At 36.8% G+C, this 288,358-nt stretch overlaps 1 protein-coding gene and 1 pseudogene across 2 annotated transcripts; one reads left to right on the top strand and one right to left on the bottom strand.

Annotated features, from left to right (window-relative positions):
• LOC101435129 (WW domain binding protein VOPP1 pseudogene) overlaps positions 1–2,983 on the bottom strand; it is a 5,401-nt pseudogene extending 2,418 nt beyond the window's left edge.
• Positions 2,984–33,446: 30,463 nt separating this feature from the next.
• CFTR (CF transmembrane conductance regulator) lies at positions 33,447–233,010 on the top strand. Of its 2 annotated transcripts, none has more exons than XM_058297260.2 (27): positions 33,447–33,842; positions 71,636–71,746; positions 76,285–76,393; positions 91,802–92,017; positions 95,206–95,295; positions 96,132–96,295; positions 97,079–97,204; positions 101,991–102,237; positions 104,361–104,453; positions 110,462–110,644; positions 120,038–120,229; positions 142,553–142,647; positions 146,354–146,440; positions 147,911–148,637; positions 150,852–150,980; positions 161,095–161,132; positions 161,607–161,857; positions 165,505–165,584; positions 171,034–171,184; positions 172,093–172,320; positions 175,255–175,355; positions 193,988–194,239; positions 201,774–201,929; positions 210,914–211,003; positions 230,033–230,205; positions 230,835–230,940; positions 232,695–233,010. In XM_058297260.2, the coding sequence occupies exons 1-27, from the start codon at positions 33,535–33,537 to the stop codon at positions 232,893–232,895; spliced, it is 4,704 nt and encodes a 1,567-aa protein (XP_058153243.1). In that variant the 5' UTR covers positions 33,447–33,534; the 3' UTR covers positions 232,896–233,010. The 2 variants fall into 2 exon arrangements, with proteins under 2 accessions (XP_058153243.1, XP_058153244.1); XM_058297261.2 differs by lacking the exon at positions 33,447–33,842 and adding an exon at positions 34,103–34,302.
• Positions 233,011–288,358: the final 55,348 nt, after the last annotated feature.

The following is a 288,358-nucleotide window of genomic DNA, read 5'->3' on the forward strand; positions in this document are numbered from 1 at the left end:
CAGTGCCAACCACAGGATCATTAAAAGTGGCACAAGAGGCATGCATAGGGAGGTCACATCTAAGTCACACTCCATCACACTCAGGAGCACACATTCCAAAGTGGGCTCACTGGCAAGGCACTGAACTCCAGAGCCATCTGCCATGACTATAGGGCCTGGGTGTCTCTGTAGCTCTCAGAAGCATCACCACCTGGGGTTGTATCTACTTTGGATGTCTCTGAGATCCTGCTGAGATTTGCATAAGTGCAACCCCACTGATGACCTCCCAACTCATTTTGAAGTCTCTTAGCCATATATACTCTTTTGTCTTTCCATTTCCCCCTTTTATTCAAGGTCTTTTTCTAGTTGCATCACTAGCTGGTGTTCTGCATTAATCCCTAGGGAGGCTTATCCCTAGGAGTCATATCCCATGCTGGGGGGAAAGTAATGCATTTAAATGCTGAGTTTGGTGGAACATGACTCCCGGGGATGAGCCTCCCTGGCACCGAGGGATTACTACCAAGCGCCAGCTGATGATGTGGCTGGAGAATGACCTTGAATAAAAGGGTCAACTCAGCCCAGCAGAATATCTGAGCCTACATGTAATATTGGGTGTTAAAAACTGCTTTTTGACCTTGAATAAAAGGGGGAAATGGAAAGGACAAATGAGTTTATATGGTTATGAGTCTCCAAAATAGAGGCGGGAAGTCATCAGAGGGGTCACCCTTATGCACACCTCAGCAAGAGACAGCTAAAGTAGATACAACCCCAGGTACTGGTTCTTCTGAGGGCTACAGAGACCCACAGGTTCTATGGTCATGGCAGATGGACTTCAGTGCCATGTCAGTTGGCCCTACTTTGGAGTTTGTGTTCCTGAGTGTGATGGAGTTGGATTCAGATGTGATCTTTGTTCACAAGCCTCTCCTGTCACTTTTACTGGACCTGTGCTTGGTGCTGGGGTTTAGTGTATACTCAGGGGACCTGAATCTCTGGACTGTCCATGTGATAGCTAGGCCCTGAGCCTCAACAGACTTGCCTCTGTTGGACTTACCCCAGCCAGTTATTTATTGGACTTACCCCAGCCAGTTAACAGGGAGGTGAAGAAGGTCAACCACCACATCAGGGAGACAAGAGTGCCTACAACTGCAAACAGGAGAATTGCATCCACCATCCATGCGGAATCTAAGCACCCTCTCAATACAGAGGTGGAGCGGACATAACCATCCCAGGGTCCACAGAATGGAGAAATAGAGTATGGATGAGAGTGGACTTACTGATATTCTATTCTGGAACTATCGTGAATAGTAATGGAAGTAAACGTAGCATTGAGATGGAGAAAGTGGCCATGGTAGCTGCTGAGGGTGGGGAGTGGGAAGAAGAGATATGATGTGGGGGCATTTTCAGGACATTTTCAGGAGTTTTCCTGAGTGGTACTGCAGGGACAGTTGCTGGACATTTTCTGTCCTGCCATGGCCCACTGGGTGGACTCGGGGAGAGTGTAAACTATAATGTGGACCATTGACCACATGGTGCAGCAGTGCTCAGAGATGTATTCACCAAGTGTAATGAATGTCCAATGATGATGGAGGAGGTTGTTGTTATGGGAGGAGTGGGGTGAGGGGGGTGGGAGAGTTTATGGGGACCTCATATTTTTCGAATGTAACATTAAAAAAAAATTAAGACAAAGAAATTTTTAAAAAAAGCAATTGTGAATGCAAACAATCACAAATAAATGTTTTCCCTACTCAGACAAACAAAATAAAATAAATGCTGAGTTTGGCTTAGAGAGTGGCCACATTTGAGCAACATGGAGGTTCTCAGGAGGTAACTCTTAGGCACCCTGCTGCTCTGGGCCTAGTTGAAATTTTAAGCACACAGGCTCACAAACATAGTCATCAGCTTCAAAGGCCCATCATTGGGCCATCCTTCTTCTCTGGTCCTTCATCTTGTACTTGGGGGATTGTTGCTGCTCCACTGGGGAGTGCAACAGAGTTTCCCAGAATGTAATCTCAGCACTCCCTCAGTTGTCATGTGATACTCTACCCTCTATGTCAATACCCAACAAACATCCGAAGATATCTATATATCCAATATGTGTGCCCTGGAGAACTCCCTCCCACCCATGCATCCCCCATCAACGACACCCCACATCAGTGCTCCTCCCCTGTCATAGCTGAACCCCTCTGTGATCCAAAACTTCTTAAAAAATGAAGCCTAATATATTGTCAAATTCAATTAATAGGAAAATGAAAAAGTATTGATAGGTTAAAAGATTAGAAATAGAATACATAATAATTTAGAAAAATTAAAGTAAAGTAAAAAAATAACTTGGGGCATTGAAAAAATGAAAAATATAATAAAATTTTTTTTGATGTTTTGCCTTTCATCACTGTAACGTGTTGCCCTATATGTATAGTGGGAAGGCAATCTTTGCTGATGAATTCATCAGTGAATTTCAAGACTATGTAGAGGTTAAGGGTTTTATTCCCTACCAACTCTTTAACTGTGGTGAGACTGGAGGGGTTTTTTTTGTTTTTTGTTTTTTTTTTGTTTTTTAAATGCCCTGTAGCACTCACATGACAAAAGAGGAGAAGGCATTACCAGGTCACAAACCAATGAAGGACAGGCTCGCTCTGTTGTTGTGTGGGAATGTTAGTGGGGACTTAAAACTCAAGCCTTACAAGTCTATTATAGGGAAACCCCACAGTTTTCAAGAAGCATAATGTCATAAAAAGCAAACTCCCCGTGATGTGGAGGGCAAACAGCAAAGTTTGGATCAAGAGGCAATTTTTTACTGAGTGAATAATGGAGTGTTTGGTCCCTTAGTGAAACAATATTTGCTGGAGAAAGATTTGCCTCTGAAAGCTCTCCTACTTTTGGACGACGCACCTGCCCAACCCCCAGGCTTGGAGGATGACTTGCTGGAGGAGTTCAGCTCCTTTACTATAAGTTTCCTGTCCCCCAATACTATTCCTCTCATCCAGTCCATAGAGCAGCAGGTCATTTCAAAGTTCAAAAAGTTGTTCACCAAGGTGCTTTTCCAGAGGTGCTTTGAGATCACCTCTGATGACCAGTCGACCCTCTCAGAATTCTGGAAGGAGCATTTCAATATCCTGTATTGCCTTAACCTTATTGATAAAGCCTGTAACGAAGTCTCTTACAGAACTATGAATTCAGCATGGAAGAATTTGTGCCAGAAGCTGTGACTCAGAGAGACTTTGAAGGGTTTGAGGCTGACCCCAAGCCTCCAGGTTCACAAGGTACAGTTGTCCAGGATTTTGAATCTTTGGGCCAATCCATGAGTCTGGAGGTCGATGCTGCTGATGTTGAGGAGTTAGTGGAGGAATACTGTGACGTGCTCAGCACTGGGAGCTGCAGGAACAACAGAAGAGCAGCAACATGAGGTAGCTGAAGACATTTCTTCAACTGAAGAGAAGATAAAGGAGGATATTCCCAGTTTCTTGATAAAAGAAATGTGTACAAAATGGGCAGAAGTTCAAAACTTTGTGGAGAAGTGCCATCCAGACAAAACTCTGACGAGTAGAAAAATGAATTTATTGAATGACCAAGTTCACACTTTTGAGGAATTCTGAAAAGAAGACAGAAGCCATCTTCATTGGGAAAGTTTTTAGTGAAGGTGACAAAGAGTGTGAAAGAGCCTGTGGTGCGAGTTGAAAAAAGTAGAAAAGAGAAAGAACACCTGAAGTGCAAAAGCCTGATGTTCTATTGGAGTGGGACTCTTCTTCCAAGCAACACTCTATGTTGCTTCTCCTCCTTACCACGTTCCTCCCACATCCCATTAGACCGTGGACTCTTCTCAGTACAGGTAAAGTGAAGTTTTTAAAATTTTATTTAATCTAAGAATTTATTAATTTTCAGGTTTATTTCTCATGTAAAGTAATGATAAACAAGCCTATCTTTTTATCCTAGCTCCCATCAGCATGGTTCTGTTGAGGTAAAGAAAAAGGAAGGAAGGGCTACAATCATATCTCTCCCCTTTATCAGGGACCCCAAAGCTTTCCTAGCAACCCCAAAAGATTCCTGTTTGTGTCTCCCAGGCTGGCATTGTCACCATGCATCCCAAGTTATGAGGGAAGTTGGGCAATCAAGTATTACAAACTTTTCAGCTTTATGGTGTAGCGGAGGGGAAAGGAGTCACTGCCAGAAATTCTTATAAAACCCTATCAAATTGGTGCTATTATTTATCAAATGTGAAGTTTAGCCAAAGAAAATTTAAGGGGCACACAACTAAAAAAATATTTAAGGAGCACACAACTAAAATCCATGTAGGACATGGATTCAGTTCAGGTCGTCTTGCTCCAGCATTCACCCTTTTCTCAGACGTTCTACTACAGTATAGAAATATAACCAAAACCAGATTAAGCTTTATGTCTTTTTGTGTGAGTGATCCTTCATATAACTTCCTAATGTTTTTATGGATGGCATATTATTAATTATAGGCAAGTTATTTCCTAATGATACCAGCAAATAAAGCATTGCTATTGCTCTTATGCTCTATTTAGCCAACGATAATAACATAGTTAACATAAATTTGTAAAGTCACTGAAAGAATTCTAAGTATTTTCATACAGATTTTCATATCTGTGATTTACTCATAAATCCTGTGAGATGTAGATAGAGGCAGGTGTGATTTTTTGTGTTTGATAATTGGAAATACTAGATCCAGATTGTGTCAAAGAGATCCAGGAATGAAATCTCGATTTACTTAGCACCAGAACATACTTACTTAATTAGACACTAGCCAGTAATGGTATTTTTACTTTAGGATAAAGTTTTATTACATTTGCAGAAGAATTGAAACCAAGATTACATTACAAATTTTCCCAGATAAGATAAAGGTTTAAAGCTTTAAAACTGAGCATTTAAGTGATTCTTAATTTCTTTTCTCAACTCTGGTCTCTTAAGTACCACATTTTATAAAAACTATTTCCACTGGTTACTTGAAATTTTGGCACAGTTTTATGGCTATATTTTATGTAATGTATTTCCCTGAGAAACTAAATTTTATGCAGGAAATGAATTGCAAACTCTGCTGTTATTGCTTAACAGAAAGTAAAACCTCGTTGATTATATCATTAATGCCAGGTTATTTTTCTATTAGTATTAATCTTTTATTCTGCTTACTTATTATCAAATTTGTCTTTTTGCTTACTAATTTTCAGTAATAATTGGCAAACATTGATTGTTAAAATTTCTGTCAATTTTGTAAATAAACAAAATTGAAATGATAGGCTCCATTTAGTAGACTTCCCTTGTTTAGCATATTACCATGTTAAAATGGCTTTCCTTTTTCAGTGTTACAAGGATATAGAAGACATCAGTTTAACTCTAGAAAATGGACTTACGTAAGTATTGCTGCCATAGAATGCTTATAAAACAGTTTTCTGAAACAGAAGAAGATGACCCTTGCCCATGGTATTTTTATTAAGAAAAGTTTACGTTTATTTATATGTGGACAGTAATTTAAGCTAATGATAGCCAGCACACGTTTGGTTTAAAACCATGTTTGGAATATTTTGATCTCCAAGAAAAAGGATAGAAACATGTATTTCCTAATTTACTTGGAAAATCAATAGCTCTTCTAGAAGGGACTAAATGAATGGTTTTTATTATATTTTGGGAGAAAGAAGCAGCTGTCTCCTTGCTCTCACCTGACTTTATGGCCATTATTTTTCTCATGCTATTATAGTAGTCAGATTGACCAGACCTATGTGAGTTATTAATTTGCAGTGAGCTAAAGAACAGATTTTTCTGAAGCTTCATGAGTTTATACTGAGTGCTATGAACAAGGTAAATTAAAAGCAACCACACAAAGAGGAAAACATTTAAGGTGGAAATGAAATTACTATGGAGCACCTACAATATGAAGGACCTTTTACATGCTATTTCATTTAAGTCTGAAAATGACCCTGAGAATTATCTTTCAAGCTCCATTTTGCGGTTGAGAAAGCTGAGCATAGAGAGTTTAATTACCTTGGCCAGAATAATTTAGTAAGTGGAGCTTGGGGATTTGAACCCACCTCTGTTTTGTTTTTTTCCCCCAAAGTTGTCCAACAAATATTATTGCCTGACATCAAGCTAGACTATGAGATGTTTTCCGTTATGTTGTAAAATGTATTTACTACTCTTTCAAGTATTCTACATCTGTCAGAATACTTTCATTTCATCAAGTTCTCCATTTTTAGAAAGCAAAGGAGAACTGTTACCATTTTTGGTTGAAGATATACATAAAAGCCCCATCTAACTCATTAATATCTCAATGGGAGTGGCCTAAAGACTCCAACTGCAGGATCCATCCAGGAGCACGGTGATGCCTGCATCAGAGGAAGACGCTTAGACCAGGGAGCATGGTGGTGGTTGTGGTGGAACTCGGAGGGCGAGTGGTGAGGTGGAAGGGCTGATGAAAGTGTCCCCCTACTTTTTATCCTGACCTCACTTATTGTTTTTTGCCCATGACTCTTCTGATCTCATCTCATACCTCTCCCCATCTTGCTGACTCCTTGCTTTGCTTTTCTTTAAACACATCCAGCTCTTTCCTGATTCAAGTCTTTTATAACTGTTCCCTCTGACTGAAATGCTCTTCCCCAGATATTCAGCTCCAACCTGCTTCCCCACCCTGCCTTACCTTTCTCTACATCTTTTTATTCTATATTATTGACGTCTTAATTGTTTATCCTATACTAGAATATACCATGCTTAGTAGCAGAGATCTTCGTTTTATTCCCTGATACATCTTAAGACCCTAGACTAGTGCTCCAGCACCGCCGTTGCTCCAGCAGACTGAGCTTGATGACAATTACAAATGTTGCCCTTAAACCTGTACCTGTACCTTCAGAATAGTCAAACATACACAACATTAATAACAACGACAAATCAATAATCTCTAAGGATATATTGCTATCCTTCTTTAGCTGACTCTTGCCTCCCCCACTGCTATTAAAGGACTGGAGTCTTATGTGGACCCCTCATCCTGAAAGTGTCTGACTTGTCTTCACAAACAAGTTTAGTCAGTTATGGCATGGGTTTAATCATTTTCACTTTTCTTCCCATTCTAGTTTCCTTAAGCTGGGTGGTGGACCCTCTGTTAACTGTTTCATTTCTTCCAGGCAATGCTGCTGCTCTCTTGAGAACCACATAAATACTCCACCACTTAGTCTCTTCTGTCTACTCCTTTCACTGAGTAGCTGGAGACCTGGTGATCGCACAGACTTCTGTAAAGATGAGCAAGAATGTCCCTAGCATGTAGTGCTTGCTGGAAGGGGACCACAACATATTTTCTTTCTTGTGGAGCTTTGCCAAACACCATGTCTTAGTGAAAGAAACCATACTATTTTGAACACTCTGCCTCCTAACCACTTCACATTTTTTAAAGCTTCTGTTTATTGAACATTCTCATCAGCACCAGCCCAAGTGCTCTATATGCACTACTTTTCTAAACTCAAAACAACTTTGATGGATGAGTATTATTCTCTCTAATTTTGTAAATAAGGCACCCAAGGCACAGAGAGCTTAAATACTTCCCCAACGATCACTTAGTTATTAGATACAAGGTGGAGGCAGGATATTCAAAGCCAAATGAATTGGACCCTGAAATAGATGTTGTGATGCCTCTACCACATTCGCTTTACTCTATTGGTGACCCCGTCCTCTATCTGACATGATTGTGAGCTGATAACTCAGAGAATTACGCCCTCCTAGGATTCCTCCTACGCCCACCATGTAGACATTGGCCAATGACTGACTGAAAGATTACAAAGTGTTTACCACTTGCCTCAAGGTGGGGCTAATTCTATTCTCCATCAAGTTCTCCATTTTTAGAAAGCAAAGGAAAACGGTTATTTTCTGGTTGAAGGTATACATAAAAGAGGAAAGAGCCTAGTGTGTTTAACAGGTGACATCTGGTACTTCAGAGCTTTTCGCTGTCTTCTTTTTTCATTGGACCAAGAGAGTTTACTCAATTCTCTCTTTCCTTAGTATAAATTCTCTCCCAGAAAGTTCTTTAATTGTTCATGTAAATGGATAGAATAATAGATAGAATGCCTGTGTTGAATGTTTTCCATGAACAGGCTTTGTTGCTCTTACACTATGGTTTTTCACTGAGATTAATTTGAAGCTAAGCATAGATGTACTGTTGTAACCAGTCATTTGTACTGCAGGCCCAAGGATGTCCAGTATAAATTTAGCAATGTATTTTTATGGCTAGAATTAGGATTCCTCTTTTCCATTTTTTCCTTCTAATGATAATTACATTACTAAAAGTAAAATCTACATACTTTTTGATAACAGAAAACTAGATTCTATAAAAGAGCATATATTTTCTCTATTCCAGAATATTAAGGGTTTTTACCTCTAGCTTTTCAGGTGTCCTTTAAGCAATGTAAGTTCTGCATCATTTCTTTGAAGTAAATTGTATATATATATATACAGGATTAAAGGAAAAATGTAGTAATAAATATATACTATAAAATATCTGACCAGGAATTGGAAATACTAAAGAAGATTAAGAAGCAAAATTATTTGACTAAGTGGTACTCACAAAAGATTTCATTTTTCAAAGCATAGATTAATGTTACTATTATTGGCTGACTAAAATGTGTATCTTATCATTATAAATAACTTGTGCAATCGATCCACACAAAGCATTTCAGTGGGAGTTCTTGTTGATTACAGATTGCTTACCTTCACTTCAAGGTCAGGGAAGCTGGTAGACTTTGTAATGAATGGTATAATTGTTGGTTATTTAAGCAAACATAATCTATTTGGGGGTGAAAAGTACGGTTTACGTAATGGGAACTCATGCTACCCAGTCAAGTGTGTTCAAAGAAATGATAAATAGCTCTCTGAAAAAAGAGGAACCAGTGGATGTAACTTATTAACATTAGAAAAAATGCCTTTGACAAAGTCTTCCTCCTCCCTTCTGTGGCTCCCTCACATCCAAGAAAACATGCGCATGTGTGTGCACACACACACACAAAGTATACACCACATGCCAGAAATTATTTCTTAAAAAGAAGCACCATAGAATTATAGAAAAAGTTTTGTTTTATTTAGGAACTGACTTAGAAACCAGTAACAAAGGGTTAGGACATTATTTGAAAACAAAAGTTTATTCATTGGCTTTCTCAGTAAGAAATCTGAAGTTAATCTAAAATTTTTATAGATAAGGTACCTGTAAAAATCTGAGTTCATAATAACTTGAGTGCTTTTTGCATGTGCAAAAATTAACAAAGAGGTTTTTAAAATCTGAGATGTTGGGAGAAAAGACAGAAAAGAAGCAAGTGAACATTGGTATGACTGGGTATAAAATAAGGTGAATGACTAGAAAGAAGTAAAATTGTAATTGTAGGGACACAATATTATCAAAGTCATGGTAGGTCTTCCCTACATATCTGGGGTAGTTAAAAATGATGGCTTGCCCTTCTGAATCTAAATGCAAAATTCCTCAACAAAATTCTAGTGTTCAGCAACATACTAATTCAACAGCATATTAAAAAGATTATGCAATTTGACCAAGTGGGGTGTATTTCTGAAAGGCAAGGATGGTTCATTATACAAAAATCAACTAATGTAATGCACTACAATAATCTAATGGAAGCAGAAACAAACAAACAAACAAAAAACCAAAACAAAGAAAACAAAACAAAAAATTCATATACAAAAATTTAAAAACCCACACACTCATCTCAATTGATATGGAAAATCATTTAAAAATCTAGCACCATTTCATGATAAAAACATTTGGTAAACTAGGAAGAGAAGGGATTTTTCTTAACATAGTAAAGGCCCTAAATGAAATATTTACAGGTAACGTAGTACTCAATGGTGAAGGTCTGAAAACTTTTCTCTAGGATCAGGAATGAGACAATAATATCCAGCTTGCCACTTCTTGTCAATGTTGTACTGGAAATTCTAACCAGAACAATTAGGCAAGAGAAAGAAAGAAAAATCATCCAAACTGGAAAGGAAGAAGTAAAACCATCTCTATTTGCAAATGATAATATATTATATCTAGAAAATCCTAAAGAATCTAATGCCATTTTCTCCAGTAATAAACACAGCATTTTTCTCTTTGATAGTTGAAGTTAGAGAAGAAAAATGCCTGGAGTCAAAACCTGAGATTCTACCTAGAATAAATAGAATCGTTTTGGGCAAATTCTGGAATAATGTAAGACTCTCCCTTAAAAACTTTCAAAATGAAATTTCAAAATAAAGGGAATTACTGTACTGTTTAAAATTGGAGATCTCCAATATATGCTAACAGGATTTAGGACTACTATAGTCCCCATAGCACATGCTCTAGCTATGCTTTTAAAACCAGGTTGACTGATTTAAAGGTCATCAATTACAATTTCCATTTCCAGCAAACTGTCCAACAATCCACAGTCTAACACTTCTGGTGACAGGAGGCACAATCTCCTTTCATCATTGGGCTATTTGGATGTAGAATTTTATATTGGGACTAGATCTTTCTTCTTTTACTTTCCAACCTAAAGTCTTATTCTTTTCCATGGCACTAAGCAGAACAAACTTAATGTTTTCTGCCCTGTGATAACCTTTCAAATGTATGACCACAACTTCATATATCTCCTACACCCTTCCTTGCTCACTAAAGATGATTTGCAGTCATGATTTGAGAAGCCAGGGTTCTAGAGAAGCAAGCCCAGTGTTTGCCCTTAAGATACAAGCAAATTTCCAACAGGCTATGAAAAGTTAACTACAAAGAAAAATGTTAATAGAGTGAACTTTATTAAATTTAACATCTTTTTATCAAACGATACCATTAGGAGAGTGAAAAGTCAGTCCAGAGAAGGAAAGAAGACATTTGCAGTGTATTTTATCTGATGAAGGAATTATATCCAGAATGTATGGAACTCCTAAAAATCAATGAGATAGCACACAATCTAGTGGAAAAATGAGCAGATGAGTTGAACAAGTACCACAAAATGAATTCATTCAATTGACCAATCAATGTATTAAAATGTGTTCAAAATCATTAATCATCAGGAAAATGCAATTTACAACTATGAGACACTACTATTCATTCACCACAATGGTTAAAATTAACAAATGAAAAATAGAAAAAGCTGATAATGCCAATTATTGTCTTAGATTTGGAACAACTAGAATTATCTTGCTCTTGGTAGAATGTAAATTATGAATTGGCACTAACACTTTGGAAAACTATATGGCAATATCTACAAAAGCTGAACATATGCAAATCCTATGACATAAATTTTCTACTATTAAACAGACCTAAAAGAAACATATATATATATATATATACCAAAGATATGTACAAATTTTATTTTCATAGCAGTACCATTCATAATAGACAATAACAAAAAAAAAACTAAAATATTCATCAACAGTAGAATGGCTACATTTATTACACATGTACATGCAATGGAATACTATATAGCAATGAAAATGAATGAACTACTTTTACACACAACATGGATGAATCCCAGAAACATAGTCTAAGTGGAAAAGTCAGTTGCTAAAGAGTATATTCTGTAGAATTTCACTTAAATGAAATTTAAAAACAGACAAGATGAAACTATGGTGATAGAAATCAAAATAGTAGTTTCTTTTGGGGGCAGGTAATGATTGGAAGGAGAAATAAGGGATGCTACTTTGTTGCTGAAATATACTATATCTTGAACTGGGTGGTAGTTACTTGGGTGTATTTACTTTGTAAAAATTCATTGAAATATATACATATAAATTGTGCACTCTAGTTCATCTATTTGAGTATATGAGCTGACAACAATTTTGAGCTAATCACTGTATTGTATATGAAGTGCTCAGCATAGATCTGGGAAATAGTAAGCACTCAATGAAGACAGTTGTTATTGTTAACTTCTTTTTTTGGCATTCAAACACCTCATTGTAGATTTATTTTGAGTTTGCTTATAACTGAAATGTCAAAGTCTCTTTCACATTCTTACCACTATTAATCTTACTTATGCTTGTGCAATTTTTACATTTTGGACCTGTGTAGTAACTCCTCTTTTATTTTATTGAGGTAGAGGTTGCTCAATGCCCTGTCTGTTGAGATCTTTATGGGCTGGGTTTCACTAGTCTTCAGTCTCAGAAATGATGAAAATGTTACTCATGCAGGACTAAAGATAAAGCCCTCTAGACCATTCTTATTAACCGCTACACTGGCTCACAGTGATCCAGTAATCAGACCTTTTTGGATACGGTCATTCAACTAATTATGAATACTTCTGGTGGAACTCGCATCCAGTCCAGGTTTATTTTGTCCATAAGGATATAAGAAAGAAATCACATAAAATCTCTCTCTTCCTTACATTTTTAGATGTTTGTTTTCCTGAATAGATTAAATAATGAAATATTTTCAAGTCCCAAACATTTTCTTAAAACTCCAATGCTAACTTGGTTGTTCCCAATATGAGTGGTGAGATACTATGATGGCAAATTAATCAGCCTTGTTAAAACTTTTATAGCACCATACATTCTTGTTTTTAAATGTCCTTTTTAAGTATGTTGTGTGTGAAACTTTACTTTTCACTTTTCTCTTTTTGCCAGCAGAGGGCAGGTGAGAAAGAGAAAAGAAAATAAAGCTAAGCTTCCTGGTCTTGATTCAAACTATTTAAATGTTTCTCTGAAATATTTCAAGGAGGATTAATCTGTTTTCTCTTTATTTACTCTTTTGAAAACAATTTAATTTTAATTTCTTATAAGTATATTTGGCTTAATTAAGGACTTTCCAATGAAATGAGTTCTTTGATTATATTGAAAAATCTAAATATTCTTTATATTTTGAAATAGTCTGCCTGAAATGTCCCCTCTTGTTTTGGGTAATTGCCAATGAATTAGACTCCTTTTTGCTGGTTTTCTAATGCAGTTATAGATGTGTTAATGTGTGTGTTTTTCCATACACATCTTAATACAGGAAATTTGGTCATAATTTTGATATACAAAGTTGCTAAGCCTAGTTTGTAGTTTTATTAATCAAATAATGTATCTTTAAAACATAATTGTTTTAACAACTGTTCCCTTCTATCCTCTGGGTGGTATGGTCATGTATTGGAAGACTAAATATCGTGAAGATGTTAGTCCTACCCAAACTGATAATATAGATTCAAAGCAATACCAATTAAAATTCCAACAACCTACGTTACAGAATTAGAAAAGGCAATTACCAAATTCATTTGAAAGGGAAAATGCATCTGAATAGTCCAAAGCATTCTAAAAAAGAAGAGTGACACAGGAGGAATTTCACTGACTGACCTTGAGACAAATTACAAAGCTACAGCATGGTACTGGCATAAAGATAGACATATCAATCAGTGGAAAAGAACTGAGAATCCAGAAATAAACCCTCACCTATATGGTCAACTGGTTTTTGACAAACCTACCAAGTCCATGTTAACAGTACAAAACAGTCTCTTCAACAAATGGCCCTTGGAGAACTGGATCTCTAAAACTAAAGGAATGAAAGAGGACCCCCTATCTCATTCCCTATGTAAGAATCAACTCAGCATGGATCAAAGACCTAGGTATAAAACTAGCAACTTAAAATTACTAGAAGAAAATGTAGGGAAACATCTTCAAGACCTTGTAGCAGGTAGTAGTTTCTTGGACCTTATACCCAAAGCTTGTACATCAAAAGAAAAAAAAGATAAATGAAACCTCCTCAAAATTAAACACTTTTGCACCTCACAGGACTTTGTCAAAAGGGTGAAAAGGCAACCTACTCAATGGGAGAAAATATTTGGAAATCACATGTCTGATAAGGGTTTAATATCCAGGATATACAAAGAGATGTTACAATGCAACAATAAAAAGACAAAAGACCCAATTAAAAAATGGGCAGAAGACCTGAATAGAAATTTGTCCAAAGAAGAAGTACATATGGCAAAAACAAAAACAAAAAACAAAACACATTAAAAAAATGCTCAGCATCACTGATGATTAGTGAAATGCAAATCAATACTACAATAAGGTATCATTTCACATCTATCAGAATGGCCACTATTAAAAAGACAGAGAACTACAAGTGTTGGAGAGGATGTGGAGAGATAGGAAGACTTATTCACTATTGGTGGGAAAACAGCCACTGTGGAGGAGAATTTGTCAGTTTCTAAAGAAGTTGAATATAGCTTTGCCATGTGACCCCACTCCTGGGTATATACCCAGAAGAACTGAGAGCAGTGACACGAATAGACATATGCACACCCATGTTCATAGCAGCATTAGTCACGATTGTCAAAAGTTGGAAACAGCCCAGATGTCCATCAACTGATGGATGGATAAAAACAAACTGTGGTGTATTCACCTGATGGAATGCCATGCAACTGTAAGAAGAAATGAAGTTGTAAAGTATATGACAACATGGATGAACCTGAAGGACATTATTTTGAATGAAGCAAGTCAGACATGAAAGGACAATTACTGTAGGACTGCATCACTATGAACCAAATATATTGTGTAACATATTGTTTGATTTTAAAAAAAGATGATATGTATCCAATATATTTAATTGAGAAATGTGTTTTTATTCAACTGTATTTTCCTTTTTAAATTATTGTTTATATTTTCAATTATTAAATGTACAATATAAAGTTTTTAAAAAAGGAAAAAAAATAACAATCAAAGAAAATTTAAGGGCCATAATGGCCAGGGCATTTCTCTAGAAAAAGAGCAGATGTGGAGCAGGGTGGAAAGGAAACATGAATTTAGGTATCAGAAGTTAGTTAAAACAATTCACTTTTAACAAAACAAAAACCATAATTGAAGGAAACCCAAATGGAATGCAATAGAGATTTTTTTCTTTTTTTGCAGTACTGTACACCATGGGAATGTTTAAATATAATTTTAGTAGGCATATTAAGATTGCTTACACTTGCAACTATAAATTTGTTTAATCAATAATAATCCATCCTTTCCAAAACATTAGATGGTATGATAAACCATGTAATTCAGCAGCTCAGGACAGCATGATGAGTGTTATATCAAAAGTCAAGCACCATTTTGGGTTTTTATCTTCACAGTTTGAATAACGCCATTGTTCTGGATATACAGGAGCAGGGAGAAATTGAATAGGTTCTAAAATTGGGAAGACAAATAACCGCTTACTCAAAATAGTAGGAATTCCTTCTTTCCTCTTCCTACTATGAACCACATTTTTAAGAATTTTTTTTTAATGGTCAAGTAATGGTAGAGCAAGGTTATGTATAGTGCTTAGAACACACTGTTGGCCCATAGTAAATGTTTTTAAACTGTTAACTACTATTATAAAAAGTCACATACTTGTTTTAAGTTCAGCTCGTTTATTGAATTAGCCTCTGGGATAACGTAAAGAAAAGTAGTTTAAAAACTGGTTGTTAAATAAAGGGAAAACTAGAAAAAAATCTCATTTGCAAAGTGCTAATTCTATACTTCATTTAGTCAATGGAAAAAAAAAAACATTGACCTGGGTGACTCTTAACATTTTATTGAGCAAATGGGAGAATGATACTTGTCACTTAGTTGTCTTAGAGTCAATGCTTCCTGGTATTATGAATTGTTATGGAGTTTCCTGACTATCTATAAAGAATATGTGCTAGGATAAGATCTAGTTCTTCTCAGGGAATGGAGCAGAATGAGGAAAAAATTTTATCTTTGATAAGGAATTGATCTGGTCTTACTAAAGAATATTTGAAACCACTGAACAAAAAAGAACTTCCTCTGATCACCCAATGAAGATAAGCTTATAGCTTAGGGAAAAGGTGGAGGGAGAACACAAGAAGGGATCTTTAGGACCAGGAAATGGGAATTTCACCTAATAAATGCACATAGTGATGAAGCTCCAGGCCTAGGGCTGCTGTGAACTGGTTTCCCACCCCATTTCTTCCTATTCCACTAGTTCATTTATCCCAGTTTTATATTCCTAAAATGCAACCTGACAATGTTACATCCTTGCTCAAAACTCTATACTGGCTTCCTTTTGCGCACGATAGAGTATGTGGGATGACTTCTTACCTTGACAACTGGTCCCAATTTGATTTTCCATATTCACTTCCTCCTCTTTTTTTTTTATTTTTTAACTGCCCCCCCCCCCTTGTTGTCTGCTCTCTGTGTCCATTTGCTGTGTGTTTGTCTGTGTTTGCTTGTCTCCCTTTGTTGCTTCATCTTGCTGTGCCAGCTCTCTGTCGGGTGTGGGCCGTGAGGGATAGCTTGCCTTCACAAGGAGGCCCTGGGATGCACACCCAGGGCCATCCATATAGTAGATGGGAGCCCAATCAATTGAGCCACAGCTGCTTCCCCCTCCTTTATTTTTCATTCACACACCAGATGGTGCTGTTCCTAAAGTATGCTCCTCTCTGCTCGTAGCTTTCCCATTCATCTCTGCTAGTTGTCAGCTCCATGTCATTCAATATCTATCTTCAATGCCATCTTCTCTTGAAGACATTCTAAATCTTAACTGAAATGACCTTTGTTGCTGTTGAGTCTCATGAAAATTTGCTTTTCTAGAATAGTCCTCATATTCTATCATGTATTATAGGTTTTTGTTTATTTTTTCTTTTCTCTGTTGACAATAGGCTCCCTAAAAACAGACTTTGTCTTGTTTTTCCCAGAAGTTAGTGTGGTGCCCTGGGGCTGGCAGAGTCCAGCAGACATTCAAAGAAGACAGGGCCATTTGCATTTTTTGAGGCCCCCAGTATATTAAAAACAAATTTTTAATATATTTTAAATATATAAATGAATGTATAAACACAAATAAATGTGCTTAAAATACATATAAATCTATAATAACCTCAATGCAATTGCCTTGTTTATAAGATAATTATAAGATTTCAAGAAAGTGAACTCATAGTACACTTCAGTTGGTGTGGTTGAGTGATTGGACAGGTTTTACATTGTATAGTAACCATCTTCTTTCAGTTTTGTCAGTTTATCTCTGTGACTGTACTTAATACAAGATTTGGACTAAAGGACCCTCAGACTCTGTCAACTTTAAAATATACGGAAATTACTGCTGTAAGGATTAAACCAATATCAATACTAAGTCATTCTTAGCTTTGGACAATATAGCTTAAATTTACCTAATTAGAACTAGCCGTACCCTGAGTGTGTAAATGTATGAATTATGTAATAACTCTGTGATTCTCTTCTAGTACTGTTCATAGAAATTACCCACCCCTTTAAGCATGAACTCATCATTAAAACTAGTATATTATATATTTTTTGAAATGTAAGTATTTAGGTATTCTTTTCTTATATAATCTCATTCTCTTAGACTAAATATTAATGGTAGAATGATGTGTTTCAAGTCCCACTTTGCTAAATTAATACAAACCCAAACTTCCCTATAAAATTATTTTATAGTAAAAGGAAGAAGAAATGAAGATGATCTAGTTACTTGGTATAATTCAGCATACAAAAGAAAATTTGATCATTTAGTTTTGTTGGGGATATGTCCCAATATATGCCCCCCAAAAAAGATATACTCAATTCCTACCACATCACCTCTCCACCTCTGGTCTGTGGGTGTGAACCCATTTGTAAATAGGACCTTTGAAGATGTGATATTAGTCAAGTTGTGGACTCATTCGTGAATAGGATCTTTTCTATTTAGATGAGGCCAAATCGAATCAGGGTAGACCTCAATCCACATGACCGGAAAGGCAGACATAGCCAGAAGTCAGTAGAACCAAAAGTCAGAAGGAAATCGGAACAGACACAAGGAGCAAGAGAGAGATAGCCATGTGATAGAGGATTGCCAGGATATTAAAAGACTCCAAGAAAAAGGAAAACACATATTAAACTTCTAGCCTCCAAAACTGGAAGACAATAAATTTCTGTTATTTAAATCAACCCACTGTGTGGTAGTTGTTATAGCAGCCCTAGCAAATTATTAGTGTTTTCAGACTTTTTCTCCTATTCCCATACACCTAAGGGATTTGACACAGCCTATAAATATCAGAGGTTCAAGAAGCAAGGTTGGAAATGGATCAGGAACCAAAGAGCTATGAAGTCAGAATTAATTTCTTTATTCTAAATGTAGGTGATTTTGATACGTCCTTTGCAAGAATTACCCCTAAGAGATATACAATTAAATGAATGGAAACTACTTGAAAAATAAAATTGTTGGCTAAATTTGTTTATTAATTTATTCAAATCCATAAATATATTTAAATTTATTTAAATTCATTATATTAATACATCAAAACATTTATTGTAATATAAATGGCCCATACCAATACGTTTCATATTCTCATTTTCAACTTACAAAATTTTAAATATATCAAAAGTAAAATGCATTTTGCTCATTTACAATTTATTTTTAAGTATAGCACATGAATACATGTAAAATACACCCCAATAAAACTTAAACTTTGGAAAAACTAAATGTCAGTATGCAAATGTTACTAATGTAAGATATATGGAAAAAGTGAGGGCAACTTTATAAAACCTAAGAACAAATTTCCAGAGGACAATTTGTATATATGCCTGAAAGGATAGTTCTTGCACTGACCAGTATCGTCTAGTTGAGTAGACGTCTATATGGCAGTCATCTGAAAAAATACACATTTTTTTGGTGTACAGACCTTGTTAATTATATAATTGTAAAACATGCAATTTTGTCCCAAGCCTTTCAAAGATTCCAATAGGAATTTAATATTTTTCTTATTTTAAAAGACTATAAATGTAAATGTTTCAGTGCAATGTTATAAAACAAAACCCAGTATGTGTCCTTATTTATAGATAACCACATGGAATTCCATGCTGAGGTCCAACAAAATTTCCAACACTCTCCACACCCATAATTTACCCTTCGATTGTTTCTGAGACTGCTGACTTTGGATATTAGTTTTGGTTCTGTCTCAACTTTTGGATAATAGGTGTTCCATCAACTTATTTTCTCATGAATGTGAGATGGTTTATTATTCTGCAAAAGGGGGCCTGATGCTAAGTACCAGAAATCTGTTAGCTTTTATAAAGGGTACTTATTTGGGGTAGAAGCTAACAGTTACAAGGCCCTAAAGAGTCCAACTCAAGATGGCTTTTTCACCAAAGTCAACTGCCACATGTAGAAGCAAGATGGTGGGTGATCTCTGCCTGGTCTCTCAGGGCTTCCTATAACGGACTCTGGTATAAGGCTCATTTCTTTCCAGACCTTTTCAGCTTCTCAGCTGCTCTGTTCTCTTCAGCTGCAAACTATCAGACAAATAGCTCATCTCTCCCCGGGGCTCCAGGATCAAACATGACAGAACTCTCTCCTCTTCTATGTGTCTTCTTGAGTGAGTGTCTGTTTATCTCAGCCCACCAAGGGGGTGAGGACTCAATCTGAGTCATGCCCTTCTGATGTGGAAAATCAGAGCCCTAATCTTAACAGGTAATTTAATCAAGATGTCAGCTGAATCTAATGCATTCAAAGGGTATCACACTCTGGAAAATAGATTAGTTTAAAAACATAATAATTTTCTTTTTGGGATTCATGAATAATTTCAAACTGCCACTGAAGGGTAAGAAAAGGGTATCATCTCTTAATTCCCTTTATTTACCCTTTGCTCTGTAATTTGGACCTCCAGGGACTCAAGGGAACCACACGGAAACTCCCTTGGTAAATGCCAACAATCTGTGCGATGTTAAGAAGCCACCTGAATTTTCCAGTTCAAGTTATATCACTGGTGTAAAGCAAAATAACTTACAAATAATTTTTAATCAATTTAAGGTCTTTTGTTAAAAAATAAGGAAGTTAATTCCACAATTTCCTATTCGCAATGATTTTCATTCCCTGGATGATACTTTACCCTATTACAATGTAGTGAAAAAGAGTGGTTTTAGGATCAGTTAAATCTAATCCAGGACTATCTGTAATATATGTGAGGCTATAGATAAGTGTGTTAAAAATTTTTTGGAATCGAATTTTTCTCAAGGGTAAAATAGTATAACAATACTTTTCTCATAAGAATATTGAGAGAATTGAATGACAGAAAACTCACATAAAATGCCTAACACATTAGGGACTCAATAAAAATTAATTTCCTGGCTTTAGTTTATCCTGAATACACAGTGGGTTTGATGTCAGATTGGAAAACAGGATAGGAACAATCAAGTTGGAAAAAAAGATGCATGTTTTATGCCTCAATGACTTAAAATATTAGTTGTTCTACAAATAAAAATCTTCAAAATTTCTTAACATGTTTTACTTAAATTTTTCCAAATGTGTTTACAAACTAAAACTGGATAAATTCAACTACTTCCAAAATACCTTTTTTTTTTTTTTAATGAAATGTGACAGCTCTTTTGTTAGTTCATAGCAATCTTCCTTAAACATTTGAAGCTGAAAGTCAGGACTGTTAAATGTGGAAGAATGAGAGATCGAATCAGTTGCAAGGTGGAAAGGGAAAAAAAGATAGAATATAATTATTCAAATAGAAGATATTTATAGAAAATAACCTTAAAGTTGAATCTGTTATAATCCAATGTTTTTGGGGAATCCAATTTTTTCTTTTACATAATACCAGTAGAAATTTGTTACTGCTGTGCAGCTACACTTATATTTTTTAAATCATATGATTTTCACAGTAAATAGCTAATATAATCTTGCAACTTTGGCATGGTGATGAATTCCATCCTGATAATAATGGCTGCAGATTATTGAATAATTGAAGACCAGTTTGATGATCCTTGGTTGACAAGAAGGTTTTGTTTTTCTGGCAAGTTTTCTCAGGGGTCAAGAAACTTAGTGGATTTCTGTTTCGGTTTATTTTTTTTTAAATGCTCATTGACTGTAATGTTTTTTATGATATATTTCCTACTGGGAGGTAGAAAGCTTTTTGAGATTACAGAGTAAACAAATTCAAAGCCAGTTTTCCAAACTTACAAGGTTCACGCTCTAAGCCCCCAATTTTATGGTCAACATTGCAAGAGAAATAAACAGTTGAGACAAATAAATATGAAGAGTACTAATTTTGAATATGTTCCAAATGAGATGAAAGGATCTGACTGGGCCTGAGGTATTGCTATTAAAAATTAAAGTTGATGAAAGGTTTTAATTGTTAGTAATTTGTTGTTGAATGTAGAATGTGCCAATGATTAGGCAAATTTTTTCCTTTTATATTTTAAATAAACATTTGATTTTAGAATAGCTTTACATTTACAGAAATATTGTAAAGATAGTGCAGAGATGTCCTGTACACTCCATACCCAGTCTGAAAGTCTACATACTGTGTGAATCAAATAATATGACATTCTGGAAAATGTAAGAACTATAGAAATTGTAAACATATCAGTGAATGCCAGTGGCTTGGATGGGGAGGAAGGGGATGAGTAGATGAACAAGGGAATTTTTAGGGTGTCAAAACTGTTCTGTATGATACTGTAACAGTGGATAAAGGTAAGTACAAATTTTTCAAAACCCATAGAATTTTACAGCACAAAATGTAAACCCTTAATGTGTGTGAATTTAAAAAATCATTTAGGAGGCCAGGGGAACCCCAGGATAGAATGCAGAATATAACAAAATATTCTACTCTATTGCAAAAGTATGAATAACCTCACTACAAAAAAAGACTGTGAAGGGGTAAAGGTGGTTGGGGAAAGCTGCTTACCAGAATAAATAAGCGGAGTTTATAAAACTAAAGGCAAGAGCATCTACGTAAACATTGTATTCTAGTTGATGAAGTTGTTTCCCATAGGGGTAGAGGTTAACAATTTTGAAACCGCTATAATTGTTCTGAAAATGAACAATTAAATAAATGACAGCAGAAGGTGGAAGCCAGGTTTCTCACTGTTGGAATGGAAGTTCACGTTATTACACAGAACAGTTTCACTACCCTAAAAATATTCTGTTCTTTATCTATTCAATCATCTCCTTCCCCTGATAACCACTAATCCGTTCAGCATTTCTGTAGTTTTGCCTTTTCCAGAATGTCATATAATTAGATTCACACAGTATGTAGACTTTCAGACTGGTTTCTTTCACTAGCAATATGGATTTAAGATTCATCCAAAAATCATCTTTTTTGTGGCTTGATTATAGTTCTTTCCTTTTTATTGCTGAATACTATTACTTTGTATGGATGTACTACAGTTTATCTGTTCACTGATTGAAAAATATGTTGGGTACTTCCAGGTTTTGGCAATTGTTAATTCACCTACTATAAGCATTTGCATTCAGATTTTTGGGTGGATATAAGTTTTAAGATCAGTTGCAAAAAACCTTGGAGAGTGATTGCTGGATCATATAGCAAGGCTATAGTTAGCTTTAGAAGAAACTGTCAAATTGTATTCCAAATGTTTTTGCCATTTTGCATTCTCACAAGCAATCCTCACTAGCAATTGGTATTTTCAATATTCGTATTTTAGCCATTCTTATAAGTAATTTGTTTTGACTTGGTAATTCCCTAAAGTCAAATGATATGAATCTTTTTATATGTTTATTTACCATTGGTGTATTTTCTTTAATACAATGTATATTCTGATCTTTTCCATATTTTAAAATTTGGTTGTTTGTTTAATTATTGTTGAATTTTATTTTTCTTTATTTTTGAAGGGACTAAGTAAAAAAGGATTGAGAAGATGTTGCATTTAAAAATCATAAGTAATTATCCTATACACATTTCATTTGTTACTGTAAAAAATATTGAAGGTTCTGTTCAGCATTCAGTGAATCACTTAAAAAAGGATTTGATATTTGAAATGCACACACATACATACACACACCTCATTTATTGAGGACTTATTCTATGTCAGGCAATGCGTTAAATATTTGTCAACTCATTAAATTTTCAAAACTCTATATGAAGGAAACTCTTGTTTCCGTCATTTTACAAATGAGGAAACCTAAGCTCACACTCAGTGGAGGAACTCTAAATCCCTATGCCATGCTGTGTGATAGATAATATATTTTATGATGAGATGATCTAAACCTTATATATTTACACAACTTAAGGAAAGCATTTTTTAATTTAGTTATAAGAGTGTATATAAAAATAGATTATAGGAAATATTCCTTTTTTTTCCTTGAAATATTCAGATATTACAAGCCTCAAATTTGTTTTTTAAAAATTTTATTTTATTTATTCATTTTTTAAAAAAAATATTACATTAAAAAAATATGAGGTCCCCATTCACCCCCACCTCCCCCACCCCACCACTCCCCCCACAGTAACACTCTCCCCCATCATCATGACACATCCATTGCATCTGGTGAGTACATCTCTGGGCATCACTGCACCCCATGGCCTGTGGTCCACACCATAGCCCACACTCTCCCATGTTCCATCCAGTGGGCCATGGGAGGACATAGAATGTCCAGCAATTGTCCCTGCAGCACCACTCAGGACAACTCCAAGTCCCGAAAATGCCTCCACATCTCATCTCTTCCTCCCATTCCCCGCCCCCAGCAGCCACCATGGCCACTTTTTCCACACCAGTGCCACATTTTCTTGATTATTAACCACAATAGTTCATGAATAGAATATCATTAAGTCCACTCTAATCCTTACTGTATTCCTCCTTTCTGTGGAACTTGGCTTGGTTTTATCCATTCCACATCTATGTCAAGAGGGGGCTTAGATTCCACATGGATACTGGATGCAATTTTCCTGCTTTCAGTTGTAAGCACTCTAGGCTCCATGGTGTGGTAGCTGACATTCTTCAACTCCATGTTAGCAGTATTCCTCTGCTGCCATTGTTGAACCACTCTGTGATCCAAAACTTCCTGAACAGTGAAGCCCAATATAATGTCAGTTTCCCTTAATAGTAAAATGGAATATAGCGATGAGTTTAAAGGTTAGATATAGAATATATATTGATTTGGAAAAATTCTGCATCCTATCTCTTTCTTTTCTTTTTCCCCTAGTTATTGAGCTTCTCTTCACAAGAGCCTTAGATCATAGTAATTAAAATATACAATATACAGTAGTCCCACATATCCATTATAAAACCTTTTCCCTTCCACAGAGATAATCTTTTAACTTATTCATATCATATTTACTGAAACTGATGTACAGATGTTGAGACAATAGCTTTCAAACAAGGTAACATTTGTGTTTACATTGTGGTTTATACTCTAGGCTATACAGTTTTCTAAATTTTTTAGTTATCCTATGTTTTACATTATGGTTTACATTATTAGTCTGTCATCCCCTATATGTTTTTGGTGTAATATTACATGTTTTATATCCATCCTTGTGTACTCTTGTGAAACACTTCCCTTGCCCTCACATTTACTCTGGTTCCATCTATTCAATATCTATTTCCCCCTCCCCTTGGGGCCCACAGTAACAGTCAGTCTTCATTTCCTGAGGAACCACGTTCAGAGATACTTGCAACAGTGCTGAGGGCATGACCCGCTCAACTGCCCTAATGCCCTGGGAGCCACCATTTCTCTTGAGAGATACCGTTCCCTCTATTTGATGGCATTAGTCCTCCCCAGGATGTGGGTCTACACAAGTCTCAAATTTGTTTTGGTTTGTATGGGAACACATTTCAGTGATTCAATTTTTTCCCAGAATTTGAAATCCACATTCATTTTGCATCATATTTTTTCACCTTCACTTTCTTGAAAAGAAGCAAGATATAATCTAAGAATCAAAAAGGTTGTTTTTCCCACCCAATTTTGAGTCAGACAAGTCATGTCCAAGAATAATTTGTTTTATTATTTTATCATTTTCGTAGGTGATTAAGCAATATAATTCTTAAAGACAATTAGAATCATGACCAAAACTTGGTCTTGAAAAGCACAGCAGGGTAGTCATAGCTGGTGATTGTCCGTGAGCCTGGCAACAAGCTTGTGGCATGGAACTGAGTGTTCCACCACGGCTTGGCTATCTTTCAGGGAGCGTTCAGTCACTTGTTTCCCACAGTACCACGTGCCAGGCAGGTGCAGAAAGGTTCAAGGTCTCTGCTTCCCATTAGTCTTGAGGGCATGGTAACTCTCAGACAGGAAAAAGAGGACAAGTACCCATCTGGGCAAGGAGGAGCGTGAGGTGTGGAACCGCACTTTGCTTTGGGCCAGGATCCTGCACTGATATGCCTTAGCCTAGCCTCTGAGATGAGTGGGAGTTTGCAGAGTCATCTTGGAGGAAGAGAGGGCACTGGGTCACTTCCATTTTAAAGCTTCTGGTATATTTTGATACAGGAAAATAATGTCAGTGTAGGGTTCTAAAGTTTTATTCTATTTTATACTTTTACATTTAAAAAATTAAGGCTCTTAACATGCAAAAAAATAAAATACAGTGTAATTTTGGCACTCACAGGAACTTATATATAAAATTCACAGGATTTACAAGAATATAAACCCCTTTTGAACTAGGGATGATAGGGTCTGGTTATGAATCAAATGTTTAAAGTTATCTGGTGGAAGAGTTTTCCTTCTATTCCCAACAGGGCATCTTTGTGACTACATATAACCTTATTGGTTTGATGGCAAGTCTTTTTCTACCTCTTCCTGAATGGTCTCTTGAAATGCTTTTGGGTAGCTTGTCACCATCCATGGATTGCCTTATTTGGCTCTCAGAGGTACCCCCCCCCCTCCCTGTGGGGAGCAGCACCAAGTTCACCCTATTTACAGAAGGGGCACTCTGGGGCTTGGGGGAAGGACTAAGGGTAGCTGTTCTCGGGGAAGGTGCCATTCTGGAAGGGAGCTGGAAGCTCTGAGTTTCTTCAGTGAAGTCTCACAGAGGTTCATCCATTGCCTGGAGGAGAAAGGTCTGCGTGGGCCAGGATGGGAGTCAATCATCCTCTGGGAAGCTCTTGGGTCATGGAGGGCAGAGGGGCTGGACTTCCCATGCTGAGTCACACTCTGACCATCTCTCCTAACCATGGGATGCCCTGGCTTCTGAGGAGTCCCCACCCCAAAGCCCAGAGCCTTTGGGAGCTCCTAAATGTCAGATCTGCTGCCAAGACAGGAATGTCTTCCCCAAAGCCCAGGAAGCATGTCTCCATTCTTCCTCATGGTTTTAACAGAGCTTGTTGACAATGATATATGCACAGTCTCATGGGCAGGAGGGGAGATATGGAGGCAAATGGGGTGAGGCCCTTGTTCTCTAAGAAACTTGCAGTCTCCTGGTACAGACAGATATGGACATAGACATAACTCAAGGGGGTGAATGGAGGGGTGATAAGGATGGCAGGGAATGAGGCAGCCTCACAGATCTACTTTGGAACCCCCATGCCAAATCCCAGAATTTCCTGGCCCAATGCCCCTGTCCTGGCAAATGCTGAATATCACAGTGTGTGGCTGGGCTGAAGGGGACCAGAGAGGCACAGTGTGTGAAATCAGATGGTCTTAGGAATCCATTGCTCTTTAGGAAAGACTCCATAGTGTGGTTTAGCTGAGCTGATAAAGGGCTGGGACATGGAGGACAGATGGGGGCTTCCTGGGCAGGGGTTATCATGGTGGCCCCCTTCTGTCTCCTATGGGTTTTGACTTGGTTGGGCATTGGGAGCTTGGGACCAGAGAAGAAGCTGGGGATCAGTGCTGCTGATGTCCCCCATTTTCTTTTAGGAGGTACCAGGGATAGAACCTGGGACCTCATATAGACCTCGTACATACAAAGCACTTCCTCAACTACTGAGTTATACCCACTTAGCTCTGCCCACACCCCAACCCCCTTTGTTTGACAGAGATCAAACAGGGCTGAAAACAAGACAAAGTTCCAGAGCAGAGAACAATGCTATAGGATAATACACAGGACCCCTCTCCTTCTCACACATTCTAAGACCCATTTCCATGTCTGCCAGACAGGAGGAGCGAGTTGAGCCTGAGCTTCAGGCTGGGCTGGGAATCAGAACCTTGGGGATGAGGCCATGAAAACTGGGCCTGCCCATCTCTCTGGTTTCTCTCTGCTCTCCACATCTCTGCTATGTTTTTCCACCCCAGAGCCTTTCTTCCCTCTTTCTATGCTTCTGCTTCTCTCTCCATCTCTAAAAAGAAAACAAACAAGAACAACCCTAAAACCAGGACTCTGAGGAAGAACTCAGGGCTGGGGTTGGGGAAAAAGAAAGGAAGCTGAAGGAGATTTAGGGAGTTACCGTAGATTTTTCAGGGCTGAGGCAATCCAGAATGAATGAAAGAGGCAATGGGGGATGGTAACGTTTTTTTGGGACCAGACGACTAATACTTTGCTTCGTTAGAATTTTACTAACAATTTAGAACTAAGAAGACTTTTGGAAGTTGTCTCAGAATTTTCTGTATTTTTTTCCGTGTCCTTAGCTTAGTACAGACTTGGTGCACTATAGGCTTTCCAAAATCATTTGGGAATGAATTCGGAAAGTCCCTTTACTTCACAGGATGATTTCTTTTCTTTCTCTTTTGTTTACAAATTTTAGGAATTTCTGGCATAAGATGATTATGACAAACATCTTTCCAGGCCTTTCTTCAATGCTTATACAAACACATATATGCAATCTGTATTTTTCCTTTCACTCACTTTTTGGGGCACAAATTAGGTCATGTCTCTTTTAAAAATTTTAAATGTTGATGTTAGTTAGAAGTCCAGTGACTTTTCTTAATGGCTTCCTCTATCTCCAATTGTCCAAGGACCCCAGGGGTTTCTGGGCCCAAAGGGGTCATTTGTTTCCCAACACCAGAGATATGGAGAATAGGGAGGCTCTGACCAGTCCTCTATCACATGCCCCATCCCCATTTTCTGCTGGAAGAAATGGTGTGTAACTGACAAAAAGAGGTCCTCCCACAGAGTTCAAAGCAGCCTGGTCCACTGTTTAGATTATTTCCCTGTTGGAACAGATCCCTGTGTAGGTCACAGTGGTTCTTGGAGGAAGCAGCAGCCAGTTTCCTTGGCCTTAGCCTCACCCAGTAGTACACTTGACTTGCACTTTCAAAGTTGCTACTGGCATTTATTTCTAAAGCCCACCCACTATCCCAGGATGGGTAGGGAGAGGCGTGCAAGTAATTTGAACAGTGAGCAAATACATATTTCTCACATTTTTTTTTTCTTGCAAAGACAGGATCGTGCCAAACCTAACTTGCTTTTATAAAAAAATTATGATTTCTATATTTTTAGGTAAAATTTTCTAAAAATCAAATTTGTTAGATGAAAAACATGATACAAATGTATAACATTGATTTTATTTATTTATAATAGCATGATATACCTTGTTCCAGAAAGGAATTAGGTAATTTTCGTAAATTTCTTTAAATATAGTTTTTGCACATCAGTAAGCCTTCCAAAGGGTTTTGCCATCATTTCCTCAGTGTTGCCTCTCAACAGCCTTTGACTTCTGGAGGTTCCGGTTACTTGGTGCCAGGCTGTGGAGGCCCATGAACCACTATCACTGAACCAGGAATTGATTGTCCTCTTGACTGCCTGGATTAATCACCATAGAATAGTGATCTTTAAGATCACATTGAACTTGAATGGCCAGCCTAGTGTTCTAAAACAACAAGAACTCATGGACTCTATCAAGATGAGTCTATCATTAAAGCAAGTCAGAAAAGAGATTCTGAGCCAGTTTCCCAGGGTTAAAAAGTCTTCCTTGAGTAACTGATTTCATGTTGTTTCCTTGGCTTTTATCATGGATCAGTAAGAAATGACCATAAAATATGTGTTTTTGAAAAAGTGCAGCTGAGAAGACTGTCCATGATATCATTCAGTGATAATTTTATAAGCCTCTTAAAGGCAACTCTTCTGAGAATGGGTAGAGGGGAGATGCTGTTTCTCTCTGGGTAAACTTCCGTATTAACTTCTATCAGATATCAGACTATGAGAATACTACAACCTCTGGGTTGGCTGTGAAGACACACAACAATAATTTTAGTGCTCAGGAATCCAATAAAAATTACCCAACCAGTCACTTTGTTTATTCTTTATTTCAAATGACCTACTTTATATATTTTATTATACATATTAACTGTGCTCCATTGCCTTTCTTAATGTAACTCTTCTAATAGCATACAAATCAGTACATAATTCATCTGAGAAAAAAATCATCTTTCTTCTTAGAGTGCAAATATATAAAAGCACTATTTGAATTCTATAGATGGCATCTGACTTTCAGCATACCACCAGTGAAAATTAATCTGGTCTTATAAATGTGCTGGTTTCTAAAAGAGCTTCAGTAGGAAAATGAGAAAATAACAAATATAAATAATAGAACATTTCAAGAACAGAAGTTTTAGAAAATCTTTGATTTATTAGATTTTTATATTAATGCCAAAGTTATATTTTAAATACAATTTATAATAATTTGAATTCATTAACAACATTAATAAACTCAATAATAAAGATCTTTAGGTCTTTGGGTTTATAGAGGAAGTAACTTTAAATTTGGCACCACCAGGATACCAAATTCCATCTGGAAACAGTTGATAAGACTATACCATTGGTAATGAGCTAGAAATTGAAGGAGCTACAACGACAACAAAGAGTCAGAGCTTTCAAATGTCATTCCAATGCAAAAGGAGTAAGAAGGTTTCCACCATAAGAAAGCAGAGTTCCACCTCTAAGTCAAAATTATCTTATAGTTGGAAGAGTTTCTGATTTTATTACTTTTCACCTAGTTTAAACACAAGCAAATAACTTCAGAGGGCATGAGAAAGTCCAGTGTTCCTGAGAAACCTGTCAGCATTTAGGTAGTTTTCTGTAGTGTTCCATTTTGCATTGCCAAGCTGATTTCCTATTTACCAAACCAGTAGTGGTTAATGATAATTTTTAATAGTTACTGAGCACCTATTATGTTCTAAGCACTTTATGTCTATTTTATACATCACATCTAATTCATGTCATCCCGTGGTTCTCAACTGAGGCAGTTTTTGCCCTCCAGCAGACATTAGGCAGTTTCTGGAGGCAGTTTTGGTTGTCATTACTTGGGGGGTGAGGGGCTTGTCATTCTACTGGCACCTAGTGGGCAGAAGCTAGCGATGCTGCCAAACATCCTACAATGCACAGTCAGCCATCCACATCAAATAATTATCCAGCGCCAAACGTCAATAATGTCAAGGTAGAGAAATCCCGACTGAATCGGTTCAATCACTCCAGTGGTGATATTATTAACTTCACTTTCAGGAAAGGGAACTGAGACACAGAAAGGTTAAGTAACTTAGCCATGACCACACAGCTAAATAAGTGGTGGGGCCAGGAATGAAAACCTACCAATTTAATGCTTCAAAACCCAAGCTCTTTCCACTACACTCTGCTACCATCTCTGGAAAACTTTGTTGACCATCAGTAGATTCTGAGTCTTGAAGGGTGGAGATCATGCCTTTTTCTGTGACCTGCCTTAGCACCAAGCTCTTGCTTCCTGAAGGATCCAATTGCATCCATTCATCTCTTCAGCATCTTCAGATTTTCCCTTTCTACTATAAGGTCAGTAACCCCCAGAGAAAACTGTTCTTTGATTGTATATACTGTATTACTAATTGTTGGGTAAGTAAAGGAAAAACAGAAGATACAGTTCCTGCCTCCAAGGAGTTTGTTGGGAAGAAGGCCTATGTGTACATATATAAATGGAAGTATGTGTTGCATGTATGTATATATATATGTATATATATAATTGTCAGAACCAAGCGTAGTGTCAGAAGCTATAAAAGTAAATGATAATCTGGTCCTAGTCATGTACGAGGTCCCCTCCCTCTGGCCTGAAACATCTTTGTAGACTATAATGTATAGTTGCATCCTCAGTCATCACTGTGGCACACTGCCAATGAGCTTCTGTAGCTCTTACCCTTCTAGCTTAGGGAAAATAATAAGTGGAAGCAGCCTAGGCAAGTGAAGTTGAAAAGGCCTTGCTCTTCCCTTTTTGATGAGCTTTGGGGTGACTTTTTCTTTCTCTGTTTTAGTGCACTTGTGATCAGCAGCGATTTATCACTATTAAATGTAAAGGTCAGGAAAGAATCTGAGGAACACAGATTAAGTGGAACATCATGAATAAGTATAGTGAACTTTCACTCTCATGGTCTCTAGTGGTAAATCTTCAGTCATCATCTGACAAGGTGAGTAACACATGAAAGGAAGGTTATCTCTTATAAATGTTACATATATTGATATCATTTGCAGGAGGCACCTGGCACATTCCTGACCAATCATTGTATGTACCCAATAGATGTTGCCCTCCTTCCCTCCTTTCATTCTCCTCCTCCTTCTTTATATATGCTGTTAAAATAATGCCATACAAATGACCACCTCATCTTCTATATTTAAGGTCAGTTTTGCTTAAAACATTAGGAAATTCTGTAGAAGCAGTATGTGTAGTGGGTAAATGCTTGGGCTCTGGCAAAAGACTCTGTGGGTTTAAATCTCAGTTTCCCCTATTATTATTAACTTTGCAACTTGAACAAACTGTTACATTTTTTTGTACGTCAGTTTCTTCACTTGTAGTATATGGATAATGAAGAGGATACCTGCTCCATGGAGGTGTTGTAAAGCTTTAAAAAGTCAAAGCATGCTTGTATCTGGCATGATATCAAGCATATATAGTAAGTGCTCAACAACTATAAGCTATTATAATATTGTTAAAATTATGTGAACTGGTATTTGAACAGTTTGGTATATTTTGTGGGATGGACAAATAATGATTTCTTCAGTTTTGGCTTAGAGCCTAGGGAATTATAATCCAGTTAACTCTAGCTCCTAGAGAGGAGCTTCACTGTATTCTTCTATCACCTTCTACTCTCACCCTACCCCATGGATTCCTTCCTATTCCTGTCATCTCAAAGCCAAATTTAGGATTTTAGTCATGACCTTTAGTCATGTTTTGGACATAATCCTGGTACATAAATCTATGTTGCCACATTATGCACCTAAATGCAAATCTTGAATCAATTAGTCATTTGAAAGTGTCTGCCAGATTAGCTAAGAGTGTTAAAGCTGTGAATAATGGCAGTCTTACTTATGCCATGAACAAATTTGGACTATAATCTTTTGATATATGATATATGATAATGATAAAAATCTAAGGTTTTTCTATGTGTACATACACTTAAAACTGAATATTTTAATTACATGTCAATTATTAAAACTATGTGGTTCCAATACCCACTTGGTCCTTAGCTTTCTGCTTTCCTGTCTCATTCTTCTTGAAGAGGCTTAACAGTTATCATTTCATGAAACTAACGTGAGGAGAAAGAGTGAGTTGATATGCAAATGGTGTATATAAATACATGAGGGCTACTTTGATAAGAAACAATATTATACACTGGAATGTTGATGTGGCGTTAGACCTGAGTTTGTATCTTAGCTCTACGTTATCAGACATTATTTAACCTTTCTTGTCTGTTCCTTAACTGAAGAATGGAGATAATAATATCCACTTACATGGTTGTTGTAAGGTTTACATGAGATTATGCCTGGCAAATAGTAAGGACTCAAGAAATAGTCACTATTTTATTTATTCTTTCTAAAGGAAGGGGCTTGATTGACAAATATTTGGGGTCTCCTTGAGCCACATGACTTGGCTGACTTCTATGATTCTATTTGGAACTTATATTCTCAATCCATTTATTATCACTTGCTCTTTAATAACAAAGAGGAACTGATTACTCATGCATCTCAAAATGTGAGCATTACTTTCGATGGGTCAAATTAGCAGTTATAAAGCAAACTACTGGGTGGGGGTAGGGAAGTGGATGGTATGAGTTCGATCGACATACCTGGGAAAAGTCAATATTAAAGATTTTTGTCATACTTCAGAGAGGAAAACACGGGTACAGATCATGAGTTAGAAATGCCAAAGTTCTTTCCTGGTTTCCAATTTTATGCAATTTGATTTATCTCTGCTTTTATTTTCTTTACTGCTAAAATTCAGGATAATAAAATTTAAATGTTCCTAAAAACCACTTTAATATATCAGAAAGTAGGGTGACATAGAAATGCAAAGCAGAGCTATAAAAACCTGCTGAGTGCATTCATTAACTTAAATACATGTTTCTGTCTATCATTCTGAAATGCCCATAATATTTGCATTTTTTTTGGGTGACTAAAGTCAACAATAAGGAAATTCACAAGTAAATCCACACCATTGTCTTAGATGTAGAGGCAATAACGTAAACAGCCTAAAATTTTTACTTTCATTTAAACTTTTCAATTCATACTCAATGTGCAAATGCTTTTATACAATAGGGTTCAGGAATTAAAGGTCTGGCTCTTTAAAAACCAACCAAGACACACAATCCACGCACCTAAAACACCTAGGAAATCCTAGATCCCCTCAGAGATCTGAAAATGGCGTTCCTCTGAGTCAAGTCTAAGGGTTCCTTCACTTTAAAGTCTGGATTCCTTTCAGTGTATTAGTTCAGAAGTTTTGCTGACCGAGAATAGGAAATCCATAGGAGAGCGGGTTAATTTACACACCCTTCACTTGCCATTGTCTTCGCTCACACCCACACAAACTTTCTTTAAAAACCCAAGCCGGACAGAAAAACTTAAAAAGACACAAGTCCTGGATGGGTAATGGATAAAGAAAATATCTCCTCTTACTTCCTTGTAGGATTTTTCTTCTTTTCCCTAAGCGATCTCATAAGACGCGTGTGCCACACTTGGAGCGCACCTAAGACTGAAACTAACACAGCTCGGTTCTTCCCTCTGACACCCAAAGGAAGCGCTAAGGTGAATGCATCAGACGCGCGCGGAACGTTCCGGCTACACAAGAGACACATTTTCGTTCTCTTTTCAAAATGCACCTTGCAACGCGTCACACGAATCCGACCGAGACCTTGGAAAAAAGGAGAAAGGCTCAGGGCAGTGGCCGGTGGCGGGTTCTGCGTGCGGCGCCACGCGGCGCGTAGGAGCGCCCAGGGGTTTCTCCGGGCTGGCTCCCCACCTGCGGGGGGTTCCTTCGGCCCACCAGCGTCGGAGACTGGATCTCTGCACAGCGGCCGCGACTTCTCTCCCACCTGCGGGCTGGTCTGGAGCTGGACGGTAGGGACGTGGGCCTGGAAAGAGCGCGCGCGAGGGAGGGAGGCCGGGAGTCAGAGCCGGGAAAGGGAGGCGCGGGGCAGCCGGGGAGGGAAGGAGGCGAGAAGGAAGGAGCGGTCGGGGTGCGGGCGGGGGGTGCCAAGGGGGTGGAGAAAGCAGCTTCAGCAATTTAGGGCCGGACCAGGCAGCGCTCGGCTTTGAACCTGGGCAGTAGAGGTGGGGGAAGGAGAAAGAGGAAACGGGAGGTGTGGTGGGGTACCGGTAGGTGGGGGGAATTGGAAGCAAATGACATCACAGCAGATCAGAGAAAAAGGGGCGAGCAGTAGGCTCCGAGAGGAGTAGGGCGAGTTTAGCCTTTAGGAGCTCGAGCCCAGCCTGCCCCGGCAGGGACTCCGGACCCCTGAGAGACCATGCAGAGGTCGCCTCTGGAAAAAGCCAGCGTCATCTCCAAACTTTTCTTCAGGTGAGAGGGTGACCCGCCCCGAGTCGGAAAGACACACGTGCAGTGGAGAGGGGGGCGTGTGTCTGGGCTGAGTTTTGGGGCAAGAGACATAGTTTATTAAAAGATGCACTTCCATTCATTGTTATAAGAGAAAACGTGGATTTTTGTGGAATGAGATGGAAAACATTAAGAGAAGAAAAAGGAATAAACTGAAGCCTATTGCTTGGATAGAATGCTATTGTCTCCTTATAACTTAAAGGCAGACTTTTAAGACCCAATATGTCACTGTGCAATTGTTTTCTTGGATTTTCTAAGACACATAAATTATGAAGTTATTAATAACAAATTTTTTCCATTGTTCCCTACCCCCCCGCAATGCCTCAGAAACTTGGATGGTTTCTTGTCGCTGAAGCTACAGGTGCCATGCCTGAACGTAGTAGGTGCTTAGAACACATTCATTGACTGAATATTGAATTTTATTTTTGAGGTGGGGATTACGCATTTAAATAAAGCTTCTTCCCCCGATGATGCTATGTATTTGTCACAGTTCCGTTATACTTTCTTTTAGGAATGAAAAAATCTTTTGAAATATTTATCTTTAAAAAGAAAAAGCTAATTCTTCAAGCTGTACATTTAAAAGTAGCGGCCGGATTTGAATGGAAAGATAGCCAATGAAATAGATACAGATGATATATCCAATTAACATGTAATAAATTGCACTCTCATTCTACTTTGCATCTGGTGAGCCATAAAAGCATGCAAACTTCATCTGAGGTTTTTAAAAATAGAGTATAAGTTCAGAATCTTAGGCAAAGTATAATTAGATGTAACATTTCATATTTGAAGTGTTCTTTATATGTGAATCCACTTTGTTCAATTTATTATACTTGTATGAATGAATGGATACAGCTCTCCCAAGGGATATTATTTGACTCATATTCTCCAATGAATCAGAGTAATTGGGTATCAGAAAAGTCAAGTACGTTATGAATATGTCCGTGGGGGGGAGAAGAGGGATCAGCTTTTACATCTCTAATGTTTAATTCTCCACATGTGCGGTAAGCTTGGAACTCAGGTGCTAAAGAGAGGTCATTGGCCACTGAAGGAGAGCTCCTCCCTGTGGATGCAGGCAAAGGATCTTACTCATTGGAATCTCCTTTTGTGTTGATGTTTATAGTACCTTTTGTTACTCCATTTATAAAATGGGTTTATCCGTAGGTCTTTCTTTCCTACTACTTACATAGTCAGTTTGCTTATTGGCATAAACTGTAGACTTTTTAGTAGAGCACTTTGAGGAACCTAAAGGCCAATCAGTCTAAGAATACAACTTTCAGAAGAATGACTGTTCTGTGGGCACTTCTAAGTACTAAATACTAAGGAACTGTAAATTACCACATTATTGATCTATGAAAGTAATTTTTTTTCTTTTTATTGATCATCTGAAATTTTAGTATAGTTTAAAAAATGCTCTCAGATTGATTTAGAAAGAAAATGTGTTATACTGACTACTAAATTTGTTAAGAGCATACTTATTCCTGCTCTCTAAACTATTTCATAATAAGTTTCTCTAAGAATAGGTATGTTTTTTAAAAGTTAAGTTCTTACTATTAATAGAAACTGACATCACCTAAAGTATCAGTGATTATAAACTTCTTTCGGAGCTGTAGCTTCTGAGGAGATAAGAAACTGCATTGGGGTAGGTAATATTGCTTAGTGGCCTAGGATGTTAGGCTTTAGATTCAGATGTTTTTGATTCAAATCCCAGACCTGCTTTGTGACAGGAGGCTTTTCTTAACACCTCTGTGTTTCTGTGACCTGACATTTAAAACTTGGAGTCTAAAAGGGTTTTTGTCATGGGGTTAATCTATGGAGAAAATGTGTGTAAAGTGGTTAACCCAGAAATTGCTAGCTGCTACTGTTATTGTTAATTGCCTTTTTTGGGGCACTCTTCATAGAACCATGTACCCTGTTTATAAAAGATGCTCAGTTCATCTTTGTTAAATACAATTTGTGACCATTAGTCTATATGTGAAATGAATGGGCTTAAATGAGAATTTAGTTAAATTAAAATCTCACCTAACATGGCCTTACCAGATATACAGGAAAGAAGTTATATGCTTATAGCGTATGTGGGTAACTTAGAATATAACTTTCTGAATATATCCCTTCAATTTCAGAGTCATAAAGGAGCCAAATTGTTATGGCCTGGGTTATGGCTTATATTAAATATCTTTTTCATTGTATAGGTTTTGTTATTGGAAAGGGTAATAGAGTTTGGAAAAAATCTAAGCCTTTTCTTAATTTTGTATGGGTTTCACATCAAGCACAAAATTTGAAGCACAAAATATGACATCTGAACTGTCATACTAATACAATTTTTAAAAGAATAATCTACAAGAGAATCTCACCACAAAAATTTGAGTAGTTTATAAATGCCATGGAAAAGAAGTACATTTAGTTGAAACTTCCATGAAAATAACATTCAGCAAATAGGAATATAGTTTTAAACTAGAAGGTACGTGTTTGCATAGAGTTTATTATTCATATACTGGTGGGACTGATTTACATATGTTTACCATCAGGGATTATGCCCCTCAATTTTAGGCAAGTTTCCAAATTTATATTTTCTGATAACTTTTAAAGTAGTTATTCAGTTTGTTCTTCTCTGTCTCTTCTTTAATGCCCTGGATTTCCCATATTCTGTTTGGTTGTTAGAGTGTGATTCAAATCATGTGTCAGATAATATAGCTTGAATTTTGGGTCAATATATCAATTTCTCTGGTATTGGTGGGAGCCCCAAGAATCCAAATGAACAATGCCACAGATCTCTTATAAGACTGACTATAGGAAGCCTCTATAAATTCTATAAGTCTCAATTAAGATCAATGGTAAGGAATGTTGTAATGCAGCAAAGAATTGTATATGCTAAGTCTCAGGATAATAGATAAAATTATTTAAGATGTTTTTGTAATTATTAAGCACAGAGTAATGAGAGATTTTTAAACAAATGCACTAGAATTTGTATATCAGAATATTTTGATGGTTCAAAATAGCTACCAGTATAAACCACACTTGTGTTTCAACCATTCTGCCTTCAATAAAATATATTTTTGGATCTCTTTTTTTTAAAATTACCTTTAAAATCTTTATAAACTTTTCTTGTAAGTGTATAATAACTTCATTATTTTACAGTAATTAATAGTCATAACTTTCCTTAAATTAAGTCATATTACCCATTGTGGTCACTTGGAGTTGTTTCTAAATGACTTTTGATTATATCTCAAAACCAAATTTATCCTGTAAGTATAAAGATTTTTCATTATATTTGCTTTGTTAACAACCGATACCTAAGTTGAGATATTATCATTCAAAAGAATGCATTGTTAACTCTAAAGGCAATTCCAAATGAAGAGAAACATAAGTGTTCTGAGCCATGGAAGCATATTTATATGATGAAAGACCCATAAAGATGTTGATTTTGAAAAGAAGCACATATTTGGTTATATAAATTATGGCATATTATAAAAAAATGAATCAGTGCAATTTTAGATTTATACTTCATGGGTTTGCAATGCATGGGAAAATCTAAGGTTATGACAGAGCCTTAACATTTTTTGCAGTTTGTTGAGGATATTGATAAGAATGTTGCCAAGAGAGACCAGCTGGTCACTCAAACAGGGCCTGGTCTCACCCTGAGCAATGCACATTCATTATCTCAGGTTTTGTTTCTCAGACAATAATTAGGTTATCCAAATAAAAAGAAATGGATGCATAAAACAGAAGGTCAATATATTAATCTGCAATGAGATGTATAGTGTCCATGGATGCCATCTGGCAATGACAGCCCAGGGTTGCAATTCTCTGTCTTGGTGTTGTCTCTGCAGAAAATGGAAGAGCCCACCTTTGGGACAGGGTCCTCTCTCTTGGCCAGTATTGCCTGAACACTGATAAGTGTTGACTTCCTACACCTATTCCTCTCTATGCTGTTCTAACTTTCTTCCTTTTGTTGACTATGTTCTGTTATGATACAATTCAGATTTTTCAGGTTGGGATATGTATTAATTTTGATTGGTTTAACTCTCAGAGTTCTAAACATACCTTCTCTACATAAAATGACTATGATTATAATTATATAATTGAGTTTCTTTCAACGAATTTTGCAAGTTTTAAAAATTCCTCCTTGTTTTTGAAGACCATTCAAATAGTTTTTATATTCTTGAATTACCCACTTTACTCTCTAGGAATATTTTTATACACATCACATTGTCTGCAGTTTAGCTTTAATATTCTATTCCTTGTTAGAGAAGTGGAATCTATTTTAGTAATTCATCAATATTTTATGCTTGATATGACAATCAAAATATCCCTCAGAGCCAGCTGATACGCTAGGGAAATCACGGTTTGCCAGTTTTTCATTTTATGTCTCGTGGGAGGAAGTAGGACTTAGTGGTTATAATATTCAATGTGTAAATGTTGAAACTTGAATGAATACCGCTATAAAATGTACTATGATTGTTAAGATCATGTCACAAGAACCTGTAATTTCTGTATGATAGAGCTGCAGTATAAGTATAGGATTGCAACACCGTCAGGGAAGGGTGTTAACCAGTTAGCACACAGTTGTTTGTCAAAATTTAAAAACACCTCTGACTCAGCCGCAGTTTTGGCATTTTGATTCCACTGATTCCTGATGCATCTGTGTAGGGCATTTCTCTAGAGCAAAATCCCTGCTGTGCAATGAGATAAGGAGGGGTAAACAAACTATGATAGAAGTCTGGTTGTTTGGGGACCCTGATAGAAGGTTTAATTTATAATTATGTCTTGTGGTATCACATAGCAAAATGTTACTATGTCAGTTGCTTTTCTGAAGCTCCCAAGAATCAGTTTAGTGTGGTTGTTTCAAAGTGAAATTGGGTTTACAAAGTGGCTCTACAATAGGGCTTTGTGTTAGCAAAACGTAGGCTTCTTTTAGCAAGAAGTCTGTGAAAATTCAGTTTACTATTAGACTGCCGGATGTAGAGAATTCTTAGAGATCTTTGACAGATCTGGTTTTCAGAGTTGTTTGTAAGTCAGAGAGCTTGTCAAGTTTACTATTCTCTGTACAACTCCAATAACTTATTTCTGTCTTTTAACATCTATGGCTATTTTAAATAGGATGACAGGGGCTTTATCTGACTTGTTTAGTAGAGTATTTAGATCATTTCAAGACTCTTGCATGTAATAGTTTAATAAATTTTTCTTTGTGATGATGGTGACTCCATGGTGATCATCCCTAGAGACCCATGGATGTTGTAGATTGATGATGTTCAACAGCTCTCTTCAATGTTGCATCATTTTGATAAAAAGGGGTTGCAGCAAGCAGAACAGTGGACAGTTTTTTTTAATACCTAGAATGTTCTATCCAATTTCTTTCATTCTCTTTATGTTTGAGACTTAGCCTTTGTGGGACAACCTGTTTGCTGTTCCTTGCTCATGGTGTAAAGAAAGGATTTGAAGACTTTTTGCTAAGCTGTTAAGGTTAAAATCTCAGCCCTGAAATTTAGACTTTGCTCTGATATAGCCAAGAAGTTCTTCTACTTTGAGGAGCTGAGTCAGAGCTGTGCTTCCTTTGTAGGTTCTTTGTACAGCGTTGAGGAGCTGGGTCAGAGCTGTGCTTCCTTTGTAGGTCATGATTTGGGGTACCTTGGAGCATTCCCTCATTTATTTATTCACCATCTTCTGTATTCCATGCTAAACATTAAGAAGGTAGAGGTAGACATGGAAGAAATTGTTGCGGTTTTCATGGAAATAATTTTCAGCTCACAGAATCTGAAGGGCTAAGAATGGGTCTTATAGGAGCATTCAACTGGATACCTATCCCAGTCTAAGGGTAGTCAAGAGAGACTTGCTGGAGGAAGTGACTCTTCAGTTGATACCTAAAGGAAGTTTATCTAGTAGGAGTTATCCAGACAAAGATGTGGTGATGGGTTAGGAAACATTAACTCACAGAAAGGACAGATTGTATGTGGGACTGGAAGCAAGAATATCATGGAGACTTCAAAGATTTAGAGAAGTTCCTCATGACTGGTACATAAGATGTGTAACAGAAATTTGTGAGTGATGAGCCTGAAAACTCAAGCAGGGTTTCAGATCATAAAGGGCAAACTTTGTTTGGGCTTTAACACATTGGAAGTGAAAAGCCACGGATTTTAAATAAGGGAGTAACGTAATTGGTTCAGAAGCTCTTGGAGTTGTGCAAAAAATGATTAACTCAAAGAGTGACAGTAGGGATGGAGAGAAAGTGATGGATTTGAAAGAGGTAAAATAAACAGGTTTTGGTAATTGGTTAGATGTGGAAGGTGAAGGAGAAAGAAGAATCAAAGATAATATCTAGATTTATTGACTTGAGTAACAGAGTAGATGGAGGTTGTTACTTATATTTAGTTGGAGAAGAAGGATTAGAGTGATAGTGGAGGCCTATGAAGAATCGCTACTTCATTTTAAAATGAAAATAAAAAACTAAATGATGCTTATGGATTAAGGCCAAGTAATAAGATTATTTAAAATATTCAAATAATCTGAGGCTTAGTCTTGATAAGAGATGGTAAGATGTCTGAGGTGACAGTCAGAATTAGAAATACTTCTCTTACACTGTTAGAGTAAAGTCCAGGGTGGCATCTAGGGAAGTATCTGAAGTGTCTACTCTTTGGCCTTATTGTGATATTGTGTGACCTGAGACCATGGCAGGAATAAGCAGCTATATTCTAGGGACACCAGTGGTTTAATTCCTACTTAGCAATTTGACTTAGAATCCACTTATTCCCCCCAAAACTCACCATCTCATACCTGAGTTGTCCCCATCTTATAGTAATTTTCCTCCCTTAACCAGTAGTTTTCATACCATGGCACAACATGTCAGACAGATGATGGAAATTGGGCAAGGAGGTCTGAAGATCTGCTTGGAATTCAGGTGTTGTCTGTAGTGAAAGTCTTGGTTAGAGAAGGGGAGGTGTGGAATGGGAAACTGAGAACATAGAAGGCAAAGTAGCTTACCTTTACTTAAGTGGAGTTAAAATGAAACTGCCCCTGCTTCAAAATTCTGCCTGGACCAGCTTCCCAGGATTCTTCTGAGAGTGAGTTTTCTGAAACACAGTCTGCAGATACCTGTAAGAAAAATGGCAGAAGTTTTAAATGGAAAAAATATGTTCAATAAGTCTGATTTAGGATTGTTCCTAAGCGTAGCAAGGAGATAAGCACCTATTTAAGTGAATAGTTATAGGTAGGGTGACCATATACTTCATCACTCAAACTTGGACACCTTTGAAATTTAAAGGGGGCAGGAAAATGCTCAAACGGAATGGGATGCTGGAATAATCAGTATAAACAAATAATATCCTGGTCATGCTATTAGGCTGGTGCAAAAGGAATTGTAGTTTCAGACTGTGAATTTTAAATCATTGTAACTAGGCTCAAACACATCTTTATTAATCAAAATATGAGCCATTACAATCAACACATTTTTGCCAATGAGAAATAAGTTTGTTTATTCCTGTAGCATAAAAAATCCATGCTTCGGGATTTGACAAACTCTTGGAAAGCATTTTCCCGGCAAAAAGTTGTCAAGATGCTTGAGAAAGCGGTAGTCGGTTGGTAAGAGGTCAGGTGAATATGGTGGATGAGGCAAAACTTCATAGCCCACTTCGTTCAACTTTTGAAGCACTGGTTGTATGATGTGTAGTCAGGCATTGTCGTGGAGAAGAATTGGGAACTTTTTATTGACCAATGCTGGCTGCAGGACTTGCAATTTTTGGTGCATCTCATTGATTTGCTGAGCATATTTCTCAGATGTAATGGTTTCACCAGAAAAGCTGTAGTGGATCAGACCAGCAGCAGATCACCCATCAGTGACCATGACCTTTTTTTGGTACAAGTTTAGCTTTGGGAAATGTTTTGGAGTTTCTTCTTGGTCCAACCACTGAGCTGACCATCGCTGGTGGTTTAATCGCACATCACAATTCGATTGGAAATGGTTCATTGTTTTTGTGTAGAATAAGAGAAGACCACTCTTCAAAATGATGATTTAAAAAATTTTTTTGGTCAGCTCATGAAGTACCCACTTATCAAACTTTTTCATCTTTTCAATTTGCTTCAAATGCTGAATGACCGTAGAATAGTCAATAGTTGAGTTCTTTGGCAACTTCTCCTATAATTTTAAGAGGGTCAGCTTTCAATGATTGCTCTCAATTGGTTGTTGTCAACTTCTGATGGCCGGCCACTATGCTCCTCATCTTCAAGGCTCTCATCTCCTTTGCAAAACTTCTTGAACCACTGCTGCACTATACATTTGTTAGCAGTTCCTGGGCAAATGTGCTGTTGATGTTGTGAGTTGTCTCCACTGCTTTATGACCCATTTTGAACTCAAATAAGAAAATTGCTTGAATTTACCTTTTGTATAACATTAATTCCATAGTCTAAAATAAATATAAACAGCAAGTAATAAGTCATTAGCAAAAACATATAAAGTGAGAAATTCACATTAAAATGATGCATAATAAAACCACATTTATTTAAGAATGTATTCCAATATCAAATGGCAAATTTCAACAATGTAAAACCGCAATTACTCTTGCACCAACCTAGTAATTGTAGTCAAGTTTGAGAAAGGCAAGTTGTAGGACCACCTCAGTGCCATAAATTTAGTGCCAGGTACATTTTGTAGATGCTTAACAGAATTAGTGGTTGTACCTTGGCTATGAGACATACCCTACTAACCCATTCTCTAGACTAGACACCCTCATGCATACTTTAAATAATTTTTAAATTATCCATGTCAAATATTTTCTCTATACTGGGGGTAAAGAATACTGCTTTGTAAAGAATCTGTGAGGAAGGACACATTTATTTATTTGTTTGTTTAATTTCCAGTCTATTGCAAATCTATACATGGGCCTTTTACACTGACTAGCCTGCAGCTTGCACCACATGGGACTCAGTTGCAATTTCAGCAACACTCCAACTGGTTTATACCTTTTTCAATAAGATGAGGCCACTAATTATGACTTGGATGTCATGGCCAATGTCCACTAGCTGTAAATATTTCAAAACATTCTCACTTTCAGTGAGAAAGTTGGTCCAAGGACCACACTTCTGGTAGACCTGGTGACATAAGAACAACCACTTAATATCTCTAACTGCATAAACCATTTTAGCATAAAACATTCTGCCCAAGTTTTGATAAATAAGACCTAGCTAATGTAAATACCCAAGTAGTATTTTTTTTAACTTAAGAAAAATGGAAATTAAATAAAATTATTTTTTCCATTAGCAATTTTATTACTATATTTCATTTATGCAAGTAAATCAATGATAATTTATAATAAGATTTATTGGCCTGAATACTGTTCTACCCTTTTGCTGGTTATTTGACTTGTCTTTTTTAAAAATTCCTATTCTCCACTTGAAAATACTGTAAATATTTAGGTTATTTTAATTTTTACTGCATTAATCATCAAAATGCTTCAGCTTCAAAATATACAGTTTAAAATTAACATTCATTCATGTTTTGGTACCCAGCATCTGCCTCCATCCCTGGTGCATACTAGGCTTTTAAAATATACTTGTTTAATTGAATAAAACACTACTAATTTGGTGAATACCTACGCTTTTGAAATTTTATTTTTCAAGGAAATATAAAAATTTACTTACAATTATGGAGTTATGAAGGCTTTCTATTCGAAACTCTTAAAGTAAAGATAGGGTTGAATAAAAAAGTTGTTTTACCAAATCTATGTGTTCTGAAGTAAAACATAAAATAGGAAAACCTTCTTATTTTGCTTTCTCATGTAGTTTACAAGATTTACAAGTTTACAAGAAAGTTTTAGCTTAAGTCGGTAAAATACTAGCTAACTTTCTTAGAGATAAGCTTTCCCTACAAAAATGATTTTTTTCCCTTCACATCCTATGTGAGTATTCAGGATGCCTGACCACATAATTTTAAGTCAGATTATTAAAATGGTATGTGTAAAATTTCTTACTAAATGTATGTACCAAAATTTGCTTTTTCTTAAAAAAGGACCCTCAATTAATTTGTTTTATTCTTGGACCTCTGAATATATTTTTCAATAAAATAATATTGACCAAATACTTATTATCAAAAACATTTTAATCAAAGGTACAGATGGCTTCTAAAAGCTTATATTAGCTTCTTTTTACCTAGTACTATAGTCTCTTTCTTCTATCCAGAAAAGTCAATGTATAGCTTGTTTATATGTACTATGAACAAAAGTTCACAAAGCAAGTAAATCCCACATGAATTAAATCAGATTATGGATTTAATTTGGACCAACATCATTAATACTGTTAGTTACAAGGTGTTTACATAAATTTAATTAATTCAGAGCATATGATATATAACTCTAATAAGATCCAAACTTTTATTCATGGTATTAAGAATTTATAAAACTGGTGAAATTAAAGCTCAAAAGTAAAAATCTCAATACTGTGAGAGCTAAATTTTTATCCTAAAAAATTCTATTAGCTAGAAAGCCAACCATGCTGACATAAACTCATTAATATAAAAGTAATAACTTCAAACCGCTAATGTGGTTTTTATTCATTCAGATTAAATAATGAGCCCCTAATATATGCTGGAGATAAAGTAGTTTGAAGACTTTGAACACAAATCAAAATTGATTATACATTCTAATATTCTTCTTTTCCTGGAATTTTCATGTTAATAGTTTTTTTTTAAATTATTATTATTTTTATTCACTTTGTAATAATATTACATTAAAAATATATATGTGAGGTCCCATTCAACCCCACCCCCCCACCCCACCTCTCCCCCCCCCCCCCCCCCCCAGCAACACTCGTTCCCATCATCATGACATATCCATTGGATTTGGTAAGTACATCTTTGGGCACCTCTGCACCTCATAGTCAATGGTCCACATCATGGCCCATACTCTCCTCCATTCCATCCAGTGGGCCCTGTGAGGATTTACAATGTCCGGTGATTGCCTCTGAAGCACCATCCAGGGCAGCTCCATGTCCCAAAGACGCCTCCACCTCTCATCTCTTCCTGCCTTTCCCCATACCCATCGTCCACCATGTCCACTTTTCCCAATCCAATGCCACCTCTTCTATGTGGACATTGGATTGGTTGTGTCCATTGCACCTCTATGTCAAGAGGAGGCTCAGATTCCACATGGATGCTGGATGCAATCCTCCCACTTTCAGTTGTAATCACTCTAGGCTCCATGGTGTGGTGGTTGTCCTTCTTCAACTCCATCTTAGCTGAGTGTGGTAAGTCCAATAAATCAGATTGTAGGTGCTTGAGTCTGTTGAGGCTCAGGACCTGGCTATCACATTGTCAGTCCAGAGATTCAAATCCCCTAAATATATCTTAAACCCCAACATTAACTGCACCTCCAGCACATTAGCATGAAAGTCTTATGAAGGAAGATCCCATCTGAGTCCAGATTCATCACACATAAACACCATTTCCAAAGAGGGGCCATCTGACCTGGTAGTTAACCCCATCGGCCATGACCATAACTCCCATGGGTCTCTTTAGCCCTCACAGGAACCAATATCTGGGGGTTGTATCTGCTTTATCTGTCTCTCTGACTCTGCTCAGTTGTGCATGAGGGCAATCCTTCTGCCAGCCTCCAGACTCTTTTTTAGAAACTCGTAGCCATATAAACTCATTTCTCCTTTCCATTTCCCTTGTTAATAGTTTTAATGATGCAAATTTGCATTTGTGGAATGCAAAGGCCATCACATACATCTATAGACTGTACTCTCCAATTAAGGAAGGGGTGCTAAAAATTTTTATCGATTTACGGAATTGTGTGAAAGATGTCTCACGTAATAAGTTTCCAAAGCCATCAATATATTAATAATTCCTTGACAGCAATAATTGTTTGTTGTGTCTGTTTTTAAAAAAAAATACTTCCTATGAAATATAAACATGGAGTCATTTCATTTAGAAATATAAATCCTTGATCAGAATGTTTGGGTTCAGTGAGGAGTTGACTTGGTAACTTGGAGACTTTTGGACTCATACAAGGCTTTGGTGACCCAGTTGTTTCTGCTGCTGCCAGGAGTGGCAGCATAGCTCTCATCTCTCCTGGGCCACACTGTACTGCTCCAGCCACTACCATGGTAGCGTAAAGTCAGATTCTGTGACTAGTGGGCATGTAAAAGTTATAAGTGAAAAACAACCAACTTCCATATCTGATGTTAATGAAAATTTGCTCAAAATTAGATTTTGTTGAAAGGGAAATTTAGTTAGAAACAGGGTAAAGAAATTCTTCTGGTAAGGACTTATGTTTTTAAAATCAAGAACTCTCACCTCATAATTAGCGTTATTTTCTGTAGCTTTAGATCAGTGTTTCTCAAATTGTGTTTGGCCCTAAAAATATACTAAATTAAAAAATCTATCCCCCCCCCCCCCCATTAATCTATCATGTTATATATGCACGTCCCCCCTCCATACCTACTAAATCAGAATCTCTGGGAAAAAAAGGGGAGGAGGCAAATCTCTTTTTTTTCCATATTCCAGGCTTCTTTCTTTGCCCACTAAAATTTGAGAAGCATTATATCAATTTTTTTTAATTAACACATACTTTTGAAAAAAATTATATTAAAATCAGGCAATGGTCTGACAATAAAAAGGCTGCTTATGGAATACTGTTAAGTTAAACTTTACTTACAAGATATTAAATCCTTAGAGCTAAGATTTTCCCCAGAAAAAGATTAATGGAAATACCAGTTGCTTTTCATACTTGATATTTGCTGCTTTTATAAGTGGTTTACAGGGAGGCGGACCTGGCCCAGTGGTTAGGGCGTCCGTCTACCACATGGGAGGTTCGCGGTTCAAACCCCAGGCCTCCTTGACCCGTGTGCAGCAGGTCCATGTGCAGTGCTGTGCCACACAGGGGTGTCCCCTGTGTAGGGGAGCCCCATGCGCAAGGAGTGTGCCAAGTAAGGTGAGCCGCCCAGCGCGAAAGAAAGTGCAGCCTGCCCAGGAATGGTGCTGCATACACGGAGAGCTGACGCAGCATGATGACACAACAAAAAGAAATACAGATTCCCGTGCCGCTGACAACAACAGGAGTGGACAAAAATAAGAACATGCAGCAAATGGACACAGAGAACAGATGACGGGGGCGGGGTGGGGGGGAGAGAAAAAAAAAGTGGTTTACACAAATATTCATTAAAAAAAAATTAGGACATGATGAATTGCTTTTCTTTCAGTATGCAATCACATTTTAGCATTTAGTGGTCCTGAACAGAAAAGTGGAAAAACACAGCAATTTGTTAGGAATTCAAGCCCACCAATTCCAGGGATCTGCCGTGCACACTGACTTGTCTCTTAATCCCTGCTGAGGACTGTGAGAGGTGGCAGTACCAAAACCAAAGTACTCACTGAATTCAAGGATCTTTTTGTTCCAGTTGTCATATTCCAAACTATACCCAAATGAATTGCACTGATGACCAAATGAGAGCCCTGTTTAAAATTTCTTCAATTTTTAAAAGCAACTACAAAAAGAAAACAATTCATTCAGAGGGACTGTGTATGCTTCCAAGTGTCTTCACGTGGCCTTTCTCCAAGTTTAACCACCAAGGACTAGATGAGAGCTGGCAGGTCTGAGTAACCCTTGTGACTGTTCTTTTCACCATGTCAAAACCTGAGCTAAAACATGCATCAGCTGACGATGACAGCAGAGGGTGGCAGGGCTGAGGAAATATTCATTTCCCAGGCTGGTGGAGAGTAAGGAAATGTGGTTCCAAAACTAAATGAGGGAGGTCAGAGACTCTTTCCAACCTTACCAGATGGCTTCTGGCCAAAGCAAGCAGATGTCATAGAAAAGTGTTGGGTGGTGATGGTGCAGGAAGGGACTTCAGGGGGAGGAAAGAAAAAGCACTACCCCTCAATAAAGGTGCTTGGGGTTGGGGGTGATTTTGGGAAAGCCCTGAAGGAATTCCTCGCCAAAGGCCAATTTCAGAGGGGAGCAAATGGGGTTATAATCTATTCTTCATCCAAGGGTGGTAGTGGTGGGTGGAGGGTGGAGGGTGGCAGGTAGGGTGATGGTTTGGAAGGGGGAAGTCATTTAAGACTTAAAAACAAAGAAACCAGGGGTGTAGACAAAGCATCCACACACATCCAGCAGTAATCCCACAGGCTGCAACCTGAAACCTTCACATCTAGTCTAATAAGCCACCCCGATTTGGAGGGCTATTGCAGGGAGGGAGGGAAGGAGGAAGGTAGGGAGATGGAATGGGGGAGAAAGAAGAGACCCCAGGCCACGTAATCAGCAGCAAGGTAATTGTGTGATGTGTCTTTTCACAGTTGAGTTATATGTGCCCCACCAGTTATGATGGGAACCAATTTAAATATACTTTCTTGATCCCAGAAATTCAAATACACGGACAGTGGTTACACTTGGCAGTATGATTTGTTATAGCACAACTTATATATTTCAAATGGACAAAAAATTAGTAGCATTTCTAGTATCTTAAGATAAAATGCCTTTGAATGGGAGCTTCCTTTCCAGTACTTTGAGGTCTACAAGACGTTTCGAAAAAATTTACTATTGTGGAAAATGAAGACTGCTTAAATTGAATGGGCTAGGGGGAGGACCTGTGGTTTTTCTTTTGGATTAATTGCTGTAACACTGTCCTTCAGGTGACTGAGGGAGTTTCATATTTTCTTTAGACATCATTAGGTGCCAAAGCTCTTGCAGGACAACTTTGATGCTATATGAATTCTGCCATTTTGCTAGCACTGATATGGCTCTTGGGTCCATCACTCCATTAGAACTATTAACTCCATTCATATTAATTTTTGTTACAAATCTTACAAAGGGTGGTGCTTCTGGATATTTAGGTCCACATTCTATTTTAAGGCTGTATATTTGGTTTTCATAAATTGTTCTTGGAGGCCCAATTATCATCCCTTCCATCTCGTAAGTGTCATGTCTTTGTCATCTTCTAGACCCCAGTTAACTGTGCCATCTCCTTCTCCTTTCTGGCCTTCTTTGAATTCTTCCAACAGTAGGAAATTGCAAAGGACTTTTACTCCCGAGCCTGTGGTGGCTGCCATCTTGCGTTGCTGTCACTTGAAGGCCATTATTTCAATTTTAAGGAAATGTGGTTCTCAACATTAGTTGGCATAATAATTCCCTGTGGAGCTGGGTCCCAGTCCTAGAAATTTTGATTTACTATTTGAAGTGGGGTCCAAGAATTTGTACTTTTAAGAATGACACCCTCCACCCTCCACTGGCCACTTCTGATACTGGCAGTATAGCAATTATACACTTGGTGAAAGATTGGACTAAGCAAAAATTCTTATCCAGGGATGCAATTCAGAAAAACTGCATAAGATCTTTTTTTTTTCTCTCTCTCTCCTTCCTGCCTCCCCCAGCCCCCCCTCCCCCGTGTCTGTTCTCTGTGTCCATTTGCTGCGTGTTCTTCTTTGTCCACTTCTATTGTTGTCAGCGGCATGGGAATCTGTGTTTCTTTTTGTTGTATCACCTTGCTGTGTCAGCTCTCCATGTGTGCGGCACCATTCTTGGGCAGGCTGCACTTTCTTTGGCGCCATTTCTGGGCAGGCTACACTTTCTTTCGTGCTGGGCGGCTCTCCTTACGGGGCGCACTCCTTGCGCGTGGGGCTCCCCTACAGGGTGTCTGGCACAGCACTCCTTGCACGCATCAGCACTGCGCATGGGCCAGCTCCACATGGGTCAAGGAGACCCGGGGTTTGAACCGTGGACTTCCCATGTGGTAGACAGATGTCCTAACCGCTGCGCCAAGTCTGCTTCCCCATAAGTTCTTAATACTCACATCCCTAGATTCAATCCATTGCATTTCTGATTCACAAGTCTAGAATAGGGCTTAGGTACAGAGTTTGCAAAAGCTCCTGGGAGATTCTGATCCATGGTCCCAGTCAAAAAACACTAAAAAGATTGTCAGCGATTAATATGTTTTTAGAAAATCCATCCCTTAGGTCTTTAATAAAATATTGGAAGAGGACAGATTTAAGGATAAGATCAGGACAAAGGATTATACCATGCAATCTTGGAATGTGGGATTTGAGATAGATAGATGATTTCATCTCTCAGCTCTATTTATCTTCTCTATCCCAATCTTTCTCTTCTTTTTTCAGCCTTAGGGTCCAAAGAAGAGACTTTTGGAAGTTTACCATACTTCAGTAAATTAACAGTAGAAAAACAGATATAGTTCAACTTGCCACAGAATTAAAAACTTCCTCTGCAGTAGTTTTTGAAGTCTGCTTTGTCACATTGTCTCAGATAATGAGGCCTTTAAAACTTTACATATCTGGTTGAAGAGTGAAAGATGGAGTTAGCCAAAAGCGTGTCAATAGACAAACATTGCCACATAGACATGACTGAGTTGGAAAAAAAACTTACCCAGACCATGCTTCTTATCCTGATTTGTTCCATCCAAGTATTAATGAACACCCATCTCTTTTTCAATTTTCACATCCAACCTCCTGTTAATTCCTACTCTTTAAACCTATTAAGCCAGCTGTTCTCCTAAATTATCACATTTATTTATGTAACCTTGCCAACTTCACTCCTCAGCTGTGTTCCAGGATCTGTCACATCAGTGTTCCTCTCATAGCCACCCACTCCTCTTTGTTGTCCTGCTGCATTCAGTGATTCCTAGTTCTTCATCATTGACGACATCTATTTCTCCATGTTTGCTCCATTCTGTTTCTTGGGGCACTGTCACCTGGCAGGCAGTTCTTCTGCTTGATGTTTGACACTTTGTTTATCTTGGGTTTGGGTTTCCATAGTGTAATGGTTTTTGAAGTCTTTCTTTTTAAATAATACTTTTAGAAGTGGATCCAATTTTCATGAAACTGCATTATATACAAATAAAAGTAGCATCAGCAATAAATCTTTCATAAATACAAAGATAAAGTTATCACCCCCAGCTCCAAAATAAGGGCTAAAATGATTATATAACTTTATGCCTTATTTTCTTGATTCCACATAATTGTGTTTTTCACAATGTAATGTTTTTCAAGTTGGGATGCCTTTTATAGTTGATGTCAAAAGGAACTTTTCAGCCAGTAGACCCAAGAATAAGTTGTAATATGGGAGCTTGGCAATAATACACAGAAGGTATATATATTCCTGTGACCTCAGGTGAATTATTTGTATTGGTTGCAACCCACAAGGTTGACTTTTAACTTAAATTTAGATTCCTGCTTGAAAATTTTTTTATGAAGATTACACTGTGATCCAGTTTTGAAAGAAAGAGTTAATGTTTAGTCTGAATTTGTCTGGCATTCCAAGCAGTATAATTAAAGGCAGTAGAAATTGCCCACGCTCAGCATATCACTATGCTTTGAAATTATGTTGCCTGTCCTAAGGTGAAGGGGTTATGAACACAGTTTGTCCCTGTTATGCTATTCACAGCTTTGAAAAGTCGAGTGATTTTTGACCTGAATGCAAAGAAGGTTTAGACTAAAACTTTAATTATGATACTGAAGAAGAAAGTAGTCTAAGTAATTGTGTAAAGAAGTATATTCTTTTTTAAAATTTATATTTAATGTATTGTTTCTTTTTTGGAAAGGCTATTATTAAATTGATAGTGAACCTTAAAATAAAATCATTGTCAACATTGAGATGAGTAAGTGGTGAAATATTATAAAACCATGATAATATCGTCTGTAGCCGGTTATCACTACCTGGTTACTACACAACCATCTGTTATGCTGTGATGAGACTTTGTGCAGAGCAGGTATGCTGGAGATTCGATGGCTTGTTACCTGAGGTTGGTCCATGTGTGCTGTAGTGACATTCTTGGTAATACAGTGTAGATAACCAATGACAGGTCCAAATAGATTTAAATTTGTGCAAAGTTTTCCTGCATGGTGGACACTAAACAAGTTAACCTGGCAGTTCTGTGCAGTGCTTGGATGGAGCCAGAGTGTTAAAATTTGCATATAATGCACCTGAGAATGGGTGATGCTTTTTATTACTATTTTATCAAACAGTAAAATAAATTAAGAAATACTGACATTTCAAATCAAAAGTTGGTGAAGTCCCTGAATTATCTTGGGGGAAAACTTGGATTTTGGGGTTCACAGTTGGAAAACCACCAGGCTAGGTTTTTTCTGCTGTTGACTGTTCCTACCCTTCCTTTGAGTCCCTTGTGTCACACTTTCTGCACTCTTAGAAAATGATCTCAGATTCCACTTCTTCTTTATCCTCATTGTCATCTCTTAAGTAGCAATATATAGTAGAAGAAGCATGCACTTAGGAATCAGAGAGATCTGGGCTGGAATCCTTACTCTATGACTTATTAGTAATGTGATCCTGGGCAATTACTCATTTCTCTGAACCACAGTTATCCTCATCGGTACAATGAGCTCTCCTCATCTCTAAAGTGGTAGAGGATTATGATACCTAACATTCATTGAGTGCTTATCCTGTAAACACTTTCAATGCATTAAGTGCCAGCAAATAATGCAGATACAGAGTTGTTTAATAAATGGTAAACACTATCATCCCCAGCAGCAGCAGCAGCAGCAGCAGCATTAGTACAATAAATGCTTTTTCATCCTTCCCTCGGGGCTCCAAGACAGTATGTCTCTTCTCTATATTTAGCCCTCTTCCCTTAGGAACTAGATCCGGTGCTGTCTCTGAATTATGAGGCGCACACTCCTGTAAATGCCCTTGCCCAATTCCACAACTGCAGGCTTTACTTTACCATTGACTTTCATCCCACACTTTAAAACTTATCTTAAATACTCAGTCTCATGTTTCCTCTTTTACCCATGCTTTGTGCATCCTCACAAGGAATCTCCCTGTTGTGTGGGGCCGGCAACAGTCTTCAGGAGGAGAATGAGATCTGGAAGCAGTTAGAAAACTACATTGTAGGGGGTTTATGAAACTTTTCTAAAACTGTGGGTACCTCACCTATGGTACGTAAATGGTACATAAATAACTGGGTGACTGCAAATGCTGTCAACTGACATGGGAAAACAATAAAGTAGGGTAAAAATGAAAGAGATCATTAGCTCTTTAGAAGACTAAAGAATGATTTTCCCTTCATGAAACTGTTGTCCATCTCCCCTAAGAATAGAATGAAGGTTAGGCATTAGCAAGAATGTTTTGGTAATGAAGGCTGTTAATTATGAAAACATTTTCTTGAGGGGAGTTAAATAATCTTGGCTGGGAGTTTTAGGATTATCGACTTTTAAGTTAACACTCAGAAAGGAGCCCGAAGTGTTATTATAAAATGGCCCATGAATAGAAATAGGACCCTTTCACATTTACCATAAACATGCTTGGGGACAGGGGAGATGCACAGACAAGTAAACAATTATAATGAAGTGTGCTAAATGCTGCGGAGGGCAAGTACAGGATAAAATAGGAGTATCTGGGAGGGAAATTAAACCTAAACTGGTGAGAGGCTCAAATGTAGATCCTTTGTATGTAACTATTTCAAAGTATTTGGTATTTCTTGGAAATAGAGGTGAGGTTTTATTTTATTTAATTTTTCTCCAGTTGTGACCTGGCACTTGGCTGATATTGGTATAAAACCAAAGAATGCCATCCCAGGCAATGGGAATAGGAAAATCCTTTTAAAAATTAAGAGTCATCTTATCAGTAGTTTCATCCAGTGGGAGCTCCTGCAGAGTTCAAAAGGAACAGAATCTGGCTTGACGTTTCCTTTAAAGTTCATTTTCTAAAGCAAAAGAGATCATGAGTGGAAGCAAAAGAGATGACATTTTGTGGTCACAATAATTCTTAAACACCTATAGAAACTATTTTCACGGCACTTCCATGATTTATGTTACGAATTGTGTTCTTTAATGGTCTAATTTCAAAGGGTATCATTTTGAACTCTTGAATTGCTTATTAGGATCAGTTAATGAATCAACCATCCAGTATTGTATATTTTGCTGGTAAAAAACATTGCGGTTTAGGATATATTGACCTTTACTTACCTGTATGTTGCCTATATGAAAAAAAAAAAAAGATTTGAAGGTTAAGTGAAGAGGATTTAAAGTTAGAGCTCTTGCAGTACAGTCTTATTTCCCTTAGTAAACCTGAACCAATTTTTGTCTCAACACCCTGCTTCCTGCCTCTGCCGTAATACTTTTTCTCGTTTTCTCAGTGGGGATGGGTGTGGTTTAAGCCGCTGGTGCTCTTTTCCCTGGCACCTCTCAGGAATTTTATTATCAGTGTTCCTCCCAAAGATCTCAAGACTGCAAAAAAATTAAAAGTATATTTAGCATTGTCCTACAAACTCAGGAACATAATATGAAACAATTCTGGGGTCTTACAATGTATGACCACAAAGGGGAAAGAAATAAAAAAGATGCTTAAGTTACCTTTTAATTCTTTATCTTGCAATTTGCTTTCTGGAGTGTGAAATGGAGTTAAAAAAGGGCTGAAATGCCGCGAATAACCAAATTCCCTATTTATTCTGACAATGGGAAATAATCTGCAGCTCAGTCTGAGAATCCTTCAGAGGAATAATCATGAGTAACAATAGTAGGGGGGTTTATAACTAAGGCGAGACGGTAAACAATTTAGGGTCAAGAGAGGATTACGGTAAATGAGAACAAGTCTAGAATTTGACTGATCATCTATCAGGTTAAATGCTTACTGGCAGAACTCTACAGACTACCTTTATCATAACTGAATTAAAAAAATCATCAACTTTGTCTCCTTGATGCAGGGAGCGTAGAGTGCCAGTTCTTAATAGTCTTCATCTTGAAACATTTCTAAGGTAGCCACCAGCCTTCGTTTTACTATTCAATCCAAAAAAACAGAATAAACAAATAAATATCCTCAAACAAAATATGTAGGGTGGAATTACACTGCCTTTTTGTTTTTTAATTTGGGGAAAAGTTGCTTCCAGGCAGTAATTGGCAAGCAGGTGTCAGAGAAGATTTAATAAGTAGTGCTATGTTTTGCACACGTAGTGAGGTCTAAGTCATTTGGATACAGAGCTTCTGAGGAGGTCTAGCCTACACTTGGCCTATAGCAGCTCATACCAAACAGATATTTGACTCCACAGCTCAGGGCTTCTTAGAGGATTTCCATTTCCAAGGATTGTTATCTCCACACAGGAAGCTTTGATTCCAGATGTTGAATTAGTTTCAGGATGACAACCACAGCTCAGAAAGGACATGGGTATTTTTTTGTAGGACACAGATGCCCATTAGAAACTGTTTACTTTGGGTCATTGTATTGGTGTCTGAAGAGACCATGTGAACAAGGGATTCATAAGAGATTTAGAGTTCTAGAAAAAGGGAGGGAATACTGAATAAATGGGATAATTGTCAAACATGAGCAAAGTTAAATCAATATATCATGCAGGAATTATCCTTATATCACTCATGTGGAGTACATTTCACTACTGCCTTAGAAGAGGTGGAACTTGTTTTCCTTCTTTCTGTCCTGGCTACCACTGGGCATGCTTGAAACTGCTTCTCTGTTCCGCTCTCTAGAATGCGATTGTCTAAAATAACAGTGATAGTGGTGTGATTCTGACAGTCACACAAGTTTCTCTCTGTAAGTTTTTAAAAATGCCAGCCAGTAACCCAGTGGCATTTCTACCGTAAAATCTTAAGGCCAATCCATTTCCTCTCTTCCTTATTTTCTTTGTTTCAAATATATTTCTAAATGCCAATGAAAATAAAAATCAGAAACTAGGGAGCAATAGTATCATTTATCTTTCTTGGTTATTAAAGCGTTCTTAAAAGTGAACTCATACAGGATGAAGCAGTTTTATAGGGCAGTTACTCATCCTATCTTTCTAGCCATTTGTTCCAACTACATTCAGTATTGTGGCTTTTGTTAGTGGCTTCATGCCTTGATAGAATAAAAATCAAACAAAAACCATGGAAAGATGCCCTGAGGCTGCTTTTCTAAAGTATGTGGGCATTGGTTATAAATCAAAATGCTTTTTTTCTTTGCCATCTTTCAAGATAGGTGGGATTTTTTTGCAGCATTGCTTGTTGCCTCTCAGTTGAGTCCCTGAAATCAAAGACATTGAGTGAATCAGGTGTAGTTGTTAGAAATGGCCTTTCCATGACATTACTACCAATTTCTTGGTTTCATTACACTGTATCGCCAATACTACTTTTACTGAATTCATAGTAGTTCCAGAAGTTAAGTGCTTTGCTTCTGGAGAAAAGGGAATAAACCCTTTACACAACTCATGTTTCATGTCACTGAGTTTCGATCCTCTCATCAGGCACCTTTTATGGATTACTTGCACTAGTCAACCAGGCATTAACAGATTTGAAAGGACTTAAAGTCTTCAAAGGCATCATAATGAGAGTTTAAAAAATTTTTATTTAATTGCCTTTTTAAAAAAAAGATACATAGATCACAAAAAAAAGCTACATTTAAAAAAATATAAGAGGTTCTCATATACCCCCCATGCCACCCCACTCTTGGTTCCCTGGTGTGGTGGTTGACCATCTTCACCTCCCTGATAACTGACGTGGTGTAAATCCAATGAACTAGAGAGTAGGAGTTGCAACACTCCTGAGGCTCAGGTCCCAGCTGGCACATGACTAGTCCAGAAATTCAAGTCCGTAATGAGATTTTTTTTTTTTAAGATTTATTTTATTTATTTCTCTCCCCTTCCCCCCCCACCCCAGTTGTCTGTTCTCTGTGTCTGTTTGCTGCGTCTTCTTTGTCCACTTCTGTTGTTGTCAGCGGCACCAGGAATCTGTGTTTCTCTTTGTTGCATCATCTTGTGTGTCAGTTCTCCGTGTGTGTGGCGCCATTCCTGGGCAGGCTGCACTTTCTTTCACACTGGGCGGCTCTCCTTACGGGGCGCACTCCTTGTGCGTGGGGCTCCCCTACACGGGGGACACCCCTACGCGGGGGACACCCCTGCGTGGCACGGCACTCCTTGCACGCATCAGCACTGCGCCTGGGCCAGCTCCACAGAGTCAAGGAGGCCCAGGGTTTGAACCGCGGACCTCGCATGTGATAGATGGATGCCCTAACCACTGGGCCAAATCTGCCGCCCATAATGAGAGTTTTGATTTCACTAGTTCCAGGAGTGAAAGATCAAACTTTTAGGAATACTTTCCCAAATTGGCACTGAACAGTTCATTTCTATATGCTTTTTTCCGTTGTTGAAAAATAATGGTTTTATTGAGATATAATTCAAATAAGATATAATTCAGCCATTTAAAGTGTACAACTTGGATAAAACAGACTTGGCCCAGGGGTTAGGGCGTCCGTCTACCACATGGAAGGTCCACAGTTCAAACCCCGGGCCTCCTTGACCCGTGTGGAGCTGGCCCATGCCCAGTACTGATGCGCACAAGGAGTGCTGTGCCACGCAGGGGTGTTCCCCGTGTACGGGAGCCCCACGCACAAGGAGTGCGCCCCATAAGGAGAGCCGCCCAGTGTGAAAGAAAGTGCAGCCTGCCAAGAATGGCACCGCACATACGGAGAGCTGACACAACAAGGTGACACAACAAAATGAAACACAGATTCCCGGTGCCACTGATAAGGATAGAAGCGGTCATAGAAGAACACACAGCGAATGGACACAGAGAGCGGACAATGGGATGGGGGAAGGGGAGAGAAATAAATAAAAAATAAATCTTTAAAAAAAAAATGGGCAAAAGATCTGAATAGACATTTCTCCAAAGAAGATATGAAAATGACCAATAAACACAGGAAAAGGGCAATGCAAATGAAAAACACAATGATTTGCCACTTCATTCCCAGGAGGATGGCTAGAATAAAAAAGACAGCTAAAGTGTTGAAACAGATTTGATACTGCTGGTGGGAATGTAAAATGGTGCATTCACTTTGGAAAACAGTCTGGAGTTCCTTGAAATGTTATGTAAAATTACCATATAACCCAGTAATTCCACTCCTAGGTATATATCCAAGAGAAATGTCCACACACAAAAACTTGAACACAAGTGTTCATTGTAGCATTTTTTCACAATAGTCAAAAAGTAGAAACAACCCAAACACCCATGAATTGATTAATGGAAAAATAAAATGTGGTATACTCATACTATGCAACCTTATTCAGTGACATAAAAGAATGAAGTACTGATACATGCTACAACATGGATGAGCCTCAAAAACAGTAGGGTAAGTAAAAGAAGAGAATCACAAAAGACCATGGCCCGACTTTCATGAAATGTACAGAATAGGCAAATCCATAGAGAAAGAAAATAGACAGGTGCTTGCCTAGGGCTGGAGGGATGAATAAAGGGGAAATAGGGAGTGAGTGCCAGTGGATATGGAGGTTCTTTTTGAAGTGATGAAAGGGTTCTAAAATTGATTGTGGTGATGGTTACACAGTTCTTTAACTAGACGAAAAGTCATTAAGTTGTACACTTTATTTTTTTTTAAAGATTTATTTATTTATTTCTCTCCCCTCCTCCCCACCCCGGCTGTCTGTTCTCTGTGTCTATTTGCTGCGTCTTGTTTCTTTGTCCGCTTCGGTTGTTGTCAGCGGCACGGGAATCTGTGTCTCTTTTTGTTGCGTCATCTTGTTGTGTCAGCTCTCTGTGGGGGTGGCGCCATTCTTGGGCAAGCTGCACTTTTTTTTGTGCTGGGCGGCTCTCCTTATGGGGCGCACTCCTTGCTCGTGGGGCTCTGCTACATGGGGTAAACCCTTGCGTGGCAGGGCACTCCTTGCGCGCATCAACACTGCTCATGGGCCAGCTCCACATGGGTAAAGGAGGCCCAGGGTTTGAACCGTGGACCTCCCATGTGGTAGGCGGACGCCCTATCCATTGGGCCAAGTCTGCTTCCCTGACCATTTTTAATTGAGTTATTTTTTATTATTAAGTTATAAGAATTCCTTATATAGTATATATACAAGGTAACTGTGTTACCTTATCAGGTAATGACTTGCAAGCTTTTCTCCTGTTCTTTGAATTCTTTTCACCTTCATAATGGTGTCCTTTGCGGCACAAACATTTTAATTGCAAATAAGTCCAATTTACCTATTTTTATTTTTGTTACTTGTGCTTTTGGTGTCATATCTAAGTGTTCGCTGTCTTTAAAAGTAGTGCTAATATGGCAGCTTGGATACAAGTATAGGCTTTGGTATCACAGTGTTGTCTTTTAATTCTGACTCTTCCCTGGACAAATAACTTAAGCTTCCTAAGCCTCACTTTCTCATCTATAAAATGGTGATAAAACTAGGACTTATATCTTGGGTTGTTGTGAGACTCAAATGAAATAGTGCATGTGAAATATTTAAAATTTTTCATGGACTTGGTAATATTCTATTAATGTTAGCTATTTTTATTATTACACATTCAATAACGATAAACTCTATTGCTTGGAAAATTATACTGAACCCAAGCAATTTATGTGAAGTGTAGACTTGGTAGATATTATTATCCTGAGGGAACTGTTGTCATAGTAAATATTATTACCAGCGGGAACTGTAGGTGAGAGATCTTAAAAGCCTTTCCAATGTCACATGGCTGGGAAATGGTAGAGACAGGGTTAAAGCCTAGTCTTGTATTTTCTTTTTTAATCTCTGTTTCAGTTTATTCAGTGGCATATTTGTAGTAGGAGTGAAGTGATTGGGGCTTTGTATTCTTTAAAGATGAAATGTTACCTTAGGCAAAATCAGAAAAGAAAGAAAAAGCAATTTTATGGAAATTAATATTGATATTGAACATTATATGAGAATCAGGGAATTAGAACATATTTGGTCAGAAAGTTTATGTTCATAGTTAATCTTTGAAATCAATTAATTATAATTATTTGTACCTTATTCTTTAAAAAGAAGTCCCTTCTTATTTCCAAAGTAATACATATTCATGGCTAAACATTAGAGAATATAGATAAAACGTTTTCTCAATATACTCATATTCCTAATATGACTATATTTAAAACTATCTCAGAAAATTGGTAGATTGACTTTTTAATGTTTGGATTCATTGAGCATGAAGTTAAACTAATTTCCATGCCTGTATGGTTGTGAATTCTGGGCTTCCAGATGATTTTTTGGAATTGGTTCGTGGTCTTTTTTGAGCAGCAAATAATTAGTTTTCTAGATCTTTTGAAATTCATTGAACACTTTAGCAGTGTTTACCCATCTAGGGAAAGAAAAAGAACTTTTGCAACTGCTTGGTAAAATGGTGAAAAATTAGCTTTCAAATGAAAAAGAATGACTTATCTTTATCTACCATATATGTACTTCCCAAAGCTGACTGAAGTGGTTATTGCTTATAATTCACCAGTGTATGGAAAAGAGGCCAACACTACTAAATATCTTATGGAATCAGAGGAAGGGGAATCACTGACTTGACCTTGACCATGATGCTGCACCTTTGGGTTGCATTCTTGAAGTCTACAAATTTTAAACAGTACTTTAGAAAAATAGATACCACTACTTTTTCAAGTTTTATTTTGACTAAAATCCACCGAGAAAAATAAATCTGTATGTAGGATAATATCAAATCTAAATTGATAAATAAATGTAACCAAGTGCTGTTCATATGAGTGGTTTTTTTTTTCCTCCCTATTTTTTGGAGACTAAATTATATGTGGTCTCAGATCACTTCTCTCCATCATAGTAATTTGTCAAAATACTAAAGCGAAGTGTTGGAGCTATACTCTAGGAAGTTGGGATTTATTGTCACAATTTGTCCAAATAATTTGCCCTCTTTACCTGCCCCCAGCATTTCCTTTGGTCAGGATAATCCAGATTATGAGGACTATTTCAAATTCATGATTTAAAGTATACTCATTGATGAGAAAACTTACACTATATATAAATTTGTATATAAAAGCAGTTTAGAGTGATTTTAGTTCCTCAGGTATTCATTACTTCACACAAAAAGGGAAAAGGCTATGAGTTTTGGAGGATGCTAATTTGTCAGTGTTTGGGAGATGTATCATACAATTAGTGGTTTGAGTTTGCTATTTCATTTTGTTTTATTTGACTAGTTTAACAAAAAGCAATGTTAAATACTATGGAAACATGATTGTTTTATGCAAACAAAATCATTTTGAACTAAAAAGATCTAATACTTGACCTTCATCTTCAGTTATAGTAGATGAAAATGTCAGATATCTCTGTTGGATTAATAAAAGGCAAATGTCAAATGGAAAAATTATTATAAGCTTTAATTATTGGTTTTAAAGGGGATAGGTTCTGTGAAATCAAAGCTTTGATGGTGGCTATAATTGGCAAATTCTTTTCATTATAAGGAATTACAAATCACTCATACAAAAAATTAGGAAGTTTTGGCTGAGAAATGGAATTACTTAAATAGTTTCATATGTATGTGTGTGCATGTATATATATATATGTAATAAAATGATAGCATTTTTATTCTATAAAGCCTGAATACTTATAGTTAAGTGAACAAAGTATCTGGGTTACCAGATTTTTTTTCAACATTAGTTTAAAGCATATAGAGTATAAGAAACTGTACACGTTAGGAATCTCTGCCTGCTATTCCATAATCAGTAATTAGCTGGTTGCTTTTAGAAAAAGAACTTTGAAAAATATCCCAATTTTTAAGTAGTTCTATTTATAAATTTATTGTCAATATATGGAGACTGGTTATGAGTGAAAGGCTATGCTTAGAGCTAAGAGGAAGAGATGGACAGGAGCACAGAGGGAAGGAGAAAGACGAGTAGAACTTACTTATTTCTAGTGGAAGAAATATTGAGGTAGAAATCCTGACCTGCTATTCCTAAATTCTGCCCAAGTCTGCTTAACCTAGTAAGGATTATTCAATAAAAGTGGCAGCAGTAGTTTTGCAGTAACTAATAGTTAATAAATTTTAAAATTATAAATGTCCTTTTTTGTTTTATTTTGTTTTCTAAGACTGGCATTGGGTGGTAAGGGAGACCCCCATGATGGGGCAAACATTTCACTTAGTATTATTGGTCTAATCTCAGGAAATAAATAATTTCTCTAAAATGAGTCTGTGATGATTACTAGGCAACCTAAGGGTGACTGCTTTTTGTTGTAAGTTTGCTAGGGCTGCCATAACAAAGTTCCACAGACTGGATGACTTGAAACAACAGAAACTCATAACCTCTTAGTTCTGCAAGCAGAATCTGAAATCAAGGTGATGGCAGGGACACCTTAGGGTTCTGGCTGTGTCCGACAATATAAGGTGGCATAACTCAATCTCTGCCTCCATCACATGGCCATCTACTCTCCTGTCTTTGTCCAAATTTCTTCTTATAACATATTAGATGATCTCATTCTAACCTCCCAAATTCCATCTGGCATGACCCTATTTCTAAATGAAATCATATTCAGAGGAACTAGGGATTAGGATGTTTACATATCTTTTTTAGAGGAAACAATTCAATCCATAACAATTTAAGTTTTCGTAATTTACCTTAGGCCAAGTTTCTATTTCAGGATACAAATAGAGTTTTACTGTTGTGAACTTAGAAGTACTAAATGATAATAAGAATTATAGGTGGTGAACTTGATTCTCTATGCTACTGAAGATGCTTGATGATACTGGGCTATGGAACTCTTGATAATAAATACTGTTATGATGTAATATAACATAGCAAAATGAGTACAAATAACACAGGAAGATTTTATAAAAATAGCCCACAACTGTGTTGCTTTAAAATGAGCTGGGAACTCATTTATGAGATGGCCATTAGATCTTAGATTTGGACCAAAAGATGTATGTTTATATTTTTAAAAGAGATTGAGAAGATTCATTTTTAAAATTTTTTTGCAAATGTCTTTTGGGAACTCTACTGACAGTAAAATTCTACTTATTTTAAACTTATGTCATATTTTAATAATTTCAAACATAATGAAAATGCAAGGTTTAGTAACATCTTGAGCCTACTTTCCTTTTTACTAAATCTTCTATAGGTTCCTTTCTTTCTCTCCCAGTGCCGCCATTGTTATTCTAAGCCTTGCAACCATTCGGCAGTCAGTAATCTGTTGCAGTTGACCCATTCCCACTCAGGCAATTACTAAATTTTCAGAAAATTTGTGAAGCGGTTTTTAAACATGACCACTATTAAAATTAAATTATTTAATCTTATAATTAAACAGATTATATTAGATACCCAAAGTTGAGTTGATCACTTCTTAATTATTTTATAACATTTTGCTATTAGCTATGTTTATTTATGTCTATCAGATCTGAATGGTAGATAGTCTATTATGATGTACAACTGTGTATTGCTTCCCAACTCTGTGTTGACATCATTGGGTAGGTTGAAATTGCTGAGATTCAAATTTGTTCTGGTGTGAGTATTAACATCACAAAAATTATCAAATGCCACAAGTCAGATTTTTATTTTTATTTTTCTGGAGAAGTGGTTGTTAAACATTTACCAGCACATCACTGCCTAGATTCTGCTAGTTTTTGACCTTCCTGTCTCCAGGTTCTCTTCTGAGCATTCTATCTAGTGCAATCCACCTATTTAATTTTTTAAAAAAAATTTTGAAGTATATCACTCATACATAAATATAAATAAACAATAAGTGTATAGTAATAGTTGTGAACGTGCAAAACAAACATTTATAACATATACATGGGCACTCATACCTCATCCTACCACCAATACCTTGCATTTATTGTTAAGCATTTTTAACTAATGATTAAAGAGCATTATCGAAATATTACTAACCAAAGTATTTTCCCCCAACCCATCCTATTATTATTATTATTATTATCTATATCATTTATGTATGAACATACATAAACAATAAGTGTAGAGTAAAAATTGTAAACTTACAAAGCAAATATGGATAACATCATACAGGGGTTCCATATATCAACCTTCCACTAATACCTTGCATTGTTGTGAGATGTTTGTTACAAATTATGAAAGAATATTGTCAAAATTTTGCTACTAATTATAGTCCTTATCTTACATTTGGTGTATTTTTTCCCCCAACCCACCCTATTATTATTTTTTGAATATATTTTTATGACAGAAGTTGTAAACTTAAAAAACAATCATGCACATGTGCAGAATTCCCAAACAACACACCTCTCAAAACACCACGCTGTGGTGGAACATTTGTTAAAGATAGTATTATCTGAGTGTTACCATGTCCGTAGTGTACATTTGGCACACATTTTCCATACTACCCCATTATCAACACTACATCTTTGGCATTGGTGCAAGAGTATTATATTATTACTGCTAACCACACCACACATAGGTCACTCCAGTTGTATTTTTCCCATGCTTCTCCACATTCCCACCACCCTGCAGTAATGATATACATTTGCTCTAGCTCACAAAGTACACTCTTGCATCTGTACCATCAAACACAATTCTTTTTTTTTAAATTCATTTTTAAAAAATATTACATTAAAAAAATATGAGGTCCTCATTCACCCCCACCATCCCCACCCCACCACTCCCCCCACAGCAATACTCTCCCCCATCATCATGACACATCCATTGCATTTGGTGAGTACATCTCTGGGCATCGCTGCACCTCATTGTCAATGGTCCACAACGTAGCCCATACTCTTCCACATTCCATCCAGTGGGCCATGGGAGGATCTACAATGTCTGGTAATTGTCCCTGCGGCATCACCCAGGACAACTCCAAGTCCAGAAAATGCCTCCACATCTCATCTCTTCCTCCCATTCCCTGCACCCAGCAGCCACCATGGCCACTTTTTCCACACCAATGCCACATTTTCTTGATTACTAACCACAATAGTTCATGAATAGAATATCAGTAAGTCCACTCTAATCCTTACTGTATTTCTCCTTCCTGTGGACCTTGGATTGGTTGTGTCCATTCCACATCTATGTCAAGAGGAGGCTTAGATTCCACATGGATACTGGATGCAATCCTCCTGCTTTCAGTTGTAGGCACTCTTGGCTCCATGGTGTGGTGGTTGACTTTCTTCAACTCCATGTTAGCTGAGTGGGGTAAGTCCAATAAACCAGAGTGTAGGAGCTGAAGTCTGTTGAGGCTCAGGGCCTGGCTATCATATTGTCAGTCCAGAGATTCAGATCCCCTAGATATATCTTAAACCCCAGCACCAATTACAATTCCAGTAGAGTAACAGGAAAGGCTTGTGAAAAGAGATCACATCTGAGTCCAGCTCCATCACGCAGAAACAACTCCGAAGAGGGCCAACTGACATGGCACTGAACTCCATCTGCCATGACCATAAAACCTGTGGGTCTATTTAGCTCTCAAAAGAACCAATACCTGGAGTTGTATCTACTTTATCTGTCTCTGAGACTCTGCTCAGGTGTGCATAAGGGCAATCCTTCTGACAACCTCCAGACTCTTTTTTAGAGACTCATAGCCATATAAACTCATTTGTCCTTTCCATTTCCCCCTTACATTAGATCAAACAGCATTTTTAACTCCTGTTATATGTAGACAGGGATATTCTGCTGGTCTGTGTTGAACCTTTTATTCAAGGTCATTTTCTAGTTACATCATCAGCTCGTACTTGGTAGTGATCCCTCGGTGCCAGGAAGACTCATCCCCGGGTGTCATGTCCCACACTGGGGGGAAGGCAGTGCATTTACATGCTGAGTTTGACTTTGAGACTGGCCACATTTGAGTAACATGGAGGCTGTCAGGAGGGAACTCTTAGGCACAGTGCTGCTCTAGGCCTTGTTCTTATTTCAGGTGTATAGGCTCACAAGCATAGTCATTAGTATCAGGGGCTCACTGTTGGACCCTCATTCCTTCCTGGTCCTTACCGTTGCACCCGGGGGACTGCTGCTGCTCCCCTAGGGACCACGACAGAGCCCCCCTGGCCAGAAACCTAGCACCCCCCCAGCTGTTGTTTTTAATTGTTTCCAATATGAGTATATCCAAACATTTCCATGCACCCCGGACACATGCCCTGTATAACTCCCTGTCAACCATATGTCCCCTGTCAATAACATCCCATACCAGTATTCCTCCGCTGCCATTGTTGAAGCACTCTGTGATCCAAAACTTCCTGAAAAGTGAAGCCCAATATAATGCCAGGTTCCCTTAATAGTAAAATGGAATATAGTGATGAGTTTAAAGGTTAGATATAGAATACATATTGATTTGGAAAAATTCTACATCCTATCTTTTTCTTTTCTTTTTTCCTAATTATTAAGCTTCTCTTCACAAGAGCTATAGATCACAGTAATTCATATATACATTATACAGTACTCCCACATATCCAATATAAAACCTTTTCCCTTCCACAGCAATAATCTTTTAACATATTCATACCATATTTACTGAAACTGATGTACAGATATTGAGACAATAGCTTTCAAACAAGGTAACATTTGTGTTTACATTGTGGTTTATACTTTAGGCTATACAATTTTCTAAATTTTTAGTTACCCTATGTTTTACATTATGATTTACATTATTAGTCTGTTGTCCCCTATATGTTTTTGGTGTAATATTACATGTTTTATATCCATCCTTGCATACTCTTGTGAAACACTTCCATTGCCCTCACAGTTATGTTGGTTCCATCTATTCAATATCTATTTCCCCCTCCCTTTGGGGCCACAATGACAGTCAATCTTCATTTCCTGAGGAGCCATGTTCAGAGATACTTGCAACAGTGTTGAGGGCTTGACATGCTCAACTGCCCTAATGTCCTGGGAGCCACCATTTCTCTTGAGAGATACCATTCCCTCTATTTGATGGCATCAGTCCTCCCCAGGATGTGGGTACATCTTCACTCTCATTATATGGGTCTCTACCCAATGATATAACCCACTCTGGCAAAATGAGCATTCACATATTCCCTAGGAGTCTGTCCTACATCAGATTATCCCCTTTAAGTATCTTAAACAGGTAACTTTCCTAATTATATTGAAAAGGTTTTCTTAGCATTATACTCTCAATGAACACCTGACAATCTCCTATGTTCGTATGTTGCCCCACCCTTCCCCCAATTTCTTGGGCACTTAATCTTATTGGGTATCCTCTATATTTTATGCATTGCTTTTCTCTTGCTGTTCTCAGAATTCTATCTTTGTCTTTGGCATTTGACATTCTGATTAGTATGTGTCTCAGAGTTGGTCTATTCAGATTTTTTCAGATAGGAGTATGTTGTGTTTCTTGGACATGGATAGCTATGTCCTTCAATAGGGTTGGGAAATTTTCTACTATTATTTCTTCAAATAGTCCTTCTGCCCCATTTCCCTTTTCTTCTCCTTCTGGGACACCTATGACATGTATGTTTGCATGTCTTTTGCTGTCATTTAGTTCCCTGAGACCTTGTTCAATTTCTCCCATTCTTTTCTTCATCTGTTCTTTTGGATGTTCACTTTCAGAGGCCATTTCTTCAAGCTCACCAATCCTTTCTTCTGCCTCCTCAAATATACTATTATATGATTCCAATTTTTAAAAATTTCATTTATTGTGCCTTTCATTACCATAAGATCTGCTATTTTTCTATGTATGCTCTTGAATTCTTCTTTGTGCTCATCAATGTCTTCTTAATATCCTTAATCTCTTTAGCCATCTCATTGAATTTAGTAAGGAGATTTGTTTGAACATCTATGATTAGTTGTCTCAACTCTTTGATGTCATCTGGAGGCTAATCATGTTCCTCTTTAAATGGGCCATAGCTTCCTGTTTTTTGGTGTGAATTGTAATTATTTGTTGGTGTCTTGGCATCGACTTACTAGAGTATTTATTCCGGGTGAAGTTTTTCTTTTTAGTTTAGAGCTTCCTGTCCTTTCTCCCTTGCTGGTTGTGCAGTAGGAGCCAAGTCTGTATTTGGTGCTATAAGCTGTGGAGGCTCAAGCTGCTCTCATTGCCAGGGACTGATGAAACGTCTCCCAACTTTCTCCTTTGTCAGGGGTAAGGACAGAGTCACAGCTGTGTGGAATAATCCAAGTCATGCAGGCTTAGACAGTAGTTGCCCAGAGAGACTGATGAACCTTCACGTCCCTTTCCCCCCTGCCTGGGGTGGGGATGGAGCTGCAGGTGTGGGCAGCAATCTATGCAGTGCAGGTCCCAGATGACTGCATTTGCCCTGGTAGACTTCTGATTATTCAGTCTGTGCCAGTCAAACCTATCTGCAGTTACCTGGATATGCTGGTTCAGGGCCTGCCAGTTTCTTTCCTGTCAGCGGTGGGGCTGAAGCATAGGCTAGGGCTGCAGGCTGATCTGGTGAAAGAAATCGGTCCCTATGATCACTGTGATTTTAGGTCAACCTGCCTTCCTCTTATGCTGGGGGTGGAGTCAAGATGGCGACTACCAGCCTCTTTCTGACCTCGAGAGGTTCATACTTTACCTTTTTGTAGGTTCTGCGTTAGCCAGTTGAATTTACTAATCAGTAGCTGAAATCGGTGGCTAACCATCTCTTCCTCCCCTGTTTCTGAGCTTCCAATTCCAGCCACAGAACAGCTCCTTTTGGCGGCTTGCGCTGCCAAAGTGGGATAATCACTGGTCTCCGTGGCTTGGCTGATAGTTTACTGGAGGGGCTGGCGCAGGTCTCTCCAGGTTCCTCCCTGCCGGAGATGGGGCTGGATCCTAGGCTAGAGCTGCAATCTGCTCAGGATGGAAAGAAGCCGGTTCCTACCAGTGCTGTGATTTTTCATCTGCCCATTTCCCCTTGTGCCAGGTGTGGAGTTAAGATGGTGAATACCGGCCTCTCTCTGACTTGGACAGGCTCAAACTTTAGCTGTTCTCAGGATTATACTTCAGCTCACCGAATGTATTAACCAGTAGCTGAAGTTGGTGACCAGCCATCTCTTCTTTCCCCATTTTTGGGAAGTGGAGCTTTCAATTTGAGTTGCAGAACAGCTCCCGAGGCAGTTTGTGCCTCCAGTGGAAGATGGGCACTGGCTTCCATGGTGTGGAGCGCTCTACTTATGAATCTTCTCTGCAGTTGGGCAGTCTCCTCCTTCCATTCCTTCAAGGATGTTGCAGTATGCTCTTCTGGCCTCCTGGAGCCCCCAAACAGGTGCTTCAGCTAGCTCCAGAGAGCTCTGGGTGTTTACCAACTGCCCTGTATCAGGAGCTGACTCTAGGAGCTCCTTACTCTGCCACCATCTTGCTGGTTGTCCCCACCTATTTAATTTTCTGAAAATGGAAAAGATGCACACTGTGAAGGAAGGAATGAAATCTGTAGTAAAGGTCTAGTTTTACCATTTAGTAAGCCAGACAAGTTTAACATCTCCAAACCTTTATTTCTTCACCCTTAAAATAGGATAATCCTTTTTGTTTTACCTATATAAATAGATTTTCAATTCAAATCACAATATGCTAATATTTGTGCAAGCTCTTTGGAAAGTTGGAAAGTGCTCTATATACATAAGTGTTCATTAATAGTAAACACTCTCTTCATACTGTCACTTCTTGGTTTAAGTTCACAAAGCCTACATGTAAGGATTGGAGTTTATATCCTAAATTCCAGACTTTTCACAGTCTCACCTTCACCTGTGTTTCCAACTTTACCTTTCAGTCTTTATGTTGGTTATAGGGATTATGAGTGCCAGGTAATGATGCCATCACTCTCCCAGGCAGTGCCTGTTGCAGTCACTGCATGATGATGGCACTTCTTTTCTTGCTCTGTTCAGACTGGCCTTGACTGTTCTCATAATTGTTATCCAGGACAGTTATCAGTGGATCAGACTGGGCAATGAAGATGAAATCTAATGATCATATTTTTGTTAAGGCTCAAAGGCTCTTCTTACAATGAAGATATTGCATGTTAATGGGAAGAAATGACATATTAAACCATAGTAATTCATTAATATGTTAGCAAGAAATGATTGATGAAATTACTTAACCTTCAAGCTGGGTCATTAAATTTTAATGAAGGATGAGTTGTAGAGACATCTAGAACATAGGGCAGGGGCTATTGAAGAAACTGAAGACCAAGGAACTGCCATCTGTACATTTTTGCCCTGACACAATGTCTAAATACAAACACTAAATGTTTGTGTTTGGCTGAGTACTTCCTCTCCTTCCTGTGAATAGCTTTGTTGCAATGTTTTTCCTATTGTCAGTTTACCCAGCCTCTCAGATGTTACTAAAACGCCCCTTTTTGATTTTGGTGGTTTAATGCATATTTTGATACATTACCAAATAAAGTGTCAATATCACCAAGTCTTCAGGACTCTCTGGTTTTTCACTAAAAGACGTTAAGGGAAAAAGCACAGATTTAGGAGACACTAATTCTAGTTTCAGTGCCCTTCTTCAATAAATACATGAGACATTGCAATGACAGACATGGGCCATTATATATACAGCCATAACCTACAGAATTGAATGGGAGAGAGTGTAAACTGCAATGTAAACTATAATCCATGCTTAGTGGAAATGTTCCAAAGTGTGTTCATCAATTGCAATGAATATACCACACAAATGAAAGAAGTTGTTAATGTGGGGAAGGTTGGGAGGTGTGGGAAGTGGGGCATATGGGAATCCCTTATAATTTTTTATGTGACATTTTATGTAATCTAACTATCTTTTAAAAATAAATAAAAATATATATATATATTTAAAAGCTGGTAAAAAGCCCATTTAAAAAAATACATGAAATTTTCCTGAGGACAATCTCATTCTCTCAAACTTCATTTAGAATTTTCTGTTTGTACATGATTTCCTTCCTTATTTGCATCATGATTTTCTTCTTCTTCCTCTTCCTCCTCCTCCTTTTTCTTCTTTGTAGATTTTCTTATCTCTGTGAAGATTATTCTGTCTTATCTATAAGAGTTAAAAGCATTGTATTGGATCATAATTGGGGTTATTTCCCTTTCTAAAATCAATAATTTCCATCATAAATTGTGATTTACTAAATACCTAGAAGGCAGATATATGTAATTGCTGTGGGGTGAGGAAATGAAACATAGGAAAGTTAGGGTCCCCACCCTCAAGTAAGTGATTTGGACATGATAATTAAGTCAACAAATTGTTACAAACTAATTAACCCTCCAGCTATATCAATTCATTCAACAGCTCATTACTGAGTACCATGTGCTTAATGAATATATAAAAGGTGTTGATTACATTCACAAATCATTTTATTTTTGAAGTGATAGAGACTGGATTTCAGCAATGTGCTATAAACTCCTAGAATTTGGCTATTTTTAGGCAGTTCTTTTTTGAAGTATAATTCTAACGTAAAACTTTTATCAGTTTTTTTCTCCCTGGAAGGAATTGTACGATCATTCTTGAGTCCTCTGACAAAGCTAGACACATTAGTTTAGACAGGTTAGTGTTTTATACAGTTGTGTCCTATGAGGTAAAATTCCCTGGTATTTATATAAGTTGACTTATTTTATTCACATATTCATGCATCTACCATTTCCAACATGTTAGTATTAAATATATTTGAAACAGGATAAGATTACAGTCCATATCGGAAACCAAATCAAATGAATATCTATTTCTGTCCTTCCTTTCTTTATTTTAGCTGGACCAGACCAATTTTGAGGAAAGGGTACAGACAGCGCCTGGAATTGTCAGACATATACCAAATACCTTCTGCTGATTCTGCTGACAATCTATCTGAAAAATTGGAAAGGTATGTTCATGCCCGTTGTTAATTAACTGAAAGGAGAAATTAATTACTTAGAGAATAGAAATTTAATATATTAGAAGGCCTTATTTTTAGAACAGTATATTTAAAATTGAAATTTATTTTCTTGCTGAAGTCTTGATCAATTAAAATAACTAAACAATTAAAAAAAGAAGGAAAAGTAACTATTTTCATTAAAAATGGCTTTTTTTCCCATGAAAAATACATATTTGAATTCTGAGAATTCTCCTGTCATTAAAAACCATTAGATGGATTTTGTGAAGACTACAGTACCATCTTTTTGAAGCATATTGTGTATATTTACTACTAGTATCTGAATACAAATGTACTTCCTGGGAACTATTAAGGTAACAGCTATTGGATATCAAAGGAATAAAAACCCTTATATTTTTGAGTACCTATCATGTGCCAGGTATAGTATCTCTTCTCCAGCACTCTGGGAGGAAGCACTGTTATCTCCATCTTACAGAAGAGCAACCTGAGCCTCAGGGATATGATGTAATTTGCAACTAATGAATGATGGAGCCATGATTCTAACCCAGGTCTGCACAGTGTTCCCTATCGTAAAGAACTTCTCAGAGTCTTCTTTGCCAACATGTATTGGTAAGGATGCTTTTGATTGCCAGTGACAGAAATCCAATTAACTAGCTTAGGCGAAAAGAGAATTGGCTCTTGTAGCCTAACTAGATGAAGGCCTAGGTGCACAACTGACCTTAGGGACTGAATGGGACCCGGGACTCAAATCCGTCTATTGGCATATGCGTTGTGCTGGTTTTATACTCTCAGACCATATTCCTCCGTGAGGTGGGTAATCAGAAATTTTTGTTCGGATCCATATGGACCGTAGAGGAAGGATCCCTTTCTCCTCAACTAAAGTCTGAAAAATTCACAGACTCTTGGGTCTTGGGTAACATGCTCACCCTTTGGTTCAACAATGATCCACAGCCTATGAATGCGCTAGACTGTGTCTCGTGCTAGCAGCACAGAGTCTGGTGCCAGATGAAACGGAGGTGAGAGGGAAAGGGGCTGGGCAAGGGAAAAAGTAGCTATTAAATTATTACACCAAAATGAAAAAGTTGAGTAAACTTGGAATTTGCTTACCTTATCTTCATTAAGCATATTTCCCTTTTTGATATTTTCAAGGAAAAGTGGGTTATTCAGCCTTATTTCCCTTGACTTCATTTGAAGGATTAGATTAGTGAGAGAAGCGGATTACATTTCCAATATCAGTGGCTAACTTCTATGATTGGGCACTTGCTGTGTGTAAGTGCCACAAAGGCAGGGCTATTTTGTTTTTTTCTATCTGTTTTCTTTGTGATACATCCCCAAGAGACTAGAAAAGTACCTGACATATAGTAGGTGCTCAGTAAATACTTGTTAAATAAATGAATGTTTGGATGTGAATTGGCAAGTATTATATAAAAACTTGCAACAGTGCTGAAGAGATAAAATATATAAACATAGCATATTGTAGGTATAACAGTTCAAAATAATATAGTGGATGTTGACTATGTTTTCAGTGGATGCTCAGGGAAAGATTAATTCTAATAGGATTTGGTTAATGTGTATTAGTGTTAATATGAAAAATGTGTATTCAGAATATATTTTTATTTATGCCTAATGTAGAGGACACATACCTGAATTTATAGGATTACATGGCCTAACTTTTTTTTTTGGCCTCAGTTTTCATTGTGTTATATCATTCAATTTTAAAAAATAAACCTATTTTATTTTAATTCAAGAACTGTGCCAGCAGAAAGATAGAGCATAAACTTTATTCTTTTTGTCCTTTTTTTTGTATCTTTTCTTCACCCAACTATTCATTTCTTTTGTTATAAAATGAGTGTTTTGAATTTGTTGAAACGTTTTGGAAGTTTACAGTACTCATTTATGGTAGTTTGTACCTCTGCATCTTGGGGAAGTGACACGGGCTTCAGATTTTATGACTGCCTTATAACAAAAGCACCCAGGTGAATACCACTTGGCTGAGGGAACATGGCCCATCTGACTAGTTTGTGGCTGTGGGGTTGGCTCCTTCTCATCACTGCATTGTGAAATCTCACATCCAGTCCATGACTTATAGCTGAGTCACTAACTTCAAGCTTTCTAAGTGTGGGGCTTCTTCCTCTATGGTTCAGCATTTGGTGTTAGGAATGTTCATTGGGCCTATTATGCTGCTACTGGAACCACAGCATCTACTCTTGCTACTAGCTCTTTCTCCCAGGGAAATTATTCAGGTCCTGCCCTTTTAAAAAAATTCCCCAATTTTGCCTTCCACAAAAGTCACTACCCAGCCCTTATTTTTCTTACATAGTCAATATTTCTTTGCTCTTATGGTCTCTCTCTTCACCTTCATTTATATCTCAGTTCCCAGAAATTTGATTTTTACCTCTATCTGTTCCTAAAACTACATTGACTAAGGTTATCTCTTAATTAACAAATATAATGACATCTTTCTATTTGGCTTTGGTGTTGTACACTTTTTCCCCACCTTGAAATTCTATTTCTTGGCTTATGTACCACCCCCTTTCCTGGTTTTTCCCTTTAAACATTCCTCCCTTGAAGGAGAGAGTGGATCAGATTCCAGCACTTAACTTCTCTATTGCAGGGTTTGTTAACCTTTTTTGTTCCATGGACCCCTTTTCCAGTCAGGTAAAAACCATGGACCCCTTCTTAGAGTATAGTGGCAGATAGTTTTGTGACACTTAACTAGCATCAGGTCCAACAACTACTGTAATTTTTTTTTTTTAAGATTTTATTTTTATTTTATTTCTCCCCCCTCTCTCCTCCCCATCCCAGTTGTCTGTTCTCTGTGTCTATTTGCTGTGTGTTCTTCTTTGTTCGCTTCTGTTGTTTTCAGAGGCATGGGAATCTGTGTCTCTTTTTGTTGCATCATCTAGTTGTGTCAGCTCTCTGTGTGTGCGGTGCCATTCTTGGGCAGGCTGCACTTTTCTTTCCGCGCTAGGTGGCTCTCCTTATGGTGCACACTTCTTGCACGTGGGGCTCCCCTATGCAGGGGACACCCCTGCGTGGCACGGCACTCCTTGCACTCATCAGCACTGCGCATGGGCCAGCTCCACACGGGTCAAGGAGGCCCGGGGTTTGAACCGCGGACCTCCCATGTGGTAATTGGACACCCTAACCAGTGGGCCAAGTCCAATTCCCCAACTACTGTAATTTTAAATATGGATGAGCATAAGCATTTTTAAAAATGTGCAACAACTGCAATGTGATATGAAATGAATCCTACTGTAATTTATTGCATGCATTCATGAGTGAAGGAAATGCCAAATTTCAGTTAGAGGTCAGAGAAAATAAAGATAATATGTTGATTTTTAAAAATTTAAGCTCACGGACCCTCTGAAATCAAGGGGTCTGTGGACCCCTCATTAAGAATCCTTACTCTATTGAGAGTCACCTGAATGAAATGGTGGGAGGCAGGTCCACTGAGTGTGTCAGTAGAGGGTGGGGAGGAGCAGGAGGAAAGTAGAGAGATGGGATAGGTGACCAGGCATTGTAGGCAAGCCCTAATTAGCAAGCTTCAGGCAAATGCCCAGGTTCTGGACTCGGAATTTCAGTTGTGTATTCTTGCTTTGGAGTGACTTAGAACCACATTTACTCATGGTAGATTGATCGTGATAGGAATAGACAGTGATGAATTGCAAAGGCTTTATCCAACTTAATAGTACTTGCCTCTAGTTTTCATCTTGTACAGTTTAAAAATCGAGATGATGGTATCATTTAGAAATATTTTATTCTCTTAGAGAGCAAGGGGGCTTTTATGGTTAAAGAGTGGCAGCAATTACATATATAAATATAATCAACTGATGAGTCTATATTACTTAAAACAAAGTTTATTAGATTTCAGGCAGTTTTTAGACTATTTAATTTCTATTCTTATCAGAAAAGGTAGAATTTGATCATACCTCAGTTTTGAAAGACTTTTACTCTAATAAATGACTTTAGTAATTGAAAATGAAGTTTGATGGTATTTATTTCCTATCTCCAATTTTAAAAACAAAGCCTTAATAATAGGTTTTTCTAATGTTAAATCTCAGAAAAATCCACTTGACTTTTTATCTTGTGTTTGGTTTGCTAATCGAATGATGTAAAATGTACTATGATTCTAAATAGATGAAGGTCAAGAGTCAAAGAAAAAATTAAAATATTCTTTTAGTTTATTTTTTCACCTTGTTCCAAATAAAGCGATGTGTATTCATAAGAGACATATATTACTTGCCCACCCTTTGCACTGCTCTTAAAAATCCCAGTAACTTTCTTTAACACAATGTGAACCTTTTCTTGAAATTAACTCCCTGCAGAATGATATATGGCAGAGCATCAAATTCTGCTAAAGATGTGACTGAGCAGTTGACGTTGAAATGTCTCCACCAATTTTGTCTCTTTAATCACTTGGGTTAATCTTCTTGGATATTCTTGAGTGAATCAAGCTGTTAAGGGAAATAGAACAACTCAAATATTTGCACATGAACTAATTGGTCCCACTTTTTATTCTTTTGCAGAGAATGGGACAGAGAGCTGGCTTCAAAGAAAAATCCCAAACTCATTAATGCTCTTCGACGATGCTTTTTCTGGAGATTTACGTTCTATGGGATTATATTGTATTTAGGGGTAAGGGTCTTGTCTGTGAATTCATTATGTATATAATAATTACCTTCATTTTTATAATTAGAGAAGGAGTAGGGTTATCTAGTATATTAGTCTGCCAAAGGGGTGCTGATGCAAAGTACTAGAAATCTGTTGGCTTTTATAAAGAGTACTTATTTTGGGGTAAAAGCTTACCATTACAAGGCTCTAAAGAGTACAACTCAAGATTGCTTTTTCACCAAAGTCAGATGCCACATGTTGAAGCAAGATGGTGGGTGATCTCTGCCTGGTCTCTCAGGGCTTTCTATATCCAGTCTCTGGCATAGGGCTCACTTCTTTCTGGGCCTTCTCAGCTGCTCAGCTACTCTGTTCTCTTCAGCTGCAAACTATTTGGCAAATGGCTCATCTCTTCCTAGGGCCCCAGGATCAAACATGGCAGAGCTCTTTTTCTTTGCCTGTGCCCTTGAGTGAGTGTCCACTTATATCAGCCCACCAAGGGAGTGGGGACTCAACTTGAGTTGTGCCTTACTGACATGGTCGAATCAAAAGCCCTAAGTTGATTTTATCAAGTAAACTTAAAATCCTTGCAATTTAATATAATCAAGGTATATCACACCCAGAGGAACATATTCGTTTACAAATATAATCTTTCTCTTTTTACAATTCATAAATAATCTCAAACTGCCACATCTAGTGTACAGGTATAAAGGTATAAAGGATGAATCTAATTCCAAATGCTAAGAAACCACCTAAAACTCCAGTAGAAACATGTAAAAATGCTTCAGAACTTAAGTGTCCTGGCACATGGGTAGCAATATACAATTTAAAGTGGGTTCAGAAAAATAGTTTGTTTAAAAATTTTTATTTTCTATTTTTTATTCCAAAGCACCCTAGGTTATTAGTATACAAGATTTCTTGTGTCATTATTTTCATTTTCCCGTATTTCACAATAGTATGTCAGGAGAAAATATCAGGAGAAGAATTAGGTTAAATTCAGTCAATTACATATACAAATATTTGTAGTATTTTAAAATCATACCTGCATGCTGAATTGTTTCAAGTAAAAGTAGCAAAATTTTTCATTTTTCATTTTGGAAGTGAGGGACTCTTGCAATATTTTCCTGATCAGTGCGCCTGAAAACCCCAGGCTCTGTGTTGGTTAAGTGCAGCCTGGGATATTCCCCAGTTTCTATGAAATGTGAATCTCATCTATTAATTTTCTACCTATCAGAGCCTCTTTTAAAGTCCGTGGTCGTAACCTGTAAAAGGGAGTGACAAGCTGAAAACCCATGTAGTCTTCAAGTAAAGGCTGTGCACAATACATGCTTTGGTGGCCAGGGACCATGTGGAAGGACTTGCACAGTGTTCATATTGTCTTCATGCCTCAGGGAGTTTGTAGTGTCAGTGTCTCCCGAAGAAATGCCATTGCAAGTGTATTGCGTTAAGAACTTTAGTCCATACACACCAAGAAAAATACATGGAAAGTTTTTTCCTGACAAAGGTGACTACAATTAGGTTCAGAAAATTTTATAATGCTTTTGATAATCTCCTGTAAGAAATTCTTCAGGTCTTTCAAATAACAAAGGTTTGATCCTTTTTGTGTGTAGATCTCTATAGGAACCTGCAACAGTTAGGGGGTGAGAAATAGTTTGTAGTCAGTAGGACTGAGATAAGTGAGAATTATCTTTTAAGCTGTTGTTAAGATGACTTTTCTCAGTGAGAGGAGGGCCCAGAGCTTTGGGAGACAATTATCCCTAACTCTTAATTCTCTATAACTTAATTAAAAACCTATGTTTTATTAATTGCTTTAGTGTCTACATTCTAAACATTTGAATCAGTGTATAGAAATACAATTCACTCTGGCCATCTCATATAAGAATGTAACATTCTTAACAATTGTTGGATTGAAGTGAATGAAACTTCAGACAATTGCCATGTCAAGGATTGCAGTGAAATTCAAAATTTTCCCTAGTAATATTTTCTATCACACAGTGCTTCCATTTATTAACATAAGCACTACTGGGTAGAGCTGGAAAAGAGGGCTAAATATTAGGCCCCTTTTTATGTGCTGCTTGGCTTGTGAAATAATTTATTCCTCTAGATCCCACCAGCATAGAAGGTTCATGTGCATTCACTTAAATGTGAAAATTTTGTATTATATAAAAACATATTTATAGGATTTATTTTTTGATTTGGTGTACACAGATAAAAAATAAACATGATATAGGAAAGTTTACTATTTATTGAGTACCTAAACTGTTCCAGGTTCAGCACTAAGGCTTTTCTCAAGATTTTTTTATTTGATTCTTGTAATAACTCCATTGAGTAGAAGTTATCCCTAATTTATAGATAAGGATATTGACATGCAGGGAAATTAAGTAACTTTCTTAAAGTCATGAATATGGTAAATTTGAGTGATTACCCACATGGCTTTAGCTCCACTCTTCCACCCACCATATCAAATTATAATTGCTGTATAACTATATTATAATGACTATTTAGGTAGCTTCTCTGCAACTTAAGAGACACAGGCAACACTAGCGTGAAGGTTGAGGATTCTGCCAGGGCCACCTCAGGGACAAATCTGAACAATGTTCACAGCAGGTATGGGGCAGGGAATCCTGACAGAATCTTCTCACGTATACTGGGAAGGAACAGTGTGAAATCCTCCCCAAACCCAGTGAAGTGAGGGTCAAACCGATAAACACAATTAAGGGGAATAAGAATGGTGCAATAGGTATAGAGAAGGACTATTTATTCTTAAACTTTTCAAGACTAAAAATACCCCAGCAAAAGGAACCTTAAAAGCCTTTTGTGATGTTTTAATTAGGCAAGGGCAGTGTGAGGAGACAGGTACTTCTGAGCGTAGCCTGAGCTACCAGCTCAGCTTCTATTGATAACCAACAGAATATTGGTGAGGACAGGACCCCGGTAGGAAGAGCAGCTGTGTGGAAGGCATGGAGAGGAGGTTTTATGCTGGAAATGGCACTCATGTGGTATGACTTTTCCTTGTCATGGAGAAAAGGTTTCATTGAGGCAGTACAGTTTTAAGTAGTGAAAATGTTGAAAACTGGAAGTCTCAAAAGAATTTAGATATCCAGAGTAGTCATTAAGATGAGTACAGTTTTTCAGGGCCCCTGATCTCATCTCCTGATTCCGTCCTTTCTGTTCCTTACAGAAAGAAAAGGGGAGAACATTAAGCCATTCTAATAAGACATCTATCATTTTACATACCTTATATTAATGTCTTACTATTTATAGTACTCTTTTTGGATGTTCCTTCTTCTATGTGTGTCATTTTAGTAATTTTTTTGTGTTTTTTTTGAGGTACTGGGACCAGGGATTGAACACAGGACCTTGTGTGTGGGAAGCTGCCACTCAACCACTGAGCCACATTGGCTATCCTGAGTGGCTTCTTTTGTTTATTTACTTTTTTGTTTGTTTGTTTGTTTGTTTTTAGGAGGTGGAGGGACTGACCCTGGAACCTCCCATGTGGGAAGCAGTCACTCAACTGGTTGAGCCACATCTGCTCCCCCATTCTAGTAATTTTTAAGTTCCATGTACTAAACAGAGTATCTTGAAATTGCTATAAAATTACTCTTAGTAATAGGTGGAGATCCTTTCAAAATGTCCTATACCCTTTTAGTCCCTCTAAATCAGAATAATTGTGTTATAAATAATATCTGATTGGTTTTAGCACTGAGGGAAAAAATACTATAAAATTTGCTGTTGATCTTGAAAGGTTAAGAAAAAAGCAAATGCCATCATGTAAGAGCTTGTCTCTTTGTGACATTGATGTCATTTTAAATCATATTATCTATGGCCTCTCATCATTAACTATGCATTTGTTTTTTCTTCATCTGGCTTAGTAGCCAGCTATAGCAATGTCTTTAACATTTGAGACTGCAAGTATAGAAGAGAAACTAGCTGATGAAAAACTGAGTATGAGAGTCAATTAAGGATAGTCTGAGGGAAGCCAAGTAAAGGGAGTTCTGTGAGCAGATTACTGAGAGAATATGATGGTCACAATACATTTATTATGATAGGAAATTCACAAGCATTCATTCAAAAATATTTTTGATTCCTTGGCAGTTCTGGTCATATTTCCACCATCAAACAGGTATATGTAGGTACAATTTTGGATAAACTACCTTTATTCATTAAACCCCAAGAAGTTTAAGAGCATAAAAGAGAAGTCCTGGAACTCATTTTTTCCCCCAGAGTTCCCAAATCCCTCAGTCTAAATTGCAAAGGAGGAGTTGTTCCTTATGTTTGACAAAGACATTTGATAGGCTTTTTTTTTTAAAGATTAATTTTTTTATTTATTTCTGTCCCCTTCCCTGGCCCCTGCCCAGTTGCCTGCTCTTTGTGTCCATTCGCTGAGTATTCTTCTGTGTCCGCTTGGATTTTTGTCAGTGGCACTGGGAATCTGTGTCTTTTTGTTGTGTCATCTTGCGGCATCAGCTCTCTGTGTGTGTGGCATCATTCCTGGGCAGGCTGCACTTTGTTTTTCATGCTGGGTGGCTCTCCTTATGGGGTGCACTCCTTACACGTGGAGCTCCCCAATGCGGGGGACACCCCTGTGCGGCACGGCACTCCCTGCGCACATCAGCATTGCACTTGGGCCAGCTCATCACACAGGTCAGGAGACCCTGGGTTTGAACCTTGAACCTCCCATGTGGTAGGTAGACGCCCTAGCCGTTGGGTCAAATCTGCCTCCCCTAAAAGGCTTTTGAACACAAGCCTGCTGCTAAAGAAGAGAGAGTTCTCATTTTGGGGAACCGTGTGCACAGATGGTCCCTGCCTTAGGTACTTTGGCCTGTGTATGTCCCTTCTATGTGATTGATTACCTAAGGACAGCTATCCCAGCAAATCTCCTAGTTGCCTATTCCATGCCTGCATCCCCCACTATCTAGCTGCTTCTCCAACCTGGCAGTCCCTTGCATGTTGCACTCCCCACACTTGCCTATGTCCTGAATATTTCCATCCTGTCTCCTACTCCTATCTCTAACACATGCTGTACTTACTTGAGCTACCCACTGCATTCTACATCTTCCACACCAAGATGTATGATGAGAAGACTTGGTTCATTGGGTTTAGATTTTTTTCCCTGAAAGGTAAGGGATTTTTGCTTCTGTCTTTGGAGTCACTATGACCCCACCCCAGATGATGTGATTTATTTGCTGTGTGCTGGCACTTGGGATTGTTGAAGAGTTCTCCAGGTGATTCTAGGTGAGAACCACTGGGGGACAAATACTAGCATTATCACTTTTTGGTGGACCGAATTGTGTACCCCAGTTTAAACATGTTCTTGGTCTTGGTCGACATTCTGATGGACTGGTGTTTCAAGAACCTTTTGCACTAAACCGGCTTTTGAAGATTAAATTAGGACCCCAACACTGTGTTTAGTGAAATATTGTATCTCAGGGAAAATATACCCCCTGATCTTACCTGTGAAATTTTGAAACAAAATGAATTTGTAAATTAGGAAATGCCTGGAATCATCCTTTTATGAGATAGACTGGATGTGAGGGTACTCAGATCTCTCATTCCTTGGTAGGAACATGGTAGATCTTTTTTTCTTGTTGCAAATCATCCTGTAATGACTAATGAATGTGAAGGAGTGAAACAAGGTAATATATGTGTAATAAACTCAAGTATGTATTTTTTCAAAGGCACCCCATTTTTTCTTAACTCTCTTGGGGTACACTCATGCCCTGATAGGAAAAGCCTGTTTTATAATCTTGAGCAAATTAAAGAACTAGTCTGGGTCTCAGTTTTATTAATTTTACAATTAAAGGTGCTACAGTACAATATGCAATCTCTATGATACCTTCTGTCTCTTAAATTATCTGAGTCATGACATGGCACCTAGAAAATTAGTATTGATCTTAAATTACAGTGCTATTTACTTATATCTTGATTTTGAACTGATAATGATGCATGAATTGATGAGCAACTGAGAGAGAACCAGATTGTATTATACCATTTTTATTTGATTTGGGGTTATGAATAAGAATGAGATCTTTGAAGTCAGACTGCCTGGTTTAAATCTCATTTTTGACACTTACTGGCTGTATGACTTTGGACAAGTTATTTTAACACACTTTGTCAGTTTCTTTATTGTTCAGTGGGGGATCATAATGACACCTATTTATAGAATTTTTGTGGGAATTAAATAATTAAGCAGATAGATTAGATCTTGGGACATAGCAAGTGCTCCATCAGTGCTAGTTATTATATTTAAATAGACATTTTTATGTAAGGGGCAAATACTCATATTTGTTAATGTTAAAAAATGATGGCTAGATCCTAAATATTATTCCCGAAATTAAAATTAATATTTCAACGTATCTTTCATTATTGCATTCTCTGGACTAAACCTATTATTGCTGCTATTTCATTAAACCTAGGAACTTTTTCTTATAGAAATGAAGAATATTGATTAGGTTTCTATTTAAGATGTTGCTGGTAATAGTTAATGAATCAGTAAGTATAAAAGAAAAATACCAAAAGTGAAATATTTAGAATTAGACCCTAAACCTAAAAACATGATTCAAAGGCAGTTAGGTATTATGATAATATTTTTGATATTCTATTCTTAGTGTGTGTGTGTGTGTGTGTATTTTTACTAAAACTATAAACCATAGTTGCAAAATAAAGGAAATATTTAAAAATATGCTTCCTGAACAATTCCTCAGTGTACTAAGCATGAATAGGTTTTATTTTTTCTGCTGAATATGGAAAAATTCTTCAGCAATTAGCCTAAAACCAAAATTTACCATCAGACTCTAGTGTATGAAGATAAAAATTGACAGTTATGTATACCCTGCCAAAAAACTGAATCTTAAGCTTGTGTCTTAGATATAAGCCAGTACCCTTTGTGTCTTATGATAAGTTCTGGGTGTATAACTGTATATATGGTTACTTTCCTTGATTTTTTGTATGTATGTTTTAAAAATAATTATCATAGGGAGTGGGTGTAGCTCAGTTAGTAAATGCCTGTTTCCCGTGTAGGAGGTCCAGGGTTCAATTCCTGGTGCCTTCTAAAAAACAAACAACAACAACAAAAAAACAAAACAAAAAGTAATTATCATAAGGTATATGCAACTTTCTATCCTAACTTTTGTTATTCTCCTAAGTATTTTTTTTTCTGATTATATCTGATTTTTATCCTTTCAGTCTTTTTACCCATGGAAACATATACTTAAATAAAGGGGGGGGGTGACAATTACCTTACATAAGGCATTATGAATCGACTTTTCTTAATGTATTGTGAATGCCTTTCCATATCGTTAGATAGTTTTCTACCTAATAACTTTAATGTTTAATAAATCATGTAACTGTACCATAATTTATTTCGTTATTTCCTCATTTTTAGATATTTAGATTGTCTCCAATTTTTCATTCCTATAAATAGTCCTTCAATGCACATCCTTTAAAAGCTAAATCTCAGCAGATTTTGAAATTGCCTTCTAGAAAGGATGTATTAATGTACTTTCCTGATACTAAGGTATGAAAATTTAACCTTCACCAACATTCAGTTTTATCATTATGAAAATTTAACCTTCACCAACATTCAGTTTTATCATTTTCCAAATGTTTCAAATAGCTAAGAGAAAAATAGTATATTTGTCATTTATATTTGTATTACTTTTGGCTCCTAGTGAGTTTAAACAGTTTTTGTATATTAAATATGCATTTATATTTGTCCGTGAGTGTATGAATAGGCTTTTCATGTTTTTGCTTACTTTTGCTTTGATATGTTTGCCTTTTTATTGTTATAAGAGGGAATGTTTTTCCCAATCTTTCATTTGTCTTTTAATTTTATTTCTTGTGAGCCTGTTTTTTAAATCAGAAGTTTTAAATTTTTTTTTGCTGTCAAATCTATCCAACTGTTTCATTGTTTTCTGCTTTTGTGTTCATACTTTATGCTTTCTCCAGCCAAATATTATGTAAGCATTTATCTATATTGTTATTATTTCATCATTTACATTTAAATACATAATTCATTTGGAATGGGATTTATATAATAGAAATGTAATTTTTCAAAAATGAGTATTCACTTTTTTCCAACATAATTTAATGCATAATCCAACTTTCTCCACTGAATTAAAATGCTGCATTTTATCATACCTTAAATTTTTGCATATGCTTCAATCTGTTTCTAGATTTTCCAGATATATCTATTTCTTTGTCATGCCACATATTATTATAACTTTGTAATATCCAGTAATGCAAACCCTTTCATATATTATTATTCCTCAAATGTTTTTGATTAGTCTCTCATTTTCTTCCAAATGTAATTTAGAATCATTTTATCCAATGATTCAACAACTATTTGCTGAGTGGATTCTCTGTGCTAGATATTATACATGGTTTTGAGATTTTTACAAAAATTAAGACAGATGTCCCTTCTTTTATGGCGTTTGTCTTAGTTTGCCACAGAGCTGCCAATGCAAAGTACCAGAAACATGTTGGCTTTTATAAAGGGATTTATTTGGGGTGAAAGCGTATAGTTTCAAGGCCAAATCAAGAATCAGCAGAGGTGCTTTCTCAGGGTCCTGCCACAGGGTGAAGTAAGATGGCTGCCATTCTCTGCCAAGGTCTCTGCTGTCCCTTCAGAATCTACCATCTCTCAGAGCTCAGTTTAGGCAATGAGTCAAAGTGCTTGTCTCTTCAGCCTTTCAGGGTTTGTGTGCCTTTCTGCAGTTACAGGCGAACCTGGAGTTGTCTCTCTCACATGGCTGGGGCAAAATGGCAGAGCTCCCTTTTCCTGTGTGTTTGTGTCTCTCTCTCTATCTCCATTTATATAAGATCCAGCAAGAACACGGAGACTCAACCTGCGGCATGCCTCACATAGTCCAATCAAGAGAGTCTCACATCCACAGGAATGGATTTGTTCTAAATTTGTTCATAAAATTTGTTCATAATCTTTTTTCTTTTTGGGATTTACCAAATTCAAACTGTCACAGTGTCCAAAATTTATGCTTGGGATTTTGATGATGTTTGCATTAATTTTATAAAAATAATTTAAAGGAAAATGTAATCTTTGTGATATTAAGGTTTTATAATTTGAAGATTTGTTTTTCTGTATATTTGAGACTTAAATATGTCTCACTAATATTTTATATAGTATCTATTTTAGATTATATGTATGTATATTTCTTATTAGTATTACAATATTTCTTTCATGTTATAGCTATGAATTGATTCTTATTTAATTATTGTGCTTGGTGTATAGTAATACTTTTAAATTTTTTTTTAGTATATTTATTATTCAAACCTGTACCTATTAAACTCTTTTTTTTTTTCCTTGGGGTCAGACAGACCCGGGGTCCAGTCATGCACCCGCCTCTGGTGAGCTTTTTTTTTTTTAAAGGTTTATTTATTTATTTATTTAATTTATTTCTCTTCCCTCCCCCACCTGCACCCCCCGTTGTCTGCTCTCTGTGTCCATTCGTTGTGTGTTCTTCTGTGTCCACTTTATATTCTTGTCAGCGGCACTGGGAATCTGTGTCTCTTTTTGTTGTGTCACCTTGCTGCGTCAGCTCTCCATGTGTGTGGTGCCATTCCTGGGCAGGCTGGACTTTCTTTCCTGCTGGGCGGCTCTCCTTACAGGGCGCACTCCTTGCGCGTGGGGCTCCCCTATGCAGGGGACATCCCTGCATGGCACGGCACTCCTTGCATACATCAGCACTGCACATGGACCAGCTCATCACATGGGTCAGGAGGCCCTGGGTTTGAACCCTGGACCTCCCATGTGGTAGGCGGACACTATCAGCTGAGCCATGTCTGCTTCCCACCTATTAAACTCTTGATTTGCTTGAAGTTGTAATATAGACAATTATATTCCATATTGATAACGATACTTTTCACTTCTCCTTTTCAACCATTCATATCTCAATCTTTTTTTTTTCTTGTTGTGGTACATTAGCTAGAAATCCCAGAAAAATGTTAATAATGTAATAATCAGTATTCTTGCTCTTGTTGTTCTCCTGACTCTAAAGGTAATTCTTCTCAAGTTTTATAATGACAGTGCTGATTATTGTTTTGAGGGAGAAATTCTTTCTTAGGTTAAGAAAATATAAGTATCCTTATATTTAAGTTTGTTCAGAATACTTATTAAGAATAGATATTAAATTTTTATCAGATTTCCTTTTCTGTTATTGTTGAGATAATCATAGGTTCTGTGATTCACAGATATTCTATTAATTAGTTTCTCAATATTAAACCATCCTAGTATACCTGGGATAATGACATATAAAGGGTATTTAAAGCAAGCAGAGATGATAGTGGTTACTTTACTATTAAATAACTATCCATGATGGAAAACGATGCAAATGTTCTTTAACTAATCACTCACCTTGTATTAGGAAAAAACTATGCTTTGGGCTTGAAACTGTAATTTCTAAATAAAGTTATCTGAAAATTAATTAGTTAAATGCAAGCCTGAGTTGAGTTTTCTATTTTCACTTTAATTTTCCTTCATGGTTTGAATTTCCAGCAAAACCAGGCTTCCTTATCATCAGAAAAATATGACCCTATCCTAGGTAGGCACAAAAAACAGGAATGGATCAAGGATTTAGAACGATCCCCTGTGACTTCTTTTTTAAGGATTTATTTAACTCCCCCACCCCGGCTCCCCCCCTCCCCCATTGTTTGCTGTCTTCTCTTTGTGACTATTTTCTGTGTGCTTTCTGTGTCTGCTCATCTTCTCTTTAGGAGGCACTGGAAACTGAACTTGGGACCACCCATGTGGGAGAGATTCATTCAATCACTTGAGCCACCTCAGCTCCTTTCCCCTGTGACTTTGCGTTCTGTCCTAGAGGATCTCATGAGAGACCAGATATATGTCTAAAGAAGTATTTTCAGGCATTCTAATTTTTCTCTGGGAGGCTGATCTGAATGGAGACCCCAGCTTATGCTACCAGGAATGCAATTTCTTGAGCTGTTTTCTAACCTGACCCCCTCTACACAAATGGTTTTTTATCCACCGCCCCCCCCCCTTCTGCTCTTTGTTCCATTTGCTGTGAGTTCTTCGGTGTCTACTTGTCTTCTCCTTAGGCTCAGCCCCAGGAACCCATCCTGGGACATTCTAGAGTGGGAGAGAGGTGCTTAATCTCTTGTTCCACCTCAGCTCCCTGGTCTGCTGTGTCTCTTCTTGTCTCTCCTCTGTGTCTCTTTTTGTTGTGTCATCTTGCTGTGCCAGCTCTCCGCTCGGGTCAGCTTGCCATGTGGGCTCTCCTGTGTGTGCCAGCTCACTTGCACCAGGTGGCCTGGGAATCGAACCCTGGACCTCCCATATGGTAGATGGGAGCCCAATCACTTGTGCCACATCTGCTTCCCACAAATGGTCTTTTGAACTCATACTGTTTAGACCGGCAACATTCTAACATACTTAGAGTTGGCAAGATGTGGGCTAGGACAATTACCCAAATATTTCTTGGCTTCTGCCATGGTATTCCCCATGACCCAGTATTGTATTACCAGAAATATTAGCACTGGAAGGGACCTTTAAGATCAGCTTGCCTCACTCCTCAGTTTATCAGTGAGGAAAACTCTCCAGAGAAGTAAACTTCTAAGGTGACACAGAGAGTTTGAATAATATGCTGGGATAAGAGCTCAAGTTTCAAGACAATGAATTTATATTTCATCTCACTGTCATATTGGCTTACGAACGGATATCACTTCTCTATTACATGAGCTAGAACTATTACATGAATTCCATCTTTATTTGTGTCTGATAAAAACAAATACAATATTTAATCAAATTTTCAAATAAATAGTTTTTTTCTTCATTACATTCAAACTTGTTTGCTTGTATTATTTCATATAGTGGCAAATCATGGAATTTCTTTCTTTTTAGTCCTGGTGGTGGGGCACACACAGCATTCATATACCAGTCATCCCAGGGATAATTTTTGTTAAGGATTTCACTTCCTAAGTTAATATAGGTATCAATTACCATTGTTTTCTTTTCCAAAAAAACCAGGTGATATGTGTAAATGGTTCCATTGTAAATATTAGAGAACATGCTGCTTAAAACAGATTAGTGAAAACTATAGAAGAGAGAGGATTTGAGTGTTGATTTTGTCCTTGAATGTTAACACGTCTATGCTGTGGTGAGGTTTGTGATGGTTTGCTGTTTGCAGATCGTCCTTTTATCAGAATGTTCTCTACGAAAAAGAAACTTCATTTTTACCTCTGAACATGTATCTGCTCATACTAATGCTCCCAGTCTTTCTGATAATAGTCATTATTTTTTTTATGGATCTCAGTATTTCCTTTTTGTCTAAGGCAAGATGGCAACTATTTCATTAATGGCAGTATATAAAATGTATCACATTCAAATTAATACAAATTTTACTTATTTTGTTATAAATTGCAAACAAACCATCAAACTCATCTATTTTTATAGAGATGACAGGTTGTGTAAGAACTTAATGGAGAACCAAGGCAGGGAGTTTAGTTGAAATTACTCAAAAGGGAAAAAACTTAATGTAAATTTGAACAATTTCTAATTCTAAAAATTGTTACAGCTCAATTGCTAAAATATTTTTCTTTCTTCCTTAGTATGCTCTTCTTTTTTGCATTCCATAGTTAAGAGTTACTCCTTAGAAATACTTATATACTTTTTTTGTAATATATTATTTATCAGTGATTCTGAATCTTTTTCTCTTGTCTTTCTCAGTATATATACATATATGTATGAGAAGGGAAAGAGAGGGGAATGGGTTTGAGAAAAGGAAGGTCTTTATGTAAATCATAACATAGCAATTGACTTCATTAACAGCAGTCACAATTCATACACTTCCTATTGAATTACAAGGAAAAAGAAATGATGCTTCATCTGGTATGGGTATGCATGGAAAACATCAATGCTCCACTCTGCGTCACAGCCGTACATGCTACTTCCAATGGGACAGCACATATAAATCATGTGCTCAAGAGAGCCTTTAAGTCAAGTGCAGACCCACTACAAATGGAAAACTAAATCAAAGCAAATGTGGGGTTGACATTTTCTTTTCTTTTTTTTTTTTACAGGTTTATTTTTATTTATTTATTCCCCCCTGCCCTCATTGTTTGCACTTGTTGTCTTTTCTCTCTGTCCATTTGCTGTGTGCTCTCTGTGTCTGCTTGTCTTTTGTTTAGGAGGCACTGGGAACCAAACCTGGGACCCTTATGTGGGAGAGAAGCACTCAATTGCTTGAGCCATCTTAGCTCCCTGCTTTTGTTGTGTCTCTCATTATCTTTCCTCTTTTTGTCTCCTTGTTGTATCATCTTGCTGTGTCAGCTTGCTATTCCTGCCCATTGTGCCAGCTTCATGTCTTGCTTGTCTTTTTCAGGAGGCACTGGGAACCAAACTTGAGACCCCCCATGTGGTAGGTGGGAGCTCAATTACGTGAGCCACATCAGATTCCCTTGACATTTTTCTATGAAGAACAAACTAATACAGAAAAATTCTAGGATAAAATAGTAATCTAAAATAATTTTGAGGATGAACTATTGCTCCTGTAAGCCTGCTATGAAAAATTTTATTTGTAGTGCAGATATATTTATATGTATAATTTTAAATCTAAGATTTATCTTAGCTGTACATTTGTCTAATTTAAGGAGTTACTTTGAAATATAGTTATCTATTCTTGAGAAAGTTTGACACTTATATGTGGAACATTATAAACATGGCCTGGGTAGCACTGGCACTGATTGTAGTAGTTTAAGAGTGGAAACAACGAACTACCCCCAAAGTAGGGCAATGGGCAAATAACCTGATTTCTCTAAAATATGGAAAGTTAAACAGTACTTAAAAGAAATGAGATAGCTATGTAAGTATCAAGGGAGATAAATGTCAAAGACAATGTTAAGTTTCAAAATGTTGCAGAAAGCATGGTATAATACCATTTATGTAAAATGTAAAACTTTTAAAACAATTCTCTATATATTCTAAGGATGCATACACATGTAATAAAAGTACAAAGCATGCATAAAATGAAACATGCCAATAAGCGGTAATTTTTGCACTTATTTTTAAAAAACAAATGCTCTTCAGCAAACCATTGACATACTATAGCTCGGTAAGAGGTCAGCACTTCGCTTTCCAGCACTTGTTTGTATGTTTGCTATAATTCAACTTATATTAAAAATATGGCTATGCGAGATGAAAGAACTATTATTTACTCAATGTTTGTGGTCGGTTTGGAAACTTTTTTTAAAGGGTTGAATCTTCTTTTGTTACATTTAGAGCCTTGGTCTACACAATTAATTTGAAAAGAACTACTGTATATAAAATACAGAATAAACAGCTACACAAGTCAGTGGCCAGTCAATGACAGCTGTATATAGGCTGGGATTCCATGTGGGGATGTGAAGAGGTGAAGCTGAAGCAGAAAAGTATGGTCATTGTTTTATAGAAAAGATGATGTAGGAATGAAAACTAATCAGATTAGTGGATGATGGTAGAATACTATTAAGCAATACTAGGATATCAGTCAAGCTTGAAAATATAAATTCGAAATGGAACCAATTAGCATAACATCATTTCCCTTCAGGGTTTAACCTCAGATCCCCATTTAGCAAGATGGGTAAGAGACAATCTGGTTTCAATTCCTTGGGTTTAAATCTATTTCTGTGTACTTAAGGGAAGTGTTAATATATGATAGGAAATGTGGTTGAGTAGTCAAGGACCCTGACAGGTGGATTTGGGAAACACAACTTTGACCCACCCTCAGTGACTCTCAGGCATTTGAGGAGTTGATGAACCATTGAAAACTGGTGTGTTTGACTCTGCTAGAACTCTCCTTCCTTGACATCCATACCTACTCTAGATTGGGAAGGGAATGGCATCTAAGGTGGCTGACTTCAAAGGCCCCAATGCTGGCATGCTCCTCCCTTCTTGTTGCCAGCTTTCCCTACATGTTTCCTTGGGAAGATGTGTTCATTTTGGTGATAATGCCATTGCTCAAAATGCTTCTGAAAATCCTATTTTGAAATTGCTTCAACTCACTTGGTCTCTTTGACTTCAGTCAGTAAAATAATGCCAACTCTGTCTTCTAAAGTTGTGTGAAAATCAAATGCAACAATACTTTATGAAGTGTTTAGTGCTATTTAGATGTTAATAATTAATAAACCATTCCATAAACCACATCTTTATTTTATAGCCCCTACTTGCTTTTTAGTAAAAAAATACCCAGACATCCATCTTATACATAAACTTTTCTCCAAATGACTTTTATTGTAACTGAAAAATTAAATCTTATTCCAAAGTATCCAGATACTAAAAATAATGTTAGGTGTTTCATACATGGTATGATCCTCTACGTAAGCGTATGGTAAGTCCTCTGCTAGAGATGAAACTTGCATGTTGAAATTGTTATACATTTTTAGGAAAGAAAAGTGAAATTTACTATCTCTGTTTTTCCTTTTCTGCAGGAAGTCACCAAAGCTGTGCAGCCTCTCTTACTGGGAAGAATTATAGCTTCCTATGATCCAGATAACAAGGTGGAACGCTCCATTGCAATTTACCTTGCTGTTGGCTTGTGCCTTCTGTTCGTTGTGAGGACGCTGCTCCTGCACCCAGCCATTTTTGGACTTCATCACATTGGAATGCAGATGAGAATAGCGATGTTTAGCTTGATTTATAAGAAGGTAATACTTCCTAGCACAGTCTCCATGATACATGTAGTGTTGTCATGTTTAAATGCCATGAGTTAGGCAATGAAGCTGATACAAGTAAGGAATAAATGTTGAAGTCAATTTGATAATTTGATGTCTGTGAGTTACATGGTAGGAAGAATTAATATCTCTAATTTTCCTTGGTAGTTCAATTTACTTCAAACAATACTTACTAAGCACCTGTTAAAACTGTCTATATTACAGGTTTCATTTTTGTTTTTGCCACTAGTCATGTCATTTTTTGGAATCCAAGATTCCAACGTTAAAATGATTCTCACCATCTTCATAAATGTTATTGGCAAAATATCATCCCATGGTAAAATGCTATGTATCTTTATGTTCAATAAAAAGAATATAATATGCAATTGTTAATGATAACCCAAGAAATGAAAGTTTCCACCTTAACTAGCTGTGACATGGTGATGGTACCCACTGCCTTATTTTGAGTTTTATTTTTTCATTTTGTGAGCCCTAAAGACTTTAAATTTCAGAAACAGCACATGCATGCAACCATAAGAACCTAACCCACTTTTCTGTGTGTATTGTCCAAACAAGAGCCCATGTTGCTGAAGCACGATTTAGATGAATTCAGCCTAAGAGGTAACTACCTTACAAATGGGATTTGAAGCCATTTCAGTGGTGTCTCTTCCCACCAACCTGACTCAATACCATTGGTGACTGCTTAGATCTTCCAAGTCATTATAGAAAGTTGTTTTTATTGAATCATTTGGTTATTGCCTTAGCCTTCTTTTTTTTTTTTTTCTTTCCTTGGTGTAAAGACTATATATTTGTCTTCTTAGGTCCATGAATCTGAAATCCACCTCTAGCAAATAACCCATAACACTTCTGTACTATGCATGCAAGGTCAATTGTATTGTAAAACCATGATAGCTGTATTTTATTGTTCAAAAAAGTCTTTATGGAGGTAGAAGAAAAAAAAAAACAACAGAGTTCACAGTTTAATCAAATCGCCATGGCTGCACCCTTATCAATTTACAAGTATCAGGAAAATATGGGTCATAAATCAACAAAAAAATTTATTTTGTTCCAGAGCTTATATAAGTGAAGAAATTTTTAGACATTATTTGGAAAGTAGAATCTACACAACTTGGATATCAAAGAAAGTTGAATTCAGTTAAATAAATATTTATAAAAAGTGTATCCTATCATAATGGTACTAATAGCTAATGATTTATGTATCACACTTATAAGTGATTTAGGTATACTATTTCATTTGATCCTCCCCAAAACTCTATTTAGATGTGCTTTAATTCTTATTTTATGCCCAAAAACTCCTTCAAAACTTTAAAAATATAGGTAAAGTTACAATCCCTGAAGTATAGGGTTTACTAACTATTAAAGAAAATAAAATAAGTACTGAGAAAAAAAGTCATACAGCAGACTGTGTTACACAGGAAGAGAGAAGCATGAAATGCTTTGAGCTAAAGAGAAGGTGAGCTCAAATAAAGAGCAAGTTAGCTTGTAAACAGACTGTATGTAACTTTTAGCACAAATATGGTGATATATGTGTTTTCTGACCCAGAATTCACTGAGGAAAAGTTAGACATTATTGTATTTGTCCTTCTTTCTCAACATTGAATATCTGTGTTCTTACCCATCTCTAGCCACACCCATGACCGACACTGACATCACCACCAACAAAGGCAATGGGCATCTCCTTGTGGAACTGTTTTGGTCCCTAAAATCAGCCTTGTCTTGACTCTTCTCAGGCCTCACTCTATCCCAAAACTGACCAGTTTCATCCACATGGCAGTCAATCAGTAGCCCTTTCTACATTGTGCCAGATTTTGCAATAGAGCACCATTTAGCTTTGTTCCAAAATCAGCAAATTTGATACATTCAAATTATACATTAAGTAATGAATCACAATAGAAACTAAATTGAATCTGCTTCCATATGAGTTTCAAAGACATAGGAATAACTAAATCAACAAATACTCACCACCTATATAGAGCATGTAGCTCTATGTTAAACCCCAATTGAACTACTATTAGGTTATGTATAATCCAGCTCAGTGGATTTTTCCCCTCATATTGCCCTGGTAATGTGTTTACATTAGCGCCTTGCTTCCTTCCTCCTCTCTGCTTGTCTAAAACGCTACTCATTCCTTGAGACCCGCCACAAACTCTACCTCCTCAATAAAATCTTTTCAGATTTTTCTAATTACATGTATGATCTTTACCTTAACCATCCTATTCTTTTCTTTAAGTTTTTCTTTTTTTTGTTTAGGGTAGGTAAGGTAGTAAAGCATTTAAGAAATAAGAAAAGAGATAGTACACAACCCTAGACACAGGCACAGGCATGCTACAGGGTGAGATGTGTCAGCCACCCTATTATTTAGCTCATTTATCATACCATATTTTAGTTATTTGTGTACTAAATTACTTTAAGGCAAGATTCATATTTTAATAAATCTTGTAATAATCTCTGAAGTGTTAAGCACAGTGATTTGCATGTATTAGCTGCTCAGTGAATGAGGGATTGACCTGAAACAAGTATTAAATGGGTATACTTTCCAATCAAAGCCATCTAATGGCTAATCAATTCTTATTAAATTATACAGGCAAAATAAGACTAAGATCTTTCATAGTAATAATGAATTTGTCTACTTAATTCTATTTTGCATATACAAAATAGTATTTTTTGGTACAATTCAAGGATTTTCTATTGTTAATGTAATTTTTCACAAAACTACTATTGATTCAATTATTCATAATATAATTTTATTGATCTTGACATTAATATTATTCAGTAGAGTTAGTATAAAATTGCATGAAAAATTTAAGGCCAAGGTTTTAATCTCAAATTTCAGCTTTCATAAAAACAAAACCAACAAAAACATACTACATAATGGATATTTAAGTAAAATATTTGCCTCTGTGGAGGACAGAAAGTATTTATTACCCTCCAGAGGCTGGAAAATAAAACAACTAGAGGTCTGCCAGAAAAATACATTCCATGAAGAGCAATATCTATAAATCTGAGAATATACTAAGCTGTATGTGCATGAAATAATTTTAATTACCTTTACTTAAAAATGTATGCATAGCAACCTAATTCCACAGATGTATTTTAATGTTATTTTAAAATACATTTGTCTTTTGTTTGTTAATTTTATCTAATTTCTCTTTTCCTTTTAGACCTTAAAACTGTCAAGCCGTGTTTTAGATAAAATAAGTATTGGACAACTTGTTAGTCTCCTTTCCAACAACCTGAACAAATTTGATGAAGTATGTGCCTACTGATTTGATTTTCTATTTATAATTCTTGTAAACCAGACAATCTCAAATGTGGAGTTTCTCTGGGTTGGATAAAAGCAATAAATTGTTCGATCATACTCATTCCTATATTCCCTATTTCAGAAAACTGAGAAAGCAAATAACTCATAAATGCCAGTCTGGTGTCCTATGGTACAGTCCAACTCACTGGTACCTCAGTTTGCTGTGTACTTAGTAAGGTTCTTCAACACACAAACCTTATTAGACCTTTCTTCCCTTTAATACTTTAAATCAGTTATTTACTTTGGCTAAATGTGATACTCTGGATAATTCTTATTCAGTGCTGTGTTATGCCACTAATAAATGTAAGGTCCTTGAGGAGAACAGTATTTAACATAATATTGAACTCTCAGATGGTGCTAAATTACTGTTGAATTGAATGTACATTAATTCTGAATATCTCTGTCAGATAATAGAGTTGTAGAGGTGTATTTTGAGACCCTGGAGACCTCTTTGTCCTTTATGGTCTAAAGCACGCCACTTGCTTTATTTAAATAGAAGGAAGTTAAAATCAATTCTTGAGAAGATATCCAATCTTAGTTTCACTGAGTAAAAACACAGAAATATATTTAAAACTGCAGCAACTTGAAATATATTTCTTGGGAAATCCCAATCTATGTGTAAAACATTTATGTTCTATAGAATGAGAGCCTAGATTTTGGCAAAAACCATGAAGTGTTTGTATCAGATCCCTGTGTTTTCACTATTCTTTCATATATATATTTGTTTGCTTGTTTGGGGGATGGAGGATGAAACTGTACTTGTTTTGGCTGTGATGTCTTTTCCAGGGCCTAGCATTAGCACATTTCGTGTGGATCGCTCCTTTACAAGTGACGCTGCTGATGGGACTGCTGTGGGATTTGCTCCAGGCCTCTGCCTTCAGTGGACTTGGTGTCCTGATCATCCTCGCCTGTTTTCAAGCTGGGTTTGGGAGAATGATGATGAAATACAGGTTATAAACCTATTTTCAAGGAAAATGTGTTCGATCAGATTTTCAAAAAGCCTAGGTCTCCTTTATGCACTGAACCATAGTTTACTGGTGTAAAATAATATTTCCTATATTAATGGAGTATTCTTTGTTTGACAACCTATAGAATTTCTTTATAAACAGGGTAAGATTCAGTTCATTTTTATATATAATAAGATTTAGGTAAAATGGATAAAATATTTACTTGAATTGGAGGGAAGCAAATATTTTGTATAGAGCTTGCTTATTGGCTCTTTCTTATTCTAGTTCATGGATCATCACACTAAAGCTTTAATTACTTTTTATTACAGCATGAAAACTTGATGCCAGTCACTGTTATGCCAGAATACTTCTAGTGTTTGTCAGCTAGTGCATGACAGAAAGTCTCTGACTCACTTTGGAGTTAGAGAGCTCATGGCTTGGATCCCAGATCATGCACTGACTAGTTATGTGAACTTAGTCAAGCCACTTTGCTTCACCAAGTCTCTGGCATTTTCATCTTTAAAATGGAAATAACATACACCTGTCCTAGATCATCATGAGGATTAGGGACAGTATATGGGATGAGACTAATATGGTGTTTGGCCTTTAGGAGGCATTGATAAATGGTAGCTATTATTTTTGTTCCTTCTATTTGATATTAAAATGCATGTCCATCTGTTAAATTAAAAATGTGGTTTCTCTTAAGAGCTTGAGCAATTCTTAAAGAATAATTTGACTTATTTTTACTAAATATTAGATTATCAATTGATTCATCTATATTTACAGAGATCAGAGAGCTGGAAAGATCAATGAAAGACTTGTGATCACCTCAGAAATGATTGAAAATATTCAGTCTGTCAAGGCATACTGCTGGGAGGAGGCACTGGAAAAAATGATTGAAAATTTCAGACAGTAAGTCAGTCCAGTAATTGCAATATCCATAGCAATGTATATTTAAAAATGTATATGCCACCGTGGACTTCCAGTTCATAACTGAGGTTTCTGATAAACAATTGTATTAAGTGATGTCAATAGCCATGCATTAGTTGCATAAAATTATCATTTTCATGGGATATAGTTTTCAGTATTTGATCATATGTGTTACTTTGCCATACAATTACATTTATACATTAGGGAAGAACTCTTACCTGTATTTAGAGCTGCTTAGTATACTTTATTTGATGAAAATGATGATCCTGGTGCTGGAGGCTGACTGAAACCTCATGAACCTGCCAGAGCAACAAGTATACCAATCTCAGCCAAAGAAATGACTCTTTTGATACATTTCACTTAATTTATGTGTTTTGCTCATGACAAATGAAAAAAAATAACCCTCTATTTGTTTAAAATAGATTTGTTCTTCCTTAAATTAGGACTAATGATTTGGTATAATAGCCACAAATTGTGCTCCTATAAACCCACCACTTGTCTTGCATGACATTGCCGTGATGGATATATGCCATTACACATTTTGTCAAAACCTATAAAATTGTGCAGTGCATAGGGTAAACTATAATGTAAACTATAGACCATGGTTAGTTAATAGCAGTGCTTCAATAGGTGTGCATCATTTGTAACAAACGTATCACAATAATGAAAGATGTTGTTAATGGGTGAAAGTGTAGGAGGGGGAGGGCACTGGGGTATTTGAGAACTATTTTTTTTTATGTAACATATATGCAATCTAAAGCTTCTTTAAAATAAAAAATAAAGATGTTGGTTCAGGTAATGAAAGCGCTCTCATAAAATAGAATAAGTACTTGGCACCTCTCTAGTCTTGCATCACCTCAGATATCCTTTCTTTCACTGGGTAGTAAAGATTATATGGAGCAAAATAGTACCGTACAGGATGAGATATGATTACTGGGCTATTCTTGGGCAAAGTTTAAGCCAGGACCTTTCTGTGGCCTTGAAACCATTTTTATTTAGTCAGATTTCATGTTCTGCAAACTGTAATCAAAAAAAGTTCTTGGAGAATCAATTAGAGTAGATATATTGTGTCAAGGGAGTTTGTTAAAGGGGCCAGTAATTTCAGGACATATATTACATGAGTTTCACAGGGAAAAACATGCTAAAGGAAGCTTACCTTTTTGGATGATGTGGATATGGTTTGTCAGGAATTCAGGCTGCTGATACTGGTAGATAATGTTAACTCAGTTGCAGGTGTGTGATTGGAAAAACAAAGAAATGCTGAAATGTTAAGTTCTTTGCCATGTAAATAGGAAGAATAAAAGAATATTTATTTCCAAAACATTCTCATTGGTCATCTGTTTTTGTTATGCCTTTCAAGACAAATCCGGGAAAAATTGCATTGAAATATCCTTAAAGATCTTGGGGGAATTGTTTACATGTGTGGAATTTTTTTTTTTTTTCCATTTACAGCCAGTGCTCAATCACACTTGACTTTTTTGGGGGTTCACTTTTATGCTGATAAACACAGACATAGCAAGACCCTTGAGGAAGTTAGAAAGTTCAGTTTTCTCAGGCTTCATGATAAACTCAAGGCCAGTCTTTCTTGGTGGTGACTTTTCTTGACTTTGATTTTTATTTCTCTTCCTCAAAAGATGAAATCCATCCTTTCTACTCATATTTCTATTTGACCAATTCTAATAGCAAATGTTTAGTTGGAGCTTGTACAATCCAGTTCCTTAATCTGGCATGAAATTGTTACCCGAAGAAGCTGGAAAGAGCTGACGTAAATATGGGAAAGCAAGAATTGCTTCTGATCAAGAGAGCAAATATAATGTTCTGGAAGAGATTGGCAGGATGCACTTTAAAGGAGAGATTACCTTGACCTGGGCCACTGTTGAATGGGACAAAATGTTGTGCAAGGCTCCCTGCAAAGCTACTCTTTTATTACCCTTTGGTAATAAAGTTGCTTTTCATTTTTTTTATAAGAAACTGATAAAATATTTTGATAACTTATAAAGTGTTAATGACTTTATTATGGCGAGTACTGCTTTCTTTGTGGTTCTGATGAATGTTCTTGGTCTTGGAGTACTGCTCTTCCTATTTTTCTTGACTGTTTCTAAGATATTTCTTCTTAACAATTTTGACAAATTTGATAACATTTTTATAAATAGTGTTTTCTACCATTTTATTAATATCAACCTAGTCAATATTATTATTTTTTCTTTTGAAGAGAAAGGAAACAGTGTAGATTCTGATTAAGTTCTAGGTCCTCCATGTGCTGTCATCTAATCTTGACAACAACACTACAAGAGAGGTGTAATGACCCTCTTCTATAGATATGGGCTCTATCAAATCAGAAGGAAGAGCAGCCTGCTTAAGATGACATAGCTAGTAATGGTAGGAATCGAACGCAGATCAGATCCCCAAATCACAATCTGTCTCTTATGCTGTTTTATTGACATAGGGAAACTTTAGACTAGGGGTTCTTAACAAGGGGTCCATGAGCTTGAGTTGAAATAAAACAAACAAACGAACATTATTCTTGTGGGGACATGTTGGTGTGGGTATGGTATATTTATTAAATAATACAGAATGAAGCGTGGACTTAGTAAGGGGTCTGTGGTTTTCACCTTACTGGCACAGGGGTCTGTGGAACAAAAATGGTTAAGAGCACCTGCATTAGACCATGAGTTACCATATAGTTTGGTTACTTTGAAATCTGCTTACTTCATCAGTGTGTCAGGTTATTTTGAGTTCTACCACTTGAGTATGAGAATTACTTTTCTGGATTATGCATCGTGTGAGACAAGCGTCCTACTGCCATGCATCCTCCTTGCCCCCTGCACTAAGCTATGGCACAACTATTGCCTTCCTTCAGAATCCTCTATGCATCTGTATTGTTGCTGCTCTTTCTGTATGCAAGAATTAGATGGGAGGGGTCATGTGTGATTTCAATTTTCATGACTCCTGAAAGAGTGGTAGTGAGGTTGAAGCAGCATTTTATTCTTACCAACCCCTACATTTGCCTCTCTGCTCACCCTGTTTTCTGCCTATTGGAGCACTTAAACCTCTTATTTGTGTTAAAAAAACAAAACAAAACAGTTTGCATTCGCAGTTCATACAAGAAGATTGAAAATGTAATATGATTGACAATGATTGTCCTAAAAATGAAAATGGCAGAAAGGATAATTTTTCGAGAACCATCTACTACAAAATCACTTGGGTTCTTTTTAAATGTTTTTATTGTAGTAGCAAATATACTGTGCAAAATTTCCTATCTTACCCATATTCAACTGTACAATTCAATAGTATTAATTATATTCACAATATTTTGCTACTGTCATTGACATCCATTACCCCTACTTTTTAATCACCTCAAAGAGAATCTACTTACCTGTTAAGCTCTAACTCCCTGTTCCTGCTCAACCCCTGATAATCTATAAACTTCCATCTGTCTCTAGATAGTGTGCTTCCTCTAGGTATTGCATATAAGCAAGATAATACAATATTTGCCTTTTTTGTGTCTGGCTTATTTCATTGAGCATGATGTCTTCAAGATTCATCCATGTACTATGCATCAGAACTTTATCCTTTTTTACAGCTTAATAATATTCCATTGCATGCATATACCACATTTTGTTTATCCATTCATCTGTGGATGGACATTTGGGTTGCTTTCACTTTTTGGCTATTGTGAATAATACTGCTGTAAACATTGGTGTACAAATATCTATTCGAGTCCCTGCATTCAATTATTTTGGGTATATACCAAGAAGTGAAATTTTCAGATCACATGGTAATTGTGGTAATTCTATTTCAATTATCTGAAGAGCAACCAAACTAATTTCCACAATGCCTGCACCATTCTACAGTGCCACCGGCAGCTAGTGGTTAAGGGTTCCTATTTCTTTTCATCCTTGCCAAAAATTATAATATTATTTTCGTTTTTTTAATTTTAATTTTAATTTTTTTATTAATAGCCATCCTAGTAAATGTGAAGTGGTATCTTATTGTGGTTTTGGTTTGCATTTCCCTGATGACCAATGATGTTGAGCATCTTTTTACATGTTTATTGGCCATATGTATATTTTCTTTAGAGAAATGTCTATTCAAATCCTTTGCCCATTTTTAAATTAAGTTATTTGTCTTTTTGTTATATTGTGGAATGCTACTAAATGCTTACTCAGCCAGTCTCTGAGATTGTATTTTTACCAAATTTCTTATGTGATTTTTATATATGCTAAGATTTAAGAACTATTCTTCTGTGGCTTATTATATTATTTTAATATTTCCCAAAGCCAAGCTAGAATTTCTAAAGAGTTAAGAATCTCTTAAGTAAACACAGAGTTATCTTTTTCCTTTATAGATTTTGATCGTCCCCATTTCCACACTTAATTACTTAAAGCACCAACCAACCAAAGAACAAAAAATTATAAGGCTCATTAATCTTTAGAAGTTAATAATGAAATGAATAAAGATGTAAAAGTAATGTAATAATGACAATGTTAGTAATAGTTGAAACTACTAATAACAATTTAAAAATTAAGTTTATAGTTCCTATGCCTAAGGCATTGGTAGGTTCATTCCTATTTCCCTTTTAAATAAGATAACTGCGGCTTAGAGAGGTTAAGTAACTTGTCCAAAGTCACACAACTCACATAGGGTGAAATTAGGAACAGAATGCAGGCAGAAAGACTAGAACCCAGGTTCAGATTCTGCATTCCAAGATGCTTGATATTTGAAAAGTAAAATAGCATCTGACTCTTATTATTTATTTTTTTAATAGGTCGGAACTGAGACTGACTCGGAAGGCAGCCTATGTGAGATACTTCAACAGCTCAGCTTTCTTCTTCTCAGGGTTTTTTGTAGTGTTTTTATCTGTGCTTCCCTATGCACTGATCAAAGGAATCATCCTTCGCAAAATATTCACAACCATCTCATTCTGCATTGTTCTGCGCATGGCAGTCACACGGCAATTCCCCTGGGCTGTTCAAACATGGTATGACTCACTTGGAGCAATAAACAAAATACAGGTAATGTACCGTAACTATGCATCATATACAATGCTTTTAGAACATTTCAGAAGTGGTGGGGTAAACTCTCTAGGGATGAATTCTTGGTCTTAGACCTGTTTAATGCACAGGACCTTGTCTCTTGATGTCTACATGCACTCTAATGAGCCCTTGAAATGAAAATTTAGTGAAATAAAATGAAGGCCTATGACGTTCTCAAGTCCAACCAAACTGAAGAAAATATTGTTTCTGTACTCTGCAGAATTTCATTCAAGTACAGAAATAGTTTCTTCAATTTTGGATCAATAAAGCGGTGGTTTTAAACTTGGCAAATGTATAAAAAGATGGTGGTAGATTCGCCAGGAAGTTATAAACCTTTCCAGCTAATAAGATGAATGTTCAGCTTAAATTTTTCCAAGCATTTTCCTGGAAAGTATGATGGATGAGAATGGCATTTTATGCCACATTAATTACTGTAAAATCTCAGCATTGCCGATGTCACTGGTAGCTTTGAAGAGAAATTCTGAAGTGAAGATACTCAATTAATGCAATGCTGATTGAATTGCTACCATGAACTTGTGTGTGGTTATAATTTTTCATAATTTATAAACAGATTAACATGTTTTTGTTATACTTTTTGAGCATTTAAATATTTAACCCCCAAAAATAAATCACTGTGACAGATGAAAACGAGGGTGAAGGGTGAACCACTTTTAGGTGGTTCTGCCATTATTTAATTTAGGCCGTAGATCGCAAATGGTGGCCCACGGACCTAAGTTTGGTCCTGAGACCTGTTTTGTTTGAGCTTTTCATTTTTATAAAAAACACTTGAATTAGTTGTCAGCATTTAAAATTGGGAGATGTCACGCACATACACACACAATCATGAGAAGGGGGTGAGGGGAGAGAGAAACAAATCTTGAAAGCACAACTGAGAGAGAATGAGGGAAAAACCAAAAAAGCAACAGAGATAGAGAGAGACCGAAAGACAGAAGAACAGAGAGGAAAGTAGAGAAGCAAAGCTAGGACCAGGTTTTTTCCATTCTCATTTGATGAAGACTTCAGGATGCATAGATTTCATTCTTCTTTATGCTTCCACTTTCCCTACAAAAATGCCTGCCATTCAGAATCTCTAATAGAGCCTTTCTCTTAGACAACTTTTATTTAAGCCAAAGCAGTGATGCTAATGACGCCTTTAATAAGGATGGCTCATAAAGATGGAAACAGTTTTTTCTCTGTGCTAAGGTTGAATTGAGGCATGCCGGTGTATAATTCAGAGGTGCTTTAAAAAGTCACACTAAGTGGGGTGTCAGTAATGGGAGATACATGAGAAGATTTCTCCTGGGCATACATATAAGGTATATAAATATGTTCAGATCTTCATGGGGCATTGCCACAGTGGGCAGAGACTCACACAACAACTGAAAAAATTGAACTCCCATCCTGGTGCTCTCTGCCACATTCTCTAATGGAACAGCAACAATCCCCCAAGTACAGGGGCAATGACCAGTGAAGAAGGATGGTCTGTTAATGGGCCCTTGATACTGATGACTATGCTTATGAGTCTTTTGCTCTTGAAACTTCAACTTAGCCTAGTGTTGCAGGGTGCCTAAGAGTTACCTCCTGAGAGCCTCCATGTTGCTCAAATATGGCCACTTTCTAAGCCAAACTCAGCATATAGAGGTGTGGGGAGTGGGGCATAAGGGAATCCCTATATTTTTTTAATGTAACATTTTATGTAATCTATGTATCTTTTAAAACTAAATAAAAATATGTTTTAAAAAAAGTCACACAAAGGTTAACCTGTACAAGGACCATCTGTATGTTAAAATCTAATGTATAAAAAGTTTTATAAAATATCATGTTTAAGTGTGCATTTCACAGCGAATGGACACAGAGAGCAGACAACAGGGGGGAGAGAAAAAATAAATAAAGTATGCATTTCAGATATGATAAATCCTCATCCTTTGTAAATTAATTTCATAATATTATTATAAAAATATTTATTAAGAAATAATTTCCAATTCATAAAATTCAAAGTTAAGATGAAGCACTGTTATGGTATAAAAGAGATGTGACAATGCATTAATGTGATTCTGGCCCCACATATGTTTTTTTTTTCCACCTCTCTCTTTTATAAATAGGACTTCTTACAAAAACAAGAGTATAAGTCATTGGAGTATAACTTAACAACTACAGATGTAGTGATGGAGACTGTAACAGCCTTCTGGGAGGAGGTCAGACTTTTAAAAAATTTGTTTTCTCTAAATACTTATGCATTTTCTTCTTTGTGAATCTGGTTTTCATTCTAATGGACAATAAAGTTAGAATTATGATATTCTACCAGTGTGATATAATTGGTAAACTTGCAAAGGAGACCACTCTACTTATTTTATAGACTATTGATTAGGAAATGAAAGCCTAGAAATATCAAATACAGTAGTCTTTTCATTTTTTTCTATGTCAAATACTTAATTTCACATAACGTATTAGGAAATAATACAAATATCGTATGTTTTGGATCTAGATAGAGTTGGTTTGAATCCTGGAGCTGCCATTTACTCTCAAAATTAGAGCAAATTATTTAACTTTGTGGAGCCTCTAGTTCACCATCTATAAAATGGGGAATATCAATACTTTCTTTGCAAATTTGTTGTTGAGGATTGAATGAGATAATTTACATGAAGTGTTCAGTAAGATGACACGCACATAATAGTTGCTCCATGCACATCACCCTCTCTCATCTAGAGTTCCAGGTCAATGTGCTTCTCATACATCAGGCAGTAAAAAGATACGTGAGAGATATTCAAATGTATTGTTTTCTATTCTTTTTTACTTATTATCAGTCATTATTAAAAATTCTCTCCTATTTCTCAAAGTCAGAAAATAAAACATTATCAACAATTTTCAGCCTCTAAACTAGCACGATTCAAACACTAAGAACACCTACTAAGTTCCTACTTCCTTGTTGCTTGTATCTGGTTAGTAAAGGTAGGAGTTATGAAACCCATTACCTATTTCTAAATCTTTCACAACTTCCTAAACTGGATTTATTTATATAGAGAACTTGACCACCAGGGCTTCATTTTACTTCATTTTTAAAGATAAAGGTAAGAGAATAATTCTTTCCCTATAGTTTTGTAGGGAAGTGTGAAAGCAGATTTTCTTTTACTTCTTTGTTTTTAGGAACTTCAAGTGCCCTGGTAAGCATGAAGGGAAAACAAGAAATTTGGCATTTCCACTACTACTTTCAGACAGTTATTTTCACTTCCAGTGTAAAAAGGCTTCATTTCACTCTCACCTTATTTAAGAGAAATAGGTGTCTTTGCTTTGAGTCCTTACTTATACCAGGCACGAGGATAAGTACTTTATAAGTTTGTCTTATTTGAGACTTACAACATACCTATGCCTAGATGATATTAATATAATATTAAATTTCCAGTTTACTGATAAGGAAATGGAGGCTTAGAGAGGTTAAGGGAATTGACTTTGGACAGAAATGAAGCTGGACTTTTTACCCAAATGTGATACTCCAGAACCCTTGTGGTGAACCATTGCCTCTCATCTCTCTGTATCCTCCTCTTCCATTTTTGCCTGTCACCTGTCAAAATTCAGGCAATTCCTTGATGGCATTTATTCAGGATAATGGTGCCTATCAAACTTATGATATCCTGTCAGAGACTTTATCATTCACATGAATGAATCTTCCAAACTGTCCTTAGAATTTATATTTTCCAGTAACTTCTTAAGACCGTTACTTTCATAGTCATAACCTGAGCTTTGTTAGCAGATGGACTTACTCTGCTTTGGAAATGTCACACCTGAAATTTCTTTCTCTGCCCAGATTTTCCTACAGTTTTTCCAGTCTCTTTATTCCACCTTTACTGCTTTTCTATTGACTTTTCCTTATTGAACTTCTCCTTATTTAACCTCCACATACTCCAAGATCAATTACTTTGGCTTTTCCCTCAGTTGCCCTCTCAATACTCTTTTACTTTTGCTGAAATTTTCTCTGGAAAACATTCAGTTTATCAGCTCTGGTGAAGGAGGTTCTACTGGAATCTTGTATACTCTAGTTAATTGTAAATTATATATACTTATAGTTTCAACCTCAACTGAACTATTATATAACCCTCCTTGCAAAATCCTTTCATTTCTTTTCAGTCAGTTCACTTTATCATTTCCCTAAAATCTAGTCCAGATTTTCACACTTTCCTAACCCCTCCCCCCACCTCTTGTGGGTCTGCTCACCCTCAGCATATGGCCTTGCTGTCTATAATACACCGAGCTGTCCTCATCATGTCTGAATGCTGCCAGCTTCTTTATTCACCCTTGGAATTCTCTTTTTCTCCTTTCCTCCTGTCTCAGAGGAAGATGTTTGCTTCCTCCTGCCCTTGACTGAACTATTACTATCTTGTTTCATCTTCTCAGAACCTGGGACCAGCAACTATTCTTTCTCTAGAAGCTTTGTCATCTTTTTTCAACCAATTCATTCTTACTTTCACATATTTTCAAGTTTAAAAAACTTTCTCCCTGACTTACTGCCCACTCAGCCTCATTCTCCAAAAACTTCCACTCTGCTTCGCCTCACTGTCAAACCTGTCCTCACTTCCTTGCCTTCCATGGGCTTCTCACCATTGCAATCTAGATTCTGCCCTGACCCATCTATTCTTTACCTTTAGTGGCCACTCTTTCCAGATTATTTTTTCTTTAGACCATGACTTCTAAGTCTGTCCTGATTGCTACTTCCATGATAGTGGACCACCGTGTCCCCACCTAAGCCTCCTAGCATTCCATGCCCTCTCTGGGTGACCTCACCCAGGGTAGCTGGCACCAATGTGCTGGTGATTCCAGAATATAAAACTCTGGTCATGTTTTCTTTCCTGAACTTCTTGTATGTATTTCCAAATTTCCTGGAGACACCTCAAGCACTTCCCCTGCGTATCACTTCCCAAGTGTCACAAACCCACTCCTTCCACTGTGCTTTCCATTTTCATTGATGTTATAACTGCCCACGCAGTTACCCAGGAGGCAAGTCCCTGATGAGTTATATATGACTCCTCCCTTATTCCAAACCTGTGAGTAGGTGAAGTCATTTCTATTATATATTAGGAAGTAGCGGCTTAGGGAGTTTACATAACTATAACAAGCTTACACAGCTAGTTATAGCAGAGCTAAAATATCAGCCTAGGTTTTGTTGACTCCAATGTCCTTTCCCACTCACCACATTAGCTATTCCTTAAAAAAAAAAAAAGGAAAAGAAAAAGAGTGACTACTCTTCTCCTTTGAACAAAATGATTTCACATATATTGATTCATTTAATGCCTTCAACAACTCAGGAGACTGACACTCAGAATAATGTTAACAGCTTATCAAACATCAGCCAGTTGAGAAGATGAGACAAAAATTGGGATAAAGGACAAAGGATATCATAACCACTGCACTTACTCACAACTACATAGGGCCCATAAACATGAAAAATGTTCAACCTTCCTAGGAGTCAAATAAATACAATTAAGATCCACATTGAGATTCCATTCTTACATGTAAAATTATAAGACAACAACAATAAATGAAAACAAACAAGCAAAAAAAAAAAAACAAAACAGTTTTAATAAGAGTTCCTGAAAATTAACACTGTTACACATTGCTGGAGGAAAATTTGGAACTACTTTTCAAAAGACTTGGATTTTATATACTCTTTGCCTCAGCAATTCCATTTGTGGGAATTTATACTAAAAAAATAAAGGATATACGCCCAGATTTATAGCAAAATATGTGTATCAAAGAATGTTTGCTTAAAACTTATTTTTTAAAAGGAAACCACCTAATGCCAAAAAAGAGAGAATTATCTAAATTTGTTACAATTTATCTATTTTCTGGATTAGTATCCTGCAATTAAAAATTATATTTAAAAAGAATGCTTAATGGTATGTCAAAATATTTAGGATTAATTATAAGTCAGAAAAGCAGGTCACAAACCTCAAGTATTTTTCTTAATTTTCGAAAAGAATCATACATGATTTTACATATATAAAGATATATATGTAAAAGATTGGAAAGATTTCAATCGAAATGTTAAAAGTTGTTCTCAGTGGTACAACTATAGGTGATTAATTTTCATCTTTCTGCTTTTCTGTGTTTTCCAAATTTTTAAAAGTAAATGTCTTACTTCTGAAATGAAATAAAGTTTTAGTGGTAACAACCTTCCATTGGTCTCATTGCTTATTGAATAAGAGTCCCATTTCTAAGCAATATGCAAAAGGCCTTTAATAACCTGGCACTGTCAACTTTACCTGCCATACACATGTGATCCAACCACTCACCATTCCTGGGACAAATTTTGTTCTTTGAAGCCTAAACCATTGCCTATGCAAATCCATCTTCCTGGAATACCTGTCTCATTTCTTGGTCTCCTGAGAGCCTACTTATAGCCTTCATAGCCTAGTGTGTACGTCATTTACTCTGTGGAACTTCAGGCTGAGTCAGTTGTTTTCTTTAATCTAACCCGTAGAACTTGGTGTGATTCTCAGTTGTCGCCTGAAGATCATTGCAGTATTAATATCTTTTCACGTATTATTCTCCATTTGAGATTTTTGAAGTGGTTCTTAATACAGCAACGGTAGTTAATAAATGTCTATTAAATAAATGAATGAATAAATGAATAAGAGATGATTTTGCCTTACTTTTAAAAATTTCCATTGCCTACTTCTTAAAGTTCTGATTTTAATTGTGTGATGTCTGAGGGAGATGTTAGCCAGCCATATCATAAGAACTCAAAGTAATTATCTTTAAGCTTCATCACTTTTGCATGCCTTAAAAGAATTTTGTAAAGCTGTGTACCCCTTTCACATTTTAAAGATGATCTGTAAATTTTCAACACAGGCATAAGTGATGGCAACAGATGTCATTTCTTATTTATGGTATATTGTTTAGGTGCTTTAAATGGATTTTTGTCAAAACCTTGGAGATGCAGTGAATTGGTGAATTCATATCTCATTGTCAAACCAATCAGCTAAATAAGACTTGTTTAATATCAGGAAAAGAGTGACTTCCTTTTGTAACAAGAAAACATATAATTAAAATGCCCTCTCCCTCAACTTATTTCTGAAATCCAATTCTATGTTAGATAAGACACATAAATTGCCTCAGTTTGAAACCTGGGTGAAATAGGATGCTGCTTCCTTCAGCATTTCTTTTTTTAAATATATTTAGGAGGTACCAGGGATTGAACCTGGGACCTTGTACATGGGAAACAGGCACTCAACCCCAGAGCTACACCTGCTACCCCTTCAGTATTTCTTGTTTGCCTTTATGGAACTGTTCTTGTGGAGAAAATCATTCTCTTTTCATCCCTTGTTCATATCCCAGAGATTTATACATTCCATACAGTGGAACATAGGAAGACTTCGGACTTGTGAGACGGCTGTCTCTCTTGTGTAAAGTGAGGGGAGGACAATTGTGAGAGGATAAGTGGGAAAGAAGAAATGACAGCAGATAAATTCTCAGGCAGATTAATTTTAGGAAAGAGTACATTTTAATATTGAGGATCTGGAAATAGAGTCCCTTAAAACTATGCCCACCAGCTTCCTATGGGAAGTACTTTTAGGGACTGCTTACTTCAGTTTGAAGGCCACTGCCCTAAAACTTCCCATAGTGGCAATAGAGAAGCAGGAAATTTTCAAAAGGGAATTTCTTCTCCCCAGATACTCTTGCATAAATGGAATTCATTTGTACTATCTGGTACCATCACATTATACTCAACACTAATTACTTATAGAAATGCTTTGCGCTTCTGCAGATTAGTTGCTACCAGCATGGCAGAGTAGAAGTCACGTTTGTTATTATCCCACTCTGCGGTCTACTGAATGTGTGACTTTAGTCATTTAACCTCTCTGAGTCACAGTCTGCAGCTTTGAAAGATGGTGATTATAATATTTACTTCATATATTATGTTAAGATTAAACAATATTACTTATGTTCCCAGTCTATAGGAAAAGATGTGTAAGATATATGTTAATTGAATCCTAATTTAATTTGAGAATGTGTAAAATTCTGAGAAAGAGAAATCGTGTTTCCATTAATTGCTGTAGATTCTCAAATGTTTTGGGTCATGTGCTGTATAGTTATGTAGTATGAAGTATGGATCATGTGTCATATGCTTTTAAAATTAATCATAGATAAAACAAATATATATTAAAAGTATCTGAAAAGCTTGCCACTTATTTTTTATCTTTCTTTATAGCGATTTGGAGAATTATTTGAGAAAGCAAAACAAAATAATAACAACAGAAAAATTTCCAATGTTGATAATAGCCTCTTCTTCAGTAACTTCTCACTTCTTGGCACTCCTGTCCTTAAAGATATTAATTTCAAGATAGAAAGAGGACAATTATTGGCAGTTGCTGGATCTACTGGAGCAGGCAAGGTAGTCTATTTTATTTCTTATCATTAAGAACTTAATTTGGAATGCATTTCTCCTTTCCTTTTCTGGTTTGTCTGTAGTGTAAGAAGGTATTTTACAGAATTTCTTACATTGGTATTAAGGAAATGCTTGGATATGGCTTTCCTTATAATACACACTTTTCCACAATAATTGCCTCTAGCTTTTTATTACTCCATATTATTTTCAGTAACTTTTTCTTCTAAATATTTATATCATGCATGGCATTTAACAGTATCTTGCACATGGTGGGCATTCAATAACTTTATTTATTTATTTTTTTAAAGATTTTATTTTTATTTATTTAATTCCCCTCCCCTCCCCCGGTTATCTGTTTTCTGTGTCTTTTTGCTGCGTCTTGTTTCTTTGTCCGCTTCTGTTGTCCTCAGCGGCACGGGAAGTGTGGGCGGCGCCATTCCTGGGCAGGCTGCTCCCTCCTTCGCGCTGGGCGGCTCTCCTTATGGGTGCACTCCTTGCGCGTGGGGCTCCCCTACGCGGGGGACACCCCTGCGTGGCAGGGCACTCCTTGCGCGCATCAGCACTGCGCATGGCCAGCTCCACACGGGTCAAGGAGGCCCGGGGCTTGAACCGCGGACCTCCCATGTGGTAGATGGACGCCCTAACCACTGGGCCAAAGTCCGTTTCCCTCAATAACTTTATTGAACAAAGAAACCATCAATTTTTTTGAAGTCTTTGGCACAGGTGTTTTCTCAGAGCTGGTCTAGGAGAATCATGGCTTAAGAGTTTACCTCAGTAATCACATGGGCAAAAGGTCCCCATTTTGGTGACATTAAAATTTTGGAGAACAGACTCAGACTTGCATACGATAGTGTGAGAAAATTACTGAGTGCAATAGTATTTTGAAGAAAATAGTTAGAAATGTTAATTTACTGTATACTGGTCAACCTCCATTACACCCCTCCATGTCAAAGAATACCTTAACAGAAACCAGAAATATTTGGAGATATATACGATGAAAACTAACAGTTTAGAAAGGAAAAATGTCTAAAGGCTCAAACTGTGTTGTCAGAAGGCTAGGGAGAAAGCTAAGAAGTGGTTTATTATAAATACCTTTAAGCATATGGGCTATGATTCAAATAATGGTAAATTACACTTGCAGCCTTAGTTCTGGAGGAAATAAATTTAAATGGCATTAAGAAATCCAATCAGAGATAAGAAAGGGCTTCCCGGCATTGGAATGGGCTACTAAGGTGACATGTATTTGCTCTGGCAGTCTATAAAAATAGGTCCATGTTCTCATTTGACTGTTATTTTATGGTGCTTTCAAGAAATATATAAAAAAGTTTAGTGACCTATTGACAGACTTTTCAATCAATATATTTTCTGGGATTAAACCCAAAGACATAATAAAGAAAGAAAAAGCATTGCTGCTGGAAGATAAAAATATAAATGAAATTAGAAAATAAGACTCCAGAAAGACAGTTATTTATTAGTATCTAATATGAAGAACCATATTTTAAAAAATTAACTCTTAGAGTTGGGAAACAAAATGCCACAGAATGTTTCCTGTCAGTGAATTTGGTGTCTACACAATGTTGGTAATACAAATTGCTTGGTGCTCCTCTCTACTTAAGTTTTCTGACATGAGAAATAGGCTTTCAAAGTAACATAGCTATGGTGCATTTTTTCCCTTTAAAATCCTTTTTCCTGCCTAGAGTATTATTTTTCCCTTATATTTCTTGTATATTATCAGAAATTTTCATTATGAATAGAAAATTATCCATAGGAAGAATTGCTACTAACCAAGTGACAGATGATCTAAAGAAAGACATTTAGAATACAGTAATTTTGTTCATATCATGTTTTAATATTAATTCTAAGTTCATGTGTTTAAAAATAATTCCATGACAGATGTACAGAAATAGCTTTAGAATTACGAGTTACAAGACTCTTCAGTAACTGAATTTCAGGTAGTTCTATTAAGAATTGATAAACGTAGAATTGCTGGCAGAAATTGCATTTGGCAGGTATGAGAACCAGCTATGAAGACGAGTCAGATAAAGCAGTGGCTCCTTAGGGATAATTGAACCCTTAGAGAAACAGAATTTGCCAACTCAATCTAGGAGGATGCCTTTTTATAGTTTTAGGAACAGAGCATTTTATCATTTCATTGAACAAAGAAATATAACTAAAATATAAAAACTAATAGAAAATATTAATATTTTGACTTAAATCCTGCCCTTGCTCAATTTGATCATTCATATCAAAAGCCTTAAAAATAACCTATTCTACTTGTATGACATTTTAATATGTTTGCAGAGATTTGACCTAAAGATATTAATTAGAACATTGTTCTAAATAGCCAAAAATTGGGGGACCCAATTCCTAAATTTCCAAAAATAGGAGACTGGTTAGATACATTTTGATATAATTATATAATGACATATTACTTAATCAGTTTAAAGAATGTTAAAACTTGACTGAAGAACCTGTGTGAAATATTAAGTGAAGAAAACCAATAGGTGACAAAGTAGTGTGTATTTTATGCTCCATATTTTTGGAAAAGCACATATAGTTATATGTATGTGTCTGGAAAGACATGAATCACATTGTAATTTGGGCTGTGTTTCACATTTCTAAATTTTCCAAATTTTATGATAATTGTATATTACTTTATTGATAAAATATAGATTCATGATCATTTTTATCATTCTCCCTGGTTATAATGGTTTAGACTATCAAGATACCATGTTTTCTTCATTTTTATATTCAAGGATTGTAATAGCACCTGGTACTGATAGGCACTTGATCGAAATATATTTAACAGAGTGCCTTTGGGAAAATGGCTCATTTTTTGGTTCTCAGCTGCAATAGGTATCTTGCATTTATGAATCATCCTTGAGTTAGTCAAGTGAAATTGGTCTCGGATAGGGCCCCACTGGGTGCCCTTGACTGAGGTGGCTGGCTGGCTTGTGGTGTCTCAGTCAGGGCCTGGGGGCATTCAGTATTTCCTGTGTTCCTGCCATATTGAAGCAGTTCTGTGGCCTTGCTGACAATGCCTGACACCATGTGGTCTCTAGCAACCTCCTTGCCTACTTTGGTACTAAGTTTAAGCTTGGTGTTATAATAACTGGGCATTAGGATGTAAGGAATAAGCTATTAGCTCTTGTTTATCTTTCTTCAAAAATAAGGAACAAATGTCTGTGAAGAGTTTTATCAACATTTTGATATTTTGAGAGATAGGACATTTAAATTGAATATAATAGCTATATATTTTAATCTGTATAATAAGATTCACTCTATATTTGGGTTTATAAAACTGTGCTACATGAGAATCATACTTGTAGTTTGAATTTTTATACAAAATGATTTTCACAGAAATTAGGTATTATAGATTTTTCCATACAATAAGAATTATAGCATTTATTGAAATAGATATGAGGCAGATATGCATTAATTGATCATGCATTTCTACTATATTTAAGTGATGTTAAAAATTTATTTTGAAATTGACAGTTAAAATATATACAAAGATGAAAATTCTCCCATCTACCCATTTTCCACATTCTACTGCTTCCTGCCCCAACCCAGGTAGCCACTCTTATTAATTTTAGAGTGTCTTTCCAGAGGTTGTTTTTATGCATATGCAAACAGTATATTTTTTATTGTTCTCCACCTCTCATTTTATAAAAAATACAGCATGCCATATACGCAGTTTCATTCCTTGCTTTTCTCACTTAAGTATATATCTTGGAGAACTTTCCATATTCAAAACATAGAGAAATCAATATATATTTAGGTAGTTACAGAGTATTCCATTGTATGGATGGATATTTTATAATGTAATGAATCATCAGTTGATTGACATTGGATTGTTTCCAATATTTTGCTAATACAAACAATGATGCTATAAATAATCTTGTACACATGCCATTTAGAATGTTTGCAAGTGTGTCAGTAGGATAGCTTCCTAGAAGTGAAATTCCTAAGGCAAAGCATTTGCATATTTGTAATTTTCATAGATATTGCCAAACTTCCCTCCCTGAAGGTTATATCAGTATATACTCCTGCCATACAATCTGCACAAGAGTGCTGATTCCCCACAGCATCACCAACAGAAGATATTATCTAATTAAAAATTTTTTCCAGTCTCATAGGGGAAATAGGTATGTCATTGTATTTTTAATGTGCATTTCTCTTATTTTGAATAGGGCATTTTTTCATACATTAAAGACTGCTTATATTTTCATTTTCAGTGAAATATATACATATATTTAGCACAGTTTTCTTTTGGGTTGTTTGTCTTTTACCTTTAGATTTTAGAATCACTGTATATAGAGGGAAATTATCTCTTTGTGTGATATGAGATACAAAAAGTTCCTTCAGACTGACATCTCTTCCTTTTGGTTTCCATGAGGAAGTCTGTTTGTTTATTTTATGTGGTTTAATTCACTTTTATTTTATGGCTGATAGATTTTGAGTCATAATTAGAAAAGCCTTTTTTACTCCATAGTTTTTGTGTATGTGTGAGTTTGTGTTTTTTTAGGATCCTCCAATGTTTTCTTTAAGTGTACTTTGTCATTCTTTTACTAATTCTTAATCTTTTGAAATTCACCAAGTGTATAGTATGAGATATGGATACACATTTTTGTTTGACCCACAAATGGCTGTCTACTTTTCAACACTGCTCATTGAATAACCCATCTTTCCCCTCACTGATTTTGAGATGCCACCTTTATGAAATACTAATTCCTTTAGGTGTTTGGATCTATTTTTATACTTTCTATTCTTTTTATTTTTTATTTATTTCTCTCCCCTTTCCCCCTGCCCCCCCCCCCCAAGTTGTCTGCTCTCTGTATCCATTCGCTGTGTGTTCTTCTGTGACCACTTCTATCCTTATCAGCGGCACTGGGAATCTATGTTCCTTTTTGTTGCGTCATCTTGTTGTGTCAGCTCTCCATGTGTGCGGTGTCATTCCTGTGCAGGCTGCACTTTTTTCATGCTGTGTGGCTCTCCTTATAGGGCACACTCCTTGTGTGTGGGGCTTCCATAAGTGGGGGACACCCCTGCATGGCACGGCACTCCTTGCGCACATCAACACTGTGTGAGGACTGGCTCATCACATGGGTCAGGAGGCCCTGAGTTTGAACATTGGACCTCCCCTGTGGTAGGTGGATGCCATAACCATTGGGCCAAATCCATTTCCTTATACTTTCTGTTCTGTTGCATTGTCTGTCTGTGTACTCATATAGCAGTAGTTTTAAAGTATATGATTTAATGTAATGTACCATAATATAAACAAATTATTCAGTAATTATAATATCACTTAACATTCATTTAATAAATATTTATTGAGTAGCTACTTTGTGCCAGGCACTACTCTAGACCCAGAGGATATTGCAGCGAACAAACCTACAACATATTCCCTGCCATCACCCCAGAGTTCACCTTCTAGTGGGGGATGACAGACAATAAATAAATAAAGAGTAAGAGATTCCACAGGGTTAATCTGGCTGCTCTTTTGATAATTGACTGTAGGGGAATAAGAGCAGAGGCAAGTAAGTTTGAGGTTCTTGTGCTAATTCAGGAAAGAGATGATAGCCCTTCCAGGTGGCAATGGGAGTAATAAGTTACACGTGGTTGGATTCAGGATAAGTTTAGAAGGAAGAGCCAGCAGAATTGATTGATATACTGAGCATGACATATGGGGAAAATGGGAGTAGCTAAGGATGACTCTTAGGTCTTTACTGAACAACTGAAAGGATGAAGGTACCATTTGCTGGGAAGATTATGGGAGTAGCTGCTTTTGAGGAAGTTTGATTTTGGAATTTTAAGTTTGACATTCAAGTAGAAATGTCAGTTGGGTATTTAGTCTGGATTTAGTGTCATGAGGCCTGGCAATGTAAAGACATGGGCCAGATGAGAGCTCAAAGGAACAGTGATAAGGAGTTGAGGATTTGAGTTTAAGGACATCCCAACTTTGAGAAGTTGGGAAGATGAGGAAAAGGCAATAAAATAAGTTAAAGGAGGAGGAGCTAGTTGGGTAGGAAGGAAACCAAAGTGATGTGGTGTTCTGGAAGCCAAATGATAGAAGTGTGTCCAGGAGGAGGGAGTTATCTACTAGGTCAAATGCTTATTGTTCAAGTAAGATGACACAATGAATTGAACACTGTGTTTTGTAACATGTCAACCCCTTGTACCTTAACAAGAGCAGGAGCAGTGAAGGTGAAAACTTGACCAGAGTTCAGAGACAGTGGGAGGGGAGATTTAGAGAGAGCACATATAGATAACCCTTGATGTCTTATTCATTTATATGCTTCTGGCACCCATGTGCTACTATGTTTTTTAGGAATTTTTTTGTATTATATTTTGTATATTTTATTATATTTTGCATTGAATTTTTGTTTTAGTAAATAAAAATTCATAAAATAAACTCCTAAAGCAATTGTTTAGTTTTGGCACCAATATTACCCTTAAAGTTATATCTCATAAAGATAACTTGAAAACTTACCTACTTTTTTTTCTTGTTCTGGAGCAATTTACATAGCACTGGAATTATCTGTTTTTAGTCATTTGATAGAATCCTCCCAAGAAGTTGTTTGGGCCTATTGTTCTTTTTGGATATAGGTCTTTGAGAATTTTCTATGTTTATTCTATGGAAATTAGTTTAAATTTTTTTCTCCCATCTAGGATCATTTAGTTACATAGTTTTTATCCTTTTTGTTAATAAATAAATAAAGGTAGTTATCCTTTTCATTCAGCTCAGTTGTATTTGCAGAGTGGAACAAAGCAATCCCTTATGATTCTTCTCTGATTTTGATATATTCCATCATTTTTATTTTGTGTATTTATGGCTTTCTTGATCAATAATTTTCTTCCTCATTAGTTTAGCTACTTAAAATATTTTCTCAATAACTGGCTTTTAGATTTACTCACTTGTTCTTTGGTTCTATTGAAATACGATTTATTTCTCTGGGTAATGCTTTAGCTGTGTGGCATGGATTCTTTTTTTTTTTTAAAGATTTATTTATTTATTTATTTATTTCTCTCCCCTCCCCACCTCCACCCTGGTTGTCTGTTCTCTGTGTCTATTTGCTGCATCTTCTTTGTCTGCTTCTGTTGTTGTCAGAGGCACGGGAATCTGTGTTTCTTTTTGTTGCATCATCTTGTTGTGTTAGCTCTCCGTGTGTGTGGCACCATTCCTGGGCAGGCTGCACTTTGTTTCATGCTGGGCAGCTCTCCTTATGGGGTGCACTCCTTGTGTGTGGGGCTCCCCTACACGGGGGACACCCCTGCGTGGCAGGGCACTCCTTGCGCGCATCAGCACTGCACGTGGGCCAGCTCCACACGGGTCAAGGAGGCCCGGTGTTTGAACGTGGATCTCCCATGTGTTAGGCAGACGCCCTAACCACTGGGCCAAGCCCACCACCATGTAGCATGGATTCTGATGATATATTCCACTATGTTGTGTTTTAGAAAATCTGTAGCTTTGGATTTACTTTTCTTTTTTAGGTTCCAGGGGCCACTCAACCACTGAGCCACATTGGCTTCCCTGAGTTGTGTTTCTGTTTGTTTTTGTTTTTTGCAGGAGACACAGGGAACCAAAACCAGGACCTCCCATGTGGGAGGCGAGCGCTCAATCACTTGAGCCACACCCACTTCTTATATTTTCTATTTGAACCAAGAGTTTCCTAAGGGAAAGTTTAAAAATTTGCAGATGGAAGTGTATTTATTTTCTGAGAATATTGTCTGTACTATTTTACTTCTCAGAAATTATTATGGCTTTTTAATGTTCAATAAATAGTATTTGTGATTGCTTCCTGACTGCTTGAAAAGAGAGTATATTTTTATATTTTCTGTTTATGGATTACAGAGTTCAACATAGATATTAAATCTGTATTATTACTATGATTTATGTCTTTGTTTATCTTTTGTCCACTTGCTCTCTCATGAACAGATAGAGTTAAATTAGTCTTCCACTCTGTATATTTCTATCTATTACTCCTTATAGGCTCTGCAACTTTTGCTTCAAGGATATTGCTTTTTAAATTCAGTGCATAGATAATCATAATTGCACTCTTAAGCATTATCAAGTATCCTTATTTGTTACATTGAATGCCTTTGGGCCTAAATTACATCTTGTCTAATATGAAGATTACATCCTTTGCTTCTCTGATACAGACTCAGTCCAGGAAGTCTTCTGTAGCCTTCTCAGCTCCCTCTGTCCCTGTACTCATTGTTGCAGACTTCCGAGTAAATCTCTCACCTTAAGGGAGTCTTTGTGTTTGTACTTGCTGAGATCTGCTCTTGCTGAACCTTCTCACCACTGTTTATATTCATTTCTAACTCAGCTGCTCTTAACTGCCTTTGTGTTTGTTTTAGAGTGTGTAGGTTATATCTTTTTCCTATTTTCAATGAATATAGAATTTATAGATTTTTCTTTTGTGTTCTCCTTCTTGATTTAAAATTATTTCCAATAACAAATGAGGACGATATTGGTTTACATAGTTAATTTCATTAAGGATATACTAACAAATTATAAGGAGGTCCATAGTCTTTAATTCCTTCTTAGCTGTGCTTCTTAAATGAGCAAATTACTATTTCTTTACTTTATTTCCTTTTTACTTCCCAAATGATTTAAATCACCAGAATTCCACCAAACTGTTCCCTCAAGCACTGCCAGTGAACTCTTAATATAGTGAATAATTTTTGGTCTTTATTTTCCTTTTACTTTCTTTGCAATCTGACCCTCACACTTCTTGAAATTCTTTCTTGTCTTCCTGGATATAACTACCCCCTGGTTTCTCTCAGCCTTCTCGGATCACCTTTTCTTAATCTTTGCTGACTCTTTTTAAAAATTTTTTAACCCAACTTAATTGCTCTTATTCATTGTGATTTAGAATCTGGCTCTTATCTCAGTTTACATACTCTCCCCAAGTGATTTCATTTATATTTATGAGAGCATAGCAAAATAGTTACCTCTTTTTTAACCTACTCTGTTCTTTATATGATGAGGGTAATATTGAGTCTACTTTGTAGGGTGATATAAATTAATACAGTTAAAGCACTCAGAACAGTGCCCAGGACAAAGCAAAGTACTCAATAAATGTTAATTGTTATTAACTGACCTCCTCCAAACCTATCTCAGCAATCTAAATTAGGTGGTCCATCTCTACATACCTCTCATAGCAGTTGGTTGCATTCTATTGTAATTATCTCTTCAATTCTCCTTTCTTTCTTTAGTGCATGACAGAATACCTAGAACATCAGGTGCTTAGTAAATTTTGAAACAGATGAGTTAATGGAGTCTTTCAAATCAGAAGCGTAACCTCTGTTTAATATGACAGGTGGAGACAAGTGATTCCTGAGAGCGATTTGACCAAATGTTAATCTAGTAACAATGCTTTTTATTTCCAGACTTCCCTTTTAATGATGATTATGGGAGAACTAGAGCCCTCAGAGGGTAAAATTAAGCACAGTGGGAGAATTTCGTTCTGCTCTCAGTTTTCCTGGATCATGCCTGGTACCATTAAAGAAAACATCATCTTTGGTGTTTGTTATGATGAGTATAGATACAGGAGTGTCATCAAAGCCTGCCAACTAGTGGAGGTAAGCAATTATCTAAAATATTTTTGATTATGCATGTGAAACCTTCAGACTACCTAGACTAAATATTCAGACCCCTGTTCAATTATTCAGTCTACATTAATCATGTTTTCTCTATGGATAGATAAGCCACTGTGGTTAAATCTAAGAATAAAATACATGACTCTTTCACATTTAAGAAATTTGCAAACAATAAAATAGATATAATTTATTTTTTAAATGACTGGCTGTTTTGTTTATAATAAAAACTTTTTATGATCATGGTGGGAATTTTGCTCACTCATTAATGAGACAAATGTTTTCAATGTACATTTATATGGCATCCATTTTTAAAAAGATACTCAAAATATTATATAAGAAGATCTTAATAGTTTTAATAACACAAGAGCCTAAGGGAATGAGCCTTGACTCATCAAAAACAATCAAAAAGAATCAAATTGTGATTGTAACTTATCTTTTGGCCTTGAACATATCACTGTATAACTGGCGGTGGTTGAAATTCTATGGAACAGAGACAGAATGAAGTTCATGCTCTTGACTCATTTCATAACAATGTTGGAGAATGGGCTAATTATTTGGAAATTCTGCGAAGTATTCCAAGTGAAGTCAGTGTGTGGATCTTGTGCTTAACATATAAATAGTATAATGGCTGAGTTCAATAGTTATTGATATAAATGCTAGGGCAGAGAAGATAATAGTGTGAGGTTTAGCTGCAGTATTGCCTGAATAGTGATTCTAATTCAAAATCACTATCTTCATTAAAGGCATTTGGCACTGATGCATTCTTCATAAACTTTTATGAAAAAAATTACAGTGGGAATAAAATGAAGTTTAAAATACACTGTACCAAAATTGGGAAGGCGCTAAATTGTGAATTAGGTAGAAATTGCAGTTCTTAAAAAGAAGGTTGCACACTTTTACAAGGGGCTGTCTATGTGTATACTGACTCATTTGACAGTAGATTTTTAAAGCCTCTATTCTGTTGTTTTCCACACACTGTAAAGCATAATGAACAAAAAGTGTCCTGAAGAAGTATTGGATGTTCCTCATTCCTCAAATGCCCTTCTTCCAGGAATAATATTTCGTAACCCAGAGGTTGGAACATTCACTAGATTTGTTACCAAAAAAACTCCGAGGGATCATAGAGAAGGTAGATATTTGTCTAGGGGAGGAGAAGGATGTAGGAGTGGAAGTGCCTTGCAAGATCAATCATGGACTTTATATTTTTATTAGTGAAAAGAGTGTTAGAAAGTTTCTGATGGACTTTATTTTTGCTTTGGATATAAATTTTCTCATAGAAATAATTTTATAAATGGTGGTTTGACTCCCCAAGTAAACATATAAAAGTATATTTAACCCAAATATAGCCTATTTATAGTACTAATAATTAAATTTAAGTCTCTCATTCATGGAATGAATATTTATTAACTTCTGAACACCATGCTAGTTCCAGGGAATATCAAGTTGAGTAAGAGTTTGTTTTCTGAGAGGGTTCATAGTATGGTGACCTATGTTAACAATGAAGGATTGTAGGGCATGTGAATTGTATCTCAAAAGCTTCTATTTGTTTTTTTTTTTTTTTCTGCTATCTATAGCCCATATCTTAGTTTTGGTGTATTTTTCCCACAAACTATTCTATTATAAACACCTTGTGTTAGTATTATATATTTGTTATACCTCATGTGAGAACATTCTCACATTTGCATTGTTAACCATGGTCCATCATTCACCGTATAGTTCACTGCGTTATACAGTCCCTGACTTTTACGATCCATCCAAAGTGTACCCTCAGTGGCTTCCAGTTTCATCACAGAGTTGTGCTCTGTCAGCTCAGTCCATCAGAATGCTCTCATTATTGCAAATGGAAAAACCCCATTGCCCCTTGTAAACCCCCATTATTGGCCCTTAACAATGGGTCTTTGTTAGTATTGTAATGAAGGACGCCTGGCATGTGCATTTTATCTCAAAGCTTTTAAAAACTAATGAAGGAAGAAGGAGGACAACGAAAGAGGACATTTTTTTTTTCTTTTTTAGTTGCATTGCTTGCCTTAAAAATAAGTGTACAGTTAAATATTTTTAGTATATCCACAAGTTTGTGTAATCATCATCATATTTTTCACTTCTCTAAAAGAAACGCTGTACAATCAATTCTTACTCCCTCCCCCACTCCTCACAGCCCTAAATTATCACTAATCTACTTTCTGTCTGAATAAATTTGCCTATTCTGTATATTACATATAAATGGAATAAAAAACATAGTATTTTGTGCTTAAATAAACTTAAATTAGAAGAAGATAAATAATCTTCACTTAGCAAACATTTATTGACTTGGCTATGTTATACAGTGTAATGAGAGCTGAAGATACAAATAGGAGTATGATCCATATACTTGAGGGTTGGACAATTGGGAGAGAGAAACATATCAACAAATGATCTACGTAGTGCTCTAATTGAAAATGAAAACAGAATTTCTATTGGAATAAAAGGAGGAAACATGGGACTTCATCTGGAGTTACCTATCGTAATGATGCTTCCAGATGGAGACAACCAAGCTGGTGTTCTCTGTTGGAATGATTTACTAGGGAGCTCTGAAGAGGAAAAGAATGAAACTTATGGCCTGAGGGAAGTTTTTTGGTAAAGATCAGAGCTACCAATAAAGTAGAGAGAAGGGTAGATGGATATGAGGAAGAGGGAAATTGATGAATAAATGGTCACTAGATAGTTGAGAAGATTAAATGAGACATATGTAAAGTGCCTAACACAACATCTTGTGCAAAGTAGTCATTCAGTAAGTAGCTCATTTCCATTTCTTGTTGGGGCAGGGAATACTGCCAGAGAGTATAAGGCAGGATAGATGCCTTTGAAAAAGTCATGTCTTGTTAGTGAGTGGCCTTGTGGACACAAGATGGAGGCTGATGCAAATAAGGAAAAGGAGGAAGCACAAGAATGATGAAAAGTTATCAATATCAATTTTGATGTTGACAAAAGTGGTTATAAGAGAAAGTTATAGAGGTGACTGTGATCATATGGTGGTTGGTCTGCTTGACACAATCAACAAAAGTTGGGATATTCTGCATCCCTTTCAGATCCCAAAACATTAATTGTGTGATTATTACCTTATACCAGACATTGTGTACTGCGATGGGGTAGGGTGGGGGCAAAATGAAGATTTCATCATCCTGTCCCTTGAAGAACTTACAGGCTGGTTGGGAAGAAACCTTCATAAAGACACCATTTCAATATATTCTAATATAGCAAGTGTTGGGTTGGAGATACTGTTTGGGCAGTACAGAAGCCAAGCTGACGGCTTTTAGCCTTTCTGGGCAGTTCATAGAAGGCTTCTCTAAAAGAGAACACCTTAAAGATGAGTAGAAGTGGAAAAAGCATTCTGGACAGAGGATACTGTATGCACAGAAACAAGGACGCATGAAACCTGGCTGGTGCAGGGAACCAGCATCTTGATAGAACCAGTGTATAAATGAGGACAGTGAATGGGGAATGAAGTGAGAAGGTCATGCCATGGGTACCTTGTATGCCAGTCTCAGGAATTTGATCATTGAAGGATATAAGAAAGGGAATGGCATAATCAGCTTTCCATTTTAGAAATATACTTTGGCTGTGATTGAGAAGCAGAATTAAGGTGGGAGGGTTACAAGCTTTGTATGGTATAGCAGAAAGACTACAGATTTTGAAATCTGATAGAATGGGTTAGTAAAGAAAGTTACTTAGACTTACTATATACTGATTGTTGTCATCTCTAATATGGGACCAATATTATCTATTTTGTAGAGTTTTGTAGATTGTTCTGGCACATAATACTGAAGTAAAAATAGCTAGTAGTAATAGTGATGGTAGTAGTAGTTGCAGTAGTTGTAGTAGTATTTACTATTATGAGCAGAAGGAGGGAGAACAATAGAAAACTATGGTTCTAATGGAGAAGAAGAGAAAAAAGTTAAGAAAAGGAATGTGAGAAGGAAAAGAGTATCATATTTATGCACTATTTGCATCTGTGGGAAATAGCATCAGGGAAAATGAGTTTTGAGTTTTTCCTAAAGAAAGAGAAGAAGAGAAAAATTGGTTTAGGAATAAGGATTCCTGAATAAAAGGAATTGGAAAGGGAGACAGGAACGAATGCTATGGGTTTATGAAGGAAGGAGTTAGAGGTGAAATTATAGAACTGAAGGATCACAATAGGGCTAACAAAGTGCTTACAAAGGATGCCACTAGGTAGGTTTTGATAAAATTTAATAATGATTGTCATTTTGTTTTTTAACATACAATTTACTCTCTTCTTGCTTTTTGCCTAACATGACAAATAAAAAAAACTAAGCTTTTCATTTAAAACAGTCCCTGTGTCCCTTCCTTTCTGTCCTGCTGACTTTTGCAACTGATTTAGGTCTTCCTAGCTATCTAGGAGATGGACAGAAACTCCCAGGCATCTCTTAAATTCTTTGTACTTTAAACTGGCAAATTTAGTGACTCACTGGGTATATTATTACATCTTATTTTGTTCCCTTTGCTGAATGTTTCATATATGTTTTTCTTATCTATCCAACTATATGGTAAATTCCTTGGGAGCACCGACTTTAAAAATTCTTTTGGGAATGCTCCACCTATCACATTGATAGGTAATTAAAAGTGCTAGACTATCTTGGCAGTCATAATCAGAAGTTTCTTCTATTTTCAGTGACAAAGTTTTCATTTTTGTATTTGTTTTTGTTAAACAAATGTTATCCTCTTTGAATAAAACCAATGACCACCTCAATATGGTATAATGACTGTGTACCAAAATATTTTTTAAGGGTGGAGGAGTTTTGATAACAGGAACACAAGATACCTACAAAACCCTTCATGGTTAAGCATCTGGTACCAGCAAAAGAATTCTTTAGTCTATTCTCTATGCAGCCTCTATCACCAAATACAAACATTCGTGATTCAGTATGTTTTCATTTTGACTGCCAAAGTTTATCTGTTTCTTAATGTGCTACATCTAGACTTGGATCTGGAGAGGAGAATGGAATATTCTCTTCCTTGTTTTTATGTTTGTATTCAGCTCTAATATCTACAAAGTACTTGCGTGGGCAGTAATGTCTGGTGTCATAGGAGTGGACAGGTAGGTGTAAACTTACTTGGATAGGAAAAAGCACACACAACATATTTCACATAGTTTTCTGATTTCAGCTGTTGAAAATTATCCACTTGATGGGATAGTTGAAAAACGTTATCACAAGGAAGGGCATGGAGATAGTAATATGCTGACAGAATAACTCAATGTGCAGCTGTGTGTTGAGCAAGTTATGTTCAGATTCTTCACCTCCGGTTCTCTTATTTTAGGAACATCCCATTTTGAATCTAGATTACAGGAGAATGGATTCCTAGGGAAATTGACAAAAAATATATATCATTATGCATCTCTGTGCCATTAAAGTAACCTCTAATTTTCTTTCCCATGTTTCCAAAATACCCTCAGAGTCCTAACAAATATGTGTAGCAGTTGTAACCAGTCACTGGTAGCTTTGCTAGTTTAAAGAGAGGAATTGATAAAATAGAATCTCCTTATCCCTTTAAGAGCTTATAATAGTTCATTATTGAAAGAATGACAAACTCCAATGTCCTCTTGCCTTTTATTATTTCTAGGAAACCATCTCTCCTACACTTCACCAATATAGGAATCCTACATCCAGCCCCACTGTGGACAGAAAGAGAATGCTAGTCAGACCAGCATTTGGGTCATGATAGTCGGATCCTTTCTATTCAATGACTCACTCTCAAACTTGTCAAAGTACCTGGGTTCGGAGAAGTAACTGGATTTTTATTGTAGTGCGTTGTAGGGGATGGGAATGGAGAGTGTGAGAGGGAGGTCAGTGGCTTAGGATGTGTAGTTGATCTCCATGAAATTGTTGTGATACTTATGGGATGAAGTTTAAGATGATCCTCATTCAGTGTTTGTAATGACAGTTATTACAGATGCATTCTAATAAAAATATTTACTGTGTAAGTTGAGGAAGATAAAATCTGCTTGTATTTCCCACTGCTTGGCAGTTTTCATGTGTAAGTTACTAGAAGAAAAAAATGGGAGGAAAGTTGGCAAGAAGTATTTAGAAGAAAAAAAATAAACTTAGGAGGGAAATTGGCAGAAAGTATGGAAAGCTTAGGAGAGAAGTAAGCAAAGAAATGAGCTAATGATTTTTCTGGAAAATAAATTCCATCATGCAGATACCATATAACTAATTAGTTTCAAATTTGACCTCTGGATCTCCAGATTTGACCAAAATTAACTGGCATTGGCCTTGAGGCTAAACCTTTGGATGGTTAATTCACAACTGTAGGAGAATCCACAAATGCTCAGTTGGGAGAATGGAAATAAAAATGTGCCGTAGGAATGAACGTTTGCATTCAATCATAACCAAGACATAATGGACATCTAAAGCAGATATTTGAAACACATTAAACTATGTCCCCTAAGCCAGAATAAACCAAAATAAGTGACTGTACGTTGAACCACCCAAAATTTTTCTGCCGATAGGTAATTAAATAAGTTTCAATGTACTGTCGTTTACTTACTGTAATTTGAAGCAAGCACATTTATTTTATAAAACTATTGAACCAGAACCAAACAGAAATGTCATCATATTTCCTGAACTAAACTGTTATTTTTTTTTTTCATTTGAGCCCTGGAACTTAAAAATACTAGCTAACATTTATTGACAGAGCACATGTGCCAGCCCTGCTGTGCTAAGCACTTTATATGCATTCGTCCATTTAATCCTTCCTTTCAAGTTACCCAGTGACAATTTTGCCTAGAGTTTCCATTGAAATGAAAATGCGCTGTGACCTAGGTTTTGGTTAAGATTATAATTCTGGAACTCTTATGCATTTTGACATCTTTAAAATGAGTATAACTCTAAGACTGACTCTCCCAGTAAGATTTGGGCAAGTCAACAGGACACTAGTATAAAAGTTTAATTAGAACTGCTTAACATTCAAGCTGTCTCATGAATAGATAATGAAACTCATATATTTAAACCAGGCCTTCCTTTTTAAAATATGCAAAAAATCATTAGGTTCCCAAAGGTAAAAGTAATATTGTATTATTATGCATGCCCGATGTCCCTCTAGAAGAACTGGAATTCTGGACCCTTCACTCTTGGAGTTTTCCATTTTGAAGAGATGTCTATCTTAAGGTGATAAAGAGAAGATCTTACATTTACCTTTTAATGGAACCTTAGACTCAGAAGGGGCCTCAGAAATGTCTGGATAAGTCTTAACGTTTGTAGGCTTCTGACTCTAAAGCAGTGGAGAAATGTTCATAAAGGTCTTCCCAGGAAGGGAATCTTGTTGTTTTTAAAAATTATGAGTACAATTCAAAACAACACTTGCAACGGCAATTGTATTACAATTATTATTTTTCAGAACCAAGTCAATGACACCTAATTTTCGTTCACAAGGTTTAGTTACTATTGATGCAGATTTAATAAATTTTTAAAATCAGTTGCAACAAATATTTATTGAGTTTCTTCTATGGACACAAAAGTCCCTGTCAGCAATGAGTTTTTAACTTACAGATATTTTTGGAATCATACACACAGAGCTTAGAAGAGAAGTCTGGAGACTCAGTCTGGAGACTGAGATGTGGGAGCCCTCAGCCTGTGGATTGTAAATGAAATTATGGGAGTGGATGATATCACCAAGGGAAGATGGGTAGAGTGACAAGATTAGACTTGGACTGGGTTAGATCCCTGAGGAATATCAATACTTAGGAGAGGCACAGAGAAAAGGGGCCTGTGAAAGACAGAGGGAAGGAGTGTAAGCATTAAGAGGATGGAAAATCAGAAGAGTGTGGTATCGTGGAAGGGCAGAAAAGAGAATGCTTCAAATGGTAGGGAGTGATCAATAATGTCATGTGCTTTGGAGAGGCCACGTAAAAATTCACAAGTACCCATTGGATTAATTTCCTTAATTTTACAAAGACATGTTCAAATTAATAAGAAACAGATGGATTGCCTGATAGAAAAATGGACGAAGCAGATGAGATGAAAGTTCATTAAATTTTTTTCAAAACTGTTAAGCATATAAAAAAAGATGTTCAACCAGATTCATAATTACAGAAAAGTAAACTGAAACAATAAGCATGTAAATGACAATAGGATGGAGCCCCTGCAGAGGGAGCAGTTGACAACTCAGTACAGAACAGAGGGATGACTTACAGCACAAGGAGAAGATGGAGACCATAGCCCATCTAAGAGCGATACATTAGACAGGTGAGGGGGACCCTCTTCTGACAAAGCAGGATGAATAAAGATAAAGATAATGCTTCCTGGATGCAAGTATGAAGTAGAGTGATGTTAGGAAGTTGAGGGAGTTTATATACAGCCAATCATTCAAAAATGTTTATTGAGCAACTACTAAGTGGCAAGCACTGGTCTAGGAGCTGAGGATACAGTGTTATACAAGACAGTCCCTACCTTGATGGAACTTGCAATCTATTTAGAGGAGACAGGTAATAAAGAATTTATAAAAATGATGGGGTGGGGGGTGGAAAGTGGGGTATATGGGAACCTCTAATGATTTTTATGTTTTTTTAATGTTCTTTAATGTAACATTCTTTATAATCTATACTTTAATTAAAAAAGTAAAAAAACACAAAAAACAGGTAACAAATCAGTAATACTATTCCAGTAATAAATATAGTAAAAAAAAATTTTAAAGTTACAGTAAAAAGTGCCAGGGGAGATTTCTTTCCCTTTCCTTTCCTAGTGGCATAAAGTACTTCTTCATCTGTGCTCCCATTCTCTTTACTTGTATGTTTTTGATGTTGTACTTATCACATTAATGTTGTAAAGTGACCTCCTTACTGAAGATGATGGTGTCTGTCTCCCTACTGCCAGTGATAAAAAAAAAATAGCTGAAAGATACAGGAAGATGGACTGTCCTCTACTTTCATATAATTGGTACACCCAATTCCCATGCAATACTCCAGTTGCAAAGGAGTCTGGAAAATGTAGTACTTAACTTTCCAGCCTTGGGAACACAGGAAAATACCCTGGGAGAAGACCAAATGAGTCTTCTGTATTCTCCCCCATTGTGTTTTTTGTTGTTGTTGGGGAAGTGCCATAATCAAACCAATATTTTAGGAAGATTCACCTACTGCCAATATCCATAGTGGAGAAAAATAATGAAGACGTTGTGGACAGAAGCTTAGGAAATATTGTTATTCATATTTTAAAGATAAAGGGGTGAAAGTTTGACTTGCTCGAGATTGTAGTCTCATACTTGGTGGGATCAGCAATAGAATCTAAATCTTCTGACTCCTTTTCTTTTTTGCTATATATACCCTATTAGGGTTGTTACAGATTAGAAAAGAAACTCTCACACTCTAGTGACTTAGCCATTGAACAATTGCTGACTTTGTTAGAATGTCATGCTAGTTAATTTACTGATTGTTACAGTTTTCTTAAATCATTAAGAATATAAATCTACCATTTTTTAAAGGAGATTATGATAACAAGTATTTGTGGACTAAGATGGAGGATTCTATGACATAGTTTATTTTCATTTAAGTGATATTTTAAAAGTTTAATAAGTATGTCATGGGAAAATCACCTATAATAAATAACACACTCAGAATTTAAATGTATCAAAAATTTTCTTTCCAGATCTTCTCCCACATTATTTTCCCCTTTCCCCCTCCCTTTGGGGTAGAATCTGTTCTTCATGCCTCATCACCTCAAATTTAAAATACAGAAGTCCAAGCAGGTGAACAGTCAGCGGAAGGGAGGCAGCCTGCTCAGTTGCTGTTCAAAAGTCAGCTTCTGAGAGAGTCGGAATCATGGCAGGTACTTTGGACATTGAGGAGATGGGTCCATAAGTATGAAGCTCATCTTCCAAGAAACTGAATTACAAAGCAAGAGGCTTAGTTACCGAGGACCTGCAGTACATGTTAGGAAATCCAAGGCAGGCCCAACCCCAAGATAAAACACTGATATATCAATGAAGTACTGAAAAAGGAGCACTTTTTCAGGGATTGGATTTGTCCCAACAACTTGGGTGGGCAGACCTGGAGGCGTTAGTTAAGGGTTTACCAAGTTTCTAAATGCTAATTCTTAGTCCAATTGAATGAAAATCACCTAAAGAACTTTCATGGACCATTTCAGAGTTTCTGAAATTTGGGATCTGTAGTTAGGTGAGTATAATTTAGAGCCAGAATAACATAAATAAGATTGTTTCAAATATCTTTTCTAACTGTACTTCCTTGGGGAAACTTACTCAAAGATATCTTAAATCATTGAGTTATTCCTTTTTATTAAAGACCCTGAGTTCCTTTTTATTAAAGACCTTGTGTTATTTGTTTTCAAATATAAATATAGACTTACAGACATATAGAAATAAACACCTACCGAGGCATAGCAAATAGTAACAAATAAAATAGTTAATATATCTTTTAAGTTCATGCATAAAAGCATATATGTATATAACTAAACATTAAATAATAGTTTACTATTAGTGACAAAGAGTCAATAATATTTAGTTATCATACCACTGCTTGTACTTTTATTTGGCCCAATAAAGATTCTCTTGGAATTTGGTCAGTACCTATCAGTGAAGGATAATCGTTTTTACTTTTCATGTTGATTAAAAGTTCTCACTCCTCATGTTTTCTGGCAGGGGTGAATCTAGCCAGTATTTTCATAGTTATTTGTAATCAAGAATACCTTAGACCAACAAATTATTCAAATTATTATCTTTCCTAATAAACAGAACCCTATTTTATGAATGCTCTAGGATCTCTTTCCTCCTGTGGAAGTTAGCCTCTGTGTATATGTATATGTGTTCATATATACATGCATATATCATACAGAGATAGACTTTTAAGATACATGCCCACATTTACAATAGCTGTGTGCTAAGATGGTTAATTCATTCTTTCTCTTCCCAGTGTTTCTCTTGGGCTCTCTCACACTCCCTATCCTCCTCTTCTCCCTACCCCTTCCCTCTGCTTTCCCTCATTCATTACTTCTCCCTCCTTCTTGCCCATTTTCCTTGTGCACAAAGACCAATACAAGAGCTTTGCAATTATTAAGTATTAATAATAGCAATGGCAGTTACTGTCCAGTGATTCACTGTCTAAGGCATGCGTTATAGAACTGCACTTGAACTTTATTGAATGGCATTATCTCTAAAGTTCATGTTCCCTCACCCTAAGCTTCTCACCCCCCTTCTTACCACAGGCAGCTGCATTGTCAAGGTTGTTCTAAAGAGTAATAAGCCAGCCATAAAACAAGGTTTATGGTCTTTTCCTATCTACAAAGTCACAGGAAGCTCAAATGTGCTCAGCAAATATTGCAAAATTACACAGGACCATTAAATGTAATACTCCACCCTTTCTTTAGAGTTCCCTCTTTCTCTTTTTAAAATGTAATAACACCCTATACCTTTGATCTGTTCTATGTTCAAGTCCGAGTTAATGAGCTTTATATTAGCACTTCCTCTTTAACAACTTCTGGTTTGTTTGGCATAGTTGAGTAATATTGGGTGATGACGCTTTGTTGTTGTTTTTTTTAAGTTAAAAAAGGTGAACATTTACGTGAAAAGTGCACACATCATTTTGGGTATGTTATGTACCTTGTAATAATAAAATAAGTTAATCTTTATTGCTCACTTACTGTAATATTACTTTGGCCCTCTCTAGCAGTCTTTATCTTAAGTATTTTCAGGTGCTTTACAATATCAAACAGACCCAATGTATGCAAACAATGCTTTGAGGTAGGTATCTGCCTGTCTGACCAGCATGTTGTAAAGAAAGTTAGCCAAAAGAACAATTATCTAAATGAGCAGATCAAACTCTAGTAAGTGTAATAATCACAGGTTAAAACGCAGATTCCTGGGTCCTCCCCCAATCCTTCTGAGTAGGAATAACTGGAGCAGTTTTTAAACAAGTTCCTCATATGATTTTGAAATAATTGGTCCAGGGACCACACTTTGAGAATCAGTGAATGATACAGGTATTTGATTTTATCTGTAGATGAACTGTGTTGAGAAAATTATTATACATTGAAATGGCTAAATAGGATGGTTTGAAAGAAAATTTTCTCAGGGACTCTTCCAATAGGGAAATTAGCTGATCACAATGTAAAAACTCTTATTTGATTTATTTTAAGAGTCTGTGTTGTTGTTTTTTTAACCTCAGCAGTCACTTTTATGCAAGAGATCAAATCATTCCCAGCATCCTAATTCCAATGGATAATTTCCTCAACAATTTTTATGGATAATTCCATGGGAAGTCAAGGGAAGTTGCAGTGCAAGGAAAAAACAGAATTTGTCCCTGTGTGTAGGCACCTAAGCAGCACAGGCTCTTAGGTGGTATTTTTGTTTGTTTGTTTGTTTTTGTTTTTTTAATTAACTCATGATGGCACCAAGTGGTATAACGTTTTTTTAGGGTATAACTTTCATAGACGGGAAAATGTGTTCTGAAGGTTAAAAACCAACACCCTTAAGCGAAATCTATTACCAGATTTGAGAGCCCTTAGTAATCAGCAAAGATAAATGTTTAACAGTGCATACAAAACCAAGTGTTTTATGGTAAATCAAATACAGAAAGCCAAACACTAATAAAACATACAGATGAACAATAAATTAGGTAATCAGAACGGGTACTCCCATTAACAGCAGGATATTGGTATTACTGATGTATTTGGTTTTAAAATAATGGGCTTGTTCACAGTTCTCCTCAATTTACTCCCATTATTTTATTTCATTTAATCCCAGCAATTTTATATTAATTGTAATTCCTGAGGAATTTATTAAATTAAAATTACCCAAATGTGCTAATGTCTCTTTTATAATTGGATTCCATCCTGGAAAGGAGGCCAAATACATTGGCGCAGAACATCAACTATTTTCAGATGTGGGAAACTTTTATTTTCATGCCTTTTAAAGCTATATCCTGTATTACTATTGCCTGTTCCAGAAAGGAAACATTCATATGACAGTATCCCCATTTTTAAAACTGTGTTGTTAGGGACCTAGCAATCTAAATAGGACCTTTCATTTTCCTTGTCCTTTTCATGAACGTTGTTACACAAGACCTCAAGCTTCAGGCAGTCACAATCATGAAGGTGATGTTTGCCTTTTCAGTCCATTTAAAGAATTTGCACTCATATATACGTTTGTTTATCTCTGAAAAATATTTGATAGTTTTGTTTGTGAGGCTTTAAAATGTACATAAATGGAATAATTTGTGCTTTTCATTCAACTTGTTTTCTTCAATTCTAGTACACTTTTTTGAGATATAGCTATGCTGCTGATATGTATAAATCCATTTCATTCTTTTTAATTGCTATATTGTACTCATAATGTGTCACATTTTATTTACTTATCATCCTACTGATGGACATTTAGATATCTCCAACTTTTTACCCTGTAAAAACTTAGTACTGTAATGAACATTTCTCCTTGGAACATGTACAACAGCTTCTCTAGAGAATATAGTCTATAGCTGTGAGTTGAATCACGGGTCATAGGATATACATGCACATTTTAAATTTCAGTAGTCACTGCCAAGTTGCACTTTAAAGTAGTTGTACGAATTTGAACGCAGTAATTTATGAGTGTTTCCATTCCCTCACATCTTTGAAAGCTCTTGATATTGACAGATATTTGCAAATCTGATTTGTAGAAAGTCACATCTCATTATTGTTCTAATTTGCAGATCTATGATTACTTATGCAAAAGTATGTATTTTCATGTTTGTTAGCTATTCTGACATCATATCCTTGGCCAGTTTTTTTGTAAGTTATTGTGGCGACCATGAAATATATCTTACAGACCACCTATTATAGGGAGCGTAATTGACTAAGATGCATTGAAATTCATCACTTAGTTTGCTTTGAGGCTATTTCCATAGGCTGCTGCCAGTGAATGAATGTAGCAGCAATGCCAAGGTAGATCCCTATTTGGAGACATAGGATTTATTTCTTGACTGATTTTAGCTCATGGACTCTCAGAGAGCTTTGCCAAACCTTCTTTAGACAGCCTAGTGGTCAAAGGTACTACCATCCAATCTTTCTCCTTCTCTCCTTCACTTGGGAGTTGTACTTGAACTGAGGGGTCATAGGATATAGATATTCTGCCAGGCTTCCTTATTTCCTTTTATGAAGGCATTGCCCTCACTAAATCTTTGCACATCTATTGTGGTTTGGCATCTGCAACTTGGAGGACCTGGATTAACACAGGTATATACTTTGCAATTACCATCACCTATTGTGGTGTCTTTTGTTGTATAGAGTGTTTTCATTTTCATGTAGTCCATTTTATCCACATTTTTTTTGTGTGTGGCTTGTGTTTTCTGTGCCTTCCTGAAGATACCTTTCTAACACAAATCATAAAGATATTTTATATTCTCAATAGTTTTTTGTTGTTGTTGTCTGCTCTTTTTTTTCCTTTCTGCTCATTGTCTGCTTGTTATCTGCTTATTGTTTCTTCCCAATGTCTTTTCATTGTTTTTGTTCATTGCTCATTGTTTTCACTCAAAGTCTGCTCATCGTCTACTAGTTGTTTGTCTTCTTTAGGAGGCACCAGGAACTGAACTTGTGATCTCCCATGTGGGAGGCAGGCACTCAACCGCTTGAGCCACATCTACTCCCCCTATATTCTCAATAGTTTTAAAGTTTCAATTTTCATTTTTAGGACAAACAAACTACTGGAATTAATTTTTGTATATGATGTGAGATAGGGATCTAATTTTATTGCTTTGTATATGGAGACTCATTTATCCCAAGCTATTTTATGAGTAGTTACACTTTTCCCCATAAATACCATTCCAACTCTAGTAGTGTATGTTGCAATCCATATATGGCTTCATTTGTAGAATTGTTAATCTATTCCATTCATCTATTTGTTGTCATACCAGTATCCACTTTTAAAATGTCAAAAATTTTATTATTTAATTTTACTTATTATTTAGGCTTAGAGAGTGTGCTGTGGTGAGGTACCCCAGTGTCTCAAGCTGATGAGAAAGACAGTGGTGAGGTTGAGCTGAGGAAGACAAAGATGTTTTTTGTCTTAAAAGCCAGCTCCTTCCTTAAGTCAGCCTTCAAACCTCCACTAGATTGTAAGCTCCTGAGGGCAGGGGCTATACTTCTACCAACCCTATGCTGCCTAAAATCCTTTACTCGCTGTTTAGAACATATGTCTCCAATAATTGAAACCTGCCCTGGCTCCCAAAGCATAAAACAATCACAGCCCTCCCTTGCCCTTGAGAAGCTCACAGTCTTTAAAGCTAGAGATATAAACAGACAATTAGGAAGAGAAGGAATGAAAGTTCTCATAGTGCATGGAACAGAAGAGACAGTGATTAGCCGTGAGGAGATCATGGACGAATATACAGAGGTTATTAATTTTTATGGCCCTCAAAGGCATTTGCCCAGTGAGGCAGCAGGGGAAAGGCATTCTACGTAGAGGGAACAGCAAGTGTGAAAGCACAGAATGGTGACAGAACTCCAGTGTGGCTGGAGGGAAAGGTGCATGTGGAGTGCTGGGAGGGAAGGCTGAAGAGGTAAACTGGGAAAAGTCTTGTATACTATTTTTGAAAGTTTGTATTTTAGGAGTTCACAAGAATCTCACATTTTCGTCTCTTTGTTTTAGGCAGGGTTATGACATGGTCAGTTTGAATGGATGAACAACTTGAGTTGTTTAAATTAATGTGGCTCACACAGTCTACTGTCTTTTTAGCTAAGCTGTCTTTTATCAGCTGAGAAAAATTGACTTTCCCATATTTTAATCTCACAATGTAATAAAACATTCTCAGTGTCAACAGTAATTATGTTACATGACAGTATTGAAAAGGATAATTCTTTGGAAAGTAAAACAACTAAATTCTTAGGAACTTCCTATCTTCCACTATGTTCTAGTTTTTTTGTAAGATAAGAAAAGTAAACTAGATTAGAAACGAAATAATCATCTCTTCTTCCTTATGCAGTATTCTCAGTCTTTGCACTGTTATAGTGGATGATGGAGACCAAGCTCCACGAATAGATGCATACATAAACACATATGTATGTGGCACAACATATATACATGTACATGGGTGTATAAATGCACACACATACATGTGTATATAGCACACACATAAATACAGGATACATCTGTATATAAGTATATATATTCAAGTATATGTATATAGGTACATATATACCCAAATCATTAAGATTAGTATTTTGGATGGTAGCTGTGATAACCTCTTGTACTTGTAAATGAAAGTGATATTTTATAGCCCATTAAAGGATTATTGAGGAAAGCAATGCTAAGGGTAAAGTCTTATTAACACTTGAAACATCTTTGATTTCCTATCTAGTAATCCTGAAGATCTCTCCTCCTAAGCTAAATTTAACCCAACCCAAATATTTTTGGAGTTCTACTAATGGAAGTTTGTAAAATTCTGTTAAGAATTTTAGTATATACATGTAAGTCCTTCTAATCACTTTTCCTTCTCCCACTCAAATATTTTATATTTGCTTAGCTGCTTCTTAAGAAGTCATTGTTCACCAGGGTTTCTATTGAAAATGTTTGACTAAGCATATTAGCTATGATTGGTAAAAGGCAAGTTGTTTAGCTATGACTACACCACTAACATTGAAAACACTTTAAAAAGTAAAATGTCTTATTGGCTATAAATTAACTTAAATCTAGAATGCATTGAAAAGGTGAACACTTTCTATTAAAATCTCTGGAATATGGCTATACTTAGAGTGAAATTTATAGTGATGGTATCACTTTTTTTTTTCCAGCAGCGAATGCTAGTGAAGATCACATCACATCCAATAAACATATATTAATATATGAAATATGAAATCTTATATTTCCAGTCTGATCTAATTTGGACTGCTAATAAATGTGACCAAATGAATTCAAGGACAGAATTGCCTGAAGGCAATTTGTGTTGATCTACTTTCTAAGTATAGTATACTACTGTTGACACATCAAGAAGTTTACTATGGTGTTGATAACTAAAATATTTATGTGTCTAAGTAGGGGTTTCTTATTCAGTAGTATGTTAGGCAATTAGCAGAAATTGAGAGGTTTTAAAAATATTCTTGTTTGTTTTTACTGCCCAAACATATCCTAGTGGAAACTTCAAATCAAATGCTACATAGTCCTAAAATCAGGATAAAGTTTCTCAGAAAAAAAGAAGGTAAAGAACAGATTCTCCCTTGGCTGACTTTCTCCTATGCCTGAATCTTTTATAATGAGAAAGTAATAAGATGAATGAAAATATTATAGCACAAATTAGTGTGGCTAAAGTGTTAAATAAAATTAACCAGCCATCTCTGGAGAGGGGACATTTGGAAGATAGGGAAGGAAGTCAAGATGTTATCTGGGAACACTATGCCTATTTTTATCTCCCCTCAAGAATCTTGATTGTTAGTTTTAAAGCACATGACTACACTTATAGCAACTTCAACAAGAATATATCTAGCAAACCAGAGCCTTGAACTCAGGGCTTCTGATACTAAGTCCAGTGCTTTTTCATCCATCATCCTTTGTACATTCCTTACAGTCATATGCTAATGACCCTATTATGAACCTGCTTTTCCTCTGATGGAAGAATCGTATTAGACAAGCATTGGACTCAAGGCCAAATGGAAATATTCTTTGGTAATTATCTCATTATAAAACTATTAAGACAAGTCACTTTAGGTGCCAGTCGTGGGTGAGCCGAGGTCGGCTGAGGACTCCTACAGCTATAGGCAGAAGAGAAAAGCAAACACGACCATATTTTGAGCAGAAATGGACCAAGAAATTGGTGAACAAATGGAAGACACCTGCTGGGGTCGGTGCTTAGCCTTGTCTTCCAGCTCCGCACAGGTCATGGAATTCGGTCTCACTGGCCAGCACCAGCTGTGAACTGTCCAAGAAGGCAAGGGACTACCAGCTATGAGTCACTGAGGTCAAGGCCGTGGAGAGGACAGTGCAGAGCCTTTGCCATCTATGAAGGGTTGATGGACACATCCTGGGGACCTGGCTCTCTCGTGCATTCACTGTGGAAGGAAGAACTAACGCAAGTCTCTGCTCCTCAGATAAGGTAGTTTGGAGCTTAGGACTCCTGCTAGTTAGGCGGGAACGTCCCAGCCTCTTCCATGGCTGCGAGGGTGTCAAAAGCAGCAGACTTTGTTCCCTTTGCCAGCTGGATTTGGATTTCTTGAAGCAGGCAGCTTCATGTTCAACTGTTCTGTGTTTCTCCTTTCCCCTCTCCCAGGTTCCTTATCACACAGACCACCTTTGATCTTTGAAGTCTCCTGTTTAGTACCAGTGTCCTTTTCCAAAATTTAAGCTCTAGGGAGGGAGACAATTAGCAAATTTGCCATTTGCTGATTGAAGAGCCAGATTTATTTCCATCCAAACCAATACTAGAGCCGAAGTCACTTGACTCTGTTTAAGGGCCACAACATATTAAAAATACCCCAGAAGAAAAGCTCAAGTTGGAAACAGGTAGGTGAGACTTGTGACGTATATACCTATGTGCACACACAGACTTTAAAAAGGTTTTCAGACATTATGAGCTGTAGCAACTGTGATTGCACCTCTCCTGGGTAAAAAACACCACACGAGTGCTTGCAGACTGTCCCTCATACCATCAGCGTGTTTTGTTTTCTCATAAAATATTCTTACAAGCACACATTCCTCTTTCTCTTCAGAGCCCACATGTCGTTTCAGTGGGATGTGCTGGCCTGCCTGGTCCGTGGCGGGGCCAGCTCCTCCCAATGTGGGGCCTCTGGCTTGCCGAGGTCAGTTGTTGGAGAACCTCCACCAGATGATGCCAAAAATGCCACCTCCCTTTTGTCCACACTCAGACCTTCAGAGGCTGGTTTTTTTGTTTGTTTGTTTTTTAAAGATTTATTTTTTATTTATTTCTCTCCCCTTCTCCCCCCACTTCCCCCTCCCCGGTTGTCTGCTTTTTGTGTCCATTCACTGTATGTTCTTCTGTGATCACTTCTATCCTTATCAGCAGCACCTTGAATCTGTGTTTCTTTTTGTTGCGTCATCTTGTTGTGTCAGCTCTCTGTGTGTGTGACGCATTCTTGGGCAGGCTGCACTTTCTTTCACCCTGGGCGGCTCTCCTTACAGGGCGCACTCTTTGTGTGTGGGGATCCCCTGCGTGGGGACACCCCTGTGTGGCACAGCACTCCTTGCGTGCCATCAGCACTGCGCATGGGCCAGCTCCACATGGGTCAAGGAGGCCTGGGGTTTGAACCGTGGACCTCCCATGTGGTAGGCGAATGCCCTATCCATTGGGCCAAGATGCCGTTTTGATCTGAATAACTCAACTTTTTCCCTTTTTTTCTTTCTTTTTTTCTTCTCTTTTCTTCTCAGATTAATTGAATTATAATCTCAGTACTTCTGTTTTCTTCTCTGTCTTCTAACGAGAGTGGGGAGGCACCTGGGAGGACTTGAATAAAGTGACTGTCTTGTCCCTGCCGTGCAAAATCAAAAAAAACAAAACAACAACATTTTATTTCACTGCTTTTTATTGAATTGCTTTGTAAGTGCTGTTTCCTTAATCATCATACTTAACACTATTTATGAAACAAGAATTATTTTTCCACCTAGGTTATCATGATAGCAATTGAATCATAGAACAATTAAGTAACTGGATTTCACAATAAGCCTGATAGATGAAGGTTCAAATTCTGGGCCTCATGTTGTTCAATTCAGTATTCCAGCTTTGTTATTTATAGAGCAACCATGACAAGTACAGCTTACATGACATCTGACAGTACTAAAAAATGGGTACCATAATCATAATTTAAATTGTAACTCAGTGACTTGGGAACAAGGACACTTGGATGTATTTTCATGGCATTTTCTCAGGATGCACCTAAACTGGAAGCTTTCCCAAGCATGGGGGAAGCTTTCACACAGAAATACCATTCCCTCTAAACCAGGCCAAAGAAGGAGCACCTGGCAGGAACCTGTCACCTGCCTAACAGAATGCCCAAAAGAGCAGGCACTGGAACATAGGCTGCTATTGTAGGAGCTAAAAATTAATATGCTCTGAAAATGAAAAGGAATCAATATGGTTTGTGTTTTTTTTTTTTTTAAGATTCATTTTTTATTTATTTCTCCCCCTGTTGTCAGCTCTCTGTATCCGTTCACTGTGTGTTCTGCTGTGTCTGTTTGTATTCTCATTAGTAGGCGGCTCCGGGAGCCAATCCTGGGACCTTTTGAGTGGAAGAGAGGTGATTACTCTCTTGTGCCACCTCGGCTCCCCTGTTCTGCTACGTCTTCTTATTTTCTCTCCTCTGTGTCTCTTGTTGTGTCATCTTGCTATGTCAGCTCTCCGTGTTGGCCAGCACTCCTGCATGAGGCGGCTTTTCCTGCATGAGGCAGCATTCCCACGCAGGGCAGCTCTCCTGCACAGGGCTGCTTTCCTGCATGGACTGGCACTCCGTGTGGGCCAGCTCACTGTATGGGCCAGCTTGCCCTCATCAGGAGGCCCTGGGCATCAAGCCCTCGTCCTCCTGTATAATAGATGGGAGCCCAATTGTTTGAGCTACATCCATTTCCCTAGCTTGTGGTTTTAATTGAACAGACAGAGTAACATGATACAAGAAACATACAGTTTCATGTACTGTTTTATGACCTAAAACTGGTTCATTAAGTCTTAGGGATGCTATTTAGATCTCCCCTGTATTATGGTTTATCGTCTCAATTGTATTTCTAATTCCATGGAGTCCAGGATTATTTTTTATAAATTCTAATATTTTATAATGCCTAGAATAGTTGTTGCCACAGAGTTCATTATGGCGAGCTGACTGGAGAGGCAGAGTAGCTAGGAAGAGGGCATAGGAATGAGTTTCTGAGAACGGATAAGAGAGAAAGTTATGTTGGGTGGGTGGGTGGGTAAGAGAAATATGGAAAGGTGTTGCCTTGTTCCCATGGCAGACCAAAGAGGATGCTTAGTAAGTTGAACCATAGAAATGGTTAATAGTACAATCATAAAAATGTGCTTTTATTGATTGTGAAAAATGTACCATACCAATGCAAGGTATTAATAATAGGGTAGTATATGGGATTCTTGTCTTTTATTTTATGCATGGTTCTGTAAATCTACAACTTCTCTAATAAAAAAAAGAAAGCAAATTCTCAGTCTCCAGTTTAGATCTACTTAATCAGAATCATTCTGAGTAGGACCAAAAAATCTGTGTTTTAACAAGATTTCCAGGTGATTCTGATGTACGCTAAAGATTGAAAAGTACTGCTTTACTCAGTCTCAGCACCTAATGAGTGTTCTCCAAATTATTTAATTCTGAAATACTGGCTTCTTTTTGCAACTACGTATCTGGTTTTCTGGACCATGCCAAGTTATTCCCATCCAAGATAAAAGTATACCATCGGTGTCAAGCTGTGACATTTTATCCTTTAAGAAAAGTGTGTGGAGGGATATTGAGTATCTGTGCCTTTCTCAAAAAGGATGCTAACTTCTGTTACATTTAGTCCTATTTTATTATGAGACTCATGTCCTGGCAACCAAGGTATTATTAGTCAAAAGATGCAGCTCTAGATGGTCAGAATCTAGTTTTCAACCCAGCTTTGAAAATGTCAACAAATCAAAGATACATATTCTTCTTGACTTTTCTGCAGTCACATGCCTTATATCAATGGTCATTAAAGGAACGAGCTAGATAAGAAAAAAGCATTTATTGAGTATCAGAAATTAGATTAAATGTACTCAATCTTCTTTATACCTCTTGGAATTAAATATTTTTCCCATTGTACAGAGAAAAAGATGTTGAGGTCACACACAGGTAATTGACAAGTCCAAGATGAGAACCTAAATCTATTTGTTCTGTCATTAAAAAAAATACTTAGATACTGAAGAATTGTGTGAATAGTATTCTTTCAGGTTCTCTTAGTAGGAGATTTATTCATTTTTGGAGGTTTCCTTTTAAGAGTGAATTTAGATGGGCAGAAAGTGTACTTTAGTATGTCAATAACTGTTATAGTTTGTGTAATGGGCCTTTGGATGATATATGCATATTTACATAGGCATAAGTATATATATTTATTTTTTGATGCTCTCCATTTTTATTTAATTATTATGAATGATATTTTAGGAATTAAAGAAGATTTTACTTTTAAAATTTCAGCAATGTTGTTCTGATCAACTAAATTAATTGCATTTGATATAGTTGAGATGCAATATTCAAACTTTCAACTGTGGTTAAAACAATATTCTGATACATGGTTACTTTTGAAGGAAGAGGTACCTTCCAAATTCAGATCCAACACACTAAAAAGTCCTCTCTAAATTTCCATTTTTGATAATAGGACATCTCCAAGTTTGCAGAGAAAGACAATACAGTTCTTGGAGAAGGTGGGATCACATTGAGTGGAGGTCAACGAGCAAGAATTTCTTTAGCAAGGTATTATCTGACTATTGGACCAGTTGACACTTGCTGTAAATATCTTGCCTTTTTTTCATGCATTGAAAAAAATCACAGAATCTCTCCATTGCTTTATACTCTGTTTACAAATAAAATGTCTGGGGTTTTATGGCCAGTAGGTTAAGAGTCATCTTTAAAACTACAGGCAATGATATAGTATCCAGATATGAAAAGGAAGATGGCTTCTTCAAAATGCATGCCCTTATTTTGATGTGTGTATACTTGTTTGCCTTATAGTATGGTTTACAGAATAAGGGCAAATAGAAAACTGAGATTCTGCATAGAGCAAGGAAAAAGAGGTAAATTTCTGTTACTTCCATCATACACATCCACCCTTCCTGCCTTTCCTGCCACCAAAGCACATACCTGCTTTTGGCTTCTGTTTTTGCTTTTATGTTCAGATGGACATGCACAAAATTCTTCTAATTGTGCTGCTAAAATTGTCAACAAGAAATCACACTGACTTGATATTTCAGCTCTTTTACCTTATTTTTCCTGCTTCTCAAAGCTGAGACAGGAAACTAACACTCATTGAGGACTGCAATTGCCTGGCACTTATCTAGGTGATACAGGTGCATGTGTGTGGATGTGTGTGTAATTTAATTTAACCCCCACACAATCCTACCAAGAAAGCATTGTTCTCCCCATTTTACAGAGACTGTAAAATATTAACTTGCCAAAATCCACACAGTGAAATGGTAGAATCAGAATTTGAACAGGTCCTCTTCACATTAAACCATACATTGATTATGGGACTAAACTGTGAAGTAATAAATCAATGAACACATATAACTTACAGATAATGATTTCTAAATGCTAGAAGTTGGTTAATTTACCCATGAGCCAAAGTAACACCTGTCTTAAACATTTCATTTCACATTTAGAAAAGATATATTATATGACTTCTAGACACTAAACATAGAATTGAGTTTGTACTTACCAGTTTGAGATTTGGTTTTATTGTAAGGTATACGCAGTTTGAGATACTACTGAAAATACTTGTTTATTTTTATACTACTCAGAATGTGTCATGTGTTGTCTAGTTTGGGATGATGAATATATTATTTCTAATCTCTTGAGAAATGCTTGTCATAGATGAGGGAAAGACGGAAGTAAGGATTGAGTGGGAGGGGGAGAAAGACCTTGGATATGTTTTGATGGTGATCATTTAGCCTTCATGTCGTCTTAAAAATAATTTATACACTTGGAGGATTGTTGCTGTAAAAAAATAATAATAATTTATGCTACCTTGGTTCTTTTAGCTCAAATTTTACTTGAACTTTTTACCATTTCATTTTTTCCCCCATTATTTTTTTTTATTTTGTATTTTTATTCCCTGCCCCTTTGTGGCTTACTTGCTCTTTGCCCTCTGTCCATTTGCTGAGTGCTCTTCTGTGTTTTCACTTGTCTCCCTTTTTTTGCATCATCTTTCTGAGTTGGCTCTCTTCGGTGCCTGTGGGCTGGCCCTGCCTTCACAGGGAGGCCCAGGACGTGAACCCAAGGTCTCCTATGGTAGATGGAAGCCCGACTGATTGAGCCATAGCCGCTTCCCCCATTACTTCTTTTTATTTTTTTAAAGATTTATTATTTTTTAAAATTTGTTTCTCTCCCCTTCCCCACCCACTCCCCCCAGTTGTCTGCTCTCTGTGTCCATTTGCTGTGTGTTCTTCTGTGTCTGCTTGTACTGTTGTCAGTGGCACCTGGAATTTGTGTCTCATTTTGTTGCATCATCTTGCTGTACCAGCTCTCCATGTGTGTGGTGCCATTCCTGGGCAGGCTGCATTTTTTTCACGCAGGGTGGCTCTCCTTACAGAGTGTGCAGCGGGGGGGGGGGGGGGGGGGGACCCTGGCGTGGCACAGCCCTCCTTGCACACATCAGCACTGCACGTGGGCCAGCTTACCACACGGGTCAAGGAGGCCCTGGGTTTGAACCTTGGACTTCCCATGTGGTAGGTGGGCACCCTATCTGTTGGGCCAAATCTGCTTCCCCCATTACTTCTTAATTACATGCTGACTGAACACAATCTTCTTCTTACAAAAAGTACCAACAATTATATGAATCCTTAGTGGTTAGGATAGGAGTAGGGTAACTAATAATCACATCAGAAATGATCTTGTTTCTATTAATATAGGACTATATTTCATCTTATTTCTGTTCTAAGACCAATTCAATGGAGATTTTATTTACTCATGAAATTCTATTTTTTAACTTAAAAAGAAAAATATTATGGGTATAATATTTTATTGTGAATCTTTCATCCTTTACTTGTTTGGAACTCTTATGAATATGTTATAGAGACTGAGACTATAAAGAGCAAAATGAAGTTTCAATGATACAGCATAGCATAACTGCTAGCAATTTGAAAAACTAAGAAAATATGCTTCATTTAAGTGTTTTCTCTGATATTTTAAAAAGTTGAAATTGTTTTTTCCTTTGTTTCCCTAAGTATTTTGAGGGTGGGTTCTGTGTATTGTTTGCCATTGTATTCCCATCTGTCTTAGGCAACTGTCTTACAGGCTGGTATGACAAATACCACACAAGAGGTTGGTTTAAACAATGGGAATTTACTGTCTTGTGGTTTTGGAGGCTGGAAGTCCAAAAGCAAGGCTATGCTTTCTTCCCAAAGTCTGCAGCATTCAGGTGCTGACTTGCCGCAATCCTTGGGGTTCCTTGGCTTGCATCTCTGCCTCCCGTCTCATAGCAATCTCTCTCCCCTGTGTCTGCTCTCCCTCTTTCCCCTGACTTTGGCTTTTTCCTATGTGGACTTCTCTGACTGTGTCCATATTTCTTCTGTTTATAGAGGATTCCGTTAATATAGATTAAGACTCACCTTTATGCAGTTAGGTCACACTTTTACAAATAAGAACACCTTTAAAAGATTGTATTTATAAATGGGTTCACATCCACAGGGATGCAGATTAAGATTAAGAACAGGGAAATGGACTTGGCCCCGTGGATAGGACATCTGTCTACCACATGGGAGGTCTGCAGTTCAAACACTGGGCCTCCTTGACCCACGTGGAGCTGGCTAATGCACAGTGCTGATGTGCGCAAGGAGTGCCGTGCCACACAGAGGTGTCCCCGAATAGGGGAGCCCCACACGCAAGGAGTGCGCCCCGTAAGGAGAGCTGCCCAGCACGAAAGAAAGTTCAGCCTGCCCAGGAATGGCGCCGCACACACAGAGAGCTGATGGAACAAGATGACGCAACAAAAAGAGACACAGATTCCCATGCCACTGACAACAACAGAAGCAGACAAAAGAAGAACATGCAGCAAATGGACACAGAGAACAGACAAATGGGGCAGGGCGGGGAGGGGGAGAAACAAGTAAAAAATAAATCTTAATAAAAAAAAAAGAAGATTAAGAACATGTCTTTTGAGGGCCTATGTAAGCCAATCTATCACACCAATACATAGCATAGTGCCTGACTCTTCACAAATATTATTGTTGCTGAGAGGTTTTCTTTCTTTTTCTGTTTAAGGGAATATTTTAAATTATATGATATGGTGAGATTCATTTTGTAACTTTTGCTAGTTGATGCCACTGTTAGCAGAACCAATTTAGTAGTTTCTGGAATACTGTTGAAACCTATAGAAAATAATCCATAATTTCTATCTTTGTTCCTCATTTGAAATCAAGGGAAATGTTGAGGAGATCTAATTTAATTTCCATTTTCTTTTTAGAGCAGTATACAAAGACGCTGATTTGTACCTCTTAGACTCTCCTTTTGGATACCTAGATGTTTTAACAGAAAAAGAAATATTTGAAAGGTATGGTCTTTGAATAGTTTACTTATAATGCGCCAGAAGATATGAAATAAGACCTCTACCATCATAGGCTGCATATTATCTTTTGAGAAATATTCTAGCATTGCTTTGACTGAGTATGACAAAATGTAACATAGCACTTATTCAAATCTGATCTTTCCTTTATGGTCCAGATTCAAGATCTATTAAAACTTTTTCTGATCTCCTCATGCTAAACCATTTTCTTTCATCTCCAAACTCTTATAGCAATCACTATCCTTGGAATTTTTATGATAATATTGTCTTGTGACATATCTCCTATTGTTTTACTTGGTTATTATATATAATTTTTAAAAAAATTTTTATGTTAAGTATTTTTTTCTATCTCTTCCTTATATAGTAAATTTCTTAAGAAACTACACATGCTGAATGCCTTAATGTTTTAAGATAGCTGAATGCCTAGGTTGATCATCTACCTTAATAACTCCCTTTAACCATCTTTTTCAGTTATCTAGAGCTCAGGATTTAGATTTCACTCGAACCCAAATAGGACTCAATGTTAATGAAGTTCTTAAGAGAGTTAGTTATATGATTTGAATTCAGAGTTTCAGAATTATTTTAATGATGATAAAGCAATTTACTATGAGAATAGTCATTTTTCTAGCAATAAATATCTTAAGTGATAAGGGTTTATATATGTGCATTACGTCTATAGCACCTTTCCTAGAACTTAGTCAAATTTAATACCTAAGATACTATTTTTACAGTTCTGTGCCTGTGATAAGAAACTGCTTACCAACATAAACTTTGCTACTTAGTTAGTATGTTAGAGTATAATCTAGAATGATGACTCTCTCTTTACAATATCTAATGTTATAATGCTTAAAGAATTGATCCCCCTTAGTCAGGGTTCTAGTCAGGGTTTACTTCTAGACAACGGGGTAATTTTATCAGGGGAGGGTCAAGTTTATTATCCAATTCTCACTTATTTTTTTGTTAACAGATCAGATTAGTCTTAATATTTGCTCTTGAGGACTAATTTGATAGTCAACTTAAAATGTCAAAAAATTAATAGAAAATTTTAAGTAACAGGAAAGCTCTAACATTTTAGAAGACACATAGAAATAGAGACCCCTAAAGACCTTAGAGGGCATCTAACAATTCCCTTGTTTTCTTGATGAATAATTCAAGGTTCAGAGGGTAGAAAATTTGCTCAAAGTCAAACTTCTTTTTTAATATCAGAATTTAACTTCATTTTAGGTGTCTTGACAGTTAACTTTACAGTATAGCATGTTGTTTCATGCTATAATAATTCAAGAAGACATCAAATTAATTAATATGGAGTATTTCCATTTAAAATCATTTTAATTATAATCATAAAATTATACAGTAGAGGTTTAATGTAATACAATGCTAAAAGCAAAATATATTATTGTAATAAAATGTCTATAAAATGGATATCTTACATATATGTATCTTTTTCTATTCTTAAAGCTGTGTCTGTAAATTGATGGCTAACAAAACTAGGATTTTGGTTACTTCCAAAATGGAACATTTAAAGAAAGCTGACAAAATACTAATTTTACATGAAGGTAGCAGCTATTTTTATGGAACATTTTCTGAACTACAAAATCTACGGCCAGACTTCAGCTCAAAGCTCATGGGATATGATTCTTTTGACCAGTTTAGTGCAGAAAGAAGAAATTCAATTATAACTGAAACCCTGCGGCGTTTTTCATTAGAAGGAGATGCTGCTCATTCCTGGAATGAAACAAAAAAACAATCTTTTAAACAGACTGGAGAGTTTGGTGAAAAAAGAAAGAACTCTATTCTCAATCCAATCAACTCCCTAAGAAGAATTTCAATAACACAAAAGACTCCATTGCCAATGAATGGCATTGATGAGGATTCTGGTGAAACTTTAGAGAGAAGACTGTCCTTAGTTCCAGATTGTGAGCAGGGAGAAGGTATCCTTCCTCGGAGTAACTTGATTAACACTGGCCCCACGCTTCAGAGAGGAAGAAGGCAATCTGTTCTGAACTTGATGACACACTCCTCTGGCAACCAAGGGCAAAACATTCACAGGAGGACAACAGCATTCACACGAAAAATGTCACTGGCCCCTCAGGCTAACTTAGTTGAAATGGACATATATTCAAGACGATTATCTCAAGACAGTGGTTTGGAAATAAGTGAAGAAATTAATGAAGAAGATTTAAAGGCATGTATAAACGATTAGTGATTTTATTTCCCCCCACAGAGGGCAATTAAGTAAAATGCAGTATGTGGCATGTAATAAAACTCACTCAAATTTGGGGATGAAGTTTATCTTAAAACTTAGAAAGTCTAAACCCATATATTATATAAATACAATGTAAAAGAAAGTAATCAAGTTTTTTTTTTTTTATATATTGTTGGAAGTATCTATTCCCATGATATATATTTCAAGCCAAAGCAAAGGCTTAACATCTGGTCTTTAACAGATCAGCGAAAATCATTATTATGAAATTAGAAAGCATCTGCTTTATCACTACCTTAAACTTCATCTGAGAAAAGATGGAGTATAAATAAATACATAAACAAATAGGTTCAGTTCATCAGAGACCAAAGTAATATTTCTGTTTGTAGGTAGCCTACATTTAAAGTATCTAATCTGTTGACAGGACTATACACATTGTGGTTTATACATCAATTTTCCTGGATTTAGTTGGTGTGGCCTTTTTTCCTTCTTCAATTTTCTTTATATTTTGGGTTTCTGAATAAGGTTTCTTTTAAAGAAGAAAAGTGAGACTCAGCATATACTAGTGCCAATCTTCTTGCAGAAAATCTACTATATTAAGCTGTTGATTTTTTAAAAAATTTACTTTCCTTTCCTCCCTTCCTCCCTTCCTTCTCATTGTTTGCTTTTGCTGTCTGCTGTTTCTGTTCGTTGTGTGCTCATCTTTTTTTTGGAGGCATGGGGAACTGAACCTGGGACCCTCCATGTGGGAGGGAGTTACCAATCACTTGAGCCACCTCCACTCTCTGCTTGTTGTGTCTCTCACTGTGTTCCTTATTGTGTCTCCTTGCTGCATCATCTCACTGTGTCACCTTGTTGCATCAACTCAGTGCATCAGCCCATCGCATCAGCTTGCTGTCTTGCTCGTATTCTTTAGGAGGCACCAGCAACTGAACCAGGACTTCCCATGGGATAGGCAGGTGCCCAACTTCTTGAGCCACATCCACTTCTCTGTTATATTAAGTTTTAAAGAATAAACTCTTTTATTCATAAAATTGGGAGTAATATAAAAGAGGTATTTTTTTTTTTAACTAGAAAAATTCCTTAGGCTCCTTGAATGAGCTGAGCCATGGGCAGGGCTATAGTGAATTGATATTTTTGATAGGATAGGTCATCAAAGAGTAGTGTGACCTTAGGCAAGTCACAAGTTATTTAACATCTCTAGACCAAAGTTTCCTCCTTTGTAAAATGAGGAAACAAAATAGAAAATCTCTAAAATGCTTACTTTCTGTATTTCTGTAATTTTTTAAAGGTTTCCTAAAGGATAATTCACCTAAATAACTTAATACCAATCTGAACAAGTTTCTCAAACCTATGAATTTAGTTATAAAAAATGATCCCTCTCACCATTAATAATAGTGCCAGGTAGCCTACACTTAGTCCCTACCATTACCCTATGAAGGCATATCATTATCTCATTTTCAGATAGGGAAACTTAGGCTCAGAGAAACTCAATAGCTTGTCCAAATTCAAGCAGCTCCTAGAAATTTAATGGCAGAGCTATTTCCAGTATCATCGGGCCCCTTCTTTGAGCTTTGTTGATCTTATCAGGAACAAAACTATCCCTTCCCTTTGGATTATCTAGACCCTCTCTTTTTCAAATTTTCAAAATGCATCTACCAAAGGACAAATAAAGACTTTTAAGCTAGAATTATGTAACTGAAGTCATAGCTGGAAAGAAAAAGAATCCTGGGCTACTGAGGTGTCTACACACCCAAGTTGGTCTTCTAGTCTATAGGAAGATCTTTATAGCTAGCAAAACACCAAAGTGGGCTTGTCCATGGACAGCTGAAGTAACAAGTTAAAGAGAGTTCTAGAAAGCTTCAGTTTGGTAGAATCATTCATTTAAGAAATGTATGACATTGTTAAGCATTTAAATGGTAAAATTTTCCCCCATAAAATACAGTAATATAATCAGTGACACAGTCTCAGAATTTTGAAGAATTCAGTGTTTTTCATTTTTCAAAAAATTGTGTTTCTCCCATGTGCAATTATTCTTTCTATGGGTGACATCATAAATTTCTTTCAGATTTATAGTTGCTTAAATTTACTTAGCTTCAAAGAGTAATACTTTTTCTTTCCACGTATTTAAAATAATCTGCAACAGTGGTGAAATTGTATTTTCTCATTGTAATAACAGTGTTTCTTTCTTTTCAGGAGTGCTTTTTGGATGATGTGGAGAGCATTCCAGCAGTGACCACATGGAACACATATCTTCGATACATTACTGTCCATAAGAGATTAATTTTTGTGCTAATTTGGTGCTTTGTTGTTTTTCTGATTGAGGTAAGAATTTTCTATTATAAAATATTATTGCAAATTAAAGTTAAATTAAGAAAGTTTAGATATATATATGCAGGTTTATGTATATATATAATTTTATAATGGATAATAGCATAATTCCATATAGTTCTTAGCTTCTATAATTCAACAATTGCAATTGGTATTGATATTTTATTATTTCATGGATAGCAAATAAAATATGCTTCAACACAAATATATGAAGAGTATTCATTAGAGAGATTCAAAAGCTCAAAGTAGAAGACCAATAAATGCATTGAAATAAATTCTGAAAATATTTCTGTGTAATTTTTTAATTTATTTGACTTTAGGTGTTGCACTATTAAATGTGCGAATAATGATTCATCAGCTTTAAAAGACTATTGCGTCACAAAATGAGATAAATATAATATATTAGTAGCTTAGTAATAATTTTTTACACACATTTCAGAAATTCAGATCATCCATTTAGAGAATTGTGTTGGCTCCAATGCCACCACATTGCTTGCTGACCATGTTCCTGCTGTCCTTCACAACAGCAAATTAAAAAACAAAAAAGTGACCACCATTCACACAGTAAGCCAAAAGTACCCTGTCAGCACAAGAGGTTCCTGAAGCTGGATGATAAATGAGGTCATGAGCAACCACATATATGCCTAATGGAGCCTGGCAGAGAAGGTCATGGGTGAAGTAGACTATATGTCTGATTAGAGAGCAATTGCCCTGTCTAGAGGGGGCACTGCAGCTTAGCACCAGTCAGGATTTGCTTTGAGGGAATTTGGAATCAGGTTTATCAACCTTCTGCTTTCTCAAGACAGAAATCCAGAAATTTCTGTAATGTTTCCCCAATTTTAAAAATGAGTAGTTGATTAAGTAAAAACAGACAAACACAAACTACATGGACACAACAAAACCATCTCTGAGTCACCACTGCAGATATTTGTTCCAGAGGATACTTTGAATTTATCCTATCACGACACCTAAATCGAACGTGAGAGCAGATGTTGCCTCCTGGTAGAAAAGACCAACTACCTCTCCTGTGGCTATTCTAGGAAAAGCATTTTCCACAGCTTTCCCTCCTCTGTCCTCTCTAGAGCTCAAAGTAGATCAGCTTACAGATCAAGGGCAAGTAAACATTTTCCCCAGCTTTTATGGGTGGCATATTTTTCTAAAGAGTGGGATTTCTCTTTTTATTACCTTGAGGCTAGGAGAGTGGAAGAATTTTTTAACAGCTTCCTGATTGATTGTCCTGCTTCTAGTCTTCCACTGACATTCTAGTCTTCACATTGGCGCCATAGTGATCTTCATGAAATTATTATTCATAATAACCCCTGGTTAAAAGCCTTTAATGGATCCATTTAATCCTCTGGATAAAGTTTGAGGACCTTTGCATATTTTAAAAAACTGTTTATGAACTAGCCCACCTCACCTCCCATCATTCTCTTTTCATCTCCCATTCAGTCTTCCCCCTTCCCCCAATTCAGTACTTTCCTTTCCAGCATACTGGGCCAGTCACTTTCACCATATGCTATCTATAAACGTCAATATTTCCCTGCATTTGTACATGTTGTTCCTTCTAAATGATGAATGATCTTATAGACAAAACTCAATCATCATATTAGGTAGCTTTGACTGTATAACAAATCACCCCCAAACTAAGTGACTTAAAATAACAAACATTTATTATTTTTCACAGTTCTGAGGGTTGGCTGCTGGGTCTTCTAGTATGGATGTTGCTGGGACAGTCTGTGATGCCCTCACTAATATATCTGGAACCTAGGTTGGGATAGCTGGATAAGCTGAGGGCCAGTTCCACATGGTCTCTAGTTCTCCAGTAGGCCAGCCTGGGTAACTTCCCTTGATAGTCTCTGAGTTCCTAGCAGCAAGAGGAGGCAAACCCTCTTGGGCAAGCACTTTTTAAAGTTTCACTTGTGTCACATTTGCTAATATCATATTGGACAAAGCAAGTCACACGACCAATCCCAGATTCAAGTTCAGTGATACAGATTCTAGTTCTTAATGAGAAGCTGCAAATTACTATCTTTCACTCTACCACAAACACTTTGGCATCATTGCTTTGGCCTCCCACATACGATGCCCCACCATTCAATAACAAATATTTACCTGAACACTTAGTGTACTACGTTCTGTCTTAGAATATACAGTGTTCTAAAATAGACTAGATATACTGTCAAAGAACTTACATTCTAGTGAAGAAAAACAATAAAGAAGTTAAATGTATGAACCAAAATATATTTTGTAAGTATATGCACTGTAAAAAGAATAAAATAAGACTACATAGTTGGTTGTGCTTAGAGCAGGGTTTCTTTACCTTTTTTGTTCCATGAACCCCTTAGCCAGTGAGGTGAAAACCATGGACCCCTTCTCAGAATGTAGCAGCAGATAGTTTTATGACACTCAACTAGCTTTGGGTCTAACAACGACTGTAATTTCCAAGTATGGATGAGCATAAACCATTTTTTGAGGTATGCAACAACTGTAATGTGATATGGAATGAATACTACTATAATTTATTGCATACATTAATAAGTGAAGGAAATGCTAGCTTTCTGTTAGAGGTAAGAGAAAATAAAGATAATAAGTTGATTTTTTTCAATTCAAACTCACGGACCCCCTGAAACATTTCTGTGGACCCCTGGCTTAGAGAGCGTCTTTAGACAGGGTGGTCCGAGAAGACATTTGCTTACAGACACGAATCAAGTGAGACATGCAGAAATCTAAAGGAAGAACTTCCTAGGAAGAGAAAACAGGTAAACATGAATCACTTGAGGAACAGGAAGAATGACATCCAGGCTAGAGAAGTGAACAGGGCAAAAATAGTACAAGGTGAGATCTAAGAGGTGTTGGGAAGGTGCAAGTTTCTGCAGGGTCATGACCAAGGTGATGTCTTTGTGCCTTGTACTTCCCTCTGTTTTAACTCTTCTGAACTCTTCCTCAATTTTTGGTTTTGGTGTCTTGCCTCCCTGGTTTTGGAGCAACTTGAGGACATAGGTTCCCTCCCTCCCTTTCTTTCTCTTCCGCTCTTCCCTCCCTTCTTTCTTCCTCCCAAATTTTCACAGGGAGGCAGAGTGCTAATAGTATATCAATGTATAAATCACTGAAACATAACCTTGGACCTACACATTTTTCCTATTGCTATGCACTTTCTCACTTCAATTTGGAGGGCTGCATAATGTATCATCACTCATCCCTGATCGAGTAAGACAGTTTTAAATATCTAAGGGTATGTACAAAAAAGTCATGCATACTACTTCACTTGTCAGCCATAGGTTTCCATTTGATCTTTGAGTTTTGTGATATCTCTTCTTTTGCCCTGCCATTTTACATGAAAATAAAAAACAACAAAAACAACAAAAACAAATGGAGGCTTGATGTGAGATGCAGTAGAGCACAGTGTTAATTCTGGAATCAACCTGCCTGGGTATGAATTCAACTCTGTCTTATTAGCACTATAAAATTAAGAAAGTTATTTCATCTCTTGCGTCTCCATTTCCTCATCTATAAAATGGAGATTATAATTGTACCAGCTATATAGGTCATTTTGTGGGTTAAGAGATGTCATGAATATAAAAGTAGGGTTTGGTTCCAAATACGCTCATAGTCAGCAATGCTATTTGCTGTTATTATTAATATCTTTAACGTCATATCATTATTATAAAGCTCAAAAAAGTTTGAGGTGCGCAAGTCTATAGTAACAATATAATGAAAGTTTCAATATTTCCTTTTACACTTTAACAAAAAAAATGAGGTTGGGTAATTTGATACTTTCAAGTGAGTAATAACATTGCGTCAAAATGTTTTTGAAATTTACCTTATTAATCTCTGCCAGTCATGTCAGATGACTGACATTAATGTGAATGAAACCTACCCCTGTGACACTTAATCTCAAACCAGCCCTTTATCATTACTAATGATTCGAACCTCTGAATCAAAATATCCTATTACCTAATTGCCTTCAACTTACAGATTTATGTAAGAAAAAGTAGTCTTATCTGAATGTGGTGGTGATTTATATTAATTTACATGACCTTTGTCCCATGTATCTCCATGAAGTTGACCTTATGCACCTTTCAAAATGATACATAATTAATTATAGGCATAGCTGGGAGATATCACAGGTTTGGTTCCAGACAAATGCAGTAAAGCAAATACTGCAGTAAAGTGAGTCACACAAGTTTTTTTTGTGTCCCAGGGCATATAAAAGTTATATTTATGCTCTACTGCAATCTATTAAATGTTCAATAGCCTTTTGCCTGAAAAAACAATGTACATACCTTAATTTTAAAATATTTTATTGCTAAAAATTGCTAACCATCATCTGAGACATCAGTGGGTCATAATCTTTTTGTTGGAGGAGGGACTTCCCTCGTTGCTGATGGTTGCTGACAGATCAGGGTGGGATTGCTTGATCATGTATCAGTTCTAGAGTTAGCATCCTGAGGAACCACCAAATGGTCCTCCACAATGGCTGCACCATTCTGCATTCCCACCAGCAGTGGATAGGGGTCTCAGTCCTCCACATTCTCTCCAACATTTGTAGTCTACTGTTGTTTTTTAATAGCCACCAGTCTAATGGGTATAAGATGATATCTCATTGTGGTTTTGATTTGCATTTCCCTAATAGTGATGTTGAACATCTATTCATATGCTTTTTAGCCATTTGAATTTCTTCTTTGGAGAAGTGTCTATTCAATTTACTTGCCTATTTTTAAAAAATATACTTTTTATTTTTAAAAGATACATAGATCACACAAAATGTTACATTAAAAAATAAAAGATTCCCATATGCCTCCCTCCCCACACACCCCACTTTTCCCATATCAACAACTTCTTTTATTAGTATGGTACTTTCATTGCAATTGATGAATACATTTTGGAGCACTGCTACATAGCATGGATTATAGTTTACATTGTAGTTTACACTCTCTCCCAGTCCATTCAGTGGGTTATGGCAGGATATGTAATGTCCTGCATCTGTCCCTGCAATATCATTCAGTACAACTCCAAGTCCCTAAAATGCCACCATATCACACCTCCTATTCCTTCTCCCTGCTTTTAGCAACTCCCGTGGCCACTGTCTCCACATCAATGATATAATTTCTTCCATTGCTAGAGTCACAATAATTCTATAGTAGAATACCAGTAAGTCCACTCTAATCCAAATTTTATTCCTCCATCTTGAGAACCCTGGGGTGGCAATGCCCACTCCACCTCTCAACTGAGAGAGGGCTTCAATCCCACATGGCTGGTGGATGGGACTTTCATGCCCACAGCTGTAGACTCTCTCTGTTCCTTGGTGTTGTGTGTTGTCCATCCTCACCTTACTGTCAGCTGACCTGGGTAAGTCCAGTAAACTAGCAGGAGGTGCTGCAACACCACTGAGGCTCAGGCCCAGCTACTTGGCCATTTTTTAAATGGGTTGTTCTTTTTTTTTTTTTTTTTTTTTGAGGTGTAGGATTTCTTTATATATGCTGAATATTAGGTCCCTATCAGATATATGGTTACCACATATTTTTTCTCATTGTGTAGGCTGCCTTTTCACTTTCTTGACAAACTCCTTTGAGGTATAAAAGTTTTTAATTTTGAGGAGTTCCCTTTTATCTATTTTTTCTTTCTTTTTTTTTTTTTTTGTGCTTTGGGTATAAAGCTCATGAAATTATTTCCTAATAAAAAATATTGTAGATTCTTCCCTACATTATCTTCTAAGACCTTTATGGTCTTGGTTCTTTTATTTAGGTCTTTGATCCATCTTGAGTTAATTTTTGTATAAGGTGTGAGATGGTGTTCCGCTCTCTTTCTTTTGGATATGGATATCTAATTTTCCAAGCACAGTTTGTTAAAGAGGCAATTCTCTCCCAGTTGAGTGGGCTTTGTGGCCTTGTAGAATATCAGTTGACTGTATTTGCGAGGATCTATATTAGAACTCTCAATTCAGTTCCACTGGTCAGTATGTCTGTCCTTGTGCCAGTACTATGTAGTTTTGACCACTGTAGCTTTATAGTATGTTTTAAAGTTGATAGTGCAATTCCTCCAGTTTCATTTTTCATTTTCAGTGTGTCTTTGGCTATTCAGGGCCCCTTGTCATTCCAAAGTAATTTCATAGTTACCTTTTTCTATTCAGTAAAAAATGCTGTGGTATTTTATTGTGATTGCATTAAATCTGTAAATGGAATATTGTTTTTGTGAATAGTAGTTCTCAACAGTGGGCTTAAAATACTCAGTATACCATGATGTAAACTAATGTGCTGTCATCTAGGCTTTGTTATTCCATTTTTAAAGCACAGGCAGAGTGGATTGAGCATAATTCTTAAGGGCCTTAGGATTTTTAGAATGGTCAATGAGCATTGGTTTCCACTTCAAGTCACCAGCTGCATTAGCCACTAATAAGAGAATAAGCCTGTCCTTTGAAGTTTGGAAGCCAGGCATTGACTTCTCTCTAGCTATGAAAGTCCATGATGGCATCTTCTTCCAATAGAAGGCTGTTTTGTCGATCCTTAAAATCTGGTGTTTAGTGTAGCTACCTTCATTAATTACCTTAGCTAGATCTTCTAAATACTTGCTGCAGCTTCTACATTATGACTTGCTGCTTTACCTTGTACTTTTATGTTATGGATATGGCTTCTTTCCTTAAACTTTATGAAACCTCTCAGCTTCAAACTTTTCTTCTGCATCTTCCTTATCTCTCTCAGCCTTTATAAAATTGTAGAGAGTTAGGGCCTTGCTCTAGATTGAGCTTTGGCTTCAGAATGTTGTGGCTGGTTGGATCATCTATCCAGACCACTACAACTTCATGTCAGCATTAAGGGTGTTTTTTGCTTTCATATTGTTTGTGTATCCACTGGAGTACCACTTGCAATTTCCTTCAAGAACTTTTCCTTCGCATTCACAACTTGGCTAACTGTTTGGCGCAAGGTCTAGTTTTCAGTTTCTCTGGGCTTTCCACATATCTCCCTCACTGAGCTTAATCATTTCTAGCTTTTGATTTAAAGCAAGAGACGTGTCACTCTTCTGTCACTTGAATATATATAGGCCATTGTAGGGTAATTAATTGGTCTAATTTCAATTTATTGTGTCTCAGGGAATAGAGAGGCCTGAAAAGAGGGAGAGGGATGGGGGAACAGCTAGTGGAACAGTCAGAACACACACAACATTTATCAATTACGTTCACTCTCTCATATGGGCAGGGTTCCTGGTGCTCCAAAAACAATTGCAATAGTAACATGAAAAATCATTGATCATAGATCACCATAAGAGATATAATCATAATAAAAAAAGTTTGACATATTGTGAGAATTACCAAAATGTGACACAGAAACAAAGTGAGCACATGCTGTTGGGAAAATGGAGCCAATAGACTTGCTCGACGCAGGGTTGCCACAAACCTTCAATTAGTAGAAGTTGCAGTACCTTGGAAGCACAGTAAAGTGAAGAGCGATAAAAAAAGGTTTGCCTGCAATTAATGACCGAGTGTTGAGCTGCTGCGCACATGTAAAACACTATTAGTATACTTAAGTAAGGAGTAGTCCTTCATCTTGGGGAAAGAAACATAATTGCAATAGAGAACATAAATATAATTAACAATTTTATTAGTTGAACTCTCACTATTATTGAAAAAAAAACTGCAAAATGATTGCTAATGTACTTTTCCAGTAAATAAATAGTGTAATAAACAGTGAGGATTTTGGCTAATATACAATAGGCATTGCCAATTAACAGGCTTTTAAAATTTTGAGTAGAAAACTTCCTAATAGTAGGCAAATAGTAGTTGCTTAAATTATGTGCACAGAGCTACAGAAATAAAAGATTCATTCACTAATGTTCACAATTATATTGCCTTGTTTTAATAAAAATTTACACAGTTTTTCTTTTAGACTAAGCTTCTTCCTTAGTATCAGGGTTTCCCTTCTCATTACCATTAAAATATCTCAGTGGTATCTTCACATCACGGTACGAGAAATAATATTGGGAAATAATTTAGCTCTTTTAATCCTGTTTATGGCCTCATACTAAAGAAAGATTGAGATTCATTTCTTCCTTGATGAAAGTGATTTATTCACTTTTAAATCTCATAAAGGTCATATTTCAATTAAGATTTTATGTTTTATAGGATAGGTTCAATATGCTTCCCTTTTGCAATATAAAACAGCCTTTAATATGTCTTCAAAGCCATTGAACTGAAAACATTAGTTATATTCAATTCATTAACATTCATCATTAATGTGAGTTTTTGAAAAGGAGGTCTATTTTGTATTTTTTGGACCATTTCTCCCATTATAGGGCAAAATATCTACTGTAATTTCTTATATATTAGCAATAAGGATACAGGCTATAAAAATTCTGGTGCTCCTGCTTGGCAGTGCATCATTGACTAGAAAAGAAATGTAAGCAATAGATTGGAAGACTGTTTCCTGGCTCATTTTTGGACCAGAGGGTGTTGTAACCGACTGAATTATCTAAAGATTCTGCTTAGTGCTTTCGTTCTTGGATTTTAAAGAAAAGTTGTTTAAAAACTGCAGTATTCTCTTCCTTTCTTATGCCCCTTCTGTTTGTTAATGAGGAATCCCTGTGTAGCCTTACCTTATAAGTAAAATGGAAATGTGGTATACTGCTGTAATACCATTGCTGCTATTGATGGATTGTAATCCTTTTACAGTAGGTTTACTTAGCATGGTTCTATGTTTTAGGGCATGATTTGACCTGTGAAGCAGTGAAATCTGTGTATGAAGTCATGTCACTTTACTATTACTTGCTGTCATTCATTCAGCCATTTACTCATATTCAACTCATTCAATTTGTGTTTACTGTGTTCCCATATATGCCAAGCATGATACTATGTGCTCTGTATACACTGAAGAACAAAACAGGATATACAACTGTAATATACTAATGAGTTTATGTTTTTGGTATAAACAGAACATTTATCATGCTGTGCTCCTTTGGTGGAAACTGCATAATACTAATAGTGTTTTAATAGGTATTTATTTAAACACAGAGCTGATTTTGTGCCTTGTTAGATAGCTCAGCGTTTTATACAGGAACAAAACTTATTAGAATGAATCATCTTTGGTTCTTTATCTTTACCCTATGCAGCATAACAAGTCACCAGTTTTTTCAAATTGTAGTGTCTTCAATTTGCGTCTATGGTAAAGTTATTTTGTGGCTAAGTATGTAGTTTCAGAGTCATTTCTGGTATTACCAGTTGTGATGGCGTCGATATAAAATTAATTTCTCCACAGGATTTAGCAAAATGAAATGTCAAATTGAAATAGAACGGAGTATAGATGATTTGACTATCAAAAGGGCCACCAGAATCACAGTTGGTTTGAAAAGCTTTTGTTTTTTAGGAATGTTATGGAGCATTCTCCCTTAGCCAGATGTTTCCACCTTGAGAAATCCCAAAGTAATTATAATACCAGTAATTATGTTTTAACCTCACCTCATCTTCATTCATACTGTGAATTTTCACACTATTGAAAGTTTTAGTTGATTTTAATAAATATTAATCTTACCTTTTTATATAATTAATAGTCTCAAGTATTAGTCCTTAACAATGATTGCATGAGCAATTGAAATTACTTATAATAACTAACTAGATTAATTTTCTGGCAGCAAAGTAAGGTGTTGCTTAAATCGACTTATATTCCTACTGCCTGTAAAATTCTCACCTAGTTGCAAGGTTCACAATTCTAATAATTTAACCATTAGCAAAATTTAGCCATACTTTGTACCCAGGCACATATTTCTATGTCAAATCATTCTTGTCACCATGAATGAACTTTCACAGTCTCTTTATATATAAAAAAACAAAGTTTATTACTTAAAACTTTTAACTGTAACCTTAGCTCTCCTGTGAACTTCAATGAATAGTTCCTGTTAAATGAAGACAAGAAATCACCAAGTATTTACTTTGGTGAAATAAGAATTCCATTAACTGGATGTAAATAGAATGATTATTACAGCTGCTGGACCTAGGAAAGCAAAGCAAAGGCAAATGAAATTTTATGTATTTTGATGTTGATTGTCGTGAAATCAGAGGTGGATAAGGAAGGAATGGATAAATATGTTGGAAAAAAATCAACTGTGTATTGTTCCATTCCAGGTGGCTGCTTCTTTGGTTCTGTTGTGTCTACTTAGTAAGTGAGTATTCCATGACCTGTTCTGAATTGTGTTTTGTATCTGCTGATACAAAATTTGGTCTTATTAATATTTTAATATTCACTGGGCTTCATTTTCTCTCAGTATTTTAATAGTGGAAAATATAGTTATTTTGGTTAAAATTGTAAACAATTTCATGTATAGTTCCTATAGCTTTTTGCCAATTTCTAAAGGAGTTAGTTGTGTTCAGTTTTCCATAATATGCAATAAAAATATTTGAAACATTATACATTAAGTATATTTTCTAGATATTTTAACCTAACAATTTTATCTATTTTGATGGTGAGAAAATTTGTCTACGTTTTTGCAATAGTATATTCTTGAGATTACAGGCACCAGCTCTGATAATGAAATATGTTGGGTTTCTTTAGACTAGAATTAGGTTTCATTTACACATATTTGAAATTCAATAGGCAAATTTGGTTGCCAAAAAGAAATTTTCCTTATATTTTACAGAGTATCTCCTGAAGACAAAGGGAATACTACTAAGAGTGCCAATGACAGCTCTGCAGTGATCATCACCAGCACCAGCTCGTTTTACTTTTTGTACATTTACGTGGGAGTAGCTGACACTTTCCTCGCTCTGGGACTCTTCAGGGGTTTACCACTGGTGCACACTCTAATTACAGTGTCGAAAATTTTACACCACAAAATGTTACATTCTGTTCTTCAAGCACCTATGTCAACCTTAAACACATTAAAAGCAGGTACTTCTAGGTATATAAAATAACACTGCTGATTGCCCATCACTAAGGTCTACGGTTTGGCTGCTTTTCCAGCAGTGCTGCTGGTTTTTCCATGGTGGCATTCATCCTTTTTGAGCTTCTTTTTCTCAGGTATCATAGGCTCTCTTATATTTTTGCTCCAAATATTGTTGCATCAGCTAAGTAGAGTAGCCAGTTTGTTAGGATGTGATGCTATTTGGACTGCGGCAGCAAAACCAGGCCTGTCTTGGTCAGCTGTCCTTCTCTATTCAGATATGTGGTCTAGTCCCATACCAGGCATCTTGTTGGCAATGATATCATTGTTTAAAAGAGGGGGAGATTTGAGGTGTTTGAGGGAAATATAAAATTCTGTTACTGATAAAGTCTCTTGATAGGGTAGAATAATCAACTTTCATATAAATGTTCAAAGAGGAACATGTAAATTAGTTCTAATCTTTTTTGAGGGTAGAATCCAAGATGTATTTAAAAACCATTTTTGACACCATCATATTTAAAGTCATAGGCAGTAGAAGTAGTAGAATAAGGGGACCAGAGATTTGAACATTTGATTAAATATATGTTTAAAGATATAGATGTGTAGAGTGATTTGTGTCTAATAATCTAAATTTTTTCTGGGTACCAAAATTTTCCATGTTTAGTATCTAGGAAGATCTTCCTTCTTTCTATTCTGAAACCCTTGTGTGTCACTAAAGTTTTCCCTCAGTGGGATATACTCATCACTGTCCTCTGTTTTAGAGCTAAGTTTTAGACCTAAAGGGACTTTAGAATTAATTTGATCCAATTGTTTCATTTTTTATGGAAAAGCTGAAACCAGACCAATAGGAAGCTGACCTGTGTTGCTATCCAAGTTAGAAATGGGCTATAGTGTATAATGCGAAAGACATGGGATTTGTTTGAGGCCCTTGTGGCCCCATATGAACTGTGATCAAGAGCAAGCTACTCTTCTAAGCCTTCATCTCCTCATCTGGAATATAGGGATAGATAAGAATAACTGTCCAAGAGGATGACTGTGAGACTGTAATAAGGCAATCTATTTGCTTAATTCATAGCCAATACAAAATGTTAGTTCCCTACCATTATTCCTTTCTGAACCCCTGTGGGGTGCCATTTCCATTCTGCCATTTTACTTTTCAGAGCTCTTTATTTCTTTAAACACTGCTCATAGTTGGTTTTAAACCTCTTTCAGATTTAAATAATCTCCATTCACTTAATTTGTCTTTCTATCCAATACTTAACTTACTTTATAGGATGATTCTTAAACAACTCTTTTTGGACACCTTCTTATTTATATTACTGAGATACGGATTGAATTTTCTTAGAACATCTATATACCACTTTCTGTCCCCATTCTATCCCCTAAATATCTATATGCAATTATTATACTTTCTTTAAAAAGCCATCACAATTACTGAGTCATGATTCATTATTCTTATTATGTCTTTGCTATACTTGGCAGCAACCAGTGCTTCCTTGTCTTGTATTGTACTTGCATTTTTTCCCAGGTGTGCCCTTCTGCAGTTGTACATTGACCTTGATTTCCTCTGACTCCTACCTGATTTTCTTGTCACTTTTTAAGTGAACACCATAAACCACATACTTGCTGCTCAGTAAAGTGTACTGAGTAGATGAAAGCATGAATGCATATTTTGACAGAACACTACTATTTGAAATATAATAAGCACCAGGATGATAGTTTTTCACCAAAGAGGGCTTTCATTTCTAAACACTATAAATACCACAGGCTATTTTTCCCTTTTTTGGTTTATTTAAGGAAAGACATACAAATACGTGAAATTAGATATGCTGAAGAACGTATTATGAATGAAAGGCTAAGAGATAGTGACTTAAATCAATAAATATATATTGAATAATTGCTACATGTAAGACTTTTTGCCGGTGCTTTGGGTATACAAAAATAAATATGTGACATAGGCCCATTGACCTCTAGCAACTAACAGTCTAGAAAAAGAGATAAGATATATACACAAGTGACTATGATATAAGGCATATATATAATCACTCTAACACAGAGGTTAAATGCTGAACAAGATATTAAATTTATTAAGTGTGTTCAGAGGAGGAAGTGATTTATTCCAGCTGGTGCAAACACTGATGTTTCCTTGCAAGGGGGCATCTAAGTTGGGCCAGGAAAGAGATATAGATTTTGATAAGTTAAAATGAAATAAAAGGATTTTCAAGGAGAAGAAACCACATGGGAATATGTGGAGTGATAGGAAAGTGTGGAGTGTATTCAAAGTAGAGGCCAGTTTGGCTGAAACAATGTTTGAGGAAGCTTGCACTCTGTAGGTGGTATAAGAATAAAAGATGGAAAGCATTTAATATTAAACTAAGAATTTTGGACTTTATCCTGCTGTTAATGGGAGGTGATTGATAAGATTGAATATCTCTTTGTTCATACAGTATTATGTTACCTTTTATGTTTAACTCCCCCTTAGACAATGAATCCCTAAGGGCGAGGAGCATGGCCCATTCACCTCTGTTATCTCAGCACCAGCATTGTGTCTGGCACATAGTTGACACTCCATTTGTAACTTTTATCATCAAAAGAACAAATGATCAGACTTATAAATGGCAGTCTGGAATTTAGGAGACAGACTGAAGCTTAGACTGCCAGTGCAGAAGGTAGAGAGAGAAAACATGGCCAAAAATGCCTACATAGTGGGCAGGCAGAGAGGTGAAGCAGCCACTGATTGTGCAGAGGTTTGGCAAGAAAGGATGGAAGCCATGGGTGTGGGGGAACTATATATTATGGAATACTGATATAAGGGAAGTGAAGACAGCATATTCAATAAATTATCATTACATTCAGGGCTGCAAGTGTGCGGTTGTAGTTTTGTTTGAGGCTGCTAAAACAAACACCATACAATGGGCTGGCTTAAACAATGGGAATTTATTGGATCACAGTTTTAAGGCTAGGCAAAGTCCAAAATCGAGGCATTAACAAGGTGATGCTTTCTCCCTAAAGACTGAGGCTTTCTGGGGTTGAATGTTAGTGATCCTTGGACCTTCAGTTTTCTGTCACATGACAATGCATATGGAGGCATCTTCCTTCTCTTCCAAGTCCCATTGACTTCCAGCTTTTGGCTGCCCCCTGTGTTTTCCCCTTCTGTGTCCAATTTTCTATGCTTCTAAAGACTTCAGCCATACTGAATTAAGGCCCACCTCATTCAGTTTGGGCACATATTAACTAATAACAGCTTCAGATTTCCCATTTATAAATAGGTTCACACCCACAGAACCAGGGGTTGGTACCTGAGCAGGCCTTTTGTGGGGAATGTAACTCAACTCTCTACAAATAGTAAGATGAGTACTCATTTTGATATTATTTATAATAAGAGCTCTATTAAAGGCATTGGATTTTGCCTGAATCTTATAGGAATTTGTATTTTATAAAGGCTTAACAATAGATAATAATTTAAATATACAGTTACTCAGAATATTTGTGTAACACTAACATTTTTGAAGTCCTTATTTATCTGGTTACATGCTAATTCTATTTGAGTTCCCATTTACTATGACCCAAATTTAGTATTAAATATAACGATGTCTTTTTAAAAATATTGATTTTTGATCAATTTATCTTCCATTATACCTTCTTTATATTATAGGTGGGATACTTAATAGATTCTCCAAAGATATAGCAATTTTGGATGATCTTCTGCCTCTTACCATATTTGACTTCATCCAGGTCTGTAAGATATTATTATCTTTGTATTTGTCATACTGCTTTTCTTAAAAATAATTTTGAAAAAAGTAAATGAGTTCTTGCTCATTTTTCATTTGATTGAAAATTGAAATTTTGTTTATTGTGTGAATTTTGTGAATAACAAAACTCTTTAAAATAGACATCAATCTAGTAATTTCAGTAATAAGACAGAACTGTTTACCTGACTCAAACTCAAAGCAATCCCACATTTATATGTAAAAACTATTTGGTTGTGATTTGAGAAGCATAAAACATTACCTTCCCTGTATCACTAGCCACAGAGTAATGTCATTTGGGCTTTGGCATCACTTTTTGATGGAAGCCCACCTATCTTCAAAAGGCTTTTGTTAAAATTGAAAAGAATGAGTCCCTGAGTGGTTTACACTTTAACCCAGCCTTATCCATTAACACTTTGGTACAGATTAGCTAGCCAGTTATCTCATAGTAAGCACCATCGTGCATGGACAGAAGTACATCCAAGTTTAAAGCAGGTGAGATATGAAAGGAAAATTGAGGGCAAGGTCTGGGAGATAGACTTGAAATAGGCCTGCAGGGTAACATGGCTCAGGAGATGAAAGACTGGAGTGGAGAGGGTCAAGGAAAGATGGAGATGAAGCTTACCTAGGGGATACTGCATTAGGACTCCACTTAAGGTGTCTTGGGAGTGGATAACATTGGCCTTTGGACCAGGTTTGAGCACAGATGCGTGCCTGGTTTAGATCAAGTGTCTAATCTAAAACTGTCTCAAGAAGCTCCTTGGAGAAACAGTTGTTAACAGTCTGCTGCCCATCTTGGGGTGAGTCATTCTCCCCGCAGTGACTCCTGCTACCTGCAAATATTAGTACTGCTTGAGACAACCTATAAACCAAAATAGGAACTACCACATTCATGTGTAGACACAGCTCACTTTGGCAGGTAGAGTAAAACCAGACTGTCAGTTTGCCTCATCTGAAGTGATTGACACAAACACATTTACAATTACAAATGAACTTTGGCATCTCGGGTTTCCTTCAGTTTGCTCTGTTTAGTCACACAACTCACAACAGCTGCCTGTAGTTCTTTTGAGTTCATGCATTCCAAGCAATGTGTCTTTAAATGCTGAAAATTTGTTTCTTGTACTAGGATTGTAAATAACTGGTCTCATCTATAATGTTATTAAGTTGGGTACAGACTGCAACATGAGCATCTTGACATGACTGCAAATGCATTTGCAAATGATGGCACCTTGGTCATTTTTTCCCTACTTCTGAGGTCTACTGAGTATCTTCTGAATCAGTCAGTCTAAGGCTCATTTCACTCTACTTGATAATGTTATTGCAAATTTGCTTTCTCTATTGGTACATTGTATAATGAAAATGGAAGATCTAGGTTTTGTTCAGCCGGTCACACTGTTTTGTCTTGAACCAGATATTTAGTCTCTGAGGATCTCAAGTTTCTCCCCTGCAAAATGGGGATGATAAACCTGAGGATGGTCCCTTTTAATTCTAAAGTTACGTGGATCAGAATGCCACAATGGAATTCGACCTTGAGTGACAGATTTATACATGAAGCCAAGTGGAAAAAAACTTTGTATTCTACCATCTTACTCACCTCTATGTTTGGGTGAATAAATTTTTCATGAAAAAGAAGCATACATATTTTAAAATATCCAAGTCTTCTATTCTTGAACTCAAAAACCTTAAGATTCTTTTTTATTTCTTCTTCTCTCTTAATCCAAAATGCAATATACACTGAGTCCTGCTACTTTGCTCTGTACTGGGTCTTTCACATCTTTTTTTTTTTTTTTTTTAAATCTATTCATTCTATTAATCCCTTAATCCCTTGCTTAAAAATTCTCAAGGACTCCCTATCATTTATGAAGTGAATTCCAAATCTCTGGTTCATTGCATAGTTTAAAATCAGCTTTTTTCCCTTGTATTTCAAAGTGATCCTTCATTATTATCATCTGCTCTGGTTTCACAGGCAACTCCGTGTGGTTTCCAGTGTAAGGAATGCTTTTGAGTGAAAATGTGCTGCCCAGTTCTTAGGAGTATGGGTGGATGGTACCTTGCAGGTTTTTATAGTCTGTTGATTTCCCCTGTCCCCCGGGAGAAAGTTTAAGACTGGAGTAAAGTTGAACGGAAATTAGAAGTCTATGCTCACATTTTCATGTTGTCCTGTCACTAATACCACCTAGTCAGAAATGACTTGTTTCTCATCCATTGTGAATTAAAATCTAGGGTAGAATTTAAGGTTTTCTTTGCATAATCAGAATATAAAATATATGAAACCAGTTCCTTTAAAGAATTTTGTACATGGTGCTAAATTATTAGGCTCAGACCTCTATACATAAGAATAGTCTCTTAAGTAGTAAATGGAGTTATTTTTCTTAATGCTTAGAATTATTTTTCACTTACTTTTGGTTTTGGGCTATATTCTGGATGATTGTAGTTGCTAGAAATCAGATTACCTTGTGAAAGTTACTTTACTTCCACATTCGCCATTCTTCTCCGATCTAGTGTACAACCTACTGTGATATATGTCAGTTGACTACCCAGATCCCATCTATTCTAACATAATAGTTACAGTTTCATTTCTAAGAATCTCCACCATATCAGTAATCATTATAAAAACAATGATTTCAGTAGAAAATGAGGTAAAAGCTAGTGTGTTCCTTATGTATACATACCACTTTTCCTACCACCATTATAATGAAAAAAGCCCCTGATTGGAATTATATGGTAAAAATAGGACAAGTCAAAATGAACACAGTGCACTTTACAGCTATCAACAGCAAATGAAAGATGCTGATCCTGAGAGCTGAATGTTTCTATACTATCAATGTAACAACTTTTATCTTTCAGAAATACCAATATTTAATGTAATGGCCCAGTTGAGTTAAATTGGTTTCCTCAATTAATCATGCTTGAATCTTAATTTTTCTCCCTTTTTCCTTCCAAAGACCCTATTTCGAAAAAGAAATTGGCCCATGTTAAAAAACTGTACATTGCCATGAGTGAAGCATGGTATCATATAGGAACTAGAGTACTTGGGACTCTCTCATTGTATTGATTCCCCTTTTAGGGCAAGAATGGGATAGAGAAGAGTCATGCACTTAGCCCAGTGCCTGATACATTTGTTGTTTGAATGAATAAGGGGCTGCTATTGTAGAAATGGATGATCGGAGACCGAGGGGTATTTTCTCCTTAGGGAAGTGTCACTGAGATAGATTACTTGAAGTTTTAGATGAAATTGACAACCTGTTCAAAGAATATTTATGCCTGTCTGAGCATCACCTCCTTCCTTGCCCTTATCTGCCCAGATGTTACCTGTTCCACCATCTCAGCTAGACAGTGCATGTGTTGTTAATTGGTAGAGAACTGGCTCACTGATTAGCATACATGTTAAAATAGGCTTATCTTTCTAGACCTTGTTGCTGACAATTTCTTTATTAATAGCTTATTCCTATTGTTTATTGTGGAGTAAACGTTAACAGACCTTTTCTTTTTAAAATGCATGAATTAAGCATCATGTAGAAATATATAATTTAAGTTTTCATCTTGATCATGAAGAGTACCAGTCTTGCTGGTTTCTCTCTGGGATTGCCCATAGGGCTGTAATTTTTTGGTGGATAACTTGATGCTATAACAGATGGGCTCGACTGAAATGCAAAAATGATTTTGACTGAATATGTGAGGAAAAATTGTCAAAAGTCAACTTAAATTAGTCATACCACAAAATCTTTTTTGAGATTCCAGGGTGTTTCTAATTTTCTCAAGCAAGGAGGACAAAAGAGTTGGGAAGGGGAGTAAAATTTATTAAGTATTATATTAGTCAGCCAAAGGGGTACTGATGTAAAGTACCAGAAATCTGTTGGCTTTTATAAAAGGTATTTATTTGAGGTAAAAGTTTACAGTTACAAGGGCCCAAAGAGTCCAACTCAAGGTTGCATTCTTACCAGCCTATTACCATGTGTTGAAGCAAGATGGTGGGCGATCACAGCTTGGTCTCTCCTTCTTCTTCCTCTTAAGGCTCCGTGGGTCCAACTTCTTTGGATCTCAGCTGTAGGCTCATCTCTCAGGGCTTCCAATATCAGTCTGGCATAGGGCTTGTTTCTTTCCAGGCTTTCTCAGCTGCAAACAATCAGGCGAATGGCTTGTCTTTCCCTGGGCTTTAGGTGTTTGAGTCTCCTTTCCTCTGGCATCTATGGAGTTCTCGCTCTTCCTGTGTGAGTGTCCATTTATATCAGCCCACCAAGTGGGTGAGGCCTTAACCCTGAGTTGTGCCTTACTGACGTGGTCGAATCAAAGCCCTAATCTTTTGTCAAGTAAACTTAAAAGTTTGAATTTAATAACAAACAAAGGGTATCACACCAGAGGAAAAGACCAGTTTACAAGCATAATCCTTCTCATTTTGGGGATCATAAATAATCTAAACTGCCACAAATATATATTTTTAAATCTTAAACACAAGAAAATTAGGTTCAGAGGAATTAGGTAACTCACCTAAGTGACCTAGGCTATATTTAAAACAGAATTTTCTGACTCAAAAGGCCCCAGAATCCATGCTTGATTCCTCAAAAATTGAATAAATTAAATCTCAAAAATCATATTCATACAAAAATTGTTTCAGAATAAAAAGTTTATTTTTTAAAAATATCAGGCTTAAAAAATTTATTTAGCATTGAGCACTTTTAAGGTATATGACAAATGAGAATATCCCTAGATCAAAGAGCGCCATGTTTTAAGAACTTCAAAAAAGTTATTATCTGAGACCTAAACAGTATTTTAGAAAAAGACACCTGCCCTTTGTTAAGAATGGGGCAGTTAAGGACAACCACCACACCATGGAGCCTAGAGTGATTACAACTGAAAATGGGAGGATTGCATCCAGCATCCATGTGGAATCTGAGCCTCCTCTTGACATAGAGGTACAATGGACACAACCAATCCAATGTCCACATAGAAGAAGTGGCATTGGATTGGGAAAAGTGGACATGGTGGACGATGGGTATGGGGAAAGGCAGGAAGAGATGAGAGGTGGAGGCGTCTTTGGGACATGGAGCTGCCCTGGATGGTGCTTCAGAGGTAATCACCGGACATTGTAAATCCTCACAGGGCCCACTGGATGGAATGGAGGAGAGTATGGGCCATGATGTGAACCATTGTCTATGAGGTGCAGAGGTGCCCAAAGATGTACTTACCAAATCCAATGGATGTGTCATGATGATGGGAACGAGTGTTGTTGGGGGAGGGAGGGGGGGTTGGGGGGGTGGGGTTGAATGGGACCTCACATATATATTTTTAATGTAATATTATTACAAAGTCAATTAAAAAAAAAAAAAAAGAATGGGGCAGCGTGTGAAGAACTTATTTAGCTTATCACCATCACACTTGATCATTCTGCAACGTGCAAAATATTACTCACCAATATGTTTTCTTTGTCCCTACAGCTGCTGTTAATTGTGATTGGTGCTGTAGCCGTAGTCTCGATTTTAAAACCCTACATCTTCCTAGCAACAGTGCCTGTGATAGTTGCGTTTGTTCTATTGAGAGCATACTTCCTTCACACCTCACAGCAACTCAAACAACTGGAATCTGAAGGTATGACTTTTGAAAATGTAACACTTACCCTGGAAAAAAATCCGTAAGAGCTACTTAGCGAATCTGAACTCTTTTATTAATCTCTGCTTGCAAGATCTTTTTCCTCCTTTTAAACTCTTGCATTGTGTGACGCTGTGAATTACAAAGAATGCCTGGACTGTTTTTGTTAACTAATGACCACATGATTCGTTACCATTTTAGAACAAGTGTGTAACATCTTACCAGGCTCTATATATCAGTATTCATTCATAATTCACTTATATAAATTAAATTTGAAAAATGATAGTGCTATTTTTACTAAACATTTCTCTGGGTTCCTAATCAATACCGGATAAAATCTTTCTTCTGTCTTGTTGTCTTCAGACATGTTTCTTTTATATGCTGGGGTCTGCACTTCTGTGAGTCCCTGAACACTGCTTGTGCTGTTTGGGGAGCACATTTTTCCGTTCCTGTCTTGGGGTGGGTGTATTTTCAGGGGCTACATTTCCTGTGTGTTTCTGCATTGGAAGTTATTAGCTGAGTTAAGTTATGTAGAACTTTCTTAATTGAAGCACTGAATAAATTGTCCTAAAAGATAAACTTTTTTTTCCTCTCAGCAGTGATTGATTTAGAATTAGCCAGAAAAAATGTCCAGTGGTAGCCAAGATAAAAGAATAAATAATGGCAGTCATTTTATAGTAAGTTCCTGTCCATGTTGACCAAGTAAAAACAGACAGCAACTCATTAAAAAACAAAATAAAACAAATCACATCTATTAAAAGTATGGCATGAGAGTGAAAAACCTTTCTAACCAATGTCATTGCTGGGTAATTCCTCTTTTAAGTTAGTCTTTTTCAGGTACATTGCAGTATGAATTTGCATTCCATACTTATTTGATTTGAATTGTTTTCTATGGGACTATTTCACAGCCAGAAGCCCAATTTTCACTCATCTTGTTACAAGTTTAAAAGGACTGTGGACACTTCGTGCCTTTGGACGTCAGCCTTACTTTGAAGCTCTGTTCCACAAAGCTCTGAATTTGCATACTGCCAACTGGTTCCTGTACCTATCAACACTACGCTGGTTCCAAATGAGGATAGAAATGATTTTTGTCATCTTCTTCATTGCTGTTACCTTCATTTCCATTTTAACAACAGGTACTATGAACTTATTAACTATTTAGTTGTGCATTTAATTTGAAAATTTGTCAATGTATAAACTGCTATATTCTTATCAGTTAAACTTTCAGATATTTTAAAAGAGATTTTGGGAGGAGTTTTATTAATAAAAATTTTGTTGCTTTATTGTTGATCAAAAGATTTCTTTGAATTAGAGTTTTATGTAGTTTTATCCCTGCTTTACAGTTAAAAAAAACTGGGACACAGGACATGTCAGATAGCAAATCTGTGATTGAAAGGGAAAAAAATCGTCTCTTCACTCTCATATTAGTAAAGGGGACTTGGTTCAAAAAGTAGATCTGTTTATTAAAGAGCTCTTTGCATAGGGGAAAAGAAACATTCGCATTTACAAACACACCCACCCACATCCAGTCCCCCTCCCCAGTAAGTTTTGTTCTTTTAACCACCAGCTAGCAAAATCAATTATTCTAATGTGAATTTTATGGAAAATAAAACTGCTACAGAAGTAAGCAAAGTAACTTAAATATGCCATATTTTTCAAATGCAAGTGTGCTGTATTTTAGGACATTTGGGTGAAAAAAATAATTAATGATAAAAAATTTATTTAAACAAATGCAGTCCTCTAATTTAAGAAGTTGAATTTCTGAGCTATGGAAGTGTTGATGAATATAGTATCTATGTGACAATGGACAAAGATTCAAAGCAAATGCCAGATATGAGGGATTGTTTGGTTTAGGAATAGAATCGTGCTCAAACCCAAAAGAAGTATTTATTGGAGAGTTAAAGGAGTACCACATGGAAGCCCAGGGCAGGAGGCACAGTTGGGCCTCAGATTCTCCTGAGAACTGGAGCAGCCATTAGAGAGTCAGGTACAGTTGTTTCCATCTCTTGATGCCAGATGCTGTCCTGCCTCCTTTCTGTGGCTGCTTCATGCATTTCTCTGTCTGAAAACTGATTTTCCAGGTTACTAGGGCTGTACCACCTTGATTTTACATGGCCTTTCTATTCAACCTCCCTGAATTGATCACAGTGCTTCTCTCTCCCAGTTCAGGTGTGGTAAGAATAATAGGTCTACCACACATGTGGCCTCAGCTGGGGCGGAGGAAAATGATCCTAGGAAAGAAGAACAAGTGGACAGACAAATGAACTAAATCCCTTTTAAAAAATACACCTTTTAAAAAAATACAAAGGTTCCTTTAAGGTGTTTGAAACAGGAAAAAAGAGAACTGACTTACATGAACAAAGATTTGTTAACAATTAATTCAAACCAATATATTATGTATTGGTTTATATAAAATATAACCATATATAAAATAATGGTTAAGAGTATGATTGGGGGGAAGCGGACTTGGCCCAATGGATAGGGCATCTGCCTACCACATGGGAGGTCCGTGGTTCAAACCCCAGGCTTCCTGGACCCGTGTGGAGCTGGCCCATGCGCAGTGCTGATGCACACAAGGAGTGCCCTGCCACGCAAGGGTGTCCACGCGTAGGGGAGCCCCACGCGCAAGGAGTGCGCCCCGTAAGGAGAGCCGCCCAGCACGCGAGAAAGTGCAGCCTGCCCAAGAATGGCACTACACACACAGAGAGCTGACACAAGATGACACAACAAAAAGAAACACAGATTCCCGGTGCCGCTGATAAGGATAGAAGCGGTCACAGAAGAACACACAGCAAATGGACACAGAGAGCAGTCAACTCGGGGGGAGAGAAATAAATAAAATAAATCTTAAAAAAAAAAAAGTATGATTGGGTACTGATTTGCTAGGCATGATAGTCAAAACATGTGGCGTCATATTAGGTGTTCAACCATAGTGGATTCTGGCCACACAGCTAATATCAATGCTGGCTGTACTGCTCTTCAGCTATATGAACTTGCACACATTAATTAAGCTTTCTAAGTCCCTCATTTTCCTAATCTGAAAATAGTTATAACAATAGTATGCACTGCAGAGGTCTGTGGTGAGTATTAAATGTGATAATTTGTGGAAAATACTTAGTGTCTGGATCATCACAAGTACCCAATAAATATTATATTACTTTTATTGTTATTATTTAAAAATTATCTTATTTTCGTCTTCACCTCCAGATACCCAGTATCTGAAACCTCTGGATAAATCTAACCTATACTTGTTATCTATGAGTTGTCATCTGTTAAAGAAACTGTAGAAAAAATTTTTTTGATTGAAATACTTTGTCTTTCTCCCAATGTTTGAATCTGAGGACAATTTCCATGACATTTTCTTCATGCATCATACATAAAAGATCTGTCTTCATTTGGGACTTGGTAACCTAGATTTATAATAACTTAAGGACATTCATGTAAAAAAAACTTATGGCCATAAATATTAAGTATTTTATCAATCTTAATTATTTAATTATTTCCAGCCTTGTAAAAGCATTTGCCCTAATTAACCACTTGAGTGCTGTTCTTTTCCATATGAACTGGCTTTTTGTTTTTTAATAAAGATAAATCTTCTCTCCCAAATGGCAAACTCAAGAATTTTATGACTATTCTATAAAACTCTTCTCGTAAATTCTTCATAGAGGAGCACTTATAGACACAAAATAAATATTTTTATTGCCCATTTTAGTCTTTGATGATATTATTACTTATAGTAACAGTAGAAGAAACAAAGCTGGCACCTATACAACGCCAACAGTCACTTTGGTACCTCTTCAAGGCAGTCCTTTCCTAATATCCAATCACTGTTCAATTTAAAATATTGCATGCTCACTATGTGCAGAGTATGAATGCTACTGTTAGATGCTGTGGTGAACTGAGATGAAAGAAAGGCTAAAATCAGCACAAAATTGAAATGTGACTTTCATGTGATGTGTGTTGTAAGCTAAGTTTAAATGAAGTGGTTCCCAGAAAAAAGAAATACAGCATGTGATTTTTTGTTCCTAAAAAATTCAAGACACTTACAAATATATTTTTTCCATCTATAGGTGAAGGAGAAGGAACAGTTGGTATTATTCTAACTTTAGCCATGAATATCATGAGTACATTGCAGTGGGCTGTGAACTCCAGCATAGATGTGGATAGTTTGGTAAGTGATGCTTACTTTTTAAACTTTTATGAAAAATTTCAGACAAAACCCAAAACTATAGATAATAGAACAAGGAACAACTATGTGTCCAACACCCAACTTAAAAAATAATATTTTACAGATAATTGAAGTTCAATGTGTGCTCCAAAACAAACAAACAAAAAAAAACACCTTATCTCTTCTTTTCTCCACAGCAAAAAATTCAATCCCAGAATAACACGTTACATTAAGTTGACATATCTCTTCAGTCTTTCACCCTGAAACAATTTCATAATCTCTCCTTGACTTTCATGTTCTCAAGAATTTTGTAAATACCAACCCACTTATTTCATAGAAACTATTTGCATTTGTCTGATGTTTCTTCATGATTAGATTCAGATGCTGCATCTTTGGAAAGAATATTCTAAAGGTGATATGTTTTTCTCATTGCATCTTAACAGACAGCACGTGATTTTGATTTTTCCTACTGTTGGTGAGATAAACTTTGGTTATTTCATCAATGTAGCATTTGTTAGACTTCTCTACTGTAGAGTTACTACTCTTTCTCCTTTTATAAATAAATACTTATTGTTTAGGGAATTATTTGAAGTGATGTGAATATCCTATTCTTAACCAAACTTCCCATTTATAATATTTAACCAGAAAAGGCTCATTATATTCAATGGGTTAGAATCTAGTATTATGATGATTTATTTCGCTGTGCAAATTTTCCAAGACTCAGGCAATGGGATCCCCTTCGATCTGTGTACTTTTAACATGTCCCATTATTCTTGGAAATATCCAAGAAGATATTTCAAACTCATCTTCCTTCCTCATCCCTGGAATCAGCCATTTTCCCAAGGAGTCCTGGTTCCTTTTAGGGAAGAATGGTATTTAGAAATCAATATCTAGGCACTAAGTATTCCTTGCTATTGGAATATCACTGCTCCCAGGCTCAGTAGATAGAAATGGAAAATATATGTATGTGTTTATATATATATATACACATACAAATATGTCTCTGTATTTATTCCTGTATTTATATAGCTATTGGCTGTATATATGTCAGGAACCATGAGTTCACATAGATACCTCCAAATTCAATCTATTATTGTAGGGCTCATTCCAGTTTTTCTCTGTTTTCATATTTTTAATTCCCTTCTCCAAAAGTGAGAAACCTGGATCCCATTATCTTCAAAATATTTACTTATTTGGTCAACCCCCTGAAGGCAGTCAATCTCACTTCACTGCAGCACCCCACCTTCACATGAGCACCCTGTCATGTCACCCAGGCTCTGACATCCTGTGCCAGGGTTGCCTCTGATCCAGATGGCATCCTCCTCACCAGGCCTGGGCTCAGAAACCACCACCAAGCCATCCACTCCCTGCCGGTGTGGTTGCCCTCCTCATCCCACTCAGGATCCAGCTCCCAGCACTGGGCTGTCCTCCCAGGAGGATGCCCTTCTCATTTTGCTTGGGTTCTGTTTCTCCACAGAAGGATACTTCTTCCCCTTGAACACTGATGACCCCTCACTGTGCCTGTGTTCCAGCACTGCTCCGGCTGTCCCTTGAATGATGCTGTCCTCCCCCAGCCAGGCTCCAACATCCTGTGCCAGGCTGCCCCCGAGTAGACACCCTCCTTACCGCACTAGCAGCCCACACTGGCTAGCCTTCCTGTGTGATTGCCCTTTTCACCTGACCCTAGGACTCTTTGGCCTCAGCATTGCCCCCCAATGCTCACATCTTAATCCTGAACCTGTGAATATGCTACTTATTATGGCAAAAAGGGCTTAGCAGGTGTGATTAAATTAGGGATCTTAAAATGGGAAGATTACCTGGGCAGCATCAATGTAATCACAAGAGGGAGAAGGGAGGATAAGAGTAAAAGAAGATATGATTGGAAACAGAGCTTAGAGTGAAGTGGCCATGCGCCAAGGCCTTCGGTAACTTCTAGAACCTGGAAAAGAAAAGGAAACATCCCTTAGAGCCCCAGATGTAACACAGCCCTGCCAATCCATTTTGACTTCTCTCCTCCAGGGATGTAAAATAATAAATTTGTGTTGTTTTAAGCCACTACATTTATTAGAATTTGTTACAGCAATGAAAGAGTATACCTACCTGATGACTTTTAGACTAAATTTTTTTCAGGAAGAAAAGGGAATAAAAAGAGGAAAAAGGAGATGGACTTGAGTTTCTTTCTTAACCAGCTGTATTTTAGTTAATTTCAAGGCAGTTGTTTATTTCATTTAGGTTTTCAAATTTATCCACATAATATTTTTCATTATATTCTTTCTGTATTTTTAAAATTTCCATGGTCTTCTCCCTCCTGCTCCCCCTCCACCTTCCCCATCTTCCCCTCTCTCTTTCAATCAATATTGCTGGGCATTTGTATACTTTATTAGTCTGTACAAAGATCATGTTTTAGCTCTGTTGTTTTTCTTATCTTTGTGCTCTAGAACACAGAATCTGCAGCAATGTTTATGTGCTAACACTGTATTAGGGGGCACAATTCCATAGTGGCAGGAATGAAAGAGAGAAGAAAATGAGGCAGATTTTCCCATTTTAAATTATGAAACAAGTGTATGCTTTTCAGTACGTCTGTATAGTATAGCCTATCTGCATTGCTTCATCATTGACTTCCTTTAGTCTTTTTGGAGTACTGTATTTAACATAACTCATCTATTACTGCATTAGTGGAGGGTCTAGAAACATAAGTTGAGAAAGACTATAAACACTATTATTTTACTTCCTTTTCCCATTCTCTTAGATACTTCCCATGATCTCAAACTGCACACATTCTATTCAATTATGAAATTTGTACAACCAAATTTGTTTTATCAAAACAAATATCTTTAGAAATATTTCTCTAGGAAAGAAAACTTTTCAATGCCCTTTTCTTGCCCATGTATCTTAAATAATATTTTAGTTAAAGCATTTTAGTACTTCATTGGAATGTAACTTAACATGATTTATTATCGCTTTATCTCTTTTCCTTTAACATTATTTTTTGAGTCTGACCAGATCATTTTATCATTTCTATCCTTCTCTCTTAGCTCTTTTCCAGTATACTTTTGGAGTTAGGTCTTATAAATGTACTCAAAAATGTTTCTGTTGGAAAGTAGGATGGAGAATTTTAAGCAGAGATTGTGCTTGCATTTATTTAGTTTTTTATGCAAACTTTCTACAACTTCAACTTTACATTTTTTTTTTAAGATTTATTTTTTATTTCTCTCCCCTTCCCTGCCCCCCCCCCCAAGTATCTTCTCTCTGTGTCCATTCGCAGCACACTCCTTTGTGTCCGCTTGTATTCTTGTCAGCAGCACCTGGATTCTGTGTCTCATTTTGTTGCGTCATCTTGCTGCGCCAGCTCTCCATGTGTGCGGCACCACTCTTGGGCAGGCTGCACTTTTTTCATGCTGGGCAGCTCTCCTTATAGGGCACGCTCTCTGCACGTGGGGCTCCCCTACACAGGGGACACCCGCCCATGGCACGGCACTCCTTGTGTGCATCAGCACTGTGCATGGGCCAGCCCATCACACAGGTCAGGAGGCCCTGGGTTTGAACCCTGGACCTCCCACGTGGTAGGTGGATGCCCTATCCGTTGGGCCAAATCCACTTTCCTTCAACTTTACATTTTAAATCATCATACACTTTGCCTGTTTCTTTATATAAAGATATCTTCCTGCTTTGTATGTGGACAATTACTTTCTCTTTACCTTATTAAGTTCTTACCTTACGTTAACAGCCTTTAAACTGTGATGTCAAAATCTTTGTCACATTTCTATTCTGCATGTCCAATCTCCATTAGCATTCCTTTAAGATATTTTCACTTCTCTTCTAGTTTTTCACATAGGCATCCTGGGCTTAGTGACCTGTGCTTTCCCACTGTATCTTTTATCTCACAGCATAAAAGGATCTTTGCAAAGTACTCTTATTATATAGTCTATGAACAGTATCAATATTTGCATTTGATCTCATTTTAAAAAGTCATGTGCTTTTGTTTTCATGTCAAAGTAAAATGTGTTATTTTTCATTTCCCTGCCAAAAAGCACAAGTGGCCTTTCCTGGGCCATTGTGGGCATTTAGCTAGTTATTATTTCCCACTATACTGCTCTCAACTGTGTAATTGCTAGTTATACAGTAACCTTTTTATTTTCACCTTGGCATATGTTGAGAGCAGGAGGGGAGGTGGATATAGTTATGCCCTCAAATTCCATGTTTACGTGATGTTAGTAGTAAGGTCCTTGTATAACCTCCAAAGTAAAAACTCAATACAATTTTATGCTACTGAGTTTTTCACAGCATTCGGAGCTGAGTTTAAAATGGGTTAAATGGATGTTCAGTTTGACTCATTCTTTTAGTTTTCCAATGCAGGGGCACTCATAAAAAAAGACTTTTAGACTTAGAAAGAATATTCCATTTCCCTCTCTGGTCTAGGTTAGACATGGATGCAGAGTCATTGATAGAATTATGATATTACAAAAATGGCAGCCTGGCTTTTCTTTTAGCTCTCATCTGTTGCTTACTGTCTAGGTGCCTAACTTACTTTAGCTTTCCACTAGTAAAGGTAATAATTGAATGATAACTCTTAAATGCTGCCTCAAGTCATTTTTGTGGGTTTTTTTTAATTTTTAATTTTTTACAAAAAGATATTTAGATTACATAAATGTTACATAAAAAATATAGGGGATTCCCATATGCCCCACTCGCCACACTGCCCATATTTACCCACATTAACAACATCCTTCATTAATGTGGTACATTCATTGCAATTAATGAACATATTTTGGAGAATTGCCGCTAAGCATGGATTATAGTTTATATTGTAGTTTACTCTCTTTCCCACATAATTCTGTAGGTTATGGCAAGATATATAATAGCCTGCATCTCTCATTGCAGTGTCATTCAGGACGATTCCCAATTCCTGAAAGTGCCCCTGTATTACACCTGTTTTCCTGTCCCTGACCTCAGAACCTCCAGTGGCCACTGCCTCCACATCAGTGATATAAGTTCTTCCATTGCTAGAGTCACAATAAGTCTATAGTAGAACACCGGTAAGTTGACTCTAGTCCATAGTTGATTCCCCAAGCCCGAGGGTTCTCGGATGGTGATGCCTACTCCACCTCTAATTGAAAGGGCACTTCAGTCCCATAGGCCAATGAATGAGACTCTCTTGCTTGTAGTTGTAACTCTCTGGTTCCTTGGGTTTGGTGGTTGTCCATCATCACCTCCTTGTTAGTTGTTCTGGGTAAATCCAATGAACTGGAGAGTAGGTGTTGCAACTCCGTTGAGGCTCAGGGCCCAGCTGGCACATGGACAGCCCAAAGATTCAAGTCTCTTGGACTTACACTTACCAATTCCAGCACCAACTAAGCCAATACCATCTTCCCGGAACCCTCAGTCACTTTGAATTTGTGACTACAAATCTCAAATATCATCACTCAACACTGTCCAACAGCCCTTTCATTACATTTTCCCAATTAATTTCCTGTTTTATTTCCACAGACAAGTGTTTCCCATTTTCTTGTCTCTTCTCAGATTCTCTAATAATCCCACCCCTGCATTCTCAGCCAATGACCTCAATGAATACGTCATAGAAAATAGAAATCGTTTCCTCATTTCCCTTCACTAGTTGCAACGGCCTATTTTGCCTCTACTTTTATTCTCCAGCTTGCTTTCTGTGTCTCTGCTCTTATACAGAGCCAGTTCCTTCGTATAGTCAATCACCCCTTCACTACTGGACATTTCTCACTGGCAGAAAAAATCTTCCCTTGATATCAAGCTACTACCTTGCTTCTTTCATCTACTTACAACAGAACTTCTTGAAAGAGTGTCTCTCTCCAATTTTCCCCCTACCATTCTTTCTACAATTTACTTAATTTCTGTCATCCCAGTAACTTATGCCCAACATGTTGCCAGAGGCAATATCCATGTTTCCCTAATCCACTCAGCGGTATTTATGCCATGGACTAAGTCATTGTCTTGTGATATTTTCTCATTTCTGTGATGTTATTCCCACCCCATTTTCCTTTTACTTACTGGTTGCTTATTTGTCTTCCTTACTGGCCCTTCCTCTTTTTGAAGTTCTCTAAAGATTAGCATGCCCCATGGCTGTAGTTCAGCCTTCTTCTATCTATACTCTAGCTATTTCTATCTAACCCCATGCTTCAGAAACCATCTTTTCTTGACTCACAACATCTTATCTTTAGTCTAGATCTCTTTCTTGTGCTCCAGATATTTAACCAACTACCAATTAGGCACCTTCATTCGTTCATAAAAACAGTGACAGAATGTCTTCCAGTAGATTTGACAGTTTAGGGCCTAAGTTCGAGTTTAGAACTTCCCCAAAAGACACACAGGGTGTCAAGAGACAATTAAAAGGAGACAGAGCTTCCTATTCCACCTCCTTATTTGTCTGGCCTTCTATAGTCAGTTGTAAAAAACCCATCTGAACCTTGTAACCTAGGGAGAATATAGTTTATCACGCTATGAATGACCTCAGATTTTTAAAAAATAGTAAAATTATCATGCAATCTAATTTAATAGTTCCCATTGGAAACCTCCATGTTAGAGAATTTCCAGTAATTTCAATAAATATCATAATGTTCTAAAAATTATTATTTCTAATTCAGTATTCTCTTTAATATAGATAGTTTATGTATCTCTCTATTCATTTTAATTGTATTTTTCATACCATTCTGTGGATAGATGAAAAGAGAATTGTTTATTTTTTTAACCCCGTGCCTCAAGTGTTATATGAATTATAGTTATTACTAAAGCTACACTCTATTTTTTTTCTCCTTAATTAACAAATCTGTGTAACGATCTAATTTCTTTGGACTCACAGGGTGCCTGCCACATTTAGTACAGTAAAGCTTCTCTTTATTTAACATAAAGAGACAATGCATACTGTCTTTGTTTTCCAGGCTACTTAACAAATACCATAGACTGGTTGGCTTAAATAGCAGGAATCTTTTCTCACAGTTTTAGAGGGTTGAAGTCCAAAATCAAGGTGTTGGCACAATTGTACTTTCTCTGAACTCTGTAGCATTCCAGTGGTGGCTTGATGGTATGACTTAATTTTTGCCTCTGTTACATGGCCATCTTTTGCCTCCTCTTCACTCCTACTCTGTATCCAAATTTCCTCTGCTTATATATAAAGACTCCTGTCATATTAGAATAAGACCCACCTGGATTCAGTTTGGCATCATCTTATTAGTATTTTCAAAGATCCTACTTACAAATACATTTACATCTAAAGACTGGGGATTTGGACTTGAGCATGTCTTTGTGGAGTACATGATTCAATCCACAGCACATACCTACCTTTCTCCTCTATGAGTAAATGAATATTAAGTAAATAATCAAGAGCTAAAAAGGGTACTAAGGCCAGTGTTTCAAACTTCATGATATTAAGCCACATTCATAGTCATATTGTTTGAATGAGGTAGTTGACAGTCCATCTCTTCAGGACTATTAACACATAATGAGCACTAGTAAAATGTCAACATGTGCATATTATCCTGCTTCCTAAAATCTCCAACTGAAGCAGCAGGAAAGACATAGTTGTCTCCCTTATTGTACCATGTGCTTCTAGTAACATAAGAGTAAGGAAGCCACAATGGTGAAGGGGGGTATCTGTGAGGCTCAAATTTAAGTTCTGGTTAGTGAGGCTCCAGAAGGTTCTTGCAAGATTAATACAATCTGAGAAGCTTTCTGTCAATAGAAACTCCTCTGCTTTTTCTTTGTCTTTTGATTGCTTGAGTTTATTTTGGGTTCCAGAAAAGGTCAAGTGACTGACTGCACATTGACCAGAAGGAAACCTAGGGGAAGGAGAAATGGTTTTTCTTCATTTCTCCTGATACCTAATTATCTTATATTGAAAGAAATTTGCCCTATGGGAATGTGAAGGGAGGTTTCATTTTCTCCATTTCTCTTTTTTTTTTTTTTCCTCTTAATGGTCTCTTGATCATGTCTTTATTTTTCTTTTCTCATGAGTCTTTGTGATATATTTTCTATTCATAAACTCTGTCATAAGACCTCTTTTATTCCAACCATTCTTTTTCCAACTAACCATTCTCTTTACATTCTGCAGCATAGCTATAGTGGGAATAGCTCTGCATTTCATCTCTGGCCTTACCACTGAGGAGTTGTGTGACTCTACCAAGGAGTTAGGCCAATCATATTCCCTGTGAGGACTTTACTTTTCTCATTTGTAAAATGAAACAATTTGGTGAGAAATTGTCTAAGGTTCCTGCCAGCTCTGACATTCTCTCTCTTTTGGATCTCTTCCATATGAAAAATTTCAATTCTTGATTAGCATGTATGCAGACATTATTCTAGATCCTCATCCTGAATCATAATCTGCCATTATCCCTGAATGCTAAAGAATGTTCAGTTATTCATTATTGTAATTATTGAGCTGCTCAAAGAACCTTAAGCCAATGTGATACTAGGACCAACAAAGAGAAAGAAAATTGCCATTATGATGTTCTCCAGTCTTGAATTCGTAGAAGAGGCATCTGAGAACCCTAAGTGTTTGCTGGAGAGTGGGAAAGTTTGAGAAATTTGTGGGACTTTGTGCCTGTCACTTTAATTTTCTGGGTCTAGATTTTCTCATTTGTACAATTAAGGAATGAATCATATCAGAGGTTCTCAACCTGGCAATACATGAGGAACCTTCATAAAAATACACATTCCTCAGTCTCTACAAAGACCAATTAAATCAGCTGTCCTTGTGGTTGGCAGGGAGTGACCAGTCATGTAGTCCATATTTTTAAAAGTGCTCCAGGAGGAAGGGGATGTGACTCAAACTGTTGGGTGCCTGTCTGCCACATGGGAGGTCCTGGGTTTGGGTTCTGGTGCCTCCTAAAGAGGAGGAGCAGGTGCTGCAACCCACTTCACTGAGCTAGAGCTAGATGCTGCACCCACTCAAATGAGCTAGATGGGGAGGGGGGGAGATAGATAAAAATAAATAAATAAATAGATAAATAACTAGTGTTCCAGGTAATACTAATGTGTGTTTATGGCTGTGAACCACTGTATTAGATGATCTCTAAGATCTGTTTTAGCTCTAATTTTCTATGACTCTGTGACAGGGGTCAAACTTCTTTAAAGAGACCGGGAGAAAACATTTTCAGGTCTGTGGGCTGTTAAATCTCTATGGCAGCTTACTCAATACTGCCATTGTAGTTCAAAGCAGCCATAGACAATTAGTGGGCCTGGATCTGGCCTGTGGGCTGTAGTTTGCTGACCTCTGGTCTATGGGATAGAATTTACTTTCATTGGATCACCAGCAAATCATGTTTTTCCTATATATCAATCTCTAATACGTATATAAACTTTTACTAAGACTTTTAAAGGGTGATACTTAATGCAGACAACTCTGGAGAAGCCACAAGAATTCAAAATTAAGATGCTTAGCAAACATCTTATTAAAATAGTAAAAGCCTTGAGGAAAAGTCTTAATTTGCTGTTTTAGATGCTTTGAAATTTCCTTTGAAAAATTTTTTGTGGAAACCAAAAGCCAAATTACATTTATGAAGTACTTATATTCATGATGGCGTATCATATGCTTTTTAAAAAATTAGTAACACAAGATAGAACATAAACAAGCTCCTGTAGGAATAGGCAATTCAGAGTGATGTCAGGCCTTTCACCTAGAAGGGTAAGTTTGAGAGTTCCTTGCATGTTGGCACAATTAATACTATAATTCATAAAGTTCTTAATTCTTGAAAATGGGCACAAACATATTTGACACCTCCATGTTTACTTAGTGTAAATAGCAGAAAAATAACAAATTAAGCTGCAAGCCAACAAAGGCATTTATTTGGGATCTTAGAATTGCAGTTCGGGAGCAGAGACTCAAGTAGCAACCCCAAATTATGTCCCATCTTGGTGCTTCCAGGTAAGGGTTTTTTAAAGAAAAAGGAAAGAATTACACAAGTTATTTGTGATTGTTGGATATTCACTGGGGCGTTCTAAATGGCCTTCAGTTTAGGTGGTTTTCTGAGTTCATTAACTTGTGGTTTGTTTCTGGTGTTTGGATATCCTTAGGATTTCCAGGAGCACTGTTGCTTAAGGCGTTGCATACTTTGGCAGTTTGTGAAATCTGGCTGAGATTTGCACAAGAGTAACCTCAAAAATGACCTCCGGCTCTATTTTAGTTCTCTCAGCTGTAATAACTCTATTTTGTTTCCATTTTTTCATTTCTTTTTACATTAGAATATGCCTTTTGTCATTCCTTGCAATGGATTGTCTTTCTCTTCTATCAGGATCACCATCTCTAGCGCTACTGGCAGTCAGAAAAAGTGATACTAATTTACTATGTGATTTGCAACAGGTTAGAGTATGTGAACCATTTGTGTAGAAAGCAAGCTATAATTATTTACCTAAGAATTAGGGTTTCAAGTATACTGTAAGTAACTACTTATCCTGTTAATGATTTATAGCAATATGGTACTTGACTGACTTTTTATGAGCTCTGGGATCATGAGTAATAGAAGAGAAAAGATGGACCACTGTCTCAAGGATATATTTTGGTCAGAGTTTGTTTTCATGATAACCATTTTCTCTTAAGTCTATGTGATGGTCTAACAATTATGTTTAATGGCTCTCCTGGGGTGTTGGGTTTCAGGTCTGTGTTACTCAGTGCTGAAGTGTAGTTTGGACCTACTGACAGGGATCTTGCCTTTCAGTTACTTCACATTTTGAAAATGTCCCCAATGAAATCTTTGATATTTTTCATATTGTGTCTATTTTACCATTGATTTTCTTCACCTTTGTTTCTTGCAATCTTCCTTTGAACAACCACTTATGAAGTCTCCTTACGGGTGTGGTCGGCAGTATCTCAGGTTTATGAAATGTATTTCTATTACCATGGCTTTTGGCATATTATGGTGTGGAGTTTGGGTGTTAATGAATACTTGTAATCTCTTGGCTATTAAACAACTAAAAAGATGAAAGGAAATAGAGCAAATAGTTTTGTGTACAAGAGGAGTCCAGTTTCCAGACTTACCCTAGAAAAGGTCTTTAGCTCTCCCTTCCCTTCTTGTCAAAAAGTGAAAATGAATGTCAGAAATGATTGTCTTTGTGACTTAAATACATCCCTTAAATAGTAAGCTGAAATGAGTCTGTAAAAATGTCTTTTTGTTAAGACTATATCATGTCCAAAAGATTTTGTTCTCCTGATGTTTAAATCAGCAACTTTAGACATTATTATAAATAAAATGAGACTCAATTTTAAGGATTTACTCCTCAAGATGCTCAGGAGAATTTTGAAGCACAATAAAATTAAATGATGAACTCAGGAATTTAAAGCAGATGCTTTTCAAGCAAAACCTTACCCTTAGTTCTGGCCAACCTCCAATTCTATAAGTCTGTACAAATTATGTCAATTGCCTCTCCACAAATGTAGAGCTAAGTTCCGTGTTTCTTTCCCTAAGTCTCATTATGACTTCAACTTATTTTTCTTAAAGTCTAAGAAAAGCTTTCCCACATAAGCTGGTCATGGCTACAGTGAGACTTTCCTGTCAGTGTGGTAGGCTTGCTGCCCTGGAGAGAGCTGCACCCTCATTTCCCCTTGGATGAACCGATTCTTATATATACATAGATAACAGCAGTCTGAATTTAAGGAGTTTGGCAGCCAATGGTCAGAGACTCTGATATATGCCAGACCTGAACTTCCATCCAGCTCCATCCAGGCAGCTGGACAATGGCACAGTGTATTTTACCTAATCATGTGAAAATGTTTAGTAGACATTCAGAATTAGAGAAAAGATTAAGCGAGGTAAAAAAGCTTAATAAAAACAAATAGATTAGACTAAAAATAGTCTAGTATGTTGTAACTTCTATCTAATCCAGGGGTCCTTAACCTTTTTTGTTCCATGAACCCCTTTGCCAGTCAGGTGAAAACCACAGATGCCTTACTTGGTCCACACTATATTGTGTATTATTTAATAAATATATCACACCAATACCAAAACATCCCCACAAAAATAATGCTTTTTTGAATTTCAATTCAAGCTCACAGACCCCTTGTTAAGAACTCCTGGAAGTAGCAATGTATGTTTTCAGTCTTAAAAATTGAGGGGGAGAAGTGGACTTGGCCCAATGGATAGGGTGTCCGCCTACCACATGGGAGGTCCATGGTTCAAACCCTGGGCCTCCTTGACCCGTGTGGAGCTGGCCCATGCTCAGTGATGATGTGCGCAAGGAGTGCCCTGCCATGCAGGGGTATCCCCTGCGTAGGGGAGCCCCATGCGCAAGGAGTGTGCCCTGTAAGGAGAGCCGCCCAGCGCGAAAGAAAGTGCAGCCTGCCCAGGAATGGTGCTGCACACACGGAGAGCTGATGCAGCAAGATGATGCAACAAAAAGAAACACAGATTCCAGGTGCCGCTGATAAGGATAGAAGCAGTCACAGAAGAACACACAGAGAGCAGACAACTGGGGGAGAGAGCAAAGAGAAGAGAAATAAATAAAAAATAAATCTTTAAAAAAAATAGTTGAGGGGTAAAAATGCAAACTGGACTCCCTGTTAACATACTTAAAATACTATCATTTTCACTACATAGACACTGCTTTTTGCATATGAGGTAGAACAATGAATTCATTCATTAGTAACAATGATTTATTGAGTAACTGCATGGTGCTAAGCACTAGACGGTGAGGATATAAGGAATGCATTGAACCTGTAATAGAAGTTGGTTTAACATGAAACCTATAAATATAAATTTCAGGTCCTCTCACTTGCATAGACACCTTCAAATCCCTGTACTTACTTTTATATTCACAATTTGGTGTTTTTAAAAGAATGGTCACCCAAATTACTTAAGCTTCATGCGCTACAAACCTTGGATCCATCCCTGGTAGCAGGTATGAATCTTTGGCTATGAAATCAAGTATGTGAGAATTTTACTTTTGCTATTGCTGGAGTTAATATTTATTTGAACACACATTTCACTGAATGGAAGAAATTTAATCTGAGAGAATTCAGGGATCTTGCCAGAATGAATTTACATTCTGAGTGGAATGTACAGACTATCAAGACACTGGGTGAAAGGATCCTCTGGCTCTAGGCACTATGCTTGGGACACTGTTCCTATCTGGCCTGGGGCTAGATGGTCCAGGTAGGTTGTTTCTTTGTCCTTTTCCTGACTGTGAGTTCTCTCCAGCCAAACTTCTCAGCTTCTTCTGTGTCCCTAAGGGATCAGAAGATTAGAAATATTTGACTCCCCTTCATCACTATGTTTCCAAACACTGGAAAATCTGAAGCTACATCAAGTCATATGTGCCTGGACATGCCAAACAACCATGTCCACTCTACTGTTCCCAAACCATGCCAGGAGCTAGAAGTTTCTCTGAGATGCATCTTTCCTGGGCTCCTTGGAATGTTCTAATACCCCCAAAAAATATCTGAGTACCCTTTTTTAGAGGAAACGTATCTAAGCCTTCTTGGTACCCCAATAAGTAGGCAACCTTTATTGAGTTATATGGGGAGATGAGAAGTGAGGTGCTTCTATCCATCATGAATTTGCTTATGACTACCGTTTGTATATAAACCTTGTGACTTGAGTCTTTCAGGCTCTGGTTTTGAGGCTTAAAAGCTTTCAAACTACTTATTTCTTGAGTTCCAGAAGCCAGTTTTTGAGACTTAAAGGAAAAACTTGATCCTCCCTGCTCTGGTTCTGATACAGCTTCTTCCAGAAGCAGTGGAGGTAGAATTCTCATGATGACTGAACCTGGAAAGACTGTAAGGTACAAGGAATTTGTTAGTAATTCGCAATGTTGTCTGGTCACACAGTTCATCAGTAATGGTATTACAGAGCCAGAAGAACTGATCACAAAGCACATACCTGCTCTAGCCACCTTTTTTCCCCCTCTGAAAATGTTCTAGCCCATTGAGTTGAATAACTGTCTGTTCATATGCTATGGATGAGTGCCCCATTAGGATGAAATAATGTGTTCTTGGTCAAGGATATTTGACCGTGATGTGAGTGACTATAATAGCCTGTCCTTGGGGTCACTTTAAGCAACTAGATTATGTAAAAGATGATGAGTTAGAGTCTTATTTTCTAAATTTGATAGACACATTCCATTCACCATGTTTGACATTAGAAGGTGTCATGTTTTCTGATAGCAGGTTGGAGTCCCTCTCAGAGTGAGCCTCAGTAATGGAGGATGTAATTTACAAGGCTCAAACACAAGTCCTCAGACTTAAAAATTATAAATACTGTATTTCACCACTGCCAAAATAATGTTTTTGAAAGTTCTTATTTTCTAATAACACTACTATAATTTTGAGTTGTTTAGTGTTTTAGTTTGCTAGGCTGGTAAAAGCAGTTACCATAAAATGGGTTGCTTTTAACAATAGGAATTTATTACCTAAGCCTACAGTTTTGAGTCTATGAGAATGTCCAAATCAAGGCATCATTGAGGTGATGCTTTCTTCCCCCAGACTGGCTGCCAGCAAACCTTGGGTCCTCTGCCATATGGAAAGGCACATGGCAGCATCTGTTTGTCTTTCCCTTCTGTTCTGGGTTCCACCGCTTTCAGCTTCTTGCTTCTGTGACTTTCTCTCTCTGCCTGAATTTCATTCTCTTATAAAGAACTCCAGTGAGAGGATTAAGACCCACCCTGGGCCACACCTTAACTGGAGTAATCTCACCAAAACATCCTCCCTACAATAGGTTTACACCTACAAGAATGGATTAGCTTTAAGAGCATGATTTTCTGGGGTGCATACAGTTTTGAACCACCACAGTTAGTATTACTGAAATGTTTTATTATTTGTTTGAAAGTATTAAAATATGAAGGATTTTTGTTTTACAGGGTGTTTCTTGATATACTAAAATGCTTAACAAAGAATAGTTCTTCACTCTTCACAGAATTGACATGAGGAAATGTTGAGTCTCAAATTATTTTGGGAAATTAAGCTCCATTTCTGCATTACCTTCAATTATTTCAAGAGAGTGATGTTATTCCTATCAATAGAATTGCTACTGCAAATAGTAAGAAGAGAGTTTTATTAATGGTGTAAAAATTCACAAATTGGGCAACACCAAATAAAAGGACATGTTCCAAAGCATTGGAAGAAAGGGGCCATTGGGCATTTATAGTAAAAAAAAAAAAAAAAAAAAGGCAAATTGGGGTTGTCAGGCAAGTTCTAGTCTAGTGATTTAATGAAACATCAAGGTAGAAGGAAACTTGTCCAAAGCTGTTTGGTCAGAGCTTAGGTTTCTTTTTCTTGCCTTATTTCTTGTAAGCTAAGTCTAGTTCTCCAGAATGGACACGCTTGAATTCTGATAGCTCAGTGCAGGGTGTCCATCTTCTGTGCCTCTGGGGACTATCTTGAACCCAGAGTATGAAGGTAAATTTAGAGCTCCTTTCACATTCCTATGCAAGATAAATGTAACAGGATATTTGAAATGCATTTGAGCTGTTTTTCTGGCATTTGCATCTCAGTGCTTGTTACATTTCTAACTTATCTTCCTGACCTTATGGAGACCAGCAGTGCTCTATGAAAATTAGTGGCAGAAAGTGGATTTGGCTCAACTGATAGAGCATCCACCTACCACATGGGAGGTCCAGGGTTCTAACCCAGGGCCTTCTGACCCATGTGGTGTGCTGGCGCACACTCAGTGCTGATACGGGAAAGGAATGCTGTGCCAAGCACAGTCTCCCCCACATAGGGGAGCCCCACACACAAGGAATGTGCCCTGTAAGGAGCCACCCAATGAGAAAAAATGCAGCCTGCCCAGGAGTGGCTCCGCACAAACGGAGAGCTGATGCAGAAAGATGATGCAACAAAAAAGAGACATAGTTTCCCAGTGCCGCTGACAAGAATCCAAGCGGAAACAGAAGAACACATAGCGAATGGACACAGAGAGCAGACAATGGGGCGGGGGGGGGTGGAACAAATAAATAAGAAAAAAAGAAAACTAGTGGCAATGCAATGCAAGGGTATGCTTTAATTAAAAATTAATCAAGAATAACTAAATCAGGATTTAACAACCCCTGAAAATCACCCTTAATGCAGAATTTTAAATGTTACATGTGGGAACAACAGTGATTGTAAAGGCAGAGCACACGCTCTCTGCCTAGAGGAGCCCACACCAAATCTTGGTGTGTATTTCTACCTTTCTCTCCCATTTCTCAGCAGGCTCTATTCTTTCCCCATTTCCCAATAAATTCTTTCTACTGGCTTAACTGAAAAAAAAAGTATATATAGTGACTGTATGCCTTTCATATCTCCTAGAGTTATTTATGATGGGTGTGGACTTTGGTGCCTTTTCACTTCCATTAACAAGGGGTTTGACCCAGAAGAATTCCCTCCTTGAATCTTTTTTTTTTTATATTTTAACAAATCAATTTTATTGATACATATTAATAAAGCATACAATCCATCCAAAGTGTACAAACATTGGTATTTGGTATAATCACATAGTTGTGCATTCATCACGTCAATCTTACAGTATTTTCATTATTTCAATAATAATAAAAAGCAAACAAGAAAATTCTTCACTTCTCCATCTCTCTCTGCTTCCTCTACTGTACATGGCTATTATTCCTTTTTAAAATATATACATATATTTTAAAAAGTATCCTTTTTAAAATATATACATATATTTTAAAAAGATTCTTTGATTACACAAATTGTTACACAAAAAATAGAAGGGATCCCCATTTGTCCCACTCCCCATACCTCCCACTTTTCCTCACATTAACAACTTCTTTCAATAGTGTGGTACATTCGTTGCAATTGATGAATACATTTTGGAACATTGCCACTAAGCATGGATTATAGTTTACATTGTAGTTTATGATCTCGACCACTCAATTCTGTAGGTTATGGCAGGATATGTAACGGCCAGTATCAGTCATTGCCATTCAGGGCCATTCCAGATCCTGAAAATCCCCCCATATTTCACTTATTTTTCCCTCTCCCTGACTTCAGCACCTTCAGCTTCCACTGTCTCCACATCAATGATGTAATTTCTTCCATTGCTGGAATACTGATAAGTCTAGAGTAGAATACCAGTAAGTCCACTCTAGTCCATAATTTATTCCCCAGTTCTGAAGATTCTGGAGTGGTGATGCCTACTCTACCTCAAATTGAGAAGGGGCCTCAATACCCTACAGCTGATGCGTGGGACTCTCTTACTTGCAGGTGTAGACTCTCTTGGTTCCTTGGTATGGTGGATGTCCATCCTCACTTCCTTGTTAGTTGTCCTGGGGGAATCCAATGAACTGAAGAATAGGTATGGCAATTATTGGAGATATTTTAAGATATTTTCAAAATTGCTGAAAGAAAAGCACAGAATCACTTGAAGGAAAAAGAACTTCACAAACAAGGCAGGCTTGATTAATAGTAAGTGAAAGCAGATAACATGATTAGATTTGCTAAGACAACATTAACATGCAACTAAACTCTTCTGCTTCATCCACTGATCATTCCACACTAAAGATGAAGAATTTTTCCTATTTTTACCTTATGATAACAAAAACCAGAGAAATAGAATTATTAGGAATAAATGCCCAATGCATTTCTGACCCCCCCCTTTTATGCAATAAGTTAACATTTCAAGGGAGAAGTTTAAGTTCTTGACTTAATAAAGGCAGCATCAATAATTAATATTAACACCCCCCCCCCAGATAAAGCAGTAATATTCTCTTTAGTATACTATTAATACCTCAGAAGGCCTGAGCCTCAGGATCAGTCTTTTAAAACTGGAAATTGAATGAATTCAAAGTCTTCAAACTCTTTCTTCTTATTCATTTATTTATTCATTTATATTTATTCATTCTTCACTCATTAATTTTCAAATATATACTGAGTACCTATTACATGCCAAAATTTTGAAATTACATTCCAATTTCTAATCATAATTTTTCAAAGAAATATATTCTTGTTAAAGACTTTAACTGAACAATTAAAAATGGTTGAGCTGATTTCTGTTCACATTAAAGACGTAGTATTAAATGTTACATGAATAGGGTTATAAAGCAAGAATATATTTAATTTCATATACAACCCTTATATGCAGTCATATTTGCTCAGCAATGGAAATTGATATTTAAGTAATTTAGATTAAAATGTAATTATTATAAGCATATGCAAATGACCTAACTTTGAAGTTTATTGTGAAGTAATTTAAAATTTTCTAAGCATCAAGAGTCCATTTGCCACCCAGCTAACATATGGAACTGTAGTTACTTATTCAGGTAGTTTGAGAAGAAGGTAAGAATCTTCAGTTGTGGTTTTGAGGTGTGGTGCATTTTGTTATAATATTCTGATTGTATAGTGTTGTGCAATGCTGCTCAAAGTAGAAAATAATGTTCTTTGACATCGTCTATTCCCTTAATAATAGTTTGGCTATTTATGTGTAGCTTGCATAACTGAGAATTAAGTGATCACAGAAAATAAACAGGTCTATACAGAGCCCATTTATATGTCATAGTAAATTATCTTTGGCTAAGCTTTTAATTATATCCAATTATTTCCTGTTAATTCATTGAAAAATCTCTGACAACCAAATGACGAGTGGCTAGCGTCACATCTTGCAAGTTATTTTTTTAGTAAACATCAAACTAATTATGACATTGCCTACAGTTTTTAAACAAGTAAAAATAACATATTGTTATTTTAATTTTAGATGCGATCTGTGAGCCGAGTCTTTAAGTTTGTTGACATGCCAACAGAAGAAAATAAGCCTACCAAATCAATCAAACTGCCCAAGGATGGCCAGCTTTCCAAAGTCATGATTATTGAGAATCAGCACGTGAAGAAAGATGACATCTGGCCCTCTGGGGGCCAAATGACTGTCAAAGACCTTACAGCAAAATATATAGATGGTGGGAATGCCATATTAGAGAACATTTCATTCTCAATAAGTCCTGGCCAGAGGGTGAGATTTAAACATTGTCTGTTTTGTTAAACTAATGAATCCCAGAAGTATAAAGCAATGTCATAGTAGAATCCATTTATAACACTATTGTTGCAGACATTGCCCAATATTGAACATATTTATTTCAAGTTATTATCATATAGAGTCATTATTTTTCACACAAAATATAATTTACCAAGTTCTGAATCTTTATCAGGTCCATTTTAACTGCGATGCTACTTGAAAGAAAATCTCATTAATTGCTAGGTTACTAACTGAAGAAGCCATTAAATAAACCAAAATAATACTGTCTTAGATTTTGCACCTTGGAAATATTTCTTATTTTAGGTAGGAGAGATATTTTGTGGATAACTTCATCCAATGTCTTTGTTTTACAATTTGTGCTCTGTCAAACAAGTGGTATTTTTTTTTAAGTTTGCTTATTTGGAGTTTTAGCCAAGGTATGGATTGCTTAGATCTTTTTTCCTCAAAAATTGTTGAAAATAAAATCAAGAATTATTTACTGAGCAAATATAACCATGCGTTCCTTTAAAATATTTCTTTTGGAGCATAGCACAGGTCTGAGCATATAGAAGATACTCCATGTATCAAATGATACCAATTCTTGGAATGATTCTTAGAGAAGGAGGTGATCATTCTCCATCCACTTTATGCTCTATGAACATAATTTTATATTATCTTCAAATCCCTTATTCTGGGCCACTTTGTGAATATAGACAAAGGTGTTTTTTTTTTTATTGTTTTCTTTTTTTTCCATTGAGTTAGAATATAAGAGAGCCAATTCTTATGAATTCAAAAACTTTATCTCTTTGTGGTTTAATTTTAAATAGGAGAATTCAAATAGAGAATGTGTGATGCTGTCAGAGATTTAGGCCCCAATCACTTGCAGCAGCCATAGAAACAGGCTATTATCACTTGCGTGTTGCCCCTTGGTTTCAGGAAATTTAATGAACATTTAATGCATTGGACTATATTCTGTAAAAATAAAAGTATAGATGAGCAAAAAGTCCCTGTGTACCCAAGCTAAAATGGCTTGAAATGAAACACCAGAATTTTACACCCTTTTATCTTAGAGTTAGGATAAATAAATTCATATACCTCTGCTTATTAAGAGTGGGATTTTTTTTCTGAGAGGAAGCAGGTTTAAATGGACATAAATGGAAAAACTTTATGTTTTAGAATTAATCTTCCCCTAGTATTAGAATGAGGTTGTTTGTGGATATTTGGGCTATATCAGTGCCCTGATGAAATCACTGAAATATTTGACATTTTGTTAGAATTTGGAGAAATGTTAAAGTTATGCTTTGGAGTTATGTAAAATTAATGATTTGCCTCAACCCCTCCCTTGCAATGGGGAAAGCATAATTAATTATGCTGTTTTCTCTGCACATCCATGTAACAGGAAGCTAAGAGTGTCTTTCCTGGGGGGGGGGTTCATCAGGATGGATGCCTAAAACTTTGTCATCAGCCAATAGTCAATAGCAACAAACAGGTTGATATAAACCAAAGTAAGCCTTGGTAAATAATTTGCATTCCCTCTTCCTACATCCTCCCACCCTTTGCTTTACTGATGTTCACTTGCCCACTAAATTAAATTGAACCAAGCACTGACAGAATTTACAGTCCTCATTTCTGTGGAAAGTTTCTCTGATGTGAGAGTAGTAATCAGAAATACTTCACAACCAGGAAGTAGCAATTTGCTCAGGCATTTCAATTTCTCTGAACCTGTACGTAGAAAACAGCCACGTGTGTTCAATAACTATTCATTGCACAAAACTCTCTGGGTTCTCTAGAGGAAATTGAAAAATTACTCATATAAGGCTATGGATCTTGTCCTCCAAAGAATGAACCTAATGTTTATTGAGTGTTTACCATTCCTTAGCACTGTTTGAAGACCTTTAATTGCTGTGACATTTGATCTGATTATAACCCCCAAAAGTGGATATTATTACCCTTATTTTACACAATGCAGAGTGAGGAAACAGGAATCTAAACCCAGGTCTGTCTGACTACCAAGTCCTTTATTCGCCAGATCTTAAAAAAAGGAAGAGGAGGGAAGAAGGAAAGAAAGAGAAAAATGAAGAAAGAAAAAGAGAGAGAAAGGGAAGGGAGAAAGGAGGGAAGGAAGGAAGAGGAAGAGAGAGGGAGGGAGGGCTGGAAGAGAAAGAGAAAAAGCACGGAAGACCAGTCCTAGGCGATCACAAGAAAGGGGAAATGTCAGATCCAATAAGAGCCAAAGCAAATTTACTGTGAAGCTAACAGAGCTTAAGCTTCAGAGACCTTCATTTGCCTGAAGGCTATATTCGTAATTTTGGTTTTAAATATTGCAATCTTTACTTTTGAAGAGAGACCTACATCCAAATTATAGAAGCTGCAGGATAGAAAAAACCTTGAATAAGAGATACACTGGTAAAATGCTGTGGTAGTCAGAGAAGGAAGCTCTTAGTACTCGTTGATGGAAAGTAGAGGTACCCAAGGAAGGTTTAATATAGTATAATACAGTAAGTGGCATTTAAAATGAGACTTTGGGACTAGAACTGTGTAAATGAACAAGTAAAGATGGGGGAAGGAAGGGTGTTTATTTATGGACCCTGAAATTTGAATTTCATATAATTTAACATGTCATGAAATTCCTAACCATTCAAAAATGGAAAAAGTATTTTCTATACGTTATATAAAAAACAGGTGGTGGGCCAGATTTGGCTCTCTGGCCTCTAGTTTGCCAACTCTTGGTGTAGAGTAATGATACTGTAATCTGAGGCGATGAGGACATTGAGGAGGGAAATCTACAACTTAAAGAATGTAGAATAATGCATTTTTTATAATGAGATCCAAGATGTGTTATTAGAATTTTGCAGATCAGCAAACTGTGAGGCCCACAATTAGAACCTTTGTGTGAAGGGGTATTTTTTTGTGGGCATATATATTGATTGCAGTAGTGTTCTGGTAGAGTATTCTAGACCTTCACAAGGCAAACACTAATAAGCAATAAATATCACCTATAAATGTTGTCTAAAACTCAATGGAGTTCCACAGGACTGTAGAAATCAAAGTGTTTCTCTTTCAGATGGCTCCTTTAATTAAAGCACTATGATTGAATGAAATTTTTGGGAAAGAAAATGCCAAGCAGAAATTAAATTTATGGTTTTAGTAGGTGTGGGGGGGGGGTGGATAAAAACCTCGTTAGAAAAGGAAGCGGCATGTTATCTTCAAAACACAAACTTTTTTCATTTCTTATTCTCATAATTGTATACATGAAATGCATTTTCATTCAAAAGTTCAGTGTTGCTGTTTATTTTGTGATAACTTACAGTGCTTTTCCTCCCATTTAGTTTTGAACACTAAAGAGAATGGACTCTAAATTTTTCATCTCTTTATCTCTTTGCTTAGCACATTGCCTAGCATACAGTAAGCACTTAGTATATGTTAAGCGAACGAATGAATGAATGACTTACACCTACTTCCAGGTCATAAAGTTCCGTAGAGTAGGATGATTCTTAAAATGGTACTCTGAACAGCTTTCTCAAGAAGGTCATTTTACTGCCTTGCCCTCAGAACCTATAACAGCATCTTGCAAACCCTAACAAGATACCCCAAATATGCTTTTTGCATGCTAAGTTAAAGAGAAAACTCAAATTTAGTATACTATTTTAGGTATCTGAAATCACTGCAAATTTAGCTGTGGGCCAATTCATCTTTCTGGAAAACAGAGCAGTTGGAAATGCTTAAATGGATGTATCTTTTTAAAATTTTAATGTTTTTTTTTAGATCTTTGCTGTTAAAAAGATGAATATTTTGTGCAGAAAAATTATTTTTCATTTTGTCTTTAGCAATTAGTTAGAGGAAATATTTTCTATTACTCTATTTGTTTTTAATTAAGCCCTTGAGTTTACAGAACTTTTACTTTAAATTTTATTTTCAATGCATTTTCATGCATAGCAACTGCTTCATAACTTTTAAACAAAAGCTGTCTTTCCAATTACAAGTAGGTTTTTTCTTATTTGCATTTGAGTTTTGCCTAAATTTTAGTATCTAAATTATCTTTACCCAAGTAGACTCTCTCTCACTTTTATCCCCCTCTCAAATGCAGGCTGGGTTGTGAATTTAAAGCCAGCTTTATCATGATAAACCCAGACTTACCAAATGCCTTGAATGGGATATTGTATATATCTCAGTACTGGACAGTTCTCTGACTAGATATTTAATAGTTCTTCAAGATCTATTCTTTTGGGTGAGCTTAGCTGCTTTCTCCATTTGTAGTCTTTTTAGAATACTGAAGAAATGCCAGAAACAATTCACTATGTCAAAGGTTCACATCATAACAATATAAACACCTAAATGTTATGTGATTTCTTTAACACATATGCCATTTTACGTTGTGATAAAAATTTTTGTGATATATTAATAACTGAATCATTTTATAACATGAGTTATAAATCATTTTATAATGAGAATATGGTAGGCATATTCTCAGAATTATATTTTATTAATAAAAAAGTGCAGTTTATCAACATATAAAAGGTACATTTATAATCACCTTGGAGGTCTACATTTTTCTTGCCATAATGATGTCTTGAGACCACAAGGAGATGAAAAATAATTATAACATTTCCATTTGTTGAAGGCTAAAATTGCAAACAAGGCACTACAAAAGGAATGTACTGAAACTGTTCTATTCATGGTACAGTACAATTGCAGTTAGCACCAAATGCAAACACTGTTTAACTCCCCACATAATATTTTGATTTATCTTTTTTTTTTTTTTTTTTTAAAGATTTATTTATTTATTTAATTTCCCCCCCTCCCCTGGTTGTCTGTTCTTGGTGTCTATTTGCTGCGTCTTGGTTCTTTGTCCGCTTCTGTTGTCGTCAGCAGCACGGGAAGTGTGGGCGGCACCATTCCTGGGCAGGCTGCACTTTCTTTTCACGCTGGGCGGCTTTCCTCATGGGCGCACTCCTTGCGCGTGGGGCTCCCCCACGCGGGGGACACCCTTGCATGGCATGGCACTCCTTGTGCGCATCAGCACTGCACAAGGCCAGCTCCACACGGGTCAAGGAGGCCCAGGGTTTGAACCGCGGACCTCCCATATGGTAGACGGACGCCCTAACCACTGGGCCAAAGTCCGTTTCCCTTGATTTATCTTGATCCAAAATTTAAGAGAGAAGGTACATTGAAGTTATTAGGAAACACCAACTTGAAATTAGGATATGTCTTAAAAGCTTATTTACAGGAAGTGTTCTGGTCTTATTCAACAGATCACTGAGAAGCCTGGAAAAACAAATCCTGGAAAAGAATTGCTATGTGTCAGTTATATAAACAACAAGAAGACTTTGTTAGGCACGAACCAATGAAATTCCTTGCTGGAAATGTGTCAGACATAATGTTTTACCAGTAGTTCAGTAATCTAAGAAAACCAGAATAATGACTAAAATATTTGAAGCTAAGCAAAAGATTTAAAAATTGCCTCTTCATTTAGCCTTATCCCAACATAACAACTGAATTTTCTAAATATTTCAGTAGTTGGTTTTGAAGGAAAGAGAACATAGTCATTTATCCTAGTCATTAGAATCCTGGCTAATGATAAGGGCCTGGACGTCAAGTTACTTTTTACCACAAATTCTTGATATGACCTTAGACAAAATCACTTCCTCTTACTGGACTTCTCTTCCCCTATACCTTTCCTGCATGGACATATTCAGATTGCTTGTATAAAGCTTTATTGTTGTGTTTGAAAAGTCATGACATATGGTGCACTCTGATAAGAAAGTGGATAAGGAAGTGTGCAACATGGATCAATTCAGAGATGGAAGTGTACATAAATTCTACAAGATTTTTAAATTGAATTGATATAATTGATTGCAATTGACTAAATCATTGTTTGTTACATCAGCTAAGAAAGTCTGTTCATGCATCTTCCCATCCATCCATCTTCCATCCATTTATCCATCCATCCATCTGGCTGTCCTTCAATCTATCAATCAAGTATTTGTTGAGCACCTTATGTGAGCCAACCACTTTGCTTGGTGCTAAGAATCCAATGGAGAACAAGATGGGCTACCCTACCCTTGTTGAACTTATATTCTTGGGATGAACACAAGCAGTAATCAAGAAAAATAAAAATCATTACTGATTGTGATTATTAATCTGAAGAAACTCAACAGGGTTGTGTGAATAACATTTAGTTCATTTTTCTCAGCTGTTTCAGAGAACATTTATGAAATCCCATTGTAGAGATCTTATGATGGATAGAAAGATAGTTGTGTCATTATTTTCTACCAGTTTATCCTAAAGTCCTAGTTAATTGCTAGGTACATAGTAAGAGTTCAATAAGTTGTTGTTATTATGAGTTGTTATCTGCTCTAAAACATTTAATGTGGTCCATGGACTGTCACTGATTTACAAATTGTTACCAGTGATGAGGTAAATATAGAAATTGAAAATAAGCATTTAGAACTTCAATTTTATTATTTATTTTTAAAGTATTGATATACAATGGATTGGAAAATAAACAAAACAAGATAAAACTGTCTTTCACCATAGATGGTGTGAGAAGCATTGTTCTAAGAGACCAATAGCTCAGCCACATTGCAAAGAGACTAAGTGATAAAAAAGAATAATGATGTAAAGAGAGGCCAAAGAACATTTATTCAGTGCAACTAAATGTCAGGCAATTTATTCAGTGTTCAGTTAATGACTGCATGAATATTTTATCCCACTCAAAGCACCTCCTCCAAGTCCTGGGATTGGAGCTGAAATCAGGAAAGTTGGGGCTCCCTTGTCAGCCACCTCTGTCACTTGGTGCCCACTGTGTAATGCATGGCATTCTCACTTCCATGCTATGTTCCAACAGTCTCTAGGTAGCAAGGACAGTTTTGTTGTTGTGGTTTTCAGTATCCTTTCTGCTTCCCAGAACTCCCATCTTGCCAGTCAGGGTGGGTGTAAGAATTTGCTTAGACAGCCGTCTGAGTGCTTATCCACTGCGAAGTGGCGAGGTCCTGGCCCACGTTGCCTTCTCTGGGAATATATGACTCACTAAACTTTTGTTTATTGTTAGGTCTGAGCTTGGCTTTTAATTTTATGAAGAACAGGATGTAAATACTTTAGACCTGTTTCAGATTAGTTCATTTCAACCTCTTATCCCTGTTTGCAACTAGGCTAAATTGTATGTCTCTACTTCCCGTTTGAGCACATCCTAGCAATGATGTCCATTAAGAAAATGTATCATTGCCTTTCCTTAATACAAAATGGGCCTTTTCCACTCTTTTTTCTTTAATCAAGGTCAGTGATAAATGAAGCCAGCATTGGGGTCCAATTTCTTATGATCAGTTTTTGTATTCAGATCGAGTTACTCTGCTCCAGATTAACATTGGTCGGAACTGGGAATGTGCAAAAGGGTTTGAAGGAGTAAGAGAACAACTTCCTCTAGTGAACAGAAAAATATATCTAATGGTTTTCCTGAAATACAATACTGAATTACATTTAGGATATGGTATTTGTATGCCACAGGAGTAATGCCACTCCTTTCATCTTACAGGTGGGCCTCTTGGGAAGAACTGGATCAGGGAAAAGCACTTTGTTGTCAGCTTTTTTGAGACTGCTAAACACTAAGGGAGAAATTCAGATTGATGGCGTGTCTTGGGATTCAATAACTTTGCAAGAGTGGAGGAAAGCCTTTGGAGTGATACCACAGGTGAGCCTAAAAGACTTAGCCAGAAAAAAAAGCAACTAATTTAATTTTTACCATTATTTGACACACTCAGGAGCTTCACATTTCCCTGAAAAATATGTCCATATGTATTGCTGTCTTTTTCCTGCAGTGCAGTCCTTTAATAGGAAGAAAAATTGTCCCTACAATTTCGAAATTCTCTGTGTCATACAGTTATTGAAATGTTAATAGTTTTGATAGTGCTTGCCAGAGGACACAACCCACAGCTGGAGCACAGTGGCTTTTGTTTTCATCTTTCTTTTTTTTCCTGCTTCAATGTCTGAGCTCCAAGTTAGCAATCACAGCAGGTTGAGAAATGCTTTGCAAGACATAAAAGATGCTGCTGAAATAACAAACTCTTGGAAGCATGAGGTAGTGGAATTGAAAATAGAAAGTGTAGTGATTGTTTTTTGTTCTTTGGATAGGCTGAACCATGTCAAATTAATCTGTAGCTTTTTTTTAATGTCACTCTTTGATTTGGGTCACAAAGGATCTCCAGCTTCACTGGCTTAGTACTCCACATGCTTTATTATGCAAGGGGACTTCTTGTATAGGAGAGAAATAGCAACAGACCCAGGTTTAAAATTATCTAATTGGAAACAAAGGAGCATCCTTACTGGGAGCAAATCTGAGAGGCATTTGCAGTATTTCAACTGGTATTTGTTCTCATCTCTACGGATATATTCACTGTTTTGCTTATCACTTTCCTTTCTTTGTAGTAATGGCACTGAATCCGCTCCACTACCTTGGTTCATTTTAACAATTCTGTACTTTTAACACAAAATTGAAATGCCAGAAGCATCTCCAGGTCGATTGACTGTAAATCTAGACTGAGAGAAAAGTTTGTAATTCTTGATAGATTAACTTTGTAGAACACTTGCAGCATTCAACTCATAAAGCACTAAATACTGTAACTGTGAGACTGATGCTTTTAATCCATTTGTCTACACTTTGCCATGTTGCCAGAACCTTGATCCTGGTTGGGGTTTTGAAAAACTGCTATTTCTTCAGAAAGAAAAAAGAGATTGTCAGATGGTCTAAAGATAAAGAAACATTGGAAATTCAAGTATCCCGAGGTGATAGCAGAAGGCAAAATAAAAACGTTGAAAATGTGGAATAGAATCTGGTTGTCTGAGAAGCATTGTCATTCAGTTTAATCTAAATCTTCTTGTTCCATTTGAAGCTAACAACTGTAAAGGTTTTATTTATTTATTTATTTTTGTTCTTGTTCAGATAAATCTGCCCATTTAAAGAGGCACAGCTCCAAAAAATAACTTCATTTTCACTGGGATTCCTTTAATTAATCCACCACGTAGTACAGAGGTTTTTGTTTAGTTGTGTGCTCTACTTAGGATTCTAAATATGCAAGGCTTGGAGGACAGGCAATAATTTATCTTGCTTTGCTATCAAAGTGGATCTTCCAAACTTCCCTTTATTTCTTTTTCCCTCTCCTATAGCTCCTAGCTTAAATAGCCAAACAAGAAATGATTTCAGATAGACTTTGCAAAAAATGAGTGATGATGTGGAGCAGGTATTGCTCAGTGGTTAAGTGCATGCTTCACACATATGAGGTCCCCTCCAATCCTTTATTTATTTATAAAAAGCATAAATAGGTTTGTCCTTGACCTGTTGTAATCAGATCACAGTCCAACCTGTGAGCTCTGATGAAAAGCTCAAAATTATACCAAATTTCTTAAGTCAGAAATTAAAGGAAGAAAGAATATAACCAAAATATTGAATTAAATATAGGGAATTAAATATAATTATGGATCAAGGTATGGGCTAGCCAGGGTGTTCTCTGGGTAATTATGAAGGAGAAAATCCTGTCTCCCAAAATGTATTGTTGCTACTTCTGCCATGTCACTGCTGTACCCCTGATTTCTTCTTGCTTGGGTATGTGAAGTAGCTTCTTCTCTCCTCACTTCTCTCCATTATATCCTGCACATGTTAAAGCAGCATTCTGATTCTGTGATTTGCCAAGTCGAAAACGTCCTAGGACATTCCCTCCTTCACTGAATAAGATGCAGATTCTTTTTTCTGGCATTTAGTCCCTCCCAATCAGATCCCTGTTCAACCTTGCTGGTCAGATTCACTGCTTTCCCCATAAGGCATCTCGGAGTTTCAGTCAAGCTGGACTTAGTGTTCCGTGAAAGATAGCCCACTTTTCTCTCTCATTTCTTCTGTTCATGTACTTCCTCTGAGAAGGTTCTCCTTCACCATTGTCATGTTGGCATATCAAATGCTAAACTCTGTCAGATGGCTCTTATTGACCCCTGACTCAAACACCAATACTCCCACTCCCACATCCCAATCCCTACAGTCTTGTTTATACAACCCTCCTGGCACTTCTGATATGTTTTGTATTAGAATTACGTATTTGTTTAAGTTCACCCTCAGTATTGTGAACACTTTGCAGGCATTCTGGTTAAGGAAGTAAAATTTAAACAAACAAAAAATCAACATTCAAAGAAGACTAGCAAAAAGATTGTAATAACAATGTTAAATTAAACACAGGACTTCTTACTAGATTTTCTTTCTCTTATACAGCACATAGTACCATACCTTTCATGATAGGAATTCAATGCTCATTGTTTTGTGCTAAATTGCCTTATCTCTTTTACAGGAGATCAGGGTTCTACCAATAGATTTTACTAGTGGTGTAATCATAGGCAAGTTATTTAATTTCCCTGTACCTCCGTTTCCTTGTTTGTAAAATGGGTATAATGGTAGTAAGCACATCATTGGGTTGTTGTGAAAATTAAATGTTAGTGCATATAAAGTACTTAAAATATTTTCCAGCACACAATAAACATAATATTCTGTGTTTTGGTGGTTATAGTTCTTTGAGGGCAGAGGACCTTGTCTCCTTCATCTTTGTATTGGATTGGAAGTATATGCTATCAGAAAGAACAAATGAGCATGGACAGTTTCACAGAGAGGATGAGCATTAGGGTAGTTCATGGAATTTGTACATTTTGGAAAGGTTAGGGATGGGGGGTTGTGGAGAGGATATTTCAGGATTGTGGGCAGGGAGAATCTGAACAAATTTAGAGGTTAAAACAAGAAAGGGTTGGAGAGGAGAGGAGCAGAGAAGGCCATCTTTAGAGAGTATTAGGGGAAAGAGGGAAAAGACTCAAAAGACAACAGTGACGAATAGGTTGCCTTAGTTTGAGACGGGAAGAGGGTATGAGGGATGGAAGGAGCATGCTGCTGCTGGTAGCTTGTGAGAATGGGCTTCAGGCAGGCAGAATGAAGGTAGGGAGATGGGTTGAGAAGCTTCCAGCTGTGATGCAGTAAAAAGTATAAAATGAAGAAGATTGTATGGATGGAATTCAAGGGAGAAGAGAGGTATAATTAGTATGGATATAAGTAATAAGGATAGTACAGTTTTACCATATCAGAGCCTAAAATTTGAAATTTTTGATAATTTGGTCAGACTTAGGAAATAGTTTCTTTGCTGCTATCTCTGAAAAAGTAAAAAGTCAGTAAAAAAATCATAGTATAAATATGTTGTGATAGAAACAATAATTTGAACATCTTATATACAGTCATTTACATACAAAGAAATTATTTGTATGTAATACATTATAGAATTATTTCCATTTTTATAAACTTACATATTTTTCACTAAGAAATACTTTATTCACCTTGTTCTAATTAATACACATTCTTAAATGCCAAGAAATGCTTCTTTTTAAGCATTCTAGAAGACAACCATAGGGTTTTGATCTGTTCAAATTGGATAGATTTTTGATGTATAGACTCAGCTTATAAGAAACCTTTGCAGATGTTGCTAAAAGGAGAGCTCAGAGTGACTGTGATGCTTATAAACGTTTGGGCTACATTTTAATAGAACTATACATGGTATTCATATGTTTCCATTCTGGGCCAAAACAAAACAGCCCTGTATACTTAAGGATAAAGAGTCCTTCCTCCCCTTGTCTAATTGATATTACATTCAATCACCACAGTTGCCGTATTGCTTCTTTGCTTCTCACTTGAGGTCCAGTGCTAAAGCATAACGCCTATTGCAGAGTTCCACAGCCAGCTCTGAGCTCTCCACACAGGCTCAGCAATCTCCACTGAGTTGAGAGTCAGCTTCTGGAAAGAGATTAGTCATATGGTGAACACTGGTGCTTTCTTCATTCTTCCTTGAATCCCAAGAATTGTTCTTTATACCGTACATGACATTAAATAAATACCAAATATTTGCACATCTTAACTTTCCCACTTGTGAACAATTGCTTAAGAGGGAGATAGAGGGAGGATCATTGTGCTATATAGTTTCAGCTGTATTTTTTGCTGCACAAACATTCAGTCTGACTGTGTTGCCTTGGCCAAACCATGTAACTTCTCAGAGTTTTGACTGTTTTCGTTTCTAATCCAGGGAAGAGGACTTGGTGATCTCCAAGGAACTTTCAACTTTAGAGGTGAATTTGTGAGAAAGTTCAAACAGTTTAGAAAACAGAACTAAGAAACATAATGGTACCCCTGGTAGCAACAGAGTGCCAGATAATATTTGTAACACAGGAATGGAATATCTGATTAATTGTATGAAGTTGAATTCTAACCGAACCAGTTTGTTCAGTTCATTTTTCTTTAAAATTAAAGGAGTACTGACTTCATTATTTTAATGCTAGAAAATGGACTGTAAACAAAAGACCTACAGAATTTGCAAATGGTATCAAATCTACAACACCTAAACTTTTTAGATGTCTAATTTCAGCAAACAGCTTTCTTCCTTCATAATTTTAAAGAATATCTATTTTAAATATAATTAATATATACTATGTAAGTATATATTTAATATGCATTATATGTAAATTATTAGACTATTATGAGAAAAGTTTAGGCATTCCATTTCTTAAGCAGTAATAAAGGAAGAGCAAAATTTCAATGGATTGTTGTTGTATTCTTTTAAAGACTATAAATTTCATTAGCTATTCTTCCAGAAGGAAGAAAAATAACATGTGCTAAACCCTGGCTATGATTTTTTAAAATATTTTAACTTTTTATCTTCATGTCAACCTATTCATTCATTTTATCAGTCACTCATACAGCATTTATTGAGCATATATAATGCACAAAGCCCTATGCTAAGCACACAGTACACAACAAAGTAGGAGAAATGAACATTAAAAACAAAACAATCACACATGCATATATAATTTTCATATTCACTGTAACCTAAGAAAATAAGGTACAGGTGTTATGAGACATGTATCAGGAGACTTCTTTGGGTTTTGAGTATCAAGAAAGTTGCCCCTGAAATTATATATCCTACCATAACCCACTGAATGGACTGGGGGAGAGGGTAAATTAGAATGTAAACTATAATCCATGTGGTACAGAAGTGCTCCATAATGTATTCACCAAATGCAGTGAATGTGCCACAATGATAAAAGAGGTTGTTGATGTGGGATGAGTGTGGGGGGGTGTGGGGTATATAGGAACCTCTTATATTTTTTAATGTGACATTTTTTGTGATCTATGTATCTTTTAGAAAAGGCAATTAAATTAAAAAATTTAAAAAATACAGGTACTTTGAAAAATTTAAAATAAAAATTTAAAAATGAAAGCTATTGATTATACACTTTGGCTGGATCATATAGTATATGAATATATATCAATAAAACTGCTTAGTAATTAATAAGTAATTGCACAAGAATACCCAGAAATAGCAGCTTTGTACAGCAGGGTAAGCACAGAGAGATTGAGAAGTAAAGAATTTTCTTGTTCGTTTGTTTTTTGTTTTTTGAAAAAGCTCTAATGATGATTGAGGTGATGATTGCACATCTATGTGATTATATCAAATACCACTGAGTATATACTTTGGATAAATTGTATACTTTATTAATATGTATCAATAAAATTGATTTTTTTTAAAAAAAGATGCCCCTGAGGAAGTGACATTTAATTCGAAACTTGAAGGATTTGGTATTTGGTCAGAGGAAAAATGTAGGGGATGAGATTCTCGAGCACAGGGAAGAGAATTTGTGAAGAAAAGGCAACAGAGGATTTGCTGTGTTGCAGGAAGTGAAGAAAAACCAATGAGGCTGGAGTGAAAAAATTAAGGAGGTGAAGAAAGGCACTAAGTGGACAAGAAGTAGAAGGGGATAAATCATGTAGGTTTTTGTGGGTCATTGTAAGGCTTTTAAATTTTATCTCTAGGATAAAGGAGAACCATTGAAGATTGTTTTTAAAGGTTTAATGACATAATCTAATTGATAATTATAAATTGCTTTCATTGCTAAATGAGAATGGACTGGAAGGCAGGCAGGAATGAAAGGAAAGAAATCAATTAAGAGGCCCTTGACCTGGACCAGAGAGATATTTTGGTGTATTGGAGATACATGGTAGCAACAGAGATAGAGCGGTAAAGGGATTCAAGATACATTTTGGGAAAACAATCTGCAGGACTGGTTACTGACTCAGTGTGGGAGAATCAGGAAGAAAGCTAGTCATGGATGATTCCCAGGTTTCTGGATTAAGGAAGGGAAGATTCCATATGCTAAGTGGGGGAGGTCTAGAAGAAGAGTTGATATGAGAAGAAAGATTTCCCCATTTTACAGTGAGAAAACTGGGGATCATGTTTGTAGATATTCCTGTCAGGCCAGAACTGCACTACTTGGGCATCTGTGCAGCCACATTGATTTTAATAAATACTGTGTCTGTTGTGATGCAGCATTACTTCCCCCCCCACAGTCCTCCAGGATAATGACCTTGTTCCACTTAGGCAAAGTTAACCCTTTCTTTGTGCTTTTCCATTGGATGAATATGTCTCATTAAAAGTTACAATGAGGCTGTAGCCCATATGAAATCCATCAAACCCTGTCCTTAAGAGGAAAAGATGCTAATCTTGTCATTCACAGTACAGGAACCAAACCTATGACCAGAGAGGTGGAGAGCAACTTAAATAAAGAATATTCTGCTGAAAGCTGATGGGTTCTTCACGGACCTATTGGGTTGCTCCTGCCCAACCTTTAATGTTATGTGAACTCCAGAATGGAAAAAAAAAACTAGTTCCTGTAGGACTTGAACCAATTTGCTGTGGTGGTAAGGAGCACAGGTTTGGAGACAAACCACTCCTGGGTTTGAATTCCAGTTTTACAATCTAGTAGATGAGTGATCTTGGGCAAGTCACTTAACTTCTCCCAGTCACAGTTTCTTCCTGCAGGCTCTACCTCATTAGGCTGACAGGAAGAAGAACATATGTAAAGAGTCTGCCCCAGGGCCTGCAGCACAGTAGATCTGCTAATGGGAGCTCTGTGTGCCAGCCTCTTCCTACCCAGTGAGCTAACTTGTCTGAAGCATGTAGTATGCTGACACTTGGTAAACTCTTCGCAGTCATTTCCCATTCCTCTCAGTACTAGAAATCTTTTATATAAAGAACCACAATGTTAAAAGAAAAGAAAGGAAAAACCAGTAAATTACAAAATTTTGTTTGCAAGTCTTTGAACTTTAGGTACTATACAATCCCAAATGCTTAAATAATGAGTTGATAAATTCTCACAGCCACTTCTTGTTTAATTATCTTTAGTTTGCCAGAATTTCCCTTATACTCTTTGCTTGCTTTCTTTAGCTCATTTGGACATTACTTTCATTTACTTGAAAGTTTGGAGGAGGATGCACAAATATATTCTTGATATATATATATACACACACACACATACACACATACAAACATATATATGTATTGTTATTATTATTTTGATCTTCATCTCATACCAACTTCTCTAAAGCAATGTAGGCATCCTTAGGTGATTTTCAATGATAAGATGCTTTTATATTTTTGATGTTGAGAAATTGAAAAAAATCAGCCTAAGACTTCTTATTGCCCTCTCCAGAGAGTTCCTGAGATATTTGGCAATAGCCTTGTTTTTTCAGCCATAAATTATGCCTCAGGGGATGAGGTCTTTAGTGTAGCCCTCTCCGAACTTGGCTACAATGGGAGGATAGTCTCGTTCTGCCTGAGAAACATGAAACACTGTTAATCTGGGGCAGACTTGCTTTGTGCAGTTCCTTACAGACCAGGTGGGCACTGAGCATTCTCAGTCTTAAGGCAATTTGTGAAAGCTAAATGACATCAATAAATGCAGTTCTTAGTTTTTCTTTCTGAATGTTATTAACCAAAGGGGGAAAAAGGCAAAGAAAAAAATTGTTCTAAACATTAACATAAAAGATATTACTATCAACACATCCCAATGAGTCAGCGATTTTCATTTAAAACATTTTTAATCATACAGACAATCCTAGGTAGACAATGATATGGCAAGAAGAGTGTCTCAGGTTAAAGGCTGTGCAATGCTCCTTGTAGGGAATGAGAATGTCATTTTGTTACCTCAATGGGATTGATCTCATCTGTAAAGTGTGTTCAGTTAAACAAATATTTAATTTCCATTCCACTGATTTCTAAGCTGTGATCCTCTCCTGTGGCTGTCTGCTTATGTAAGAAGAGGTGTACCTTGGTTTATAGACCAAACATGTTTTTTAAAATAAGTGTCTGTACATTGAAGCAATTTCAAAATCACTTAAAAAGCTAGCTTTTAAAAAGAAAAACTATGGAAAATATATTAGAATAAAATAGGAATTTGTTAGTAAGTGATTTATAACCCACAAATTTATTCTTTTTTTAGTTTTTTAGTTTAATTTTATATTTGCCTATAATAAGGAAAACTACTAGATGTACAAATTTTTGTTTTCTCATAATTTACAATTATCTTATTTTCTTTATCCTTAAAAAATTGGGATTAGAAAAGTGTTCTAATGTTACCATAATAATTTCATTTCTTAAAAATAATACAGAGCAAATATAATAAGATTAAAATTTGACTGGATGGGAAATACATGGGTGTTCTTCATATGATTTTTATATTTTTTTCTGCTTGAAATATTTCACAGTAAAATAAGGGAAAGGTAAAAAGATATATAGGTTACTCATGCTTTCTCTTTTTTCCATATTATTATAGAAAGTATTTATCTTTTCTGGAACATTTAGAAAAAACTTGGATCCCTATGGACAATGGAGTGATCAAGAAATATGGAAAGTTGCTGATGAGGTAAGGATGGTAACTGAAATAATTTTGAACCCTAGAATGAAAAAGGTAGCTCATATATATATGGCTGTCATATGAGATACTTTTATACAACTACCTCTAAGCGTGTGTGTGTGTACAACCTTAAAATGGAGTAGCCTATGTATCTGGGGCAGCCAGTACTTTGAATTAAACCCACTCCTCTCATCAGGGATAAGGCTCCGACTTTCCAATCCCATAAACAACATTTTTGGGCTTCTTCCTGAACCAGTGTGCGTGAATGAGACATGAACCAGGAGAGATCGTGGTGGCTACAGTGCGCTCAGATTTTCCTTGGTAGAAGGGATCATTTCTCTGCTCTTTCTTATTGACATTGCCTTTGGGTTCTGAAGCTTTCCCAGCCCAATAAGAGACTTTGGCAGGATATGATCTACTATTTCTCTAGAAAGCACGGGTTTAGCACAGAAGCATGATGATCATTTTAGAACACCTGCAGATGTGTATAGACTTCTCTGTGACCACCAGGAGTCAACTGCTGTGAGCACTTCCAGGTGAAATGTCACATGACTTGGGTGAGGTCTATTCCATCATTTGAGATTATTAGGAGAGTATATCAGAAATATATGGATTAAAGTGGAATCAAAATTCCTAAATAACACCTTTTGTTTACCCAACAGGTGATGTATTTACACAGTAACTGAAGGTATTGTACAGAGGGATTTTCGGGGGTTGGGGAGGAGAGATAGAAGGAAGTTCTTGGTACCATTAACAAAACACATTAGTTGTAAACTGATAATTACCACATATAGGAAATATATAAAGAAAATTATTTCAGTTTATTAAGCCTGAGGCTTAAACCCAAAGTTCTGGATGATAGCAGACTAGAATTAGGGGACCCAAGAATGTTGAGATTCAAAGGTCTTCATAGAGAGCAATTTAATTTCACTATTTCCTGTGCTTTGGTCCTTGTTTTAGCCCAATTTCACTTATCCCAAATAGTTTTTCATTTTCTGCCTGCTTTGGGACATAATGGACCTTGCCAAGAGTTTTGAAATGCCTGTAAGTGTTAAACTCTTATACGTTGAGGCCCAACCCTGACATTCCCCTAATAAAATGCCCTTAGATTAACCATTTTCATTATCAAAGTTTCCTTATTACCCAACAAACATAGGGTTTTAAGGAAAACATTAACTAAATTGCAGGTGATACATGTTAAGATCTTTGATGTGACTTCAAAGAATAAACTATAGGAAATACTATGGGTTGGGAGAGAAACTTGGAAAGGAAAACATTAAACTTCTAAAAATCTACAGGTATTGCCAAATCACAATAAAATCTACAGGAAAGAAGGAATATAAGAATATTCTAAAATGTTGGGAGATAGAGTTGAAATTTTAAATACCAATGTAATGCAAAAAAATTTACCTGTTTAGACTTTTGATTGGTTCATATTTAGGTATATCTCTTTACTCATCCCCTTTTTAATAACTTGCTGTCCTCCTACAGAGATGATATATCTGTGTATGTAGGTATTCTAACAGTGTCATATACTTTTTTCTTTTTTTTAAATTAATTTTTAAAGTAGCTTTAGCTTGCATAAATGTTACATAAAAAATATAAGGGATTCCCATATACCCGCTTCCCACCCCCTCTCACACTTTCCCACATCAACAACATCCCTCACTATGGTATGTTTGTTACAATTGATGAACACATATTGAAGCATTGCTATTAACCATGGATTACAATTTACATTATAGTTTATGCTTTGTCCTGCACAATTTTGTAGGTTATAACAAAATATGAAATGGCCTGTATTTGTCACTGCAACATCATGCAGGACAACTCCGATGTCCCGAAAACACCTATTCTTCCCTGTCCCATCCCTCAGAACCTCTGATTACCACTGCCTTTATAACAATGATAAGAATTCTTCCATTGGTAGAATAATACTGAATCTATAGTAGAATAATAATGTCTACTTTAGTCCATTGTTTATTCCCCAATCTTGAGGATATTGGGATGTGATGCCTACTCTACTTCTAATTGAAGAGAGCTTAGACCCCATGGGGGCAGATGGATAGAACTATCTTGCTATCAGTTAAAGACACTCTCTGTTCTTTGGAATGGGCATTGTCCATCATCATCTCTTTGTTAGTGGTCTTAGGTGAGTCCAGTGACCTGGAGAGTAGGTGTTGCAACTCTGCTGAAATTCAGGGCACAACTGAGTGCCATATACTTTGAAAAGTAGTGATAAGTTTTTATTGAAGAGGTCCCAGAATAGCATAAAACACATAAACCAGTCTAGAGAAGCAGAAAAGGCCTTGGTTTAAAAATTACTAGGCCTAGGCTTTAAGTCTATATGGTTAATCATATTATTTATTGTCTATATTGGAACATTTTTGAATGTGTCAAACTCTAAACTGAGGATGTTGGGACAAAAGGTATAAACCAGAACTGTTGAGGGCAAACTGGGATGCATGTCATCTTATCTCATCCTGTCTGTGATGTTGGTGTGTCTCATGTCTGTAGAGTGAGGTGAAATGGAGTGATGGCAGATAGCCAAATGCCTGACTCTTATCCTTGTTGGAGTTACGGACCTGAAGGGTATCGGGAATGAAAGACAAAGAGAGATTGGGATCAGGGGATCTGTGAGCATTGAAGCCTCAAGCTCATCAGACAAGTTTATTAATATCAGGGGCTTCTTTATATACCCCAAGCAACCGTGAGAACCAGCAACTATTCTAGCTAACTATTCCCATAACTTCATTAGTGAAAATACAGTGCACAGTGAATAAGATAGTAACTAAAGCCCAAGATGTTCTATTATGTTATTAAAACAAGTATACTCATAAATCTTGTTGCCCGGGTTACTTGAGATATCAAGTCTGGGTTCTCCTGGAATGTTATGTTTCTCAGAGAGATTAGCCACCTACACATATATCTCTAGGGACAGCATGACCCAGTAGTCAGAAAGTAACTTGCTACCATGGAAACAGCATGCCTTTGTTTCCCACAGTTCTCCCTTTTTGTTTTAGTCAGGGTGGCTGTGCCTGTCTCAGGTTGCCCTCCTCTGAGAGTCTTACCTGTCATTGACTACCAGCCAAGTGCTCTGACCATGGGGAACTATATCAGATTTTTTGCAAGTACTAAATTATTAGCTTGTCCCATCGCATCAACATGGTGCAGTCTTCGGCATACTTCTCGTCCCAGGCAAGCGACAACAATGAGCAACAAGATTAACACACAAAATCCTATTCCTAATGCTGATAAAAAATGTTGAGACTTCCACCAATCTACTGGATTAAATTTATTAAAAAGAGAAATTAAATCATTAAAGATATCTTTATCATCAGCTACATCAATTTGATTATGAGACATTTCTAATATTCTTTTTTGTAATTCTTCTATTTCTAATGACATATTACCTTTATGACCTATCAAATGATTTTTAATCTTTTCCCAATCAAACATAGAATTTTTATAAGCAAGTGGAGTAATATAAAAGTTACTTTCATTCCAATCACATTTCAATCCCCTAAGTAGATTTAAGTTATATACTTGATCTCTAAGATGTAAAACTGCTGAGTCTAAATCATTAACTCTACTTTTTAATTCTCCATCAATATGTCCTTGACTATGCCATAAATCACTAGCATTCTTATGCCATTCATGCACATATTGTTGAGTGTGCACCATCTCATGCAAGGCCACGGTAGCTGTAGTGGCAGCTGCAATGACACCAATCAATCCTAATATGCCAGCTATTAGCAGTTCCACAAATCGCTTCAAGCGCTTCAGGATTTCTCAAGCCATATGGAACAGCAGTTGACTCTCAGGTGATGATTGCCAAATTCTGTTCAGTCGCACTGGAATCCACACTCCCTGCCGCCTTCGAGCCATTGTAATGAAATCTCCATTCTGTAAAATGTTCTCAGACAAACAGGTATGCAAGGCCTCACTTTTATAAAATAGAGCATTCTCGGTTATAGTTAATCCAACCACAAACACATAAGGATCTCTTACACACACCTGAAGATGATGAATTTGATTTAAATGCAGATATTGACCATTCTTACTATTATTCCCAATCCATTCTATAGTAGGAGCTATTCCTAAAAAACTTTCCACAAATTCTTTTGTTTATGTATAGATGTAATGTTATACCATGGAGAAGGGATCCATTTCCCTTTATATTTTCAAATACTATTATTTTTGGTAAAAATTATTTTTTGTTGTCCTTTACTTTTTAGACCATACCAAATAAATCTGTCATTATCTGGAGAGGGACTCCCTATTAGGACACTATCCCATACTATTTCATAGGAATCATTAAAAATGACAGATCCTCTTCCTATGTGGCACTCTTACCATCTTTCTTTATCCCTACTTTCCTTTTGTGGACAGTCATAAGAAGGAGTTTTGGTCAAGATAAAATTGTAAGAGGGAAATAAAGTCTCAATAAACTGAGTATTATTATTTTTGAAGATAATTATGGCCTGATTTTTAACATACATACAGGAAGGATGGTTACCAATGCATAAGGGTTGGTGATCAAATGGTAATACAAGATTATAGATTCTGTGTCCTTCCTCATAGGGTTTAATTGGCAATCGAGCATCAATTGGTCCAGGGAATATTTGGGTCTTATTCAGATATATATGAAAGAATGGATCTTTCCAGGTTAACACTCTTAAGTAATGGGGGGTTAGGTATATAGGCCCAATAAGTGTAATTACCGGCAGCTTCCTCATTACTTACGATCACCATCATCAGAAGTTGTAGGAGACCCATCTCTTCATTCCGAGGTTTAATCCTCTTCACAGGTAACCAAATTTGTTCTCCATTTTCTGAAATGACAAGAGCATAGCCTTGCCCCCATACTTTAACCCTGCCTTTTTTCCATTCATTGCTTAAAATATCTTTCCAGAATATTGGTTGATCTTCATTTCCTGCATCCACTGTAGATGTTTGACATTTTCCAAAGTGACATTCCACAGGTGTCAATGAATTATAAACATTAAGAAAATTTAAAGTAAATAAAGCTTTTGCCAATTGATCTTTTGGTGTTATAATACCATCATCTCCCCCCCTTTTTTTTAAGCATAGTTTTTAGGATATAATGGCTGCGTTCAACTATGGCTTGACCTGTAGGATTGTAAGGAATGCTCGTAACATGCACAATAGCATACGTAGAACAAAAGGAAGTAAAAGACTTACTAGTATAAGAAGGGCCATTATCCGTTTTAATTTTCAAGGGGCATCCCATTACAGCAAAAGCAGACCATAAATGGGAGCAAACATGATGAAAACGTTCACCACTTTGTGCAGTAGCCCACAAAAAATGAGAGTAAGTATTAATGCAAACATGGACATATTGTAATTTACCAAATGATGGTATGTGAGTAACATCCATCTGCCACAGTTGATTAGGAGCCAGGCCTCTGGGATTAGTCTCAGCCTGAAAAGGCACTGTAGTTAAGGGTCCACAGGTGGGATAGGTACGAATAATTTCTTGAGCTTGATGTTTTGTTATTTGAGGAAATTTATGTCTAAGTCCCTTAGTATTAATATGAGTTAATGAATGATATTTATTGGCATTTTGCAAACATTCTACTAATAAATTAACTCTTGCATTTTGGGTAGCTAGAGGACCAGGAAGGGAAGAATGAGACTGGATATGAGTACTCAGGAAGATTTTGTTCAGTACACTGAAATAACTGTTGCAGTTTGTCATTTGAAGCATGAGCAAACAATATATCATCCATATAATGAATAATCATTGCTTTTGGAAATTTTTCTCTTAATTCTTCTAAAGGCTAATGCACAAACAATTGACACATGGTAGGACTATTCATCATACCTTGTGGTAATACACACCATTGATATCTTTGCATAGGTACCTGATTATTAAGAGCAGGTACAGAAAAAGCAAATTTTTCTTTGTCAGCAGGATGCAAAGGAGTCATGAAAAAAGCATCTTTTAAATCAATTAATAATTATGTGCCAATCTTTTGGAATCATGGATGGTTGTGAAACCCCAGGTTGCAAAGGTCCCATAGGGCTCATGACCTTGTTAATAGCTCTTAAATCAGTTAACAGTCTCCAATTGCCTGATTTTTTTCTTAATAACAAACACAGGAGAATTCCATGAACTATTAGAAGGCTCAATATGTTTTTGAGTTAACTGTTCTGTTATAAGATGGTTGGGCTATGCACATAGCCCTGAAAAGCATTGCAAAAGTCCATTGTTGGGTTTTCTACAGATAGAGGAATGCAGCTGGCTTGACTTGTTTAAGAAGACACTAAAGAGAGTCTTAGCAAGTTTTAAAGTGATACCAACACAGCTGGACATTAACTTTTTGCAACAAACTAGCAGTGTTTGGGATTGCTGCATATTACAGTGTTGTTACTTTAATCTATGATAAGAGGTTGTTTTTGTGACACATACTCTTTTATAATAATTAAAACCATAATTAACCACATTGTACTTCTCTTTAATATTATGCTGAAATATTGGTAACTTTCTACACTCTTAAGCATTCATAGGAAACTTTTACTCATACAACTTTAATTAACAGAAGGTTAAAGAAAAAAAACTGTTAATTTTATAACACTTTTAAACACCTTCTATTTGACTTATAACATATTAAATGAACTTAACTATTACTTTAATTTTTCTTTCAAGGTAAAAGAATAAATCTCTTATAATTAGCTTGGAATAAAAGGCTACTTTTCAGGATTTGATTTTGAGAAAGCAGTTTTGAACATTATGTTCCTTTAAAAGAGATAAAACTTTTCCTTCTTGGAACACCGAGGAAATGATGAGGTTAAAGCACAAGAAACTATTTTGATAAAACAGACTTTCTTTGTATACTGATTATTGAAGATAAAAACTTTTACCAAAACAGATTAATGATTTAAGAAGCTTTGAGAAAGAACAAAATTTTAACTTTGCATTAGTATACTACTTGATCCTAAACCTTTTAAAGATAGACCCATCAAATTTTCTTTAACTTTAATCATAAAAATTTCTTTTCTGTTACATACACTGTTAACATACACTTTTGGATTATTATTCTGTAAGACTATACTGAGACTAAAAGAACCTTCTATACTTTTAGTATTCACCTAGGTTTTGTTCCACATTCTACTCTTTCCCATTAATTAATCATTTTATCTTAGGACAAAATCATCTCCTATTTCCTTAATAATAAAAACACATTCTATATATCTTACATACTAAGTTACCAGGTAAACTTCTTATAACATATAATACCATCAACACTAAACAAGCTTGTTAAAATAATAAACTTTTCTTCACTTTAAATACTTAGTAGCATGCAATATTAGAAACAGTCCCCTAGAAGCAAGTTGGCAGGGGAGGCTGGCTACTGCTGAGTTTTCCTGTTATGAAATTACCTTTTATTATTATTATTATTAATTCAGGTTTGTTTAATAATGACTTTTTGGAATTAGCCATTTAAACACTTTAATTTAAACAATGCTTCATAAACTTCTTACAGTTATTTATAACCATATAGACTATAACTATATTATTTTAAGACAAATTTTACCTTCACAGAACACATTTCCTTACTTAAAGTTACCACAATACTTTCTATAACTTGCCACATGCATTTAAGTTCCAAGAGTTTATGAAAAATAGCCATCCTGCTTTAAGACAAAACACACTCTTTAGAAAAAACTTATTAAATTTCAGTCAGCAGTTCCACAAACTTTTAACCTTCTTTAATATTCATTTAAGTTTTACATCCTTCATTTTATCCTGTGAAAAAAAATAGACTATTCATTTCAATCTAGGCAAGAACAACTTTTTATAAAAAGACTTATAATAATTTTGTTAATCAAGACTTACAATTTTTATCATTGTAGAGATCTTATTAACATTTAAACTTAAGTATTAATATAAGTGCTTATTTAATTTTTGGCCATTTGAATAGAGCTCTTTTTTAAAATTTTTTTATAAATTTATATTACCATCCAGAGGTATCAAAATATACACTGACATTGAACGAACAGACAGACACAAAACAATTACAACACATTAACAGAAACATACAGTTTGCAATTAACTCATAATTCTTACTTTCTTGGTATAGCTGTTTTTAAGTTCTCCGTTAAATCATATTTTAGAGTTTACTTTTTAAGATTTCTTCTAGAGTCCATGTTGCCTGTAACATGCAAGATTGTACTTGGAAACATTTTTATTAGTTATCAGAAATCAGTTAAGATAACTTGAGCAACATAAATGTAGTTAAGTTCTAATTTAGCAATTTAGACAGACTGTTAACATACACTTTTGGATTATTATTCTGTAAGACTATACTGAGACTTGAAGTTCAGGAGTAAACTATTGATTTAAAACTGAAAATTCCTTTTTAAACCTTGATAAAAATTTTGTACTAATTTTATTATCTTGGTTAACTAAGCCCAATCAGAATTAGCATGGAAACATGGCTTAACTCTATTAACCCCCACTAGCCCACAGCTACATTGTCATGTAGACAGCAGGGGGTTTGCAGAGTTGCTGCCAGAACAGTTTCTTTATCTTAGTCAACACTTTAACAGAGAGTTTTCTTACAAGCCTGATTTCACTAACAAGGACTTTATTTAGTATTTTTGCCCGTTTTAAATCTTTCAATAGTTTAAGAGATATTGGTTCAAGATGGAACTCGACACCCCCTTGCAAATTATTTGTATCTGGTGGTATTGCATGTAATGTTACAGGGAAAGCAGATAATAATTGTTTAACATAAGGCAAAGCATTGGCAATATCTGAAAACATTTCTAATTTAGACTTAGTAACAGAAGGCAATTCAGTAGGTGCAGAGGGTTGTACTGGATACACAGAAAATATTTCATTAGGACACTTCACTGAGCTTTTATTGATGAAAGGGCTAATATCAGGATAAGGGAAGAAACCTGATGGTTCCCCATTTGCCTCAAGTTCCTATTCTTGTTCCAATTTACTTTCTTTCATTTCAAATTTACTTATGGGCTTAGAAAATATAGTAATTTCATCTTTCTCTCCTTCTTTAGACTGTAAAGGATCTAAGGCTGCTGCAATTTGTTGTTCTAAAGCCCACACTGACGGGGTATAGTTTTCCTTTTTTAGTATGCTCTAAGTGGCGCCTTCATTACTTGTTTCCACTGTTTAAGATTTAAGAGATTTTTTCCTTGAGACTGAAACCAATAACAGTGTTTTTGTACTAGAGCAAAAAGTTGAAGTAAATTAGCAGTTTTTACTGAGACTCCGACAGTATTTAAAAGAGTTTTCAGTACCTGTGAATATTCTTCCAGCCATCCTGGTTGATTACCCATACCCTGATGCTAGTGGAAAACAGGATTAATTAAAATTCTTACCACTGTGTGGTCAACTCGAGTCACCCTTTGATGGACGCCTCAACCTTTCAGGAAGGTTTTCAGTTCCACGTTCTCGATACTGTCGTGGAAGAATCTCTGCTGCAGTCACTGCTTCGGGCCCCACGTTGGGTGCCAGATGTTGGAGTCACAGACCTGAAGGGTATCAGGAATGAAAGACAAAGAGAGATTGGGATCAGGGGATCTGTGAGCATTGAAGCCCAAGCTCATCAGACAAGTTTATTAATATCAGGGGCTTCTTTATATACCCCAAGCAACCGTGAGAACCAGCAACTATTCTAGCTAACTATTCCCATAACTTCATTAGTGAAAACACAGTGCACAGTGGATAAGATAGTAACTAAAGCCCAAGATGTTCTATTATGTTATTGAAACAAGTATACTCATAAATCTTGTTGCCCGGGTTACTTGAGATATCAAGTCTGGGTTCTGCTGGAATGTTATGTTTCTCAGAGAGATTAGCCACCTACACATATATCTCTAGGGACAGCATGACCCAGTGGTCAGAAAGTAACTTGCTACCATGGAAACAGCATGCCTTTGTTTCCCACAATCGTAACAATGCTGCCCGCACAATTCCCCAAATGGAAGTACAGAGCACACAGATGACAATGCCAGTCCAAGAAATCCTTCATTCCTATCTTGGGCCTTAACCAACCTCCAGTGTAGAACCTATCTTTGCTGATCTGAACTTCATTTTATGAACCCATGAGGCCTGCTGCCAAGTTCCCAGGTCAAGGGTATGGAGACAAAGCCAGTCAAAACAACTCCCTTTCCTCTGTGCCTTAGGCCTACACTTTCACCTTGGCCCTTTGTGCCTTATCACTCTATAAATGAATTAAAGCAAATCTAAGGGAGGGAAAGAGTTCCTGTCTAAGACCTAGAGTTGAGGTGTCTTGTCTGGCTTTACCAGTGGCCTAGACCAAATAGAATCTCACAAGAGACTGAATCCCAAAGTAGAAAAAGGTAAAACAACAACAACAAAACCAGATCCCTGTCACTGTGGTCCCAGTAAATTGGTAGGGTTGTTATAACTTTTAGGACTTGCATGTATCATGGGCCTAGCCCAGTGCCTTGAAAATAATAGATATTAAGTAAATTTTAGCTATTAAAATCGTGTTTTCTTCTGATCTTTAACTGGCCATCCCTTAAATGTTGTCCCACAGAATCCTAATCTTTATCTCGCTTTACTATTCTTCCTGGTAAATTTCATGCATCCCATTGACGCTAATCTGTCTCTGTTGATGACCCAAATCTGCTGGTTCCCAGAGCTCCCTATCTGTTCCTCTGCCTGTTAGACCTCTTGGCATGGATAAGCACCTCATGTCCTTGAGTGACTTTTTCGCCCCACTCCCACACCGGTCCTGTGTCCCTAATCGCAGTGAATGGCATCACTATCCTCCATTTGTTCAAAGCCGACACCGGGTACTTATCCTTAACTCCCAGTATTTCCATCAGCTCCCATTTATCAAGCCTCATCAATTCTACTTCCTACAAATATCTAAAATGCATTTACTTTTCTCCATCCCCACCTGACCCCACTACTATCTCTCATATGGATTTCTGAAGCAGGTTCCTAGCTGGTTTGCTTCGTTGACTCCCTACAATCAATTCTGCCCTTTGACTTTTATAAACCATAAATCTGATCACTTGTTTCCCACCTTCTCATGGTCCCTTACTGCCCTTGAGACAAAGTCCACATTCCTTCATGTGGCTTACAAGCTCCTTCATGATTTGTCTCTGCCTACCTCTCGAAACTCACTTTCCTATCCCTACCACTTCCCATAATTCGGCCATACTAATTTTTTTAAAAAATTATTTCCATAAAGCACCATGTGCTCTCTGTTCTCCAGAGGCTTTTCAGATGCTGTTCTCTGTACCTGGGAAACTTTCCTCTACCCTTCATTACCTGCTGCTCTTCATCATTCAGGTCTCTCCTAAGATGGCAATTCTCCCAGTAAAATTTCCCTGATTCACCAGGGCTGAGGGAGAAACCATACTTCTCCCTATACTTCTACCTCTTTTATAGGATTTCTCAATGCATAGTGAGACCTCTTAACTTGCCCATGCTCCCTACTGGATAAGGACAGGGGTCATGTTATGATTTTCCATTGCCTAGGAAAAAGTGTTGGGCACATGGATAATTTTCAATAAATATTGATTGAATGAATGAATGGCCCTTTCATGGACAAAGTATTTTCATATGTAGTATATCATTGCAACAACATAGTGATTACTACATAACAGGTATTACCATCCCCATTTAATATAAAGCTATAGAGCCTCAAAAAGTCTTAATAACTTGGTTAGGATGCTGGTGGATGAAAGAATAGAGCAGCTTTCCTGACTTCTGGCTCACAGAATATTTCAACAAAGCATGCCATCTCACTGTTATTCATAATCTAAGTACCACATCTATTGATTTTAGAATGAAGGCTTTTTTGGCAATTATTAGCTTTTTAGATTACTTATAAAATAGTTTCCTTCCTCACACACACATCAGTTGATAGGTAAGGTGTTCTATAGAGCAAGCTAAATAGCAGAAATGTAGCCTTTTAAATTGAAAATGTGCTCTGGAAAACCTTGCAGATTAGGAAAAGCAGTGTCAAAAGGAGTTGATTGTATCTGTTTTTATATTAGTAACTGCCCACTAATCAATTATTCAGTCCAACCACAATCCCCTTTTCTAATTGTTTCATGCTTCCTTGTTGCAACAGCAAATTTTTATCCATAATAACATTCCAAAATGCAGCAATAGCGAAACTCAACAGTTGGAAGAAAATACCTGATATTTTACAGACTCATACTTTTTTTCAGGTCGATATGCTGCAAAACAAAATTGTTTCTTGAAAACTAGCAATTTGGGAATTACATTCAATGTATTAGCTCAACAGAAGAAAGCTAACAAATTATTTTGTCCTAAAAAAAGGAATTCTTCATATGCACAAAATACTGATGCTTTTATTTTAATAAATGCTTGGTTGGAATGAAAACAATGAGCAAAGTTTTGATTCCAGTAATTTTTTAAAAACTTTTTATTTTGAAAGAATTTTGAACTTACAGGAGTGTTGCAAAATAATACAAACTGCATACAGAGAACTCTAACATACCCCCACCCACATACCCTGGTCCAACAACTTTTAACATTTTGCCACATTTACATATTGTTCTATCCATCCATCATTCATCTGTCTGTCTGCTTGCCAATCTATTTTATAAACATTTGAGAGTAGACTGTAGACATTTTGCTTCTTAAACACTAAATAATTCCATGTACACTAAGAACAAGGATGGTCACTAATGTAACCACCTTAGGTATAGTTATCAAGTTCAAGAAATTTAGCATTGATGTAAAACTTTACTCCAATTATTATTTGTTAATTTGTTCTCATTAGAGAAGTTGTGGGTTGTATTGGTCAGCAAAAGGGGTGCTGATACAAAGTACCAGAACTCTGTTGACTTATATAGAGGGTATTTATTTGGGGTAGAAACTTAAAGTTACACATTCCTAAAAAGTCCATCTCAAGGATGCTTTCTCACCAAAGTCTTTTGCCACGTGTTGAAGCAAGATGGCGGGCCATCTCTGCCTGGTCTCTCCTTTCTTCTTCCTCTTAAGGCTTCAGGGTCTCAGCTTCTTCCTTTCTCAGCTGTAGGCTGGCATAGGGCTAGTCAGTCTCCCTGGGGCTCATTTCTTTCTGGGCTCAGCTGCTGTAGTCTTTCCACAAGGTCAGCGGTAGACTATCAGGCTCATCTCTTTTCTCAGGCCGTGTCTATGGAGCGCTCTCTCCTCCTGAGTATCTGCTTGTGTGTGTCTACTTCCTTGTCTGTTCTATCAAGTCAAGGGGGCTGGGACTCCATACTGAGTTGCACTGTAATGATATGATTGGATCAAAGCCCTAATCTTAACATAATTTAATCAGACTTCTCAGCTGAATCTAATACAATCAAAGGGTTATTATGCCCGAAGAACCAATTCATTTACAAGCATAATCTATATTTCATTTTAGAATTCATAAATAATATCAAAATGCTTTATGGGTTTACAGAATAATCATGCATAAAATACAGGATTCCTATATACCCACCCCACCACCAACACCTTGCATTGGTGTGGAACATTTGTTACAATTGCACTGTTTGTAATTGTACTACTTTAAAAAACAACCATTCTTTACCTTTGTTACAATTGATGAAAGATTGTTAAAATAGTACTATTAACTATTTTGCATAGTTTACTTTAGGTGTATTTTTCTACATACCACCCTATTATTAACACTTTGTATCAGTTTCATGCATTTGCTATAATTAATGAAAGAATGTTCTTACACCTTCACTATTTATTATTTACTATAATCCATCATCAACAAAAGGATTCACTGTGTTCTACAGTGTTACGTCTTATCTTTTAACTTTTATTCTAACATATATGACCTGAAGTTTCCCCCTTTTAACTATATTTACCTATGTAATTCAGTGCTGTTAATCAAGGTCATAATAATGTGCTACTATCACCACCATTCATTTCCAAACCTTTACAATCAACCTAAGTAGAAATTTTGTAGAAATTAAGCAGCAACTCCCCATTCTCTGTTCCCAGTCTATCTCTAGGTTACCTAGATTACCTACATTCTATATGCTAACTCAGTGAGTTTGCTTATTAAAGTTAGGTCATATCAATGAGATCATACAATATTTATCTTTTGTGTCTGGCTTTTTTCACTCTAATCTTTATTATTTCTTTTCATCTGCTTGCTTTGGGATAAGTTTGCTGTTCTTTTAATAGTTCCATCAAGTTTGCAGTTAAGTCTTTGATTTTAGCTCTTTCTCCTTTTTTAATGTAAGTGCTTAGGGCATTAAATTTCCCTCTCAGCCCTGCCTTTGCTGCATCCCATGAGTTTTGATATGTTGTGTTCTTATTTTCTTTCACCTCAAGATATTTGCTGATTTCCTTTGCAATTTCTTCCTTCACCCACTGATTGTGTAAGAGTGTGTTGTTTAGCTTCCATGTAGTCGTGCATGTTCTGGTTCACCACTTGTTGATTTCCAGCTTCATCCCATTGTAGTCAGGGCAATTGCTTTGTATAATTTAAGTCTTAAAATTTATTGAGACTTGTTTTGTGACCTTTGTTTTCTATCTTGCAGAATAATCCCTGTGCCTTGAAAAGAATGTCACTACTGCTCTTTAGGGTGGAATGGTCTATTTATGTCTGTTAAGGCTAGTTCTTTTATCAGATTATTCAAGTTCTCTCTTTCCTTATTGATCTTCTCTCTAGATACTCTAATCGTTGATGAGAATGATATATTGAAGTCTCCAATAATTATTGTAAAGTTGTCTATTTCTCCCATCAGGTTTGCTAGTGTTTGCTTCATGTAATTTGGGACACCATAGTTAGGTGCATAAGTATTTATGATTGTTATTTCTTCTTGGTGGATTGATCCTTGTATTAATACATACTGTCCTTCTTTGTCTCTTATAACAGCTTTTGATTTAAAGTTTCTTTTGCCTAATATAGTATAGCAATCCCAGCTCTTTTTTGTTGTTGTTATTATTTGCATGGAATATCTTTTTCCAGCCTTTCACTTTCAACCTATTTGTGTCTTTGGGTCTAAGGTGAGTCTCTTCTAAATGATATCATTGGGTCAGGCCTTTTTAGCCATTCTCCCAATGTGTATCTTTTGATTTGGGAGTTTAATTCATTAACATTCAGTGTTATTATTGTAAAGGCAGTACTTATTTCAGCCATTTTTCCTTTGGTTTTTATATGTCATCTCTTTTTTCATCTCTCTTTTCCTGTACTGCAATCTCCTTTTCTGTATAGTTGATCTTTTATGATGTATCTGACTAATTCCTTTCTCATTTGTTTCTGTATATATATTTTAAAACAAATAAATTTTATTGATACATATTAATAAAACATAAATCCATCCAAAGTGTACAAATACCCTCAGGTTTATAATACACAGCCTACATCTATAAACTTCTAATTTGAAAAGATACAATCTTAGCATACATGCTCTCTGTTCCCATCCATGTCCCTCTGTTTCCCATCTTTATGCTGTTTTTTGTCCCACTTTACCACTTTATATTAGGCATGTTCTTTATCAGGAATATGTCTTTTTCTTGTTCAACTGTATTCTAACTCTTATAGGTATTTAAAAGTAGAGTTAGGTATTGAGGACTCCGTACTATTGGGTTTTGCATTTACCCATTAGTTACCCTTACTGATAATCTTCATTTCTTCACACTACTCCAGACCACACTCTCCTGTCTTTTCCTTTCAACCTGAAGAACTTCCTTCAGTTAATCCTATAAGGGAGGTCTCTTGTTGATGAACTCTCCTTGTTTATCTGTTAATGTTTTAAACTCTTCCTCATTTGCTGGATAAAGAAATTTTGGCTGCAGTTTTTCTCTTTCACTACCTTAAATATATCATACTTGCCTCCATGGTTTCTGATAAGAAATTGGCCTTTAGTATCATTGAGGATTCCTTGGATGTGACCAATTGCTTTTCTCTTGTTGCTTTTAGAATTTTGTCTTTATTTTTGGCATTTATCATTCTGATTTATGTATCTCCCAGTAGGACTATTAATATTTTCTGTTTGGAGTATGTTGCCTTGCTTGAATATGAACATTTATGTATTCATAAGAGTTGGGAAATTTGTAGCCATTATTTCCTCACATATTCTTTCTGGCCCTTGTCCTTTCTCTTCTCTTGGATACCCATGATATATATGTTTATGCATTTTTTGCTGTCACTTAAAATCCTTGAGACACTTCTCAATTTTTTCCCTGTTATTCTTCTGACTGTATGATTTTGATTGTCCTGTCTATTCGTTCCCTAATTCTTTTTCCTGCCTGTTCATATCTGCTGTTGTATGTCTCTAGTGTATTTTTTAATCTCTACTATTGTGCCTTTCATCCCCATAATTTCTGTTGTTTCTTTTTATACTTTCAAATAATTCCTTTTGCTCACACAGTGCTTCTTTCTTTATTTAATTTTATTTTTTTAGAAAGTCACCTTATTTTTTTTCTCCCCTACCCTGCAGTTTTTGCTGTCTGTGTCCATTCATTGTGTGATCTTCTATATCTATTTCTCTTTTTGTCTTCTTATCTTTCTCCTCTAGGATTCACCGGGATATGATCCTGGGAACCTCTCATGTGGAGAGAGGTTCCCTGTCAATCACAACACCTCAGTTCCTGGTCTCTGCTGTGCTTCACCTTGACTCTCCCCTTCGTCACTCTTTTGTGTCATCATCTTGCTCCATAACTCACTTGTGTGGGTACTGACTCACCACACTGGTACTGGACTCATCACGTGGGCACTGGCTCACTATGTGGGCACTCACACGGGCACTCAGCTCACCACATGGGCACTCATGCAGGCACTTGGCTCACTGTGTGGGCACTGGCTTACTGCCGAGGCACTTGGCTCACCACATGGGCACTCACGTGGGCACTCAGCTCCCCTTGTGGGCACTCATACTGGCACTCAGCACACTTTGTGGGCACTCAGCTCACCACATGGGCACTCAGCTCACTGCACAGGTACCCACAAGGGTACTTGGCTCAATGTGCAGGCACTCGGCTTACCACGTGGGCACTTGGCTCACCGTGTGGGGTCCTCGGCTCACCACATGGGCACTGGCTCACTGTGCAGGCACACCTTTTCTTCTTCTTTCGGCCCCAGGGGTCAAACCCGGGTCCTCCCATATGGTAGGTGGAGGCCTTATCTCTTGAGCCACATCTGCTTCCCACATTGCTTCTTAATATCCTTTATTTCTTTACGCATATTTTCCTTCATCTCCTTAAATTAGTTTAGGAAATTTGTTTGAACTTCTTTGATTAGTTGCTCTAAATTCTGTGTCTTTTTTAAAATTTTAATTTGTTTTCTATAGCCCTGTTATAGCTCTTTGACAGTTATTTCCCACTTATTTTTCTCTACCTGTACCTTGGGCTCCTTCAAGACAGGGCTAGTGTAAATCAAACTTGAACCCCCAGTTCTGCCATGGTACCTAGAGTTTAATAAACTCTCAGTAAGTGTCAGTGAAAGGAATATATGACTAAGCAGTCATTTACATCCAAACAATTGGTAGACAAGTTTAAAAGATTCTTATAGCACATATAGTTGCTAATAACTTTGTAAACTTTCAATAATAATTGCTAGCCTATCTTCTTTTCCATATATTCTCCAAAGCCTATCACAATATCTGGCAAAAAACAGGCTATATGATAAATTTGTTAAATGTTTACTGACCTCTAAATTTAGAGATTTTCTAATTTATTTTGATCTTTCTCTAGAAAATATGACCTCAGAAATTTTTCATTAAACTTTATAGTGGGTAGAAAGTGAGCTTGAAATGTTGCAAAAATACTCCCTAGAATGGTCTCCCTCATTAACTGTCATTTATATTTTACATTCTGTTCCCCAAATAATGACTGCTCTAAATATTTAGGTTTTAAATTATTTACTTGTAGTATAGAGCTTCATCTAGGGAAAATACACACAATTTGCTCATCTCTTTATCACAGAAAAGTTCAGTCTGTAACACAATAATGGAGCTTTCCTAGCCCTAGATGCCAATGCATCTTTACAGCTTCTAGTAATTTGTCACTATTTCAAATTAATATTTTTTAAAGATTTATTATTTATTTATTTATTTCCCATGCCCACCTATCCAGTTGTCTGCTCTCTGTGTCCATTGGCTGTGTGTTCTTCTGTGTCCACTTATATTCTTGTCAGCAGCACCAGGAATCTATATCTCTTTTTTGTTGCATCATCTTGCTGTGTCAGTTCTCCGTGTGTGGCGCCACCGTTGGCGGGCTGCACTTTTTTCCCGCTGGGTGGCTCTCCTTACGGGGTCCACTCCTTCCATGTGGGACTCCCCTATGCAGGGGACACTCATGCGTGGCACGGCACTCCTTGCGTGCGTCAGCACTGCATGTGGGCCAGCTCATCACACGGGTCAGAAAGCCCTGGGTTTTAACCCTGGACCTCCCATGTGGTAGGCAGATGCTCTATCTGTTGAGCCAAATCTGCTTCCCTCAAATTAATTTTTTTACTTCATAGTTTTCCTCAATTTTCTTGCAATTATTTTTAATGAATTGGAGAAGTAGATGGCAAGGTGCCATATGTAGCTTTAAAAAGCTCCCCAGTTAATTCTTTTATGCTACCTTCCATCCTCCATTCTGTCTTTGAGTAAAGTCAGAAGGAAGCATGAAAGAATCTTTCATGATATGAATGAATAACTCCATTCTATACATGTTATCTATTAAATCATGTATTCAATTTGTGTTTAATTATTTTCATATGTCTTTATAAACCCTGAGCCTTGTAGGGGCCATGCATCATTTATCATTTACTCAATACCTGTTAGGATGCCTGGCTCATAATAGACACTCACTGAAACTTTCCCGAGTGAAGAACAAAACTGAAATAGTCATGGAATAATCCTTGAGTGTTGCCAAGATTATAATTAGATTTTTGCTCAATTAAACCCAAATAGTGGAAGAGGAAGAGAGGTTGATATGAAATGTAAGCTTTCAGAACTCATGTGTTTATTTTTAGATTTTCGGCATCTTGAGTGCTTTTAAGCCCATGGAATCTTAAGTACCCTCTTTAAGCACATTTTCCTCTTTCTCTTTTGCAGGTTGGACTTAGGTCTGTAATAGAACAGTTTCCTGGGAAGCTTGATTTTGTCCTTGTGGATGGGGGTTATGTTCTAAGCCATGGTCACAAACAGTTGATGTGCTTGGCCAGATCTGTTCTTAGTAAAGCAAAGATCTTGCTGCTAGATGAACCCAGTGCTCATTTGGATCCAATGTAAGTTACAGAATTCCTGCTATTTAATAACACAGTGAGGACTGAATTATTGAGGCCTTGTTCATGTTGACACATATTTCTATTAGTTTGTCATGGCTGCAAGTGGAGGACCTACCTTTAGATATGAAACAATTGCCCAGTGGAAAAGTCACTATTTGACATGAGCACAATTGCTTAATTCCTAGAATAACAGCCTTGTGTTCAATTCTGGGACTAGTTTTGGAATTTTGTAAAAATTCTTCCCCCTTGTCAACATGTGATGAAATAGTTAGTTGCATAGGCATAATCTGATCTGTATGGTTTTCCTTTATATTCCATTTATAGCATATGAAATATTTATAGCACAAAATAGAGAACTACTAGAGCTTCCACATAATGAAAAATATACTCATCTGTGAAAATTTCCTCAAAATATTTGTCCTATTCAGTTTTATGGCAACTTAGAATCTACATCATTGTTGGAAAGCTGGTTGTGACTTAACGCTTTATTCTCATTGTGTTAAAAGTATTTAAAGAAAGAGAAGCAATGTGAAGAGCCAAATTGACACAGGAACAGGCACGTTTTCAAGGATAAAGGCAGATTACTGATAATCTGTGATGCTACACATGGTGTTTTCTTTCTTTTCCAGAACTTACCAAATCATTCGAAGAACGCTAAAACAAGCATTTGCTGATTGCACAGTAATCCTCTGTGAGCACAGGATAGAAGCAATGTTGGAATGTCAACGATTTTTGGTGAGTATTTATTATTTACTTAGGATTTGATTTCTTATTTAATTCTTGATAACAATCGCATATGTGGCAGTTCCTGAAATTGTTACAAAGTACAAATTCTTCCTTGAAGCTTGTCATACTGTCACACAGCTTTACTCAAAATAACTGCCCAAGTTTCTCACTTTGATCTGTGTTATGAGGTTATGTTGGAATTCAGTAAATCTAAAATGGCAGCATACTATTAAGTTATATCAATGAATTGGAATATTTATGCTTTTTAAGCCCTAATCTAGGGACCAAGACATAAGAAAAACTACCATGTCTGAAAAAGTCCTTCTGATGTTTTCAATAACTAATCTCCCTTGAATGGGGTCCAGGACAGACCTGGATTGTCCTGCTATCTGATTTATGGCTTTACTACAGTAGTTGAAAGGCTCATTTCATTGTTCTATTCATTATTTGGAGCTCAGGTTAGTGCCTCTCCCAACCACCTTCTAATTGTGCTTTCGAAACTGTCAGATTCCTTCAAGAGATGTTTACACATTCCCTCTGGTTTAGTCACAAGGAAGTTCTGAGGATGATCCATCATGTCATTTCTGTTAAGTCTTTTGAGCCTCCTGGAAGAAAATAATTCCTTACTGAAGGATTGTTATGACTATTATTATTACTATGCTTCGAGTGACAAATTGGAGGGGGGGGCAGACTTACAACCTTAGGTATAAGCCTTCCTATCCTCTGGCCTTGGCTTTGTTCAACTTTATCTTGTGAAGGTGGCATATTGAATCAGCAGTCCTGACCTATTTGGAATTTTTAAGCTTCAGCTCCACTGTTGAAGAGGTTCATATCTTTGTTATGCTGTAAACTTACACTGAATTTTAAGGTAATATGTAAAGGGTCTGTTTTAATTTGCTACAGGCTGCCAAGGCACTATACCAGAAATGGGTTGGCATTTATCCATTATAAATAGGATAAAAGCTGACAGTCCTGAGACTGTGGAAATTCCAAACAAAGGTATCAGCAGAGATGCTATATAGCCACATTTCAGCTGAAGAAGATCAGGCACGTGGTGGTGTCATCTAAAGATACTTTCTCTCGAAGCTCAGCTGTGGTTGATCAAACACATGGCAGAGCATAATGACAGCCTGCTCTTCTCTCCCCTCTCCTCTGGGACTGTTTCTTTCAGCTTTAAGTTTCTTTGTGGGCATTGCCTCTTGGGATCCTCTTTCCATGTCTCAGTGCTCCACTGATTCCAGCCTCTGGCCTCCAGGACCTCTCCTGTCTCTTGAGGATTTTTGCTGTGTATGTGGCCCTTTTTCAACTTCATTTATAAAGGACTCCAGTAAGACGATTAAGATCCACCCTGAAAGAGGTGGGTCACATCTCAGGTTAAGATCCTACTTAAAATAGGTCCACACCCACAGAAATGGATTACCTTCAAAAACATTCTTTTCTGGGGTCCCTACAGATTCGAACCAGCACAAGGCCTAATATGAATCATTCTTATTTTCAAAGTGTTCTGAATTCCTCTAAAGTTCATTGCCCAGTACCATACTAATTTTTTTAAAAAAATTCTTCCTACTCCTAAGTAGCATCTCCTTAAAGCATGAGGACTCCACAGTTAAATGTATTATTCCTGACAGTTCAAATGCAAGTCTCTGGACACTGTGCTTTCCCTTTGGCTTTATCTTCCTTTGAGCCTATGCCAGTGTCTGTCCCTGCTCTGGCCTGCCCAGCTTTCTGTCCAAGATCTCGCTAATGGCCCCTTACTTACCTAGGTCATAGAGGAGAACAAAGTGCGGCAGTACGATTCCATCCAGAGGCTGCTGAGCGAGAAGAGCCTCTTCCGGCAGGCTATCAGCCCCTCAGACCGTGTGAAGCTCTTCCCCCACCAGAACTCTGGCAAGCACAAGTCTCGATCCAAAATCACAGCTCTAAAGGAGGAGACAGAAGAAGAGGTGCAAGACACAAGACTTTAGAGAGCAGTACAAGGGTTTGCCACTGGAGATATAGAGTTGGAGGAGGAAACAGTTGTCTCTGCCTCAGAAAACAAGGAAGAATAATGTTTTTTAGAAAAAGAAAAAATTTAGTTAGAGGAATTAATGATGTTGAAATGGATCTGGATAAATGGCTTCCTGGCAGTAGTCAGACTGTGTGAAAGGTACTTCAAATCTACCACTTATATTTTTTTTAAGCCAGATTTCCCTGAAGACACTTTCCATTTGGTAGTAGTTGGAAAAGTGACTATAAATGTCAACCAGCTTGATGGTTTAGTGAAACTTGTAAATTTGTATTTTTGGAGAACTGAAATCATGCTATTTAGAGATAGGATTAGAAAATGATAACTGGAAAATAAATAAACCATTAACTAAACCAGTATAGTGGTTTACTTAACTTTATATCCCCTTTTTTCACCCCTCCCTCCAAGATATTTAGAAACACAATTTCATTGTCTGTTAGGTATCATAATACTATTTAAGTGTCACAAGGCAACCCATCAAAATGTGCCCCATTTAATATTTAAGGACAGTGAGAAAAGAGAGTGCCCTGATCCTTGAATTCAGGATTAGCATCATCCAGGTCTACTAAAAATCCAAATAATTCAGATAATCAGAACACAACCCATATCAGAAAGGGAGCTGTCATGGTCCCAAGCAGGAAACAGAAGATGTAGAAGTTGATGTTCCTTTCCCCAGACTCAAGAAAGAAACAAGCCCTATAGACATTTGAACAAAAGGATGGCTGGAGAAGTGCTTTAGTGCAGATTTGTACAAGAAAACCTTAACACCCAAGCTCCAGTTAAAGAGTGTCCAGCACTTAGGCCATGGGGCGCTGCAGATAGCCACACATGGAAACCGAGGACCTAGATCTGTACGGGGATGAGTGTTTTGGGGCCACCTATTTGTGTTTTATATTCTCTACACTGAGTGGGAAAGAGAGTGGGAGACACACTGAAGAGGAGTCTATAATGAATTCACTTTATATGCTTCTGTTTCATAATTTTGAGATGAAAATGAAATTTTCTCTAGGAAATATTTATTTTAATAATGCTTCAAACTCATATGTAACAATGCTGTATTTTAAGAATGATTATAGTCTGAATTATATTTGTATAAAAGAATTTTTATATTTGTTTTGACTTTTTATGGCACTAGTTATTTTTACAATATTATTTTATGTTAAGTGGGGGTGGGGAGGGTGGGAGGGAACCCTAGAGCAATATTGACCAGGTACCAAGAATCACCTTTATGATGGGAAGAGAAGCATTAGCATGATGCAGATGTTACACACAGCTGTATAATTTTTGGACAGCATAATACAGTTCTGAAGAAGACGTTACCATAGAATCTTGACTGCTTCTATTAAAGACACACTGCTTTCCCAACTTTCAAACTAACCCTTAAGAAGATTGCATTCTATTTATTACTGGATGAAAATATCAATAAATTCATATATTTGTGTGAAAATTGCCTGTTTTTCTGATGTGTTCATTAATCATGTCTCTTCAGTCTCTTATTACCATCACCAAGGCTTATGGAACATAAAACATGAATCTTTTAGATATAGACCCTTGAGAATCATACATGACTTAAGACACTTTTGAGGCTATATTTTTTCTAAATGGAGTCTTATGACACACAAGGTATATATTCTTAAGTGTGCATTTATTTATTTGAAAGCTTACTCAAATAACAGCAGCTATTTGACAGCTTTTCGTAAGTGAACAAATGTCATCAAGGAAAAGACCACTTCTACATTGGATGGCTTTTCTTTTTTCAAATCCCTGTTTTTGACTGCTGAGATTTTATTTCTTCCTAGCATTTCTTCCTTGCAGTGCTTCTTCATAAAAGGCACAGGTCCTGGCACATTGCAGGACTGCAGATGACTAAGCCCTGGGCTCTCTAATTAATTCTGTGTTACCTTGTGTGGAGAGGTTTGTTTTCACATGTGACCCCAAGAGGGCAACCTCATAGCAAGCTGTATCCCAGTTCATTTTGAGTCAAAAAAAAGAACTTCACAAAACTGGGAGAAGTCACATATAAACTAAATGGAACAATAAAATCCTAATTCTAGAAGTCCACTTAAGAAGCAAAAAACAAAAAGTAATGCAACCTCTGGTATTCATCCCATTGCCTAGCTTTTCCTCGTACCAGATTTTCTTCTCTCTTTCCCCATTAAAAAAAATTATTTCTGTTTCAAACTTCCTAATTTTACCTATTTATCTTCTATATGTAAGTCTTGAGATTTGAGTTTAATTCATCTTAGTCTATGCCCACTCTCACCTGACCAATTTTTTTTTTCGTTTATTTCTCAGCCCTTTTATTTTGTTCTTCCTCATTAAGAGAAAAAAAAAGCAAAAGCCTGAAACAAGTACATTTCCTTCCAGTAACTGGGGACTTTCAGGGTTGGGAAATCACTACCTATCAGAGTAAAAGGCTAGTAAAACCCCCAAAGCAAATATTTTAGTAGCTTGCTAAAGAACCTCAAATACTATGCTATAAGGCAATTTAGAATGAGGTTTAAAGAGCTCAATATGAAAACCTGTTTGACCTGTTAAGAAAGTTGTGAACAATCACAATTCTCTATTGAAAGATACAGTGATAAACCTACAAATGCAAGACAAATATATTGGGGCATGAGAACTCCAGATCAATACAGGAATTGTAAGCTGCTCTCAGCATGCAGAGCTGAAGAGACCCAAATCACTATCTGTCTTTTGACAGGGAACTAGGGAATCGATATCTGTGTACTTTCTCAGAAAAGGGAGAATTCTTGGCAGAAGTATGGCCTTTATCCTTAATTTGTTATAGCATACTCACTTGCTTTCTAATAACTCAAGTTTCTCTAGCCATAAAAAGATGGTCAAAAATAATTGTTTCAATAATATGATAAAGCTGGCCTTTAATTTCACAAAGAAAAATGAATTAATGCATCAATAATGCTAAAAACTATATCAACAGCTGTGACACAATTAGGAATACATGTTCCATTCATCAAAGAGCTAACCTTTTACAAAAAGTATAGATCAACCTCCAAGAACTGCCCCCTCGTGGAGATTTGGTGCTATCGTTAGGATAGCCAATTTCTCCAAAGGAACACATATGCCAATGACCAAAATGAGTTCAGATCCTCCCATACAAACTTAAATGAATCTCCAAGATATTTTCTCTTGATGGGGATTGAATCATGTCCGCAACAAAGGCATGTTAAAGTCCTAACCCCCAGACCTATAGATGTGAGCCCATATGTAAATAGGATCTTTGAAGATGTTATTAATAAAGGTAAAGCCAGACTGAATCAGGGTGCGCTTTAATCGAATGTGACTGGAGTCCTTATAAGAATTTGAAACAGAGTCAGGAGCAGGAGACAATGGACAGGCGGCTATGTGAAAGAAGTCAGAGATTGAGTTATGGACTGCCAGCAAGCCACCACCAGAGATCTTTGTCAAACTTAAGTAAAAACATATCAATATCCTGCACTTCTTGGAAGCTCACACCTTGGGAGCTCACACCTTGAACCAAACAAGGTTGTTGGGCTATTTGAGCCACGGAAATAGTCTTAAACATTCCAGGTGAGCCAGGATGGCTATTACATTCTTTCATGTTTTCTGGTCAGTTAAAAAAATTATCATTGGAACTTTCAAATATATACAAAAGAACACATATAATAAACCCCATGTCCCTGTCACTGAGCTTCAATAATTGCCAACTCATGTCCCATCCTATTTCATCCCTATATTCCCTCGCACTTCCTCCTCTCCTATATTATTTTGAGCAAACACCAGATTTCAATTAATTTCAGTTGTATGAGTGTCTAAAATACATGGACTCTCTCTCTCTCTTTATATATATATATAAACATAGCCACAGTACCATTGCCATAACTTTAAAAATAAAGTCCTCAATATCATCAGATATCCACTCAGTTTACAAATATCATTGTCTCTTTGTTTTTTTTCAAATATAGGCAGTCTTTACTTTGCAAGGTAGTGAAGGATGGCCGAAAAAAGAACAAGTAAATTGAAACTATGCAGAATTATCTTAATGGGAAAATTTACAATTGTTCCATGAACTTTAGAAATAAATTGGTCAAAAAATTAAAAGCTCTTATTGCTGGTTATAGGGAAACATATAGGGAAATGAAAAAAATAGTAAAACTTATGTTTAGTTAGTACACTGGAATGTAAAAAACATTCGAAATATTGAGAATTAAAGGGGTAATTTCTTGTAAAATACTCATTGAGTTGTTTGAATACTGCTTTCCTTCTCATCCTGATATTTAGAATATAAAGAAAGCATCTTTTCTATGCCTTGGAGAGTAGTGATACTCCTTTCTAAGTTTTGCTCAGCTTCCAACATTTTATCCTTTGTGCCTTCAACAGTGTGATAGCTTCAAGAATTCTTTTAATGTGAAGATTTTTTGCTGATGTCAGTTCCTCTGAGATATCTTCATCCTTTTCCTCACAACCAGATTCCTTGTTTACGTTGATCAGTTTACCTTCATTCAGTTCCTTTGATTGTACTAGAGTGCCTCCAACAGCTTCAATGTCAAGATTCCCAAGCTCAGCTATTTCTTCTCTCTGTAACTTCTGAAATAGTCAGAGAATGTTGTGCAACTAGTATGTATACAAAAGAGCACAAGTCAACTCTTCAACGTACATGTGTGGAACAGTCATGACTTTTCCTAGGACATTTTGAATTAAACTAGGAAGACAGATAAATGTTAGCATAGTATATATATGTGTGTGTGTGTGTGTGTGTGTGTGCATATAAATGTGAAACAGTGCAACGAGTTCGGTGAGAAAAAATTATTCTATAAATGTGCTTAAATTATATAAATAAAGAAGTTATTTTTGGCTGTAAACCTGGGTAGGTTTCATGGAGAAGAGTATTTGAACAACATGTAGAAGTATGGATTTAATGATAATATGAAAAGGTAATATTAACTGAGCTCCTCTGTGTGTTAAGCACTGAACTCTGTGTTTTGTGTGCTCCTCACAACTGTTCCATGAGGTAAGTCCAACTGTTACCCTCACTTTGCCAATGGGGAAACTGAGGCTGAAAGAAGTTAAATAGCCCTTCCTCTGTCTGAACACTCAAGCCAAGAGTTGAACTCAGAAAATTCCAGAACTGGAGTTATAACTCTCCCTAGCTTTAGGGCAGAAAGGCAAATGGGCTGTAGAGGGCAGGGCCATGTCAAGGACGAGAAGCATGCCAGGCCCTCATGCTTTCTCCTTCAGCACAGTGAGAACATCTTTCAGACACATTTATACTTCGCTATGCAGACCGGCCTCTGCAACAGTCTTCTTCAATGTTTTAACTAGGAGTGAAAAAAGCCCTTACCAGCTGTTGTGAGTTGAACTGTGTCCCTCACAAAGATATGTTGAAGTCCTAACCCTAGTTACCTGTGACTGACTTTATTTGGAAATGGGATCTTTGTAGATGTAACCAAATTAAGATGAAGTGATACTGGATCATGGTGGATTCTAAATCCAATGATTAATGTCCTTACAAGAGGGCCATGTGAGATATAGAAATGCACTGACATACAGAGGAAAGAATGCCATGTGAAGAGAGAGGCAGAAATTGTGTTGATGCAGCTACAAGCCAAGAAATACCAAGGACAGCTGGCAATCACCAGAAGATGGAAGAGGCAACTATGGATTCTTCCCTGGAGCCTCCGGAGGGAGTGTAGCCCTGCTGACATCTTAAGTTTGGGTTTATAGCATCCAGAACTGTGAGAGAATAGATTTCTGTTCTTTCAAGTCACCTAGTTTGTGGTAATTTGTTATAGCAGCCTTAAAAACATACATAAGCAAACTTGTCTCTGCCTCCTTTCTAATTAGAGGGTTGTCATCTGACAGTTTACCACACAGATTCAGAGAACCTATTCCTAATCATGCCTTTATGTCTAGAAAGCCTACCAGTCCTGCCCTACCCTCACCGAGTTTCAAATTGCAGAAAATCTCTTTAAAAAAAAAACCCACCAAACAAACCTCAAAACGAAAAAACAGAACCCTCAAAGCAGGATAAAACTTATGTTTTCTAGCATACCAGGATTCAGGCATGTGGGTCTGTCATTGATTTGTAATAGTCTTTGCTAATGTCAAAGTGATTCTGCCTAACAGCCACATAACAAGGCCTGTAAATGTGTTGTATCAAATGACTAAAATCAGCAGTTTTGTTGTATGTTCGGTGGGATGTTTGTTAATAGGTTACTGCAGGAATTTTCAGAGCCTTTAAAGGTGCATTTTTTACTCACTGAGAATGGAATACATGCAGTGTTTCCCAGTTTATCTGGCCTTGCAACCCTATTTCCTTGTACAACTCTGAGTTTTTGGGAAGTCTGTTCTAAAACATTTTTTTCTGCACGGAAAAGGCATAGGAAATCCTACCATTGGCTGGAACATACTTGCATATCAAAAGTGCTTCCATTTGCTATCCTTTAGGGTCTGTTTATGGAAGATAACACGTACTTTTTGTCTTAAAGTGAGAGACTCAAGAAACACTATACAACAGCTCTAAGGGTTTATGAAGGCATATAAAATTTTTCCATTGAGCCCTAATCTGCATTCCCACCTAGAGAACTCTGAAATGGCCCCACAGACTGCCTAGTGATCCTTGGAGAAAATTCAGAAAACACTTTGGGGCAGGGAGTTAAGTTTGCTTTGTCAAAGACACACTACTGTATTCTCCAGTGGCTTATACATACTTGGAATTTAATAAATAATCCTGAATGAACTAAATCAAAGCACAGTTCAGAGTCGAGCTTCCCAAAAAAGGAAAATTAACTCTGTCTCCAGTATTGTGGAGGGGACTTATTCTAAGGAGAAGGAGAGAGCCTCTGCTTTTGGATTCACGGGAGTAGGTGCCTAGGGGTGGGGCCAACATGGCAAAAAGTGCTATTCCACTAAAAGCTACTAAGCCCAGTCCTTGGACAGAGGAGGTTCCTGCATAGGTCTCTGAAAGAGAAATTTAACTTCCTCCAGCAGAGTTTTTAGTATTTCCAGGCTTGACTCAGACCTAGCCAACAGCAGTACCAAAACAAACAAAAATTGAGACTGAGAAGAAAGTCTCAATGCTGTGCTTCAAAAATGACCCAGGAACATGGACTTGTCTTGCTTTCTTTAGTGGATTATTGTAAGTCTAATCCACTTACCTCCCAGGGTAATTAATAACCTTTATAGCCTGGGCTGTGCCTGGGCTTCAGGTTGCAGAATTAGAGGCAATGGAAAAGCAGTTTTTTGTTCAGCTTTGGGGCACTACAATAAATGACTCAAATTCAACCTGATCTCATTAATTATGTAGCTGAATTAACAAGCTCCACCTACCAAGGCTAGCATGTCAGGAAACAAAATTTATCAGTGGAATTTTCAGTTCATTGAAATTGAGAGGATTCAGAGGCTTCATGACATGAATATATCTTTAGGGTTTTACAAATTTTGAAGACAAATCTATAGAAAACAAGGATCAATCACCATTTTATTCAATTCCATTGGCATCAAGAATCATTTCTAATTTTTGTACAACTGTTTTCAGTCAAAGAGGAATGTCACTTATAAGAAATTACCCTGAGTCTCATTGGAGAAAGCTAAGCTCTTTGAAAAGGAAATGAAAATTCATTTCAATCAAAAAGGTATTTAGGATGGCCTCTTTCTAAGTCGAACTCAGTATATAAGTACATTACCTTCCTCTCAGCATGGGACATGACCCCTGGGGAAGAGCCTCTCAGGCACAAAGGGATTATTATCAAGCACCAAATAGCAATGCAACTGGAAACAGACCTTGACCAAAAGGAGGAAAATGTAAGACAAATGAGTTTATATGGCTAAGAGACTTCAAAGTGAGTTGAGAGGTCATTCCAGAGGTTACACTTATGCATGTCTCAGCAGGATCTCATTGATCACCAAAGTAGATACTACCCCAAATAGCAAGACTCCTGAGGGCTCTGGAGACACCCAGACACTATTGTCAGGGCATACAGGTCAGGAGTTTGGTGCCTTGCCAGTGAGCCCCACTTTGGAATTCATGCTCTCCAGGGTGACAGAGTTGGACTCAGTTGTGGTTTCCCTATGTATGGCTCTTCTGTTCTTCTATTTGAACCTATAATTAGTACTAGAGTTGGTAGGTGTATGTCCAAGAGACTTAAATCTTTGGGCTATCCATGTGCCAGCTGGACTCTGAATCTCAAGGGAGTTGCAACACATTTTCTCCAGTTCACTGGTCTTACAAAGGACAACTAACGAGGAGATGATGGACAACTACTATACCAAGGAACTGAGAAACTCTACAACTTCAAGCAAGAAAATCCCATCCATCTACCCTAATGGATCACAGCCCCCTCTCAATTAGAGGTGGAGTGGGCATCACCATCCCAGAATCCTCAGGATTGAGGAATGAACTATGGACTAAAATAGACTTACTGGTATTCTACTATAAACTTACTGTGATTCTAGCAATGGAAGAAATTATATCATTGACATGGAGGCAGTGATCACCAGTAGTTCTGAGGTCAGGGAGAGGGAAAACAGGTGTAATATGGAGGTATTTTCAGGACTTGGGAATTGTCCTGAATGACACTGCAATGATAGATATAGGCGAGTTTATATCTTGCCATAATCTACAGAATTTGGTAGGAGAAAGTGTAAACTACAATGTAAACTTTAACCCATGCTTAGTGGCAATGCTCCAAAATGTGTTCATCAACTGCAATGAATTTATCACACTAACAAAGGATGTTGTTACTGTGGGAAAATGTGTGAGGTGTGGGAAGCAGGGCATATGGGGATCCCCTATATTTTTTATGTAACATTTATATAACCTAAGTATCTTTAAAAAAAAATGTGTAATATGATGGCATTTTCAGGACATTGGAATTGTCCTGAATGATACTGCATGACAGATACAGGCCATTATATATCTTGTCATAACTTACAAAAATATATGGGAGTTTAAACTATAATGTAAACTATAATCCATACTTAGCGGTAATGCTCCAATATGTGCCATCAGTTGTCATAAATGTACCATGCTAATGAAGGATGTTGTTAATGTGGAGAAGTATGGAATGGGTAGGGTGTGGGGCATATGGGAATCACTTACATTTTTATGTAACATTTATGTAATCTAAGTATCTTTAAAAAAATAAAAATAAAAAATTTTTTAAAAAGATATTTAGGCCTTTTGTTTGCATTTTCTTCATTTGTTTTTTGAAGACTTCAGGTATGTTTATCAATATCAAGTCTTTTATTACAATATTCTACCCTTTGAGGTAAAAAAAAAGGAATATTCAACAATTTATAAAGCTTATATAAAGCTTTAATCAAGTTCCTGTAATAATGGGATGGACTCCAGGAAAGGCACATAAAGCATTTTACTTTGCCCTTTGGAGCTGGAGGGGGTTGGGACAAGGTTTAGTTTGAAATGAGAAGAGACAATACCCCTAGGAAGGAGGATAGGTCAATAAAACCAGCTGGCATCATGTTTATCTTCTCGACAATTAAAAAAAAGTTTTGGCTCTCTGTGTCTGATCTTGCCTTTGTTCATTTGGTTTTCAGACAGGCTTAGTTGCTTTTGTCTTATTTTAACACATATCCTATTTGTTGGATGTATTTCCATTCAATTATCTTGTCAGCGCCCACCAAATTTTATTTTCATGGCTCTTGCTGCCTGGGTTATTAGAAACCATGGCTAACATGAGAGGCCCTGTAGGAATGTGTGCTGGATTTTGTTCAGGCTGCATTGCCCAGGGTCCTGTGAGATCTTTGCCTTTAGAAAAGCGGCAGGGAGAAGGTAGGTTGGCGTGCAGAGTTCCTCATAGGGAAACGTTTGTCCTTAAAGCAACCATGTCTCAGGGACTGACTGAAATCAATCTGACGGGTCGGCAGAATATTATTAATAAATGTGAAACAAGCAACTCTCTGGCAGGCACTTCTTGGAGGGTGTTTACCCACATGGTATCCATCAGTGTGTTTTTCCCCCTTTCATTTTAGTCTCTCACAGTCTAAGAAGTTGCCTCCTTTCTCGCAGCTTGAATGGGTTATTGCTTTCAAGGTTTTTGCTATGTAGACAAAAATAATAGAAACAGCCATGCCAATTACATTGAACTCTGAGACCATTTTATTTCCTCTGATGAATGGTTATTCTCTCTAATGAGTGTGACTGAATGACTGGATCAGGTTAGTGTAGGTAATTGGAATTGTGAGACAATCAGCTCTCCCAATGCAGGCTGTCTTTGGAGGGGCAGCCCCAGGTGCATGGTGGCACCTGTTTAAACTTGAGTTAGAGAAGGGTTAGGAGAGAACAAAGAAACTGTTTTCTTGGGCTTTAGGACAATTACACAGTAAACTGATAATTTATATTAAAAACAAGTGACATATGAGAGCGAGAAAAATATAAACACCATCTCTTAGGTTTGATTAAAGCATTCTTATTCCTAGAATTAACTATTATTGAGTTCTGCTAATGTGATCCCTCAACTGTTAGGTGTGGAAGAGTGAAAGAGTTAAATCCCTAGGCTCTGAGTTAAAGCACTCCTTTAATAATGTTATTTACAGTAGGAGAATTCGTCTCATTTGGGATCCACATTGAAATTCCTCTTTCCACCAAAAGAAGCAGAGAAGAATTCTACCTCAAAAAAAAGTTGAGGTGGATTATTAAAACATGTGAAATAGCTGACATTTGTTCTACAAAAGAGCAGTTCCATATTGTTCAACACAATAGAATCAGCAAATCCTATAATGGGGGCTGCAGGCCTCTTCGTTATTTTTTTCTTCCTTATGCTTGAGCAGAAATTCCTAGTCAGGAATAAAACTTACTCAGATCCTATACCAGACAAATAATTGTTTTCTTTTCCCATATCCTTCCTCTGTATCAGGAAATATCTTGTAGTGCCCACCAGGCCTCAATATCATATATGCTTTCTCCTGGGTTGCAGCTTTCTTTATTCCCATCAGCCTCAACTTTCTCTCCAAATTAAGTCTTATACTTCTATTGCCTGGTGTTAATGGTGGTGTGGGAACTCTACATATATACAATTATTATTCCATATTGTTCCATAAGGTTTCCTTATTCTTAATTCTTATTGTTTCATAAAGTCTTGGGTGAAGGAACTCTTTCATTTACTTCTTCAGGTTTTAGTAATATGTGTCTATAAACCCAAGGGATTACTTCACTTAAGATTTTGGCACCTGTGTTGGTTAAGTTCATGTGTCAACTTAGCCAGGTTATGGTGTCTGGTTGTTTGGTCAAGGAGACACTGGCCTGATGGTTAGAGTGAGGATATTTTGTGGATTTAAATCATCAAATATAATATGGCTGATTATATTTACAATCAGCTGAGGAGATTGCCTTCGGCAATGAGCGAAATCTCATCCAATCAGTTGAGGGCCTTAAAAGAAGACGTGATGCTTTCAGCAGACAGAAGGGAGAATTTTCATCTCTACTTCAGCCAGCCAGCCAGCCAGCAAGTAAGTGAGTGAGCAAGTAAGCAAATGAGCGTTCCCTGGGGGAATTCATCCAGAACCTTCATTAGAGTTCCCAGCTTGCCGCCTGATCTAAGGAATTTGGACTTGCCCATCCCCACAGTGACATGAGCCAATTCCTATTTTTAAAAACTCATAATATTTATATTTATCTCCTGTCAGTTTTGTTTCCCTAGGGAACTCTGACTAGTACCCAATGTGGAGAGACCAGGTAAGAATTATCCCTTAAAGAATGTAGTCTAATGAGTGTTATACCTGTCTAGGTGTGTTCAATGTCATATTTACATAAATTTTGACTGTCTTAGAGGCTGTCTCAGGACATACTCACAATTCTGCCTCAATTTCTTTATGTTCTTGGCTGCCTGTCAGTAAAGGTAATAACAACTTGTGCTCACTCACCTTACCTCCTGTTAATCTTAGCACTGACTTCTCCCATCAGATCTCCCAGGCATGGGGAAATAGTTTCTAATTTCTTCCAAGTTCCAACAGGCCAGGCCAGTTTGTAATTAGTTCCTTAGCCCTAAACAAACTTCTCTTTTATAGATTCTCCAACATAGAAAATGGAAGGACTTCCACAATTGAACTTTACAACTTTTGATTAACAGCAGTTTCTTAGGGAGGCAATCTTGCATATTTTCTCTCTAAATATTCTGAACCCCTTTATACCAAACTAAATTTGATTCAAAGACATAAATAATCACTGTAACCCAAGATCCCAAGATCCACCAGTTCCACATTTGTATATTTTTAAAATTTTTTTTTATTTTAAAGATTTTTTTTTTTATTTCTCCCCTCCCCCTCATTTTGTTTTCTGTGTCCATTCACTGTTCTGTGTCCATTCACTGTTTGTTCTTCTTGTCAGCAGTACCAGGAATCTGTGTCTCTTTTCGTTATGTCATTTTCCTGCATCAGCTCTCCATGTGTGCGGTGCCATTCCTGGGCAGGCTGCACTTTTTTCATGTGGGGCAGCTCTCCTTATGGGGCATGCTCCCTGCATGTGGGGCTCCCCTACATGGGGGACACCCCTGCATGGCACAGCACTCCTTGTGCACATCCCTACTGTGTGTGGGCTAACTCACAGTCAGGAAGCCCTGGGTTTGAACCCTGGATCTCCCATATGGTAGGTGGACACTCTATCAGTTAGGCCAAATCTGCTTCCCTATATTTGTTTTTTAAACACATTACTGAGGGCATACTTGCGAACAAGGGAAATGAGGTCAGTCTTCTCAGAGAGCTTATATTCTAGTTGGGAGTGAGATAAACAATTTCATTTATTCACATAATATTTATGTGAACCTAACATGTATTAAGAACTGAAGATGAAGAGAAGGATAAAAGAGCAAAGTCCATGCCCTTATAGAAATTGTATTCTGTTAGTAGAAGGATGATGCATGAGTAAGTAAAGAATAAGTAAACAAATAAATAAAATAAAGTTAGCTAGTGATAAGCATGGTAAAGAAATGAAAGGTGAAAGGTACCAAGACCAATGAAGAAAGAATAGTTTCTTCAACAGGTGGTGCTGGGACAACTGATTATCCACATACAAAATAATGATATTGGACCCAACCCAATACCATACACAAGAAATAACTCAGTGTATCAATGACCTAAATTTAACAACTTAAAACCATAAAATTCTTAGAAAACATAGGGGAAAATCTTCATGAACTTGGATTTGGTGATAGTTTCTTATATATGACATCAAAAGTATAGCAGCAAAAGAAAAGGATAAATTTTTAATTTGATGAAGTCTAATTTTTTTTGCATTAAAGGCCACTAACATGAAAATTAAAAGACAACCTACAGAATGGGAGAAAATATTTGCAAATTATCTCATAAGGGCCTCATTTCCCAAATATAAAAGAACTCCAACAACTTAACAAAAGACAACCTAATTTTAAAATGGGCAAATAACTTGAAAGGGCATTTCTCTGAAGACATATAAATGGATAACAAGCACATGAAAGGATGCTTAACATCATTATCACTTGGCAAAGCAAAATCACCATGAGGTACCACTTCAAATTCACTAGGATGGCTATAATAGAAAAAAGTCTGAGTGCTAGAAAGTTTGTGGAAAAATTGGAAACCTCATGCATAGCAGGTGGAAATGTAAAATGGCCCAGTCACTGTGCAAAAGCGTTTTGGCAATTCCTCAAAAAGTTAAACATAGAATTATCATATGACCCAGTAATTCTACCCCTAGATATAACCCAAGAGAACTGAAAACAGACACTCAAATACATACATCTACATACATGTTTGAAGCAGCACTATTCACAAGAGCCAAAAAATGGAAACAGCCCAAGTGTCCATCAATGGATGAATGGATAATCAAATTACAGTGTCTATATGCAATGGAATATTAGTCATAAAAAAGAATGTAGTGCTCATGCATGGTATAACATATGTGAACCTAAAAAACATCATGCTAAGGGAAAGGATCCAGATGTGAAAGGTCACATATGTAAAATTCAATTTGTCTGAAATATCATAAATAGGTAAATCCCTAAAGTTAGAGTGCAGATTGGTGGCTACCAGGGCATCAGGGTGAAGGGAATGGGGAAAAACTATTCAATGTGTATGGACTTTCCTTTTGGCGTGATGAAAATGTTTTGGAATTAGATAGAAGTAGTAGTTGAACAACATTGTAAAGCTACTAAATGCCACTGAATTGTGCATTTTAAAATGGCTAGTTTAGGTAATGTGAATTTCACCTCAGTAAAAATAAGTGAAGCAAGGAGAAGCAGGGCAAAGGAGCAGATAGTGAGGGGCAATGTGTCTTTTGATCAGAGTTGTGAAGGAAGCTGGGGCATGCACATTGTGAATGTCTGGGTTTAGTGTTCCTAGTAGGAGAAACTGCAGGTACAAAGGAGAGCAAGTGCCTGGTGTATTTAAGGACAATGAGGAGCCAGTGTGGCCTTGTGGAGGGAACAGGAAAGAATGGAAACAAAGAAGTTGAGTAGAAGTCTGGAGTTTGATCCTGCAGGACCTGGTAAGTCAGGATCAGAGCATTTATTCTAAATGCTACAGAAAGCAATTGCATAGTTTGAAGCAGGGGAGCAAGATGAATTGGTCTGAAGTTTAAACGGGACCCCTTGGTTGCTCTGAGTAATGGACTGTAGGGTTTGGGGGTGGGAACAGTCTGGCTAGAGCCTATTGCAATCACCCAGGCAAGAGATGATGGTAGCTTAGGCCAGTGTGACAGCAATGGAACTGTGTGGAGGGTTGAGGTTTGGGATGGGTTTTGGATACAGGGTCATTGGGATTCGGATTCTGAAAAGTGCTATGAAGTGTAAATGATGTAATGGAGGTTGAGGGGTATGAGGGAAGGTAATTATATTGAGTATCCAGAGAAGGCTTCCCTGAAAAGGTGACATTTAGCTCACACCTGAATGAAAAGGGGAAGATACCTCCTAGTAGAGGGAACAGAAATTGGAAAGCTGCAAGACTGGTATGTTGGAGAAAAGAAAGGACAGTTGCGACCCACTAAGCAAGGAGATGAAGTAAAAGATGTAGGCAAGACTGGGTCAGAGGTTGCTTACGTGTCCTCTCTTAGTACTTTGAGATTTCCAAATAGAAGGAACAGAGGCTGTATGGCCCCTACAAGGGGTGGAAATCTCTTCCAGTCCCTCTGTGGACACTGTTAATGGCATATGGTCTCCCACTGCATCATGATACAACAATGGGTCCTCAGGGTGTGAACAGGTAGTGACTACCTTCTGAGGTACATTCAGTTGGAAGATGTTCCTCTGCCCAGTACTACAGATCTTGATTTAAAAATGCCTATGCCTTTTGACATTGTGAAGCTATTTCTAGGAAGCTCTCCTACAGGAACAAAATTATCAGTACATAAATGTATAAGGGTTTTACTGTGGCATCTATTTAACAAAACAAAACAAAAACAAGCAAAAAACAAAAACAAACAAAAACCAGAAACAAATTTGTTATAGGTTGGCTGTGTCCCTCAAAATGATGTTTATATCCTAACTCTGGTCCTGTGAATGTGACCTTGTTTGAAATTAGAGTCACTGAAGATGTGATTACTTAAGATGAGGTCAACCTAGATAAGGGTGGAATTTCTCAGTAAAGTTGATAAAACGTTATATATCTAAAAACCTGTCTATCCATCTATCTACCTATCTATCCAGCTCAAGTAAAGGAAGAAAGTATAGAAAGATGCAGAGGTTACATGAGGAATGTATTTAGAGAGGATGACACTTAATTCTATAATTCTTTAGGGTCCTTAGCTCCATGCCTCCATCTAGCCACAATGTTTTATTATGAAGATATACTTTATTAACTACAGAACAGAGCTAGGTAAATATTTGGACTGGCTAAATAAGGAAAGTACTTCCCATGTCACTTCTGCAAGTTTTCTTTGTATATATGTGTGTAATTAGGTGAGAGATAGAGAGGACATTCTACTACAGCATGGTGGTGGTTAATTAAAATTAAACCTAAGCCACTGATTGGATAGTTAAGAAAAGAATCATTATCCTTTTACAACCAATTTTGGAACATACTAGGAAAGCAAGATCTCTAAGGTCAGAAATACCTGAATTTTAATTCCGGCTTTACTTCTTCCTGGTAGAGCAAATTCTGTGTGGTTTTGGAAAATTAACTTAATCTCTGTGGTCTTCGTTTCCCTAAAAGCAAATAGTAATTACCCTCATAGAATTGTAGTGAAGATTAAATCAAATTAAATGTACACAGGGACTTCTACATTATAAAATTGCAATACATGATATTGTTTTCCATTGTGAAAAAGAGATTGGAAAGTTTTTAAGGGGTGAATTTAATATGCTTATTTGTTTGGCTTGCCTCTATGTTGTTCTTTAAAAAGTCTTAATTCTAGAGTCTGCTATGAGCTAACCATACAATATCATTGTAATTTTGTGTCTTAGTTTGCCATACTTTCATAATAATTACCACATAGTGGCTTGGCTTAAACAATGGTAATTTATTGGCTCACATTCAGAAGATTTAAGTCCAAAATCAAAGTGTCATCAGGGCCATGTGTTCTCCATGAAGGCTGTGGTGTTCTGGTGCTGGCTTGCTGGCAATTCTTGGGTTCCTTGACTTTCCCATCACATAATGATGTCTTCTCCTTTTTCTTCTGGGTTCCCAATGGTTTATGGGAAGTGAGTCCCCAGAGAACAGGGTTCCATATGAGGATTTAACTGAAAAGTCCTTTGCTAATGAAGATATGACTGAACATGGACCTAGTCAGCAATTGTGGAGGAAAGAAGTATTGGAAATGTAGCTATCCAGGAAGGATCTGTGGAAAGTCCTTTGGTCTGATATTTTGGAACCACTTGAACTACACACTGACACAACAAGTATTTTATGAAATTTAAGTAATAAACAGAAGCACTGCCTTTCTGTTCAGAAAGGAACAGAGAAGGGATCAATTGAAGGAAGAATGACTTCAAGGACAGAAACATGGAAGCAGAGGTCTGGACCAATACAATCTTGGGCCAAGAGAGAAAGCCATAGAGAGGAGCTGGAAGTCAGAATTCGAAAGAAACCTGAAGAAAAAGGAAAGGACATTGTCTTGTGAGGGGAAAGCCAAGGAACCCAAGGAGTGCCAGAGAGCCAGAATACCACTGACCATGGGAGAAAGCATGCTGTCTTGCATTTGAATCAATAAGTCAATAAGTTCCCATCTGAATCTATAAGTCAATAAATACCACCATTCCATTGTGTGGTATTTGCTTGGCAGGCTGGCCAAATGAGACTTTGGTAAGCCTTTAAAAATTGAATAAAAACTGAGTATGTGAAAACTGAAGTATGCAATGACTTCATGATTAGGTCAGAATTGTATATAATTTAATAAATTTTTTATTTTAATATATATTTTTATTAGAGAAGTTGTGAGCTTACAAAACAATCATGCATAATGTGCAGGATTCCCATCCATCACCCCTTCACAAAACCCTGCACTGTTGTGGAACATTTTTTAAAGATTATGAAACAAAATCGTCAGACTATTACCACTGACCATGGTCCATAGATTACATTTGGAATATTTTTCCATATGTCCCCTATTATTAACAACATGTATTAATATTGTACATTTATTATAGTTCATTAGAGAACATTTTCATATTTGTGTTGTTAACCATAGTCCACCTTCCCCACATGGAACACTGTTTTATAGAGTCCCAAACCTTGTACAAGCTACCCAAAGTGTATACTTAGTGGCTTTCACATTCATCAGAGTTGTGCAGTCATTAAATTTTTGAACATTTTCCTTAGTCCAAAAGAAAAAAATCCCATACCCCCCTTTATTGACCCCTTGTGTTGATATAGTACCTTCTTTGATATTGATGTAAGAATAATATTGCTGTTAACTATAGTCCATAAGTTATATTAATTACGTTATCCCATGTATCACCATATTCTTACCACCTTGTAATAGTGACACATTAGTTCTAATTCACAGAAGAACATTTTTGTATTTGTGCTATTAACCACAGTCCTCATCCACCTCTGGGTTCACCCTGTTATTCAGTCCCTAGATTATTCTCTAGCTTTCTTTCACTTGACATTTCTATTCCTAAACTAGTCCTTTCAGCCACAATCCCTTTTATAAACCAGCCATTTTAATTATAATCACCATGACGTGTTACCATCAACTGTACCCATTTTGACATTTTTTACAGTCAGGCTAATTAAAAATTCTACATACTATAAGCATCAGTTTCTTTTCTTAGCCCTCATCCTATCTCCTAGTAACCATACTTTATGGCTTAACTCCATGTGCTTATTAATTTGTATTTTTTTTCATATTAGAAGACCATTTGTCCCTTTGTGTCAGGCTTATTTCACTCAGCAATAATGTCCTCAGTGTTCATCCATGTAATCATATGTGTCCCAATTTCATTTCTTCTTACAGCAGCATAGTATTCCATTGTATATACATACACCACATTTTGCTTATCCATTCATTGGCTGATGGACACTTGGGTTATTTCCAACTTTTGGCAATTGTGTATAACACTGCTATGAACATCATTTTGCAAACATCTGTTCATATCACTATTTTCAGTTCTTCTGGATATATGCTTGGTATAGGGATTGCTGGTTCATATGGAAGTTCTATATTTAGTTTCCTGAGCAACTGCCAAACTGTCTTCCACAGCAGTTGCACCATTCTACACTCCCACCAACAATGAAGGAGTGTTCCTATTTCTCCACATCCTCTCCAGCACTTGTTTTCTGGTTTTTTTTGTTTTTTTTTTTTTAGTAATGGCCATTCTATAAGTTGTGAGTCGATATCTCATTGTAGTTTTGATTTGCATTTCCCTAATAGCTAGTGATGTTGAACTTCTTTTCATTTGATTTTCTTTTCCATTTGTATTTCCTCTTGGGTCAAATGTCTATTTAAGTCTTTTGCCATTTTAAAATTGCATTTCTTGCCCTTTTATTGAGTTGTATGATCTCTTTATATAGAGTAGAAATCAAACCCTTATCTGAAATGTGGTTTCCAAATGTTTTCTCCCATTGAGTCGGTTGCCTTTTTACCTTCTTGACAAAGTCCTTTGAAGCACAAAAGTGTTTGTGGAGGTTCCATTTATTCATTTTTTTCTTTCATTGCTTGTGCTTTGGGTGTAAGATTTAAGAAACCCCCACCTACCACCAGGTCTTGAAAATGTTTCTCGACATTTTTTTCTAGGAAGTTTATGGCTCTAGCTTTTGTATTTATATCTTTGATCCATTTTTAGTTAATGTTTGTAAAAGGTGTGAGATAGGGGTCCTCTTTCTTTCTTTTGGATATGGATATTCAGTTCTCCCAGCACCATTGGTTGAAGTGACTAGTCTCTCCCACCTAGGTGGGATTGACAGCCTTGTCAAAAGTCACTTGACCATAGATGTGATGGTCTGTTTCTAAACCATCAATTTGGTTCCATTGGTCTATATGTCTATATTCATGTCAGCACTCATTTTTACCACGATAGCTAGATAATATGATTTAATATCCAGAAATGAGAGTCCTCTGACTTTGTTCTTCCTTTTTAAGGTGTTTTGGGCTATATGGGGCCCCTTACTCTTCCAAATAAATTTGATAATTGGGGTTTCATTTCTTTTAAAAGAAAGGCTGTTGGAATTTTTATCAGGATTGCATTGAATCTGTACATCAATTTGATATCGTAATAACATTTAGTCTTCTGATCCATAAACATGGAATGTTCTTCCACTTATTTAAGTCTTCTTAGATTTCTTTTAGCAATGCATTGTAGTTTTTTGAATACAAGAGCTTTACATCCTTGGTTAAGTTTATTCCTAAATATTTGATTCCTTTAGTTGCTATTGTAAATGGAATTTTTTTCCTGACTTCCTCCTCAGATTGCTTATTTCTAGTGTATAGAAACATTACTGATTTTGCATATTAATCTTATATCCTGCCACTCTGCTGAACTTGTTTATTAGCTCTAGTAGCTTTGCTGAAGAGTTTTCAGGAATTTCTAGGTATAGGATCATATCATCTGCAAATAGTGAAAGTTTTACTTCTTCATTTTCAATTTGGATGATTTTATTCTTTTTCTTTCCTGATTTCTCTAGCTAGAACTTCTAGTACTATACTGAGCAACAGTGCTGACAGTGGGCATCCTTATCTTCTTCCCAATCTCAATGGGAAAACGTTCGGTCTCTCATCATTGAGTCCAATGTTAGCTATGCCCTTTATCATATTGAGAAAGTTTCCTTCAATTCCTACCTTCTGGAATATTTTTATCTAGAAATAATGCTGTATTTTGTAAAATGCCTTTTCTGCGTCAATCAAGATGATCATGTGAATTTTTCTTCAATTTGTTAATGTAATGTATTATGCTGATTAATTTTCTTGTGTTGAACTACCCTTGCATACCTTGTATAAAACCCACTTGATCATGATGAATAATCCTTTTATTGTTTTGTTAATTCTATTAGCAAGTATTTTGTTGAAGATGTTTACATCTATATTCATTAGGGAAATGGGTCTGTAATTTTCTTTTTTTCATAACTTATCTGGCTTTGATTAAGGTGATATTGGCTTCATAGAATTAGTTTTGTAGTGTTACTTCTGATTCAATCTTTTCGAAGAGTTTGAATAAGTTTCACATTAAATCTGCTTTGAATGCTTGATAGAATTCAGCTGTAAAGTCATCTGGTCTGGGGCTTTTCATTTTGGAGAATTGTTTGATGACTGTTTCAATCTCTTGTGATTGGTTTGCTGAGATCTTCTATTTCTTCTAGGGTCAGTGTAAGTTGTTTTATATTCCTAGGAATTTGTCCATTTCATCTAATTATCTAGTTTGTTGGGTATAGTTGTTCATATTATCCTCTTATGATCTCTTTTATTTCTGTGGGGTCAGTAGTAATAGTCCCATTTTTATTTCTCATTTTATTTATTTTCAACTTCTTTTTTTTTCTTTGCCACTCTAGCTAAGGGTTTGTTGATTTTGTTGATCTTAAAGAACCCAGTTTTAGTTCTGTTAATTCTTTCTTTGTGCTTTATTTCTTTATTTTTGATTCTTAATTTCATTTATTTCTGCTCTGATCTTTGTTATTTCATTCCTTCTGTTTGCTTTGGGATTAGTTTCCTGTTCTTTTTCTAGGTCCTCAGGTGTGCCATTAGGTCTTGGATTTTTAGCTCTTTTGTCTTTTTTAATGTAAACATTGAGGGCTATAATTTTCCTGCTGAGCACTGACTTTGCTGCATCCCATAAGTTTTGATATGTTGTGTTTTCATTTTTGTTATCTCAAGAGATTTACTGATTTCCCTTCTTTTTCTTTGACCCACGGATTATTTAAAAGCAAGTTGTTTAATCTCCATATATTTGTAAATTTCTTCCCCTTTTTTTGCCTGTTGTTGATTTCCAGCTTTATTCCATTATGATCAAAGAAAGTGCTTTATATATTTTTGATCTTTTAAAATTTATAGATACCTGTTTTCTGACCCAATATATGGTCTATCCTATAAAAAGTTCAACAAATACTTGAGAAGAATGTATATCCTGCTGATTTGGATTGCAGTGTTCTGTATATGTCTGTTAGGTTTAGTCCATTTATCAAATTATTCAAGCTCTCTGTTTCTTTGTTGATCCTCAGCCCAAATGTTCTCTCCAATGATGAGAGTGGTATATTGAAATCTCCAATTGTTATTTTAGAGACATCTATTTCTCCCTTCAGTTTTGCCAATGTTTGCTTCATGTAATGTGGGGCATCTTTTTTAGAGTGCATATACATTTATGATTGTTATTTCTTCCTTGTGAATTGCCCCTTTTAATAATATATAATGTCCTTCCTTGTCTCTAATAACATATTTTCTATTAAAGTCTATTTCACCTGGTTTAAGTATAGCTCCTCCAGCTTTTGATTGTTTACAGCATGTGTGAACTACCTTTTTCCAGCTGTTTGGTGTCAATCTATTTGTATCCTTGGGTCAAAAGTGAGTCTCTTGTAGACAGCATATAGTTGGCACATATTTTCTTATCCATTCCACCAGTCTGTGTCTTTTGGTTGAGGAATTTAATCCATTAACATTCAATGTTATTACTGTAAAGGCAGTTCCTCACCCATTTTGACCTTTGGGTTTTATCTGTTATGTTTTATTTTCAATACCCTTCTTACACTTTTAGTTACTTTTACTAATATAATTTTCATTTCTACACTCTCTTCCAAGTCTCTTTCTCCTGTCTTTTCTTTTCAGTCTATACCACCCCCTTTAGTATTTCCTACAAAGTCAGTTCCTTGGTTACAAACTCTTCAATTTCAGTTTATCTGTGAATATTCTGAACTCACCCTCATTTTTGAAAGACAGTCTTGCCAGATAGAAGATTCTTGGCTGGCAGTTTTTCTTTGTCAGTATCTTAAATATGTCATACCACTACCTTCTTGCCTCCATGGTTTCTGAAGAGAAATCAGCACTTAATTTTATTGAACATCCTTTATATGTAATGAATTGCTTTTTTCTTGGTGCTTTCAGAATTTTCTCTTTATCTTTGACATTTGACTTTCTAATTAGTATGGGTCTTGGAGTAAGTATTCAGTTTTATTCAGATGGGAGTATATTTTGCTTCTTGGGCATGGATATCTATGTCCTTTTATAGTATTGGGAGATTTTCTACCACTATTTCCTCAAAATTCCTTCTGCCCTTTCCCCTTCTCTTCTCCTTCTGAGACATGCATGACATATATGTTTGTATGTCTCTTGCCATCATTTAGTTCCTTGACACCCTGTTCAATTTTTTACATTCTTTTCTTTATCTGTTCTTTTGTATGTTTGCTTTCAAAGGCCCTTTCTTCAAGCTCACTGATCCTTTCTTCTGCCTCTTCAAATCAGCTGTTATATGCCTCCAGTGTGTTTTTATTTTTATTTATTGTGCCTTTCATTCCCATAACGTCTGCTATTTTTCTATGTATGCTTTCAAATTCTTTGTGCTAATCCAGTGTCTTCTTAATTTCCTTAATCTCTTTAGCCATCCCATTGAATTTATTAAGGAGATTTATTTGAACATCTATGATTAGTTGTCACAACTCCTTTATGTCACCTGGAGGCTTAATTTGTCCTTTGAGTCATATATTCCTGTTTCTTGGAATGGATGGTAGTTTTTTGTTGATATCTTGGCATCTGAATTACTTGATGTATTTATTCTGGGCTCAGTTTCTCCCTTTAGTCTAGAGCTTTCTATTTGATTGGTTTTATACTACAGCCTCTCTTTGATATGTGATTCAAATTAATTTGGACTTTATAGTGGCTTGTGTTTAGCCAACCTGAACTTTTTCAGCTTTTTCATATGTTTCTTGCCCTTTCTCCCTTGCTAGTTGCAGAGTAGGAGCCAAGGATGCAGTTGGTACTGTAAGCCATGGAGGCTGAAGCTGCCCACATTGCCTCAGGAATGGATGAAGCTTTTCCCACCTTTCTCCCCTGCCAGGAATAGGGATGGAGCTGCAATCATGTACAGTAATCCAAGCCATGCAGGTCAAGGCCATTTGTAGTTGCCCAGAGAAACTGATGAATCTCATTGCCCCTTCCTCCTTTGCCTGGGGTGGGGATTGAGCCAAAGGCATGGGAAGTAAACTAATGTGTACAGATCAAAACTGATCATAATTGCCCAAATAGAATGGTGAAGCACTGGCCCCCTTCCTTCCTGGCCAGGGGCAGGGATGGATACACAGGTATGTGTAACAATCTTGTCCCTCAGGGATGAAAGCAACTACAGTGGCCCAGAGAACATGAGAGAACCTTGTCCCTCCTCCTGTCCTGTTAGGGGCAGGGATGGAACCACAGATATATCCAACAATCTGTTCTATGCAGGCAGACAGTGGCTGAAGTTGTGCAGAGAGGCTGAGGGAGCACTATCCCACCTGCTCCCTGTTAAGGGATAGAGCTACGGGAGTGACCAACAACCTAGTCTGTGTGGGCCAAAAGCACTTGTAGTTGTTTGGAGAGACTCATGCTGTTCTTTCCAGCTCCCTCTCTGACAGAGGCAGGGCTGGAACCCAGGCTAGGGCAGCAATCCAACCTGGGTAGAAAGAAGCCAGTGCCTACTGTTGCTGTGATTTTCGATCAGCTCTGCTTCCCCTCATGCTGAGGGCAGAGTTGAAATGGAGGCTACTGGCCTCTTCGCAATTTGGGCAGTTCAAACTTTAGCTGTTCTTAGGATTGGACTTTAGCCAGCTAAATTTATTAATCAGTAGCTGAAGTCAGTGCCCAGTCATCCCTTCCTCCCCAGTTATTGGGAAATGGAGTTTCCAACCCTAGCCAAGCTCCCAAGGCTTCTTGCACTGTCAGTTGAGGATGGGCACCAGCCTCCATGGCATGGAGTACTCTACTCAGGAATTTTCAAGGCAGATAGGCAGTCTCCTTCTTCTCTTCTTTGTAGGATTGTACAGGATGCTTTCTGGTCTCCAGGGCCCCCCAAACAAGTAATTTAGATAGCTCTGGCTGATTACTCACTGCAATATAGGACAAGCTAACTCTTGGAGCTCTCTATTCTGCTGCCATCTTGCTCCTCCTCTAGAACTGTGTGTAATTTTCTGAGACTTTTTGTGCCATATTTAAGGCAGTTAGTTCTCTCTCCACCAAGATTTCTTTGAGGCCAATGTAATTGTTCTGGTGAAATGACCTCATGGATGTTCACAGGTTTTAGCAGGATGAATCACCCCAAATGGCCTCTTTGACTTGGTAGAATTTCATTCAGTTATCATCCAAGGAGGCAACAGTACTTTCTTTCAGGTGACAAGTAGAGGAGATTAAGTTGCTCTTTGATCTGATTATACAAATGCTAAACTTCTGCCAGATGGTGTTTGAGATTAAGTGATATGCTTAGGGACACATGGAGTGAGGAGATGGAACTCCCTCTGAGATTTCTCTGTGTTCCATTACTTTGGAGCAGACTGTGGTACAACACTTTGTCTCCCTTGAGTTTACTCTGTCAATGTGCAGACACTCTTGTGTAACATGAGGTTCATTCCAATAATAAACCTAAATCTTGGGTCTTACTTTCCCTTTTATGATAGTCTTCTAGGCAACCTTGAGGTAATCACTGTGGGTCCAAGCTAACCATCTGTAAATTGGGGATAAGGATACCATTACCATATTTTTGAAAAAGGGTAAACATATGGTCCTACCAATTTTAAGTTTTATTATGCCCAATTTTTTTTTCTGTTTTCCTCTCATCATCTTTTTCTGGTTCTCCTATCTTTTACATACAGAACACTCTAGATATGCAATCATCACCTGAAATAGAGATGTAGAGGACTGAGCTTGGCATTTTATGGTAGAAACTACTCTCTGTATGAAAATTTTTAGAGGGAAGTAATATGGGTAACTTCTGCCTTTATGCTCCTGAAAACTGCAACAGGGAAGCAAGGACAAGAACTCACAAAAGTAAGAGAGAAGGAATGAGTTCAGATTTGGACATACCAACTTTGAGGTGGTTGCCTGATATCCATTTCACAACAAATCTGACCTAAGTTTTCAGACGTTCCCACACAAATAGTATATGTGGTGAACACCATCATATAGATTGTTAAAACCATGGCAGTAGATGAAATCTCTCAGGGAAAGTGCATTGACTAGAAGAGGAAATGTCGAGGGCATAATTGTGTTCAGACTTTTGGGGTGAACAGTGAAGAGGTTCCAGTGGAGGAGTCTGAGAAGCAACAATCAGAGAAGTAGAAAGACAACTGAAAGAGTTTATTGTCTTTGTGTGATGGGGGTCATGAAAGGAGACAGTCTTCTTAGATAGGAGGTTTGGGGGAGAGTGGCATGCTCCATAGTGCCAATCACAAGAGGTGACTCTAATAGAGCAAGGTTTAACAACTGTCCATTGGTTCTGGAAATTAGAAGGTCATTGGTGATTTTAGGAGTAGAAGTTTCACCAATAGAGTGAGCACAGAGCGCAATTTAGTTGACTAAAGAAGGGGGAGGAAGTAAAACCCTGTTGAGAAGACTAAAGAAGTGGAAAGAGATAAGCCAGTTGTTAGAAACTGGTCTTTTATTTTTAATGGGGGTTCTTTGTGCATACATGCACACTTAAGGGAAAGACCCATTGTAAGGGAAAAATGACAGAGAATGAGTAGGTCATTGAAGGTGCAAGATCATGGAGAAATTGTACAAGTGAAAGAGAAAATCTCAGCTTCTGTGATAAGAAATATGTTAATTTAGGTTCTCCAAAAAGCAGATACCAAAATATGATTCGAGATGTAAAAGATTTATTGGGTAAAACACTTGTGAAGGACATAGGAGAGGGAGCAAAAGAAGGCAGAGATATTCTATAGACCCCATTGGAGGTTTGACACCTGTCAAGGAGAAGGGAAAGGAAGGAAGGAATTAAGCAGGAAAAGTCTCAAGTTGTGGCATAGTTAAGAGGAAGTTTTGGCCAGGGTTAAGGGGAGTCCTTTAGCCAAAGTGTCCCATTAAAGAAGCTCCATGTCTCCCAGGAATGGGCCTGTACCTGTCCACTCTATTCTCAATCTGTGCTTGGGAACACTCTGTGGAAATCTCAGCCTTAAAACACATGCAGGGGTAGATCTGTAGGAGCAGCTGCTGGAATTGTCAGTCAATTATGCTTCTTATATCAGGAAATCTGAGCGATGCATTTCCATGGAACAACATTGATGTAACTTGGCCATATTTGGAACTCAAGGATTGAGGGGAAAGATGAAGGACTTCCCAGCTGGTGGCCTCTTTTATCTTTGAAGGAAAAGGGTTTAGTATGGGTACAATGAGAAAAGAGGGAAGAACAGAATTGGAGGAAAGGACTTGGGTGATGAATTTTTGGCATAGCAGAAACTGAGACAAGATAAAAGATTGTGTGACACTCAAGGTCTCATTGAGAATGGAAACAGTAATGGACTGTGATGTACCATGGCAGAAATAAGGCATGGTTATGAATTTTTCTCCAGGGAGTGTAGTAAGAAGGGAAGGTAGATTTTAGGACTGATCCCTGTACTGTTAATGCCACCCCTAATACCAAAACTGCCTTAATTGTATAATTCTTAAGTTATTAGTAACTTGTCCTTCTTTAATCACATGCAAAAGTATATATTCATTGAGCACATACCATGTAAAGAACAGAGAGCTATAAGTTTGGGTTTCTGTCCTCAAGGAATATATAACTTAATTATACCAATGCCTATAATGTAAGGCAGACTATGATAGGTGGTTTGAGAGGCACAAATAAAGTCTGTGGAACTTCAGAAGAGTTATAGAGCATCTGAGTATGTCATGGGAGATGGATAATGAAACTCTTTCTGGAGGTGGCTATTGATTGGGGCTCATTGAATAGATATAATTGTGATAAGTTTATCTTCAGTGTCTGGCAGAAACCATTCTCCCCTTTTAGACTTCCTATTCAGGGCCTCGTTTGAGCTGAATGGTGACAATTTCATGTCTAGTTTGCTTATTAGCCACTCAGTTACTCTTTAAATCTATTTTTCAGATGCTCAATTATATACACACTTGGGTAAATTATGTTGTTCATAAATTTCATGAAGACTTTGAGGACACCCTTCCTGATGCTATATTACTTTTTGCACTTCTGTCTTAAGCCCTATAATACCTCATTGCACTAAAATGTTTCTGTCTACGGGACTGTGATAACCTCATGAGCAGGAAATTATACATGTTTGGTACACAGTAGTGTTGGTGTAGGGTTTTAGTTACAGTTTTCCCAGCTGCCAATATGTTAGTAAATCACAGTCAAGGTCAGGGGTTGAAGAAGGAGGGAGGTGGACTTTCTCTGTTACCTAATCTGTCTTTACCAGTAAACAAGCTAAACTTGAATGTTGATTCTTCACTTGGTTCCATGTGTTAGTTTCCAATAAGTTAAGATCCAGTTGCTCCTACATATGTGAAATTATTTAAATGAAGTTATTCACCCCTCAGTAATCTATAATGGGTCCCTCTTTAACTTTTCCAGTAACTTGGGAGAAAAACTACTGGAAATACTAGAAGTCTAACACTGAATACTCAGGGCCAAAGTCCTGTAAAGTAAAAATGGTTCATACCTTGTTCTGGAAAATACACCTATTGAACAGTATGGAGGTTATTCAATGCTGTTGCCAAGTTTTTCAGATGAAGCTCAGTATAGCCTATTGGCCAGTCATGTCTAGTCTCATTATTGTCATTGTTAATGTTATACAGTGGACACCAGTCAAGAAAACAGGTTTGAGACCTTTCATACTTGACTGATTCACTCCAGATTTCACAATGTCACACAGAGGAAGCAGTAAACAGTGGAATGACATTAGAGTCATGGAACCCTTATTCAACACAACAAACCCCTCCAAGAGAATTTTTGATGAAGTTTCTTCTTGCAGCCAGTGCTAACATGTTTCATGATTAGTGATTTTACATCCTTTCAGGAAGTTAGTATACTGTTTTCCTTTTAGACATAAACTCTGAGAGTGGGATTTCAGCTCAAATTTCTACCTCTTCAATTACTTATTATTGGTCAACCAAAGTTTCTTTTCTTCAAAGGAAAAGACATTGTCTTTTAGGAAACTCTGTCAAGGTCAACAGAACACAGAGTCGATTTATTTTAATAACTCTTTGTATTAACAGTATTTACTTTTAGGATTATAAAGATGTAATTTTCCTCCCAGGCAGCAAGCTGGTTGTTGAGACTTGGGGAAAAAAAAAAAGTATGAGTGCCTTAGGGTTGGAGAAAGGTTAGAAACTTAACATCATAAAGAAAAGTACAACCCAAAAAGGTAATATTTTAGAACATCCAAGTAAAGAGCTCTGAGGGAGGTTAATAATCTCTCTCAGATATGGTATAAATAAATGTCCAAATTGAAACATTCTTTGAGCTCATCTAAGAACTTTTTTTTTTTTTTTTCCATTTTCCATACATCTAACTCTAAGCCTTTTCTTTGTACTTTAATATATTCTTTGAAGGTTTGGGAGGTGAGTTGCTCCTCCTTTTAAGATTTTCACTTTTTTTAGCTTACAATTCTTAGAGTCCCTGGCTGTCTGGGGTATTTTGTGTTTTTAGTTTTTTGTTTTTGTTTTTTTAATTTTAAAGTATTTTTTATTTTTAAAAATATACTTAGATTCCACAAAATGCTACACACACAAAAATAAAAGGGATTCCCATATGCCTTACTCCCCGCACCTCCCACCCTTCCCACATTAACCACATTACCAACTTCTTTCATTAGTGTGGTATGTTCATTGCAATTTTTAAACAGAGGCCATTCAGAGCTCCATTTCAATAAGTAGTTGCATCTGTGATCTAATAATCCTTTAAAACCAGGGTTTGGCAGTTCAAAATCTTTTCTAAATGGTGCTTACAACCATTCCTATTTATTAGGTAAATGCCAGGTAAATAAACATGGCCAACCTCTTTCCATACTGCCTTCGCAATAAACTAAGAGATGGGAAACTGATTGACCCATGGTAACAGGAAGTTCTCACCTATAAAATGAGATAAAAGGATTGTTTGTTCAATGCCTCAAAATGTCCAGTCTATGGACCTATAAAGTACTTTGGTCATCTCATGTCCAAGTTTGAACTTCCTCAAAACATAGCCTTGAGAGCTGGATCCTCTGTCCCTTCCCTTACTCTCTAACTTACTCTTAGAGATCCTTGTAGTTTATTGAAATAAATGATAAGTTCTTAGGCCTGGATTAGAAAACTATAGAATTTATCATGAAGCTAATGAAGCTTAAATTCATGGACCTTCATTTATACTGGTCCCCCTTGGGTCTCTGAACACTCTCTTCAGAGGTTTCAGGATAATGTAGTAGCTCCAGCCACGTGCCAGAATCATAGGGCATTTCCCCAGAACTTTTCATGGGATCCTACACCAGCCGTACCTCCATTCCTCCACACCTTCTGTGGTAGACCTCATCCAGCATCACACCCTTTCTTTGGCTCCTGAATGAGAACCGATTTGTTCCCTGATCGAGACCACCACAACTCGGCATACGTAAGTTGCCCACAGCCAGAAACACCACGTCAGCAAGAAATTTAAAGATGTGACATTACCAATGAAACTGAAAAAAGCTTTTCCAAACTATCAATAATGAAAACAAATTTTGAACAACACTGCTAGAGGCCAGGACTGAAGTATCTTTTAACCTTTTCACTCAAATTTTACAAAATCAATGTCATTTGAAAAAGAAAACAAATGTGTGCAGCCTATGGAAGAGATAGTACCATCCCTAGATTGCAATATTTTGTTAGCATTTTTTAGAACCATTTTAACATGTAATTCATGTACCATACAATTAACCAATTTTAAAGTGTATAATTCAAGGATTTTTATTATAGTCACACAGTTGTATAACCATCACTTCAAAAAGAAATCCAATACCTTTTACTATAGTTATCACCCAATTCCCCCATGACCCCAGGCCTAAGCAGCTGTTAATCTACTTTCTGTCTCTATTTATTTGTTAGTTTTTTAAAAGTTAGAGTGCTCTGAGGGAAGATTTTTATAAAGGTTTCTTAATATTTTCTCTGGCTTGGGTTTCCTTATTCCAATTCCATGGTATGGAGAAACAGACAATGGGACCTTTTCTCTCTATTCCAATTAGCCTAGCTTCCATATCCAAACTCACAATTTCCTTCAAAATTAAAGAACAAAGTATAATTTTCTAAGGCTTTTTCTTTTTAAATGAAAGGAAACCAATGAAAAGTAAAAGTTACTTTTATCTGCATTATGGTTAATGAATGTCCTTGGTTTTGCATAGATTTTCTTTCCTTTTTACAAAACTAGAGAAATCATGGTATGGTATAGTAGACAGTTGTGTTATTCCAGACTTCCTGTCTCAAGACACAGAAGCCTAACTCACTCTGTCTTAATCCAAAATGGATATTTACTGTCTCATGTAAGCCCAGGGATGGATGCTGCTTTTTCAGGTACTGCCAAATTTAGGTGCTCACACCGCATCATCAAGGCTCAATCCTCTCTCTATCTGCTTTACTTTGTGCTGACTCCATCCCAAGGCAGGCTTACCCCTTGTAGTGGCAGGATGGCTGCCAGCAATCCAGGCACACCAGCTTTCCTCTCTGTAGTGGAGATAATATCTCTAATTCGGGGGTTCATAATCCTTTTTGTTCACAGACCCTTTTGCCAGTCAGGTGAAAATCACAGACTCCTCAGAATGTAGCAGCAGATAGTTTTATGACACTTGACTAGCATCAGGTCTAACAACTACCATAATTTCAAAGTATGGATGAGTGTAAGTGATTTTTTGAGATATGTAGCAACTGTATGTGATATGAAATGAATACTCCTGTAATTTATAGTATACATTCATAAGTGAAGGAAGTGCTAGGTTTCTGTTAGAAGTCAGAGATAATAAAGATTACAAGTTTATTTTTTTCAATTCAAACTCACAGACCCCCTGAAATCTTAACCCCTGGTTAAGAGCCCCTGCTCTAATTGAAACTGGAACATACTTCTAGAATTGAATGTCCTTGGCTGTGATTAGTTGGGAAGGGATCACATGTCAGTTTCTGGAGCCGGGAAGGGAGTTGGTTTTACCTGGTCCATTTGACTCGAAAGGGAAGGAATTTTTTCTCACGGAAAATCAGGGTGTTACCAGAAGATGGGATATGGGGATGGATTTTGAGCAGGCATAAACAAAGGACCATGATTAAAGAGTGCTACAGCATGAGTCGCAAAATCCAGTCTTTAGTCTAATGTTGTCACTAAGTAGTTACAATTATCTTAAACAAATCACTTAATCTCTCTAGGCCTTCGTTCCCAATTCTGTAATATTACAGACTTCTATAAAGTATTCTCAAAGGTTTCTGCTAGTCTAAAATTCCAATTCAGTGATGAACAGACTAGATACTTTGGTACTAAATAGGAATGACTTAAACCGTATTTTCTTTGTCAAAATCAATACAATGGCTTTCATAAACTTGCGCTATATCCTACTGACAATGTAGCTCAGTCTGGAGTCATGAGGTTGTGTGTTTTCTTTGATATTGAATGTTGATTAGAAGAGTTCAAGGTTTGAAACTCATTTTTGAACTATCCAGGCTATTCAGAGAAGTTTAAACTCTTCTTTTATAATTCTTTAAATAAAAAGCCATGCTGGATGTGAAGAGGCTTCCAGTGCTTTTTTATGATTCTATTAACTATTTGTGGTATTACTTAAAGAACTGATGAATTCCTGGAAATAACAGGGAACAATGAGAAAAAAAAGAGAGAGAACCAGGTTGCTAGCATAATTTACCTTTCTGATATACAAAGAGAAAAAGAAAAACTACAAGCCGTTGCAGTTTAGGAGCTCCAGAAATGAGCTAGAGGGAAGAGTGAGCCCACCCCTTCCCCTCACAAACATCTTAAGATATTTCATTAGTACTGTGGCTAGTGGCCAACCCAGGCAGCTCTGCTAGCTCATGGAGTGATTGAAAGGAACTGGAAAAGACCCCAGGCCTCATAAATTCTTCTTTATTTTGGGGTATGGCCTATGAATCTCCTCTACTAGAGACATTCTTGCTTTAGATGTTGTCTTTTATTTTAAAAGTTTTCCAGCAAAATACAAATACCTAACTGCCCCCACAGACTATTGGTACTTAGATATCAATTAGAAATCAAGACTACGACTGTTTTAGAAATTTCACTAATGTGTATGCTTCATCTGTCTGTGACGTTGGCAATGTATATTTTGGCTTTTCGTTTTGGTATACATGAGACACTCATCTTGGATTTCAAAGGAAAGACTCTGTAATTCAGGACAGGCCCTTTCTCAGCTTGGGCATGAATAGCAACAGATACTCTGGGCAGGGGAACTTCTTTTACAACCAAGGGAGGCATCAGTCACATGGAATTCTATATAAATGGCATCCTCTGAAGCATAAGTCTGTTGTCATCTTAAAGAGAGTATTCTGATTAGGCTCTACATTATATTGGCTGGCTATTCCTAATGGGAAATATGTCTTTATTTGAAATTAGAAGGCAAACATTCAGGTCAGCCTCAAAGTGCTGTGTGATTCCATGAAATTCACTAAACTCTCCTGGGCCTCAGTTTTTAAAATGAGGTTATGAAGTAGATCTGCCAAGGAAGACACGAGAAAGAACAAAATAATGATCTATCTTGGCAGTGAAAATGATTAAATAAATGGGGAAGTTGGTAAATGTGAACTTCAGGGTATAGACTTACTCTGAAAAAAATTAATTAAAATGATAAACCACAGAACTTCCATAACTGACATGACTGCCCAGTCATGAACATTGCCCAAAAGAGTATTTGGTACGGTAATGGGCTTCAGGTACCTTGGGCAAACATTAGGCTTAAAGGCAAAGATCCTTAATATAAAAGTATTCACAGAATAAAGTGAGGTACAAATTAATAATTAGCACCGCAAATGAAGGGAAAGAAGACAGTATTGTGGTCACTCCACCTAATCAGATGGACCCACCCACCCACCCACAATTTGAATAGGCTATTGAAACTGATGATGTCATACATACACCTAGAGGTTATAAAGAGGCTTTTTACTCACAAAATGACATCTTCTGGGGCAAAGAAGGGCAGGCTCTCCAGCTGGGCTATAAATGGCTTGAGAACATGGAGAGAGGCGACTAGCATGGGGTCTAATGGTGACTAAAGGATGGGGCTGGAGTTAGGGTTCCCTCGCTCAGGCTGGGGCAAGAATGGTGTGAACATCCCACCAATGCTGAAGGACAATGTATTCATTTTCTAGGGCTGCTGTAACAGATTATCATAAAATAGGTGGTCTTAAGGAACAAATTAATTTTTCTCACATTTCTGGAGGGTAGAAATTCAAAATCAGGGTGTTGGCAGGTTTGGTTCTTTCTGGAAGCTCTGGGGGAGAGTATGTTCCATGCCTCTCTCCTGGCTTCTAGTGATTGCTGGCAATCCTTGGCTAATAGACACATCACTGCAATCTCTGTCTCTGTCTTCACATGATGTTCTCTTATCTCTATCTCTTTTCCAAGGTTCCCTCTCCTTTCTGTTTTAAAGACATCAGGAACTGGATTTAGTAATACCCTAGTACAGTGTTATCTCATTTTAACTTAACTACTTATATCCTCAAAGACTATTTCCAAAGAAGGTCACGTGCTGAGGCTCCATAAACCTTTGGAGACCAGTACAGAGGGAGCACCTGCTTGTTTGGATTTGAGCAAGAGGAAAGGGAAGTAGTAGGGCTTGAAAGATGTCAGAAAACATTGAAAATGGAGTCAGACTCTTTAATACAATTTATCCCTGATGTCTGATTAATGACTGAAATGTGCCATGTTTCATTTAATTGAATTCAAAGTTGTTTAAGTAAGTCATAATGATGCTCTATGAGACTTGTAGCCTGAAGCCAGTAAGCGAAGGGGAAGTTTCATTGAATACCTTGTTCAGGAGAATAGCTTATGTACTTTGTGAAGTAAATGTGTCTTACTATCAGTAGGTCTGGAACTCTAAAGGGAATAAGAAATGTCTTGGTGGGGTCCTATGTTATGGCTTTAATATATAGAGAGACATGTGTGACTGTGATTTATATTTTGAGTATCTTTGAAGCAAAAGATTCCGAGGCTTTTGCATAGGCATTGAACAGAATATAATAGCTAAATCTATAACTGTAAAGTATTTTCCAGTTGCTAATTGGATAGTCAATAATTTCAATAATATTGGGTGTGGATTCTTTCTGAGTTTAATAATAGGTAAAACTGGACTGTCCACTGGAGATGTAATGGGGATAATCATCCCTTCTTGAAATAGATCTTTCTCAATGGGTTTCAACTGTTGAAGGCCCTGTTTTAATTTACATTTGGATGCATTAACAGTTTTATTTTATTTTTTTTTTATTTTTTATTTTTTTAAAGATTTATTTATTTTTTATTTATTTCTCTCCCCTTCCCGCCCATTGTCTGCTCTCTGTGTCCATTCACTGTGTGTTCTATGTCTGCTTGCATTCTTGTTGGTGGCAATGGGAATCTGTCTCTTTTTGTTGAGTCATCTTGCTGCATCAGGTCTCTGTGTGTGCAGTGCCACTCTTGGGCAGGCTGCACTTTCATGCGGGGTGGCTCTCCATGCAGGGTGCACTCCTTGCCCATGGGGCTACCTACCCAGGGGACATCCCTGTGTGGTGTGGCACTCCTTCCGTGTATCAGCACTGCACATGGGCCAGCTCACCACATGGGTCAGGAGGCCCTGGGTTCGAACCCTGGGCCTCCCGTATGGTAGTCAGATGCTCTATCAGTTGAGCCAAATCTGCGTCCTGCATTAACTGTTTTAAGTATTTGACTGTTTTGTTTATTTATTTATTTATTTTTAAAGATTTATTTATTTATTTAATTCCCCCCCTCCCCCGGTTGTCTGTTCTCTGTGTCTATTTGCTGCATCTTGTTTCTTTGTCTGCTTCTGTTGTCGTCAGCGGCACGGGAAGTGTGGGCGGCGCCATTCCTGGGCAGGCTGCACTTTCTTTCACGCTGGGCAGCTCTCCTTAAGGGGTGCACTCCTTGTGCGTGGGGCTCCCCTACGCGGGGGACACCCCTGCGTGGCAGGGCACTCCTTGTGCACACCAGCACTGCGCATGGGCCAGCTCCACACGGGTCAAAGAGGCCCAGGGTTTGAACCGCGGACCTCCCATGTGGTAGACGGATGCCCTAACCACTGGGCCAAGTCCGTTTCCCTGACTGTTTTGTTTAGTGAGATCCTCAGGTCAAACTGTTATTTAAGCCCCAGTTTTGATTAAGCCATGAAGATCTGCTAATTGGTTCATTTCAGTAAATGTTAATCTGAAAACTACATTGTAGAGGGTCCAAAGACAGTGAGTACCCTTTTATTGTTGCATATATCCCTTTATTGCCTGCCCTATGAACTTCAAACTCCAGCATCAACTGCGAAGATGGCAGCCTTACAAAGATTGTTTTACCAGCCCCTACAATTCCTCAAATCCCTGAGGAAAAACAAAACACAAATACATATATCCATATATCCATATATATCTCCTAGTGGTTCTGCTTCTCTGATTAAACCTCGACAGATACAGCACATGTGATGATCCATTGTAACAAATTCTCATGAATAACTAGGGAATATCTGAGAGGTGCGAATTTCCTGCAGCAAAGTTTATGGGGTCTCATAACATTGTGCCTTGGAATATGATATAATTAAAATGTATTTGGAATCATGCTGTATATAGTTGTACAGTTAACTTTTCAAGTCTGATATTTTGCAAACATTTTCCAATGCCTTTAACAATTTCTTGAAACCATGGTACTTGCTGTAATGTATTCCATTAAAAAGATGCAACATAACTTATTTAACTAAACATCTATTGTTGGATGTTTAATTTTTTCTTGTTTTCAATTAGAGACAGCACTTGGTGGAAAAATTACAGGGTCAAAGGGTGTAAACAGGAATATCCTAGTCTGTGCTTCTATCAGCAGTGTGCTAATGCCAGTCTCACTGCAATCTTGCCATCATTGAATTTGAACAGACTGCTAATGCCAGTTGTGATGGCTAGGCTATTGTGTCAACTTGGCAAGTAAGCACTGGGCTAAATGTAATACAAGGGCATTTATGGACTTTAGTCACCATTGACTTTACTGCAGTGGTAAATCATAGATAGCTGGTTATAATTATGTCAATCAGGGAGATTGCCATCAGCAATGAGTGACGCTTAACCCAATCAGTTGAATCCCTTAAAAGGAGAAGTGATTCCAGCATTGAGAGAGAATTTCCCAGCACATCTTTGGACTGCCAACATCTCCCAGAACTCATCAAAAACCTTCATTGGACTTTCATTGCCGCTCCTGGTTGCAGCCTCCCTGCAGAACCTGGACTTGTGCATCCCCACGGCTGTGTGAGAGACTCTTATAGAATCACATGCTATTGACAGATATTTCTTGTTGATTCTATTTCTCTAGAGAACCCTGACTAATTCATTAGTCTCATTGTGATCTTGCCATCATTGAAGAGTACATTGAAAAAATCTTTGCCAAATCCATAGAGGAAATATATCATTCATTTAAAAAAATGTGTCAGCATAGCTTTTTAAAAACTCTAAGAATAAGTTCTTTTATATTTAAATTACCTTGTCAATTTTACAATTTCTTGGCAGCTACTCTTAGACATTGCTTTTAATTCTAGATGAGTAAATCTATGATAGGAAAAAAAACGTAACTTTCAAATGAAAGTAAAAGCCCTTCATAATTCCATTCCTCAATCTATCCAATGTTAGCTTCTCAGGGGTACTTAATTGATAATTTGGTATATATCCTTCCAACTTTTTCCTGTCCTTATATAACACAGTTGTAGGTATATATTATATACATATACACATTTTAAATGAAATGATTTTCCACATATTAGTCTGTAAATTTCTATCACTTATTATGTTATGGACCTCATTCCATGGTAATGCATGTACATTTACATAACCACCAGAGTGAACTTAAATCAGATCTTGTAACTCCCACACTTAAAACCAGTCATATTTAAAATAAAATGAATCCCTATAATACTTAAAATAAAATTCAAACTCCCCACCTTGTCTTCAAAATCCTCATGATTTGGTCCCTACTTTTATCTCTGACCTCATGCTGTACATTCCCAGTCAATCCAGGTCTTTTTTAAAATTCCTTGATTAGGCCAAGCTCATTCCCACCTTGATGACAGGTGGTGCATATACCCTTTCCAGGAAGATTACTTTTATCATGAATAATTATGCATGTGCCTCAGATCCTTCTCATTCTAGCTGTGTGCGTTAAACTTCTCTTGCACCAGAACTCTTATTTAGGGCCCCTCAAGTCCAGGAAAGTACAGCCAATATAGATTTTTATTTCTCAGGATGACTTTCTTCACCATCTATAGAGATTTAAGACCACACATCTCACATCTGCCTGCTGATGCCAGATGAATATCAATATTGCTTACATCATGTCAGATGCCTTTTCAGAAGCTTTAGTGACTCCCAATCCCTAGCTCATTAAATCTCTGCTCTTTTGGCTGGGATCTTATTGACCCTCACCTGACATAAGCAGGCATAGCCAAGCACCAGCCCTCCTTCCATGTCATGTTGGGCTCCTTGCTGCTCAACAATTATTCAACAATCAGTCCTGTCTTCACTATTGTTCCTCTTTCCTGCAATGATACTGCGTTTGTCATTAAGCATGACTGTAGTGTTATAAGCAGACAAAGTGATGAGAGATGCAGAATCCAACTGGGGTCAAAAATACCACCACTGCAGTCATGATTTAGAATATTTTGATTATTACAAAAAAGTCCCTCTGTTATTTTGCCAACAATCCCTTCACCCCATGGCTGGCCTCAGGCAATCACTGAACTGCTTTCTGTTTTGCACCCTTTTGGAATTTTATATACATAGAATTATAAAGTATGTATTCTTTTGTGTCCAGCTTCATTTAGTTATCTTGAAGTTTCATCCATGTTGTTGCATGTATCAGTTCATTTCTTTTTGATAGCTGCATAGTATTCCATCAAGTAGGTGTACCACATCAATTAACCTGTTGGTAGGTAATTAATTTGCTTCCAGTTTTGGCTAGTGTATATAAAACTGCTATAAATACTTAAGGGCATATTTTTGTAGACCATATGTTTTCATTTTTTCTTAGGTAAAGACCACAAATTATATTGAGATTGCTGGGTCTTATGCTAAGTGTGTGCTTAACATTCTAAGAGACTGCCAAACCATTTTCCAAAATGACTGCATTATATTTCATTATCACCAGCAATGTATGAGAGTTCCAGTTGCTTCATATCCTCGTCAGCCTTTGGTATTTATCAATATTTTTAATTTTAGCCATTCTTGTGGGTATGTAGTAAAATATCTTTGGTTTTAGTTTTTATTTCCCAAACCAGAAATGATGTTGAGAATCTTTTTAATGAGATTATTCACCATTCATATATCTTCTGTTATAAAGCACTGTTCAAAGCTTTGGCTTATTTCGGTGGCAGAAGGGATTTGGTTGTCTTCTTATCAATTCCTTTTAGAGCTCCTCAAGTATTCTGGATAAAAATCCTCTATGAAAAATACATATATATAGATATAGATAGATACAGTATATACATATACATATATATATAATGAATATTTTCTATAAGAGTATGGCTTGCTTTTTAATTTTCTTAAATGTATCTTTAGAATACCAAACATCTAAAATTTTGGCACCCTTCAATAAAACATTTTTTCCCTTCATGTTTAGTGTTTTTTAATATCCTAAGAAGTTTTGCCAAATCTAAGATCAAAAAGATTTTTCCTATGTTTTCTTTTAGACATTTCATAACTTTAACTTAAGTTTAGTTCTACACATCATTTTGAGTTTATTTTTATATATAGTATAAGATATACATTAAGGTTCTTTATTTTTTCTTAACATAATGATATACAATTGTTTCAGCAGCATTTGTTAAAGATGATCCATTACCATTGAATTACTTGTGCTTTTATAAAAATCAATTGATCATATATGGATATATGAGTGGGTCTATTTTTGCATTCTGTCTTCCGTTTCAGGGTCTATATATCCATCGTTATGCCAGGCCACATTATCTCAATTACCATAACTTTGTTATATCTTGAATTCAGGTAGTGTGAATCTTACACTTTTATTACTCTTTTCAAAATAGTTTTGGCTGCTTAGGGCTTTCTATGGTCATACAAATATTTAAATTTTAGAATTAGCTTTCCAATTTCTGTGAAAAAAGCCTTATAGGGATTTAGTTAGGGATCCTTTCTACTATAAGGATAATTTTTGAAAGAATTGGCATCTTAAAAATATTGATTCTTTCCATCTATTGACAAAGTATAACTCTTCATTTTTCTGAGTCTTCTCTATTTTTTTCTCAATGTTTTGTAATGTTCAGTATGCATGCCTTACATATATATATATATTATATTAAATGTATCCCTATTTCTAATTTTAATCTATTATAAATGATATATATTTTTAAATTTCCATTTGCTAGTATATAGATATACAATTAACTTTTATATATTGATCTTGTATCCTGTGATGTTACTGAACTCATTTGTTGGTTTTAGTAGCCTATTTGTACATTCTTTAAGAGTTTTGAAAAGATGATCATGTCATCTGTGAATAGAGGCAGTCTAACATCTTCCTTTTCTATCTGCATGCCTTTATTTTCCCCTTTTTGGTCTTTTTTTCACTGGCTAGGATCTTCAAAACAATCATGAATAGAAATAGCAAGAGTGTATGTCTTTGTCTCGTTCTTAATCTTAGAGGAAAGTCATTCAGTCTTTCGTTATTAAGATGTCCTTTCTCGTCTTTCTCATAGACTATGTCCCTTCTATTCCTGTCATGCTAAGAGTTTTTATCATGAAATTGTGTTGAATGTTGTCCATTTTTTCTGCCTGTATTGAAATCGTTATATGGCTTTTCTTCTGTGTTTCACCTTTATTTTTGGAAGATAGTTAGTGACACTAATTAGTCTAATAGAAATTAGAAATTTAACTTTCTTGGTTAATTAAGTATTTGAATTGTATGGGCAGGCTAAAATATTTTGGAAGCATGCTTGATGGACAACAGAATATAAGCATGTGAGGGGACCCAGGCGCCTTGAGCATGGTGCTTGGTCCTTAAGCTGTTGCAAATTTAACCAATAGTTAAGAGGATTTCAGGTTTACTGATTTTGATTAAAAAGCACTGGATCTGCTTTTAAAATAACGTTAGTCTGCCTCAAGTGAACATTTGATTCAAGATGTTGTTAGACCATCTGAAAAGATAGAAAGCTAGGACATCAGGCTTCAAAAACAGTTATATGAATCTTTAGTATTTGCATCGAAAGAATGTTTTTAAAAAGTATTTGAATAAGAGGCAGGGCAGTAGGTGTTCTAAAACTTTAGCTATCTCTCACCCACCTCTATCATTGATGGCCATTATAATTAGCCAAAAAACATACTCAATGAATAAATAGAACAATAACATTTTAAAAAAATGAAGTCACAACAATAGGTTTTTTCTGTCCACAATATCCATCTTCATGGACACACTTATATCACAACCTTGAGTCACAGATTCAGTGTTTAGGGTTGGAAGAAACCCTCAAGGTCATCTATCATAGTCACTTCATTTTTTTGGTATTCCCTGGGGACTTGTTTAATTGTTATAAGGATTGATCAAATCCTCCATAAAATCTTTCACAGGTTCTGATGAATACTCTGTCCTACCCATTAAACTTTAAAATTTAACAGCCTGTACCTAAAATTTTATGTGCTTGACCAAGGACTTTTGTTGCTTACCTATATTTATCTGGATATTAGAGACCACACTATCTACTGGGTTGACATTATAATAGGTTCTCAGTGGTACTTATTTTTTTTCATTATTTCATTTGATCGTTAGAACAATCCTATGAGGTTGGCACTAATATTATCTTCATTGTTCAGATAAGGAACCTGGAGTCAGAAATGTAAGTAAATTCCCCATGGTCACCCTCAACTGGTAAATGGAGGCACTGTTACTCAAATACAAGTCTATCTACAGAGCTAAAACTCTTGACCCTACATGATACTGATTTAAATGGGATAATGTATGCCATAACCCTTACTACAGTGGCTGGAATAAATATAGTAAGACTGATCAATGTTATCTAATTTAGTAGATAACTCTTTTTTCTTTTTTCTTTTCAATTTTTGGTGTATTTTGTTGTTGTTGTTGTTATTGAAGTTCCAAGTAATTGATTATCAACTGTGAAATGAAGTAAAACTTCTCTTCTGCATGGGAATAGGATTTGGGTGGAGGGAGGCAGGATCATAGAGGCAGGAAAGGAAGAACGAAGTAGAGTTTGGGAGCTCCAAAACCCCCAAGCAGGGACATTTTAGGGAAACCTGGTTCAAGAGAGAAGCCTCTGCATGAGTGCTGACCAATGGCTAAAGAGAAAGACCATTGCAAGAAGCCCCATTTGGATGTTTAGGAAACGTAATGGACAGAGTGCTTGCAAGTTATAGCCTACACTCTCTATAATGCCAGTTCTATTCCTTTGGATTTTGCTCTGCATTTATCTACTGCATTTATCCGTGCAGTAACTCCAGGAATTCTGAAAGTCCAAAGGAAAGAGATGTAGATGTCTATTTTGGTGGTGGTTTAGGTGGGGAGTTCAGGAGCTTCTTACACCTTTACTTGGGGGGAACTTGAATTGAACTGGGTTCCTAGTTAGGCTATGACACCACCACTCTATCACCATCATCATATTCTTATCAGTTCTTATCAAACATTTTTATATCGTTAAGATACCAATATATAGTTGTACAAGATATTGGTCTTTGACATAAATGGTCTTTGTTTTCAAATAGCTGACAGAGCAGCTCCTAATTGATCAACATTAAATATTTGGTAGAACACTTTTAAAAAATTTTTCCTCAGAGTTCCTGGATTCAACTAGGATTAGTTGGATACAATTTCTCTTCACCAAAGCTTCAACCTTCAGCTTGTGGGTTTTTATCTTTTTCTTTTCCACTCTTCTAACTTTTGGTTCATTTTTCCCTTGGTTTATTGGTTCCCCCTTCCTGCTTTACCACATTGTCTTTCTCTTCTCCTGTTCTGCACTACAAGCACTTGGGCCTCCATAAATAAACGCCCCCATTGTCTTTATCAGATCTGATTCCTTCCCTCTAAATAAGTGCAGGGATTCTGATTTCCATTCCCTCGGGAATCAGCAAGAAAAAAGAGACCCTAATCTGAGACTACCTGAGATGACTGGTGAGTTGTTGAAGGCAAGAACTACAGAGTTAGAAGGTACCTGAGTCACAAATCCAAAGTCAAAGCCTAAGTTGTTAAATGGCATAGTCAATGACGTGCAGATACCCATTCCAGGACAGCCCAGGAATTTGTATTACTTCAATTCCCATGTTCTGTTTACCATCTCACGAAACACCTCAATCTATCACATTTTTAAAAGACAGTTCAGAAATGAAGATGAGAGGGAAAGGGCACAGGAACATCTCATCTCACCTTACCACACAGGTACAAAAAGTACATTGCTCTTATTTCATTATTCAAAAGGCCAGTTTCAAAACTCCAAGGTAAAGTAAATGGTTAGTAAGTTTTGACCAACACACTAGTCTGGCAAAAGCAACTTATGCTGCTTTTGCTTTTAAAAATATTTTAGTGAAAATATTATTTTATTTGGACTTAAACAACATTTGAAGGATTTATCAGGAAGAAAACAGCACATTGATTGTTTCAGCCTGTTGCCTTGGAGACCTAGAAACCAAATTAATTTGGTCAGTCTGTTTTCACTTGCTAAAGAGAGTGAAATGCTCCAAATCGAAGTTGGTCACCATTGAAAGAATTTAGTTCTAAGCCAGAGTGACTTGAATATCTTCAAGTTACTACCTTTTTAAAGGGCCAACCAACTTCTGGACTAAAAGGGAAATCATATGTATGATGAGCTCACCAATTAAAAAAAAAATAGCCCTGTTGGGATTTTGTTTCAGAGTGCTTTAACTCTATAAATTGGGGGAGAATTACTTCATTTTCCTCCATCCCATCTTTGTGCTCTTGTTGTCATGTTGTCATACTTTTATTTGTTATAAATGCCATTATTTGTTATCATTGTTATGTTTTAAACAGTTGTATTTTAGAGGACTTAAAAATGAAGAAAACATTTCACTTATCTACATATTTGCCAAATCAGGCATTATTCACTCCTTTTGAAAATCTAAGTTTCTTTCAGGAATCAATCATTTCATCTGATGAGCTTCCTTTAATATTTCTAGAAGTATGGATCTGCTGGTGACAGCAATATTTGTCTAAAAAAATATTTATTTTTCACTGATAATATGATCCTATATCTAGAATCTCTGGAAGAACCCACAGCAAAGCTACTACAACTAATAGAACCAAGTTCAGCAAAGTGGCAGGATAGAATATTAATATGCAAAAATCAAGAGCATTTCTAGACACTGCTTATGTGCAATCTGAGGGTGATAGCAGAAAAAAAATTCCACTTATGATAGCAACTAATACAATCAAATATTTAGGAATAAACTTAACCAAGGACAAAAAAACACCTGTATTCAGAAAACTATAAAACATTGCTAAAAGAAATTGAAGACTTAAATAAATGGAAGGACATTCTATGTTCATGGATTAGAAGACTAAGTATCATTAAGATGTCAGTTCTACCCTAATTGACTTACAGTTTCAACACAATCCAAATAAAAGTCCCAACAGTCCTTTTTTGCAGAAGTGGAAAACCAATTATCAAATTTATTTGAAAGGGTAAGGGGCTCCAAATAGTAAAAAAGATCTTAAAGAAGAATGAAGTTGGAGGACTCTCATTCCAGACTGTAAAACATATTACTTATCTACAATGGTAAAAACAGCATGGTACTGGCATGAAATAGATACATTGACCAATGGAATCAAATTGAGAACTCAGAAATCAACCTTTCATCTACAGTCAAGTGATTTTGACAAGGCAATCAAGCCCTCCCAACTGGGCCAGAATTGTCTATTTGACAAATGCTGCTGGGAGAACTGGATATCTATATCCAAAAGAAAGAAAGATGAACCCTATCTCACACCTTATACAAAAATTAACTATAAAAATGGTTCAGGGAAGCAGATTTGGCTCAATGGATAGAGCATCCACCTACCACATGGGAGGTCCAAGGTTCAAACCCAGGGCCTCCTTCACCCATGTGGAGTTGGCCCATGCACAGTGCCGATGTGTGCAAGGAGTGCTGTGCCACGCAGGGGTGTCCCCCGCATAGGTGAGCCCCACACACAAGGAGTGCACCCTGTAAGGAGAGGCACCCAGCATGAAAAAAGTGCAGCCTGCCCAGGAGTGGCACCACACACACAGAGAGCTGACACAGCAAGATGATGCAACAAAAAGAGACACAGATTCCTGGGGCCACTGACAAGAATACAAGCGGACACAGAAGAACACACAGCATATGGACACAGAGAGCAGACAACTGGGGGGGGAGGATGGGGAAGGGGAGAGAAATAAAAAATAAACCTCCAAAAAAATGGATCAAGGACTTAAATATAAAAGTGACAACCATAAAACTCCCAGAAAAAATGTAGGAAAACATTTTAAAGATCTTGTGGTAGGTGGTAGTTTCTTAAACCTTACACCCAAAGCACAAACAACAAAAGAAAAATAGATAAATGGGACATCCTCAAAATTCAGCACTTTTGCACCTCAAAGGACTTTGTCAGAAGGGTGAAAAGGCAGACAACTCAATGGGAGAAATATTTGGCAATCACATATCTGATAAGGGTTTAATATCTGCGATATACAAAGAGATCATACAACTCAACAATAAAAAGACAAACTACCCAATTTAAAAATGAGCAAAAAACTTGAAAAGACAACTGTTCAAAAAAGAATACGAATGGTGAAAAAAAAAAACGCATGAAAAAACATTCAACATCACTAGAGATTAGGGAAGTGCAAATCAAAACTCTAATTTTAGTTTTGGCTGCTATTAAATAGTTGGAAAACTATAAATGTTGGAGAGGATGTGGAGAGATATGAAAGCTTATTTACTGTTGGTGGGAATGTAGAATGGTACAGCCACTGTGGAGGACTGTTTGGCAGTTCCTAAGGAAGTTGAATGTAGACTTTTATGGGACCTGACAATACCATTACTAGTTATGTACCCAGAAGAACTGAGAGCAGAGACACAAACAGACATCTGCATACCAATGTTCACATTGGCATTATTCATGTGTGCTAAAAGTTGGAAATAACCCTGGTGTCCATCATCTTATGAACGGATAAGCAATATTCTTTCATACACATGATAGAATATTATGCAGAAGTAAGAAGAAGTGAAGCATATGACAACATGGATCAACCTAGAGGACATTATGTTGAGTGAAACAAGATAGACACAAACAGACAAATACTGTATGATTGTGCTATTATGAACTAAATATACTCTGTAAATTTAAGGCGTTAGCAATTAGAATATAGGTCAGCAGAAAATTGGGGTAGAGAATCGAAAGCTGAGGGTTAATCTGTGTAGAATTTTTTAAAAATGTTGTAAGTCTGTGGAAATAATAGAAATGGTTAAAGCATATTATGGTGTTTATAATTAGCAGAGCTATATTATATGGGTAGAACGGTGTTGGAAAGGGAAAGTCTAAGATCATGTATAGTACTGGTAAGAAAGCTAAAAACTGTATCGTGAATCTGTGTAAGATAGTAAAACCTCATGTAAAACACAAATATGTGTGATCTTGCATATACAAGACAGTCTGTACAAAATATAAATACAAATATACTAGAAAGAAAGAAAAAAAAAAAACCAGAATAGCAGCTCTGTATGCCAGATGAGGCATAGAGAGATTGAGAGTGAAGTTTTGTTTCTTTGTTTGTTGTTTTTATTATTGGAATAATGAAAGTGCACTGGAAGCGACTGAGGTGATGAATGCACAAATGTGATTACACAAAATACCATTGATTGTACTCTTTGGGTGGATTTGTGCTCTATTTATATGTATCAATAAAGTTGAAAGCAGTATTTTCCTTTCATTTTTCAGTTAATTAATTTTTATTAGAAAAGTTGTAGATTTACAGAAAAATCATGCTAAAAATAGAGTTCCCATATATCACCTTATTAACACATTGCGTTAATTAGTATATTTGTTTAAATTAATGACAGACAGTCCTATGTAGGTTTTTTTTTTTTAGTTTTTATTCTAGTAGCATATATACAACATAAAAGTTTTCTTTTAAACTGCATTCACATATATAATTCAATGCTCTTAATCACATTCAAAATGTGGTACTACCATCACCACCACACATTACCAAAATTTTATAATTAACCCAAATAGAAACCCTGTATCATTTAAACTTTAACTCCTCTTTCCTCACACCCTAGACCCTGGTTACCTATAATCTAGACTCTGTCTCTATGAGTTTGCTCACTGTGATTACTTCATTTCGGTAATATCATACAATATTTGTCCTTTAGTGTGTAGCTTATTTCACTCAACATGATATCTTCAAGGTTCACCTCTGTTGTCACATGTATCAGAACTTCATTTATGTCAGGGCAGGGTCTTTGCTTTCTGATATGTAAGACATTGGAGTCAAAAGAGGAATTCCTACTGTCTGTGACAAGTGTTGTCTGTCTGGGGTCCATCATAGACCCCCTACATGGGGCTGGGCAGGTGGGGGAGGGAGGATGGGAGGTGGTCCCAGGTCAGATGCACAAAATTGGGAAAGGGGTGCTTTGGGCATGGCCTTGTGTAGGAGGTTACCATAAAGAGAAGGACCCTTTCAGAGGACCACCCCCCCTTAAAAAATTCCATTGCATGTGTAACCACATTTTATTTATCTTTTTACCAGTTGGTGGATGTTTGGGTTGCTTTTACATTTTGGCAAATGTGAATGTTTTTAAATAGTAGCCCATTCTGGTAGACATGAAATGGTATCTCATTGTGGTTTTGATTTGCATTTCCATAATAGCTAATGTTGAGAATCCTTTCAAGTGCTTCTTGACTATTTATATGTCCTCTTTGGAGAAATGTCTATTCAAGTCTTTTGCCCATTTTTTAAATGGGTTGTCTTCTTCTTATTGAGTTGTAGGATTTCTTTATATATTCTGGATGTTAATCCCTTATTAGATATGTGGTTTTGAGATATTTTCTCCCATTTAACAGGTTGTCTTCTCATTTTCATGATACTTCTTGTGTTTTTAACGCAATTTTATTGAAATATATTCACATATCATACCATTCATCCAAAGTATGCAATCAGTGGGTTTTAGTCTAATCACAGAGTTGTGTATTCCTCACCACAATCAATTTTAGAGCATTTTCATTACTCCAAAAAAAAAAAAACCCCTATACTCCTTAGCAGCCATCTATCAATCCCTCCATCCTTTTCCAGCCCTACATAACCACTAATTCAATTCTGTAACTATAAATTTACTTATATTTATATTTTATATAAACAGAATCATAAATATGTAATACTTTGTGTCTGGTTTCTTTCACCTAATATAATATTTTTTGTAATTATTATAATTTTTAAAAATTATAGAAGTTACAGGTTTGCAGGAAAGACAAGTAAAAAATACATTCTGCTACTCCCCTCCCCTGGTACTGACACTTTGCATTAGTGTGGTACCTTTGTTACAACTGAAGAAAGAATATTAAAATATTACTTTTAACTATAGTCCATAGTTAGGATTAGGTATAGTTTTCCCATATTACCACTGTAGCAGTTTGATACGGTTATAAATTCCAAAAATAGATCTAGAATTATGTTTGTAATCTGGTCTGCACCTTGGCATGATTAAGTTATGATTAGGGCTTTGATTGGGCCACGTCATTAGGGTGTATGAGTCCCCACCCATCAAGGCATGGCAACGGACAGAGTTGAGGGTTCTTAATGTTGGAGTTTTGATGTTGGATTTTGATGCTAAAGCTGGATCCGTGGGAAGAGAGGAATCCTGAGCCCGGAAAGAAGCAAGCCCGGGAAGGGAGGAGCCCAGGAAGCCTGAACCCTTACAGATGTCAGCAGCCATCTTTCTCCAACACTGACTAATACAACCACCCTATTATTAACACCTTGCACATTTTTTATAATTCATGAAAGAACATTCTTATATTTGTACATTAACCACAGTCCCTTATCCACCATAGGAGTCACTGTGATATGTAGTCCTGTCTTTTGTACAATCCATCCAAAGTGTATATTCAGAGGCTCTCAGTATAATCACAGAGTTGTATACACATCACCACAGTCAATCTTAGAATGTTTTCACTACTCCAAAAAGAAAAATTCCTATATCTCCTTATATCCCCCTATTGTTGATCCGTAGCATTGATATAGTACATTTATTGTAATTGCTGAAAAATATTACAATATTGCTGTTAACTATACTCCATAGTTTACATTAGTTGTATTTTTTTAAGTACCGCCTTGTACTAGAGATGCAAGTTTGTTCTAGTTCATGGAAATACATTCTCGTATTTGTACCATTAACGCCATTCCTCATCCACCACTGGGTTCACTATATTATACAGTCCCAGGTTTAGCCTCTAGGTTTCCCTTTTTTTTTTTAAGATTTATTGTTTTATTTATTTCTCTCCCCTCCACCCCCCCCCATCGTCTGCTCTCTTGTGTCCATTCACTGTGTGTTCTTCTGTGTCTGCTTGTGTCCGTTTACTGTGTGTTCTTCTGTGTCAGCAGCACCGGGAATCTGTGTCTCTTTCGTTGCATCATCTTGTTTCGTCAGCTCTCTGTGTGTGCAGTGCCACTCCTCGGTGGGCTGTTCTTTTATCATGCAGGGTGGTTCTCCTTGCAGGGTGCACTCCTTGCTCGTGTGGCTCCCCTATGCAGGGGTGCCCCTGCGTGGCATGGCACTCCTTGTGCAGGGCAGCTCTGTGCATGGGCCAACTCATCACATGGGCCGGGAGGCCCTGGGTTTGAACCCTGGTCCTCCTATATGACAGGTGGATGTTCTATCTGTTGAGCTACATCCACTTCCCTCTAGCTTTCCTTTTATTGACATTTATGACCCTAGACTTCCCCCTTTCAGTCAAATAACATCTATAAATGAGTATTAATTATACTTACAATAATGTGTTACAATCATCTCTATTTCTAAACATTTGCCAACAACCTTATTAAAAATTCTACAGACAGTAAGCATCAGCTCTCCCTTCTCAACCCTTATTCTATTTCCTGGTAACCTATATTCTAGATTTTAACTCCATGAGTCTACTTATTGCAATTAGTTCATATTAGTGAGACCATACAATATTTGTCCTTTTGTGTCTGGCTTATTTCACTCAACATAATGTCCTCAAGGTTCATCCATGCTGTCATATGTACCCCTACTTCATTTCTTCTTCTAGCTAAATAACATTCTATGGTATGTATATACCACATTTGTTTATACATTCATCAATTGATGGACATTTGGGTTGATTCCATCTTTTAGTGATTGTGAATAGTGCCACTATGAACATAGATGTACAAATGTGAGTTTGCATCTGTGCTTTCAGATATTCTTAATATAGTAGTAGGATTGCCATACATATGGCAGTTCTATATTTAGCTTCCTGATGAACTGCCAAACTGTCTTCCACAGCAGCTGCACCATTCTATATACCACCAACAGTGAAGGAGTGTTCTTATTTCTCCACATCCTCTACACCACTCATAGTTTTCTGTTTTTTAAATAGTGGCCATTCTAAAAGCTATCTCACTGTAGTTTTGATTTGAATTTCCCTAATACCTAGTGATGTTGAACATCTTTTCATGTGATTTTGAGCCATTTGTGTTTGCTTTTTGGAAAAATATCCATTCAAGTCTTTTTCCATATTTAAATTGTGTAGCTTGTCTTTTTTATAGTTGAGTTGTATGATCTCTTTATGTAATATGGATATCAAACCCTTGTTGAATATGTGGTTTCCAAATATTTTCTCCCATTGAGTAGGTTGCCTTTCTACCTTCTGAATAAAGTCATTGGGATCACAAAAGTATTTAATTTTGAGGAGGTCCCATTTATCTATTTTTTTCTTTCCTTTCTCACACTTTGGGTATAGTGTTTAGGAAACCACCTCCTACCACAAGATCTTGAAGATGTTTCCCTACATTTTCTCCTGGAAGTTTTATGGTTCTAGCTTTTTATGTTTAGGTATTTGATCTCTTTTTAGTTAATTTTTGTATAAGGTATGAGATAGGGGCTCTCTTTTGTTCTTTTGGGTATGAATATTCAGCTCTCAGCACCATTGGTTGAAGAGACTGTTCTATCTCAGCTGGGTGAACTTGAAAGCCTTGTCAGAAATCAACTGACCAGAGATATGAGGGTCTATTTTGATTCCATTGGTTAAATGTCTGTCTTTATGCCAGTATCATGCTGTTTCACCACCATAGCTTTGTAATGTGCTTTAAAGTCAGGAAGTGAGAATCCTCCAACTTCATCTTCTTTTTCAAGATATTTTTGGCTATTTTGGGCCCCTTGCCCTTCCAAATAAATTTAATGGTTGGCTTTTCCAATTCTGCAAAGTAGGCTTCTGGAATTTTGAATGGCATTGCATTGAATCTGTAAATCAGTTTGGGTAGAATTATCAACTTAATATTTAGTCTTCCAATTGATAAACATGAATGCCCTTCCATTTATTTAGATCTTCTTTGAATTTTATATGTCATGCTATTTTTATCAATCTTTTTACCTTTGGGGTTAATTTTACTGATAATCTCATTTCTACACTCTTTTCCAAGCCTCTTTTTTGTCTTTTCTATTCAGCCTGTAGGTCTCCCTTTAATATTTCTTGTAGAGCAGGTCTCTCGTTAATGAACTCTTTCAGTTTCTGTTAATCTGTGAATGTTTTAAACTCTCCCTCGTTTGTAAAGGATTATTTTGCCAGAAAAATAATTCTTGTTTGGCAGTTGTTCTCTTTCAGCACTTCACTATATCATACCAATGCCTTCTCACCTTCATGGTGTGTCTGATGAGAAAGCAACATTTAGTCTTATTGGGCATCCCTTATATGTGATTAATTGCTTTACTCTTGCTGCTTTCAGAATTCTCTTTATCTTTGGCATTTGACATTATGATTTGTATGTGTCTTGGATTAGGTCTATAGGGATTTATTTGGATTGGAGTATGTTGTGTTTCTTGGATATGGGTATCTATTTCTTCCTAAAGAGTTGGGAAATTTTTGACCATTTTTTCTTCAAATACTCTTCCTGCCCCTTTCCCTTCTCTTCTCCTTCTGGGACATTCATTTTGCATATATTTGTGCACCTTTGCCATCATTCAATTTCCTGAGACTCTGTTCAGTTTTTCAGTTCTTTCTCTATCTGTTCTTCTGTCTAGTTTTAGAAGCCCTGTCTTCTAACTTGCCGATCCTTTCTGCTGCCTCATTAAATCTATTTTATGCCTCCAGTGTATTTTTAATTTTATCTATTGCGCCTTTATTCCCATAAGATCTTTTATTTTTCTTTGCATGCTTTCAGATTCTTCTTTATGCTAATCCAATGTCTTCTTTAAATCCTTAATTTCTTTGGCCATCTCATTGAATTAAGGAGATTTATTTATACATCTTTGATTAGTTATTTCAAATCCTGTATCTCATCTGGAGGTTTAATTTTTTCCTTTGTCCATTTCTTCCTGTTTTAAAGTATGGATTGAAATTTTTTGCTGGTGTCTCAGCATCTGATTTTCTTGATGTGTTTATTCTGGGGTCCAGTTTCTCCCTCTTGCCTAGGGCTTTCTCATTGATGGGCCAGGTGTAAAGTTGCTCGTTGCCACTTGGTTCAACATACTTTAGACCTTTAGAATAGCTCATGATTAAGTAATCTGATTTTTCAGCACTTATTTATCTCATTATTGCCCTATATATATGGTACAATGTTTGAGATTGCACTATTTGTGCATTTATTTCATTCCATAGAGAAAGCTTCCTTTCTCCTATTCCTCCTCTGGGAATGTTAATCTGCTCTGTTTTTTATTTGACTCTATATTTTTATCACTCCTTCCATTATCTCTAGCTGCTTTTACCTGAAAGACTATGTTCAATAGGAGGGTTCCCCCAGAGACAACCTTCCCAGGTCAGATTTTCCATACAAAACAAACCCAGGGACCTATGAGCAGGGTGTAGGTCATTTCCAGTGTGCCCCAGTGAAGAGACCTGAAGGACTGCCAAACTTCTCTTTGATGACTCCCTGAAGCTTCACTCTCTTGATGTGCATAACAGATGATGTTCTCATCAAGCTGTTCCTCACAGCCCTAGGGGCTATACTCAGGGCTAGTCCTAGGGGACTCAGTCCCTGTCAGGGGAGTGGTTGAAACTGAGGCTGCCAGCTATACTAGGGAAATATGAAACCATTACAGTGATCCCAGACCCTGCAGTCCGTATTTTCTCGTCAACCACCATGACCTGTGCTGGGCCTTCCCCCCTGTTCTTCCTGGAGACGAATCCCTGTTAAAGAAGCTTTTCCTGCTGCACCATGAAGGCACTGTGTCTTTAATCAGCCCCAGTCCCTCTCCTGCCACATATGGGGTTTAAAAAGAGGCTGCACATTATTTTCTGTGTTGAGTAGGTTGAAACTCTTCCTTGGTCTTCCAAGGAGTTACTGTATCTCTAAATCAGCCCCACTTCTTCTTCTCCCAGGAGCAAGATTGAAACAGTGGGTGTGAGTGACTTTCCGAACTGGGAGATTTGAAACTGTCTGCCTTGCCTATAGAAACTGATCAAAGTCCAATCCGCTTCCTCCCCTGCCAAGGGTGAGATTGAAACAGAAACTGCAGGTGGCTTTCTGAGCTGGGTAGGTTGAAACTGATCCCTACCATACCTGGAAGTTACTGTGTTTCTCAGTCAACCCTACTTCCTCTCCTTCCAGGGGATGAATCAAAATAGAGGCTGCCAGCTTCTTTCTGACTTGGGTGTGTTTAAATATTAGTTCTGCTCAAATTGGAATCCAGCTAGCTGAATTTGCTAATCAATAGCTGTGATCAGTGCTCTGCCATGTCCCCTACCCTGCTTTTGGGAAAGGAAGCTTCTATTTTTAGCTACAGAGTACTCCCAAGGTGGCCTGCCATGCCACTGGTAGATGGGTACCAGACTCTGCCATGCAAAGATGATGAACATCAAAGATGTCCATCACAGATTGTCAGTCTCTTCATTCTGCTCTTTCCTGGATAGTGTAGAGTGTTTTTCTGGTCCCTGGAGCTCCTGGATAGTTAATATAGATTGTTCCTGGTTGATTACTAGCTACCCTGGAGGATGAACTGAATCCTAGAGCTCCCTATTCTGCCACCATTTGGATCTGAACCCTCATGATAGTCTTTTGATGTAAAAAAGTTTTTAATTTTGATAAGGTCCCATTTACCTATTTTTTTTCTTTTGTTGCTTGTGCTGTGGATTTAAAGTCTAAGAAAACACAGCCTAACACAAGATACTGAATATACTTCCCTATGTTTTCTTCTAGGAGTTTTATAGCATTGGTTCTAATATTTAGGTATTTGATCCATTTAGAGCTAATTTTTGTATATGGTCTCAGATAGGGAACCATATCTTTTGCATATGGATATCTAGTTCTCCTTTCTCAATTGTATGGACATGGCAACCTTATCAAAAATCAGTTGGCTGTTAACTTCATAAATGAGCCAATGTCATAGGACTGAAGCCTAATTTGGAAGTGAACTGAGGAGCTGGAATTGAAATAAGCCACTGAAACAGAAAGGAAAAGAAAATGGGAGGTTGGTGTGACTAATTAGTGAGGATAGTCTATACTTGGAACAAGAAAGATATTTTGGCTTGACCCACTCCCTGTCTATCTCCGAGTCAGCCAGCCAACTGTCTCTCCCCTGCCAGGCTTTAATTTTCCGACTTTTCTACAATTTCTCATTATAGTGTGTGGAATCAGGCAGTTCTGAATTAGAGTTCTGGTCCTGACTCTTCCTTGGGCCCTAGTTTTCTTATCTGTAAAGTGAAGACGATCATAACTACCTCATAGAGTTGTTTTGATGATTACAAAAGGCAGTAGGCATTTTTAAAAAACCCAATTGGCTGAACATGGCTAGAGTCTATTTCTAAACTGTTGTTTTGATTCCATTGGTCTATATATCCTCATGCCAGAACCATGCTATTTTGACCACTGTATCTTTGTAATGAGGTTTAAAGTTAGGAAGTCTGAGTACTCCAACTTCATTCTTCTTTTCAAGATGGTTTTTGTTCTTTGGGGCCCCTTACCTTTCCAAATAAATTTGATGATTGACTTTTCCATTTCAGCAAGGAAGCCTGTTGGAATTTTGTTTGGGTTTGCATTGAATCGGTAAACCATTTTGGGTAGGATTGACATCTTAACACTAGTCTTCCAACACATGAGCAGAGAGTTCAATCCATTTACTTAGATCTTTTTTTTTTTTTAATTTCTCTTAGCAAAGTTTTGTAGTTTTCTGTCTATGTCTGTTACATCCTTGGTTAGATTTATTCCTATATATTTCACTCTTTTAATTGCTATGATAAATGGAATTTTTTTTTCTTGAGCTTGCTCATTACTAGTGTACAGAAACTGGTTTTGGGTGTAGATCTTAAGTCCACCATTTGACTGAATTTGTTCATTAGCTCTAGTAGCTTTGTTGTAGATTTTTCAGGACTTTCTATATATAGGATCATGTTGCCTGTAAATAGTGAAACTTTTACTTCTTCCTTTCCAATTTGGATGCCTTTTAATTCATTTTCTTGCCCAATTCCTCTTGCTAAAATTTATAGTACATTGTTGTCTTGTTCAATATCTTAGAGGGAAATCTTCCAGGCTTTCACCATTGAGTATGATGTCAGCTATGAGGTTTTCATATATGCTCTTTAATATGTTGAGGCAGTTTCCTTCTATTCCTATTTTTGTGTGTTTTCTCAAGAAGAAAAATTTCTGCATTAATAGAGATGAACATGTGTTTTTCCCTTCATTCTGTTAATGTGGTGTATTACATTAATTGATATCTTAATTTCTTAATGTAAAACCACTCTTGCATACCTGAAAGAAGTCCTCCTTGATCATGGTATAAAA

This window comes from Dasypus novemcinctus, chromosome 5, assembly GCF_030445035.2.
Source record: "Dasypus novemcinctus isolate mDasNov1 chromosome 5, mDasNov1.1.hap2, whole genome shotgun sequence".
Classification (NCBI taxonomy): Eukaryota; Metazoa; Chordata; class Mammalia; order Cingulata; family Dasypodidae; genus Dasypus; species Dasypus novemcinctus.

Coding starts and splice junctions, on each gene's coding strand:
- CFTR (XM_058297260.2), top strand. CDS start 33,535: ATGCATCAGACGCGCGCGGAACGTTCCGGCTACACAAGAGACACATTT. Junction 161,858..165,504: donor CTTAAACACATTAAAAGCAG/GTACTTCTAGGT, acceptor TTTATATTATAG/GTGGGATACTTAATAGATTC. Junction 230,941..232,694: donor TGGAATGTCAACGATTTTTG/GTGAGTATTTAT, acceptor TTACTTACCTAG/GTCATAGAGGAGAACAAAGT.